The 204,195-nt window shown below is 44.7% G+C and overlaps 1 protein-coding gene across 2 annotated transcripts; it reads left to right on the forward strand.

The window, feature by feature from the left end:
- The first annotated feature begins 74,602 nt into the window (after positions 1-74,602).
- On the forward strand, positions 74,603-196,076 carry CORO2B (coronin 2B). 2 transcript variants are annotated; one of them, XM_073568950.1, is made up of 12 exons: positions 74,603-74,715; positions 166,818-167,018; positions 167,275-167,391; positions 179,008-179,157; positions 185,899-186,063; positions 188,041-188,157; positions 189,158-189,262; positions 191,100-191,196; positions 191,318-191,430; positions 191,519-191,609; positions 194,701-194,837; positions 195,156-196,076. In XM_073568950.1, the coding sequence occupies exons 1-12, from the start codon at positions 74,713-74,715 to the stop codon at positions 195,285-195,287; spliced, it is 1,428 nt and encodes a 475-aa protein (XP_073425051.1). In that variant the 5' UTR covers positions 74,603-74,712; the 3' UTR covers positions 195,288-196,076. The 2 variants fall into 2 exon arrangements, with proteins under 2 accessions (XP_073425051.1, XP_073425050.1); XM_073568949.1 differs by lacking the exon at positions 74,603-74,715 and adding an exon at positions 85,571-85,701.
- Positions 196,077-204,195: the final 8,119 nt, after the last annotated feature.

Below are 204,195 nucleotides of genomic sequence, written 5' to 3' on the forward strand. Positions count from 1 at the left end.
GAACCAGAGCAGCAGCCAGCTTGTGTTGCAGGTGAAGGTCAGTGGCACCGAGAAAGCAGCACGAGCAGTCAGGAGCAGGAAGAGCAATGGCACAGATGAATACAGCAGTACTCAGAGAGCGAGTGTCATGATCTGAAGTGATCTGACAGTTTTAAATCACTGGGTGAACTTTTTTTACTTTGGAAAGTTCCAAGGTGTCTTGACTGTCCCCGGTGGTGGTTTTGATATTGCACTTTAGGTTTTGTGCACTTAATTATGTATCAGGTGTTACACCCTATAAAGGTGTGCTAGAGGTGTGCAATCGGTGCCTGTGATATTGTGAGTTTGTTTTCACTCTGGGTTGGAGAGCCTGGAGGAAGGATGGAGCTGGTGAGGAGTCCTGCGCAGCTTAGCCAGGGGGGATGTGTTTCAGCTATTGTGTCTGGACGAAGGGCTGGCATGGCGTGGTGGAGTCGCAGTGATGGTGTCAGCGGGAAGTGTCTGCATGGGCTGGTGGAGTGGCGACTATGGAGAGTGGCACTCACCATGTGGGACTTGGCCGCTGAGCTGGACTCAAGCATGCTCGACTTCGTGTCAGCAGCTGAACTCATCCTTGGGACTCTGGTACTAAGCAGCTGCAACTGGTGTTGGACTCTGCTCCAAGGCTGCACTAAGGTGAAGGATCCTGTTATGGTGATGGATCCGGGTGGAGGAGAAGACGCTCGCAGGTGGTGGGCTCTGTTGCTGGGAGCGCACGCAGCAGAGCAAAGCTAAGTGGTGTTTCCCCTGTATTGTCTCTTTCCTCATGTGTGTTATTAGTGCAGTGGTGGGATTAGTCTCCGCACTGACCCATTCCCTAGTGAGGGTTTAGGGTCAGGGTGAGCAAGGGCGTTAAGGTACGCGTGCGGCGACAGGTGCGGAGCCTGTTTAGGGAATGTAAGGAGTGCAGGGACACTGGCTCAGGGGAGCTTAGGTGGTCTCCATGTCCCCATTCCCTATCGCAGGGCCCACCATTGTTAAAGTTTCCCAGGTTCCCCCGTTATTATTTGATTATTGTATGTATAACGTGTAATACCTAAATTCGCCAGGTGGAGGCGGCGTATCCACCTGCACGTGTTATTATTTAAATGCGCCCCACTGGAGGCGGTGTATCCAGGGTCACGTGTGTTATGGGTCCGCCTTGCGGTATCATCTGCGTCCCGACACGCGTGACCATGACATTATCACAGGCCCTACAGTTTTTTTTTCTGGTGAGCTTTGGCCATGTGGAGAGCGCTGATTAATTGCTGCCGGGCCTCACTGAGGTGAGTGGGGAGCGGCAAGGTGTTTAGAGCCGCTGCAGCAGCAGTTATCACGGTCTGGGGCCTCTGCTCAGATAACCAGAGGAAAAAAAAATGGCGGCTTTGGCAAATTGCGGGTCTGGCAAAAGCCCCTGGAGTCGCTGCTGGGGAGCGGGACTTGCTCATGCACGTGGGCGTACCCAGGCAGGTGGGAGGAATGGTGCCCCACGGAGCTGCTTGGTGTTCCCCGAGGTGAAGGGGTGCGTTCCAGTGATGAGCAGACTGATGTAGAGTCCGCGGGGTTTACGCCAAATCTTCAAATACCACCGTAGAAGCCGCCCCTCCTGGCCGTGTGGAGGCGGCCAGTGAGTGTATATTTCCTCTATATGCGTTCCTTCTCCTCCTGGTGTGAGCAGCTGGTGTGCTGCGGGGGAGTAGGGACAAATCTCAACCCTCGCCATTAAACCAACCCTGGGGGGCGCAGACCTCATGGTGAAGAGGGTTGGAGGGGTGTGATCCCTTGGTGAATAGCGGGGGTGTGAGTGTGGTGACACAGGGGGACGCCTCTGTGATCAGGTCCTGAATGAGTTCACCAATTTTTTGACAAACGAATGTGTGTAATAAACGTTCAGGTCCGGACCTGTGTGTGAACGAGCATGTATGGGTCCCACCAAAAAACATCTTGGAAATGTGTTGTGGAGTCTGATCAGCTCTTAGCTTACATACACATACATAATCTCGTTCCCCAGGTCGGCGCTGTGGAGATGAGTGGTGCCTCCAAAATGAACATGTATTGCCAATACCAGCGGTGTTTGTCATGAACCTGAAGTGTCAGGTAATGGTGGGGTGAACTCAGGATCTGGGCGTCCCCGCTGTAGGTGTTTCCCTAATGAGGGGTGGTCTTGAGGGTCCAGAGGCCCCTCATTAAGGAGGGGGTACTGTCATGATCTGAAGTGATCTGACAGTTTTAAATCACTGGGTGAACTTTTTTTACTTTGGAAAGTTCCAAGGTGTCTTGACTGTCCCCGGTGGTGGTTTTGATATTGCACTTTAGGTTTTGTGCACTTAATCATGTATCAGGTGTTACACCCTATAAAGGTGTGCTAGAGGTGTGCAGTCACTGCCTGTGATATTGTGAGTTTGTTTTCACTCTGGGTTGGAGAGCCTGGAGGAAGGATGGAGCTGGTGAGGAGTCCTGCGCAGCTTAGCCAGGGGGGATGTGTTTCAGCTATTGTGTCTGGACGAAGGGCTGGCATGGCGTGGTGGAGTCGCAGTGATGGTGTCAGCGGGAAGTGTCTGCATGGGCTGGTGGAGTGGCGACTATGGAGAGTGGCACTCACCATGTGGGACTTGGCCGCTGAGCTGGACTCAAGCATGCTCGACTTCGTGTCAGCAGCTGAACTCATCCTTGGGACTCTGGTACTAAGCAGCTGCAACTGGTGTTGGACTCTGCTCCAAGGCTGCACTAAGGTGAAGGATCCTGTTATGGTGATGGATCCGGGTGGAGGAGAAGACGCTCGCAGGTGGTGGGCTCTGTTGCTGGGAGCGCACGCAGCAGAGCAAAGCTAAGTGGTGTTTCCCCTGTATTGTCTCTTTCCTCATGTGTGTTATTAGTGCAGTGGTGGGATTAGTCTCCGCGCCGACCCATTCCCTAGTGAGGGTTTAGGGTCAGGGTGAGCAAGGGCGTTAAGGTACGCGTGCGGCGACAGGTGCGGAGCCTGTTTAGGGAATGTAAGGAGTGCAGGGACACTGGCTCAGGGGAGCTTAGGTGGTCTCCATGTCCCCATTCCCTATCGCAGGGCCCACCATTGTTGAAGTTTCCCAGGTTCCCCCGTTATTATTTGATTATTGTATGTATAACGTGTAATACCTAAATTCGCCAGGTGGAGGCGGCGTATCCACCTGCACGTGTTATTATTTAAATGCGCCCCACTGGAGGCGGTGTATCCAGGGTCACGTGTGTTATGGGTCCGCCTTGCGGTATCATCTGCGTCCCGACACGCGTGACCATGACAGCGAGGAGCAGGATATTCACACAGGTTTGCAGGAGCAGCTAGAAAGCCAGGAAACTACCAGGAGCAGAACACAGGCAGAATACTCTAGCATAGACTAGAGTATGGGGAGGAGTTATAAGGCAGGAAGACAAGGGGCATATGAAACAAAAGACTCCATCTTGAAAAATGGCAGGCATGCCCATAAGGTAACCAAAAATATTCAAAGTCCTGATGGGGGCCCTTATACTGTATGCTAGCAATTACAGTGTGAAGGTTTCTGTGGGGCCATTATACTGTTTTCAGGGCTGTATGGGGACCAGTATGCTGTTTGGAGGGCTGTGTAGGGCCATTATACTGCTTGAAGGACTATGTGGGGTCCATTATATTATGTTTCTTTATGTATGTGCTATGTCCATGCATGTGTCTGTATGTATGTACTCCGTCCATGCATCTCTCCGTATGTACAGTGGGGAAAAAAAGTATTTAGTCAGTCAGCAATAGTGCAAGTTCCACCACTTAAAAAGATGAGAGGCGTCTGTAATTTACATCATAGGTAGACCTCAACTATGGGAGACAAACTGAGAAAAAAAAATCCAGAAAATCACATTGTCTGTTTTTTTTCATTTTATTTGCACATTATGGTGGAAAATAAGTATTTGGTCAGAAACAAGCAATCAAGATTTCTGGCTCTCACAGACCTGTAACTTCTTCTTTAAGAGTCTCCTCTTTCCTCCACTCATTACCTGTAGTAATGGCACCTGTTTAAACTTGTTATCAGTATAAAAAGACACCTGTGCACACCCTCAAACAGTCTGACTCCAAACTCCACTATGGTGAAGACCAAAGAGCTGTCAAAGGACACCAGAAACAAAATTGTAGCCCTGCACCAGGCTGGGAAGACTGAATCTGCAATAGCCAACCAGCTTGGAGTGAAGAAATTAACTGTGGGAGCAATAATTAGAAAATGGAAGACATACAAGACCACTGATAATCTCCCTCGATCTGGTGCTCCACGCAAAATCCCACCCCGTGTAGTCAGAATGATCACAAGAACGGTGAGCCAAAATCCCAGAACCACGCGGGGGGACCTAGTGAATGAACTGCAGAGAACTGGGACCAATGTAACAAGGCCTACCATAAGTAACACACTACGCCACCATGGACTCAGATCCTGCAGTGCCAGACGTGTCCCACTGCTTAAGCCTGTACATGTCCGGGCCCGTCTGAAGTTTGCTAGAGAGCATTTGGATGATCCAGAGGAGTTTTGGGAGAATGTCCTATGGTCTGATGAAACCAAACTGGAACTGTTTGGTAGAAACACAACTTGTCGTGTTTGGAGGAAAAAGAATACTGAGTTGCATCCATCAAACACCATACCTAATGTAAAGCATGGTGGTGGAAACATCATGCTTTGGGGCTGTTTCTCTGCAAAGGGGCCAGGACGACTGATCCGGGTACATGAAAGAATGAATGGGGCCATGAATCGTGAGATTTTGAGTGCAAACCTCCTTCCATCAGCAAGGGCATTGAAGATGAAATGTGGCTGGGTCTTTCAACATGACAATGATCCAAAGCACACCACCAGGGCAATGAAGGAGTGGCTTCGTAAGAAGCAATTCAAGGTCCTGGAGTGGCCTAGCCAGTCTCCAGATCTCAACCCTATAGAAAACCTTTGGAGGGAGTTGAAAGTCCGTGTTGCCAAGCAAAAAGCCAAAAACATCACTGCTCTAGAGGAGATCTGCATGGAGGAATGGGCCAACATACCAACAACAGTGTGTGGCAACCTTGTAAAGACTTACAGAAAACGTTTGACCTCTGTCATTGCCAACAAAGGATATATCACAAAGTATTGAGATGAAATTTTGTTTCTGACCAAATACTTATTTTCCACCATAATATGCAAATAAAATGAAAAAAAACAGACAATGTGATTTTCTGGATTTTTTTTTCTCAGTTTGTCTCCCATAGTTGAGGTCTACCTATGATGTAAATTACAGACGCCTCTCATCTTTTTAAGTGGTGGAACTTGCACTATTGCTGACTGACTAAATACTTTTTTTCCCCACTGTATGTACTCTGTGTATGCATGCATCCATATGTACATGCTCTGTATACCTGTGTCTGTGCATATATGTGCCTGTATGTATGTGCTCTGTGTATACTGTACATATATCTGTATGTGCTCTATGCATGTGTTATGTGTACATACTGTACATGTGTGTGTAACATGCAGTTTATGTATATGTGTAGAACATAATATGCTTGTGTCGCATACTATGTGTGAGTTTAAAAAAAAACATAAAAAATGAGCTTGGTGTGAGTGTTTTTTCTTTGTATTTTTGCATTCTGTGCAAGCTGGGGTGTGGCATCCCTCTCCTGTGCTGGAAATTGTATTTAAAGGCTTCCCCTGACTGGTGTCCAGTGGTTGGGACCCGGTCCTTGTCTGCCCTTATTCACACATTGAGGTCAACTTTGACACAAGGCAAGGTTTTTAATATTAGACAGTGTAGGACTATCCCGAACAGAGTTACCGTGTCGTGGTGGGATGGCTTTCATGCTACCTTTGATCAAAAACAGTATTACTAAAAACTCTGTATTATTTAGATGCACTTTTGCTTTTACTTATTTAATTACAGCACGGTTTTCGCTCATTTTGTCTTTTGCAGGTTTTATGTGTGAGTTTAGCATCCACATTTATAAATCCTGGTGGTATAGACAAGAGTTCATAGATGTAAACATCAGCAATTGCCCAACAAACAAGGAAAATGCTCTTTATTCATTGGGTGATTGGATTGTTCTTTCTGGAATGAAAATCATTGTTCTCAGCAGCACATTTGAAAACGGCAGATGTGCTGCTGATAACATAATACTGCATGGGGACAGATTGATCTACTAGTGATCGTTCTGTCTCCTTCAATCGTCCTCAGCCAGTGTAAAGAGGCAGGGAAATAAGCACCATACGACTTGTCGATTGGGCTCATTTAACGGTCCGAAATGTTTCTGTGTTATGGTGCAATATGTGAGCATTAGGGGCCTAATTTTAACTTTTGCCTTTGACCCCACTAACATCGGCCCTGCAGTGACCTCATGACTGAATTTTTCCCACAGTGCTGAGGTCACCGCAGTTCAGCCCGGCAGGGAACACACCCTCACTGACTGGCGGTAACCACGATAATGTCACCGCTGGTCAATGATGCTGTGCTCGCAGCAGCTCATTTACCAGTGGTTCTCAGCCTGGATGGTCGCCTCTTGGCACCGTCCAGGTTGAAAATTATTTATCCCCAGACATAGATTACGGCATGGGACAGATTGATGGAGAGGTGAGGGATATTGTTGCTTTTTATTTTTGTTTTCTTACCTCTCGGTCGTGGTACCGAGAGCCCCCCGGTTGACCGATCCAGGTGGTACCGACCCCTATACAGGGATCGTTAGGAGCAGGCCTAGGGGTTCAAGTACCACGACAGCCGGTACCAAGAGGGATGGCTCTTAGGGAAGCAGGGTGATACCCACGGGACAGGGAAAGCTGCAGGAGGACCCCCAGAGGACAGGTTCGGGGAGGGCCGAGCAGGAGACGCTGACAGAATGCCAGAATGGCATGGACGGATCCTCAGCGAGGAACAGGCAAGAAGGTAACAGAACCAAAGATAGGATCAGGACTGGCGAAGGACAGCACTGCAGGACTGGGTAGGGGCCACGGGATAACAGGACGGAGCGGACACAGGAGGTAGGGAGGACTAGGACTGCAGAGCCAGGAAGGGACCACGGGATACCAGGACGGAGCGGACACAGGAGGCAGGGAGGACTAGGATTGCAGAGCTGGGAAAGGACCACGGGATACCAGAACGGAGCAGACACTGGAGTCTGGACGGAAGCAGGGCTGTAGGGACACAAGCAGGGAGAGAAGATCAAACTAGGAAGAGAGAGCACAGGCCTAACCACGTGTATAGAACACGAAGATCAGGCGCCTCCACTAAAGGAGAGCAGCCTGATAACACTGCCTCCAATTTGTCCGGCAGTGCTTCCGGGTCAGGGCACCACCGCAGCTCAAGGAGGAGAGGAGACAATTGGCCGCGGCCTATGGCACATGCGCAAAGAGTGCAGTGATGCCATCAGCCAGCGTACCTGACAGCGCTGGAGGAGGATGCCGTGAGCCTCAGCCAGAGATACGCCGCGACGCTGGAGCAGGAAGGTGAGTATCCGGGAGCGGGGTGGTGGAGGCCGTATTAGGCGTTAGGCGAGTATAACTGTGTTTATTATTTTTAAATAAAAATGGAAAACTGTTTTGTTTTATCTCTAATAAAATACTTTATTCTGGCTGTGTCTTTATTTACAGTACAACTATAGCATTAGTAATGAATAGGTGCCTTATAGACGCCTCTCCATTACTAAACTGTGGGCTTGATGTCACCTGACAATACAAAGGTGATATCAACCCCACAAATATAAACCCCTCTTGCCACCACTACAGGGCAAGTGGGAAGAGCCGGGCAAAGCGCCAGGTTTGGCGCATCTAATAGATGCACCATTTCTGGGCAGCTGCAGGCTGCTATTTTTAGGCTGGGGCGACCCCTTAACAGCCTAAGAATACCAGCCCCCGGCTGTCAGCTTCAGCAAGGCTGGTTGTCAAAAATAGGAGGGACCCCACGCCTTTTTTTTACATTTTTTATTTAAATAATTAGAGAAACAGCTTGGGGAACCCTCTATACATTATAACTAGCGTTGCTGAAGCGAACAGCTGAGGGTTGCAGGCCCCAACTGTGAGTTTTGCCATCTGGTTGTAGAAAATAGAGTGGAACCCACTCTGGATTTTTTTAAATTCTTTATTTATAGTGCAGGAGCGGCTGATGAATACTCCCATCAGCCGCTCCTGCTGTCACTGTTATTAGCGGCAGCTGGTGTAGGCTGATGGGAGTAATAGTCCCATCGGTCGGTGCCTGCTGTCATTGTTATCACTGGAATATAACTCTCCTCATTCTTCCCTGCTCATGCCGATCACTGGCAGAGCAGGGAAGAATGATGAGAGCATCTTCAGCGCCTGGTGCCCGGGAACAGCGCTTACTGTAGCGCTTCTTCCCTGGCACCAGTGCGTGTCACACGGATGACTTCCATGTGTGTTCTCCGTGTGCACTTGTGCCGGAAGTTTTGTGGCCCGTGCTGACGGTAAAAAATGGACATGTCAGCATATTTTGCCCACGGACACACTGGCCATGGAAACACACTGACACTTGAATGGGTCTACGTGTATCAGTGTCTCCGGTGTGTATGAAAACTGTCACCACATGTACCAGAGACACGGACGTGTGTAAGAGCCCCAACAATTAGAAATTTCAGGAATGTAGGGTTAGTAACATACATTGTATTCAGCACCTAACTGACTTACCTAGAACTAGGACCATTGCGTATACATAAGTCTGGGACTGCATAGATTTTCTTCATAGAATAATAGAAAATCCCAATACGTTGGAGAAATTTTGCAATAATTGTAAATCTCCTGTTTTATTTCCCTTAGAGGACCACTTCAACGTTATTTTTATATTGCAGCACTGGAGTGGTGCTACTAATAAGTTCCTTACCCCTACTCTCATACTTACCAGCTGCTGTATTCACCTTTTGTCTGAGCTGCTCTGTTCGGTATCCGGCAGTTTGTGACCTGTTGATTCGCTCCAGTGTTTGCTTTGGTGAGCCAGAGGTCGTTTTCAATATGTCTATGAGAGCCTTGTTCTGGCTCTCACATACTTGCATTGAGAGCTGGTGACTGTTACCGCTGACTTCCGGCCAGTCAGAAGTTGTGATCACAAGATGGCCCCAAGGGACTGGAGCAGCATCAGGAAGAGCACCTATAATTTTAGGTGCATGGACCTTAAGTTAGTAGCAACACTTAAGCACTGACAAAAACAAAAACACTGAAGTTGAGCTTTCAGGGCTGCCACCAGGAATTTCGGGGCCCCATACTGGCAAAATTTTCAGGGCCCCCTTGAGACTCCACCTAGGCTCCACCCCTCAAACTGTCCACAGCCCCATCGCTCTCTCTTGGAAAAACTCCACTTCTCCCCAATCACACATTAACAGTTCCCATCACCAGATTTTTTAAGCTGCCACCACGACAAGGTAGACTCCTTTGGCCAACACTACTCTATTCTAGTAATCATTTGTTAAAATATCCAATACAATTTTGGTATAATTTTATTCATTTTTCAATTTTTAAAATGACCAATAATATCACATACAAGGGACAAATACCACCGCCCCATGTCCAGACCACATGTTACCACCATAGTAACCTATAATACCACATACAAGGAACAAACACCACCATACCATGTCCAGACCATATTACCACCACATAGTGACCAAATAATAGCACATACAAGGAACAAATACGACCACAACATGACCAGACCACATATTACCACCACATAGTGACTGAATACTGCAATACTGAATATTAATAAAAAAAATACTAATATCACCATAAGTGCCATTATACACTGGAGATCTCTACTTAGTATGCAGTGTCTGTGTAAAGGTAATACAGTGATTACTGGTGACATTATACACAGGAGCTTTGTATACAGTATCAGTGTACAGGTAATACAGTGATCAACAGTGACAATATACACATGAGCGCTGTATATATTGTACAGTTTATACAGTGATCAATGACATTATACACAGGAGCTCTGTATATCAGTGTCAGTGTAAAGGAAATACAGTGATCACTGGTGACATTGTACACAGGATGGATGTATATAGTATACAGTGTACAGGAAACACACTGACTCACCAGTGGCGTCTCTAGGTGAAGTCCTACATCTTTGCTTTTCATCTTCATCCAGCACAGACTGCCATAACTTCTTCCAGCCAGGGCTTGTCTCTGCAGGAAATAATACAGTTATCTAGAGTACCGCTTGCAGAACACATTACTTAATTTTTTCCCAACTTCTACACTACACCAGATGAAGAAAAAAAAGGTGACATAATGTCGCTTTGCACAGTCACAGGACTGCCCCCCCCATTTAAAATATCCTCAAAAAATAATATAAATACATGACTGCAGTAATAATATCCCTTCATTAGCCCCTATGGTAATAATATCCCTCATCCTGCCCCTCGTGTGTCTCTTTCCTGCCTCCAGCCATATGTTCTCCCATCCTGGCCCCATATGTTCTCCCATCCTGCTCTCATGAATATCCATTCTGCCCCATGTGGTGTCCTGTGATCCTGCCACATCTGTCTCGTGATCCTGCTTCATCTGTCCCATGATCCTGCTCCATCTGCCCCGTGATCCTGCTCCATCTATCCCATTATCCTGCCCCATCTGTCTCCATTGTATCCATTCTGCACTATGTGTCTCCATCCTGCCTCATGTCTCCATCCTGCCCCATGATCCTGCACCATGTGTCTCCACACTGCCCCATGATCCTGCCCCATCTGTCTCCATACTGCCCCTGACTCTTTTGTTTCCATCTTGCCCCATGATCCTGCCCCATCTGTCTCCATCCTGCCCCATCTGTCTCCATCCTACCTCATCTGTCTCCATCCTGCCCCATGATTCTGCCCCAACTGTCTCCATCCTGTCCCATGATCCTGTCCATCTGTCTCCATCTTACCTCATGATCCTGCCCCATCTGTCTCCATCCTGCCCCATGATCCTGCCCCATCTGTCTCCATCCTGCCCCATGATCCTGCCCCATCTGTCTCCATCCTGCCCCATGATCCTGCCTCATCTGTCTCCATCCTGCCCCATGATCCTGCTGTCAGGATCCTGTCAGAGCCAGCGTGCAGCCTCCGCTGAGTAGGGACTCACCCGCACTGTATGGGTACCGGGGTCAGGTACAGCCAGAAAGTACCGATACACAGGACCTGTGGACGCTGAAGTTAGCAAGCAGACACAGGACCTACGATCATGTGACTAAGGGGGTGGGGCTTAGCGTCCTGCTTAGTGAGATGGCAAGACACCATACAGGATTACTCCGAGTCAGGCAAAATGGGGTTCATACACAGAGATAGCAGTAACGTACCAGGGATGAGACAGAATGGATAGTCAGGGCGAAGCAGAAGTCAAAACCAAACAGACATAGAAGGTACCAAGCAGAATCCAAAACAATATCCAGAGCACAGACTGAGTCATACAGATAATCAAGCAACCAGAACACAGCACAAACACACTCAGGGGTCACCACACTATGCCAAGGGCAAGAGTATAACTGACAGGGATGGGAGCATCCTGAGGCTATAAAAAGCCTCTCCCAGAACCAGGGAGAGGCCACAATCATAGCCCCAGGTGTGCAGGTAAGCCTGCACCAGGATCACAAAATTTAACCCCAGAAATGCCAGTAATCAGCACTGGTTCCAGACATTAACCCCACGTGTGCGCGTCAAACCCGCACTGAGATCATGACACCTGCCACTTGTGTCTCCATCATTCCCCCTGTGTCTCCAGTCTTGCCCCCTGTGTCTATATTCATGCCCCCTGTGTCTTCATTCTTTTCCATGTCTCCATTCTTCTCCCTGTGTCTCCATTCTTGCCCCCATGTCTCCATTCTTGCCTCCTGTGTCTCCATTCTTGCTTCCTGTGTCTCCATTCTTCCCCCTGTGTCTCCATTCTTCCTCCTGTGTCTCCATTCTTCCCCCTGTGTCTCCATTCTTCCCCCTGTGTCTCCATTCTTCCCCCCTGTCTCCATTCTTGCCCACTGTCTCCATTCTTGCCCCATGTCTCCATTCTTGCCCCCTTTGTCTCCATTCTTGCCCCATCTCTCCATTCTTCCCCCTGTGTCTCCATTCTTGCCCCCTGTGTCTCCATTCTTGCCCCCTGTCTCTCCATTCTTCCCCCTGTGTCTCCATCCTGCCCCCATGGTCTCCATTCTTGCCCCCTGTGTCTCCACTCTTGCCCCCTGTGTCTCCATTCTTCTCCCTGTGTCTCCATTCTTGCCCCTATGTTTCCTTTCTTGCCCCTATGTCTCCATTCTTGCCCCCTGTGCCTCCATTCTTTTCCCCCATGTCTCCATTCTTGCCCCGTGTCTCCATTCTTGCCACGTGTCTCCATTCTTGCCCCGTGTCTCCATTCTTGCCCATGTGTCTCCATTCTTCCCCCATGTGTCTCCCATCCTGCCGCTGTGCCGCTTTCAATAAAAATAAACTTTCTCCTCACCTTGCCGCACTCCTGCGGCGATGTTCCCTCCATGCAGTTCAAGCGCACACTCGCCGGCGAATGACAATGACATCATACGCCAGCGACATGCGCGCTGACATCAGCTGCCAGCCTCTGATTGGCTGTCGGCTTTTAATTATTACCGTATGGGTCTGGACCCGCACGGCAGTAGAGTTTAACTGAACCTGCATCTCGGACACAGGTTCAGTTTCTGTAAGGCAGAATCCTGCCACTGGGGCATGATGACCACAAGAAATGGGGCCCGATGCGGACCCCTCTGGTCATCGGGCCCCATATGCCAGTTAGGGCTGTAATGCGCTGATGGCGGCCCTGAGTATATAACCACTGTGATCTGCTGTGTGTTTAGCTCTATGGTTCCCCTGTCTTTATTTCCACCGGCTGCTACAAAAAGTACATATTCATATATGAGCTGCATTATGTTATTATGTTCTTATGCAGGTAGGTTGCTATAGAGGAGGATGATGATGAACCCGTGGTGATCCCAAGGTGAGGAGTCCAGATTTATAACTTTGTGAACGCAGCCTGCATGGAGAAGAGTAGTGAGAGGATGGGACAGGAGGAGCGATTGTTAGGGATTTTTCTTGATGTTTTTGCAGCCCAACATTTTAGTAATAAAATATTTTAAAACAAAAATTTAGTCTAAATGGGTTCTCCAGTTCACACCTATGATAAATCAGGGTCAACACCTTTACCTCATTGTACGTCATTTCTTATCTTACTTTTACAATGCCCTATCGAAAATAATAAAAAAACACTGACTGTGTAATATAATAATTTATTACCAGAAAACTATGGTCCCGAATCTCCAGATTCATCCAGCAGTTCTTGCCAGTTTAAAATTTGTGAGCAACTCGCATCTGCTCAACTTTTGGCATTTTTTACTCCAGGCCCTGTCAGCTATAACTTTTTGACATCTTAGCCTAAAGGGGGTATTATTAAGCAGAGCTCACAAATTCATCATTGCTAACACCAAAAAGTGGCATAGAATTTATGACAAAAATATACTTTAGTCCCTGAATGGAGTAACAATTCTTGTGGCGGCGCGTTTTACCCGCGGCCGGTAGTTGCGGAAATGCTGCAGACATTTCCGCAGCATTTCAGCAACATAGGCACTTAGCCTTACTGTCCAAGCAAAGTGGATGTGATTTCATGAAATTCACGCCCTCTGTGGCCTAAAGACACTGCTGAACTGTGCAATTCTGGTGCTTTTTTTCTCTCTTGTCTTCTATGTAGAGCCTATAAAAACGCATGTAAAAAACTGCAGATACTTTTTTTAATGCAGAGTCAAAGCTTTCCTGCACTATAAAAACACATTAAAGATGCGGCTTCACATCTGCATAAAAATGCGTCAAATAAGGGGGAAAAGGCCTAAAAATGCAGCAGTAGTCAGAGAAGATTGTGTAGTTTGCTGCGGACATCTGTATTTATGTTATGTCGTATAGTGAAGCTACACAAGAATGAAAAAATGCTCGCTGCTCTGACTATGAACGAATGAACTGAAAATAAATCGATAGGTCCTAACTAAGGATGATCAGGATGTACTGATGACTTCACTCAAACCCTGTCTATTAAAAAGCCACGATGGAGACTCCGGAAGATAAGAGATTCGCTGTCACCCATCCAGCCGCCAGGTAGCACTGACGTGGATGCTGCACCAGAGCCCCGCAAATCGATCTGTTCATTTCTAGTCCCAACTGTCCCGGTTGCAGTGGACAGTCCCAGTTTTGAGTCTATGTCCTGAAGTCTCAGGACTCTGAATGTCCCTCGCTACCAGTGCCCCTCTGACATCTCCTCCTGCCAGGGGAGAAACAAATGGTAGCTGGGCGTGGATTGGCGCGTGGCCATAATTTGTCCCTCTTTCTGTTCTTAGAAAGTTGAGAAGTATGCATGTATCTCATATCACTTAAAGGGATTTTCTTATATATTATTTCTTCAGGAGTGTAACACTCTCTCCCAGCATCCTTGTTGCCGGGTTGGTGCACTCCTGAAGAGTAACAACTCAGACTGGAGGCATGGTTGTCCAAACTGAGCGTTCTTCAATGCTGCTAGCAGAGGTAACGTTACCTCTGCAACATGGAAAAAGGGTATAGGGACTGAAAACCCAGACATCCATCCAGCTTCAGAGCTGAGCTGCAAGGCTTAAAGCATAGAGCAGAGCCTGCAATCGATGGACACTCATTGCCTAGGTAACTGACAACTCTGAGAAAGCAGGCTGGCAAATAACCTTGGCAGAAGCAGTACATTATATATTAATTATCCCTCCATTCTTGAGAAGCGAGATGATTTTTATTAAGAAATAAATTACAAAGTTTTTACCAGTTTAAGAACTTGAGATAACCCCTTTCGGAAAAGTTACATAACAGTGAATTTCAAGTTTTAGTAATGAAACACAGTCTGACTTTCATTATATTACGCCTGGGTCTTTTTAAGCAAAGTTCCAAAGTTCGAAAATACAGCAGATTTAATAAAGACCATAAATGCAATACAAAAGTTGACATGTGCAGCTCCCCCACTGCTTCTTCACTATGATATAGGAGATGCCCTGGGGGAATGTAGTCTTAGTGGTCCTCAATACTTTCTTGTGCCAGATGTGGTGAGAATGGTGTAGCCTGTACACCGTTCTATGTGCACGGCTCATGAAGGAACTGCACAGAGGTGTATTCACAAATACATGAGGTCTCAGGATCTGGACCCACACCAATCAACAGCCATATATAGCCCATATAATTGATAAAAAGTGTTTTAAAATGATAGGTGGACCAGACAGCCATATAAATCAGACCAAGCTGGAATGCAATGCACGGACTGGCTGGCAGCTCTCCTGACACAAGTGTGACAGCTCCATATATTTCTATGCAGCTGTCACACTCAGGTTGGGAGTTGGGAGAGCGGCGGCCAGTCTGATCATTGTGGTCCGATCTCCATCCAATTTATATGGCTGTCTGACTGTGCCCTAATAAAGCAAAATCTGACACTCATCGCAGTAACCTGGGCCCTATTACTAATTCTCAATAAATTTGGTGCCAAATGTGATACAGGTGCATCTCACAAAATTAGAATATCATCAAAAAGTTTATTTATTTCAGTTCTTCAATACAAAAAGTGAAACTCATATATTAGATAGAGTCATTACAGAGTGATCTATTTCAAGAGTTTATTTCTGTTAATGTTGGTGATTGTGGCTTACAGCCAATGAAAACTCAAAAGTCATTATCTCAGTAAATTAGAATGCTTTATAACACCAGCTTGAAAAAATTAGTTTCAAATCCGAAATGTTGGCCTACTGAAATGTATATTCAGTAAATGCACTCAATAATTGATAGGGGCTACTTTGACATCAATTACTGCATCAATGCGGCGTGGCATGGAGGAGATCAGCCTGTGGCACTGCTGAGGTGTTATGGAAACCCAAGTTGCTTTGATAGCAGTCTTCAGCTCATCTACATTGTTGGGTCTGATGTTTCTCATCTTCCTCTTTACAATAACCCACAGATTCTCTATGGGGGTAAGGTCAGGCGAGTTTGCTGGCAAATCAAGCACATCGATACTGTTGTTTTTAAACCAGGTATTGGTACTTTTGGCAGTGTGGACAGGTGTCAAGTCCTGCTGGAGAATGAAATTTCCAACTCCAAAAAGCTTGTTGGCAGAGGGAAGCTTGAAGTGCTCTAAAATTTCCTGGTAGACAGCTGCGCTGACTTTGGTCTTGATAAAACAAGGTGGACCTACGCCAGCAGGAATCCCAAGCCTTGCATCCGGCAGTTTCCCATTCCTCTTCCGCCACAGAGGAGCCTGCTCAGCAGACTTGTTGATCCCGGCGCTCTGCTCAAACCAGCTCTGTGGGTTTGGTTGCTGCTGCCACCTCTGGCCCAGCTATAGCAATGCATGCTGGTCAGCAGCGAGCTACTCCAGAGTCCTCCTTTCGGTCCACTGAGCATGCCCGTGGGACGATCCCTCATTGGAGATCGGAGGTCACATGCTCAGGTCCTGGATTGGACCATCAGAAAGGTCAGGAAGGTCCCGGAAGGACGCGGCTATAAAAGGTTCGCATGGCCACTCGGCCATGCGCTAGTATAGACTGCATTATCAGACTATGAGGAGTGAGTGTCGTATGCATGTATGAATGTCTCTGGTGAATGACTCATTAAGAAACCCCTACCCTTGGTATGCATGTGTTGTGCAGCCTAGCCTGTTAAGCACCCAGGTAGGACAGAGTTTGAGACGGGCATCAGTGTCCACAGTGCACGTACTCGACACTCCATAGTCAACGTCTATAGTGGCATCCACAGGTGTGACGCCATGCACTCAGAAGGTCTAGAGGGACTCTGGCCGGGCTCTGTGAGCTAAACAGGAAGCGGTATTTATGTTCTGCGGTACCGCGGCTCTGTACGTTAACAGAGTTCGCTTCTGTTCACACTGCGTGACGTTAACCCACGTGTGACCTTTTGTACACCGCTTTATACTTCCGCCATAATTAAGTAGCAGTTTACCACCCCTGCACGGTGGACCCCGGGCTGCGAACGCACCTATTATTTTATTATTTGGTGCATTTCGCCAGCCCTAACATTATCCTAGCGCCAGGGTCTGGCTGGTAATGGCGGACGAACAGCGACTGCTGCAGCACATCCGGCAGCTGGAGGACAGGTTGGCGGTTCTCGAGCGTTCAACCTCAGCTGCAGATGTTACTGCGGTCGCTGCCCAGGCAGCCGCGGAGGCTGTCTCACGTGTTCCCACTATCATCCCTGCACCGATGTTATCCTGCCTCCCGCTGCCCGAGAAGTTCTCAGGCGATAGTGCCTCCTGCAGGGGCTTCGTGAGCCAGTGCGCTACTCAGTTAGAGCTGCTGGCTGCGCGATTCCCCTCTGAGCAGGCTAAGGTGGGATTCATCATTTCCCTTTTGGCTGGGAGGGCTCTGGAGTGGGCCACCCCACTGTGGGAGCGGGGTGACCCTGTGGTACAGAGAGCCTCTCAGTTCCTAGTCTCTCTGAAGCAGGTTTTTCTGTGACCACGGGTCACACACGATACTGCGCTCCAGTTGTTGGCTCTGACACAGGGTTCGTCTCCGGTCAGCCAGTATGCCATCCATTTTCGGACGCTGGCTTCCGAGTTGGAATGGTCAGACAAGGCCCTTATACCAATTTTTGGGGGGTTTGGCTGACCATGTTAAGGACGTTCTGGCCACTCGGGAGGTTTCCGTCACTCTGGAGGAGCTTATTACCATCTCCACCCGCATTAATCTCCGCTTCTTAGACCGAGGGTTGAGCGCTCCCAGTCCAGACAGAGGTTTAGGTTGGCTCCAACTTTCACTAAACCTCTAGAACCACCCAATCAAGCGTCCGAGCCGTCGGTGGCTATGGAGGTGCCTCGCATGTGCTCTAAGTCCCACTCTACTCGAACCTCCACAGCCCATTTCCATTGCCAACGGTCTGGTCACTTAGCCAATAGTTGCCCACAACACTCGGAGAAACGCCCGCGTCTAGTGGCAATAGGAGGAGGTTTACTAGACACCACACCATTCTCCTCCAAGCTAACCTTCAAGGGGATGCTAGAATTCAGCTCCTCCACTCTGGCGGTAGAGGTTTGCGTACATTCCGGAGCAGAAGGTAATTTTATGTCCTCAGCGTTCGCTCTCCAGCATGCAATCCCCTTGGTTATGCTACCTCAGCCGGTCACCATCAGAGTGGTGAACGGCTCAACACTACCCTCGCAGATAACCCATCAGACTGCTCCACTAAGACTTATCTGTCTCCATCCCATCACGAGACAGTGTCTCTCCTTATAATGCCCGATGGTATCGATCAGGTTCTCTTGGGAGTTCTCTGGTTGCGTTGACACTGTCCCCATATAGAGTGGTCCTCTGGGAGAATTCTTAGTTGGAGTAAGTCCTGTGAGGGTAGATGTCTGAGCAAGTGCGTACAGGTTGCCTCCACTGTGGCCCCCGCAGATCTTTCTTCGCTCCCTAAACACTATCAGCAGTACGCAGACGTGTTCTTCAAGAGAGCGGCAGAGACTCTTCCGCCGCACCGCCCATATGACTGTCCTATAGACCTCTTGCCTGGTGCAGAGCCTCCCCGGGGTCATGTGTATCCCCTGTCTCTCCCGGAGATGGAGGCCATGTCACAGTATATCAGGGAGAATCTGGCAAGAGGATTTATTAGGAAGTCGTGTCACCAGCAGGGGTTGGATTCTTCTTTGTTCAGAAGAAGAATGGAAAATTACGGCCTTGCATCGATTACAGGGGTCTTAACGCCATCACCGTTAAGAATGAGTACCCTCTGCCCCTGATATCGGAAATGTTTGATTGGTTGCGTGGAGCGAGAGTGTTTACCAAGCTCGATCTGCGGGGGGCTTACAACCTGATACGCATACGTGAGGGAGACGAGTGGAAGACGTCTTTTAATACCAGGGATGGCCATTATGAGTATCTGGTCATGCCCTTTGGCCTCTGTAATGCCCCGACCGACTTCCAAGACTTTGTAAATGACATCTTCCGAGATATGCTTTGCTCTTCGGTGGTGGTCTATCTGGATGATATCATCATCTTCTCTCCAGATATGGAGTCCCACCGGAGGGAGGTTTGCAAAGTCTTCGATCTCCTGCGGGAAAACTCCCTATTTGCCAAGTTGGAGTAGTGTGTGTTTGAGCAGGAGTACTTGCCTTTCATGGGCTATATCATCTCGTCCCAGGGGTTGGCCATGGATCCTGCCAAACTACAGGCGGTGATGGATTGGCAGGAGCCTCACTACCTCAAAGCGGTGCAGCGCTTTATGGGATTTATTAACTATTACCGCCAATTCATCCCGCACTTCTCGACTTTGGTAGCTCCCTTGGTTGCCCTCACCAAGAAGGGAGTGAATCCTAAATTGTGGTCAGAGGAGGTCTCCAAGGCCTTCCTCTCCATCAAGTCACACTTCACTAGTGCTCCCATTTTATATCGCCCCAATGTGGATAAGCCATTTATTTTAGAGGTGGATGCCTCGTCCGTCGGTGCTGGAGCAGTCCTGTTCCAAAAGGATAATCAAGGTCGGAAGCATCCTTGCTTCTTCTTTTCCAAGACCTTCTCGCCGGCGGAGAGGAACTATTCTATTGGGGACAGGGAGTTGCTAACCATGAAGTTGGCCTTTTCTGAATGGAGACACCTCCTGGAGGGGGCTCGCTATCCCTTCCAAGTTTACACTAACCACAAAAACTTGGTCTAGCTCCAAACCGCTGAGCGGTTAAATTCTCGCCAAGCCCGATGGTCTCTCTTCTTCTCCCGGTTCCACTTCACCCTACATTTCCTTTCCGGTGAGAAGAATGTCCGGGCCGATGCGCTCTCTCGCTCCGTGGTGTCAGCAGAGGAGGAGGAGCCTCGGTTAATTGTACCATCTGAGAGCCTGAGGACAGTGGCTCCAGTCGCCCTTGAGTCTATACCCCCGGGCAAGACTTTTGTCCCTGTCCGTTTGCATCCGGAGGTCCTCTCTTGGGCTCATGCGTCCAGGGTGGGTGTACACTTTGGTACTACGCGGACAGTTGAGCTTTTGGCGAGGACGTACTGGTGGCCAAATATGGCTCGTGACGTCACAGAATATATTCAGGCGTGCGTCTCCTGCGCCAAGAATAAGCCTTCCCGGCAACGACCCGCTGGGTTACTTTACCCCTTACCGGTGACGGACAAGCCCTGGGAGATGGTTGGCATGGACTTTGTCGTGGGTCTACCCAAGTCCAGTGGCAGCACAGTTATTTGGGTCGTCACTGACCATTTTTCTAAAATGGTGCACTTGGTGCCTCTCTCGGCTACCTTCCGCACGGGGTCTAGCAGTGTTGTTCATCAAACACGTTTTCCGGTTACACAGCATGCCAGACAAGATTGTCAGTGACCGGGGTCCCCAGTTTGCGTCTTGGTTCTGGAGAGAGCTCTGTCGCTTGCTCAGTATTGAGCTGAATCTCTCCTCGGCCTATCATCCCGAGACGAACAGGTTGGTAGAGAGGCCCAACCAGACCCTGGTCACATATCTCCAACATTTTGTCTCAGCCAGGCAGGATGACTGGGCACCCTTGTTGCCGTTGGCAGAGTTCGCCTTGAACAACACTGTGGCCGATTCCACCGGCCAGACCCCATTCCTCCTTAACTACAGCCAACATCCTCGTGTCCCTGTGCCCATGCCCGTGTCATCCACCGACTCTAGGTTGGCAGACTGGGCGGTGGAGGCACTTGATATTTGGGACCTCACCCAGGATGCCATTCGGGCCTCTAAGGAGAGAATAAGGTCCTCTGCGGACGCACATCGGCGTCCTGCTCCAACCTTCTCACCTGGCGACTTAGTGTGGCTCTACGCCCTTAACATCAGGCTGTGAGTCTAGTCCACTAAGTTCGCTCCTCGCTACATTGGCCCCTTTAAGGTCCTCGAACAGATCAGCTCTGTGGTCTATCGTCTGGCCCTTCCACCACGCTTGGCTATCTCTGACACCTTCCACGTGTCCCTCCTTAAACCTGTTCACATGTCCCATTCTCCGAGTCATCTGCTGGGACATCAGACCTGTGTTTGGACGAGTTTGAGGTCAATGCCATTGTGGGATGCAGGGTGGTGCGTGGTAAAAAGTTTTTATGTTGGCCTGGAAGGATCATGGTCCAGAGGCTCGGACCTGGGAGCCAGTGGAGAACATCCATGCTCCGCTCTTTATTGCGGCATTTGAGCATAGCGAGGCTCAGAGGGGAGGAGGCCCTAGGAGGAGGGGTAATGTTAGGTGTCGGGTTCCTGTCGCTGCACAGCAGGAATCCCAAGCCTTGCATCCGGCAGTTTCCCATTCCTCTTCGGCCGCAGAGGAGCCTGCTCAGCAGACTCGTCAATCCCGGCGCTCTGCTCAAACCAGTTCTGTGGGTTTGGTTGCTGCTGCCACCTCTGGCCCAGCTATAGCAATGCATGCTGGTCAGCAGCGAGCTACTCCAGAGACTATGTCCTCCTTTCGGTCCACTGAGCAAGCCCGTGGAACGATCTCTCATTGGAGATCGGAGGTCACATGCTCAGGTCCTTCTCCAGCTCAGATTGGACCATCAGAAAGGTCAGGAAGGTCCCGGAAGGACGCGGCTATAAAAGGTTTGCATGGCCACTCGGCCATGCACTAGTATAGACTGCATTATCACACTATAAGGAGTGAGTGTCTTATGCATGTATGAATGCCTCTGGTGAATGACTCATTAAGAAACCCCTACCCTTGGTGCGCATGTGTTGTGCAGCCTAGCCTGTTAAGCGCCCAGGCTTAGGAGTAGGTAGGACAGAGTTTGAGGCAGGCATCAGTGTCCATGGTGCATGTGCTCGACACTCCATAGTCAGCGTCTATAGTGGCGTCCACAGGTGCGACGCCGCACGCTCAGAAGGTCTAGAGGGACTCTGACCCCGTGTCCTTGGGGTAGAGTTCTGTGACCGCTTTCTGTGCGCTCCGTGGCCGGGCTCTGTGAGCTAAACAGGCACCGGCATTTCTGTTCTGCGGTAGCGCGGCTCTGTGAGTTAACAGAGTTCGCTTCTGTTCACACTGGGTGACCTTTTGTACACCGCTTTATACTTACGCCATTACTAAGCAGCAGTTTACCACCCCTGCACGGTGGACCCCGGGCTGCGAACGCACCTACTATTATTTTGTTATTTGCATTCCGCGAGCCCTAACACCATCACTGGTTGTGGAAACTTCAAATAGTTTTCAGTAATTTTGTTTTATTTGTTATTTGCTTCACAATAAAAAGAAAACCAAATGATCACAGTTGTAGGCATGTTCTTTACATGAACTGATGCAAATCCTCAAAAAAACAGTGAAATTCCAGGTTGTGAGGTTGTGAGCAGTAACCGGATGCAGTGACGGACAGGAGGCAGAGCAAGGGTTAACAGACTTATTAACAGAGGTATACTCCACGTAGGGAGCTAATGGGTTAGCAGAGGGGTATAGGAGGTGATACTGGCACAGTATGAATGCGGGCGAAGGTAAAAGGTAAAGCAAACTGTTCATGAAAGGGTTAACTTATCAGTCCACCGGCTTCCTGGTTGCAGAGCCTTAGGTTCCAGTGGTGGCGCCCACGCAACTGGCGCATGATGACTCCGGTGTCGTCCTGAAGAAGTTGGGGATCCGTTTTCCGGCGATGGCGGTGAGTCCTCATTGTCCTAAGCGGGGTCCTGAATCCAAGGTTCCTCGTATGGGGTGCAGCACAATCTGTAACACCGCCGAAGCGTGACTCAGCTCGGCAGGAGTATGCGGGTGAGGAAGGACACAGTTCTAGATGAGTCACCCGGTCTGTATTAGGCGGCACGCACAAAGTAACCACCGGCCCAGAGCGTTTGTAACTTTCGGTCATGGGAGACAACAGGCACACAGTAGTTCTCTGTCCACAGTCAGTGTACCTGGACACAGGGGATCTACAGTGCAGACCTGCGCTATCACAATGCTCAGAGGACGGAGCACCAACCTTAGCCTGCTGTGTGCTCTGTCTTCTCGACAAGTCTGCTCCCTTTTTCCCCACACACAGGACCTTTTATCACAGTCACGCCCCCTGCTGTCAAGTGCAAAGGTCGGTCTGGGTTGGAAAGCTTTCCACCGGGCAACAATGATGACAGCCCCGACAGTTCCGGAACCAGCGCAAGGGAGGTTCCCCAGGTCTGGTCCATCTTCTTACACTCCCCCTCTCCTTTTGCTCACCATTCCACGTGTGAGAGCTCTTGTAATACGCTTTGACATTCTCCTATTCCTTGAATGATCTGTTGCCAAATAAAGTGATCTTAATTGTATCGGTTGGGGGGTATTCCGGTTGTTGCCCGTTCGGAGCGCCGTAAGTCAGAAGGAGTAGCCGAGTCCAGTTGGGTAGTCGAGTCAGGTTGTACGGGTGAGGATGGGGACGCACCGTTTCCAAAAGGACAGCCACTACAGGGACTACAGGCTCTTGTTCCTCTTGTCCCTCTCTTGGATCTACAGGCGGCTGTTCAGGACCTTCTTCTTCTTCACAATCAGCAACGACTGTTGGGGGTATTTCAGGAGCATTTTGAACCTCCTCTTTTTGGTCAGGATCTCTTGACAAACGGGGTCGTAGTATATTTTGGTAAACTATACAAGTGGAAGCATTTTCTTTTCCTTCAGGTTGGATTTCATAGACGGGCCCTTCTGAGCTGATTCTTCGCTTCACCCGATACGAGTTCTTCTCCCACCGATACTCCAGCTTATCTCGAGGATGTTTATCTCGAACTAACATCCGGTCCCAAGTTTGAAGAGCTGTCCCTCTCAGGGGAGTTGTTTCTGGATGCTCTAGTTCCTGAAATCTGGTCTGCACCAGATGGTGTACTTTAGAGTCTGCAGACGGTGACGATGTTCTCGACCCAGGTGGACACCCCCATCCGTCCTCCTCTGGATCCAGCTCCAGTTCGGTAATCTCTCTTCCTGGGCGACCAAACAGCAGGGTATAAGGAGTATAACCTGTGGTGCAATGTATTCGGTTGTTGTACACCCACACTAACTCAGCGATGAATTCAGGCCACCGAGCCTTTCGATCTTCCTCCAGCGTCCTTAACATCTGAATCAGAGTGGTTGAACTGTTCACAGGCTCCATTTTCCTGAGGGTGGTAAGGCATTGTCCAAGATTTTTCCATCTGGTACAGTCGGTGCAATTCTTCCATCACTTTCCCAAGAAAACAGGCACCTTAATCAGAGTGGATTCACTTCCGGCAGCTGTACACCTAAATGAAATTCTTGCAGATGGCATTTGCTGCAGATTCAGCAGTATGATCACGTGTCGGGGTCACAACGACAAACTTCGCGAAGTGGTCCGTCATCACAGGACAATGTTCATATCCTTGATGAGCAACGCCAATTGTCAAATAGTCTATCAGTATCATCAGTACCTCCAGAGGAGCAGAGGTCACGATGGTCTGTGTGGGAGCTCTCTGCTCTGGAGGTTTTGCTAATTCGCAGCTTCTATATTGCCAACAGGTTTCTTCCACCACAGCCTTCAGCTGAGGATGATAAACTAATCTTTGCACCCACTTAATGGTCTTCTCCTGACTGAAATGAGCTCCTCTTTCTTGTGCTTCTGTGGCCACCTTAGTTAGCAACGCCTCAGGGATCAACACCTGCCAGGTGACACCCAGCTCCCACTGTAGTTGGCTCTTCCGATACAGTAGCCCATTCCTCAGTTGAAGCCTTTCCCACTGCTGAAGGATCTGCAGAGTCCCTGGGGACAGGGTGTCTCTCTCTCTCTGACTAGGAAGTTGCTTTAGCGTTACCCACTGTCTCATTTGAGCATGTTCCCCATCTTCTTGCTTTAACCGGACTCACTCATCACGGGATCTTCCCAGTATGCATTCTCGAGACACTACTTGCACCTGCTCCTGCATAGCTGCCACCGTCCTGGCAGAATCCTGGAACTCTTCAGCCTCCAGCTCTTTATCTCGGTTGGGCCCAGGTTTCCCATGTGTCACTCTGGATAAGACGTCTGCATGTGTATTCTCAGCTCCTCTCTTGTAGGCGATTTTATATTGAAACTTCGCCTTCACCAGATGGGCTAAAGAGTTATTGTCAGTGCGTACCAGAACTTCAGAGCCAGACAAGTATTCTGCAAACTTCTCCATCATGGCCCACACTAATGCCAACAGCTCTAGTTTGATTGAACTGTAGTTGTCTGGATTCCTTTCAGAGTCATGGAGAGACTGACTCGCGTAGGCGATTACTCGTTCTTTTCTTTCTTGGATCTGGGACAGCACAGCTCCACGTCCATGCAGGCTTCCATCAGTGTGAAGAATACACAGTTGTGAGAAATTGGCATAGGCTAACACTGGCGCTTCAGTCAAAGCCACCTTCAGAGCTCGAAAAGCTTTCTCCTGGCGTTCCCTCCAAGAATAGTTCTGTTTATCGCACCAGACAGCACCCCCTTCAAAAGTTCTAACAACGGGATCACTATGAGAGTAAAGTTCTACACGAATCACCGATAATACCTGGTAAACCCCAAGAAAGTCCATACATCCTTCACCGTCTTCAGGGTAGGCCAATCCTGTACTGCAGCAATTTTCTCACGGGACGGTCTCACCCCTTCAGCAGAGACGACATATCCCAAGTACTGAAATTGGGTGCGAAACAGATGACACTTCTGAGGCTCCACTTTCAAACCGTGTCTTTGTAGGCGGCTCAACACCTGTTCCAGTCTTTGGAGATCCCGCTGACACCGGCCCGATACCGAGTACCCCACAGCCCTGTGAGGGCGACCCACATCCCTTTCACCTCTTGGTACACTTGCAGGGGAATTTGTCGGTACCGTTCACTTATGGGTGCGACATTTCCAGTCAGAATCTCATGTGTGATTGCTGTAGTGCAGCCGAAATCGCCCTCATGACATGCGAACACATCCAGATATTGCCCTAATAAAGCTTCTACCTGCTGGACATGTTGCGATGTAAGTTCTGTCAATTCGGCCCGTTCTAGTATACAGCCGCCCTCCCGCAGGTGCAGAGGTTCTGGAGCCGTAGAAGTAACTACAGCCACGGTCCAAGCATCTCCTTGTTTCACCGTCAATTGTATGGCCTGTGGTGGTATCAGTTCTTCCGGCATGCCCAGCATTTGCGCTACTTCACTCTTGGATGGGAGCGTGATATTACTTTTTCCCTAAATTAACACATTGTACTGAGACCGTCCCATCATGTACAGTGGCAAGCGTCCACGCAACCAACAAGGAGCCCTAGAGGTAGTTACTCCATAATAGCTGGTTCTATCTATATCTTGACTCCTTCCAGAGGAGTACAAGCCCGGATGGGCAGGGTGAGCACGGATTGTACTGATGGCAAAACAAGATTGGCAGAGGCTGGAACGATCACTTTTCCCAACATCTTCCCATCACTAGAGGTCTCTTGGGCTTGGGCGTATGGATTAGCTGTTGAAACACGAGGGCTCCACTGTTTCAGGAACACATCTGGGGACTCGTTGATGAGAAGACTTCCGAATTCCTTCAGCACGTTCTTCCCTAGAGTGATAGCATGTCCAATGCCTATGTCCCCAGCGGTCAGCACCACTCCCTTCCAATCCAGATCTTTACCGCAGACGGTTATTTGCATCCAGACCACCTGGATGGGCAAGTGATTGGCAGCTGTCAACTTTATCACTGGGCCCCACTCAGGCCGCATTGCCTCAGGGAAGTGTAGTTGGAAGTATGTTTCAGGCATCGTGGTCACCTGCGAGCCAGTGTCTACCAGACAACGTACAGCCCGACCATCCATTTCAGCCCAGACACGAGGACACATGGAAACTAGATTTGTGGAACTTCTGATACTCCTTCTTAACTGTTCAGGCTCCAGGCGGGATCCCCCAGGCTTGGAGCCTCCTAGTTTAGTGGACGGCGTAGAAGGGGACTACTCCGTCGTGCGCACCCCCGAGCCAAATGTCCAATTTCACTGCAATTGTAACATGTGGGGAGTTCCTCTCAGTGGGATGTTCTTGTTTTGCAAAGAGGTTCAGGACCATATCTGCCCCCAGGCGGATTTGATGAAATTGCTGGTTTCTTTTTTGAATCAGCCAACTCTACTCGTATATCCTGAATTTCCTTCCGCAACTCTTCCACCCATCTTGGTTTGGTGGCCATTGTCACAGATACCTCTCTGCTCCGGACCTTCCCCTCCAGGACTGTCACCCCTTGCTCCTGCTCGCGCGTGCCCGTTTTGCTCCCCACCTCGGAAAAGGTCATGTATGGATTTACACACAAGCACTCTCGCAAAGCCTGTGTTGTGAATTTGCTTTCTGGCCTCTCTCTGGTTATTACTGAAGGTAGTGGAGCTGGTCAGATTGACAGAGGGGTTGCAACTTCTCTTTCTGGGCTCCCTCTGGTGGTTACTGGAGGTAATGGAGCTGATCTGATTAACAGAGGCTTGCCACCTGATAATGAGGATGACGATTGGAGATATGGGGTTTCAGATTGGGATTTAAGACAGCCGACTCCCTCTATCCCTGCTGGTGATTTTCCTCTTGCCTCCTGAGGTCTTATGTATCCAGCTCAGTCCCTGCAGGTTCAGCTAAGTGTTTATTTGCTATTCTGTTTGCATTTGATCTGGTTTTGTCTATCTCAGTTTTGTGTGCGTCAGCCAGTTCCGGCTGGGGCTGTGCTGAATCACCGTCCATATGTTACTGTTTGTGCCAGTTTGTTTTTGTCCCTTATTAGATTGGCCTCTTTTTGCTCTGCTTTCAGAACATACCAGAGTGCTAATATAGTGGGCGAAGTCGTGAGACTTCAGTGTTTTTTGCATCTGACATGCTGGACTTTTTGCAGGGTTTTTTGCGTGATTGCAGACAGCGTCTTTCCTTTCCTGTCCTGACTAGTCAGTGTGGGCCCCATAATTTGATCAGTCTATTTTCCTGCCTGCGTTTGTGTTTTCATCTTGTCTCACCGGCAATATATGTTTGGGGGCTATCTATTCCTTTGGGGTCTGCTCTGGGGCAGTTTAGATTTCCACTTTCTTGCTTTAGGCTTAGTTAGCTGTCCGGCTGTGCTGAGGCATCTAGGATCATCATAGGTACGCTCCACGGCTACTGCTAGTTGTGTGGATAGGATTAGGGGTCTGCAATCCGCTTAGTTACCAACCTCTCTGGTTTTCTGTGGCTTAGCTTGGGCCTGCTCTCCTCCTCTGTGACCCAATCATAACAGCCTGTTTCAGCAGCACGTCTTGCAAGCATGTCACCAATAGATCCCGTAGCACTATGTCAGTAGACCCTATGCCTATGCTGTCTTTTCTAGTAATGGCAGTATGGATCTCCTGTAGCACGTTCATGTACTGGGTCACCGTCTACCCTTCTCTTTGAACCTGGCAAAATAAGCGCATACGTAACTCCCCTACGTTCTTGGGGTCTCCATGGGTTTCCTCCAATATTTGTAACACTTTGTTAAAGGCGTCTCGTTCACAGAGGGGTTGTAGCATGACAGAATCTCTCACCCCTCCATCTAAAGCCATCATGGCAACCTCCGCTTCTAATGCAAGGGTCATGGGGTGCATCCTCATAATTCCCTTGATTCGCTCTGTCCAGCTCCATAACATGGTATTTTTCCCAGTAAACTTCGGGAGGTTGCTCAACATCGCCCCCAGGGATATGCTGGACCTAGGGACCACCCCAACTTCTTGGTCTGCCGCCTCCATGCTGTTAGACTGCATCCTGCTGACTACGACAAGTGTGAGCAGGTAACGGGATGCAGTGACGGACAGGAGGCAGAGCAAGGGTTAACAGATTTATTATCAGAGGTATACTCCATGCAGGGAGTCAATGGGTTAGCAGAGGGGTATAGGAGGTGATACTGGCATGATATGAGTGGGGGGGAAGGTAAAAGGTAAAGCAAACTGAAAGGGTTAACTTATCGGTCCGCCGGCTTCCTGGTTGCAGAGCCTTAGGTTCCAATGGTGGTGCTTACGCAACTGGCGTGTGATGACTCTGGTGTCATCCTGAAGAAGTTGGGGGTCCAGTTCCCAGCGATGGTGGTGAGTCCTCGTTGTCCTAAGCGGAGTACTGAATCCAAGGTTCCTCATACGGGGTGCAGCACAATCTGTAACACCGCCGGAGCGTGACGTAGCTCGGCAGTAACATGCGGGTGAGGAATGACACAATTCTAGATGAGTCACCTGGTCTGTATTAGGCGGCACGCGCGCAGTAACCACGGTCCCAGAGCGTTTGTAACTTTCGGTCATGGGAGACAACAGGCACACGGTAGTTCTCTGTCCACAGTCAGTGTACCTGGACACAGGCGATCTACAGTGCAGGCCTGCGCTATCACAATGCTCAAAGGACAGAGCACCAACCTTACCCTGCTGCGTGCTCTGTCTTCCTGCCAAGTCTGCTCCCCTTTTCCCCAGCACAGGACCTTTTTTCACTGTCATGCCCCCTGCTGTCAAGTGCAAAGGTTGGTCTGGGTTGGAAAGCTTTCCACCCGGCAACAATGATGATAGCCCCCACAGTTCCGGAATCGATGCAAGAGAGGTACCCCCGGTCCATCTTCTTACAAGGTAGAAAAACACAAAAAATGCCGAGGTGGTGAATCCTTGAGCAAACAACTGTAGAGGAGCAGAAGGTGTGATTTACTGCAGGATGGGGCTGTATATAGAGTGGATGAAAATTGGATGGAAAACTTGAATGGCCGAGTATGACTGACAAAACAGAAGACAATAGAATACGCTCTGTTTTTGATAGAATGCCCATACGGATCCATAAAAAAATGATGTGTGAAAGATTCCATTAAACACTATGTGTCATTGTTCGTAAGTTTTAAAGACAGATCATATGGATTTTTAAAAAACCTCATGCGTCGATCCAGGCTTAACCTTACTTTGCAGTTCTCAAAAAAATTGATAACTTCTATCCACAACATTATTGAATTTCTGATGACTATGGAAAATTACAAATTATTCAGCTGATACCTTAAAGGGGTTGTCCGGTGCTTTAAAGGGAATCTGACACCTATTTTTAGCCCTATGAGCTGCTGCCATCGCCATCGGGGCTTATCTACAGCATTCAGTAATGTTGTAGATAAGCCCCCGATGAAACCTGAAAGATAAGAAATAAGTTAGATTATACTCATCTGGGGGGGGCCTGATGCGGTGGGTGTCGCGGTCCTGGGCCGGCGCCTCCCATCTTCTATGATATCCTCCTTCTTACTTCTGCTGCGGCTCCTGCGCAAGTGTACTTTATCTGCCCTGTTGAAGGCAGAGTAAAGTACTGCAGTGCGCAGGTGCCGGGAAAGGTCAGAGAGGTCCAGGGCCTGCGCACTACAATACTTTACTCTGCCCTCAACAGGGCAGATAAAGTACGCCTGCGACGGAGCCGCAGCACAAGTAAGAAGGAGGACGGCATCGCTAGAAGATGGGAGGCGCCGGACCAGACCGCGACACCCATCGGACCGGACCGGACCCCCCGGGTGAGTATAATCTAACTTGTTTTTCTTATCTTTCAGGTTACATCGGGGGCTTATCTACAGCATTACAGAATGCTGTAGATAAGCCCCTGATGGTGGGGGCCGCAGCTCATAGGCCTAAAAATAGGTGACGGATTCCCTTTAATATTGATGGCCTATTCTTAGGAAAGCTGACAATTATCTGCTCCTAATACCGGCCACATACAATTAGTTGCGGAGCTGCATATCCCCATTAATTGCATATTGGTTGTGGTCGGGTGCAGTACATTCGAGTGAATAGTGGTGGATCTGCAGTACCCCGCTGTGGCACTATATAGTGCTGTGCTTTTCTGCTCCAACTATGCATATCAGGCACCAGGAACACCTGATTGCTGAGGATGCTGAGTGTCACACCCCCGCCAGTCTTGTATTGATGAGTTTTCCTAAGTATAGGCCATCAATATGTAAATACCGAACAACCCCTTTAAGGCATGTTTATATATATTCAAATGTTTAAATGGTGCTTAAAGTATTGTAAATGCATCAATTGCACAAAAGTAGCACTGAGATTCATTAGAAATTGTTTTGTAAAATGTGTGCCATCTGTGCCAAGTCATATGTACCACACAGAGGCGTAACTAGGGTTTTAGCTGGGGAGGTGGTCACTTCTGAGTAGACCTCTAACCTCATAACCACGGTTAAAACTATGGTGACAGACCCTAATAGTGGGTATGGTGGAACCTCAGCAGATGAACATGCTGTTGCTGAAAAAAGTCACTGTACTGATATTACTGCCATATGGTGACCATATAGTGGTAGATACTAGTCATGCAGATCATGTAAGAGGTTACAGTACAGTTATAGATGGTGACTTACAGATGACGGTCTTTATGATGCAGTCACTCTCTTTTCTGGTGTTTTCCATCATGCCCAGACTGACATGACAACTCCTTACCATCACGACTTGTCTGCAGAATTTACAACAAAGAGGCATTTGATTTCTCATATTTTCAGCACCATCTCCATCTATAACTTGCAGCGGCTGTGTGGCACAAAAATAGTTTTCCTTTTAGTGCCTCACATAATAATGCCCACCACTGTGCCCATTACAAAGCAAAATGTCACCTTTGTGCCCTCTAGATGGTACATCTGACCCTTGGAATATATCAATGTCGTGTGCAAGTGCCCTAGAAAACGTAGACCACATTTACCCTAGACAGTAATAATGCCCTCTGTGTGCCACTTTGACAGTCACAATACCCTGAGTGCCAAAATAACAATAATGCTTCCTTAGTGCCCACTTAACATTTAATAATGTCCCATGAGTCCCTGGTGTACTGTTCCCTTATACACAGTATGATTAGCCAACAGCTCCCCTCTACACATTACGATATCTCCATAGCTTCCTATGTACAGTATAATGCCCACACAGCTCTCTATATACACTATATTGGTCCCACAGCTCCCCTCTACACAATATGATGTTCCCATAAATCCCCTATACACAGTATGATGGTCTCACTGCTCTCCTCTATACAGTATGATGTCCCCACATATCCTTATACACAGTATGATGTCCCCATAACTCCCCAACAGACAGTATGATGGGCCCACAGTTCCCCTACACTCCATATGATGTCACCACATCTTACCCATACACAGTATGATGTCTCCACAGCACCCCTATGGATAGTATAATGCCCCCAAAATGTATGATGCCCCCACACTATATGATGGGCCCCCTGTAACCCTCACATTGGATATTGGCCCCATAGTAGCCTTCACACTGTAAGATGGCCCCTAAGTAGTCCTGACATTATATGATGGCTCTCAAACTGTATGATGGCCCCCCAAAGTAGCTTCCACACTTTATCTTGTCCCCACTCTGCCTGATAGCCCCACATTAGTTATCACACTGTATGATGTCTCCCACAGTAGTCCCCACAATGTATGATAGGCTCCACAGTAATCTTCACACAGTATGATGACCCCTTAGTAGCCCCCACTCTGTATGATGGCACCCTTAGGCCTGTTTCACACATCAGTTTTTTTGGTCAGTCAAAATGGCGGATAACGGATCCGTTCCTGTACTGACCACGGCACCGGACCGTTATTTTAACGGATCTGTCAAAGGAAGAATTTTAAAGGAACCGCTGCCTGGGGAAAGAGACAGAGAGAAGAGAGAGAGAGAAACAGAGAGAGAAAGAAAGAGAGAGAGAGAGAAAGAGAGAGAGAGAGAAAAAGAAAGAGAGAGAGAGAGAGAGAGAGAAAGAGAGAGAGAGAAAGAGAGAGAGAGAGAAAAAGAAAGAGAGAGAGAGAGAGAAAGAGAGAGAGAGAAAGAGAGAGAGAGAGAAAGAGAGAGAGAGAGAGAGAGAAAAAGAAAGAGAGAGAGAGAATTTTTCAGCCGCCAGAACAGAGTTTAGGGTTAAATTTGCGGCTGAGTGAAGTCTTTCGGGCATGCGCAGTGAGGAATGCGGATCCGGCTGCCCAAAAAAACGTTACATGGTCCGTCCGGGCATGTCGGCGGACGTCAAAATTTTGGCGGATCCGCAAAAAAACAGATCCAATGGATGGCCATCCGTCAAGATCCGCCGGTAATGCAACTCAATGGGAAAAATAGATCCGCCAAGCAAAATGGCGGATCTGTTTTTTTTGCAAAATGGAGGATTTTGACTGATGGTAAAATACGGATGTGTGAAACAGGCTAGCAGCCCTGACTATGTATGATCACATCCTTTGCTGCCACCAATCTGTATAATGACCCCCTTAGAATCCCCCACTCTTTATCATGGCCCCTTAGTATCCTCCACAATGTATGAGTGTCCTCTTAGTCCCCACTATATATGAGAACCCCATTAGTAGCCCCCACACTATATCATGGCCCTCATGATATAAAGTATGAAATAAACATATACTCACCTACCCCTAGGGAGTCCACTGGTAGAAAGCGGCAGGTCCCAGGTGTCCCGACGCAGTGATCTCATCACTCTGGGACATGCACAGAATGTCAGAGTCCCTGCATAATGGCATCATTACTATGTTTCACCTGGTACCTGCCATTTTGCCGGCCTACAGGACTGAGAATTTGTAGCGCAGGGAAGCCATGTCTCTCTTCACTACCGCAGGATTTAACTATTCAACTGCTGTGTATGCCAATAGAGTTAAGGATGGCGGTGGATCAGGGTGGGCCCCTCTAAATCAGGAGCCCGGGGCAACGGCCCCCTCTATCCTACCTGTAGCTACGCTATTGGTAGCACAAGTGAATGTGTGCTATGTGTATAAATGTCAAGGCTCTGAAGAAATAGCTGAAAATAGAGCACAAGCTTTTATAAACTTAATGGAGACGTAGCTGAAAACCTGTAACCTAGCAACAAGGAGACGTCATATTTAAAAAGGTACATTTTGTGTGCACTTTACAGTAATATAAACTTTAACCACAAGAGGGCGATATATCTACACGTTGTATCTTCTACTGTTAACTTATCGTTTGCATAACATACTATGAGGCAGCGAGGAAAAAAACAGCAAAGTAAGAAGCATTGAAAAATAGAAGTGTTAATAGATTATTTTTATAAATTAACAAACCGGAAAATGAATAAACAAAAGAGAAATTTAAATCAAATCAATATCTTCTGTGACCATGGACCCAGAACACAGAAAGAAAAAGATTCGTCTTTCCTGTCCACCCTCTTTCAGCACCCTATTGCTGCTCCTTATGTGGTGCGGACGGGGCAGTAATGTCATACGCTGCCCGCGATAGGTGCGCCAACATCAGCTGATAGGCCATTATAACTTGTTGTGGCTTTACGCACCACAATACATTTCAACAGAACAGTTGAAACCATCACTGTTATCGGTGGGCCTGAGGATCTTCCGGTTTCATGTTGGGCCTGGGGTAATATGCATTATTGGTTTTCAGATATCTTTCATAATTCTTGTACTATTCCAACCAAAAAAGGCTGTATTTTTTTAATAGAAAAAAAATTGAATTATTTGTTGGGTTATTGGAGGGGAAAGTGTGGCGCCCCTGAGGGTTCAGTCACCACAGAGGTACTGCACCTCCTCCTGAGGTGTGGTACCCCACCATTCAGGTAAGGTGGAGACACCTGACCACACTCCAACACCTGCATCCCACACAACATAGTAGTGTAGCAAAGCACCCTTTGGTAGCTCTCTGCTTGGAACACGAAGCGTGCTGGGAGGCGGGTGGAGTTTAGTTTGCACTCAAAAGTGTGGGAAGAGTGTAGGAATTAGTCAGCCACAGGAGTCTGACGAGGTCAGTCTGTGAAAGGAGATCCCCTGAGTGGGATGGATGAAGGAAGTGCTGCAGCCGACCTCAGTGATCTGGGTCCACTGGCACAGGAAAGGAACATTAATAGAAAGCCTGACTCTCCATAAGAAAGAAAGAATTAGTACGGAACGTGAGGAGAAGAAGAGAACCAAGGATCAGGGTTAGAAGAGATCCCTTCCCAAGTTCTAAGCGCAAGGCCGGGGTCCGGTCTCCGAGGTTGTATGGATACTAATGACAGACAGATCCTCTGGGACAGATGGTGTAGTGCAGCAATGATGTTGTAGCCCTCCACAGGTAGGGCTGTTGGTCCCAGGGCAGTGTAGCGGAATGTTTAGGAAGAGGGTGCAGTGTTTGGCACAGAGATGTAGCAGTGCTGAGGATGTTGCAGGAAGGAGGCAAGGACACAACAGGGTGGAGTTTCTTTACCTTTACTTGGCAAACGCAGTCCAGGGTCCTGATTACAGATGGCACAGGAGCAGGTTAGCTTGGAAGCAACTCAGGAATCTCTCTATCAGGTTGTGTGGTCTCCTTCCTAGCGCTGGCTTGAGGTACATGCAGTACAGTGTTACACTGAAGTTCCTCCTTATCTTCTCTTAGAACTACCTCGTATGGCAGACAGCTGTAGCCCTCTATCTCTCTTGGCTCACCCGTCGCTGTTGTGCCTCCGAGTCTTAGTTGGGAATAGAGCATATACAGCTTCCTATTCCTCTGGTTTCTGTTGCAGGACCTTCAGTATCCATACAACCGTGGAGACCAGGCTCCAGATCATGCACTATCACTGTGAGGTAGCTCTCTATCCTCAGCTCAACCTCCAGCTTCTCTCCACACTTCTACACTCGTTGCCCTCCTCACACTAACTCCTATTTTCCCTTCCTGGCCCTCAGAGAGCACTCCTTCCCCAATTCTGGTTCAGAGCTCCCTCTGCTGGCCTGGAGTGGGAACTGTGTTGCATGAAAATGATTAACTGCTAGACAGACCCTTCATTGCTTCCAAGCATGACATCACCCTCCCTGGAGGAAGGCAATGCCATTGTGGCGACCGTACTCCTGGGGGCGCCACATTTCCAGCTATGTTGGCTATTCCATTCGGTATTAATATATGCATATGTTATAGGTTATTCCATCCATTACCTCAGTAGATGTCACTCTCCTGTACAATGCAAAGGTTTTTATTGTTGGTATTAAGCTCCTACATACATCGCTTATGTCTAATTGCACTCCTACATCCTCCGTGCTCACTAACGTCATTGTCGCATTCATTCTCAGCTTCCAGAAGGCTTTCCTCTTCTTACCCCTTATTTTTCACATCTCTTTTTCAATCTACCATCTCCATTTACATAGCACTTCTTCAATATTTCATCAGTTGCCTGCAACCTTTCTGCAACCAAAAATGTACAGTGAAAAATAACCAAGAAGGTAGATAATGAGGGATAGCAAAATAAAACATACTATACCCTCAATGCATTAACTAAAAATACTCTCCTTTCCCATTTTCTTCTAAATCCTAGATCTGTGCAGCAGATTTTGATTTCTGCAAAGAACAATGACAATTGGGCACCCAGTCTCTATGGTATCACACCTGCAGGTGGTGAACGTGGTTCGTGGACTTGTAAGGGAGAAACAGTTCGTCGGATGCAGTGAGTAACCAGAGAAGGGGTTAACAAGAATTTACTGAACAATCAATAAAAGTAATACTCCACACAGAGAGGCAAAGGCAAAAGAATATACAAGATAAACGGAACACTTATCAGTTGGAGTTCTGTCAAGGGGAAGGCTGGAATATCTCCCGGTGGCGTCTCAAACGATGCACAAAGCCTCTGGCTCTGCTACGAAGAAACGAGTAACAATGCCGCCCAACAGTGCCGAAGGATTCAGTCCTATTTGCCTTGGGTATGCCTCAGAAATGGCGCTGGGCATGGGTCGCAAGTTCGTGCACAAGCCGTAACAATCCGCGGTCTTTCGGAGTAGTCTTTAAGCAGTTGTTCCGGTATCTCGGGTGAAACAGGGGTATTTAACGATGCAGGTACAGACGGTAACTGAATAGCATCAAGAGAAATCTCAAAGTCAGCACACGGAGGTCTGGAAGCAGAGGAGTCATCAGTAGGGGCAGTGTAGAGGGAGTCAAGCATCTCCTGTCCCCTTCCCGCCAAGTATGCCCCGTTCCTGCGCTCAGATCTCCTTTTGTACCCCGCTGCCCCTGCTGTCTCACACAAAGGTCTCTCCCTCTCACAGGACAACTCCATCGTCAACAGTGGTGACAGCTCCGATAGTGTCGGCCTTAAAGGGCACCACACACTCCGTTTTGTCTCACCTTCTTACAGACTCACTGTGACACAAGGCCAGGCCTGCCTAGGAATGGTTGTATCTTAGCGGCTATCTGGTGTTCGCTGGCACTTCTGATGATGTAGACAGACTGGGCTGCTGGTATCCGCTAGGTACCACTCCTAGGCAGGCATGGATACTGCAGCAGATGATCCAAAAGGTTGGGTCGCTTACGTGGGGAGAAGTGACCTAGGTCAATAACTAGCCAGAAACAAAGACATACTGACTGTACAGACAACTTGGATATTGAAGATAGATTCTTGTTGACATACTTTGTTATCAGGAAACAGTTGTGTAGCTGGCCACAGTAGGACCAGGGACAACGGAATCAGGACTGGCCACAACGGGACCAGGAGAACAGGTATAGATACCGCACGATTAGGATACAGCCTAAGAGGACATAGGAATAAGGACAAACTACTAGACTAACGGGAACACAGGATGCGGGAATAATTTTAACATACTAGGACGGGGGATTCGGAAACATACAGTTGCACGCATCAAGACTAGACTATATGGGTTGCTCAGGCATCTCTCTATTGGGGAGGGTGCCTTTTATACCAGCTATTGGTTGTGAGACATCATACAGGTGAAAACATTTAACTAAATACCTCCGTTCTGAAGCTGGGGACATTTTACCATGTGTGGACACTACCCCTTTGAAGAGCAAGGGGAGCGCACACACTAGGCGCTCTGCTGGAACACAGTGCATCGTGCACTGAGGAGCGAGAAGCTCGCGAGGACGCTGCTGCGGTTGCTTCAGTTCGGAGGCGCCAGCTGACGTTACAGTAAGTATACTACTCGCAAGGAAAGAGGGAGCTGTAAGTAAATGAGATGCATTCGTATTTGTTGCAGTTTTATCACTGCAAAATAATGGATGATATACTGACATAGCTGGACAGAGATTCAGAGCATTTCCAGAAATAGAACTGACACAGGCATCCAATCTTTACCTGTAACGAAAATGCATATGGCACATCAGTGGACTGTAGCTGATTGTAACTATACGGGTCCTGCATTATCTGCCATGTCATTGTGGTGCAAAAGGCATGCTGGTGGGATTTATGTCGCAGGATTCTAGGCTTCTGGTACAAAAGTAGAGCAAAACAGAACCCATCTTCCTTGGATCTGAGTTTAACCAGTCGAAGCCAGTAACATTGACTTTGTGGGCCCACTTTTCACCTGCATACAAATACTACATTACCCTGGTTCACAAATTTACCTATATCGCTGTATAATAATAAACTGGGTAGTTTGGTTAATGAATGAGATGCTGCTTTTTTCTGTACAGAGAGAATCAAGTGAATTATGACAAGTACTGCCAATACAGTAAGGTTGGGAGCCCAGATCTGCACAGGGGCCCCCCGGGGGATTCCCCTGTTCCCCTGTGGGTCAGTCCGAGCCTGGTCATAGCATTGTGGGCAGGGGAGTAAGTATGATATGTGCAGGGGTTGTAAGGTCACCCGGGCCCTGGAGTCTAGGGGATCCAAAACGTCCCTTTGACCCATTTCAAAAGACTATTACTATAAGGAATCTGTCAGCAGGTTTTTGCTATTTAATCCAATAGGGGAAGTAAGCCTGATTCCAGGGATGAGTCACTTATTAGGCTGTGTTTTAGCTTCAATAGAATTAGTGTTTTGTCAGCAGCAGATTATCACTGCTTGACTAGGCCTCATATGCACAGCAGTGAAGCTAATTTGTACAACCCCACCCCCACCACTGATTAGCAGCTTGCTGACAATGTACAGTGTACACAGGAAGCTGCCAATCAGGGGTGTGGGCAGAATTATACAGAGCTCAGCATTCTGAGCACTTTTACATCTACAGCAGAGAAAACAGGGATTCTATCAAGTTTACACCAATATACACCAAGCACACAAGTAAGTAATACATTGTTAGAATCAGTCTCTCTGATTGTAAATTATGCTTCTTTTGGATTACATAGCCAAACCAGCTGACATTTCCTTTAACCCCTTAATGACAGCCAATATGTCTTTTTACTGACCTGAGATATAAGAGAATAGCATCCCCATACAGGTGACAATCCAGCAGCTGTCGGCTGTCCACTATAGCTGACAACTTGCTGTATCACAAACGACCAGTGTTGGCACCGTCCATATCTGTTTAACCCCTTAGTTGCTGCTGTCAAAAGTGACTACATCGGAAAAATGTTTAAAAGATTGTGGGGGCTTCCGCTTTAATCTAATTGACACACCGAGATCATGATTGTGTGGTCCTGATGTTTGCCATAGCAGTTCATGGCCAAATAGCGGCCTTAGAGTCTCCCGGCTCCAGTGGTCAGTTCAGAAGTTAGCGACATTTAGGTGGTAAACAAACATTTTTTCATTCCTGCTAAACCACTTTGCATTAATTCCTGAAAATCACCTGAAGGGTTAATAAACTACCTGACAGAAGTTTTCAATATGTCAGGGGGTGCCGTTTTTAAAATGGTATCACGTTTGGGGTTTTCCAATATATAGCACCCCCAAAGTCACTTCAAACTTGGAGAGGTCCCTCAAAAAATAAATTTTGTAAATTTCCTTGAAAAAATGAAAAATTACTGCTACATTATTAAACCTCCTAAAAGGCTAATAAAATAAATTAGCGTTTTAAAAATGGTGCTGATGTAAAGCCAATATGTGGGAAATGTTATTTATTAATGTTTTTGAGTGGTATGACTATCTGGATTAAAGGGATAATCATTCAACGTTTGAACATTGCAATATTTTTACATTTTTGTCAAGTTTCTGATTTTTTCTATAAATAACACAAAACATATCAGACTAAATTTACCATTATCATAAATTATAATGTGCCACGAAAAAACATTCTCAAAATCAATGAGATTTGTTGAAGCGTTCCAGAGTTATGACCACATAAAGTGATATTGGTCAGAATTTAAAAAATTGGCTCCGTCACTAAGGGGGTAAAAACCTGCGATAATTGGAGACTTTCAACATTTTGCATTGGGGCCCATGAGCTTTTAGTTATGCTACTGACAGTGTGGTAACAGCAACTGTTGAACTGTGTCCTATAGACCAAAATCGGTAACACACTCCTTAGGGCGCTTCCTCCTTAAACCCATACCCTGCTCTTCACAGCAGGTCTTCTTCTCTGTGGCAGTTTCTTGCATCTCAAGCATTCTGACTCTTTGCCACCTCTTGCTGCATTCAAGGGCGCACTGCAAATCCTCCTAATTTGCAGAATAGAAGTGGATAGGGCTTTGAAAAGGGAAAATTTGCATATTGTAATGAGAGCGTGCTGTAGGGTTACAAATCCAAAGTGAAGTCGACTATAAAATGTTTAGGTAACATATTCAGGGCAAAATCTGGATCTACTATCTGGAATAGTTTATCTGATAGTGTTGCGGGGTGCAGAACATGATTTAACAGCCGGAATTGCTGTGAATTTAGTCCTTGTTCTTTTAGCATGGGATTCTTGAGAATGGTATTTTTTTTTAGTCTTATAAAACAGGCGGCATAAATATTTTCTTGGAATTATGAAAAACAGAAATTGTGGAACCTGCGATCATAGCGGGGAAGTACGTGTGTCTATTTTTATATTAATGTTATGTTCACATGAATGCTTGTACTGCTGTGAGCAGCTTATTTATAGGCGCCTCATTATTCATCTATCCTCATATCTATATCTCACAGTATGGACGTAGTAATACGGCTGTAATCATTGTCGGACTGGAGTGCCCAGAGACAATCAATAACAATGACTTTGGGGGGCCCACTTTTCACCTGCATACAAATATTACACTCCCTTCATTCACAAATGTATCTATATCTATAAATAAGAATAAGCTAGGTAGGTAAATCATGTGAATTATGCCAAATACTATCCATATAGTGCGGTTGGGGGCCCAGATCTGCACAGGGGTCCACCGGGGGGGATTGCCCTGTTACCCTGTGGGACAGTCCGAGCCTGGCTGTAATATAGGCACATTTTAATATTGAGACTTCAGGGGCAAAATCATGACCCCCATGATTTTGCAAATACTGAGCCAAACAGAGCACCATTTAAAGGGGTTATAAGAGAATTTAACAATAATGGCCTATCCTTAGGATACATAATCAATATCTGGTTTATGGGGGTGAGACACCCGGCATCTCCATCGATCAGCTGTTCTTGATTTCGGGGCGACCGGAACTGCTCCGCTACAGAGCTGTAAAGTTCTGTCGACGCATTAGGCCGGGTGCTGCATATCCACCCCTTCTTCATTTGAATAGGGGGTGCATCTGCACTACTCGATCGCAGCCACTATTTTATATTTTAATAGGATGCTTGGTACTGCTGAGCAGGATGTTCTTGTTTAGCCGGAATCGAGAACCCAGTGCAGTGAGCATTTTGCAATCTCCTTATTAGAGAGACAAGGGGCACTACTCTTCTGCTCCAATTTCAGATAATCGGGGCAGATCATTGCCCCTCTTCTTCCAGTGTGTGTGGCACCTCTACCACTGCCTTTGCGTGTCTCATTGCAGCTAATGAAGCTACAGCAATTTTTCCACTCCTTGGCCATGGGGTCCCACCAGATTCCTAAGACATACACAGTATATTACTTCTGCCAAAGTCCTGTATGCTTTTGTGTCATACAGAGGAATATTGGTCTTATCTGATACATCTAGGCAATTTTTTTAAACTGTAAATTTTTATTAAAGTTTCAGAAACGATAATCAGCACGATAAGATTTGGGAAACAGACATGCAAACTAATACCTTGTAAGATATTACAATAGCAATGATAAAATAGGAAAGACCAAGAAGAGAGAAGGAAAGAAAATAAAAGTGGGGTGAGAGGAGAAATCTAGGCGGTATTCTCCAATACAAAACAACACTTTTTACAAACACATCTCATCTAAAATAATCATCACATTATTACTCCATGTGATTAGTATTTGGGAGCATTAGTGCAGCCTCTATGTGTATGTATATATATATATATATATATATAGCTGCTTATTGTATATGTGCTGAGGTCACTGTGACAATTGTCCAGAGTTGATGATGTCCCCACAGTGATGTCACAATTTACCGGACAGTTCTAGATGCCGTGTAACACCTAATTCCGTTGAGGGTTGTTGAAGGCGTTGGAGAGAGAGGATTGTGGCGTTTAGTGAGTGCAAGTATGGCGAATAAAAAGCGATGTAAGTGTATTATTATATCTGATTCAGAGGACAGCAGTGAGGAGGATTTCCATCAGGTGAGCCGTCACTTCTCTGCATTATTCTTATATAATATTAATCTATTAGTCTATGATGATTTATGTAACAACTTGTTAGAATGATCAATATTGCTGATTATTGGCTCCTTAATGCCTGATAATGAAAAGTAATATTCCGGTTTGTGTATTAGGTTAATAACCTGAGACCTTAGAAAATCATAAAAGAGATTATATCCATCTTAGTAGACCATCACTAACAATTACATTGAGAAATAAAAATCCCAAATAGAACAAGGAAGTTTAAGCCCAAAAGTAAAATAACATATCTTTATTGACAAAAATGCATAAAATGTAATAAAAATGGAGATACAAATACAAAAGAACTACTACCTAATAGAGTAGTATACCCATATCTGGCTAAACTAGTGTCATCATAAATGGCCTGTCAATAAATTCTAGTTACCATATCACCGCCAAAAAGATAATTCCACATATAGAGCCCTAAAAAGGAGGTAAATTAGCAGGTAGACTAAAAGAATTAAATATAATTCAAAAAGGCAAGGAATCAGTGTATTGTAGAATCAATTGGACATAAAAGTAAGTGCGTAGGCAATATAAGACTTTGCTTACTCAGCTGTATGGGATATCTAATTGCTCAACATGCCAATGAAGATAGATATATATTTATAGAAAATGCAACAATAATGGGTTTACTAGAACAACTTTGCCTGGGATTTTAGGGTTTGCAACCTCTATACTTTTATTATTACTCTGTCTCATCCATTGGGACTTAGTTGTAACTAGTAAAAAACACAATGAAGCCCTTTCATGAGATGTTTTGTCAAGTCCTAGTAGTCCGTTTTAATCATCACTTACTGCTGTTATTCATAATAACAGTCTAATATATTCATTTTTGTTTCTTCCTCAGAACTAATAGCATCTTTTCCATCATGCAGCAATGACATCTTCAGGTAGGATGAATCACATCTTCTCCAACTCTGAGCTCAGGTCCCATTGGGAGACATTATTAGGTACAATCAGTGTCCTTCATTCCAGCTTTATATAATATGACACTGGTGGTTCCTGGGCTCTGAATTACTTCATCTGATCCATTTATACCAATAATTTCATCCATAATCTCATTCAGTTTTAATATTAGAATTGTCCCCACTGATTCCTATTTCTGTATTTGTTTTTGACAGTTCCACCGATGTAATTGTTATTTCTGACAATGATGAGTATTCTTGTGGGGAGAAAATATCATCTCGCGAAAGTAAGGAATAATTAGCTGTATTTTCTAGACACGACCTAGATTTCCAGTTGACACAGTCTATTGATCCATGTTCTGTTCTGTTATATGTTATTCACAGGAGTCAGGACTTCTGACATCGAGGCTGATGATGCCCCTGAGCAGTGTGGACCTCCACACACTGACCGTGATGATGACGACTGTATCACAATAGAACCATCGTCTCCTATCACTGGTCAGTGTCCAAAATTATGGATAATACCACAATCTATACAGATTACATACATTTCCCCTAAAGATAATCTAACAATAGACAGGTGCACCTTGACCTGATAGCCAACAAGTGGACACAGGAGTAAAAAGTAGAATTGCACATTAATTTCTGGTGCCTCTTCACTCTATTTCAATCAAGGGCTGTAGATTTTGCTAATCTCTGTAAGAATATTATATAGATGCCTTAATGTAAAACTTACCAAAGATGGAACGATTTTCACTGCTCCATGTTTCTTTCCAGATGCAGAATCATCTGGATGCCTGGAGAGATCCACCTCCGAGGTACAGTAAGTTATATAAACTTATGATGCACTATAAACTAAGTGGTGCCCCCTACTGGTGTACATCCTCAGCCATCAGCTCAGTTCACAAAATACAGCACTCCCACATCTCCTTGTTTTACATCCCAATCCATGTCAGGGTGTAGTTAATCCCTCCTCTCTGCCCTTTATAACTTCTGGCATCCAATGAAACCTTCCAGCTTCGCTGACATAGCATTGATATTGATTCTTGCAATGATATTTTTGGGAGGTTTATTTGATAATTCCACCTGCCCGGACTCATAACTTATTGCTGACTGCCCCTATTGTACAGTATATGTGCCCCTGACCTTCTACCATTGGGGTGACTTGATCCTTAATTGGGAAATCCCTTCTAAATTGTAGGGGAAAGGAATGAATAGGTAAATGTTCTGTATGTCCTGAGATATGACCTAAGGCTTCAAGTATGATCTTCTGTTCTTCCAGGCCTATTTGTACTATCCAGGGCTGCTTCATAGAGGACATCACATCTCCGGCATCTCCATACGTGCAGGACTTTCAGAACACCAAACATGAGTTGGTTACACGGTTGTTTAAGCTCTACAACAGCACCGTGTTTGAGAACGAGGTAAAATATTACAATCCCCGGGTTGTACATCTCATATTCTGCTTTCTGTAACTCTTCATGTTATAAATCATCAAAAACCTTTACTGTTCCTCCATGTAAATGCACAGTTATATTGGTGCAGAGGAGGTAGCACTCACCTCGCGACCTGGTGCCTACAGGCATCTTCGGGTGTCTTTCGGACCAGTAGTCACAAGTTATACCTCCCTTTTGTAGTGTCCTAGAAAGGACTGCATTTTCTGCTGTTTTACGTTGAATTACAGATATAATGTATTTTATTTCTTTGTTCCTTATCATTAGCTTCCTGAGTCCAAAATAAAATTCAAGTGGAGCAAAAGACTGACGGCAACATGTGCTTTCTGCACAAACATCTATAAGAACGGGGAACAGTATTCCACTATTGAACTCTCGGACAAAGTCTGTGACTCCACAGGTAAGTTTCACATGGCAATCATTTGGTAAAAATATGACATTTTGATTGAAGTATCAAGTTGTTAAAGAGAACCTGTCATGTGTAAAAATGCTATTACCCTACCAATAAGAGGTTAATTTGCATGTTAACAGCATTCTGAATCTGCCCAGTGCCTCAACTTAGACCTCCACTGCTGAGAGGAAATGAACTTTATTCAACCGGCCGCTTTCAGTCATAGGGACGGCACCGTCAAGGGTTCAGTCACTGCTCTGTGTATAGCGAGCTGCAAAGCTATAACCATGCCCCGGCACTAACTGACAGCCAGGTCTAATGCTAAGCTGCTGTCAGTCAGTGACAGGGGGTGGGTTACAGACACTACTTGCTTTACACAGAGCCGTGACTGAACCCGTGCCAGCGCCGCCGCTATTACTGGATACCGATTGCTGCCAGAGGGAACAAAGTGTATTTCCTCCCGGTCTAAGTGCCGGTGTCAGGAAGATTCAAGACGCTATTAACCTGCATATTAACCCCATATTTGCAGGTTAATAATGTTTTTTCATATGACAGCTTCCATTTAAAGCAGGAATGAAGTTACTGCAATTTTCATAGCTTCCAAACAAGAGAAACACACGCATACATGGCTATATGTTGTTCACCAGATGTGATCATTGAAAAGCCTTGAGGGACTCATTTTTCCTTAATAGTGGGGGAATCCAGAGGTAAACAGTGGATGGATAAAATACGCATAGCTAGTAACTACCAGGGATGCAACTAGAAATTACTGGGATGATTAATCAGAAGAGTCAGCCTGAGTGATGGAGATCCTTCAGGTCATATACCTCCAAAGCTCCAGGGCAAATGTATCTTGAGTCTCTTATATAATATAGTCTAGCAGGTGGGCAAGTGTGATGTAAAATATTTTCTTAATTTATAGTAATTATATATTTTCTATCTTTAGAGCGACTTAGAGATTCACTGGCACATGAATTGTGCCATGTCGCCTGCTGGCACATTGAGGGAGTGCAAAATGATGGACATGGTCCACTCTGGAGATCCTACACAGATATGGTCATACATGTTTACCCCGAATTGCCACCTGTGAGAACATATCATGCATATGACATTAATTACCCATACAACTACGTGTGGATACAGGTAAGGAGATATTTTATTCTGATATAATCATAAAGAAACTACATTAATGCAATTTATATTCTGCTACCAGGAGCTCACTGAAGACTGGGATCTAATTTTCCATGAATAATCCATTCCCCTCCTCCAGTAACTGATATTTCTATCCTTTCTTGACTGCCAATCCATGTTCTTTCTGTTTCCTTAGAGTCGGCCGTTTCGCGAAAATCAGTGAACAGAGAGGATTTTGCCGTAAATGTGGAGGAAAACTTATGTAAAACATCGCTTAAGATGAGGACCATCTATCTCCTTAGATCATACTCCATCCAGACCTCAAGGAGACCCATTTTCCAGATATAAGACCAGAATCTGGAAAAATCCAACAAAACCTGCAGAAACAAAATCCAGGCTCTACTAACAAACAGAAGCACTTTATTGCTTCCATTACAAAACACAAAAGAGGGACTAACTCCTAGCCACGGTCTACAGACCAAACACTGGGCATGGGCAGGGCCTTGGGGGCAGATCCCAAGTGCGCTCAACCATGTGAAATAGCTTACGTTCAGTAACACTTGGGGAAAGCGCTATCGGATAGCTCTACCCGTTCATTTCCTTTAGGAATAGGGCTATGGCATAGCTCTACCCGTTCACTTTCTTCATGGATAACGCTACTAGATAGCTCTACCCGAACAGTATTAACTACAGAGCTTTCTAATACACAAGGTAGGAGTGGCAGGAGAGGTACACCAGGAATTTATGTTTGCTATTAGTCTGCACATACTCCAGTCTGGTGCGTGGTTACACCCCATTGCGAGGTCAGTCTACTGTGTGGTTACACCCCATTGCGTGGTTCATAATCACAGCGCGTGCCCGAAGGGCTTGCAATCACTCGTATGTTCTTTATATGTTCACTGTAGCAGCGTACACAACTTTCATATATTAGTCAGTGTACAGTACATGTAAAGAAACACATATCCTACATAAACAATGTCTTATCTACTCGCAGCATTAGAGATGATGGCAGATTAAGATTATTATAAAACAGTATCAAATTAAATAAAACTGAGAAAAGGAAATAGATAATTTTCTTATTTGATTCTGTAATGAATTACTTCACGTTGAAGTACTAACATGATCATATCTATAAAGTAATAATGTTCTTAATATTTAAAATAAGTGTATTACTAGCAAGTTATTCTGATTATCCACATTCACAGAAAATCATCAAGGATGAAACTCTTATAAAGATTATGGTCCAGGCCTGCATATGATTCTGAAGTTTATAGATGTGGAGGAAATGTGCCTTCCTCGGGCAGAGGTTTTGCGAAAAACACATATGAATGTGTCACCTGTCCCGGCTCCAGTGCCAGGCAATATTTCCTCCTGCTCAGGCCTGGATTGGTAATATAACCAACTGGGCATTTTCCCGCTGGGCCGCTGTCATGTGGGCCGCGGGCGGCAGCGCCCGATCATCTGGCCGCTTGCCAGCTGATGCGGCCACTGGCCTGGCTGTTGCTGCTGCCGCCGGCCATAGTTTCCAACCCTCCCGCACTGCAGGGAGATAAGCCGCCCCGCCCCCCCACCCCCCTGTAGCATGAGACCTCTCCCCGCAGCCACTCACAGTATCGCTTGCCTGCTCTCTTCTCTGTTCACAGGACCTGTGATGAGGTCACAGGAGGGGAGGAGTCAGGGGGTCACATGATCAGGAGCCTTTGTCCAGACCTCTGGTCATGTGACCCCCTGACTCCGCCCCTCATGTGACCTCATCACAGGTCCTGTGCGCTCAGTCTTGCTTCTTGGTGTCTGCAAGACTCTGCTATGCTGTGGTCATGGTGCTGGATGAGGTAAGTATGTGTGGGGTCAGGAGGGGTTTACAGGGTAGATGTAGCAGAGCCGCGTGTGTACGAGGTGTACGGAGCGGAGCCGCGTGTGTACGAGGTGTACGGAGCGGAGCCGTGTGTGTACGAGCTGTACGGAGCCGAGCCGTGTGTGTACTTGGTGTACGGAGCGGAGCCGTGTGTGTACGAGGTGTGCGGAGCGGAGCCGTGTGTGTACGAGGTGTACGAAGCGGAGCCGTGTGTGTACGAGGTGTACGGAGCGGAGTCGTGTGTGTACGAAGTGTACGGAGCGGAGCCGTGTGTGTACTTCGTGTACGGAGCGGAGCCGTGTGTCTACGAGGTGTACGGAGCGGAGCCGTGTGTGTACGGAGCGGAGCCATGTGTGTTTACGAGGTGTACAGAGAGGAGCCGCGTGTGTACGAGGTGTACGGAGCGGAGCCGCGTGTGTACGAGGTGTACGGAGCGGAGCCGCGTGTGTACGAGGTGTACGGAGCGGAGCCGCGTGTGTACGAGGTGTACGGAGCGGAGCCGCGTGTGTACGAGGTGTACGGAGCGGAGCCGCGTGTGTACGAGGTGTACGGAGCGGAGCCGCGTGTGTACGAGGTGTACGGAGCGGAGCCGCGTGTGTACGAGGTGTACGGAGCGGAGCCGCGTGTATACGAGGTGTACGGAGCGGAGCCGCGTGTGTACGAGGTGTACGGAGCGGAGCCACGTATGTACGAGGTGTACGGAGCGGAGCCGCGTGTGTACGAGGTGTACGGAGCGGAGCCGCGTGTGTACGAGGTGTATGGAGCGGAGCCGCGTGTGTACGAGGTGTACAGAGCGGAGCCGCATGTGTTTGGTGTCTGCAAGACTCTGCTATGCTGTGGTCATGGTGCTGGATGAGGTAAGTATGTGTGGGGTCAGGAGGGGTTTACAGGGTAGATGTAGCAGAGCTGTGTGTGTACGAGGTGTATGGAGCGGAGCCGTGTGTGTACGAGGTGTATAGAACAGAGCCGTGTGTGTACAAAGTGTATGGAGAGGAGCCGCGTGTGTACGAGGTGTACGGAGCGGAGCCGCGTGTATACGAGGTGTACAGAGCGGAGCCGCGTGTGTACGAGGTGTACAGAGCGGAGCCGCGTGTGTACGAGGTGTACGGAGCGGAGCTGCGTGTGTACGAGGTGTACGGAGCGGAGCCGCGTGTGTACGAGGTGTACGGAGCGGAGCCGCGTGTGTACGAGGTGTACGGAGCGGAGCCGCGTGTGTACGAGGTGTACGGAGCGGAGCCGCGTGTGTACGAGGTGTACGGAGCGGAGCCGCGTGTGTACGAGGTGTACGGAGCGGAGCCGCGTGTGTACGAGGTGTACTGAGCGGAGCCGCGTGTGTACGAGGTGTACTGAGCGGAGCCGCGTGTGTACGAGGTGTACTGAGCGGAGCCGCGTGTGTACGAGGTGTACTGAGCGGAGCCGCGTGTGTACGAGGTGTACGGAGCGGAGCCGCGTGTGTACGAGGTGTACGGAGCGGAGCCGCGTGTGTACGAGGTGTACGGAGCGGAGCCGCGTGTGTACGAGGTGTACGGAGCGGAGCCGCGTATGTACGAGGTGTGCGGAGCCGCGTGTGTACGAGGTGTACGGAGCGGAGCCGTGTGTGTACGAGGTGTACGGAGCGGAGCCGTGTGTGTGCGAGGTGTGTGTACGAGGTGTACGGAGCGGAGCCGCGTGTGTACTTGGTGTATGGGGCGGAGCCGCGTGTGTACGAGGTGTACGAAGCGGAGCCGCATGTGTACGAAGTGTACGGAGAGGAGCCGCGTGTGTATGAGGTGTACGGAGCGGAGCCGCGTGTGTATGGGGTATACGGAGCGGAGCCATATGTGTACGGGATGTACGGAGCAGAGCCAAGTGTGTACGAAGCAAACAAAGCGGGCTTTTCCCACGGACACAGGAGTACATGGCGGAGCCCCGAGGAGCATTTTAAAACACACACATGACGTTCCACCTGAAGTGATGTGCTGGAAGTTGACCGGAAATGAGATAATTTCTTGAGGAGATTGTGACGGAACTAGGAATGCTTCAGATCCATCACCGTGTCCTCCTCCGACAGCACAGACAGCAGGATCGCCTTGCAATCGGGGATGCCGGCCATGTGAGCGGATCATGATATGTCCTGTACCGGGAGGCTCAGGTGGGCACTACAATGGGAGCCGGGCTGCTATAGTATCTTTATAGAATCTTCCTTTAATTATTTCTCTCTTTTTCTTTCTTATTCTGTTCTTTCTTTCTCATTCTCTGTTCTGTCTTTCCCTCATTTTCTTTCTCTCTCTGTTCTTTCTTTCTCTCTCTAATCAATCTTTTTTCTTTCTCTCTCTGTTCTTTCTTTCCCCTCTTTCTTTCTTTTTCTTTCCTCTCTTTTTTTCTCTCTGTTCTTTCTTTTCTTTACTTCTTTCTTTCTCTCTCTGTTCTTTCTTTCCCCTCTTTCTTTCTCTCTCTGTTCTTTCCTCTTCTCTCTCTGTTCTTTCTTTCTCTCTCGCTCTCCTTTCTTTCTATCTCTTTTTTCATTTTTCTCTCTCTCTCTGTTTTCTCTCTTCATTAGTGCCAGTCATTGTGCCCATAATGCCAGCCACTGTGCCCTCAGTACCAGTCAGTGTGATCAGCAGTGCTAAATGGATAAGATTAGGCGTGGACATGGGTGTGGCTAGTTGTGAAATGGGTGTGGCCGGGCGTGGCCTAAAATTTGCAGCGGCGCGCTGCGCACGCCGCAGTCTTTGTTCCTCTTTCCCTTCTTCAAAAGTTGGGAGGTATGATAGGGGCAGCTATGACCAGGGGGTCTGGTTGCCCAATGGATAGCAGTTCTGCCAGGAATTCTGTCACCGTGCGTACAAAAGGGGACAGAGCTTTGGGAGGAGTACTGTACCTAAAAGCAATAAATAGAACTGAGATGAAATACTGGGCACAGCTCTGACTACATGTTATATAGTCGTGTTAATCTCCTCTCACTTCTTGTAACCTACAAGTGTACAAAGATATTATATGGTCACCATGTGACTAGTGGGCCTGTGTAACTTCAAATGCCAGGGCTGAATTTTAGTCCCAGTCCGGCCCTGCTCCTGCTATGGCTGGCTCCTTCCGTGCTAGTCACAAAAAAGATCCACTGCAAAGGAGCAGTAAGTTATATAAAGTTCTATATTTTAACAAAGACTTTTATATTAAGTATCAAGGCCATAGCTATGAAATTTGCTGGTACAACACCCTCAGCCACTAGCCCAATTCATACTGCACATGTCCTGCACCCGCACATGTCCTGTGTGTTCTGACACGTTATACCAGGCTTACTATTTGATCTTCCATTATTTGCAGACCTTGTGTAACATCCACGGCTGCTTCCTAAAGGATATTACATCGTCCACATCTTACATTGTAAATTTCCAGAAGACTAAACACGATCTGGTAAATTGACTGTTCAAGCAATGGAAACGCACCACTTTTGGTAAGAAGGTAAAAAGCAATCCCCCAAGTTGTATATCCTCATCTATGTTCTGCTATCTGTAACTTTCATATAAATAAATCAATAACATTTACTACCCCTCTATGCATAGTTATAGAGGTGTAGAGATAGCAGTCACCTCAGGACCTGGTGCCTTAGGGAGTCTTTAGGACCAGTAGCCGCTTTTTGTAGTGTCCTTGAAGGCACTGCAGTTTCCGCTGTGTTTCATGGAATAGCAGATTTAATTAATTTTGATTTTTCATTCCTCATCTTTAGGTTCCTGGTTCCATACAAATAACTTGAAGTAAAACACTGAGCGCAACATGTGCCCATTGTATCCATATCTAACAGGATGAGGACTGATATTCCAGGATTGAGAGGTCTGAAAAATTCTGACTACACAGGTAAGTTTTACATCACAATCATTTAGCAAAAATGTGACATTTTGATAGGAGTGACAGGTTGTTAAGGCCGGATTGAAGTTACTGCAACTTTCAGAACTTCCAGACAAGAGAAACATTTACATGCATGTCTTTATAGTCTTAACTGAACACAATTTTTTTAAAGATTTTTAAAAATCATTTTTTTTATAAATGTGAGAGATCAGAGGTGGATAAACTACATATAAATAGTAACTGGCAGGGATGCAACTAGAAATTACTGGGTCGATGAATAAGAAGAGTCAGCCTGGGTGGTGGAGATACTTTAGGCCTTATAGTTGGTGAAATCTCCAAAGCTGTGTGGCATTTGCCTGTAAGGAGGTCAGGGCCTAGCCCTGTAGAAGTGTATTTTATTTGTATTCCTTACATGTCTGTGTGCAGTATGTATGTCATGTGTATGTGTGTGTTTGCGGCCACATGACATTAGTTAGATAGATATTTAGTGATAAGTGTAGTATTAGTAAAGGGACACTAGATGGGGCACTGATCACAATTAGATGGGAACCTTTAGAAGGGTTAATTAGAGGAGTGGCTAGCCAGGAGCAAAAAGGAGACAGTTTTCCTGCTCTAGTGGAGAGTAGCCGGGGTAGCTTCAAGTACTGGAGAGGAAGCAGAAGTCCTGTCAAGTGTGGCTGATTGAGACATGAAGCGAAGTAGAGTATCTCAGCCATTCTGAGCAGTGAAGTTCAGTGTTTTGCCTACAGCAGCAGCCAGTGAGCAGGGTCACTGGGGTCCCTTCAGTTGGAGACTGGGAGCTGAAGAGTTAAGGAGGCTAATGGAAGAGCCTCAGAAGTCAAGTCAGCTAGTAGCAGAGAGCTGAAGTGACAGCAAAGCCAGTCTGTGGAAACCAACCCGTGTCTGGAATTGTTCAAGCCAGGGAGGTCAGTGGGTGAACCCCCAATGGAAGTGACAGGTGGAGTGCGGGAGCTGTGTTAAGAGTCTAGTGAGCTACAAGCCTAAGAGACGTGCAGGAGCAACAGTGCCGTAAAGGGGTGAGCTATAACGGATTAGACAGGTACCTTCATGGGCTGAAGTAGGTCACAGGAAGAGGGGTCGAAGTGCCATGTTCACCGTGTTCCGTGAAGCGTGCTCGCTTATTTGTGTGTTCCAACCGTGTGTAACAGAAGAGGAAGTAGAGTGCTACTGTAGATGAAAATGTATTGCTGGTACCGTGTAAAGAGTCCTGAAGCCGTTGTGGACGTGCTGTGCCCTGAAGAGAATAAAGTTGAACTGTTTACGTTGTTTCCAGCTTCTGTCTGCAGTCATTTGAGTCGCAAAGGTGAACAGCATACTGGAGATGGAACAGCCTCCAGCACAGTGAGTACCGAAACGACCCACGAGGCTACCCCCCTGGCGGTCGTGGTATTACATGTCCATTGAGCCTTTCCCATAATATGGCCTAGCAGGCACGTGTGTTATCTATGTGTGTTAAGCATATTTTTAAAGTACGGTAATTGTATATTTTTTCTCTTTAGAGCACATTTCAAATGCATTAATGCACAAAATGTTCCTGCTCACTGCCAGCATGCTATTCTGGAGGCTATGTACATGGTGGACAACGTGACTTCTCCAAGCGGAGATTACGACTAAATCACCTGCTAATAGAGAGTTGTTATATACCAAAGTCCTCATAAAGCCCAGAAGAGAAATTCATGATACCAACTGTTGGCCTACTGCAGAAGAGGAGAAAATGTTATACAATAAACAAAAAATAAGAAAAACAAAGAAGGTTAACCCCAGCTATACCCTATCGATAAACTCTTCTACCCGTACCCATATTTAATATATATATTCCCCTTCATCACCCCAACCCCAAATAAAAACAAAAACTAAAAAAATACTGTATGCATTCCTGATCTTTTTGCTTCTCCTGTGTCCAGTGGCCATCCTCAGGAACTTCAGATTGCTGAGGTGCAGAATCTGTCTGACACCATATCTGGCACCACCTGGCAATTGAGGAAATTTAAAGGAAATTTATTACACAATCTGACAACACACAAATATTTACAAAGGGAACTTATTGTGTTTTTTTAACTAGACTAAAGATGCTCTCTCTAGAGGGACCTTGATATCTCTCCACACATTACAGCAATCCTCCAAAAGGGTGTCAGCTGCAGGAATACCCGAAGACCCAGAGATAGGAAGAGGAATTCCAGGTTGGAGTCCAAACACAATCTGGAATGGAGATCTAGCAGAGGTCTCACATACATGATTATTGTAGGAGAGCTCTGCCCACGGTAGCAACTTGACCCAGTCATTATGATGCGCGTTGATGAAATGACATAAGAACCCGGACACAATCTGATTGGTCCTCTCCACCTGCCCATTGGAATGAGGATGATAAGTAGAAGAAAAATCCAGCTCCACTTTCATCAGTTTGCCGATGGTCCTCCAAAACTTCAAAGTGAACTGGACCCCTCTGTCGGACACAATGTGGAGAGGAAACCCATGAAGGCGGAAGATATGCTGCATGAAGTAGTCTGCAAGTTCATGAGCAGATGGAAGACCAGCCAGAGGAATAAAGTGGGCCATCTTTGAAAAGCAATCCACCCACACCCAGATTACAGATCCGCCAGAGGAGACGGGGAGATCCATAATAAAGTCCATAGCAATGTGCCGCCAGGGAACTGAAGGAATAGGAAGTGGCAGAAGATGTCCAGACAGAAGGTGCTTTGTAGTCTTGTTTTGTGCCCAGGAGGGGCAAGCCGAGACGTACTCCAAGATGTCTTTTCCCATGGAAGGCCATCAATAGTAATGGGAAATGAGCTGCAAAGTTTTCCTTTGTCCAGCATGACCAGCCAACTTGGAAGAGTGACCCCACTGAAGAACTCGCCTCCTCCGAGCTGGATACCAGAGTCTTTCCAGGAGGAACCTGAGACAGATTGATAGAGGCTACTGACATCATCCTGGACGGCTCGATGATGTGTTGAGGCTCTTCCTTCAAGTCAGGAGGCAAAAAGGCTCTAGAGAGTGCGTTGGACATGACGTTCTTGCAGGCAGGGCGTAAGTGAAGAATGAAGTTGAATCGAGCAAAGAAAAAGGACCACCTAGCCTGGTGTGGCTTCAGTCTCTGTTCAGACTGGAGGTAGGCTAGATTTTTATGGTTGGTGTATATGACGACCTGGTGGACTGCTCCCTTGAGGAGATGATGCCACTCTTGCAGAGCCAACTTGATTGCCAACAACTCTCGATCCCCAATGGAATGGTTTCTCTTGGAATCGGAAAAGATCCTTGAGAAGAAGCCACAAGTGACCATATGTCCGGTGGAAGACTTTTGCGTGAGAACCGCCCCAGTGCCTGTGGAGTTAGCATTCACCTCGAGGAAGAATTGTTTATCTGCGACCGGTCAATGGAGTACAGGCACAGAAGCAAAGCTTTTTTTCAGCGAAGTTAAGGCCTCCACCTCAGGAGACCAATTCTTGTAATTAGTACCTTTTCGGGTCAGAGCTGAGATGGGGCCACCCGAGATGAGAAGTGTGGGATGAATTGACGGTAATAGTTAGTGAACCCAAGGAACCGTTGTATTGCCTTAACCCCGGTCGGACGCGGCCATTTGAGGATAGCGGCTAACTTTCCTGGATCCATCTTCAGACCTGTGGACGAGACAATATAGCTGAGAAAGGCCAGCGAGGAACGCTCGAAGACACACTTCACAAACTTGGCGTACAATCTGTTTTCCCTTAGCCTCTGCAAGACCTGGCGGACATTACTCCGGTGAGTGACTAAGTCAGGGAAGTAGATCAAGATGTCATCCAAGTAGACAACTACACAAGAATGGAGAAGATCCCTAAATATATCATTCACAAACTCCTGAAAGATCGCGGGTGAATTACTGAGCCCGAACGGCATAAACAAGTATTCATAGTGACCATCTCGAGTGTTGAAGGCCGTCTTCCACTCATCTCCCTGGCGTATGCAGATCAAGTTGTAGGCCCCTCTGAGATCCAGCTTGGTGAAAATCTTAGCTCCTCTGAGATGGTCAAACAGCTCCGAAATGAGTGAGGAAGATGACATCTGGATGAATCCTCTAGTTAGGTTCTCCTTAATATATTCTGACATGGCTTGGGTCTCTGCCTGATATAGAGAATAGATACGACCCCGAGGTGGGGATGTTCCTGGGAGCAAATCAATAGGACAGTCATACGAACTGGGCAGAGGCAGCATCTCTGCTTCCTTTTTATCGAAGACGTCAGAGAATGACCAGTAGGAGGGTGGTAAACCCGGCAAAGCAGTTGGTGCCACAGGGGAGCAAACAGGATGGATGAAGTGAGACATTGGTCGAAGCAGGAATCTCCCCAGTGCAGGACTTCGCTGGACCTCCAGTTTAACACAGGCTCGTGTGCTCGAAGCCAGGGTAAACCTAAAGCAAGGGGTAAGACAAACCAGGCAAAACATGAAAACAGATACTCTCAGAGTGAGTCAGACCTATCTGAAGTTCCACTGGCACAGTCTGGAAATGAATGGGCTCGGTCAGGGCTCTGCCATCCACGGAGGTCACCAGCACCGAGTTCAGGAGGCGCCGGACAGAAATCCGGTGACGGTCCACTACAGCTTGCTGAATGAAGTTCCGTGCGGACCCGGAATCCAGATAGCCAGACTCAGAAAAGCTGACAGCGCCAAAGAACACAGACATAGTGGTCAGCAGTGAAGGAGAGGAAAGATCCTTACCCAGGGAAGCCTCTCCTACCGACCCTAGGTTCTGGAGTTTCCCAGCCTCTCAGATCAAATGCTGAGAACTACCGCAGTAGAAACACCTCCCCTCCGAACGGCACTCCTCTAGGTGCTGTTTAGCCAAACTCATTTAATCCACTTGCATCGCCTCCAGGGAAGCAGAATTCTGAGGAGCAATCAGCCTCTGAATACTGGGAACCAGGCGGTAAGGTCTCCTCTCTCACTTAGTCTCCTTAGAGCGTTCTTGGAACCGAAGGTCAATCTGGGTCGCCAGGGATATCAGGTCATCCAGAGACGTAAGAACATCCTGACCCGCCAGCTCATCATTTATTCTTCCAGATAGGCCGTCCCAGAAGGCGGCCACCAAGGCCTCGTTATTCCAGGACAACTCAGAGAAGAGGGTGCGGAACCGAACTGCATACTGAGCCACCCTGAGGTCCTCCTGGCGTAGACGAAGAAGAGAGGACGTTGTCGAAGTAGTATGGCCCAGCTTGTTAAAGGTCCTGTGGAATGCCCCAAGGAAGGACTGAAGGGCATTGACCAGAGGATCCCCTCTCTCCCATAAAGGATTCAGCCAAGCGAGAGCCTCTCCAGCAAGATGAGACATAATGAAGGCTACCTTGGCCCAATCCGATACAAATGGATGGCCCAGGAGTTCAAAGTGCAGCGTACACTGATTAATGAACCACCGACACTGAGCGGGATCGCCGTCGAACCGGGTGGGAGCCGCCAGACGAGGTCCTTTACTGGGAAATTGGAAACCTGCAGCAGAGGTGGTCACAGCCTGGGCAGAGATGGATGAAGACATGGATATCATCGAGTCCACGCATGTAGACAAGTTGCGCAGATATGTCGTGCTCCTCTCTTGCTGGTCTCTCAGGCGGGTGACTTCCTGACATAACTCTGTGGCCGGAGGTGCTTGGGGTCCAGCAGGTTCCATGGACTGAGCAATCTATAATAAATGGAAAGAGAGGCACAGATGTTGCAGTGTACATTCGTTTTTTGCAATTGTTGGAACCATGGGACCACTGACCGGGGGACTCCGAAGGGGGCGTGACTATGCAAGCCTCAGACACCCCTATTAAGGCCCCTCAAGCAGGATCAGATTGGAATGCCCAGGGGATGCAGGTGCTACCTCCAGTTAGACCCCAGACACGTGGAAGCTGACCCAGCAGAACAGGCGGACAGGCAGGTTTTGCCTCCTCATTCTGAAACGCCACACATCTAACCGCTGCAGTCACCATGTAGCCACATCATCGCATGCTGCGCTGAGATGTCAGATGCCGAAGAATGATGGAGGAGGAAACATCAGCTAACGCTCCCTCTTTCATCACTACTTTCAGCTGTATTGGCATCTACAGTTGAACATGTGAAGATGGGTGGAGGCTGCGCCTACGCCACTGGATTGTAACCTTAAAGTGTTTTTATTCCACAATACTGGAAAAAATCTTGAGAGTAATGCACATCATTAATTTCACCATATCATTTAAAACCATGGAAAAGAAAGGGTTGAAAACCATGGAATTCCTAAAATAACTGGAAATTTTGGAGAGGAAATAAGATGAAAACTAACTGCTTCATGATGATTTGGTTCAATACAGATTTCAAGTTGAATTGTCCCATGAGTAACATGTCCAGAAGATAAAGGTGATCCATCTACAGTTTCCATATCGATTGGCATGGATTTAGTTCTACTTCCAATGATATTATCAAGTGTAAATTGTCCATGAAATTTCATCCTGCTCCAGCATCTAACATGGCAAAGAAATGTATTTTTCTGCTCCCAATTATGACCTGTGTGGGAAGGACAAAATGAGACAATGGAGATTGCTCTTTACCCTTATCCTGCATGACAGGTCAGATGGTCTGCATAACTGGATCTAACCGTTCAGAAAGGACTAAATCGCTTGTACTTTTGGCATTTGTGAAGGCTCTAGTCCTTTTATTAAGACAGTTAATGGCAAAATGTCCAGTATATTCTCCAAACAGAATGGGCCCCATATAATGCTCTATATGTAATTGGCCCCATATATTGCTCCAAACATAAAAAAATTAAATACCTCTTGTCGCTGGCCGCTGCTCAGCTCCAGACTCCTCGATGTCTTTCGGCTCTCTGCACTGTAACTGCTCAGGCAGAGAGCGCAGAGTACTGATGTTATCGCGCCCTCTGACAGGAATGTCACAGTCATGGGACAGAAGACGCCACAGCGCAGGAACAGGGAGAGGTAAGTATCGCAAGGACCGGGGCATGGAGCAAGCGTCGGGGAGGCCACTCTCGGGCCCCCATAGCTCACCGGTGTCCCCAACAGCGAGTGGTCCCCCCAACTGCTCAGGACCCCAGCACTTACTCGGGTACTCTGGGTGCTGATGCAGTCCATGCCACGAATAATTACAATGGGAACTTGTTGGATTTTTTAACTAGATCAAAGACGTATTTCGGTATATCATCTATGCACAGCTTCAAGATCAGTGGTCCCCAACCTTTCTGACTTTGAGAGCCACATTCAGCTTAGAGAGAGGGTCGTGAGCCACAATCAGCACTGAGAGAGTCGTGTGCCATATCCAGTTCCCACCCCCTTCAAAGTAGTGTCAACCAAAGCCCCCATTACAGGTATAATGATAACCGAAGCTTTTCCACAGAAATCATTCCAAAGCAGGATACCGAGATCCAGGGGTTCCCACAATACCCCCATTTAGTATTCTCCCATCAAGCACTCCCAACACACTGTCACATCCATCTTTGAGCATCTCCTGAAACAGGTAGTACCATCCTCCAGCGTACCATACCTAAAACATCTCTAAACCACCAAGACCAGTATATGTGCATCCAGATCTGCTCTTCTGTGCAGGGCTACTCACAAAATTCATCATTTTGAGATGTACTCTTCAAACCTGTTTTCTAGACCTGGAGCTAATGCACCAAGCTGGCAGACAGTTGCGAGTCACAATTCATGGGACCGCGCGCCACATGTGGCTCCCGAGCTACAGGTTGGGGACCCCTGTTCTAGATTGGCGGGCGCTCTATATAGAATTAACAACACATTTGTGTTCTTGCTCATTACAAAAGGAGGACAGAAGTCCCCCATTTTGAAAATCAGTGAAAGACACAGCGATCTGAGTTCCTGGGCCAAGCTGGGTAGGTGCCTTCCCGGTGGTACGTGGGGGTGGCCTAAACATCCCTATACACCAGACCAGGGCAAAGTGCGGCCCACGGACCACATCTGTCCCTCTGGCTGAAGGAGCTGGAAAGCAAAGCAAAAGGGGCCGCATCGTGCCCGTCTGCTCGCTGTCTCCGCTGTGTCCATCTGCCCTGACTTCATTGGTGGAGGAGGAGCCTCCAGCTACTTCCTCCACCAATCAGAGTGTGAAACAGCTGACGTGATGACATCATTTCATCGCCTCAGCTGTGTACTGCGGAGAGTTAGCGCACCGGAGACAAAGAAGCAGAATGTCGGGGAATGGGACCGAGGTGAGTATGCGGTGTTTTTTTTTCATGTGTATGGGATGTTTGGATGGACATGGGAAGGCTATGGTGGTGACATGCTGCACATGGGGAGGCTATGGGGGTGTCACGCTGCACATGGGGAGGCTATGGGGGGGTGTCCTGCTGTCCATGGGGAGGCTATGGGGGATGTCAGGCTGCACATGGGAAGGCTATGGGGGGTGTCATGCTGCACATAGGGAGGCTATGGAGAATGTCATGCCGCACATGGGAAGGCTATGGGGGTGTCATGCTGCACATGGGAAGGCTATAGCAGTATCATGCGACACATGGGGAGGCTATGGGGGTGTAATGCTGCACATGAGGAGGCTATGAGGGGTGTCATGATGCATATGGGGAGGCTATGGTGGCATCATGCTGCACATAGGGAGGCTATGGTGGGTATCATGCTGCATATGGAAGGCTATGGGGACATCATGCTGCACATGGGAAGGCTATGGTGGTGTTATGCTGCACATGGGGAATCAAATTGTGTAATTTTTTTATTTTTTTAATTGTTTTATTTTTAAAGGGGCAAAATAGGAATGATTTGAACTATTGCATTTTTTTATTTTAATATTTTTTAAACATTTTTATTTTATTCATTAGTCTCCTTGGGAAATTTGAAGTTGCGATCATCTGAATGCTTGTGCTATGTATAGCAAAGATCAAGAACGCAGGCCAAGAGATCTTCAGCAGACCCCGACTGTCATGACAACCCATAGGTGGGATCAATGATGCGTTTCCTGTCTTTGCATGTTAAATGCAGCTGTCAGCGATTGAGTGGCCTAGCCAGTCTCCAGAACAGAACCCAATAAAAATGTCTTGGAGGGAGCTGAAACTCAATTTTGCCCAGCAACAGCCCCAAAACCTGAAAGATCTGGACAGATTTGTATGAAGGAATGGGCCAAAATCCCTGCTGCAGTGTTTTCAAACTTGATCAAACACTACAGAAAAGGTCTGACCTCTGAAATTGCAAACAAAGGTTTCTGTACCAAATATTAGGTTCTTTTTTCTATTGTATCAAATACTTATTTAAAGTCATAGAATCATAGAGGAGGAATACCTTTGAAGACTCAAATGTCTAGGTTGGATTTCTGAAAGGAAGATTTTAAGTGACTCAGAAAGAGGATAGGAGGGATCCAATGGCTGGATGTCCTTAAGGACAGAAATGTCCAGGAAGAATGGGAAATTTTGAAAAATGAGATTCTCAAAGCACAATCATTAACAATCCCTAAAAGAGGGAAGAATAGGAAACATTTAAGAAAACAAGGATGGATGAACACTGAACTAAAAGACACGCTAAAAAAGAAGAAAGAAGTATTTATCAAATGGAAGAGGGAGGCATATCTAAACAAGATTATAATGCTGTCTGCAGAACCTGCAGGGCATGCATCAGATTATCTAAAGCTGATAAGGAAATAATGTTTGCAAGATATGTCAAAAGCAATAAGAAAGGATTTTGGGGGTATGTCACAAGAAAAAGAAAAGTCAAAGATGCTTTAGGATTTTTACTCGATGAAAATGGTAAAAAATGATGTTGAGAAGACCGAACTTTTAAATTCCTATTTTGCATCTTTGTGCTCTCAGAAGATAAGCGTAACATCAACTGATCTTCACTGTGCTATTACAGGAATAGAAGAATCCACACTATCTGTAAACAGAGAGATGGTGAGGGAACGCTTAGCTAGAATAAATGAATTCAAGTCTCCATTGTAATGTACGGCTGCAGTGCAGTACAGTGCAACCTCCACCAGCTGGTGCTGGTGAGGGAAGAGAGGTTGCACACACACAGCGTAGTAACACAGAGTAGCAGCACAGGTGTCACAGGTAACGAAAGAGTGGTGAGACAAGCCGGAGTCAGTAAAAAACAGGAAGACGAAGTATCAAAGGTCACAGCAATGCACGTAGCCAGAGAGAAGCCAGAAGTCAGAGCCTAACGAGAACGAGGTATCCAAAGTGTGAAAATTAAGATGTAGTTGGGGTACAAGCCAGAGTCAATGCCAGTCGGGGAGTGTGGTATCAGAGATGGAAAACAAGAGGCGGAGTCCAGAGATCAAGCCGAGTCATACACAAGTACAGGAAGTCAGAGGCAGAAGGATCACTAGGGTATACGGGTCAGCGGCTGTAACCTGGAAGCTTTGACTATAGCTGATACTGGCCTGCAGGCTGCAGAGGACTGAAATAGCCCAGCCAGCTCCAAAACGAGGCAGAGGGGATTAACCCCCACATGACCAGTCCAGCGAGAATACAGCTGAAAACAAACTCTAGACTGGATCATGACATCCAGGTACAGATGAATTACATCCTAGGGTACGGAAAGAGTTAGCAAAGGAAATTATTGACCCACTCTGCATAATCTTTGAAAATTCTTGGAAAACAGAAGTCCCAGAAGACTGGAGAAGAGTGAATATTGTCCCTATCTTCAAAAAGGGGAAGTAAGGAGGAGCGCCCGCCGCAGCGGTCCCCATAATGCCGCTGTCTATGCCCTACATACCGGGAGCGGCCTGGCTACCGCAGTACTCGGGTGAGTCACATACCCTGAGTGAATTTAAAGAGAGACTGTGTAGTTTGTTTAAAGTCTACACTCTGTCTGAGAGCCAGAAAGTGAATATCCTGATTGGACAGCTAACGGGTGCAGCACAGAGAGAAGTGAAAGCCTGGCAGGACACTGATAAAGAGACTGTTGCAAAGATCCTGGCTAAGCTGAGAAACACCTTTGACACCCGCACTGCAGCTGAAATCAAGATGAGGTTCTTTGGCTGTAAACAGAAGGCGCAGGACAGTATAAGGGACTATGCTCTCAACCTGCAGGAGGGGCTGCAAGCAGTTAAGCAAGTTGATCCTGACAGTGTGAAGGAGGAGGATAAGCTGTTAAAGGAGCAATTCATTAAAGGACTCCTATCCAGTACCCATAGAGGACAGTTGCGTATCATAGCCCTGCAAAACCCTGATCTGGACTGATTTTAAGGACAGGGCTATTCGGGTACTGCAGGAATCAACTGACAGCCGTCCAGCACCCCCTAGGCGCCCAGCGATCGCCTACCATCAGGAAGCAACATCTTTTCCTTCCATTCCTGTGGAGGCTGATGCACAGACTCTGGATAAAGATCCAACTGAGGAGCTGCGTCTTCAGGTCCAGGAGTTGACCAAAGGGATGGCTGCACTTGCCAAAACCGTGCAGTCCCTGCAGGTGTCCCCCAAAGAGAAGATCCAGTTTGCTTCCAGTCCAGAGGATGTCCCGTGGCTCCGGAGGAGGAGAGCCCGCCACTTCGAGGGAGGAACAACGATTGCTATGACCAGGACGGACGTCCCATCTGTCGTCGCTGCTACAAAGCCGGTCTTCTTGCAAGATTTTGTCCTTTAAACGAGCAACCCCTGGGGCAGAGGGCCAACCCCCAGGAGTAAGACCACAAGGCCCAAGGAACTGGCGAGCCAAGTATGTGGGAGGGAGACCGATCCTTCCTGTGGTGATTGACGGCATCCCCATGAACGCTTTGCTGGACACTGGCTCCCTGGTGACCACTATGCCGTACATTCTTTACAAGAGGTATTGGGCTGATTCATAACTTACCCGTGGCCCAACTGATGAACTGACAGTAGTTGCCAGTAATGGTCAGTCTTTGCCGCAGATAGGATGTAAAGAAATAACTGTTAAAGTGGGTCGGGTAGAGCTAGAGTCTCAAGGTCTGATAGTTGTTGATATTGATCGACGTGAATGTAATGCCATGATGACTCTTGGTACAAATGTAATTGAAAACTGTCTGTCCGTGGTTATTGTCTTGTTACAACAGGTGGCTGAGACTGCTGGTTCCAGTGAACCACGAGTCCTGCAGAAGGAGATCAGAGCCCTGATGCAAAGACAACAGGTAGAACTCTCTGGCGGAGAAATTGGCAGTGTCAGAGTGAGTGATCCCTTCCCCATAGCAATACCCCCCAGATGTGAAATGTTGGTTTGGTGTCGGGCAGCTATAGGTCTTAGAGGGAGAGATTACCAGGCATTAGTAGAACCAGTATACGCCGATAGCAGGCCCACTGTCCTAACAGCCAGAGGGGTGGTTGATGTATGAAAGGGAGAGTACCTGTACGCCTTTTGAATTGTGGGGAGGAGGAGGCCACGATCCTCGGCACGCCACAGTTGCTAAGCTGCTCACTGTCAATAACAACTCTTTGCAGGCAGCAGAGCCCTTGGTCTCATCCGATCAGGTGGGGGACAATGGCTCTGTGAAGCAGATGGAGGAGTGGTGCCAGCAACTGCAGGTGGGAACTGACTCTACACCCTCCTACCAGAAAAATGGGGTTTACAGAGTGACACAAGAGTATGAATGGGTATTCAGCAAACACCCACTAAATTTTGGGCAGACAAAAGGGGTTCAACATCATATCCCCACTGGAGACCATCCACCCATAAAGGAGAGGTACCGACCTATACCCCCACACAATACCAATGTGCTAAGAGTATGTTGAGGGAGATGAAGGAAGCAGGCGTTATCAGAGACAGTTGTAGCCCATGGGCAGCTCCCATAGTTTTTGTAAAGAAAAAGGATGGTACCATGAGAATGTGTGTTGATTACAGGAAAATTAACAGCATTACACATAAAGACGCCTACCCACTACCTAGAATTAAGGAATCATTAGCTGCACTTAAAACTGCTAACTACTTTTCCACCTTAGATCTCACTAGTGGGTATTGGCAGGTTCCTGTGGCAGAGGCAGACAAGGAGAAAACAGCATTTACCACTCCATTGGGTCTCTGTGAGTTCAATTATATGCCATTCGGGCTCTGCACAGCCCCAGAAACATTTCAACGGCTGATGGAGTGCTGCCTGGGACACATGAACTTTGAGACGGTCCTGTTGTACCTGGATGATATCATTGTTTTCTCCAAAACCTATGAAGATCATCTGGAACACCTGGCTGAATTGTTTGAAGCTTTGTCCAATTTTGGCCTTAAGGTGAAGCCCTCCAAGTGCCACCTCCTGAAGCCCAAGGTGCAGTACCTCGGTCATGTGGTCAGTGCAGAAGGTGTGGCACCAGATCCTGATAAGGTCACAGTCATCCGGGACTGACCGAAGCCCAGCAACCTTCATGAAGTATGCCAATTCCTTGGACTGGTAGACTACTACCGAAGATTCATCAAAGGCTTTACTGAAATAGCCACCCCTATGCAAAATCTTCTGGTGGGGCAGTCCAAGAAAACCAAACAGAAAAATTCCACCTTTGAATGGACTGAAGAGTTGGAAAGGTCCTTCACCAGATTGAAGATGGCTCTCACAGGAGATGAAGTTCTGGCCTACCCAGATTATGACAAACCCTTTGTGCTGTACACTGATGCCAGCAACGTGGGACTAGGAGCAGTACTGTCGCAGGTACAGAATGGGAAAGAAAGAGTGATCTCCTACGCCAGCAGGAAGCTTCGCCCCACTGAAAGGAACCCTGGCAACTACAGTTCTTTCAAGCTGGAGTTCCTTGCCATAGTCTGGGCTGTCACCGAAAGGTTCAAACATTACCTAGCCTCCGCCAAGATCACTATCTTCACGGACAACAACCCATTGATGCACTTGGACACTGCAAAACTAAGTGCACTGGAACAGCAATGGATGGCTTGGCTATCTAACTATGAGTTTACCATCAAGTACCTGGCAGGGCACAAGAATGCCAATGCTGATGCGCTGTCCAGAATGCCTAACCTACCAGATGCAGGAGAAGACCCTGAGGCTCTTGAAGAAATAGAGTTACCTCCCTTCCACCGGCCACTTGCGGCCCAGCGTGCTCAAGGAGTGAGAAACAGATGGTCTGGCTTGAAGGAGGTCACCCTGAATCCATTGCCCCATCATGACTGGGCAGAAATTCAAGATAGTGACCCTGCAGTCCACTTGGTGAAGGAGCTACTGTCACAAGCTGACTCACGCCCAGAGTCAGATGCTCCTGAAGAAACCCAGTAGTTGTGGAAGGAGAGAGGCCGGCTGTTCATCTATGAAGGAAAACTGTGTCGGAGGAGTATCAATGCCCGTACTCATGAGCTGGTCTGGCAGGTGGTAGTCCCAAAGAGAGAGGCATCAATGGTCCTAGAGGCATACCACAATGGAGCTGGACACTTTGGATGGAAGAAGTTAGAAGCATTGCTCCGGGAGAGGTTCTACTGGGCTGGTATGAGGAAAGCCATTGAGAGGTGGTGCCGGGAGTGTGGACAATGTAACCTGCGCAGAAAGGATCGAAACAGCCAGAGAGCTCCTCTACAGCCAATCATCACCAAACAGCCCCTTGAGTTGGTAGCCCTGGACCATGTGAAGCTAGTTCCAAGCCGGTCCGGCTACATCTATGCTCTTACCATTGTGGACCACTACTCAAGATTCCTGGTAGTTATGCCTGTCAAAGATCAGACAGCCAGGACAGCAGCCAGAGCATTCCAACAGTACTTCTGTAGACCACATGGATATCCTGAAAGAGTGCTTACAGATCAAGGTCCAGCTTTCGAGGCAGAAGTGTTCCAGGAATTCTGTAACTTGTATGGTTGTAAGAAGATCCGGACAACACCGTACCACCCACAGACCAATGGCATGTGTGAGAAGATGAACCAGGTAGTGATTGACCTACTGAAGACTTTTCCCTTGGAGGAGAGGAATCTGTGGCCAGAGAAGTTGCCAGATCTGGTGGACCTCTACAACCATATTCCAGTGAATTCCACCAACTGTACCCCAGACTACTTAATGAGAGCAAGACCTGGTAAACTGCCTATTGATTTGAACATGGGAGTCCTTATGCCCGAAGTAACGTCACCAGATGCTGACTGGGATACAGAAAGACAACAACAGTACAGAAGAGTTCAAGAATGCGTGGAAAAGAGTCTAGCCCAGGCAAGGCAAAAGCAGGAAAAGCTTTACAATCAAAATGCACCTGCCGTTCCTTTGTCGCCAGGAGAACAAGTCTTAAAAAGGAAGAGAAGATTGCACAAATTGGATGATCAATGGGAAGCTGAACCTTATACCATTCTGCCCTCAAACTTTGATAATACCAAGGTATGCCTTATTAGCAAAGATGGAGGAGAAACCTCAGCAGCAATATCAAGAGATCACCTGAAACTATGTCCTGACCTGCTGAAGGAAAGAGTCGAAGAACCAGATAACATCCAACCCATAGAGGAAGAAGGGAAGGTCAGCACAATACTTGGGGAATTCCCTGCAAATTGAACTAAAGTAAATGATGCTATAGTGGTGCCGGTGTTGACATTTCCCCAATTGGAAGCACAGGAAGACGTGACTCAAGGAAATCCTGAGGATCAGGAAAATCAGGCAGCAGATGCCACACCAGCAGTGGAGCCAGAGGACCCTCGCCCTGCCAGTGGTGAACCTGCTATGCCCCTGGTGAGTCTAAGAGTTCGCAGACAATCTAGGATCCCTGTGCCATGCAGAACCCCCAGTAGTGTATCCAGTACTTTACCCACTACACCAGTATTACGCAGGTCTACCCGTATTATACAAAGGATACCATCCATCAGATATCGTATATGGATGAATGTAAATGTTGAAATTATATGTGTATATATGTAACTGTTTTTCAAGTTTTGTGCCTACAGGTAACCTGTAAGAGTTTCCTTTAGATTTGCCAGTTTTGTTTTATGGACATTGTACCACAGGACTTGTGTGGTCAAAAACTTTCCTGTATATAGTTCACCGTTTGCCCAGGAATGGACCATGGACATTGATGCTTGGACTTATCATCATAGGACCTTTTTTAAAGCTCTTGGTTTTTGTAACTTTTTCATTTTTTTAACTCTTGTACAATTATTATTGTTTAACTGTTTATATGTTTCATGTTTTTGTTCAGCCCAGGAGTGCTGACTTGCACTAGGGGGGAGTGTGGTGCCCCCAGGGGTATGGTCGCTACAGTGGCTTTGCCTTCCTCCAGGGGAGGGTAATGCCAGGCTTGGAGGCAATGATGGGTCTCTCTCGCAGTCAATCTATGCATGCAACACAGTTCCACTCCAGGCCAGCAGGGGGAACTCTGAACCGGGATTAAGGGGAGGATGTTATGATCGAGTCACCGTAGGAGGCAAAAACAGAAATGCTAGTCCTGAAAACCAGAGAAGTTGGCAACTATCAGATTGCAGACCCCTGAACCTATCAACACAACTAGCAGTAGCCGTGGGGGGTTCCTACGATGACCTAGACCCCTCGATCACAGCCGGAGAGATACATAGGCCTAAAGAAGGAAAGGGGAAATCTAACTGCCCCAGAGCAGACCCCAAAGCAATAGGCAGCCCCCCCACATATAATGACGGTGAAGCAAGATGAAAACACTTACACAGACAGAAAGACAGGCTGAGCAAAGACGGGGCCCAAAAACTACCTAGATAGGAACGGATAGGAAGGCTGCTGTCTGCAATCTGCCAAAACCCTATCAGAGACAAAAGCCAACAAGCTGATATAAAAATGGCCCTGAAGCAACTAAGCTTCAAAAACTAAATCAGCACTCAGGTACATTCAGAAGACAGAGCTCACAGAACACTGCACACTCCAGCAGGGAGTGGCAGAATCCAAAAAGCAAGAAAAACAAAAACAAATCTTAGATGCAAAAAGGCAAAACAGAAAACTTAGCTTTAGGAGAGCAGGAATCAGACTGGAGTCCAAGAGTCCACAGACAAATCACCCGCAGGGCAGAAAGGGCGTAGGCTGCCTTAAATCCAGTCAGTGACTCCACTCAGCCAATCGTCCTCATCAGTCCCAGGTGTCTGATAATCAGGCTCACTACCTTCCTTCACTAGAATAGGGAGTTCACCAGGCCTCAGTGACGGAGGGGAAAATGAACTCACAACAGTACCCCCCCCTTGAGGAGGGGTCACCGAACCCTCAACAACGCTACCAGGGTGATCAGGGTGAGTCCAATGAAAAGCACGCACCAATCTTTTGGCATGAATATCAGAGACAGAGACCCAGGAATTATCCTCCTGACCATAACCCTTCCACTTAACCAAATACTGGAGTCTCCGTCTAGCCAGACGGGAATCCAGAATTTTCTCTACCTCATATTCCAAGTTACCTTCAACCAATACAGGGTCCGGAGGTGCCACCTCAGGCACAACTGGCTCAACAAACCTCTTCAACAAGGACTAATGGAACACATTATGGATCTTAAATGTGACAGGAAGAGCCAAACGAAAAAAGACCGGATTAATAATCTCCAAAATCTTGTAAGGTCCAATAAATCTAGGCTTAAACTTAGGAGAAACCACCTTCATAGCAATATTTTTTGATGATAACCACACCATATCACCAATCTTAAACTGGGGACCAATGGTCCTATGTCGATTGGAAAACCGCTGGGCCTTTTCCTGGGAGAGAGATAACTTATCCACCACTTGGTCCCAGATCTGGTGCATTCTCTCCACCACAGTGTCAACACCTGGGCAGGCAGAAGGCTCCACCTGCCCTGAAGAAAATCGAGGGTGAAAACCAAAGTTACAAAAAAAAGTGACATCAAAGTGGCAGAACTAGCTCTATTATTTAAAGCAAATTCGGCCAAGGGCAAAAAAGAAACCCAATCATCCTGATCAGCGGAAATAAAACATCTCAAATACGACTCCAAGGTCTGGTTTGTTCTCTCTGTCTGCCCATTGGTCTGAGGGTGAAAAGCAGAGGAGAAGGACAACTGAATTCCCAACTTGGAACAGAACGTCCTCCAAAATTTAGACACAAATTGAACTCCTCTGTCAGATACAATGTTCTCAGGAATCCCGTGCAAGCGAACCACCTGTTGCAAAAATAGAGGCACCAACTCAGAGGAAGATGGCAACTTAGGGAGTGGTACAAGATGAATCATCTTAGAGAACCTATCACAAATCACCCAAATAACAGTCATTCTTTGAGAGACCGGCATATCAGAGATGAAATCCATTGAAATATGGGTCCATGGCCTCCTGGGGACCGGCAAAGGTATCAGCAACCCACTAGAGCGAGAACAAGATTTAGACCGGGAGCAAGTCCCACAGGACTGCACAAAATTCCTGACATCATGAGACAAGGTGGGCCACCAAAAAGAGCGGCTCACCAGATCTCTAGTACCAAAAATACCTGGATGACCAGCCAATGCAGAGCAATGAACTTCAGACATCACTCTCTTCTTCCACTGGTCAGGAACATACAACTTTCCACTGGGGCAACGCTCAGGTTTGTCCTCCTGGAACTCTTGCAGAGCAAGTCTCAAATCGGGCGAGATGGCAGAAAGAACTACCCCTTCGCCTAAGATGGTGGCAGGCTTGGTCACCACAGGAGAATCAGCAAAGAAACTCCTAGAGAGGGCGTCTGCCTTGACATTCTTAGTTCCAGGAAGGAAAGAGACCACAAAATCAAAACGTGTAAAAAACAAGGCCCACCTAGCCTGTCTAGGGTTCAAGCGTTTAGCCGACTCTAGGTAAATCAAATTTTTGTGGTCAGTGAGGACCACATCTTGATGTTTGGCTCCCTCCAACCAATGTCTCCACTCCTCAAATGCCCATTTCATGGCCAACAGTTCCCGATTCCCCACATCATAGTTACGTTCAGATGAAGAGAACTTACGGGAAAAGAAAGCACAGGGATTCATTTTAGATGTTACCGGATCCTTTTGGAACAACACCGCTCCTGCACCAATCTCAGAAGCATCCACCTCTACCTGGAACGGGAGTGAGACATCGGGTTGCCGCAGAACCGGGGCGGAGGTAAATCTACGCTTCAGCTCCTGAAAGGAAGCAACCGCCTCCGGAGACCAATTCAACACATCCGCACCCTTCCTGGTCAGGTCAGTCAATGGTTTGGCAACACTAGAAAATTTTGCTATAAATTTCTGATAAAAATTAGCAAAACCCAAAAACTTCTGGAGGGCCTTCAAAGAAGTGGGCTGAACCCAATCATAAATGGCCTGTACCTTGGCCGGGTCCATTTCAATAGTTGACGGAGACAAAATAAATCCCAAAAAAGAAATTCTCTGTACTCCAAAAAGGCATTTTGATCCTTTGACATACAGAGAATTCTCTCTCAAGATCCGGAACACAGTCCGAACATGTTCCACATGAGAATCCCAATCCTTGGAGAAGATCAAAATATCATCCAGATAGATAATCAAAAATTTATCGACAAAGTCTCGGAAAATATCGTTCATGAAGCACTGGAAGACAGAAGGGGCATTAGTGAGCCCAAAAGGCATCACCAGGTACTCAAAATGTCCCTCCGGAGTATTAAACGCCGTCTTCCATTCATCCCCCTGCTTAATGCGGATAAGATTATACGCCCCCCTGAGGTCAAGCTTGGTAAACCAGCAAGCACCTCTGACTCTAGAGAATAGATCCGAAATCAGGGGTAACGGATACTGATATTTAATAGTAATTTTATTGAGGGCACGATAATCAATACAAGGCCTTAAAGAACCATCCTTCTTGGCCACAAAAAAAAAACGGCACCTAAGGGTGAAGAGGATGGTCTAATATGACCCTTCTCCAACGCCTCCTTAATATAGGACCGCATAGCCTCGTGCTCGGGTACAGATAAATTGAAGAGCCGACCCTTAGGAAATTTACACCCCGGGTTTAGTTCAATTGCACAGTCATAACTCCTATGAGGAGGCAAGGACGCAGACTCATTCTCACTAAATACATCATAGTAGTCCGCCAAATAGTCAGGCACCTCATGCGACTGAGGAGAGGTGGAAAAAACCGGAGCCTCACTAAAGGTACACCGGCAACCCCAACTCACTACAGACACAGACTTCCAATCCAAAACTGGATTATGAATCTGCAACCAGGGAAACCCCAGAACAACGGCATCATGCAGACCATGCAACACCAAAAATCTGCAATTTTCTTGGTGGTCTGGGGCGACCCGCATGACCAACTGGGTCCAAAACTGAGGTTTATTTTTTGCCAGAGGGGTAGCATCAATCCCCCTCAAAGGGATAGGCGTCTGCAGAGGTGTCAATGGAAATCCACAACGTTTAGCAAAATCCAAGTCCATTAGGTTTAGCGCTGCTCCCGAATCCACAAAAGCCTTGGCGGAAAATGTGGACAGGGAACAGATCAGAGTAATCGCCAAAAGAAACTTAGGCTGAACCCCACCAACAGAAAACGTGTGTGCAAAGCGTTTCTCACGTTTAGGACAAACAGAACTAACATGTGAGGCATCTCCACAGAAAAAACACAGCTTATTACGCCTTCTGAATTCCTGACGTTGCGCCTTAGACAAAACTCTATCACATTGCATAGGTTCAGGCGTCTGTTCAACCGGTGGCAACACCTCTCGTGTAATCCTGCGTTCACGTAAACGCCGATCAACCTGAATGGCTAAAGACATAGAATCGTCCAGACCAGAGGGAACAGGAAATCCCACCATAGTATCTTTTACGGCTTCTGACAAACCCTTCCGAAAGAGAGCAGCCAAGGAACTATCATTCCAGGTAGTAAGGACCGCCCACTTTCGGAACTTTTGACAGTACAACTCTGCAGATTCTCGACCCTGGTTCAATGCTAACAGGGTCTTTTCAGCCTGATCAATAGCATTAGGTTCGTCGTACAGCAACCCCAAGGCTTGAAAAAATGCGTTCACATAAGTCAGAATAGGATCATCTGGTTTCAAAGAAAATGCCCAATCCTGGGGATCGCCACGCAGCAAAGAGATGACAATTTTAACCTGCTGCGCGGGGCTCCCTGACGAGTTAGGCTTCAAAGCAAAAAATAATTTACAATTATTTTTGAAACTCAAAAATTTAGATCGATCCCCAAAAAATACATCAGGTGTGGGGATCTTTGGTTCAACAGCATGTGAACGAGCAAGATAGGCGGAAATTCCTCGCACTTCAGCAGCGAGCTGCTCCACACGATCAGACACTTGCTTTATCTCCATTGAGAGAAAAAAAAAATTCCCCCTACGGCCTCAGAGATATAGAGGAAAGAATATACACTTTTTTTTTTTTTTTTTTTTTTTAAACACAATTCTTTCCTGCTATTGAGTACCCCAGGATCTGCGGTTAGGCGGGTGATTCTGTTATGATCGAGTCACCGTAGGAGGCAAAAACAGAAATGCTAGTCCTGTAAACCAGAGAAGTTGGCAACTATCAGATTGCAGACCCCTGAACCTATCAACACAACTAGCAGTAGCCGTGGGGGGTTCCTACGATGACCTAGACCCCTCGATCACAGCCGGAGAGATACATAGGCCTAAAGAAAGAAAGGGGAAATATAACTGCCCCAGAGCAGACCCCAAAGCAATAGGCAGCCCCCCACATATAATGACGGTGAAGCAAGATGAAAACACTTACACAGACAGAAAGACAGGCTGAGCAAAGACGGGGCCCAAAAACTACCTAGATAGGAACGGATAGGAAGGCTGCTGTCTGCAATCTGCCAAAACCCTATCAGAGACAAAAGCCAACAAGCTGATATAAAAATGGCCCTGAAGCAACTAAGCTTCAAAAACTAAATCAGCACTCAGGTACATTCAGAAGACAGAGCTCACAGAACACTGCACACTCCAGCAGGGAGTGGCAGAATCCAAAAAGCAAGAAAAACAAAAACAAATCTTAGATGCAAAAAGGCAAAACAGAAAACTTAGCTTTAGGAGAGCAGGAATCAGACTGGAGTCCAAGAGTCAACAGAGAAATCACCCGCAGGGCAGAAAGGGCGTAGGCTGCCTTAAATCCAGTCAGTGACTCCACTCAGCCAATCGTCCTCATCAGTCCCAGGTGTCTGATAATCAGGCTCACTACCTTCCTTCACTAGAATAGGGAGTTCACCAGGCCTCAGTGACAGAGGGGAAAATGAACTCACAACAGGAGGAGTGCTCTCTGAGGGCCAAGAGGAGGGGGTGGTTAGTTAGTCTGCGGAGGGTGAAGTGTGCAGACGTGTGGAAGGAGCACTGAGATAGAGCGGAGAGGACGAGCTCATCTCTGGAGAAAGCGCATGAACTGGAGCCTGGTCTCCACGGTTGTACAGATACTAACGGTCCTGCAACAGACACCAGAGGAGTAGGAGGCTGTAAATGCCCTACTCCCATCTAAGACTTGAGGGCACAACTGCAGCTTGGATAGTGAGACGGGACTCAGGAGAGAGGAGTCCCCGAGATAGGCTACAGCTGTCTGCCATGCAAGTGAGGTTCTTGAGAACATCTGTCCGGAGGAACTCCAGTGTAACTCAGTACTGGGAGTACTTCATTCGAATAAGCGCTAGTAAGGAGACTGCACAACCCACCTGCTGAGAGAGAATCCCTGAATTGCTTCCAAGCTAGCCTGCTCCAATACCATCTGTAATCAGGACCCTGGACTGCAGTTATCAAGTAAAGGTACAGAAATTGCACCCCGCTGTGTCTTGTCTGCTTCCTACCTTTCCAGCACCGCTACATCCCCGTGCCAACCACATCTACACTGCCCTGGGACCAGTGGCGTAGTGTGGGGGGGCGGGGGGGCGGCCCACCCCAGGCAGCACGTGTGTGGGGGCGGCGTGGCAGCAGAAGCAATTCCTCTCCTCTGTGGGAGAAGCGCGGAGCCTGGACTCACTGACTGTACATTTCGGCCTGCGGGGTTGTGCAGTGAGGGGGGTAATGCAGCCTCTTCTTCCCACCCTTCCTCCAACCTTCTCCTCCGCCTATCGGGAGCCGCTGTACCCCTGCTACCTAGCAGCTTCTCCCTCCTCTCCGCCTGGACCCTCAGTGAGCGGCGCTGCGCTGGGCAGAGGCAGTGCTGGCATCAGCCCCACTGCACTGGAGGACTGTCATGGTGGGATGGTGCGCAGCTGCCAGGAATGTGATGCACACAAGGAGCCATGTTAGGAAGAGCCAAGCAGTGAGATGGTGAGTGCGGGGCTGGGTTAAGGTGGTCTGCAGCTGCCCCCGGCGGCCCTGTGTGCAGGCAGCTGTCATCCTCATCACAGGCTGCGCTGGGTGTGTGTCTGCCTCCATTGTGTGCAGTTATGTGCCACCAACACCGCTGCCTGTGTCTCACCATGTGCAACAGCGAAAGGATCTGTGCCTGCAGCCACACTGTGTGTGTGTGTATGTACACCTATGTGTGTGTGTGTATGTACACCTGTGTGTGTATCCACCTATGTGTGTGTGTCTGTGTGTGTGTGTGTGTATGTATACACCTGTGTGTGTGTGTGTGTACGCCTGTGTGTGTGTATCCACCTATGTGTGTGTACACGTTTGTGTATGCCTGTGTGTGTGTGTGTGTATACGCCTGTGTGTGTGTGTACGCCTGTGTGTGCGTGTCTGTGTGTGTGTGTGTATATACACCTATGTGTGTGTGTACGCCTGTGTTTGTGTATGCCTGTGTGTGTGTGTGTGTCTGTGTGTGTGTATACACCTGTGTGTGTACACTCTGCGCATGTATCAGCACAGCAGCAGCTCTGCTTTCCTAGGTTTTCTGTTCCGTCCTGGCACCGTAGCAGCTGCAGAGGCTCCGTCCTATTGATGCTCCCGGCAGGAGGAAAGAATTTGGCAGTGCTGCTGCCCCGGCTGGGAGCGAGAGGAAAAGGGTAGGACAGTACTGCACGGGGTGAGGTGGGATACTGGGGAGCATGGTATGGGGGCGACTTGTGGGAGAGGCTGCTGGGTGCACCGCGGCCATTACCGGAGAATGCACCACCAACATCTGTACGGGAGAAGCCACAGACAGCTGTCACATGCCACATAGACGTCACACCACAGGTGTCCTAATACAATAATCATCCCCCATATAAGTGTTCTCGTACATCCCCCCATATATACGTGTCCTCATACATCTCCCATATATGTGTCCTCGTACATCCCCCATATCCATATATACGTGTCCTCATACATCCCCCCATATACATGTCCTCGTACTTCTCCCCATATACTTTCTGATTTTTTTCTGTCACATTATTAAAAACGCCATTAGGTCTTCATCCAGCATCATCAAGCTAATACATATATAGAGAGAGAGAACTGCAAGAAGATGAAAGTCTAGAAATGTAGAAATAATAACAGCAGAGTTAGTAGCAGACTAAAAATTAGTTCTTTGAGTGTAGTGTGGGCTCTTCGGATGCTTCCGGATTATCAACGACCAAAGGGGCGGCAAATTTTTCGACCACCCCGGGCGCCACAAACAGTTGCTACGCCACTGCCTGGGACTATAGCTTCACCTGTGGGGAGCTTTTACATCTTTGCTGCACCATACCATCAGTCTCAGCGGATCTGCATGCAGCGTCGGCTTAACACCTCCCTTGCCGAGCACCACAGGTGGCGTCACGAACTATTCATCTAACTACATTCCACCATTCTCATCTTCCTATTACTTGGGCGCCCAGAGCCACGGTCCAGGTCACCGCTGCTGTGACATATCCCACTGATACCGGCCCAGTACCAAGTACCCCACAGCCCTGGGAGGGCGACCCACTACACAAGGCTGAACACGTGCACTGTACGTGACTCTTACCCCTAGCCCAGAATCAAGGAATCCCTATATGCTTTGGGAAAAGCTAAATATTTCTCCTCCCTCGACTTTAAAAAAATCAATCAAAAACAATATTTCTAGGAATCAAAATTTGGAAGTGAACATATAATCCCTTAAAAGTACTTATTTATTAAATGGTTTAAAAAACACCTCAGTGAAAAAATGGTTGATGCCACGATTGAAAAAATGACCTATTCTGAGATGCTGCAAAGCCGCCCTAGATTAGGCCTATCTGATATCTGCCTGTCTGTGGAAGTTGGCACCCTAAGCCACGATTTTGGCGCCCCCACTCAACGAGGACTATCCCTCACTCCCCTACAAATCCCTAATCTCACAGGTAGGAAAACAATATCAAAATAGTGCAGAGATGAAACATCAGAATGCCCTATGTACAATGCATGCAGTCACAGAAAAAAATTATCTACTATATAATTGTCTAATTCTGTCTGTTTCTCTGTCTGTCTGTCTGTCTGTAATGGAAATCCCACCTCGCTGATTGGTTGCAGCCTAACTGCCGCGGCCAATCAGCGACAGTTGCTTAGTCGTCGTGGCAACACGGCTGCATTGCTTATTGTACAGGCACATTACAGCCATTAAAGGCATCACTGCTGCACTGCTCATTACACAGGCACAGTCCTGTACATATTCTGGAGTACAATACATTAGGTAACTGCAGAACAGTGACTGCAGCTCTGGGTGTAACTTGCATACAATACATTAGGTAACAGCAGAACAGTGACTGCAGCTCTGGGATTAACTGGAGTACAATATATTAGATAACATCAGAACAGTGACAGCGGCTCTGGGTGTAACTGGAGTACAATACATTAGGTAACAGCAGAACAGTGACTGCAGCTCTGGCTGCAACTGGAGTACAATACATTAGGTAACAGCAGAGCAGTGACAGCAGCTCCGGGTGTAACAGGAGTATAATACGCTAGATGGTGGCCTGATTCTATCGCATTGGGTATTCTACAGTCTCTGTTAAAATAAAGAATAGTCATATACTCACCTCCCGACGGCCCCCGGACGCTTTCTCTCCTCTCATCACGCTCCCGGCATCTTCCGGTCCCAGTAATGCTTAGCGCGAAACACCGCTGATGATGTCGCGCTCTCGCGTGACATCATCTCCGGCCCTTCTCGCTAAGCATTACTGGGACCGCAAGATGCCGGGAGCGTGGTGAGAGGAGAGAAAGAGTCCGGGGGCCATCGGGAGGTGAGTATATCACTATTTTTTATTTTAACAAAGACTCTAGAATACCCGATGCGATAGAATCGGGCCACCATCTAGTTAGACAATAAAAACCAACTTGGCCAGTGGCTACTGGCAAGTTCAGGTGGCTGCAAAGGATCGTCGAAGACAGCCTTTGTTCTTCCTGTGGGTCTGTTCGAGTTCAACCGGATGCTTTTCGGCCTAACATACCAGGAACGTTCCAGTGTTTCATGGAAAGATGCTTGGGAGATCTGAAATTCAAAGCCACTTTGATATATCTGGATGACATAATCATTTCTTCTGCCATGTTTGAAGATCTCCTTAACTGGCTGGAGCAAGTATTGGAGCGGCTTCACAGACATAGATTAAAAGTCAAGTCCCAGAAGTGTCACTAATTCAAGCAGGAAATTGAGTACCTGGGAGTCGCTATGTCTAGGGTGGGAATTTACCTCACCGCAGAGAAGGTGGCTGCAGTGCAAAAGTGGCACACGCCGACCAACCTGAGGTAATTGAGAGCATTCCTAGGGCTAGCCGGATACTACTGCAGGTTCATAAAAGATTTTGCTAAGATTGCAATATCACTCAATGAGCTGTTGTGAGGGACGGCCGGAGGAGCCAAACGTCAACTAATTCAGTAAAGCCCATGACAAGAAGAGGCGTTTCAGGCACTGAAGATGGTGCTGACCGATGCCCCAGTCTTGGCCTATGCTGACTTCTCTCAGCCCTTCGTACTGTACACCAATAGGAGACTGGACAGAATGGGGGCAGTATTGGCTCAGGTACATTAAGGAAGAGAGAGAGTGATCGCGTATGCCAGTGGATCACTGAGACGAAAGACAATAAAACTGAGAGGCACATCCAGACTAGTGTGAATAGGTGCATACCAGCAGGAGCTACCCTCATACACAATATACATTATACAAAATAAAAAATATGTATATAGTAGATCACTGAGAGACACAGAAAAGAATCCAGACAATTACAGTTCATTCAAACTGGAGTTGCTTGCGCAACCACTTGGCCCACCTAGAGAATGTGAAGCTCAGTGCGCTAGAACAGCGGTGGGTTGCGAGGATATCCAAATGTCAGTATAGGATGTCCTATCGGTCTAAGTCCCAAAACACACATGCAGATGCTCTTTCCCGAGTCACCCAGGCCAGACTGAAGAAAGACATAAAAGAAGAACTTGAAAGTAATGGTATTCTGGATTTTAGGCAGTTCGCCATAGCTGTAGTAACCGCCCAGGAGTCCAGAGAAGAATCCAGATCCACGCAGATCCTGGGTCATTCCAGAGACGAATGGCTCCATCTAAAACAGGCCGACCTGGAGCTGGCAAAGCTGAGGAAATGGAGTGCTCTGGGGCAAAGGCCAGATCAGGAGGTTAGGACGCTTTGCCTCCAAGTATCCTACAGATCTTGGGCCAGTGGGAAAGGCTCTTCCTGAAAAATGGACTGCTGTGTCGACAGATTCAACTTCCTCAAGAATTTGATATCACTTGGCAGGTAATGGCCCCAGAAGCACTGGCTAAAGAAGCCCATGAGAGGGATGTCCAATTTGGTGTAGATAAGTCCTTTTGTTAGTTGCAACGACTGATATACTGGACTCAACTGCGACAAGAGGTTAAAGGTGTCGCCAGTGTGAGCTGAATAAACCCCCGGAACAGAGGGCTCCCATTCAGGCTATCCAAACCTCAGCACCCCTGGAGGTTCTGATGTTTGACTATCTGATGATCAGAACTTCACACAACAGCTATTCGTACTGCTTGGTGATGACAGATCACTTCACCAAGTTTGCAGTGGTGACCTCCACTTGGGATCAGACAGCCGAAGCTGCAGCCAGAGCCATCTGTCAGGATTTAATTCACATATATGGGTGTCCGAAGTGAATTCACTCCGACTGCTTCCAGGGGCGAGTGATGGATGAGCTATATCGTATCTATGGAATCGATAAGTCTCGAATTACAGCATATCATCCACCGGAGCCTGTTACAAATGTTGCAGAACCTGGAGGAGAACAAGAAGATTAGGTGGCCTGAATTTGTGACCGAGGTGGTGTAGGTTTATAACAACCGAGTCCATGTGACTACCGACTACACTCCTTACATGCTACTGTTTGGGCTAAGCAGGTGAGAAATCACTGAACTGTAACTAGATTCGGACAGCCACTGTCTGGGCAGTAGCACAAGTGCCTGCGAGTGGGCACACCACCGTTGTGAACAGAACACTGACGATAGATAAAGACTTTCTTTGCTTTTCCAAGTTTATTGTTATCTTTGTTTGAATGTTAATTTGCGTAGCTACTAACACTAATTGTTTAGAGTCACTTTAAATCACTATATATAAATAGAACCATAATCATCCCTGACTGTATCCGCCTCTTCACTCTGTGCATTGCATTCAGACACCTGTATTACATACTGACTAACAGTTGATGAAGGTCCGCCTGTCATTTGCTTTCATGCATGCAAGAAAAACTGATTTCAGGATGAGGCCTAAGACAAAATTTGCAGAACTTTGCATTGCTCGCTGCTATCTTTCTTCATTGGGATGAAGGATTATATTGTATGTGTGCTGGTCATGTTTGTTTGCCAAGGCTGCTTTTTCAGTCCCAGTACAGCCTTGTATATGATGTATAGACTGCACTCTCGGCCTCCTATATGATGTAGAGACAGCACTCTTAGAATCCTGTATGACATATAGACTGCTCTCTCGTTGTACCCTATCTGGAAAATTGTCATTAAGCAATTTTCTCCATGTCCAATGATGGTGGGTGTGATGACTGCAAAATTATCATCCCATATTTGTGGCTTGCATAGACACTAGACCATACTTGCACATTTCCGTCCATATTCACTATATCTATTGCAGGCCTTCAGATACAACATATTGGCAGAACTGCAAAGTCATCATCCCCACATCACTGCCAAATCAATGCCCATATATTACACACCATCCATTGCACACTAGCAGAACTGCAGTCACTATGCTATAGCTGTAGGTTGCAGGATCACCACTTGCAACTCTGCATACTCATGGCATTTTATTTGCAAACCTGCAGAATCAAGACACTACAAGACTGCAAAGTCATTTAATCCTTGTAACCCAGAAACATCCCCAACTTGTGTGCAGCAGATCAGTAGGCCTCTTTGCATATAGCCCGGCACAGTCGTCATTAGAAGATTACAACTCAGCAGAACCAACTGCAAAGTCATTAATGACTGCAACCCACAGGGTCACCAACCTGGTTTTGTAGTCCTCAGATTCATTATATCATACTTGTAGCCGAGGCCGCCATCAGGGAATTACTGCCCTGACTGGCATATGGGGCCCCCTCTCTTCTGGTCATTGGGACCAGAAGATAAAAGAGATAAGAGAATAGCATACCCATGTAAGGTGGCCAGAGTGGTAGTCGTGGCAAAGAGCTGTAGTGTTCCCACACCCTGGCACCCCACAGATGAAATGCAAAGTCCTTTCTGCTGCACGTGCAGCATATGCCACAGGACACTTACAGGCTCTGTCAGATTTACCTCAGCTGCTGTCATGTCGGCTCCGCATCCATGAGCTCCACAAATCACTTCAGAGACAAGGTCTTTTTCCAACAGCTTAACTTTACTAGACAGCAGTATATTCATCACATGGGCAGCACAATTCACATAGAGCCATGTATTCTGCACTTTCCTGCCTTCTGGGCAGATTCTATTCTTTCTGTAATCTCTCTCTCTTTCCTCCCGGCATTCGCTGCCGTACCTCTAGTCAAACTCCATTCTGTCTGTGCCTTCCTTTTCCCTGCCATCTGGGCAGTCTCTTTTGGACATCAGTGCCTTCCACGTCACCAGCTCCCTGTCAGCCCCTCGTCCGTTTCCAATTGGGAAAAGTGTTGGGAACGCCATCTCAGCTGCTCCCATCCCGATCTTAGACCCAGGATCCTTCTTGGGGATGGTCCTGTTTCGCTGGTGGCTGACTGCACTATTCTCTGCCTGGGGCCCCTTAATGCCATCACAGCTTTATCCCCATGGTCAGCAATCCGTCTGGACTCAATACTGCATGCACCCTGCCCTGGGCAAGGATGCCCGGGCTTCTACCTCTAATCAGGAAGTGCCTGTCCTATACTTCCCTGCTCTGTGCTGCTCTGCTCTGTTACCTCTCCCATTTGCTTAACCCCTAGGCTTCCTGTATCTAGCTAATACTCCTGTCTATTCTAGCCTCTATCTCTAATGTGCCCCCTCTATTCTAATCCCCCTATGGTCCTCTACTATCTAAGATCCTATCCTAGCCTTAAGCCTACTGTCACGCTCGCGCCTTGGCTGAATGGCGCGAGCCGGGGGTTTGTGGCCCCACTGTGCCACAAACCAGACTACCCTGGAAGGGGCGTGACTACGACAGCTACCTTGGTCTTCATTGGAACCTCTGATAGTGAGGTCAGGCTTGTGCGGCAGATAGCTGTCGGGTGCCACTCCAGGGTGGTGTCTGGCTGTGGCTGCTGGTCCCACTCGGGGATGAGTCACTTTGACAGAAGCTATAGACAGGCAGGCGGGTAGACACGACAGGCACGGCTGAGACACTGGGCAAGCAGGCGTGGCTTGGAGACACAGGACAGGCGGGCATGGCTTGGAGACACAGGACAGGCGGGCACGGCTTGGAGACACAGGACAGGCGGGCACGGCTTGGAGACACAGTACAGGCAGGCACGGCTTGGAGACACAGGACAGGCGGGCGTGGTATGAGAAGGGACAGGTAGGGACCTGTTCACACAGCAGGTGCAGGCAGGAGGGAGTGGGGTATGTTGGAACAGGATTTGGACCTGTTCACACAGGAGGTGCAGGTATGAATATAGGCAGGAGTGTGGAGTAGGCAGAGCCGCAGGAGTGCGGAGTAGGCTGGGCGGCAAGGGAGCCGTGCAGGCAGAGCGGCTAGGGAGCCGTGCAGGCAGAGCGGCTAGGGAGCCGTGCAGGCAGAGCGGCTAGAGAGCCGTGCAGGCAGAGCGGCTAGGGAGCCATGCAGGCAGAGCAGCTAGAGAGCCGTGCAGGCAGAGCGGCTAGAGAGCCGTGCAGGCAGATAGAGCTGCAAGGGTGCAGATGAACAGACAGACCTGCAAAGGTGCAGATGAACAGACAGAGCTGCAAGGGTGCAGATGAACAGACAGAGCTGCAAGGGTGCAGATGAACAGACAGAGCTGCAAGGGTGCAGATGAACAGACAGAGCTGCAAGGGTGCAGATGAACAGACAGAGCTGCAAGGGTGCAGATGAACAGATAGAGCTGCAAGGGTGCAGATTCACAGACAGAGCTGCAAGAGTGCAGATTCACAGACAGAGCTGCAAGGGTGCAGATTCACAGACATAGCTGCAAGGGTGCAGATTCACAGACAGAGCTGCAAGGGTGCAGATTCACAGACAGAGCTGCAAGGGTGCAGATGAACAGTCAGAGCTGCAAGGGTGCAGAAGAACAGACAGAGCTGCAAGGGTGCAGATGAACAGACAGAGCTGCAAGGGTGCAGATGCACAGACAGGGAGGACACAAGGAAAGACACAGCAGGGAAGGAAGCCACGGACAAGGAGAAAGGGAGATTAAGGTAGGACAGAGTACAGACAGGGCACTGGAACCAAGACTCAAGGGCCAGGATATTCAGCCTCCTGGCAGGCAGACAAGGTACAAAGCAAGGCTAAGAGTATTCCTATAGAGAAGGAGATACACAGAACAGGGCCTGGCTTCCTCAGCAGCAAGATACTAACTGAGTATAGACATTGCACAGGCAAAGGTCAGTGGGTGTGGCAAAACTAAATAGTCAAGGGCTCTAGGTGATTGGTAAGGGACATATTACACAGGTGCACCCTGACTGCATAAGAACCAGAGAGTTCAGGCGCCGCCCCCCTATACACACAGTCGGGAAACATGGAGAGCAGAGGTACAGGGCTGGCAACAGACAGAATTCACAGCATGGCTTGAAGCAGAAAGTAAGTTGGTGTGCGGGGGATGGGAGGCCATGCAGTGATGCCAGCAGGGTTGTTACACCTACACACTGTACCTGACAGACACATGACATTCCAGTACATAAACATTACATTTCACATTAAAAAACAATGAGATGCTGAATGCAATCCTGTGAGCAGCTACTAGGGCAGAGGAGGCACATGAGGGTCCCCGCCACCTCATTATACTCCTTGCTCCTAGAATATGGTTGTCTCCGACCATGGTAGCACCTGTCAATGTAAAACTGTTAGAATTTTTTTTTAAACATATATACAATATTAGACAGTATTTATACTTCTGGTGGGTCAACCGTGACCTCAGCTCCACTGGGTTGGAGCCCTGAAACAAAAGAGTTCAAGTTCTTTCAGTGTGGGTCCGACTGATCCCAGTCCCCTGGCTCCTGGGACCTGTACACATACGGTGTCAAACTATAACAATTTAGACCCATGGGCCAGTCCTTTCCTGCTCTGGCTAGCCAAACACAGGAAGTCACTTTAAACACATGGCCTGATGACCAATTTAACAACAGTCCATTTAGTCCATTCAGCAATAGTCCATGTAGTACTGACCCGGCTCACTCCTGGGGTCCTCCTGCACAGGTTCTTCCCCTTCCCTTCTTGAGTGGAGTATAGACCCTTAAACACAAGTGGGCTGCTTTATCATGGGACAGTTCAGGGTTAAAACAGTAAAAGTTCAGGGTTAAAACAGTTCAGTACTTAAAGCAGCCATGCACAGTTCATCCTTGTTCCTAGGGTGATTAACCCTCTTTGTGTATTAGTCCCGTAATCCAGCAGGGGATGCGCAACTGTTCGCAAAGAAAGTTGGAGGAGGGGGAAAAACAAAACAAAGCCACTTTAACCATGACCGTGTTGGTCACTGCTGACACCTAGTCCTGGTGCCAATCAGGGCTCCTTGCCCCCCCTCAGGAGACGCGGAACAGTCTCTCTTGTATTCTTCTCCAGTGCAACTAGCACAACTTACTCAAAGGGGTCACAATAATCAATGAAGGGCCGACGACTGGCATAAGGGGCCGCACTTTGCCCCTGGATGATGATAAATGTATGACCCGATGATCCACTGGAGGACGACTCATCACTGTTCCTCCCACTTCTTTCCTTCGGCAACGGCCGACTCAGCAAACTTGTCATCTTCTTGTCAGTGTTCGGCGCCATCTTTACCTCTCTAACAGCCGCCATCTTTGCCGTCTTCAAGGCTCCTCCGCAATTTACACATAAGGCATTGCAATCCTTCCGGCTACGCCAATTCTGTAAGGTGGCCAGGGTGATAGCTATGACGAGCTGTAGTGTTCCCACACCCTGGTGCCCCACAGATGAAATGCAAAGGTCCGAGTGCCGGGTAATGAAGCGCAAGTTTCTCGCATCACACTCGCAAGTGTGACCCCGGCCAAAGTTTGAAAATTGCACATGTTTTTCCATTTTTGTAAAAGTTTTGATTTTTTTTTATAAATAAACACAAAACATATCAACCTAAACTTACCATTATCATAAATTATAATGTGCCATGAAAAAACATCATCAAAATCACTGGGATTTGTTGAAGCATTCCAGAGTTATTACCACATAAAGTGACACTGGTCAGAGTTTAAAAATTTGGCCCCGTCACTAAAACTTTCTCCACACCATGCTACTCTTTGTGCTGGATTCTTTTCTATATATTTATGGATTGGGAGATTATCCGAGCACCAGCCATATCTAGGTAAGCTGTACTTCTCTGCTATATAAAAAATGTGATCAGTCACATTGGCATTTTTGTGGCTGTTGGGTGAAAATACAGGTATATGACATGACTCTGCTCATCGTTTGCCACTTTGCCTAAGTCCCACTTTTTCCTAAAGTTTCTCCTAATTTTAAGGCCTATTCAGTCATATTAATTGTATGATGTTTATTTAAAACTCTTTCAAATTTTTTTTTAAAGTATCATCTTGTACATCACAGTACTAACCCAGTAGAGAAAAGGTTAAAAGCAGTAGAGCGGCTTCCTGCTTGATCAGTATTGATGCAGAGTGACATCACAATTCAGCCTGCAAAGGATGGGAATAATGAGGAGGAGGGGAGGCAGCGCAGAGTGGAAGCAGCCACCAGGCACAGAGATCTGCAGTCAGAAGCCAGCAGCTCAGGCGCCTGGTCCCCCTCCTCTGACACAGCTCTGTATGACTGTCACCAAGGTAAGTTGAACCAGTGCTGATGTATGCGGAAGATGGTGAGGGACAAGGCGGGGGACACAGAGATAAAATAAAGCATTCAAGCATGAGTGTGTCAGCATCCTCTCCATCTGGAGTGATCCAAAGCTTTTTAACGCAAAAAAATGACAAGCCCTGGGGTAAAGGTTGTGTTTTATGGGGCAGGAAGTGCATTACATGGGATGCGGGAAGTCACTGCGGTCATACCCATGGACTTTTCAGACTGCAGAAAGGTTGTACAGCTCTGTGATCCCACAACACACAACCATGCACCAGAATACCCAACAATCATCCGGTAATCTCTTGGATGCAGTCCAGACAGAGGATTAATCGGGATATCACATAATACTGCTTTGCATGGAGTGGTGTCTTATAGGCTCCACAGCTTTCCTGATAATCTTCAGACATCTGTAGGGAGAACACAAGGAAATCCAACCCAACCATTTGTGCAACCTGCTGCTTAAAGCTTTGTGACGTGGGGGCGTGGGTGAGGAATAGCTGAATTTTATGAGGAGGGGGATTGTTGGGTTTCAAGAGATATAGAAAACTCTAGTCAATATGTGCTGTCTACAAAACATGTATTGTGAACGTAACAGTATAACTAAAAGCTGGAGAGACTAGTTAGAATGAGATATGATGGATTACGGGATGCTGACAATCAAGTAATAAGCATGCAGATTGAGTTATTGGCACATGGTTGAATATGGATTGTGTAGACAAAGGAGAGTTGGACGATACAATGGGAGAAATGTTTTTGGAGGCATAAAAAATGGTCGTAGAAACATGGATGGGTTTTGTAGACCACCCGTTTGTTGGGAGGTAAAGCATAGAGAAGAAAAAGTAATACTGACTTGTCAACGCACAATGTACTTAAAGTAGGAATGATATAAGTGAGGTATAGGAGAGGATGGATACTAGAATTATGTATAAGGACAACCTATGATTATCTGCAGAAGTCAAAGAAAGATGATTGCATGAGTTTTAAAAGCAATTAGGCCACTTGTGTTGGTGGATGTACTGGAAATAACTAATGGGAAGGTATGGTAAAATGTGGTGGGCAGAAAGAGTGGGAGGCATAATGGAGATATATAAAGAGATGAGCCTCGCCTGTGATTTATCGATGCTTTGTAAGGATAAATGTATAGGGAGATATACATGTAGGGAATGTAAGGCGGCCAGGGTGGTAGTTGTGGCAACAAGCTGTAATGGTCTCACACCCTGGCGCTCCACAGATAACAGTCTTTTCTGTAGTGTGTGTGATGTGTGCAGCAGAGCACTCACTTAATTTGCTGGAGTCCCCTCAGTCTCTGTCACGCCAGCTTCACAAAACATTTCAGATTTCAGAGTCACTAGTCTTTTCAAACAACACAACTTTACTGGTCAGCAGTACTTTTATCACATAGGCAGCACACAGCAAGCACAGAGTCATCTTCATATCTGTCCCTGCCATCATGACAGGCTCTATCCTCTTCAGCTTCCCTTTCCCGGCAAGCTCGATTATATCCCTGGACAGTCCATGTCTCATCTGTATCCTTGGACAATCCGTGTCCCATCTGTATCCTTGGACAATCAGTGTCCCATCTATGCCTTTCCTGTTACCAGCTCTTTGTCAGCCCCTTGTCCTAGACCCCAGATCCTGACTGGGGGTGATCCTGTACAGCTGGTGCCCATAGACACTCTTCTCCGACTGGTGCCCCTTACTTCCACAATAGCTTTATCCCGACAGCCTGCAACACTCTACTTCACTACTGCTCACATGACCTGCCGTTGGACAGGCTGCCCGGGCTTCTGCTTTCATCAGGAAGTATCCTGATTATACTTCCCTGCTCTGTGCTGCCCCTCGCATTCACTTATCCCCTGTGCTTGCTATCTCCTACTCGATTCTATGCTATTCTATATCACTAATGTGCCCCCCTCTATTCTTTACTACACTATGTCCTATTCTAGCCCTAAACCTATAAACCTATAAACAGTACATTCACATTACAATACATGAAATAACAGTATATGAACATTAGTAAACAGTGAGGTGCCGCATGTGAACGTGCGAACAGCGTCCAGAAGAGAGGAGGCATGTGAGGTTCCTCGCCACCTCCTTACAGGAACAGTGTAGATGAACTGATACAAGGTGATGTCCACCAGGTACATCAACACCATCCCACACCCCAAAAACATACTGAAAGGTTACAGACTTCCAATTAAACTTGCTTCAATGTATGTCTATATAAGATAGAGAAATTAGATTGCAAGCTTTCCTGATTACAGAGACTGATGTGAGGAATAATCCGCATACAGCGCTGTGGCATAAAGGGAATGACTGGTAGCGCCAGGTATGGATCAGTATAGAAGAACATTCAGCTGAGCCACAGAAATTGCAGCAGATGGATGAGCTAGTTTTCGACAGAACAGCTGATTCAGGGAAATATGGATGGATTTAATGGGAAGGCTTTCTAATTTATTAACTCTGAACCTCAATCAGATATTGGTTTGCAGTACATTAATGTATTTAGGAGAGGAAAAAGTGTCTGATTCTTTGGATGAGCAGTTGATAAGACATTTCTGATGTGATGGCTGAGTTTAGCAAACTAGGGAACTTAGGGAAGATAGAGTCAGACATTGTGAAGGGTTGAGAATCATGCAAGTCTTATGTGTTTAAAAAATGATGTACGTGGAAAGGCTTGATTTAGGGATATGCACTCGGCTGGACCTGAAGAGATATGGATGATTGAAAGCTATGTAGCAGAGGAGGTCACACCATTAGTACAAGGCAAGCTATGCAACTGCATGCAATGGGCCCAAGAGCTAATTGGGACCACTTTCACCTCCATCATTCTGGAATTGTACAGTACGATGAGCTATTGGACTGAAAAGGGCTCATAAATTGTTCTTGCACAGGGACCTCTGCTGTCTATGGCTGCCCCTACCATGTACTACACATAAAGTGGGGGAAAACCAAATTGGGTTAGATGGAATGGTTAAGGGAGAAACCTAAAGTACGGGTGTAGGAAATTAAGTGATACAGAAGGCATGTAGGAAAGTACGAAATGGCTTATAGATGAGGATCAAATAGAACCAGGTTGGGAAGAAATACTAAACTAGATAAAACAAAAAATTTAACAAAGTAATACATTTCACAGTACCTACCTACAATGAGCGACATGCTTCCCAAAATATTAATGTACTGTTCTCATAACAAATTGAGAAGTCCCATAGTTGCCCCCATGTCTGACTACAGACTGCAGGAAACCACAATCAGAAATCTGCAGTCAGCAGGGGATGAGCAGCTATGTGAACTCTGAATTCCTGTCTTAGAACGGTCACATACATCCAATTCTGGAGGATACATGCTGATACAGGAACATAGAAAAGTGCCATAAACATTGTTTCACCAAGGCAGGATATACTGTGCATATATATATATATACGGTATGTATATGTGTATATATATATATATATATATATATATATATCTCACAAAATTAGAATATCATCAAAATGTTAATTTATTTCGGTTCTTCAATACAAAAGGTGAAACTCAAATATAATATAGAGCCATTACAAAGGGTGATCTATTTCAAATGTTTATTTCTGCTAATGCTGATGATTATGGCTTACAGCCAATGAAAACCCAAAAGTTATTATCTCAGTAAATTAGAATACTTTATAACAGCAGCTTGAAAAACTGATTTTAAAATCCGAAATGTTGGCCTACTGAAATGTATGTTTAGTAAATGCTCTCAATACTTGGTCGGGGCTTCTTTTGCATCAGTTACTGCATCAATGCGGCATGGCATGGAGGCGATCAGCCTGTGGCACTGCTGAGGTGTTATGGAAGCCCAGGTTGCTTTGATGGCAGCCTTCAGCTCGTCTGCATTGTTGGGCCTGGTGTCTCTCATCTTCCTCTTGACAATACCCCATAGATTCTCTATGGGGTTAAGCAGGGCCAGCGTTTGGACCAGGCAGGCAAGGCAGATGCCTGGGGCCCCCACCTACAAAGGGGGCCCCCTGCATCTGCAGTCCATTTATGAAGAGCCCAGAGGGTGTACAGCAGTGAATAATGCTGTGCATTGCTCTGAAGTCCAGAGAGTCTGTCTCGCAAAGCCCCTTGAGCCCCCCTGTTTCTTTCTCTCTGCAGTCAGGTTAAAAGTTGAGAGTGAGGGGGAGGGGCGATTACAGCACAGTGACAGTCAGGACGATGCCTGCAGCTCTGTCTCCTTCCGAATCCTGATCATGGCTGCTCCTAGCACTGTCCTGAGAATGGATATGCCTAAGTGAAGCAACAGAAACTGGTAAGAGCAGCAATAACAGGTCAGAGAGCAGTGATTTACTCACTGGTCCCAGAGCTCTGTGCTGATTGCTGCAGGATCAGGATTCACAGCCACATACAGCAGCGATCAGCATCAGCTCTGACCGCAGTCACTAATCCCTGCTTGTAACGTGACAGGGCGTCCTCCTGTCACTACAGTCTGGATGACACAAGACAGGAATATTGTCTGCTGAATCAGGGGATTTATGATATAGAAATAAATGAATTCCCATGTGAAATAATAAGGGTAAACCATACATGTATATAGTACAGGTGTGCATAGGAATCAGCGTTTTTGTTTTTTTGCAGCCAAAGCCTGCTCTCTTGGCAGTAAAGCACTGCTTTCAAAACACCCATTTTTTAGGGTATGTGCAGACGATCCAGAAATGGCAGCACTTTGGCCGCAGCAGACATGTGCTCTGTCTAAAGTGCTGCCATCTTTTGAACGCAGGTGATGCAGCATGTGTTCATTGAAACGTGTGGAATCACCGCACCCAATACATTGTAGGGGTGAGATTTCACTTGTGGAGACTCTCATCTATGCAAGATAAATAGACATGCTGCAGTCTGGAGAGTCGTGCTGCATGTCCGTCTCTGCGGGTGATGTGCGGGCGTATGTGCATGCATAGTGGACATGAAATTTCTAGAACTCCCATCCACTATGCTGTAACATCTGGCCGCTGAGGGTTGGATGCTGCGGATGTACGCAGCATCCTGAGTTTACTGATTGTGGACACATACCCTTAGAGCTTTTGCTGTTTTTTTTTTTGTATAGTATTCATTTTGTCTACAGTACATGTTTAATAAAGATAGTTTTATTCACCAAAAACACAGCGAAAAACAACGTTGCGACATTTGCAGCTTTTCTAAAACTTTTTCATTGCTTTCTATGGGTGAAAAAAATTGCTGAAAGAAGTGGCATGCTGCAGTTGTGAAATTCAGTCAGGAGAAAATAAAAGGGTGTGCAGGAGATCTCTGAAAATCTCAGTCTTTGCTTGTGCTGTAAAATGCTGTAAACTTCTTATTTGCAGAAGAAAAAGCTACAAAAATTCTGCATATGAACGTGGCCAAAAGCTGCTTTTGAAAGTGCCAGCAAAATATGAGATTTCTGAAATCTCCTGCATGCGCTTGTTTTTTTTCTGACTGAATTTCAGAACTGTAGCACTTTTTAAATGTGCAGCGTGTCACTTCTTTCAGTGTGTTTTCACCCGTAGAAAGCAATGAAAGAATCTAAGAAAGAAAGCTGCAGATATTGCAACGGTATTTTTTGCTGCAAATTTTTAAGTGGTTTTGGTGAATTAAACTATTAGGTCTCGTTCACACAGTCAGGATTTCACATCAGTATTTGTAATGCAGAAACAGCAGTGGAACAATCAGAGGAAAAGTATAGTAGAAACACGTCACCACTTCTGGATTTCTCACCTCCTGGTTTTGACTTGCACATACTGATGTGAAATACTGACCGAAAACTCAACGTGTGAACGTGGCCTTAAACATACTGTAGACAAAGCAAACATCCTTCTGTTCTGCAGTGTGCTGTGCATAGAGGGAATTGTATGGCGATTGGTACACAGTCCCTTCTGAAATGACAGGTGGGCATGGCGGCTGATTTGCAGTGTGGGGAAAACTACAATCCCGCAGGTAGGAGTGTCAAAATCAGGACTGTCCCGCTGGATCCAGGACAGTTGGGAGCCCTGCTGTGTTATCTGCTTGGGCCCCCCCAATCTTTTCTGACCCTAGCAATGCTCCTGTGTAATGCTAATAGTGGCAGCTGATATAAGGCCCCTGAATATGGGGGCCACAATGCCAGCACAGGCCCCTCTGTCACCTGTATCCGCATCCTGCTCGTGTAATGTAACCTAAATGTGTGATTTTACAATGTTAGCATATGGGGTCCCACTTTAAACTTTTGCCTAGGGCCCCACTTTGTCTAAAACCGGCCCTGGGGTTAAGGTCAGGTGAGTTTGCTGGCCAATCAAGCACAGTGATACTGTTGTTTGTAAACCAGGTATTGGTACTTTTGGCAGTGTGGACAGGTGCCAAGTCCTGCTGGAGAATTAAATTTCCATCTCCAATAAGCTTTTCGGCAGAGGGAAGCATGAAGTGCTCTAAAACTTCCTGGTAGATGGCTGTGCTGTGATGGACCTACACAAGCAAATGACATGGCTCCCAAAACCATCATTGATTTTGGATACTTCACACTAGGCCTTGGAAATCAAGGTCCCAGAGTTTGGAGGAAGAGTGGAGAGACAGACAATCCAAGCTGCTTAAAGGGAACCTGTCACCTCGTTTTGCCGCTATAAGATGCGGCCACTGCCTTTTGGGGCTTATCTACAGCATTCTATAATGCTGTAGATAAGCGCACGGTCTGACCTGAAAGAGAAGAAAAACAAGTTTTATTATACTTGTAGGGAGGAGGGCCCCCGCAGAGTGTCAGGGCCGGAACCAAGGGGACCGCCATCTAGGTTCCTAAGGGAACTGTACCCGGGGGGCGGAGGAGGAAGGTGGACGGCTGAGAGTGACAGGACAGCAAGGGGAGGGGTGAGTATTAAAGGGGCAGGGAATGTGCAAGGGAGTCAGTTAGCAGAACGGCAGACACGGAGCAAGAGACTGCGGGGGTGTGAGAGAGCCAGAGCGACAAACAGTGACCAGAGAGGAGGCCAGCAGCAGAGGGGAGATTTACAGTGGCCTTCAGGGAGGAGGCGCCGAGCTTACCGACAAGAGACTGTCGCTTCACTCCAATCCGGAGTCACGACCTGCCCACGGTCGTCCGCGGCCGTTGACGCTGTGCTCCAGCCCGTTGCGGCCTGTCCGCTGCTTCTCGCGGCCGCCACCGGCTCACTCCAGCCCACGGTGGCGGCCTTCCCGCTGCCGCCCGCGGACGCCGCCGCTCCGCTTCAGAATGCGGCCTGTCCATCATCGCCCGCAGCTGCCATCACCCCGCTGCAGTCGGCAGTTGGGGCCTGCTCCACGCTAACAGAGAGACTCTTTGCACAGCCCCAGTCCGTGCACGTGGCCTACCAACCGCCACTCCTCGAAACTGCGACACACCCCTGCTTGGAGACTGGAGTCTCCCTTAACCCGCTAATGAGCGGAACCCCGCTGCCTTCACAGAGGGTTACCTTATCAAAGGACTCACCCAGAGCCTGTTGTTCCCCTACCCCTCCTGGGCGCTGGAGCGCCCGAAGGCTATGCCAGATCTTCAGCAGCTGAGCCCAGCGGCTGCGATGCCAAAGCAGCTTCATCAGAGACGCCGAGGGACGTCAGGATGGATAAGTGACCCTATAGGAAATAAGGACCCGTAGTCGGCCATACCGCGGCCCTATAGTAACCGGCCTTTGCCGGGTTAGTCGTGTTCTCTTTAATAGTGTTTGGTTGTACTGAGCCCCTGCGAGGACAATTGCTGTTACTTTGTTTTGGTTGCTTAGGATAGCCCTAGCGGCTTCAATTTATAAAAATTACTTCCCAAAGTACAACTCAGTCTCGCGTCTCGTCACGGCATTCTGCGTACCTGTTATTACCACATACTCACCCGGGGGCGGTCCGGTCCGATGGGTGTCGCAGTACTGCAGTACTTTACTCTGCCCTCAAAAGGGCAAATCAGTACGTCTGCACAGGAGCCACGCCAGGAAGCAAGGAAGAGGATGTCATTGCATAAAGATTGGAGGCGCTGGACCTGGTCCTGCGACACCCATCAGACCGGATCACCCCTGGGTGAGTATAATCTAACTTTTTTTCTTATCTTTCAGGTTACATTGGGGGTTTATCTACAGCATTACAGAATGCTGTAGATAAGCCCTAAAAGGCAGTGGCCGCATTTATAGCGGAAAACAAGGTGACAGATTCCCTTTAAGGTCTAGTGTGAAGTTTCCACAATCAGTGGTGGTTTGGGGAGCCATGTCATCTGCTGGTATATATATGTACACTGTGTTTTATGAAGGCCAAAGTCAGCACAGCCGTCTACCACTTCATGCTTCCCTCTGCCGACAAGCTTTTTGGAGTTGGAAATTTAATTCTCCAGCAGGACTTGGCACCTGTCCACACTGCCAACGGCACCAATACTTGGTTTAAAAACAACAGTATCACTGTGCTTGATTGGCCAGCAAACTCGCCTGACCTTAACCCCATAGATAATCTATGGGGTATTGTAAAGAGGAAGATGAGAGACATCAGACCCAACAATGCAGGCGAGCTGAAGGCTCATGTCAAAGCAACCTGGGATTCCATAACACCTCAGCAGTGCCACAGGCTGATTGCCTCCATGCCACGCAGCATTGATGCAGTAACTGATGCAAAAGGAGCCCCGACCAAGTATTGAGTGCATTTACTAAACATACAATTCAGTAGGCCAACATTTCGGATTTTAAAATCAGTTTGTCAAGCTGGTGTTATAAAGTATTCTAATTTACTGAGATAATGACTTTTGGGTTTTCATTGGCTGTAAGCCATAATCATCAGCATTAACAGAAATAAACATTTGAAATAGATCACCCTTTGTAATGGCTCTATATAATATAGGAGTTTCACCTTTTGCATTGAAGAGCCGAAATAAATTAACTATTTGATGATATTCTAATTTTGTGAGATGCTCCTGTATATAGAGATATATACAGATAGTTGTAGATATATCATTAAAAAAATAAAATAATTATATCAAAGACCATGATGGAGTGCATGATGCAATCTTTATTTTTATATAGCGCTAACATATCCCGCAGTACTTTACAGACATTATCATCACTGTCCCCAATGGGGCTCACAATCTAAATTCCCTATTAGTATGTCTTTGGAGTGTGGGAGGAAACCGGAGTACCTGGAGGAAACCCACGCAATCACGGGGAGAACATACAAGCTCCTCGCAGATGTTGTCCTTGGTGGGATTTTAAACCCAGGACCCCAGCACTGCAAGGCCACCGTGCCACCCTGTATATATATTTCATTAATTGGAGATATATAATTAAAAAAATAAAATAATTATATCAAAGAACATGATGTAGTGCGGCAGAAGATCTCCTAGCTTGGGTTGGTTGGTTCCAGGACAACTCTTTCCTTTCACTACTTTTTGAAAATAAGTGAGATGACAACCCATCTGGGCACCACCAAATAACTTCTTTCCGATAACTAATGGGAAGCTGTGCTGACTTAGGTCAATATGCTTTTCTGGCCATCAAAGAGCAATGGAAAGCGGACAGAATTTATATCATGGCAAGTTATAGGGGGCCTATGTATGCTGTGTGTGCACTGATTTCTAAAATAAAGGGGTAGGACCTAAATATTACATTGAAGGGAATCCGATTCCAGGCAGTCCCTGATCTGCCGTTTAACAGGGCCACGTTATTTACTAGACCCAGCGCCAAACATTATGCTGGTTGTGCCTGGTACTGTAGCTCCGTCAGATTCATGTGAACAGAGTTGAGCTTGACAGCTGCAATACCAGGCACAGACACTACAAGATGTATGGCACTGTGCCTGGTAACCATTGCTGCTAGGGCCTTTAACCTGCTTATCAGCGGCGGTGGGAGGAGTTGATTCCGACCAATCCGAAATTATTAGACTGTACTTAAGATCAATATTGTAGTACTGAAAACACTTTTCACATAAATACTGCCCTGCTTGTATTATTGCAGTATATAAATGTTTTTACGTACAGTCCATTGAAAGAGTTAATGCATGTTAACTCCCTATTACACGCATTAATTACAATTGCTAACCGTATACCAAAGTTACTCTAGATTTTATGGCTCCCTAATTGGCAATGCATTTATAATCTTTAACGTTAACCATTTGTTTGCAGACTTGATAATCCCGATGATGTTGAACACTTAAAAGTGAAATTAGTTTATATATATCTGCTCATTTGAGGGTTTTACCGCACATTCTCAATAGAGGAGTCACCTTGAATATTCCTATGTCTGCCTGTTATGTATACACACAGTGAGAATACTGCAGTGGGGAGGTTCCTTGTAATGCCAGTCTGCAGCAATCAGGGCACGGGTGCCATGTGCTTTATGTGGGATGTGCTGTCAGCACTCAGGTCACCCTTATGTATTATTAACCCTAATTCTGGTATGGAAACATTGTGCATTGATCAAATATACATTATAGAGTCGAGATACTGAGTAGCTGTCATTTTAGCAATCACTGCGTTTATTCAACCATGGAAAAGCTAGGCACACAGGATAAATGAAGGATAAAAGAACGAGGAGTTAATCATTAGTCATTAACGATCAGACGTCATTCATTATGTATGAGCTGGGCGTTCGGTTTATGGAAAAGTGAATATAGAGGGTTTGGTTGTGTCTCTTTCTTTCTATTGTAAAGTTACTGCAAGGTCATTTCTTAAAGGAGTTAATTGAAAAGCTAAATATATCTTATCCTCGGCCACAAAAAGGCACATGGGCGAGAAGTATTTGGGTGGAGACTCTTGGGATTGGACAAATTAGTGTATGTGTTATGAAAGGAAAGATAGATGAAGCAGAATGAACACAGCTCGCGACTCTAATGTCTGGACCGCTGATTTTGGTGACTACACTAGAATGGTGGGACTTGTTGGGGTGTTTATATACATGTGGGTGGTGCAGTTGTACCTAAGTCCTTGTGCCTGGGGAGGCCCAAAGACCCCTCCACTATATAAGACAACAGTATTATAAATAGACCTTGCTGATGATCAATATGATCAAAGACAGCAAAAACAAAAAAAAAGAGAAATAAAACTAGCATATTTGTTGTAGAACTGTTCTAAATGCTTACCGTAGGCATAATTCAGGCCATAAATATCTGCCTCAGCTCATTACCCTACTAACCTTCTATAGGAGTATGGACATTGTGGACTTGGCAAAAAAAAGGGGACAAAGTCTAAGGGTACGTTCCCACGGTCAGTAAATGCTGCGGGTTGGACGCTGTATACATCCACAGCGTCCAACCTGCAGGGTCCAGATGTTCAGCACAGTGGATGGGATTTCAAGAAATCCCATCTCCACTATGCGTGCTGAGACGACCACAGATCACCCACGGAGATGGACATGTGGCCCATCTTTCCAGACCGCAGCATGTCAATTTATCTTGCGCAGATGCGAGAGAGGTGTGACTAAGGGACCACATGGTTTTTCACTAGAGCTCCTGATGGTGGAGTTAAACTTGAACCACAGGAGGTTACCAGATGCCAGGGCAGTGTCCGATACCATACTATAGCTGCTGACCCCAAGGGAAGCACGCAGGCTCAGAGTCGGATTAATTGGCCAGACAGGAACAGGTCAACAGGAGGAATGAATGCTGTATGACTGGTAGACAGAATGGATACTGGATCAGGCACGGATAGGATAGGTTCAGGAGCACAGGGCGGACTCCAATGCAGGATCACAGGTACTGGTTCGGACTGGACAGGTGAGGGCAGCGACACAGGTATTGATTAGGTGGATTAGGACTAGGCATAGACAGGACAGGCTCACAAACAGATACAGCAGAATGGATAGGACCAAGTTCTGACAGGAAGGACAGGAACAGATTTAGGAAGAACTTGGTAACTGGCAGGAGAGGTACAGGACCACAGATGCGGACAGACACAGAACCACCGATGCAGACAGACATGGAACCACAGAAGCAGACAGACACTGAACCAAAGGATTGGACAGACACGGAACCGCAGGTGCTGACACTGGGTTCAGGTGCTAGTTCAAACTAGATCAGAACAGGGAAAGGTTCAGAATCAGATTCGGGACTGAGACAAAAGTTAAAGGTACTTGTTCAGACTCAGCAGGCCTAGAGATAGGTACTGATTCAATTACTGAAGGTTTAGAGATAGACACTGATTCAGACACGGCAGGTTTAGAGATAGACACTGATTCAGACAGGGCAGGTTTAAAGATAGGTGCTGACTCAGACACAGCTAGTTTAGGAATAAGACTTTATTCAGACACAACAGGTTCAGAGATAGATCCTGGTTCCAGCACAAAAGGTTCAGGAATATATCCTGGTTCAGACAAAACAGGTTCAAAGATTAAACCTGTTGTGTCTGAACCAGGACCTGAGTACAGACCCAGGGAAGCAGGTTCAGACAGAGCAAGGTAAGATGCAAAGTACAGGTTCAGAGTTCAGGCCCAGGATAGACAAGACCTCACAACCAACTTAACAGCTTCAAGACAAGCTAGACACGAAAGTCTCTCTATAGGGGGAGGGTGCCTTATACCAGATGCCTCCCAGCTATTGGCTGGGGACATTTCAGAGGTGCGCATGTGGCCTCTTTAAGCAGCACGAAACGTGTGTGCACATACTAGGCACCATGTTCAGAGACCAGGGAGTTGTGACGGATGCCCGCAACAGGAGCATGGCAAGGATGGTGAGCATGTCAGCGTCCCTGACTGAGAGAGGAGAAGGGACGCTGGCCTTACAACAGCTATGTATTCATCTCAAGGGGACAGTCATCTAAAGCAAGATCTCCTCCTTATTCCCCCACTCTGCCTGACCTTATTTAGATATCATACAGGAAAGATATAAATCTTTGTACCATGTTAGCCAGTAGATAGAAAAATATTAAGATTTGAGTGTCCTCAGTGATTAATACCTTTTAATGGCTCACTCAAGCTTTCAAGACTACTCAGTTGAATAGACCTGAAGAGACGTGACTAGTCTCAAAATTTTACGATTTGTTACCGTATTTTCAGTTTTCCATTAAAAAGTATCAACCACTGTGGACTCTCAAATCTTAACATTTTTAGATATTATAAGCATCTATGATGACGGTGAGATGCATATCACTTGTGATCAGAGATGCCCAATGAATATAGAGGAGGCTTCACCCATTAAGTCTGAAGGTTGGGTTGCCAGACACACATGCACAGCCCTATTTTTATTTGTGAATAGAAAGAAACCTGTCAATCATAGTGATCTCTCCCAAGCAACAGTTTTCTATGAAATCATGATTCCATTCGAATGGTGCCCTTCATATTACTTAAAACCCAAGGTCAGAATGCATTAATTATTAATTAGAATTATTGTGTACTGACCTAAATGTAGCAAAGCTTTCACAAAACTTGATTCATCTTCATCTCACCCATCACAGGAAAAGGCTTTTAATGGTTTACATAAAACCTCTAATAATAATTTTATTTCTATAGCGCTAGACAATAAAAGACATTACAGAATAACAATAATCACATAAATCAACAGACACCAAGAGGAATGAGGGTCCTGCTGCTCACAAGCTTACAATCTATGAGGAAATAGGGGAGACACGAAAGATGTGTCATGCCACCATCAGGTGGCACATGTGGTTGCCAGAGGTGTGCCACAGGGACAGACCTCCCTAGGAAGGGGTGTAGCTAAGCAGCTTCCTGGTATTCGCTGAAGCTCTTGATGGTGGAAACATTCTGGGCTGCAGGTAGCTGGCAGGTACCACTCCTAGGCAGGCATCAGTACAGCAGCTGCCAATCCCAGGGGTTGGGTTCGCTGACGTGGGGAGACGTGACTGAGAGCACTGACTAGCCAGAACCGGAGACTGACGGACTGTACGGACAACGTGAATGTAGAAGAAAGGTTCTTATTCAGACCCGTAGATATCAGGAATAGTTCTGGAGCTGGCCGCCCTAGGACCAAGGACAACAGACACGGGACTGGCCCCATCGGGAACAGAGTTCGGGCATAGATACCGCAGATGCGGTTTCAGAAATAGGATGCCGTCAAAGCAGTGACAGGAACACAGGCAAACTATACTGGACTAACGGGACACAGGACAAGAATAACCTTAGAATTAATGCTAAGACCGGGGAACTAGCAACATACAGTTGCACACACCAAACCACCTAACAGTAACAATAGGAGCTCAGGCACCTACCTATTGGGGAGATGCCTTTTATACAAGATGCCTCAAAGTTATTGGCTGGGAAACATTTTATAGGCGAACACTTTTAACGAAATACCTCCCAGCGGTAAGCTGCGGGCATTTTACCATGCCCTTACCACTGCCCTTTCAAAAGCAGGGGAGCGCGCGCACACAGACCAGGAAGCAGGAGAGTAAGTGAGGCGGTGAGTAAGCCGGCGTCCCCTCATGTTGAAGGAGTGGAACCATGCAGAGGCGCCGGAAAATGCTACAAGGTGGATGGTAATAATTGCTTTTATTGTATGGTCCACTCATCAACATAATAAATAGGGTGTTCACATAATGCTGCATGAACCAGTCACAAACCAGCATGTGAACACACATAGAGGGCTATTAAGTGCATGGAGAGTGTAAACAGATGATCTGAGGGTCTTGGTTTTGAAGAAAATTTTATATGGGCAGAACAGGAATCGTTAGATAAGTATGTTGAGGCGATAGGCCAATCTAGAGAAATGTATTTTCAGAGCATGCTTAAAACTGTGAGTATTGGAGATTTATCAAAGCGTGCTGGGTAGTGCATTCCAAAGAATTGGTGCAGCTCGCGAGAACACTTGAAGACGGGAATGGGAGTTTCAGATTATTGAGGATGCTAATCTTAGGTCATTAGCAGAGCGGAGGGTGCGTGTAGGGTGTTACCTTATGTTACCTATAATGTAACATGATGAAGTTCCTGGGCCCCAATGACAAATCCCCAACAGGAGCCCAATCCCAAGTCCTTAAATGTATTGGTCTTTTCATATGGCCAAAGGGACAATCTAGGCCTCCAAAGCTCCCTGAAGTCCCCTGCACTGTACGCATGACACAAATAGAACATGCTTGACATCATATGTGCATTGTCACCTACATCAGTGGCTGCAGTTTTTGTCATTTGTTATCACAGTCATTCTGGAATAAATTCCCAACAGCCATGTTTTATTTGCCCTGAACTCAGGTTCAGCTCGACCTAAATTAAGCACAGGTGATAGAGTGGTCCCCTGTTCAGGTTCCTCATCTAGTGGCAGAGCATCTACAAAGAGTCCCTTATTCTGGAGGACATAAAAAATCTATATCTTTACATAAAACATTGCTCCAGTGATAGCGATGCTGGGAAATATCAGGTTTCCCAGCAGTTTACAGCTGATTACCTGGATGAGAGACCCTGTGTTTATGTTATCATCAGGGGACCCTCCTAATTGCTCGTTCACACTTTCGTTTAATATGGAGGTGTGCAATGTGAGAAATAATCCCATTGCATTCTGACCTTCGTCATTAATTGAATCAGTGCTCATCTGCGAGTTTTTTCTCATCGCTGACCGGACTGAGAAAAAAACTTGCAGCTTGCGAGAATTAGATTGCACTCACCAATGCAATTTAATGGGTGCGAGAAAAAAAAAAAAAATTGCATGGCACACGGACCATGCGTGTGTGTCCGATTTTTATGCACACATCTCAAAGGGAACCCAACATTTCATCAGCCAAGTACAGTAAATTCACAGCATGAGCTGCCAGAATAGAATATATGGGTAGATACTGTAGATAGAAGATATAGAACAGTGATATAGATAGATAGATAGAATAGATAAAAATATAGAATAGATAGATGTCATGTAGAAATTTAATGTCACAAGCCACCTACAAATAATGAATTAGCGCCCTGTTTTTGATTACAAAAAAGCATAAAAGCCATCCCACCAGCGTCAAGGTGTACCACAATCTGGATGGTCCTCCAAACCTCTAGTATTAAAACCCTAAAATGACATCAATGTGAATAAGGGAAAACCAGGACCGGGTCCCGATTGGATACCCTGCAAATGGGAACCTATACAGGGGTGGACACTGATAGCTTGGGGCCTTGGTGCAAGCAAGCTATCTATCTATCTATATATATATATATATATATAAATAGATAAATATCTGCTTACATTGCTAATCCCATTCCAAATCCCTTTATCTCCTGTAAAAAATACTAAAAAAAAGCAACAATATAGCATACCAGTCCGGCGTACAGTCATTCCCACTGCGCAATCCATATCTGCTAATGCGACCGCTCAGGCTGTAAACTACTGGGGAATGAATGGGAAGCAGCGCACACAGGCTCAGTGACGAGCGGTGACATCACCGAGTCTGTGGTCGAAGCAGGCATGAACTCCTGTGACCTCAGCACCACTCATTTTCTGATTCATTCCCCAGTAGTTTACAGCCCGAGCGGTCGCATTAGCATGGCTCCGGTTGTAAATTGATTATCCCCAGATATGGATTGCGCCATGGGAATGACTGTACGCCGGACAGGTATGGTATATTGTTGGTTTATTTTTTTAGTTTTTTTTTACAGGAGATCGAGGGATTTGAGATGGGATTAGCAGTGTAATAAAGATAGAAAAAATGTGTGGTGTATTTTTTCATGAAAAGACTTTATTCTTACTGTGTGTTTATTTAACCCTTTACTTTCTATAGGATTAGTAATGGAGAGGTGTCTTATTGACACCTCTCCATTACTAAGCCGGGTTTAATGTCACCTTACAAAAGAAAGGTGACATTAACCCCTTATTATCCCACTTGCCACCGCTACAAGGGAGTGGGAAGAACCCGACAAAGCTCCAGAATAGGCGCATCTCATAGATGCACCTTTTTAGGCTGCTGCGTGCTGCTGTTTTTTGGCTGGGGGGACCATATTCATGGCCCCTTGCCAGCCTGAGAATAGCAGCCCGCACCTGTTAGTTTTTACGGGTCGGTTCAAAAAAATATGGGGGACCCCACGTTGGTTTTTTTTTCATTCATTCTTCCCTGCTCGCGCTGTTGCCGGCAGAGCAGAGGAGAATGACAGCCGCATTCAGCACCACATGCAGGGGAACAGCGCTTACTATAGCGCTACTTCCCCTGCGACCGTCCGTGTGGTACTGATGCGGCACACACACGGACACGGATATCTCCGGTACTAAGTACTTACTTAGTACCTTATGTTATTTATACTCACTATTGTTTTTACATATTTACTTACAGCAGGGTACATGTTCATTTTGTTTCTGTTTTGTGTTTTATACATATTTGTAAGCAAAAATTAAGAGTGGAACAATCAGAGGAAAAGTATAATAGAAACCCGTCCCACTTCTGTATTTATCACCCACTCCTGGTTTTGGCTTACAAATACTGATGTAATATACTGAACGTGTGAACTTGGTCTCAGCATCCTGGTAAAAGCCGTAAGATGTGATCCTCCTGAGCAATGTTTTTTTTCCCCACTTGATTGTCCTATCTAGTGAATCACGGTTTTGGACATACAATTACAATAATTCACAATGTATGTCCCATCTCTGTATAACCATTTGCAAGTCCACAAACCCTTACTTATATGCATGTTCTGATATAAAAATGTCAATTGCAGGCATTTTTGTATGACTGGCAGAAACATGCATTTACGTAGCGAGAAGGGAGAGGCCTAACAGCGATTTGCTTGCATCCAATACCTGCACAGCACACTTAAACACATCCAAGCAGATTTATTGGTATTAATGTTTAGCGTAAAGCAGGATGGGAGAAGATGCGCCAAATGTATGGCACTGTGTAATAGGTGAGGTGCATTATGATAGCTTTATTACGCAATTTTCTCTACATTATGCCACAACTGCGAATTTTAGAACTCCTTTCAGTCACAACCCCTGTTCTAGACACTTTTCAGAGAACAATTGTCTATAAAAGTGAAGGGTTAAATTATCAGTGTTTACATTCAGAAGGGATGTGAAGGTAAGATATCACATTATATGAAGTGTTTTGTTACAGTTCTTTCTGCTACAGGTGAAGCAGCCAATTAATAAGTTGCCTAAGAATTGTGCACCTTCTCACTTGAATGGGGAGGATGTGCAGTATGAGATACAATTCATTGACTATCCTTTTAAGATTATCCCTTTATAATTAATTTTCCAATATTTAAAAACTAGTATGTTCCAAGTAACATAATAAAGGGGAGAGTTCCCACACTGCACACTGGTAGTACCTGAGATCAGAACATTTGGAAAACTCTGTTCTATTAAAGGAAAGCTGTCAACTGATTCAGGCTGTCTGAACCGGAGTTCGGCTAGGTTGTTATAGCACTGTATTTCTCTAGGATATAAGGGGTAAGGTTTCTCCTTGTGGACAGTGACATGCCAGGTGTGCTATGCCACTAATAGGAGACTTAAAAGCTTTGCATGCTCCTTTGGGGAATTAAATATGCAAATTGTCTCTTCAGAGAGGAATAGGACTTGAACTCTAGTGCCACCTATTGGAAGTAGCAATCCTATAAGTCATTATCGACCCTTTAAGGAGCCTTGCAATATGACTTAGGATAAAAGCCAAGAAGAGACAATTTGCATATTTTTTTCTCTAAAACATTGCAGCATTTCAGAGCAAACATAATTTTAAAAGCCTAACTGAGGGGATGCAACTACGGTGACTAGTCCAAGGCAGGTCACCAACAGCTTCTCTGCTCTAGTAGATTCACAGGTCTCTCCCTAAGCACAAATATCAAAAATCTGACCGTCACATCCAAATATAAATTAGGTCTGAACAGGTGCTTACTAAGAGTAGCCAACTCATATACAATCAAACAAATAAGGTAGCACTCTGTAGCTCTACAGCATGCAAACATGAAATATGAAAATTGAATTGCATTACTGCACTAGAAATATGAAAAATTGAGAATGCTTAGCGCATAAATTGGCCATTTCATGTGTACCTGGCAGCCACGATAAGGCGATTCTCATTGCCAGGACCTAATGCCAATCCTTTCTTAGACTGAAGTCTACATCTCTATGGGAAATCCTCTCTTTGCATGCTATAGCACTGCAAAGTGCTGCTTTATTTGTTTCATTGTATATGAGTTGGCTACTCTTAGTAAGCACTTGTTCAGACCCAATTTATGTGTGGATGTGACGGTCAGTCTTTTGACATTTGTATGCATTAGTCTTCTGACTGACCACTCCACCCCTTAGCCTCAGGCGTTTTTAATTACAGCAGGATCCTACCCCTCCACAGAGATATAGACTTCAGTCTAAGAGAGGATTTCCCATAGAGATGTAGACTTCAGTCTAAGAGAGGATTGGCATTAGGTCCTGGCAACGAGAATCGCCTTATCGTGGCTGCCAGGTACACATGAATTGGCCATTTTATCCGCTAATCTTTCTCAATTTTTCATATTTCTTTTTTAGTGCAGTAATGCAATTCAATTTTCATATTTCATATCTCCCTAAACACAAACATGCATAGAAATCTGTCAGTCAAGGAGATCCAAGCCACCAGACATACTTCAGACTGGTAGTGCTAGTCACATGGCCCTGGCTGCAGTGTTTTCGAAAAATATACCAGGCTGTAATAATTAATGCTGCCCGTGGTTTGGACAGCATGAATCAGCTATCAGGTTCCTTTTTGAGAAAGTAATTTTTGTTTTACATGTTAACAAACCCCAGCTGCCTTGTGATGTGCTGCCTGTGCTGATGCTCTTGCCACCTTACATGGAACATCACATGGCATTAAAGATTTTGCATGTCTGATCCCGATTCATTGATTGTAGAGCAGTATTTAGGCATGGAGTGTTATTTCACTACTATATGGTAATCCATGCAGGGAGAGCAGCATCAAAGGATAGATAGATAGATAGATAGATAGATAGATAGATAGATAGATAGATAGATAGATAGATAGATAGATAGATAGATAGATCCTGTGGCTTCTCTACATATAGCAGATTGCAAGGTTTATTCTGCCTTTTGAAAAGATAATCTCCTTTGTCAGCACTGGTGTCTATAAGATAAACCTCTTAGAGGTGGAGGGAGATAAGAGAAAACCATTGGTCAAACCTTTAGAGTGAGGAGTCAGTAAAAGGTAATCTGTTCGGCCTTACAACAGTCTGGCTATGACTGCTCCATTTGCATTTGGTGATGGATTCCATGGTGATAAATTTAGAGTTTGCAAAAGCTCAGAGCCTTAATTTACAGACTCAGCTGATCTTCATTCAAATTTTATAGCCACAAAGTAAAGTAGATGTTAAAGCATTTAGCAACCGGCCTAGGGAATGAGCCCTTTCAGCGGCTTCATTATATTTCTTTATAAAGAACACACCTTTAGGGGTTTTATTAATGTTTTAATATAGTAAGATAACAAGTCATATGAACAAACAAGGCAATTAATTAAGAATATGTCACTATAGCATATAATTGTGCAGGTTGGTATATAACTCATCAAGACAACTCCATTTTAAAAAGTAGTTGGCTTCTCTATCCATGGGAATCAGTTGCAATCACTAGTTTAAGCCTAAAGTAGCCACTAAATCCACAGACAGCTATGTCTCCAGACTCCCCCATACATATGAGGGCTCATGTTCATCAAGCATTCATGTGTTTTCAATAGGAAGATAGGAGAAAGCCATCTCTGGCAGCAGCAGATCTCCCATGAAAAAAGATTGGTCATTGAAATGGCAACACAAGAGACTCGGGAGGCCCCCTTAAAAATCAGATGGTCGGCTGGTCCTACTGAAATTGACAGGTTTGGATAATTTTCATGTAATGTATAAGATGAGGCCTGTAGTCTGGTTATATGCTTTCCTAGTGGTATATGGATGCACCACATCCTCTTTGGTGGGAGCTTCTCTTGTAGAGTGTCTCTTCATTCTGACAAATGTGGGGAGTTCCCAAGTATTAGACCCTCATCTATACCCCCAATAGACCCCAACTGAACAACCATTCTTAAGAATACCTGTCACCTCTCCTCACATGTCTGTTGTAGAAAATATTTTTATTCCCCATAAAATAATCCTAAAAAATGCTCAAAACACTGCGGGCACAAAGTTCAGGGAGAACAACTCTTTACAAGGGGAATGGTAATTGTTATGAATGGGTCACCGAGGAGGAAAACAAGACCAAGCCAAGTCACAGAAAATCAGAGAGGTTGGTAACTACGCGGATTGCAGACCCCTGATCCTAACCACACAACTAACAGCAGCCGTGGAGCATACCTACGATGATTTTAGATGCCTTGTCACAGCCGGAGGACTAAATAAGCCTAAAGCAAGAAAAGGGGAAATCTAAAACTGCCCCAGAGCAGACCCCAAAGGAATAGACAGCCCCCACACATGTATTGACGGTGAGACAAGATGATAACACGAACACAGGTAGGAAAATAGGCTGAGCAAACGATGGTGCCCACACTAGCTAGAAAGGACAGGAAAGGAAAGATACTGTCTGCAATCATGCCAAAAAACCCTGCAAAAATGTCCAACACTTCTGATAGCAAAAAATACCCTGAAGTCACTAGACTTCAGGCTATAGCAGCACTCTGGCAAATTCTGAGAAAAGAGCAAAAGGAGGCCAATCTAATAAGGGACAAAAAAAAAACTGGCACATACAGTGACATAATAGTGGAAATTCAGCACAGCCCCAGCCGGGGCTGGCTGACCACACGAAAAACTAAATAGACCAAACCAAATCAAATGTGAACATTAGCAAAGACAACTTAGCTTGAGATGGCAGGAACTGAGCTGGAAACTAAGACCTCAGGAGGCAGGAAAAATCACCAGCATGGGAATAGGGAGTTGGCTGTCTTAAATCCAGTCTGAGACTCCAGATGTCCACTCCTCTTCCTCATTATCAGGTGGCAGGTCTCTGTTAATTAGATCAGCTTCACTACCTCCTGCCACCACCAGAGGGAGCCCGGAAAGAGAACTCATAAGTCCTCTGTCAGCACAACTAGCTCCCTCACCAGAAACCAGAGGTAGACCAGAAAATGAGTTCACAGCAGGTAATACAGACTTTTCAATTTACTTATACATTTACCTGTAGAATAACGGAGGAAAATATGCTAAACTAAGATTATAAAATATACCCCTACATTACTATTTTATGGGGAATACAAGTATTTGCTAAAACCGACATGTCAGGAACAGTGGCTCCACTGTTAAGGATATATTAAGGTTCATATAAGTTAGTTATTTTGTGCTGTGAATTGGTTACATATTATTTTACCATTCATTAATTATATTTGAGCTTGGAAATGCTCTGTGATAATAAATATACAGAGGTGCGGTCAGGTTGTGGATAATCATGTTAGTTAAATGTCTCTAATTAAAGGGGAGTTTTGGTCTGCATAAATTATTGACTCTGCACGGGAGAGTTAATAATTTTTAAACAGTTGTGTCAGACTGAGATACCAAGTGCCCATCGGTAACATAGGTCCCAAATGTGTTCTCCGTTCTTTCTTGGTTTTCCACTGGTCAAGAGGAAAAGAATCCATTTAACTCAAAATTGTTTTTCACTAATATCATAGTGATGGCCTACCATGGATAGCTCATCAATATCAGATTGGTGGGGATCTGACACCTGGCAATCCCACAGTCAGCTGCTATACACTCTTCAACATTGAAATTGCAACATGAAGAAGGATAAATCACGGAATTCTGGAAATCATAGAATGGATAGACATATTAGTGATATTCAAATGAAAAAATGAAAATAAAATTTTGAAAACATCTTGATGTATTCAGCATTGAGCATGAGCTCCACATGCAGAAATCCCCGAACTTACACGCACTGGCATGCTAACAATAATTACTGCATGAGGAATGTTATGTCACGCTAAATGCACTTGGGCAAATCTTCAAGATCAGCTGCTAGCAGCTCCCTTTGCAATTGTCAATCAGTGATCTGTCAAATATTCTCAATGAAAGACAAGTCCGGAGATGCTGTAGGCCATGGTAGCACATTTAAGTCATGTAAGCTGCTCACAGTAGCACAAGCAGTATACTTTTTGGTATTGTCATGTTGAAAAATGGCTCATGACACTTTGGAGAAATAGACATATCACCGATTCCACAACCAAATTAATGGAACGCCGAGCTGTTAATGTGACTTGAATGACGCTTAGAGGGATTCAGATACTGCACATTATGTCGCAATAATAAAGGGAGTAAGAAAAGTGTGATATTCTCTCATGAAGGCCTCTTCATGACATAGCCCACATGGTTTTGTCTTATTTGAAGAATAGCTCATAGTGATCCATTCTGTACTGCAGGTGAAAGCAAACATCACATATCAAGGCTAAGGCATCAAACCAGCTAAGGGAGTTTTTACATCAGGTTACGAGCCAGACGTCCAGCCACAAGTGTTCCAGTCATCACACACCACTGCTCTCAAAGGCTATCATGGTGCAAAGCACGATGATAATGGAGGTTGAAATTAAAGTTTATATTGTTCTGTGATGAGTTCCTTTTTTGTCATGGATGCAATGATAGCCTGAAAGTGGTCTGGAAACATTGGAAACAACATGATTGTGGAAACTTCGCACTACTGTAGAACTTAAGAACCTTAATTGTCTGTCTCTCCACTCTTCCTCCACACTCTGGGAGCTTGATTTCCAAGGTCTAGTGTGATGTTTCTACAATCAGTGATGGTTTGGGGAGACATGTCATCTGCTGGTGTAGGTCCACTGTGTTTAATCAAGACCAAAGTCAGCGCAGCCGTCTACCAGGAAATTTTAGAGCACTTCATGCTTCCCTCTGCCGACAAGCTTTATGGAGATGGAAATTTCTTTCTCCAGCAGGAATTGGCACCTGTCCACACCACTAAAAGTACCAACACCTGGTATAAAAACAACAGTATCACTGTGCTTGATTGGCCAACAAACTTGTCTGACCTTAACCCCATAGAGAATCTATGGAGTATTGTCCAGAGGAAGATGAGAGACACCAGACCCAACAATGCAGACGAGCTGAAGGCTGCAATCAAAGCAACCTGGGCTTCCATAACACCTCAGCAGTGCCACAGGCTGATCGCCTCCATGCCACGCAGCACTGATGCACTAATCGATGCCAAAGGAGCCCCGACCAAGTATCGAGAGCATTTACTGAACAGACATTTCAGTAGGCCAACATTTCTGATTTTAAAATCATTTTTTCAAGCTGATGTTATAAAGTATTCTAATTTACTGAGATAGTGACTTTTGGGTTTTCATTGGCTGTAAGCTATAATCATCAACATTAACAGAAATAAACACTTGAAATAGATCACCCTGTGTGTAATGACTATGTAATATATGAGTTTCACTTGTTGTATTGAAGAACTGAAATAAATTAACTTTCTGATGATATTCTAATTTTGTGAGATGCACCAGTATCTCCGTGTAGCAAGCTTTGAACTGGTTAGTGCAAGTTAGGCCTCTTTCACACTTCAGTCTTTTTGCCATCAGTCACAATCCGTCAAAGGGTGAAAAAACGGATCCAGTGCTGATTGATCGCAGGAGCCACTGCAGGAAATTTAAAGGAATAGGATGAGAGAGATTAAAGGAATGGAAATTCTTCCGGGCATGCTCAGTTGAAAAAAACGGAATCCATCGCTGGATTCCGTCATATGACGGACGGCGGCGGATCCGTCGCCCATTGGCGTCCATTCTAGCAGACGACGGACGGCGACGGATCTGTCGCTCTCCAACTTTTTGACTGAGACAAGAAACGTTCCTATGGACGTATTTTCCGGCCGATGGACTCCGATTTTCCGACGGACGAAACAGGCCATCCGTCACAATCCGTCGCTAATACAAGTCAATGAAAAAAAAACGATCCAGCAAAATAATTTGCTGGATCTGATTTTTTTTCTAAAAACGATGGATTGTGATTGATGCAAAAAGACTGAAGTGTGAAAGAGGCCTAACTGCGTCAGTAATTTGCCTGTTATGAGGCATCATCTCACAATGGTCATACTGCGGTGCTACTTAGGGAATATGCTGTCTGTATCAGCCTGAGGAAAGCACTTTGCTAGGTCATTTCTTTGGGGGGCTTTTGATCTCAGCATTTCACTGGCCAGGAACATTTAAAACCAAGGTCATTGTAAGTTGGCATTGAACTGTGCTTTAGAAATGACTATACTTTATTGATTTTTAAGCTACTATATGGGGCTCTGAAAAGTGGAGCAGTCAATGAGATTTTCTGGCAGCTGTGATGTTTAACCTAAAATGCATACGATAAATAGACATTTTAATGTCTGGCATTGTATGTATTCTTTAATAATGGATTTAATGTAGAAATAGGATACACATGTTGCACTGGCCATTATATGGAGCCAGAAGTATTGCATATATCTCCTGAGCCCAAGTACAGCACATGAACCAGGCCTCATGCACTTGAAGTAGATGGCGTCTTACTGTATCTCTCTGTATGTTTCTGATTTTACTTGGACTTTTTACCAACCCAACAGAAAACAAATTAATCTGTGTGCCATAATACAGCAGTATTCTCCCTTAGAAACAGTGCTTTTGAAGAAAATGCCTTCTATAAACAGCATTCAACTTAATATCAAGTGGCCAAGTCCCAGCAAATCTATAATGCTCAATGTGTTGTAAAAACTCCAAAAGAATATTAAAATGGTTGTCCGGAACTATTTTTTTTTTTTTTTACTATTGGCTGAAGAACACAGAGGCAGGTAGTTGCTAACTACCGTACTTGCCTTTTGTGCCCCACTATGATCTCTTCCAGCTTAGAGAGGTCAGAGACCGCTCCTGCCGGTAATTCTGTGGCTTTCGGTGATGTCACATTGACAGAGCACATGCTTCTCTTCCGCTCTGCTCTGTTGATGGGATGTCACTGTTGATATCATGCTGATTGACAGTTGGCTCCCTGCTGCGCAACTATGGGGAGTCTACTGTCAATCAGCATAATGTCAGCAGCCACAGCCCGTCAACAGATTAGCTTGGAGAGGAAGAGCTGCTCAGTTGATGTGAAGCACCAGACTCATCGACCGGAGCGGTCTGTGTTTGTTCTGATCCGGCCCCAGGTAGAGTAGTCAGGTAGTTAGCAACTACCTGCCTGTCAGTTTTTAATCCCATGAACAAAAAATTGCATCGAAAGTTTGTTAAAGCCCCCGTTACACACTGCGATATCGCTAGCAATATCGCTGTAAAGTCACCGATTTTGTGACGTTGCAGCGATATTGCTAGCGATATCGCTGCATGTGATACTTACCTCCGACCGGCTCCCCCGCTGGTTATCGCTGATCGCGCGAGAAGCCCCTGGACCATTCCTCGTCGGTCACTTCCTGCGGCTCTTCCTGTGGCGCCGACAAGCGACGCGTGGAGCCGGGTGGGAGGACACAGGATCGCCACGTCTGACAGGTAAGTAGCGATCCCCGTCCCCAGCGATGTCGCTGGTGAGATCTGCCTGTGTGGCAGCTCACTAGCGACCACCTAGCGATGCACTAGCGATCCTGACCGCGTCATATCGCTGGTCGGGATCGCTGGTGCATCGATAGGTGTAACAGTACCCTAAGGCCGTACTATTGCCATAAGTGATAGTAAAATACATTTATAATGTTGCAAATATGTCATGTGCAGCCTTTTAAATACCAGATAATTAATTATTCCTAATTCACCAGCTTTTATGTGACCTGCTATGATGTCAGTGTTGCAGATTGCAGCATTCAGCATTCAGACGTTGTGGGAGAATTTTTTTGTTCATGGGACATACAGAAAACAATATCTTCATCATCTCAACTTGTGAGGATTACAGGAAGAGAACACACAAACAAGAATAGAGAGATCATACAATACAGTCAATACCCATCCAAAAAAAAAGCTGTAACAGTTAGCATAGCACCATCAGCTGTCCTTCCACCATAGCTGCAGCTGTTGCTAATTTTCTAATAGTCAGTACATCCCATAATATGTTTGTATATGTAGAATATATGCAGCTGGCCCATATCTATTGAGTACATCAGAGAGAACCACATATTAAAAACACAAGGAATACCGGACTCCAAGTGGAGAGGCCAAATAATAATCGCCGCACCATACATGCTTCACTTACACTTTCAACCCCCTGACACACTATGCACAATGGCAGTGCCCAAACCAACTCCCAAACCAAAACATCAATGATTTCATAGATACAAAGATTCATTAGATCGAAAACAGAGTGAAGGTGTTGCTTCTCACCAATGTTACTTTATAGAGTATGTTGATCTTTGCTCTTGGCAGATCTTACACTTTATGTCAGCGTTAGTTTTATACAAGAAGATATTGCATATGTGCTTGAATGAATTCAAAATCCCAAGAGAGGAAGACTGCATATGAGCACATCGTCAATTATTTGTGAGCTTCCTGCACTCGCTGTGCATTTGGTAAAGTGGTGAACGAGAAGGTTGTCAAATATTAGAGACAGGGCCTTCCGAGTGAGATAATTCTATAAAATCTAATGTCCCCTAGTCATGTCATAGTCCATTCTGGCTTCAATGACCCCATCAGGCTCACAATTTTATATGAAAATCTAGATAAGACTCAGTTGATTAAAAGGAAAGATGATTTATAGAATTGGGGACATCAAATGATTTTGTTTAGGTGAGACAGTGTTGTATTTTTATATTTAAAATGATCACAGTCTCGGACACATATTATGGACACAGAATAAGCGCATTTGCTTGGCTTACCAAGACACCATCAACATACACTGAAATTATCCGTCAGGGTTCTCTGTGGACCAAGGGACAATGTGGCTAAAGGATGATAAACTTATCACTTTCACTTTAGTATAGTCTTTTCCTAAATGTTGAATGTGACGCTCAGTAATTAAGCGCTCCTGTCGGGCAGACCTCTTTTTCTGCACTGCCCTCCATTGGCGTACCCTGGTATTCAGAAGAACATGTCACATGCAGCAGGAGCACATGTAACTTCTGTTCTGCTGCCAGTGGAAGAGCATGCAACATGGGCGCAAGGAACGGCACTTGTGTTGTACTTCACTATGACGCTAGGGCTATAGACAATTTAGTAATGGAATGTTCAAAATTCTATGAGTTTGTGAGGTTATTATTTAATATGCCATTAAGTTCTGACTAGTGAAGGTATAACCACTGAGTTGACTCTCTAATAATCTCTACAATAAGGTTGCCAGTGAACAGAATAGCTGCATGTGCACGGATTCTCTCCATTACTGTCAAATAAAAAAAAAAAGAGAGTGTGCCCTTCTCAGTATTGGTGGTGCTCCCATTGGTCCTTCCCTCTAAGACCAGGATATTTAAGGTCGACATCTACCAATCAGCAGAAAAAAAAGGAAGAGTGGTGATAAACACCTAGGGATCCTGAGTCAATTAATTAATGATAATGGTAAAAAAAATCCCATAAAACTTAACTTTTGCTTGTCTATGTTAAGAAGACTCACTAAAACCAAGAACTGAACATGAGTCCATAGAGTAGAAATTACTTTAACTCACTCGGCACAGTTATGGTCCCTTTGGGTAAGTGCTTGTTGCTTGTACTCCACATGTCCCTTCAAAATCCCACCCAGAGGTCGATTCAAGATGAGTGTAGAGGATTGCGAATCTTAACCTAATAGACCTTTTACACCATAAGTCATTTTTTTTATACATCTTCATTTTCCCACACACAATCTGTTGGTGCTATAGCCAACTCAGTGGGTTATATATCTCATTAGGATCCAAAGAAAAATGACACTGAGCAGTATAAAAAGCAGGTGCAGCCAGTTTGCCTTGGGTTTTCGATTAGTAGCAGGTAGACTCTGGATACATGAACTGGTTCACATATATTACCTGCTATAACCCACCCCTAGAGAACTATTGTATAGTGTAGAAGGGGGGCTGTAACAATACATAGCAGCCAAGTTAGCCGTAAATAGTGGAACTGACACATAAGCGAAGCCGAGCTCTGGTGCAATCCTAAAGCCTTCCACCCCCATCCCCCCATTCACTTTAGACAGCTTTTGGCCAAAAAGTTGGCTTGGCTCATTGTTCGTCTTGTAGTTCGTCCTCTGACTTTCCCATACATAGAAGCGCTTGCTGTGTTGAACGCTCATATGTTCTTTAAGCCAGAGCCACTGCTAATATCTCTGATCACAGATATTCCCAAGGAGAACAGAGGGATCAAAAATCCAAAATTGCACACCCAGATCTTATCTCAACCGACATCATATGTGAGGAGGCCTACATCAGTTCGACTAACATTAGACCAAACAGTATTGTGCCGTAAGTGTGCATGTTTAAACACACATCTACCATACCATTTTCATCCCTCATCACTTTCTTTTATTGGATATCCATGCTTATTTAGACGCCCCATTTCGGCTCGTAATCAAGCCCTGATCAACTATTTAGATGGGGGGATGGAGGGGGTGATGCCAACTTTGTAATTAGCCCATGGCCATGGGTTCATGATCATTAGAATAGGACATCAATGTTAGATTATTGAGGGCCAACTTCTCCTGGCACCCCGGCCAATCAACTGTTTGAAGAAGGGGCAGTGCTTCTGTAAATGCTGCAACCTCTTCAGGGTTCACATCTGGTTTGACACCAGATCATGCTTGCACACTCTCTACATTTCACAATGGCTATGTTTGGTATTGGAGCATTGTCCCATACAAGCACAAAAAGTATGGCATTGTGCAATGCAAGAAATATAAATAATGAAAGGAACATGACTCCCGCAGTCTCTTCGAATGGAAATTTGACAAGGGTGTTTAAAGTCAGAACCCCTCTAATCCTAAGCTTAGGCCATCAGGTAAAAAAATAGAGGTGTGCATGTTGGGTGGCACCATTTAGCTTTTTATCTTAGACGGCAAAAAAAAAATCTAGTATTGTCTCCAAGTACCTTGAATATTCAGGTTAAATTTAGCTTTTTAGATGTTTGAATTTTCTACAAAAAAAAATGTTGGCGGTGATTCCATATCTCCATGGTATAAAAGTAGCTGTGTACTTCACATGGTTTAGAGGCCGCTTACACTCAGCCTGCAGTCTTTTCTGGCTCACAGTCAGTGTTTGGCACAGATATGATCAGCCCCCTCACGCAGCTGCAGCCTTATAAAAGTCTGTGAATAGGACCTTTCTCTGTCTTTCCTCTGCACCAGCTTCTGTTTGCTCTGCCATCATTAGCAGCCTTAGTTTAGGAGACAAGACAAGAAGGGGGTTGCTTGTTGCCAGCTCTCAGATCTGGGCAAAATTCATATTACAGATTCAGAACTGATGACAGTATGAACTAGAAGAAGCCTTGTTCCACTCTCATTCTTTCTGTGCATGAAAGCGGCTGATTCAAAGATGAACAGAACATTACAGAACCAGAAATAAACTTCGGGTGGACTTTTTTGATTTATGTTTTATATACTAGGCGGGAAGGAGTTTCCATAGTGCCACTGTTGTAAGATGGCTGACCCTGGTATTGCGTGAGGTCTGCCCCATTCAAGTAAAGAAGTGAGTTGTTTCTGGAGAGAAAAGTTTCATTTAAACCCAGTCAATTACCGTTTGCAGTTAGGATTCTAGACATGGCCACATAAACCACAAAGAAGTCTGAATATTAACCCCAAAACCCATCAAGCTTTTAACAGATAATACCATTTTCAATCCGGGTAAGGAAGGTAACTGGGCATGGGAGTTTTTGATCAATTTTTGACTGAGTATTTCACTACTTAAAAACCCCAGCATGTTACAGTTCCAGCAAAGTGGATGGAATTTATAGAATTCTCATGCCCACTCTGCTTTTTCTTATGCTGCATAAATTGACCTGCGGTGCGTGTTTTGAAATCCACAACATATAAATTTCTTTTGCGGGTACACTGAGTTTAATGTGCCGATATTCACCATAGAATACCATTAGATGCAAAAAATATACAGGTAAAAATGCATTTTTAGTGCACTGCCTGTGTGAACACGCACGTACATAGCACATAACTGTATCAATAAAGCTTTGTCAAAGCAAAATACTAGGAAGCTTCAAAAGCAAAGCAACATCATTCAAAATCTCACACACCAACAAGAGACAAAAACTGCAGAGTCAAAAACGCAATAAAAACGTTTGTAAAAAAGAAAAAAAATTGAGCTCAAAAATCGCAATGAAGAAGCGCAAGTAACCTAAATTACCTAGTAGTCACAGAAATGCTGCAGAAAACCTGCAACATCAAGCACTCACCAAATACTTATTGTGAGAGGTGTAATATTTTCAGTCTCTTGATGTAGATGTAGAAGGAGAAGCTTGGTGGTTACTCTTGTACTGTTGCTGATTTCTGCTTTCAGCAGAATAATTCAGCACTTACATTGCTTACTTTGGTTTACCCATGTAGACAGACAATCAGTAGACTGCCAATTGGGAAACTTTACCGATCGACAGTCACACATGCAGCTGGTCGATCTGGGTAAACAGACCATTACTACTCTCATATAGAGTTGAGCGACTTTGGTCGGATCGGATTTCATGAAACAAAATTTGAGTCGGATGAAACTGGTCCGACTAGGGCAAAAAAAAAGTCGGAGTTTCATCCGAAACCCGACCCCAATGCAAATCAATGGGGAATAAAAGTCGGCATTGAGCGGGTGACATTCATCCACTTTGAGTCGGACCAGTTTCATCCGACTCAAATTTTGTTTCATGAAACCCAATCCGACCAAAGTCGCTCAACTCTACTCTCATACTGTTTTAGATTTTAGCTTTCAGCAGAATCATTCAGCATTGAGACATTCTGTGAAAATCAACTGTTTTACTTGGAACAAACATCATAGTTTCATCACAACATGGAGAATTACAGAAAAGAACGAACACACAACAAAACTAAGTGTTCATATAGTATAGTCTAGAGCAGGAGTGGGCAATTACATTTCCAGGGGGCCACATGAGAAACTGAGTTGTGGAGGGCTGAGCGTGAGCATGCTCATTATATTATTATTGTTTTATATTAATTTTTTACAACTTAATATTGAGCAGATTTAAGTCTGCTGGCTAGCTGCTACTCTAAATATATGTTATGATAGGGCTTGTTGTAAAATGTATTACCTGTAGCAGCCAATGAAAACCATATAATTTACTGCTTTTATAAAGTTTATAAATCATACTGCTCCTATAATTCAGACATAATTCAGACATTTTACCTTGATCAATAGCTCCCAACACAATATTGTGCCCCCACAATAACCACACACAGTATGATGTGTCTACAAAGCCCCTCCAACAGTATTATCTCCCAACCATTCCCCCCTAAGCAGTATGATGTCTCCACACAGCTTCCTACAAAGTATGATGTCTACAAATACCCCCCATAGAGTATAAAGTCACCACAAAGCCCCCATACATTGTATATTTGCCCAAAGCCCTGCTACATAGTATGATTTCCCTTCACACAGTATGTTCCTTCAGCGCCTCCATACAGTATGATGTGCCCACACAGCCCCCCAACAAAATATGACTTTCGCAAATAGCTCCCTATACAGTATGATGTGCCCACATAGCCCCCTGTGCAGTATTATTTATCACAAACCCCCCTATGCAACATGATGCCCCCACAACCCACTTTATACAGTATGATATCCCCAAACAGCTCCCCCCCATGCAGTATGATTGTTATACCTCTGTCCCTGGTCTGGCCTCTGCTCCATCTGCCCCATTTCTTTGAACTTTCTGGAGCTCCATGTTGGGCTTTGCAGGTGGTCTGGCGTGCTTCAATGTAATGAACGGCCTGGGTCTATTTAAGGACTTCTAAGACACAAACTGGGGCCTTGGTATTGAATCTGTGACTAGACTTAAGGCCCCTTTACATTTAGCGATGCACCAGCGATCCCGACCAGCGATATGACCCAGTCAGGACCGCTGGTGCATCGCTAAATGATCGCTAGTGAGCTTCCACACAGGAAGATCTCACAGCGATGCAGCAGCGATACAGCGGACGATACTTACCTTTCAGACGCGGCGATCCTGACATCCTCCCGCCCGCCTCCACACGTCGCTCGTCGGCGCCAGCAGGAAGCCCAGCAGGAAGAGGCAGACGAGAAATGGAGCAGCGCGATCAGCAATGGACAGCAGGGGAGCCGGTCGGAGGTAAGTATCACACATAGCGATATCGCTAGCGATATAGCTGCTGCGTCACCAAATCGGTGATGCTTTAGCGATATTGTTAGCGATATCGCTATGCGTAAAACCCCCTTTACAGTTTGTGTGTGCACAGCAACCTGACAGGCTGCAGGATGTCTCCTGTTGAGCAGCAGCTCGTAGTGCTTCTTCCAACTTATCTGCAGATTCTATTGACTGTGGGGTTCTGTCTGCTACTTGTCCCCGAGTCTTTTGGGCCTCTTTTCTGTGTCCGTTTGCAGTTTGCAGTTTTCAGGATGTGTTCCTGGATATGTGCGGTTTCTTTGGTAGTTGACTTTTAGCCTGCAGCTGTTACTAGTCGTCAAGGTTAGATTTCAGAAAGGCAGATTTTAAGGGCTCAGAAAGAGAATTGGAGGGATCCAATGGCTGGATATCCTTAAGGACAAAAATGTCCAGGAAGGATGGGAAATCTTGAAAAATGAAATTCTCAAAGCACAATTGTTAACAATTCCAAAAAGAGGGAAGAATAGGAAGCATTTAAGGAAGCCAGGATGGATGAACACAGAACTTAAGCACATGCTAAAAAGGAAGAAAGAAATGTTTATAAAATGGAGAGAGGGAGGCATATCTAAAGAAGAATATAATGCTGTCTGCAGAACCTGCAGGGCGCAAATCAGATTAGCTACAGCTGACAATGAATTGAGGCTTGCAAGAGACGTCAAAAGCAATAATAAAGGATTTTGGGGATATGTCAAAAGTAAAAGAAAAGTCAAAAGGTCCAGATGAATTACACCCCAGAGTACTGAAGGAGATAGCAGAAGAAATTTTTGAACCCCTCTCCATAACCTTTGAAAATTCTTGGAGAACAGGAGAAGTCCCAGAATACTGGAGAAGAGCAAATGTTGTTCCTATCTTCAAAAAGGGGAAGAAGGTGGACCCAGGCAACTATAGGCCGGTGAGTCTGACTTCTATACCAGGAAAGATCTTTGAACAAATTATTAAGCAACATGTATGTCAGTACCTGGATAAGAATGAAGTGATTAAACAGAGTCAGCATGGGTTTGTAACTAATAAGTCATGTCAGACTAACTTAATTTCCTTCTATGACGGAATCACTGATTGGGTGGATCAAGGAAATGCTGTAGATATAGTATATCTTGACTTCAGCAAAGCATTTGACAAAGTATCTCATACAATCCTTATTGAAAAAATGACTAAGTATGGAATGGACAAGGCAACTGTTAGGTGGATTCATAACTGGCTTAGTGATCGGACCCAAAGAGTGGTCATAAATGGCTACACATCCAGTTGGAAGAATGTCTCAAGTGGGGTACCACAGGGCTCTGTCCTGGGCCCTGTATTGTTCAACATCTTTATCAACGATTTAGATGAAGGAATTGAGGGTAAACTGATTAAATTTGCTGATGACACAAAGCTAGGAAGGATAGCTAATACTAGAGAAGAGAGAGAGAGGATTCAAAAAGATTTAAATAAACTGGAGAAGTGGGCAGCAACTAACAGAATGGTTTTTAACAGGGAAAAATGCAAAGTACTACATCTGGGCAATAAAAAAAAGCATATACAGAATGGGAGGAATAGGCCTAAGCAACAGCACATGTGAAAAAGACTTGGGTATACTAATAGATCACAGACTGAATATGAGTCAACAGTGTGATGCAGCAACAAAAAAAGCAACTGCAATTCTAGGATGTATTAACAGAAGCATACAGTCTAGATCACGTGAAGTCATTATTTCCCTCTACTCCTCTTTGGTCAATAGGACAGTGAAGAACTGTTGATGTTACATTTCCTTTCTGAGAGAAAACATATGCAAAATAGGAATTTAAAAGTTCGGCCTTCTCAACATCCTGTCTTATCATTTCATCATTTTCATCCTGTAAAAATCCTATAGCATCTTTGACTTTTCTTTTACTTTTGACATATCCCAAAATCCTTTATTATTGCTTTTGACATCTCTTGCATGCCTCAATTCATTGTCAGCTTTAGCTAATCTGATTTGTGCCCTGCAGGTTCTGCAGACAGCATTATATTCTTCTTTAGATATGCCTCCCTCTTTCCATTTTATAAACATTTTTTTCTTCCTTTTTAGCATGTGCTTAAGTTCTGTGTTCATCCATCCTGGCTTCCTTAAATGCTTCCTATTCTTCCCTCTATTCGGAATTGTTAACAATTGTGCTTTGAGAATTTCATTTTTCAAGATTTCCCATCCTTCCTGGACATTTTTGTCTTTAAGGATATCCAGCCATTGGATCCCTCCAATTCTCTTTCTGAATCCCTTAAAATCAGCCTTTCTGAAATCTAACCTTGACGTCTGAGTCTTCACAGGTCTTCCTCCTCTAGTTATCCAAAATTCTAAAATAGCATGGTCGCTACCTCCTAGGGTCCCAGCCACTTTTACCTCCTCAACCATTTCCTCCCTGTTTATAAGGATTAGATCCAAGGTAGCAGTTCCCCTTGTTTTCTCCCCTACCTTTTGGAAGATAAAGTTGTCAGCAAGAGAGGATAAGAATTTCCTTGACTTGTTAGTTTTGTCTGAGAGAGATTCCCAACAAATGTCTGGATAGTTGAAATCTCCCATGACAACTATGTCATATTTTTTGGAGAACTTGGCCATTTGATGCATAAAGAGTTCATCCATATCTTCAGCTTGCACAGGCGGCCTGTAGTAAATGCCTACAATGGTGTCCTTTCCATTGTTCTGTCCTTGTATTCTTACCTAAACAGTTTCCACAGAACTCCCAGTCTCTGAAGCTTCAATCTCTGTGCAGATATACGCGTTTCTAACATACAATGCGACACCTCCTCCTCGTTTATCAAGTCTGTTTCTTGCAAATAAGTTGTATCCTTCTAGTCTTGTATTCCAATCATGTGTATTGTCCCACCAAGTTTCAGTGATTCCAATGACATCATATTTCTTTTCCTGTGTTAGTAGTTCCAATTCTCCTTGTTTGTTGCCCATGCTTTGTGCATTAGTATAGAAACATTTTAGTTTGTGATTGGTTTCTCTTTCTCCAATATTTTTATTAATTAGATTCTTTTGTCTTTGTTCTTCCTTTCCACTTCTAATAGCAGAGTTCTCAATAGCATTTGTCAGGTGTATAGCTTTTTCTGGTCTTTTTCTTCCCTTCTCACACTGTTCTAGTTTAAAGCTCTCCTTACAAGTGTAGCAAGGCGACTTCCAAATACATGTTTTCCTGTCTTCGTAAGGTGCACCCCATCTCTAGCAAGTAGTCCATCGTAAAGGTAATTCACTCCGTGATTCAGAAATCCAAATCGTTGCTGATGGCACCATCGACGTAGCCAGTTGTTCACCTGCAGAATCTTATTCCACCTCCTTGTTCCATGGCCATCCACTGGGAGGATGGAAGAGAAGACCGCCTGCGCTCCCAGTTCTTTCACTTTCTTGCCTAAGTCTTCAAAGTCTCTGCAGATGATTTCCAGGTCGTTTCTTGCGGTGTCATTTGTCCCCACATGTAGTAGCAGGAATGGGTAGTCATCTCTAGGTCTGAAGAGTCCTGATATCCTGTCAGACTCATCTTTAATTTTTGCACCTGGAAGACAGCACATTTCTCTTGAAGTTATATCCGGTCTGCAGATAGCGGCCTCTGTTCCTCTCAACAGGGAATCCCCCATGACCACCACTCTCCGTTTCTTCTTCACAACATTTTTCTTTCTCCATCCAGGAGGACTCTGAAGGCGTACAAGGTTGCTGTTTGTGGGCAAAGTCTTATCCTGATGTATTTCTTCATCGTTTTCCTGCGTGAGAGCCTGGTACTGGTTCCTGAGAAGTATGGGTGCTGACTGCCTCCTGATCCTCCTGCTTCTCCGGGTCACATGTCTCCATTCCTCTGTTTCTTCAGGTGCACTTCGAATTTCTTCTCTTTCTGTAACATGAAGAGCTAATTCTGCTCTGTCTAAGAACTATTCACCTTCCTTAATGATCTTCAACGTAGCTAACCTCTCTTCGAGACTTTGCAACTTTTCCTCCAACAGAGACACAAGCTTGCATTGCATTGTTTTGGGTGCCACATTTTAAAAAAGACATCAACAAATTGGAGCAAGTTCAGAAAAGAGCCACCAGAATGGTGACCGGTCTGCAAACCCTGTCTTATGAGGAAAGGTTGCAGGATTTGGAAATGTTTAGCTTGGAAAAGAGAAGACAGAGAGGAGACTTAATAGCTGTCTACAAATATCTCAAGGGCTGTCACATTGTAGAAGGATCATCTTTATTCTCATTTGCACAAGGAAAGACTAGAAGCAATGGGATGAAACTGAATGGGAGGAGACACAGATTAGATATTAGAAAAAAACTTTTTGACAGAGTGATCAATGAGTGGAACAAGCTGCCACGAGAGGTGGTGAGTTCTCCTTCAAGAGAAGTCTTCAAACAGAGGTTGGACAGACATCTGTCTGGGATGATTTAGTGACTCCTGCTTTGAGCAGGGGGTTGGACTAGATGGCCCAGGAGGTCCCTTCCAACTCTACAATTCTATTCTATTCCACTACAACACATACTTGGTGTAAAGTTTCTGTAACTGCAGAATATTAACACTAGAGCAGTTGCAGCATTTTCACACAGCCTTTGCTTGAGACCTGGTAGTCAATTGTGTTCTGTCTCCACATAAGGCGAATGGAGGTATAGCTGACTGATAAGGTGCTGAGAGATGTTCCTACCTCCGTATCCAAGATGAGGAGCAGACAGGACCAGCGCAGACTCGACGCCCATAGACTCAAATACAGACCCACCGCTTGGGTACAATTCAAGACTTGGTTTATTTAAAACCGGATACAGAAACAATACTTGTCGGTACGATGCTGTAACTTTCCCTGAAGCCGCTGACATCGGTTGCTGCTGGTTAGAAATTGATAACTTCACAAGCCTAGCAAAAGTGTGCCCTGTCTCACAGCAACTCGGGCTATAAAATGGCGGCCTAGAGCAAGTGACCCATGAATTGCCGTGTGAAGCCACGCCCAGTTTGAACCAACTTAATTGGACCGAACAAGAGCAAGTAGTAAACAATTACAGACCAGCAGAAGGCAGCATAGTAACATAATACATTTAGCAGATAAACAAATGCAAAACTTATTTCCTTATATAAGCAAACCGAACAGCTGAATACTAATTATATCTGGGGGAAGCAGCATAAGCTGTGCCCCACGGCGGCTACCAGCTCCAGCCTGAACCCACAGGTTACAAAGGGGGTAAAGGAGGCAGCTCACTACTCCAGGATACACCCCTTAGGCTACTTTTACATTTGCCCGTTTTTACAGGCCATTTTTGCGGGCCATATTGCCGTGATTTTTGTGGTCTCCCGCAATAAACCTTCTCAGATCGCCGTTTTTCCCTGTTATAACAAATAGCAGGGAAAAAACGGCGATCTGCAAATATGGTGTACCGCAAAATCAACGTTGATTTAAATGGAGGCCGTGTTGGTGAGCTGTGAAAAATATTAAGCAAGCTTGATATTTTTGCACGGCCGTATATACGGCCCTCACGGCCATAGGGCACACGGCGCTCCAGAGCATTTTTGCGGGCCGTTTTTACGGCCCCATAGAAATCTATTGGGGTCGCAAAAACATGGCAAGTGTAAAAGCAACCTTAGGGTGTATGCACACTATCCGGAATAGCAGCATTTTTGGATGCAGCTCACCTGTGTTGCGTCCACATCGCTGCTATTCTGGATTATGGGCACATACCCTTAAAGTATTTAGTGGATCATGAAAGGAACATTCCTTCAAATGTATTTTGTATCCGACTGTGAACCATTAAGTAGTGTTTCCAGTTCCCAGAGTCTAATGTTAATTACTTGGCTTAGATAATTTCCCACTAAAGAGGTTTGTAAGTTTCCAATATTGGATAATAAGTTTCTATGCTGGTGAAGACTGCAGCAGGAGATAAGGATAGGAGGGTTGTGTTTCTCTTTTTAACAATAGCCCTCTTGTCAGATCGTCTCCCTCATGTCATGCAGTATTGGCGCTGGTCTGTGCTCCACTGACTACAGGACTGAGGATGCTGTGTCATTGTCTGTGATCGGCTGCAGATCCAGGAAGCACAGCAGAGAACAGTATCATCTCTATTGAGAGAGTCAAACACATCGAAATGATATGTCTTCCGATACAGTTTATCATGGACTGGACAATAAATGTACCATATATTCTTCACCTGGAGAACCTGTATTCTGTATATCGCCTAAAAACCTAAAAATTCACAATTTTAATCTTGTAAATAATTTTTCATTTTTTGATCTTTTGTAATTGTTCCACTTCACCCCAATACACAATTATTGTGTTATATAAAGAGCATGGAAAGTGATGCTTCAATGTAAATGAGTAAAAATGTGACTCAAGTTACTCCCAAAGTCCTGACCCTGTATTGTAATACTCACAGGCGCACAAAAAACATAAGGCTTTGATGAGAGATGGAAGGGAATGGGTGTCTTAAAATAACGTAATAACTTTCCATTGTTAAGAAGTCAAAATGTTTGTTTTTTTAGCCAACAGGCCCACTGCTATGTTAATCTGGAAAAACAATCACGTCTGCCCTATACTCCAGTATGTAAACCGCACCAAACAAGTTCACGCATCTTTCTAGATCACTATGTATGAGTGCGTAAAGCAGTGCGATGGGGTTCATTGTCAGCATACCGGAATTTTCAGGCTTGCAGAGAAGCTCTGCTTCAAATATTAGGAGACGTAGAAGAGAGTCACATCTGCTGAATTCTTCCCCCTAAAGATCAGCAGTTGATCTAACTTCACACCTGCATTAGGAATTCAGTTTTTCTGTTTCATCATAAAGGTAGAAAAATGTAGGTCAGTAAGTGATGTTGACCCATCACATGATAGGCACAACCACGTCCAGTGGATCTGACTGGCTGAATTGAGAAGAGTGAGAGCTAGAACCTGGGAAAGGAATTCAGTCAGTGACACCAAATACAGTATGCCAAAAGGGCCCAAGGACCCCCACAAGTGACCCAGCCTTTCTCCAACTGTGTAATGGTCATGTGTGACCGTGCAGGGACATGGTCCGATCAAACCACATGTCCTGGCCAGTGAAAGAATAATAAGTCACTTATGATAAAGTGAGTATACAGAGGAAACAACAGGGGCTCAAAGTTACTACTCTCTGGGTAAAATATTTTTCTGTGAGGTAAAACATTTCACTGCCTGCTCATATATATATTTTACCTCACATAAAAAATCAGCTGTGATCTTGTGCTGTAATGTCTGTACAGTCTTTTGCTTCCTCCCCTGCCCAGGAGCTGTGGTATGATCAGACCATGTCCCTGTACGGTCAGACACAGCCATTACACAGTACACAGCAGGGGCACATTTATAAGATTATCTCAGTGCAGGAACATTTTTTTTAACACATCCAATTTTCTTAATTATTATTTTTCCAAGACCTATAGATTAAAATGTACTTTGGTTGTGGGAAAACCCCTTGAATTCATAACATTATCAGAGAGCAGAAGTCTGGAGCAGAATAACTTAAAAACTCCATACATAAGCACTATTAAAGTCCTCCCAACACATTTCACTGCCATGCAGCATCTTCAGGGTAAGCTGGCATAATGTGGACGTGTGGCTTATAATGAAGTGTTTGTCACTTTACTCCACAAAAATCCCTATGCACTTTGCTAATTATTTTAACAAATATGACAAAATTTGCAATGGATGTTCATACAAAGCCAACAAAGCAAATGTGAACAGAGTCCTTGGTTTTACTATGTGATTGCTTATTGTGCCCATTGTTTAACTTTATCAATTTCTGAGAATTCTGGATGACATTTATCTTGTCTGTATTTACAGTTCTGTGAAAAAGTTTTTACCCCCTTCCTGATTGTCACACTTAAATATTTCAGATCACCAAAACATATTTAAATATTAGACAAAGATAACCCAAGTAAACGCAAAACACTTCCATGGATCCCGATGATTCTGACACTGTTTTCTCGTGACATATTGTACTTCATGATAGTGGTAAAATGTCATTCATATAACTTGCGTTTATTTGTGAAAAAAACGGAAATTTGGTGAAAATTTTGAAAATTTCGCAATTTTCCAACTTTGAATTTTTATGCCTTTAAATCACAGAAATTTGGCACACAAAAAACTTAATAAGTAACATTTCCCACATGTTTACTTTACAACAGCACAGTTATGGAACCAACATTTTTTTTGTTAGGAAGTTATAAGGGATAAAAGTTGACCAGCGATTTCTCATTTTTACAACACCATTTTATTTTTAGGGACCACATTACATATGAAGTCACTTTGAGGGGTCTATATGGTAGAAAATACCCAAAAGTGACACCATTCTAAAAACTGCACCCTTCAAGGTGCTCAAAGCCACATTTAAGAAGTTTATTAACCCTTCAGGTGCTTCACAGGAATTTTTTTAATGTTTAAAAAAAAATGAACATTACATTTTTCACAAAAAAATTACTTCAGGTCCAATTTTTTTATTTTACCAAGGGTAACAGGAGAAATTGGACATCAAAACTTATTGAGCAATTTGTCCTGAGTATGCTGATACCTGATATGTGGGGGGGAACCACTGCTTTGGCACATGGCAGAGCTCAGAAGAATTTTTCAATGCAAAATTGGCTGGAATTCAGATCGGATGCCATATCACGCTTGGAGAGCCCCTGATGTGCCTAAAAAAAGGAAGTACCCCACAAATGACACCATTTTGGAAACTAGACCCCCCAAGGAACCTATCTAGATATGTGGTGAGAACTTTGGGGCTTCACAGAAGTTTATGACGTACAGAGTCGTACAATTAAAAAATCATAGTTTTTCCACAAAAATAATTCTTTTCACCCCCAATTTTTATTTTCTCAAGGGTAACAGGACCCCAAAAGTTATTGTGCAATTTGTTCTGAGTACGCTGATACCCCACATGTGGGGGTAAACCACTATTTGGGCGCATGGCAGAGCTCGGAAGGGAAGCATCGCCATTTGATTTTTTTGGCTGGAATTAAGATCGGATGCCATGCCGCGTTTGGAAAGCCCCTGATGCCTAAACAGTGGAAACCCCCCACAAATGACACCATTTTGGAAACTAGACCCCCCCCCCCCAAGGAACTTATTTAGATGTGTGGTGAGCACTTTGAACCCCCAAGGGCTTCACAGATGTTTATAACGCCCGGGCGTGAAAATAAAAAAATCATATTTTTTTCCACAAATATGATCTTTTAGTCCCCAATTTTCTTATTTTCCCAAGGGTAACAGGAGAAATTGGACCTCAAAAGTTGCTGTCCAATTTGTCCTGAGTACGCTGATATCCTATATGTGGGAGAAAACTACTGTATGGGCACACGTCAGGGCTCGGAAGGGAATTAATGACGTTTTGGAATGCAGACTTTGATGGAATGGTCTGCGAGTGTCATGTTGCCTTTGGAGAGCCCCTGATGTGCCTTAACTCTGGAAACCCCCCACAAGTGACCCCATTTTGGAAACTAGACCCCCCCAAGGAACTTATCTAGATGTGTGGCGAGCACTTTGAACCCCCAAGTGCTTCACAGAAGTTTATAACGCCCGGGCATGAAAATAAAAAAATCATATTTTTTCCGCAAGCATGATCTGTTAGTCCCCAATTTTTTTATTTTCCCAAGGGTATCAGGAGAAATTGGACCCCAAATGTTGTCAAATTTGTCCTGAGTACGCTGATATCCCATATGTGGGAGGAAACTACTCTATGGGCACATGTGGGGGCTTAGAAGGGAACTAGTGACGTTTTGGAATGCAGACTTTGATGGAATGGTCTGCGGGTGTCATGTCGCGTTTCGAGAGCCCCTGATGTGCCTAAACTGTGGAAACCCACCACAAGTGACCCCATTTAGGAAACTAGACCCCCCCAAGGAACTTATCTAGATGTGTGGTGAGCACTTTGAACCCCCAAGTGCTTCACAGAAGTTTATAACGTAGAGCCATAAAAATAAAAAAATCATTTTTTCCACAAAAATGATATTTTTGCCCCCAATTTTTTATTTTCCCAAGGGTAACAGGAGAAATTGGACCCCAAAAGTTGTTGTGCAATTTGTCCTGAGTAGGCTGATACCCCATATGTGGGGGTAAACCACTGTTTGGGCGCCTGGCAGAGCTTGGAAGGGAAGGCACACCATTTGATTTTTTCAACGCAGAATTGACTGGAATTGAGACCAGACGCCATGTTGCGTTTGGAGAGCCTCTGATGTGCTTAAACAGTGGAAACCCCCCAATTCTAACTCCACCCCTAACCCCAACACACCCCTAACTGTTATGAATGGGTCACAGAGGAGGATAGCAGGACCAGGCTAAGCCACCAGAAAACCAGAGAGGTTGGAAACTAAGCGATTGCAGAACCCTGATCCTATCCACACAACTAGCAGTAGCTGTGGAGCGTACCTATGATGCCCTAGACGCCTCGGCACAGCCAGAGAACTAACTCAGCCTAAAGCAAGAAAGGTGAACTCTAAACTGCCCCAGAGCAGACCCCAAAGGAATAGACAGCCCCCAAACATATTGTCGGTGAGACAAGATGAAAATACAAACGCAGGCAGAAAAATAGACTGAGCAAATGACGGGGCCCAAACTGACTAGACAGGACAGGAAAGGAAAGACACTGTCTGCAATCACGCAAAAACCCTGAAAAATCCAACACGTCTGATGCTATATCAGCAATCTGGTATATACTGAAAGCAAAGCAAAAAGAGACCAATATAACAGGGGACAGAGCAAACTGACACAAACAGTAACATATGGGCGGTGATCCAGCACAGCCCCAGCAGGAGCAAGCTGACCCGCACAAAGCAGAGATAGACAAAACCAGATCAAATGCAAAAAGATTAGCAAATGAAACACTTAGCTGAACCATGCAGGAACAGAGCAGGAGACATCAGACCTCAGAAGGCACAGGAAGAAAATCACCAGCAGGGATTGAAGGAAGTCAGCTGTCTTAAATACACCAGACAGAAACCCCAGATTTCCAATCGTTATCATCATTATCAGGTGGCAAGCCTCTGTCAATATGACCAGCTCCACTACCTCAGTAATCACCAGAGGGAGCCCAGAAAGAGAATTCACAACAGTACCCCCCTTGAGGAGGGTTCACCGAACCCTCATCCACGCCATCAGGCCGTTCAGGATGGGCCCGATGAAAAGCATGAACCAATCTTTCGGGATGAATGTCAGAAGCTGAGACCCAAGAATTATCCTCCTGGCCATAACCCTTCCACTTGACCAAGTACTGGAGTCTCCGTGTAGCCAAACAAGAATCCAATATCTTCTCTACCACATACTCCAAATTACCTTTAACCAATACAGGGTCAGGAGGCACCGCCACGGGAACTACCGGCTCCACAAACCTCTTCAACCTCTTCTTAAATGTAACTGGCAGAGCCAAACGGAAAGAAACAGGGTTAAGGATTTACAAAATCTTATAAGGTCCAATGAATCTTGGCTTGAATTTTGGAGACGCAACCTTCATAGGAATATTTTTTGAAGACAACCAAACCATATCACCCACTTTAAACCGGGGACCAATGGTCCTATGGCGGTTGGAAAACCATTGGGCCTTTTCCTGAGAGTGGGACAACTTATCCACTACTTGGTCCCAAATCTGCTGCATTCTCTCTACCACAGAATCCACACTTGGGCAGGCCGAAGATTCCACCTGCCCTGAAGAAAATCGAGGATGAAACCCAAAGTTACAGAAAAAAGGCGACATCAAAGTGGCAGAAGTAGCCCTATTGTTTAGCGCGAATTCGGCCAAGGGCAAAAATGAGACCCAGTCATCCTGATCAAAAGATATGAAACATCTCAAATAAGATTCCAAAGTCTGGTTTGTTCTCTCAGTCTGCCCATTGGTGTGAGGATGAAATGCAGAAGAGAAGGATAACTGAATTCCCAGTTTGGAACAAAAAGCTCTCCAAAATCTGGAAACAAACTGGACTCCTCTGTCCAACACAATGTTCTCAGGAATCCCGTGTAAATGAACCACCTGTTGTAAAAACAAGGGCACCAACTCAGAAGAAGATGACAACTTTGGGAGTGGTACAAGATGGACCATCTTAGAAAATCTATCACAGATCACCCAGATAACAGTCATTCTCTGAGAGACAGGAAGATCAGAAATAAAATCCATTGAGATATGGGTCCATGGCCTCCTGGGCACCGGCAGGGGCATCAGCAAACCACTAGAATGAGAACAGGGCTTGGACCGAGAACAAGTCCCACAGGACTGCACAAAATTCCTGACATCACGAGATAAGGCAGGCCACCAAAAAAACCGACTCACCAAATCTCCGGTACCAAAAATACCTGAATGACCAGCCAACGTGGAGCAATGAATTTCAGAAATTACTCTTTTCCTCCACTGGTCAGGGACATACAATTTTCCCATAGGGCAACGTTCAGGTTTGTCCTCTTGAAATTCCTCCAGGGCACGTCTCAGATCGGGTGAGATGGCGGAAAGAACTACACCCTCATTTAGAATAGTAATAGGCTTGGTCACATCAAGAGAATCCGCAAAGAAACTCCTAGAAAGGGCGTCCGCCTTAACATTCTTAGTGCCCGGAAGAAAAGAGACCACAAAATTAACATGCGTGAAAAATAAGGCTCACCTAGCCTGTCTAGGATTCAAGCGTTTAGCTGATTCAAGATAAATCAAATTCTTGTGGTCGGTGAGAACCACAAATTGATGTCTAGCTCCCTCCAACCAATGTCTCCACTCTTCAAATGCCCATTTCATGGCCAACAAGTCCCGATTCCCCATGTCATAGTTACGTTCAGATGGAGAAAATTTTCGAGAAAAGAAGGCACAGGGATTCATCTTAGAAGTCACGGGATCTCTTTGGGCCAAAACGGCACCTGCACTAATCTCAGAAGCATCTACCTCCACCTGAAATGGGAGTGAGACATCAGGTTGCCGTAGAACCGGAGCAGAAGTGAATCTTCGCTTAAGCTCCTGAAATGCCGAGGCTGCCTCTGGAGACCAATTCACCACATCAGCGCCCTTTTTGGTCAAATCAGTCAGTGGTTTAACAATAACAGAAAAATTACTTATAAATTTACGGTAGAAATTAGCAAAACCCAAAAACTTCTGGAGAGCCTTCAAAGAAGTGGGCTGAACCCAGTCATAAATGGCCTGTACCTTGGCCGGGTCCATTTCAATAGTAGACGGGGACAAAATGAATCCCAAAAATGAAATCTTCTGTACACCAAAGAGACGCTTAGATCCCTTCACATACAGAGAATTTTCCCTCAAAATCCGGAACACAGTCCGGACATGTTCCACATGAGAATCCCAATCACTGGAAAAGATCAAAATATCATCCAGATAAATTATCAAAAACTTATCCACAAAGTCCCGGAAAATATCGTTCATAAAAGATTGGAAGACAGAAGGGGCATTAGTGAGCCCAAAAGGCATCACCAGGTATTCAAAATGTCCCTCCGGGGTATTAAACGCCGTCTTCCATTCATCCCCATGCTTGATGCGAATAAGATTGTATGCCACCCTGAGGTCAAGTTTGGTAAGCCAACAGGCACTTTTAACTCTGGAAAATAAATCAGAAATCAGGGGTAATGGGTACTGATATTTAACAGTGATTTTGTTAAGGGAACGATAGTCAATTAATGAGCCATCTTTCTTGGCCACAAAAAAAACAGCACCTAAAGGTGAAGAGGATGGTCTAATATGACCCTTCTCCAACAACTCCTTGATATAAGATCGCATAGCATCATGTTCAGGTACCAATAAGTTGAAAAGCCGACCCTTGGGAAATTTACACCCGGGCATTAACTCAATTGCACAGTCATAACTCCTATGGGGTGGCAAAGACGCAGTCTTACTCTCACTAAATACATCAGAAAAATCAGCCAAATAGTCAGGAATATCATGAGACTGGGGAGAGGTGGAGAAAACAGGAGTGTCACTAAGAACACATTGACAACCCCAACTCACCACAGACACAGATTTCCAGTCCAAAACAGGATTATGAGTTTGCAACCAAGCAAAACCCAGAACAATAGTATCATGCAAATTGTGCAACACCAAAAATTTACAATTCTCTTGGTGGTTCGGGGCGACCCGCATTATCACCTGGGTCCAAAACTGGGGATAATTCTCCGCCAAAGGAGTAGCATCAATACCCCTCAAAGGGATAGGAGTCCACAGGGGTATTATGGGAAAACCACAACGTTTGGCAAAGTCAAAATCCATCAGATTCAAGGCTGCTCCTGAATCTACAAAAGCCTTAGCGGAAAATGTAGACAAGGAGCAGATCAAGGTAATTGCCAAAAGGAACTTAGGCTGTACACAGCCCACCGCAAATGCGTGAGCAAAACGCTTTTCTTGTTTAGGGCAGACAGAAATAGTATGAGAGGCGTTCCCACAGAAAAAAACACAACTTATTACGCCTTCTAAACTCCTGACATTGCGCCCTAGACAAAACCCTATCGCATTGCATGGGTTCAGAAGTTCGTTTGAAAGGCAGCAACGCCTCTCGTGTAGTTTTACGTTCACGTAAACGCCGATCAATTTGAATGGCCAATGACATAGAGTCGTCAAGACCAGAGGGGACAGGAAATCCCACATAACATCTTTTACGGTTTCTGCCAAACCTTTCCGAAAGAGAGCTGCTAGGGCAACGTCATTCCATTTAGTAAGGACCATCCACTTTCGGAATTTTTAACAATATAACTATACAGAATCCTGACCCCGGTTCAATGCCAATAAGGTTTTCTCAGCTTGATCAATAGCATTAGGTTCATCATACAACAACCCCAGGGCTTGAAAAACTGCGTCCACATTAGCCAGAATAGAATCTCCGGGTGTCAAAGAAAAGGCCCAATCCTGGGGATCGCCGCGCAGCAGGGAGATGACAATTTTAACCTGCTGCACAGAGCTCCCCGATGAGTTAGGTTTCAAAGCAAAAAATAATTTACAATTATTCTTAAAATTCAAAAATTTAGACCGATCCCCAGAGAACACATCAGGAGTAGGGATTTTTGGTTCAACAGCAGACGATTGAGTGAGCTAGGCAGAAATTCCCCGCACTTCAGCAGCGAGCTGCTCAACATGATCAGACAATTGCTTAGTCTCCAATTAGACAAAAAATATCCTCCTACGGCCTCAGAAAAAAAAGAGGAAAAAATATACAAAAAAAAAATTCTGACACTTTTTTTTTTTAATTCTTTCCTTCTTTAGAGTACCCTAGAGTCTACAGTAAGGCTGGTGATTCTGTTATGAATAGGTCACCGAGAAGGATAGCAGGACCAGGCTAAGCCACCAGAAAACCAGAGAGATTGGAAGCTAAGCGACTGCAGACCCCTGATCCTATCCACAAAACTAGCAGTAGCCGTGGAGCGTACCTACGATGCCCTAGACGCCTCGGCACAGCCGGAGAACTAACTCAGCATAAAGCAAGAAAGGTGAAATCTAAACTGCCCCGGAGTAGACCCCAAAGGAATAGACAGCCCCCAAACATATATTGTCGGTGAGACAAGATGGAAACACAAACGCAGACAGAAAAATAGACTGAGCAAATGATGGGGCCCAAACTGACTAGACGGGACAGGAAAGGAAAGACACTGTCTTCAATCACACAAAAACCCTGAAAAATCCAAACGTCTGATGCTCAAAAAACACTGAAGTCACACGACTTCACCCACCACTATATCAGCACTCTAGTATATACTGAGAGCAAAGCAAAAAGAGACCAGTATAACAGGGGACAGAACAAACTGACACAAGCAGTAACATAAGGGCGGTGATCCAGCACAGCCCCAGCAGGAGCAAGCTGACCCGCACAAAGCAGAGATAGACAAAACCAGATCAAATGCAAAAAGATTAGCAAATGAACCACTTAGCTGAACCATGCAGGAACAGAGCAGGAGACATCAGACCTCAGAAGGCACAGGAAGAAAATCACCAGCAGGGATTGAAGGAAGTCAGCTGTCTTAAATACACCAGTCAGAAACCCCAGATCTCCAATCGTCATCATCATTATCAGGTGGCAAGCCTCTATCAATCTGACCAGCTCCATTACCTTAGTAACCACCAGAGGGAGCCCAGAAAGAGAATTCACAACACCTAACCCCAATCTCAACCCTAGCCCTAACCCTAACAGGAAAATGGAAATAAATATTTTTTTTAATTTTATTATTTTTCCCTAAGTAAGGGGGTGATAAAGGGGGTTTGATTTACTATTTTTAGAGGGTTTTTATGTTTGGCAGCTGTCACATGCTAAAAGATGCTTTTTATTGTAAAAATAGTTTTTGCATCACCACATTTTGAGAGCTATAATATTTCCGTATTTTGTCCCACAGAGTCATGTTTTTATCGGTACCATTTTCGGGCGCGTGACATTTTTTGATCGCTTTTTATTCCGATTTTTGGGACACAGAATGAACAAAAACCAGCATTTCATGAATTTCTTTGTGGGGGGGCGTTGACACCGTTCCGCGTGTTGTAAAATTGATAAAGCGGTTTTATTCTTCGGGTCAGTACGATTACAGCGGTACCTCATTTATGTCTTTTTTATGTTTTGGCGCTTTTATAGAATAAAAACAATTTTATATAAAAATAATTATTTTTGCATCGCTTTATTCTGCAAGCTTTAACTTTTTTATTTTACCACTGATGACGCGGTATGGTGGCTCATTTTTTGCGGGACAAGATGACGTTTTCAGCGGTACCATGGTTATTTATAGCCTTCATTTTGATCGCGCGTTATTGCACATTTTGTTCGGTATGATAAAAAGCATTGTTTTTTGCCTTGTTCTTTTTTGAAGGGGTTCACTAAAGGGGTTAACTAGTGGGACAGTTTTATAGGGAGGGTCGTTACGGACTCGGTGATACGAAATATGTGTATTTTTATTGTTTTTTTTATTTACAAAATAAAATAATTTATTAGGGTTTTTTTATTTATTTAGGATTTTTTTTTTAAATTATCTTTACACATGATTTTTTCATTTTTTTAACTTTATTATATTGTCCCAGTGTGGGACAATATAATAAAGTGTCAGATCGCTGATCTAACACCTCGCACAGCAGTATGTCAGATCAGCGATCTAACAGGCACTTCAGGAGGCTTTCTCAGTGCCTGCTCTCAGCAGGCACTGACAAAGCCGCCTCCCTGCAGGACCCTGAATGCCCCCGCGGCCATATTGGATCCGGGGGCCAGCAGTGAGGGAGGCCCTCGGAACTGCGCGATCAAACCGTACTGTTCCGAGGGTCCAGGGAAGCACGCAGGGCGCGCCCTCCCTGCGCGTTTCTTCCCTGATCCCCCTGTACACTGCGATCATGTTAATGGGGTTAATGTGCCGGGGGGCAGTCCATGACTGCCCCTGACACATAGTGTTGAATGTCAGCTGTGATAATCAGCTGACATCCGGCCACGATCAGCGGTGCCCCACCCCAGGAGCATCGCTGATTGCTATGACGTACTATCCCTTCCATGGGGATTAAGTCCCAGGTCACATGGATGGGATAGTACGTCTAATGGCAGAAAGGGGTTAATTTTGGTTTTCGTAAGCATTCAAAGGTGGACTTACTGGTGTGTTTTGGATCAGTGTCCTGCTGCATAACCCAAGTGCACTTCAGCTTGAGGTCACAAACAGGTGGCTGGACATTCTCTTTCATGTTTTTTTGGTAGACAGCAGAATTCATGGTTCCATTTACCACAGCAAGTCTTCCAGTTCCTGAAGCAGCAAAACAGCCCCAGACCATCACACTACCACCACAATATTTTACTGTTGGTAGGATATTCCTTTTCTGAAATGCTGTGTCACTTCTACACCAAATGAAATGGGACATACACCTTCCAAAAAGTTAAACTTTTGTCAGTCCACAGAGTATACTCCCAAAATTCTTGGGGATCATCAAGATGTTTTCTGGCAAAACTGAGAGGAGTCTTTATGTTCTTATTGCTAAACAGTGGTTTTTGTCTTGGAACTCTGCCATGCAGGCAATCTTGCCTCAGTCTCTTTCTTATGATGGAGTCATGATCATTGACCTTAACTGAGGCCTGCAGTTTTTTGGATGTTGTTGTGGCATCTTCTGTGACCTCTTGGATGAGTTGTTGCTGCGTTATTGGGGTAATTTTAGTCTGCTGGTTACTCCTGTGAAGGTTCACCACTGTTATATGTTTTCGCCATTTGTGCATAAAGTCTCTCACTGTAGGTCGCTGGAGTCCTAAAGCTTGAAAAATGGCTTTATAACCTTTTCCAGACTGATGGCTCTCAATTATTTTGCTTCTCATTTGTTCAAGAATTTCTTTAGATCGCGGCATAAAGTTTAGCATTTGAGGAACTTTTGGTCTACTTCACTTTGTCAGGCATGTCCTATTTAAGTGATTTCTTGATTGAGAACAGGTGGGGCAGAAATCAGGCCTGTGTGTGTCAAGAGTTTCTTGTCGGGTTTCCCAGGACCAGGGGCTCCTTCCCTGTCCCTAACACTATTGGTGCCATAGCTCTCCCTGTTACCTGGATTACTTATGATGATGAAGACGTTGGGGCCATGTACCTTGCTTTAGCTCCTGAATCCGCCCTCAGTCTGTACCCTTCCCATAATATACCAACCAGACTAACAAGTTAATACAAACAGGGATAAAGGAAAATATCATACAAATATACTCACACAAACAACAGAGGTAAACATCAGGGAGTGGAGAATGGGGTTAAACCAAAGTAGGAGAAGAAGGGGAATTAGCAAACACCCAAAACCTAGCAACAGTCATAGATAAATCCACCAAAAGCCTTCTCAAATAACAACCACAAACCTCCAGCAAAAGCTTTCTCTGACAACGTGTTAGGCATCGGGTTCCTGTTGCTGCACAGCAGGAATCCCAAGCCTTGCTTTCAATGATCTCCCATTCCTCTCCAGCCAAAGAGGAGGTTGCTCAGCAGACTCGTCGACCCCAGCGCTCTGCTCAGACTAGCACTGTGGGTTTGGTTGCTGCTGCCACCCCTGGTCCAGCTATAGCAACGCATGCTGGTCAGCAGCGAGCTACTCCAGGGACTAAGTCCTCCTGTCGGTCTACTGAGCATGCCCACGGGACGATCTCTCATTGGAGATCATAGGTCACATGCTCAGGCCCTTCTCCAGTTCGGATTGGACCATCAGGAAGGTCCCGGAAGGACGCTGCTATAAAAGGTTCGTATGGCCGCTCGGCCATGCGCTAGTATACACAGTATTTGGTAGAGGTGTGTGTGTTGATGGATGCTTGTGAAACGCTGAGTGACTTATTATGAAACCCCTTCCCTTTGATACGCATGTTGGTAGGGTTAGAGTTTACAGTCAGCGCCGAGTTGTGACACTGCCTAGCGCCGCAGTGCTCCCTGCTTCTCACACATGCTAGCGCCAGTGTGCGCCAAGCTTTAAGGCACCACTGTACCGCACCTACTGCAGCGCCTGTCAGAGCGGCGCCGTGCGCACTTCTGTACCATTAGAGTGCGCTTTCCAGTCCTGAGTCTAGGCTGGTTAGTGGCGTCCGCCAGTACGGCACTGTATGCACTTCAGTGCGGTTTCTGTTAGTTTAGCTTAGAGTTGAGCGACTTTTGGTTTTTTAGGGTCGCGTTTCGTTTCGTGAAACCCGACTTTTCCAAAAGTCGGGTCGAGCAAGATCGTCCGATTATAGGGAAAAGTCGGGGTCGTCCTGAAACACGAAACCCAATGTAAGTCAATGGGGAATAAAAGTCGGCAGTGAGAGGAGGACAGGAAACACACCAACAGTGCCCATTTGAATGCCAAAAGCATCAATTCTTCTTACTTAAGCTTGTCAACCTTAATTAACTTCATAATACAAGTTACGCACTGAAAAATGGGGGTTATTTGGCTAAAGTTGTGGGGGGGGAGGGCTGGCTCCAGGTTTTCATGTGCCCTGGGCGAAAGAGCGCCCCTTTAACACATACCACAACTCATCATGCTCCGATACGGCAGAGAAATAGTACAATGAAAAATACTTCACTTTTTACATCTCATGACAAGGCCCATCTATTTCTCCATACAGAATCATTGGTCCCATATAATGTTTGAAACAGTATATGATGAGCTCCACATAATGCTACAGTATATGTTGGTCCCCATGGATGAAGCTCCACTGTCTTATGGGCCCAAATAATGCTCCAAACATAATGTGCCCCATTTCTAATGCTCTAGTGTATAATGGGCCCTGTAAATGCTGCTCCAGTGTCTGATGTCCACCTTTGGAATGTTCCAGTGTATGGTGGGCCCCATCTATCATTCTCCAGAGTATAGTGCTCCCCAAAAATTGCTGTCCCAACATTGAAAACAATCAAATAAGTCTCCTCGCTAGGGAATCCCTGTACTAGTCTGGACTCCTCGTCGTTCCCATCTTCCATCTCACTGCACAGTATTTCAACCTTGCAAGTGCTGTGATCCTGAGCAAGCAGGGGGGGCCCACTCGTTGGCGACGACACTGGCACAGGGCCCCTGATAGTACGGTGGTGTGTCTGATGGCGGGTGGGCCGAACCTGCACTTTCATCTGCAGCTTCCTCTTTGTCACCGTGTAAGATGGAACTGTATATGGGAAGGGTAACCTGAGTTTCATCAGGGTCAGATTCAGGCCGTGTAGCGTGCGAGGGGAATGTAGTGGTCTGGGTCAATGTACCAGCAGATTCATCGAGCAGTGGCTGGGCATCAGTGCACTTGTGTCGCCCCCAGGAGTACGGTCGCCACAGTGGCATTACCTTCCTCCTAGGGAGTGTGATGTCATGCTTGGGAGCAACGAAGGATCTCTCTAGCAGGTTAACTGATTGGGCGGCGTTATTCCCATGAGTCATGACCCTCCAAACAGCGTTCATGAAGGCAAAGTGTTTGTTTTACGTGGGCAGTATGGTTGCAAAGCTGAACCTTAAAGGATTGTCCAGAAGGGCACCACCAGGAGTGGAGCCTACGGCGTAATTTGACTCAACACGGGCAACCTCAACCATGCCAGCTACAGAACAGATGCACACATTGCAAGCTTAATTCCGTTAACGAACGAGACTCCGTCATGCCCCGCGGTCCGAGTCTGGCTTACTAGAGGGGCACGTGAGGCTCTGGCACATGAGATTGGCCAATAACTGGTGTGTCATGCCCTTACATGTCCGTGGCTGCATGTGCGCTACACTGAAAAGGCCAGCGTTTGTCGCTTACAGGTGCACATAACCCGCTGAACAATGTTAGTGATGGGGATCTGTGATAACAATTATTACCCGCGAACGATGATTTCCCAGTAAGTGCAGGTCAACCGCAGTTCCGGAATTAGGCCTAACCGTCATTCCTGAAAAAATGAAAAACTTACGTGTGCAAACCACAGGTGCTGTAGCTTGCTTAACAGCTCGCCATCTGTTCTCAGGCCCAGTATGGATTACACGTGATTGCACAAAGGTGAGAAAGGGTACCGTATCCCCGGATAACATGTATGGATAGCATAGTGTACACATTCAAAATATATGTCTATACATCAGGAGGCAGGCTCAGACGGTGTCAGGCCCAGTATGGATTGCACGTGATTGCACAAAGGTGAGAAAGGGTTCCGTATCCCCAGATAACATGTATGGATAGCGTACACATTCAAAATATATGTCTATACATCAGGAGGCAGGCTCAAACGGTGTCAGGCCCAGTATGGATTTGACGGCCCAGACTACACAGCGGAGGAGCAGGGAGAGGTAAAGATTGCAAATGTTGGGGCCCTGCCCAAGCAAGGGGGGCCCACTCGTGGGCGTCGGTACTGGCACTGGGCCCCTCATAGTACGGCGGTGTGTCTGACGGCGGGTGTGCACCACCACCGTCAGAGACACTTGATTGCACTATGAGGATCCCTGTGCCAGTGCCCGCGCCCAAGAGTCGGCCTACCCACCTGTCCAGGGCAACGGCACTCGCACGGTGTCGTGCGCTAGGTGGTGACCCCGGCCATGGGGGGGGGGGAGGCAGCACAGTTAGGGAGTTTTAGAAAGTGGCATATGTTGATGTTGGACATTCAGCTGATGCAAAAGGTGAAATAGGTCAAGTCCCAGGAAGAGGTGGACCAAAGCAAGCCATTTTTCTGTCACCCTATGTGTCATCAGGGGAAGGTGGGACAAAATCCTTGGAAACCCATGCGTGGTTCATTTTAATGAAGGTTAGATCATCCACATTTTGGGTTGACAGACGGGTCCTTTTTTCTGTCAGGATTGATCCAGCTGCACTGAAGACTCTTTCCGATAGCACACTTGCAGCTGGGCAAGCGAGCTCCTGTAAGGCATATTGTGCCAATTCAGGCCAGGTGTCCAGTTTAGCGGCCCAATAGTCAAAGGGGAATGACCTGTGTGGGAGAACATCGATATGGGAGGAAAAGTAGTTTGTAACCATAGTTGACAACTGCTGTCTCCTGTCACTTTCCATCGATACAGTATTACCAGTTGTGTGAGCGGTACTTGAAATATCAGTCCACAACATTGTCATGAAACCCCTGTCTCCAACGCCACATCTGCTGTGTGCACCACGAACACCTCTGCCAAGCTGACCCCGGCCCGTACGGCTCGTGTGAGAACCATCACCGCTGCTGTGTGCTGGGAATGCCTCAAGCAACCGATTTACCAGAGTTGCTTGTTTATTAGCCAATATTAGGTCAAGGTTCTCCTGTGGCATGATGTTTTGTAATTTGCCTTTATAGCGTGGATCCAGGATGCTGGCCAACCAGTAGTCGTCATCGTTCATCATTTTGGCAATGCGGGGGTCCCTTTTTAGGATCTGCAAGGCATAATCTGACATGTGGGCCAATGTTCCCGGTGTCAATGATGCACTGCGAGTGCTGGTTGGAGGAGCACTTTCTGGCAAATCCACATCCCTCCAGTCACGCACAAACCCTGTACCAGACCTTGCCACGCCAACATTTTCACTTGCCCCACGAGATGCATCCTCCTCCCCTAAGTAATCATCCCCATCATCCTCCTCCTCATCTTCTTCCTCCACCTCGTCCAGGAGAGGTCCCTGAGCAGACAATGGCTGAATGTCATCAAGGATTCCCTCCTCCTCTTCCTCCTCATCAACATTGGCTGCAGAAGCCTGCTCCTTAATGTGCGTCAAAGTTTGCATGAGCAGACGCATAAGTGGGATGCTCATGCTTAGGATGGCGTCGTCTGCACTTACCAGCCGTGTGCATTCCTCAAAACACTGAAGGACTTTACAGAGGTCTTTCAGCTTCGACCACTGCACGCCTGTCAACTCCATGTCTGCTCTCAAAGTGCCTGGCCGTGTATCCTCCCACAAATGCATTATGGCCTGCCTCTGCTCGCACAGCCGCTCCACCATGTGCAGGGTGGAGTTCCACCTTGTTGCAATGTCGATAATGAGGAGGTGGTTGGGAAGGTGGAGCAATCGCTGCAGCTTCTGCATACGAACGGAGTGTACAGGCGACCGGCGGATGTGCGCGCACAGTCTTCGCACCTTCTGGAGCAGGGCTGTTAACTCCGGATAATTTTTGAGGAAGCACTGCACCACCAGGTTCAAGGTGTGAGCCAAGCAAGGTATGTGTCTGAGTTTTGAAAGGGCTATGGCTGCCACAAAATTACAGCCGTTATCACTAACTACCTTGCCTGCCTCAAGATGTACACTGCCCAGCCATGACTCAGTTTGTCGCTGAAAGTACTCGGCCAGCACCTCGGCGGTGTGTCTGTCGCCCAAACACATCATCTGCAACACAGCCTGCTGACGCTTTCCACTAGCTGCTCGATAGGGGGACACCTCGTGTGCAACAGTGGCAGCTGCAGATGGAGTGCTCGTACGACTGCGCTCTGTGGACGAGCTTTCGCTTCTGGAGGAGGAGGAGGAGGAGGAGGGTCGAACGCCTACAGCCAACTGTTTACTATACCGTGGGCTAGGCAGCACTGTCCCACCACCGCTGTCCCCTGTGGACCCTGCATCCACCACATTAACCCAGTGCGCAGTGATGGACACGTAACGGCCCTGGCCATGGCGACTGGACCATGCATCAGTTGTGAGGTGCACCTTTCCGCTCACTGACTGCTTGAGTGCATGGACAATGCGGTCTTTCACATGATGGTGGAGGGCTGGGATGGCTTTGCGAGAGAAGAAGTGGCGACTGGGTAGGTCATAGCGTGGTACTGCATAGGCCATGAGTTCGCGGAAAGCTGCGCTTTCCACCAACCGAAAGGGCATCATCTCAAACGAGATTAGTTTGGCAATGTGGGCGTTCAAACCCAGTGTACGCGGATGAGAGACTGAGTACTTTCTTGACCTACTCAGTGGCTGGGAGGGTGAGCTGGACTTGAGAGCTGCATATGGTGGAAGTAGCGGTGGACAGGGCGGACTGAGAGAGGGTTGATGATGGTGATGGAGTTGGTGTTCTTTCTGATGGCCTAGAATCAGTCTTTTGTTGATATAACAGTGGGATTCCCTGACTGCTGTGGCCTTGCAACGACACCTCAACATTTGCTGCTGTGCTAACCAGTGGGCTTACAGTGGGGGAAACAATGTAGCGTTGCTGACTACCTTCGTTGTGATCAGTTGCACATGTGGCACTTGAGGTTTGGTGTTGTGTCCACGCTTGCAAGTGCATGCTGGTTAAATGTCTAAGCATGCAACTGGTATTCAAATTTTTCAGATTTTTCCCTCGGCTAAAGGTCTTTGCGCACTTCTTACAGATAACCTTGGCCTGATCATGAGGATTTTGTTCAAAAAAGTGCCACACTGCACTCTTCCTACTTTGGCAGACATTTTGCGGCCTAGCACGCTGTGATGTTTTGACCCTCTGGACAAGCTGTCCAGCAACTCTTTTGATTTTTGGAACCTGTCTTTGGAGTGCTCCGGGCCTGCCGGATAACAGCTGTTGCGATGTCGATGTCTGCTGTGGATGCTCCTCATCTGAGCTATTGGAAGCAGCACCCTCTTCCCCCAATGGATGCCAATCTGGGTCAACAACTGGGTCATCCATCACCTCCTCTTCAATGTCATGTGCACCTTCCTCTGTGTCACCGTGTATGGTGGTATAGTGTGCGGGAAGGGGCACCTGAGTCTCATCAGGGTCAGAATCTGGCTCTGTACACTGCGAGGACAATGTAGTGCTCTGAGTGAATGTACCAGCAGAATCATACATCAGCGGCTGTGCATCAGTGCACTCCATGTCAGATTCATCTTGGCCTGGGTAATTCACCATTCCACTTGATAATTCTGGCATGGTATGTGAAAACAGCTCCATGGAGTAATCAGTAGTATGGCCTGCGTCATCCTTCAATCTTGGTTGGGGTGAAGGACACAAGGAAAGGTGTGGTTCATGAACATGAGCCTCCAATGACGACTCAGTGCTTTTACTTTTTACAACTGAAGAAGAGGAGGCGATAGAGCTGGAGGCTGAGTCAGCAATGTAAGACAAAACTTTTTCCTGATGCTCTGGCTTTAAAAGCGGTTTGCCAACTCCTAGAAAACTAAGCCTTCGAAGCTTTATGGAGCCAGACGATGACGCAGGCTCAACACCTCCTGCATTCGGTCCTATTTTGCTCTTGCCACTACCATCAGATCCACCACCAACACCATCATTACCAGCTGGCAACCCCCGCCCAATTCCACGGCCTCTTCCACCAGCCTTCCTCATTTTTGGTAAAAATGTAGACAAAATCCAACAAACTACATTACTATATAGTAATGTAAAACAAGGTACAAGCTGTCTATAGGACAGGGGAGATTTTGAATTTCTTCTCACACTAGTGGACACTGGACACTTTTGGATTGTGTGAGGCCCAATGAATATCTGAGCGCTATGTGACAGGCTCGATGGCACTGCTGTGACCAAAGTGACTAGAGGATAAGTGAGATTTTGAATTTCTTCTCACACTTGTGGACACTGGACACTTTTGGATTGTGTGAGGCCCAATGAATATCTGAGCGCTATGTGACAGGCTCGATGGCACTGCTGTGAGCAAAGTGACTAGAGGATAAGTGAGATTTTGAGTTTCTTCTCACACTAGTGGACACTGGACACTTTTGGATTGTGTGAGGCCCAATGAATATCTGAGCGCTATGTGACAGGCTCGATGGCACTGCTGTGAGCAAAGTGACTAGAGGATAAGTGAGATTTTGAATTTCTTCTCACACTAGTGGACACTGGACACTTTTGGATTGTGTGAGGCCCAATGAATATCTGAGCGCTATGTGACAGGCTCGATGGCACAGCTGTGACCAAAGTGACTAGAGGATAAGTGAGATTTTGAATTTCAGCAGACACTTGTGGACACTGGACACTTTTGGATTGTGTGAGGCCCAATGAATATCTGAGCGCTATGTGACAGGCTCGATGGCACTGCTGTGAGCAAAGTGACTAGAGGATAAGTGAGATTTTGAATTTCTTCTCACACTAGTGGACACTGGACACTTTTGGATTGTGTGAGGCCCAATGAATATCTGAGCGCTATGTGACAGGCTCGATGGCACAGCTGTGACCAAAGTGACTAGAGGATAAGGGAGATTTTGAATTTCTGCAGACACTTGTGGACACTGGACACTTTTGGATTGTGTGAGGCCCACTGATATCTGAGCGCTATGTCACAGGCTCGATGGCACAGCTGTGACAAGAGTGACTAGAGGATAAGGGAGATTGGATTGCTTTTAAAAAAGCAGTTTGCAGAGCAGTGGGTAAACAGCAATGCCAGCCTGTCAGGAAGCCTTAAAAGGCAGCCCAACAACCAACACCACTGATACACCACTATATAGCTTCCCCTTGCACTGCACACACAGTGACTGGTGTGTTGTGCAGGCCAAATCGCTAGCAGCAGAAGCAGTTTTTTTGTCTTCTTCCCTGCCTAACGCTCTCCCTACAGAATCAGCAGCAACCTCTCCCTATACTGAGATCGGCAGAAGTAAGATGGCGGTCGGCGTGCACGCCCTTTTATACCCCCTGTGACGCCCACCAAAGCAAGCCAATCACTTGCATGCCCTCCTGAAAGATGGTGGTGACCCGTGCCTATGTCATCACGTTGCCCACAGTGTCCGTGGATCCTGATTGGCTGAAAAAGAGCGCAAAACAAACTTTTGAAACGCGACTTTGGCGCGTAAGTCGCCGACCTCGTGGCCGACCTCATCCTAGGGTCGGGTTTCGTTTCATGAAACCCGACTTTGCCAAAAGTCGGCGACTTTTGAAATTTTTTGACCCGTTTCGCTCAACTCTAGTTTAGCTCCTACCTGGCACCGCAGTTGCAGCGCAGAGTGCTAGTGGTCTAGAAGGACTCTATCCCAGCATCTTTGGGGCTGAGTCATGAGACTGTACACTAGCCCCCACTCCGCCGAGTCCTGTGATGTTAACAGGCTTCGGCATTTGTTACAGCGGCTCTGTGAGGCAACAGAGTTCGCACCCGTACACACCGGGTCAGCGGTTAACCCGCCGGTGTTTTGTTGGTACTCCGCCATTACTGAGCAGCAGTTTTCCATCTCTGCACGGTGGACCCCAGGTTGCGATCGCACTTCCTTATATTTTATTTTTTAGTGCGATCCGCAACCCTAAGGGTATGTGCGCACACTGTGGATTCTGCTGCGGATGCGCAGCAGTTCAGCAGACAGCGTATAGTATCATGTTAGCCAATGGGTTTTCAAATCCGCAGTGCACACGCTGCAGATTTTTCCGTGTGGTTTTGCTGCGGTTTTAAATCCACAGCATGTCAATTCTTTCTGCGGATTCCGCTGCGGTTTGACACCTGTTCCATTGTCCAGGTGTCAAACTGCAGGGGTAAACCACAGGTCACTTTACCTGCGGATCCGCGCAGGTGGATCCGCAGAGTGTGCACGCAGCCTAACACAATGAGTGCATGCCGGGGTCCAGATTATATAGGAGATGGGAGTGGCTAATACTGAACAGCTGAGCCTTAATGCCAAGTATCGCAGGTGTGCAAATGAGATATTTGTGTCCCTGTGACCGCATGTTTTGCAGCTGATAGCCACAAAACATGCAGGATTGCCTGTGTTTGTTGCCGCATGTTTGGCACCCTTGGCAAACTCATGTAACCAGCACTTGCTCTCATCACTACTCACAATCTAATTCATAACAAGTATATCTTTGGAGTGTGGGATAAAACCGGAGAATCTGGAGGAAACCCAAGAAAACATGGGGAGAATATACAAACTCTTTACAGATGTTGTCCTTGATGGGATTTGAACACAGGACTCAGCTCTGCAAGCAACATTGGTAAACACTGAGCCTTCATGCTGCAAATACAGCATGCATCCTCATCTGTAGCCCCCCACAAAAAGCCTGCATCCTTCATATGTAGCCCCACATAGACTGAACTTATATGTACCCCCCCACATGTAGCCTGCACCCCCAAATGTATCCCCAAGTGTAGCCTGCACCCCCACATATAGCCTGCACCCCCATTTGTACTCCCACATATATGAAAACCTCAAAAAGAGGAAAAAATCCTCCAAAAAATTCAGATACAAACCAGACAGGTCTAAATGCATCTGCACTAATACAGGGTGCAGTGGACCCAAGTAAAATGGCAGCTGCACAGGTGCATAAATACCAAATGAAACAGCCAGCCTACAATCAGGGATTGGCCGTGTGGTACACCAGTGCAGAAGAAATAATCTGCATGTGGCAGTGTTCACACAGGGAATGCAGGGCTTCTGGTTCACTGCACCCTGTATTAGTGCAGATGCATTTAGGCCTGTCTGGTTTGTACTCCCACATATAGCCTGCACCCCCATATGTAGCTCCACATGTAGCCTGCACCCATGTATCCTGCACCACCCATATCTATCCCCACATATAGCCTGCACCCCCATATGTAGCTCCACATGTATCCTGAACCTGCCATATGCACCCCCACATATGTACCCTAAAATATAGCCTGCACACCACATATATACCCCCAGATGTAGCCTGCATCCCACATATTTACCTCCACATATAGCCTGTACCCCACATATGTACCCTCAAATATACCCTGCACCTCACATATGTACCCCCACATCTAGCCTGCACCCCCATATGCACCCTCACTTGTAGCCTGCATGGCCCATAGGTACCCCCACATGTAGCCTGCACATGCCATATGCACCCCCACATGTAGCCTGCACCCCATATGAATACCCACATATAGCTTGTACCCCCACATGTAGCCTGCACCCACATATGTACCCAGCACCCCCAAATATAGCTTGCATCCTATAATACTCCCACATGTAGTCTGCACCCAGCATATAGCCTGCACCCTCATATGTAACTCCACATAAAGCTTGCACACCATATGTAGCCTGCACCCTTATTTGTACCCTGCAACCCCCCATATGTACCACATGTAGCCTGCATCCTCATATGTACCCTACACACTCATATGTACCCAAACATCTAGTCTGCACCCCCATATGAACCCCCACATGTAGCCTGCACCCCCATATATACCCGTACATATAGCCTGCACCCCCTACATGTAGCCTGCACTCCCCATATGTACCCCCACATGTACCCTGCACCCCACATATGTACCCTCAAATATAGAATGCACCCCACATAGGTACCCTCACATGTAGCCGTCACACTCATAAGTGCCCCCACATATAGCCCACACCCCCATATGTACCCCCATATATACCCCAACATGTAGCTTGCACCCCACAAATTTACCCTCAAATATAGTGTGCACCCCCCATGTAGCCTACACCCCTATATGTACCCCCCATGTAGCCTGTACCCCCATTTATACCCCCACATAAAGCTTGCGCACCTTCATATATAACCTCACATATAGCTTGTACCCCCAAAAGTAGCCGTCTCCCCTACATGTATACTGCCTCATATGTAGCCTGCATCCCCATATGTACCCCTCATATAGCTTGCATCCCCATATGTACTCCCATATATAGCCTGTACGTACCCCCACACACAGCCTGCGATCCCATTTACCCCTGTTCTGTAATTACCTGTCACCAGTGCCTCTTCTGCTTCCTGAGAAAATAATTTACTTGTAATCTGAAGATTGGTTCCGCCCATAAGAGTCACATGGGCATGATGTCAGCTCAGGTCCTTCACATATATCACTTATCTTCTTCCGTTGGGGCAGGGAGCTGATCAGTGCTCCTCCGCCCATGCACCCATCTACCCCCTGCCCACCAAGTAAAGATGGCGGTTTTCAACCCTAGTCCAGAGGAGGTAAGAAAAGAAGGGAAATTAAAAAAATACTAATAATTAATCTTCCCTTATAGTGGCGCTGCCCCCTCTGCAACCTGCCATCCTAGACACTGACTCTCTAGTTGCAAATAAGGCCCTGTGTGCCTTCAGGTGAGAGCTGCCATGTCTTTTACTTTTTGTGTGCGCTTCTGTCTCGCTCCAGATAGATTTAAATTGGCCACAGCAGCCTTTACTATAACAAACAACAAATATAACGGATGAAAATTGTAAGATGGTCCTCGGACGTCCCTGACTTGTGACAGGCAGCATGTGCATAACCAATTACTTGGGCTGGATTTCTTACCTCTAGCCGTTTTAGCACCAGCTCAGAGACACCTGTTAACTAACCTGGCTTTCTTAACATAGTCCACTACCCGTGAGCCCTTCCAGTCTTAAACATGTAGATTCCACTACCTGCCATCATTTAATAGATTCCACTTGGGGATCCAGAACCATGTGGGTAACCCCATCAATCAGCCACTAACCACATCCACCAACTTCAAGGTCCCTTTCCCCCCTTTGCCAACAACATAAATGTTTTGCACCCTTCAAACATTTATGTCCCTCCTCAGCTCAAGCTCAATGCCTTCTTCAATGACTATGCACTACATATCTAGTTCCACTGCATTCAGATGCTGTGAAGGCTATGGGGGGGATTTAATGGCAAACTACAATCATCCTTCATCATGTGTAGCTGAAACAAGACACCTGGCTCAGCAGGTGGTCCAGCCTCAACAACGCCACAGTGAAAACACATCCCCACCGGCCTAGCTAGTATCCAGAGGGGGTCATCCTGTGTAACTTCTTCATCCAGTCAAATCGGATTTTCATAAGGAGATTTAAGGAAAATATAAAGTGATCATATGTTCTAGCTGTACACCAGTTACATTTTCAAGATCTCGGGAACGGGCCGAAAGCCTTCCAGAGTATCGATCCATTCTAGCACCCAAGGGTGGGAAGATATGCAGAATGGCCCCACAACTGCCACCCTATTACCTTCTGTTGGGAAGTTATGACTCTTCATATGTTTTGGAGTTTTAGCCACAAAAGCCCAGGGGAGGGGAGATTAGGACAATCCCAGGGGGGGTGGAAAAGGGTGTGACCGACCAAGGAGTAAATAATTGAGTAAGGCCATGTGCTGTCACTCTCTTTGTCATGCTTGCTGATCACTTCAAAAGTGTGGACCAAGTGGAGTAACTGCTGGAAAAATCTGGAACCAGCTGGCACCCCAAGCCCCCATGTGGTCCAGCACATGGTCAAACATCAAACCGGTAACTGACATGTTTCATCTGCTTATACTTTTTGTACTACCTCCTATTTTTGGATATATGATCATTGTAAATGTATAACCATCGTGTATATAGTGTTCTGTCTAGTGTGCCCTTAAGGCGATTAAATATACACTGCTCAAAAAAATAAAGGGAACAAAAATAAATACTACATCCTAGATATCTCCGAATGAAATATTCCAGTTGCAAATTTTCATCCATTGCATAGTGGAATGTGTTCAGAACAATAAAACATAACAATTATCAATGTAAATCAAAATGAATATCCCATGGAGGTCTGGATTTGGAATGATACTCAAAATCAAAGTGGAAAATCAAATTACAGGCTGATCCAACTTCAGTGGAAATGCCTCATGACAAGGAAAAGATGCTCAGTAGTGTGTGTGGACTCCATGTGCCTGTATGACCTCCCTACAACACCTGGGCATGCTCCTGATGAGGCGGCAGATGGTCTCCTGAGGGATCTCATCCCAGACCTGGACTAAAGCATCCGCCAACTCCTGGACAGTCTGTGGTGCAACGTGACATTGGTGGATGGCGCGAGATATGATGTCCCAGATGTGCTCAATCGGATTCAGGTCTGGGAACAGGCGGGCCAGTCCATAGCTTCAATGCTTTCATCTTGCAGGAACTGCTGACCCACTCCAGCCACATGAGGTCTGGCATTGTCTTACATTAGGAGGAACCCAGGGTCAACCGGACCAGCATATGGTCTCGCAAGGGGTCTGAGGATTTCATCTTGGTACCTAATGGCAGTCAGACTACCTCTGGCGAGCACATGGAGGGCTGTGCGGCCCTCCAAAGAAATGCCACCCCACACCATTACTGACCCACTGCCAAACCAGTCATGCTGAAGGATGCTGCAGGCAGCAGATCACTCTCCACGGCGTCTCCAGGCTCTCATGTCTGTCACATGTGCTCAGTGTGAACTGCTTTCATCTGTGAAGAGCACAGGGCGCGAGTGGCGAATTTGCCAATCCTGGTGTTCTGTGACAAATGCCAAGCATCCTGCACGGTCTCGGACACTCAGACCATCCTCATGGAGACGGTTTCTAACCGTTTGTGCAGACACATGCACATTTGTGGCCTGCTGGAGGTCATTTTGCAGGGCTCTGGCAGTGCTCCTCCTGTTCCTCCTTGCAAAAAAGTGGAGGTAGCGGTCCTGCTGCTGGGTTGTTGCCCTCTTACGGCCCCCTCCACGTCTCCTGGTGTACTGGCCTGTCTCCTGGTAGCGCCTCCAGCCTCTGGACACTATGCTGACAGACACAGCAAACCTTCTTGCCACAGCTCGCATTGATGTGCCATCCTGAATGAGCTGCACTACCTGAGTCACTTGTGAGGGTTGTAGGGTCCATCTCATGCTACTACAAGTGTGAAAGCACAACCAACATTCAAAAGTGACCAAAACATCAGCCAGAAAGCATTGGTACTGAGATGTGATCTGTGGTTCCCACCTGCAGAACCACTGCTTTATTGAGTCTGTCTAAAAAAAATGCCAATAATTACTATCTGTTATCTATTCCATTTGAACAACAGCATGTGAAATTGATTGTCAATAAGTGTTGCTTCCTAAGTGGACTGGACAGTTTGATTTCACAGAAGTTTGATTTACTTATTCTGTTGTTTAAATGTTCCCTTTATTTTTTTGAGCAGTGTATAATTTAAGCTTGGGATGCTCTTTTATCTCAATCCACATGTCATGATCCAGGATGGGGTTTGTCTTTGGCCCGTCCTGGTAAGACAGGGGTTAATTGTTTCTGCCTCTCTCTGGCAGAGGGCGGCTATTTAATGCTCACTTGACCTAGGTCAGGTGTCAGTTATACTCCTACCCTCGGCTGAGTTAGTTGACCTCGTGCGTACGTGTGCCTTGTGCCTGATAACTTGTTGCTTGTTTGGTTTGGATCCGGTTCTCTCCCTGTTACGAGTTCTGCCTGTCCCTCTTGTACTGCACTACCTCTCTGTGTATGACCCTCTGCCTGTGACTTGACTATTCTCTGCTCGTCCCTCTGGTACCGCACAGCCTTCTCTGTGTACGAACCCTCACTTGTCTGACCTGCGTTTTCCTCTACTACAGTTTCCCTGCAGTAGGTACATTACATCTTCTGCAGCAGTACGACGCTAAGCTCCGCCCCCTGCAGTCACATGATCATAGGTCCTGGGACTCCTTACTATTTTCAGTGCCGCAGGTCCTGTCTGCTTGAACCATCACTACAGTGTTGGACCCGCGCTCTCCCATAGTGTGGGTAAGTCACCCTGCTCTGCGTGGCAGTTTGCCGACGCTGACAGGGTCCTGACATTAGAGTCCTGACACCACAAGTCCGTGTTCTCGGGTTTTAACTTCAGATGCTATCGGGGCTGGTTTCTGTCCCGATATGATCCTGTTAGATCTCTGTTTCACTGATTCTAGTGAAAGGGGCCTCTCGGTCTGTCAGGGTTGTGTGGGTTCATCAAACACCCTATTGACTTTTATCCTCACCTTATTGATTCTGTCCACAGATCTCACCCCACGCCACACCTTTCTCATGATAATGTCCGGCCATACCTTGGTTACCTTGGGAAACATTGCCCATAACCTTAAGAGATTAAATTTAATGTCCATTATCAATTTTCTAAAAGTCCTCCACCCCAGATCATTGCTCTCGATCTAGCCTCACACACCAGTGGAATTTTGGAAGAAACTGACTGCAAACCATGCTCTGATTACCAATCCACCGGAGTACGTTATCCTTTCTTAAAATTTCCACCTGCCTGCCCTTTGGCTGAACCAAAGATCGTAACGCCGCCCAGAATACAAAGGAATTGCCCATAATCCATACTAGCTGGGGTTTAGTGCCTGCAAAAAAATAAAACAAAATAATACATCTTCCTCCAAACCCCCAGTAAAGGATGGCACAGGAGAGATCATGCAGAATCCCACCGTTGTCACCATATGTGAAGAACCTGCACGTCGCCACCGAGCTTGACGTCGCTATTACATCTGAGGAATCACGTTACGCTTTTGTCACTTGCACCCACGTGACATTCTGCAACCCCTGGTAACACATAAGGCTAGCTTGGCACAGTTTTACCCAGACACCTCCTGTTCACACGGGCTGAGGGAGACATTGGGAATGAGAGGATGTGGCCCATGCAGTCACTGACGTGGCACTACACTCGCTCACAACCCAGAGAGGCGCCTTTCACTTGCACCAGTGAAACGACGCCTGGTTAGCCCGGTAGGACTGCCACCAGCACCTCGTTAGATATAAACCGGGTCCGTTAACAGGATTATATCGGGCTAGAAACTAGCCCCGGTATAATGGAACGTTAAGCCAAGATCACAGACGTGTGTACTCGTGGATTGGGATAAAAGAGCAGCCCAAGGTTAAATTATATATTTAAAAGCAGTTTTGCTACCTGGCTCCTACTAGCCATTCTATGTAGCTCCCCATCCTAGGGTGCTATGATGGATCGAGACCCTGGAAGGCGTTCCACCTATTCCAGAGATCTCTAAAATGTAACTGGTGTGTGGCTAGAACATACGATAAGTCTATATTCTCCTTATGAAATCCTGACTGGCTGAACAAAACAGTTACACTGCATTGGCTCCATATTGCCAGCAAGCCCTTTGTCCTGAGCTTAGCTGGCTCAAGGTGTGAGGTTTGTCACTCACAGCCTTTTGAGACTTGACCACATGCAGATCTAGGTGCCAGCTTCCTCTTTGCATAAAGGAAGGGGGGTGTTGTGAGTTCATTTTCCCCTTCACCATTGAGGTCTGATGAACTCCCTCTTCTGGTGAAGGAAGGTAGTGAGGCTGATTACAAAGCACCTGAGCAGAATGATGATGACTGGAATTGCTGACTGGATATAAGGCAGCCGACGCCCTTCTGCCTTGCGGGTGATTTCTCTGAGGGATTCTAGGAGACCAGTCAGATTCCTGCTCCTCAAAAGCTAAGTTTTCTGCTCTGCTTTTTGCATTTGTGTTTTGGTTTTATTTTGCCTTGTTTTTCTGGATTTCTGCCTTTCCCTGCTGGGTGAGCTGAATTCCTTTTTTCTCTGTCTTCAGAAAATACCTGAGTACTGATGTAGTCTTTTTGAAGCCTAGCGTCTTCAGGGCTTTTTTCCCTATCAGTCTGTTGGCTCTTGTTTTGATAGGGTTTTGGCGGATTGCAGACAGCAGCTTTTCTATCCTGTCCTATTTAGTTAGCTTGGGCCCCATCATTTGCTCAGCCTATCTTTCTATCTGTGTGAGTGTTTTTTCATCTTGCTTCACCGTCATTATATGTTGGGGGCTGCCTATTGCTTTGGGGTCTGCTCTGGGGCAGTTTAGATTTCCCTTTCTGTCTTTAGGCTATGTAGTTCTCCGACTGTGATCGAGGCATCTAGGGCACCGTAGGAACCCCCCACGGCTACTGCTAGTTGTTGTTGTTAGGTTCAGGGGTCTGCAATCCGATAGCTGCCAACTACTCTGGTTTTCTGGACTTAGCTAGTATTTCTGTTTTTGCCTCCTACGGTGACTCATTCATAACAGTGGGGGTTATAATCCCATGCCAAATAGGATACAAATAATTGACAGAAAATATTATCTCAAATATTCTTCACACCTCCTCCCCTTTAGAGGGCACAAGGGGGCAGCACTTTCTAATGTTCCTCTGCGCATCCATCTGCAAATTCCCCTCATCAGTATAACCCATCGGCATTACCATGGTCACGGCCATTCTTTTGGCAAATGGCGAAATGGTACTGCTGGAGAGCAAGGCTTCAGTGTAGCAACCTCCCATTCGTTCCAGATACAGTGTGTAAGCCAGTTGAGTGGGATGTGATCCGTTTCCATGGTGAATTAGCATCCGTAGAAGTATGGCTTCAGGCACTGCAAAAGCCAAAGAATTGACAGACATTCCTTCTCCACTGTGGAGTAGGCCACCTCCCTCGCAGGAGCTTCTAGCTCAGGAACAAAGTTCTTGACCCGTAGAGTCGACCTGGCTGACAGTGAAGAATGATGTATTAAATGGCGTGGAGAAGTACTGCCTAAATATAGAGTGGTCTGTAAATTTTAATGGTTGTAGTTTTTTTGGTACAGGGTCATCTTACAACAGAATGTCAAACGGGAAATGGTTAATGTTTTGTGTCAGTGGGAGATGCTACAAAGAGAGGACCATTCATTGTAAGGAAAATTGTAGGACGGGGAGTAATAGGAGAGCAAGGGGCAATAGACAGTGAAGCTTTTGTCACCACTTACCCTGCGGCACAGTGAATTCTTGAACATGCCTGGGATACAGACCACGCTTTCATTTAGGGCACACAGGGTCAGGACTAAGCTGACCTTGAGCCACATGCTTGAGTATCATACATCACCCTGTAATATGGAGTCATATTTATAGTACACCAGCACATGTAATGTACATTTATTGCAAGAAATGAGGAAATTGAGTTCCTCACTCTCTATGCCCACAAACAGCAAAACGAAAGTGGGAAAATATTCTGATCCCTCTAAAAGAATACCAGCTCGATAGCCCCAGAAATAAAGTTATCTAAATACAATAAATTGGAAAGGACAAAGTGACTATTGGCCTAATTGTTCCACAACTCACGAGCAACCTCATGCCCCCATACACATTAGACTAAAGTTGGCTAAACCCACCAATATCAGCTGCTTTGGCTGACAGTCTAATGTGTGTGGAGGCCTCTCAATCTCTCCTGACAGATTATGTTGGGGAAGATAAGGGTCAGGAAGAAACAAATTTTAACACCTGACCCTTTTGTTATTCATAGGGGTTTTTCAGCAGCTAACTCCACTCTTTCTTTTGAAAACACATGAACATTAAGCCAACAGCTTTTTCACATGTGGGGCCTTTATTACCATGCCTACAGTTCCCTTTGTGTGGAAGTGGGATATTTAAAGCCAGTCATATAGATACATGAGCTTTTGAGAGCAAACTCCTTGACCCTGGCATGAACATGCACGCCCGACTCAAGGGCGTAATTACCGTATTTCAATTAGAAGTGGAGAATAAGCTGCTTCCAGAAACCTCTTTCAGTGATTCATATTCTGGAAGGACATCTTGACATCTTCTGGCTGGAATAAGACATCTTGAAATCAAACACGCTTGAATCTTCTTTTCCCCAATCTTTGTTGGATGGTCTACATATTAGATGACTGTGCAAATCTGCAAATTTTTATATGTGTACAGGCAGCTTTACACCCAGAAATTTTATCTTTATCCCTTCTCCTTTTTACATTAATTGTCTTTTTTTAGCACCTTTCTCTCCAATCTGCGCACCTTACAGTAGGTTCCCATGACCAGCGTTGAACTGGAGCACCTTGGGCCCACCGGAAAAAAACATTTTTGGGGCCCGCTATGTAGCTACATATAAATAAATATAAGACCACCAATTGTGAGGTAAAACACGCTAATAGGGTATAATATAAGAAAGTACACATCTTAATGATATAGCAGGGGTTGGGGTAGCCCCCTCATAGAATATAATGTAAACCCCCTCAAAGAATATAATGCAGCCCTCATATAATATAATGTAGCCCCATCATAGAATATAATGTAGTCCCCTCTTAGGGTATAATATAGCCCCCTCATAGGGTATTATGTAGCCCTCCCCATAGAATATAATTCAGCCACCCTAATATAGTATAAAACAACCCCCCATAGAATATAATGCAGCCCGTATAGAGTATAATGCAGCCACCTCATAGAGTATAATTCAGTCCCCTCATAGGGTATAACGCAGCCCCCACAGAATATAATGTAGCCCCCTCAGAGTATAATGCAGCCCCCCATAAAATAGAATGTAGTCCTCTCATAGGGTATAATGCAGCTCCTCATAGAATAGAATGTAGCCCCCTCAGAGTATAATGCAACCCCCTCATAGAAAATAATGCAGCCCACCATACGATAGAATGCAGCCCACCAAAGATTAAAATGTAACCCCCCTCATATAGTATAATGCAGTCCCCCATAGAATATAATGTAGCCCCCTCAGAGTATAATGCAACCCCCTCATAAAGAATGCAGCCCCTCATAGTGTATAATGCAGTCCCCCCATAGAATATAATTTAGCCCACTCATGGGGTATAATGCAGGCCCCTCATATAGTCTAATGCAACCCCACATAGAATATAATGTAGCCCCCCTCCATAGAATATAATCCAGTCCCACAGTCCTACAGTATTATGGCCACCAGTACTCACTCACTAATCACAACATAAAACAAACACAACTCTCACATGATGTGTCAGAGAGGAATAATGATGGAGGGGAGCGTCATCTGTCGCTCTCTCCTCCATTATTGCTTTCAAGTGTTTCAGCATCTAGCCAATACAGTTGAATGTGGTGCATGATGGGGATGCGTCACTGGCGCTGGGCGGGCCCCCCTGACTCACGGGCCCCATAGTGGCCGAGTGGTGTGCCGCTATTAGCGGCATGCCACTGGCTAGGGGAGCAAGGACCCTAGCCTGCCTGTCCCTAATGGCGGCCCTGATAGTGGGCAGTGTTAACCGCAGCCACAGGCTTCCTGCTGCTGGGCGATCAGGTGTGCCTTCTACTAAAGGGAATGATTATTCACTACTCTCCACTCCCATGGGCTGTTGCAGGAAGCGGCAGCTGCGCTAACACTGCCCGCTATTTAAGTGAATTTAATATTCGCTGCTCTCCATGCCCATGGGTGTGGGGAGCAGTGAATATTCATTTCTCTTTAGCAGCAGGCACAGGCTTTAGCCGCAGCAGCCGACTCCTGCCTCCTGTCACCCGCTGCTTCACCACTGCTGCTCCGCTGACGCCGGGTGGGCCCCCTGACTCACAGGACCCATAGCAGCTGTGTGGTGTGCCGCTATTAGCAACACACTACTGACTGGGGGCCCCTAGGGCAGCGGGGGCCCTAGGCAGCTGCCAGACCTGTATGCCAGCAGATGTCAGTGCATTCTCCGGTGGGTAAGTTCGATCCTGCTCATGACTAATTTCTCCACATGCTAGAAAAAACGGTCCGATTATTTTCATCAGAGTTTGACCAGAGTGTCATCAGTTTTTCAGCCCTATAGATACGAGTGCTATCTGTGAAAACCACAGATAGAACTCACATTACAAAATCAGTCATGTGCCTCTATGGAAATTATTGATCAATCCATTGTCTACTGTTCACTAATCTATGGATCAGATTGTTTTACTAAATGTTCAATAAGGCACGAAGAGGAAGCTTTCATGTTACTTCCAGTAAGGGAACAATAAGACGGCGTGCAGTAAGAGACTCCATTGTTCGGTTACAAATTGACTGTGATTTGCTGTATTACTTAGAAACAGTGCGTGGAAGAAAGTGGTTGCATTTTTAGGATAATCAAATTAATTATAGATGACAAAAACTTTAAAAAGGTAACAGCTTTTATAAATAGATGCAAACAAAAATGTTTGTCCAGTTCGATACTCTAGTCTTTTGGATTTGGAAGGGCCTTTGCTTAGAGTAATACAGGTATACAAGTACCTATTCATATAGGTAGATCTTGTTGAAATCAAGTTCTGAGATCCTACTAGAAACCTTTGCATATACCAGTGCTTCTCACAAATTTAGAATATCATCAAAAAATTAATTTATTTCAGTTCTTCAATACAAAAACTGAAACTCATACATTATATAAAGTCATTACAAACAGAGTGATCTATTTCAAGTGTTTATTTCTGTTAATGTTGATGATTATGGCTTACAGCCAATGAAAACCCAAAAGTCATTATCTCAGTAAATTAGAATATTTTATAACATCAGCTTGAAAAATGATTTTATAATCTGAAATGTTGGCCTACTGAAATGTATGTTCAGTAAATGCACTCAATACTTGGTTGGGGCTCCTTTTGCATCAATTACTGCATCAATGCAGCGTGGCAGAGAGGTGATCAGCCTGTGGCACTGCTGAGGTGTTATGGAAGCCCAGGTTGCTTTGATAGCGGCCTTCAGCTCGTCTGCATTGTTGGGTCTAGTGTCTCTCATCTTCCTCTTGACAGTTTTCTGGCCAATCAAGCACAGTGATACTGATGTTTTTATACCAGGTTTTGGTACTTTTGGCAGTATTAGCACTTTTTTCCATCTCCAAAAAGCTTGTTGGCAGAGGGAAGCATGAAGTGCTCTAAAATTTCCTCATAGACGGCTGCGCTGACTTTGGTCTTGATAAAACAAAGTGGACCTACACCAGCAAATGACATGTCTCCCCAAACCATCACTGATTGTGGAAACTTCACACTAAACCTCAAGCTGCTTGGATTGTGCCCTCTCCACTCTTCCTCCAGACTCTGGCATCTTGATTTCCAAATTAAATGCAAAATTTACTTTAATCTGAAAACAACACCTTGGACCACTGAGCAGCAGTCCAGTTCTTTTTCTCCTTGGCCCAGGTAAGACGCGTCTGGCGTTGTCTATTAGTCATGCGTGTCTTGGCACAAGGAATGCAACACTTGTAGCCCATGTCCTGGATACATGTGTTTGTGTGCATCTGTGTGTGGTGGCTCTTGAAGCAATGAGTCAAGCAGAAGTCCATTCCTTGTGAATTTCCCCAAAATTTTTGAATGGCCTTTTCTTAACAATCCTTTCAAGGCTGCGGTTATCCCAGTTGCTTGTGCACCTTCTTCTACCACAAGTTTTCCTTCCACTCAACTTCCAATTAATATGCTTGAATAAAGCACTCTGTGAACAGCCAGCTTCTTTAGCAATGACCTTTTAGGGTTTACCCTACTTGTGGAGTGTGTCAGTGACTACCTTCTGTACATCTGTCAAGTCAGCAGTCTTCCCCATGATTGTGAAGCCTACTGAAACAGACTAAGGGACCTTTTTAAACGCTTATTAAGCCTTTGCAGGTGGTTTTTTTTAGTGATTCTAGTTTACTGAGATAATGACTTTGGGTTTTCATTGGCAGCAAGCCATAATCATTAGTGATGAGCGAGTATACTTGTTGCTCGGGTTTCCCTGAGCATGCACAGGTGGTCTCCAAGTATTTGGAAGTGCTTGGAGATTTAGTTTCTGTCACTGCAGCTGCATGATTTGCGGCTACTTGACAGACTGAATACATGTGAGGATTGCCTGTTTGTTAGGGAATTCCCACATGTATTCAGGCTGTCAAGTAGCCACAAATCATGCAGCTGCGGCAACAGAAACTAAATCTCAGAGCACATCCAAATACATGGAGACCACCTGAGCATGCTCGGGGAAACCCAAGCAGCAAGTATACTCGCTCATCACTAATAATCATTAACATTAACAGTAATGACTCTAAATATTATATGAGTTTCACTTTTTGTATTGAAGAATTGAAATACCGTAAATTAACTTTTTGATGATATTTTAATTTTGTGAGAAGCACTTGTATGTCAGAGTAGAAATCTACAAGCAGAATCAAAATGTTCTGCAGAGTCCTTTATTTTTGTAAATCAGTGGTGATCTGAGATTACATTCATCAACGTTATCATCTTGCAAGTACAGTATGTATGACACACGAGAAGATAACTGTGACTTGATTTTCCCTTCAATATATGAAACAAATCATTTCTCTTTACTCTGACAATTAAAAGATCTTATTGCACTGCATCATCTCTGAGCGTTACGCTCCATCATCTCTGAGCGTTACGCTCCATTATCTCTGAGCGTTATGCTCCATCATCTCTGAGCGTTACGCTCCATCATCTCTGAGCGTTACGCTCCATCATCTCTGAGCGTTACGCTCCATTATCTCTGAGCGTTACGTTCCATCATCTCTGAGCGTTACGCTCCATCATCTCTGAGCGTTACGCTCCATCATCTGAACCTTACGCTCCATCATCTCTGAGCGTTACGCTCCATCATCTCTGAGCGTTACGCTCCATCATCTCTGAGCGTTACGCTCCATCATCTGAGCCTTACGCTTCATCATCTCTGAGCGTTACGCTCCATCATCTCTGAGCGTTACGCTCCATCATCTCTGAGCGTTACGCTCCATCATCTCTGAGCGTTACGCTCCATCATCTCTAAGCGTTAAGCTCCATTATCTCTGAGCGTTACGCTCCATTATCTCTGAGCGTTACGCTCCATCATCTCTGAGCGTTACGCTCCATCTTCTCTGAGCGTTACACTCCATCATCTGAGCATTACGCTTCATCATCTCTGAGCATTACGCTCCATCATCTCTGACCTGTGATCAGGAGTATACCTGCGCAGGTGGTATTTCACTTACAAGTCATTCTTGCAACAAGTCTATAGTGACAACCATGTCAGAATCAAAGGTGCTTGGGGAGGCAATGTCAGTTCGTAATATCACATCCATGTACACATACTAATTGCAAATAAGCAAATCTCCTTCTTCAAGAGCCATAACTTTTTTTTCATTTCCCATACACAGCCATATGATGGCTTGTTCTTTGTAGGACAAGATGTACAGTAGTTTTATGTTACACCGTTCAATGTTCAGGCAAATGGTAAGTAAATTGCAAGTTTAATGTGCTGTAGAAAACATCTTGTAATATGGTTCTCCAGCTCAGTACAATTACGGCAATGCTAAATTTGTATAGGTTTTTTTCTTCATACTGTATAGTGGTGACAAATACAATTTGGAAACTTCTAAAGAAAATTTTTCCTTGTGTCTCTATTATGAGATCCGTAACATTTTCATTTTTCGGTTCATTTTTTTTCATATTCTTAAACTCTTTCTTACTTTATTTTTTAGTGTTATTAGGAGAATTGAACCTGTGATTATCCAATTGCTTACACTGAATGCTGCAATGCCATAGTATTGCAATTTATAGTGAAAATCATGGTTTCCTATGAATGCCTGCCACAGGCTAGTCTTCATAGGAGCACCGTCATGACAGGCACATGGGCTTCCAGCAGATTCCTCCCTACCATAACAACCCATCAAGATGAGGGGACCAATGGGCATGTGGAACAGCGCGCAACTCAGTTTGCATGCTTTAAATGCGGCTGACAGAAATTGACAGTATCAAAGACAGGAACCCAACTTTGTGTTGGGTACTAAAAGGGGTTAAAATGGTTGTTATCGCTTTAGGATAGGTCACCAATATAAAATTAGTGAGGATATGCAACACATATTACCATTTATATTATAAAAGATAAATCCCGAAATCTTGCGGTTTTCACTCTTGCTGTAGTATAACCCTTCCTCTTCTATAGAGATCGCCTCTAACCAGTCTTCTCATTCTCCTAATAGGCAGGAATATAATGAAAGGTTGAATGTTACAATAAGATGAGGGAGATAACACAGGATCCATCACTGACATTATGGTGTCGGCGCACCTCCCCCCAGAGCTGGATTTGCCACTAAGCAAATACCAGTTACTCATAGTGGGAACTTAGGCTACATTCACACATCCATGTGACACTTCCAAGTACTGTCCATCTTCTTTTTTTTTTCCTTTGACAGCACTTTGTCCCATAGAGTAGAATGGCTATTTTCACACAACGGTTAATATCATGGATCTGATAGTGAGATTCGTGACACTGAGCAGGTCTCATTGCGATCCGATTTGTGAATCACTCGATCATTCAAGTCTATGGAGATCTGTGAGAGAGATGCAGACTTGCTTCTATTTTACATCGCAGATTTGTTGCTTAGTGATAACTTTGAATGAAAACACAGGATTTTTGTATTGGCTTGGAAACAAAGACACCTCTACACACAGAGAAGCAACTAGGATACAACTAGGATGACACCTGAGACACAATTGGTCCATTTCTCTCAAATTGCAACACGCTCACGGATGTGTGAACGTAGTCCTAGACTGTGAGCCGAACCCGTTGATATTGGAGAGTATGGCTTACGTTAGTCTGGTGGGTATAGGAGGCCTTAAAGAGATTATCTAGGACTACATAGTTTTTTTACTATGGGCCTAAGAACTAACGGGCAGGTAGTTGCTAACCTGCCTGTTCTACCCTGCACCGATCTCTGTAGGCACAGAGCTGCCACAGACCGCTCCTACCGGCAATTCCGTGGCTTCTGCTAATGTCGTGTTAACAGAGCAGTGGCTTCTCTAACCTGCCTGTTAGCTTTTTGGCTCATAGTAAAAACAAATAAATATAGTCCTAGATAGCCCCATTAACTACTATCTAAAGGATATGTGCACTATTAAGCCATGTTCACACATTCAGTATTAGGTCAGTATTTTACATCAGTATTTATAAGAAAAAACCAGGAGAGAAAAAATCAGAATAAAAAGTATAATAGAAACACGTCACCACTTCTGTATTTATCACCCACTCCTGGTTTTGGCCTACAAATACTGATGTAAAATACTGACCAAATACTGAACGCTGAATTTGGCCTTAGTTTGACCACTTAAAGTGCCTAGGGCAGTATGAATGCCAAATACTGCCCTGCCTAATAATCTCTGCATGGGTCACAGAGCATGCCCACTACTCTACTACAGAAGGCAAGTCATTCCAAGACACCAGTTTCCATCTGTGTAAAGTATATCTGTGTCCTGCTATTGGGAGGGGAGCCAGGGCCGTAGTCATGGCTGTCATAGATTTCTCAAACATACCCTGGTCTCCCGCCACCTACATACAATGTCCCCTTTGCAGGGTACCTTTTGTAAGGCCTTCTGTACCATCAGGGTCCCATCTGGTCTGCTGTAGGTTCACTCCTACTTTCCTTGTATTCTTTTGCAGTACGTCCAGTTCAGTTACAGCAACTTCACAGGGAACATCACAATACACATCCTTGTCTATTCCTGTGCTTTTCCCTACTTCTTCTAGAATGCTCCGAGTCGTACAGTTTGTCCAGTACTGCAGAGTTCCTTTGAATGTCCAGCTTTACTGCCTTCAGGAGTTCCCCTGTCTGTTTCACCCCAGACAAAAGGGTATCTGCCCACGTAGTAAGCTGCCACATCTTGGTGCTGCCATGCATTCCACTGTTGCTGAATTCTCCAGTTCCCAAGCCCTGGACGACTGGGCTCCTATCTTGCAAACGTTGCGGGGTCGGTGTGCTGTCCCGAGCTCTAAAGCCCTACAGGACTGTCTGGGCTCCCAGGCCCCACTAACTGAAAAGGGGAGGGGAGCACCATGTGAACTTGGCACACCCCTTACACTATTAACAGAGTAGACCAGAGCCACTCAAGAAAGAAGGCTAAAATAGAAAAAAAGAACTATGATGAAAACAAACAGATTAAAAGAAAAAATACTGGTTTTAACATGTAAAAATATCAGGGTTAAACATTATCTTTAAGCAGTTTGTCATATCAAAAACAACTCCTATAATATGGGACTTGCATTGGTAAGCAGAGTCAAACAGCTAATTTTTGCAGAGGGATATCACATCCTACCAGTTTTTCTGCAGTGGCCACTGTTGGTGAAAAGTACATGGTGGATGAAGCCTCCCAGGTCTAGAGTATCTGACTGCCTCAACTCTATAAGAGCACTAGGATAAAAGTAAGATTAATGTACATGATTCTGGACAAGTCAGTGGTTCTCCTCCTCAAAAATCCCAGTAAACCACTTTGGTCAACAAATAACTTGGATAAACTCTCTTACCTACTTAGGGGTTACAATCACTAGATTTCCCCTATAGTTACGGTATATTCACCTAATATTAATCCCTAAATTCAGTCACTAAAATCCATCCTAAGGATATGATGCCATTATACCCTTTTTTATTTAGGTAGAGCAAATTTACTTAAAATTCTATAAATTCCTTAATTGCTTTATGTACTCCAAATCTTACTTATATACCTAAAACCAAAAGTAAAATAAATCAATTACTTGTATCATTCCTTTATTTTTTTGGGGGGAGGGTGTCTTCAAATCCATTTTCATATGCAAACTAAACCTATGATAAATGATTGCATTTACTTCCCCAACATAAAACTATATAATGTGGCCTCTCTACTTAGTGATTGGCTGCATGTTACATCTATGTTCACAGATCATTCTACTGACCAACATTTGTCTCTGATATATCTCTCCTAATAGCTGTTCACCTGCCATTTTCCCAACTGCCTGATAACTTCTGAATTAATATAACTATTACCTCTCCATATTTGTAAATCCTTGCAAGATACTTTTGGACCAACCACATGGTTCCAACAAAAGCTATTGATGGGAGATCCTCCGGTAATGTTACCATAGCTTCCACTTCAGGTTATATCTGCAATATGGAGACACAAAGCCACGCACCACAAAGATGAGTTCTTCTATTACTATATTCTCTCCTTCCATTTCCTCTACAATCCCTATAATTCTTTGTGATGGGAGAGAGGAAGAAACATGGGCAATTGTTATTGCTGGCACCCATTTGACACCTCTGTTAAAGTTTACTGTGTTGTTCATTAACCTATTGATTGCACAGTAATTTATATTACTTCATGTCTTATATCATAAAGGTTGTATGTAGAATAGTTTCTCTTTAGTCAAATCAACCATTTACTACTTTATTTCCATTGTTTATATATTGTATATACTCGAGTATAAGCCAACACGAGTATAAGCCGAGGCACCTAATTTTACCACAAAAAACTGGGAAGACTTATTGACACGAGTATAAGCCTAGGGTGGAAAATACAGCAGCTACTGCTCCATAAAGTTGGTGAAGGCCCCATAAGATGCTCCATACAAAATACACCTCATATAATGCTCCATAAAGTTCATGATGGACCTATGTAATGCTCCATAAACTTGAAGATGAGCCCCATAAGATGCTCCATACAAAATACACCCCATATAATTCTCCATAAAATTCATGCTCCATAATGTTCATGATGGGCGCCATATAATGCTCCATAAAGTTGATGATGGGCCCATAAGATGCTGCATACAAAATACCCCATATATAATGCTCCATAAAATTCATGATGGGCCCATATAATGCTCCATAGAGTTCATGATGGGCCCCATAAGATGCTGCATACAAAATACACCCCATATAATTCTCCATAAAGTTCATGATTGGCCCATATAATGCTCCATAAAAAACATGATGGGCCCCATATAATGCTCCATAAAATTCATGATGGGCCCATATAATGCTCCATAGAGTTCATGATGGGCCTCATAAGATGCTGCATATAAAATACGCCCCATATAATACTCCATAAAGTTCATGATGGGCCCATATAATGCGCAATACAGTTTATGCTGATCCCCATATACCATATATTGCTGCAAAAAAAATAATAAAATACCTCTCGTTGCTGACCTCTGCTCCTCAGCATCGCTGTCTCTCTGCACTGACCGTTCAGGCAGAGGGGGCACACTAATCACGTCATCGCGAAATCTGACCTGAACGTCACAGTCAGAGGACGCAGAAGACATCGCAGCGATGGAACGGGGAGAGGTGAATATCACAAGTACCTGGGAGCCTGAGCAAGCGGAGGCACAGGCACCTGGCCCTCATAGCGCGCCGGTGTCTCCGCCAGGACCCCAGTACTTGCCCGGGTGCTAACACCAACCACCAGCCCTGTCAACAGTCACCTGAACACTCGCAGAGGCTGCAGGAGGAACGGGAAACACCCGCACTGCAGCGGAGAACAATTAAGTGGGACCACAACTCATGTATAAGCCGAGGGGGGTATTTTTCAGCAAAAAAAAATGTGCTGAAAAGCTTGGCTTATACACGAGTATATACGGTACGTTATGTGTTTTTGTAATCTGAAAAATCTTAATTAAAAATATTCTTTAAAAAAATAAATAATTAGACGATTCTCATTCTTTCTCATTCTTTTACCTGCAGATGTCATGGCGTCCGCAGTATCGAAGTTCTAAATTCCGAAACGTGTATGGTAAAGTTGCAAGCCGGGAGAACTGTTATGAATGTATCCCCATTACTAAGAATGTGCATGATAACCCCTTCTGTGCCGTCAATGCCAAGTTCATAGCGATTGTCACCGAGAGTGCAGGAGGAGGCTCATTCCTGGTCATTCCCCTTCATCAGGTAAGTGAATGTATCTGTATTAAACTTTCACCTGATAAATATGACATGACTGCCTACAGCTACTAATAATATAATGGTTACATGGGAGGAATCTATAAATGGATGATGGATATAAAAAATATCAGATGATATTAGGCAGTACTTTAGAATCTGTGTGCAGGTGGCGGGAGGAGCTACTGACAGGTATCTGTCTGTCCTCCTCCCCCAGGTCTGCATGGTGGGGGCTCACCTATGAAATCTTCTGTGCCTCCCCCAGACTGGACGCATTGAGCCCAATCACCCGAAGGTGTGTGGGCACCAGGGCACAGTACTGGAAATTAAATGGAACCCGTTCATTGATAATCTCATCGCCTCCTGCTCTGAGGATACTTCGGTAAGTCATGTTTCTCATAAAAAAATATATTTTTAATGAATGACTATGGCTCTTATAATTGCACTTGAAATCAATTTATTATCCAAAGCAGAATAATATTCACGTCTCTTTTGAGTGGTTATGTTAACAAGAAACAAAGACACAGAATACTTAAAGGGAATCTATCACCCTTTTTTTGCCCTATTAGCTGCCGGCATAGACATCGGGGGCTTATCTACAGCATTCTGTAATGCTGTAGATAAGCCCCCGATGTAACCTGAAAGAGAAGAAAAACACATTATATTATACTCACCGAGGTGAGTTGAGGTGCCCTGTTGAGGACAGAGCAGAATTCTGCAGTGCACAGGAGCCAGACCTCTCCCGACGCCTGCGCACTGCAGGACTCTGCTCTGCCCTCAACAGGGCAGAGCAATGCGCCTGCGCCGGAGCCATTTCAAGATGGGAGAAGAGGACGTCATCGCATGAAGAAGGGAGGCGCCGGACCGGACCGCAACACCCATCGGACCGTACCGCCCACCTCGGTGAGTATAATATAACGTGCTTTTCTTCTATTTCAGGTTACATCGGGGGCTTATCTACAGCATTACAGAATGCTGTAGATAAGCCACTGATGTCTATGCCGGCAGCTAATAGACCAAAAAAAGGGTGACACATTCAGGGAATCGGTCAGTAAGATGAACCCTACTAAGGCATCTATATGGCCACACAGAACATAGAAAGCAGAATAAAATGATACCTTGATATCTGTGATACTATGTCTTATTCCACAGAAATCCATATTTTTCTTTAAATGTAAATGAGCTATCAAGATCTATTGGCCGGACATAGATCTCCCTCACATTACCAGTGTGAGACATGTAATGACTGACAGTCTCCTCTCATGAGCTACATGTGTCACACTGGTAACGCATCCTTTAATTTAAAATAAGCTCTGGAGGCAGATTGTCAAGGAGATCTTTGTCCAGCCCCTAGATTTTAACAGCTCATTTATATATTAAGAAGATTTGTATTGAATAAGACAAATTCCCTTAAAAAAAAAAGTTTTGGTCCTCCTGTACCTTATTCACATTAGTATTCTGCAGTAATATGATGTATCAGCAAGATTAGTAAAATTACATAGCTAATAATAGACATCGTTCTATAATTCTGAGTATAAACCTCAAAATCAATGTCACACGAACAGCACTAAGTTTAGCATTAATACCTGAAGATCTGCATGAAGCCAAAATATGAAATATCTGAAACTACCCTATAAATACACTGATTAGATATGAATATGAAGCGTAAACATAGCAAACTAGTATGAAATAATATACTAATATAAAGGAATATTAATAAAAAAAAACCTCATGACACTGTTAATTAATATATCCACTTTTTATTTCAGCGCTAGACTGGTGTAACTAATGTCTGTTCCCTGCCCCCAGTCTTATACTTACCAGCCACTGTCTTCAGCTGTTCCTAGCACCGCTCCGGTTCTGCACCGCCATATTGTGACCACAGCATTTGACTGACCGGAAGTCAGAGGTAACGGCCACAATCTCTCAGTGTAAGTCTATGAGATCCTTGTTCTTGCCTCTTTTTGCCTTTCATAGACTTACATTGAGTAGTGACCTCTGGCGCCCAGCAAACACTGGGCAAAACCTGCAGAAGACTATTGGAGCGGCGCCGAAATAGAAGTGACACCACTCCAGCAATAAAATTTAAAAAAATAAATAAAAAAGCTGGCTATCCATCCTGAGTATTCCTACACTTTGCATAACACAACAATTTCAAATCATCTTGAAACTCTTGGCATGAGAAAGGGGGTGGTCCCCTGAAACATGGCAGGAGTGCACCTGGCCATGTTACCTACCAAGCCAAAAATACTGATTACTTGCTCTTGATTCCTATGGACAATATATTGATGTCAGGATTTTTTAAACATGTGGTGAATATACCAGTTTACAATGTCTGTCACTTTATCGCTTGAAGCTTGATATATATGTGAATATCTAATTTTCCATTACATAAGAATCCAGTGTGTATCCTCATTCTTTATCTCATCTTGGAACTTTTCATTGTGCCACTCCTCGCTACCCCTCTGTGTAAATAAAATGACAACTGGGTGTTACCATTACTCATGTCAGTGGGGCGGGTCTGTACTCACTACGACTCTGTACAATCTGTGTGGGGACACACCCTACTGACAAAGGGATTGCTGATATCAATTTATTCATATATGTCCAGGGAGAATAACTAGCTCATATGATGACATAGCTATAGGAAAAGAACACCCATCTTAAGGGGAATGCAAGTAATTAGTAAACAGACATAAAACAGAGAAATCAGACTGACATAAAACAGACATATCAGACTGATGTAAAACAGACATATCAGACTGATATAAAACAGACATATCAGACTGACATAAAACAGACATATCAGACTGACATAAAACAGATATATCAGACTGATATAAAACATACATATCAGACTGACATAAAACAGACATATCAGACTGATATAAAACATACATATCAGACTGACATAAAACAGACATATCAGACTGACATAAAACAGATATATCAGACTGATATAAAACATACATATCAGACTGACATAAAACAGACATATCAGACTGATATAAAACATACATATCAGACTGACATAAAACAGATATATCAGACTGACAAAAAACAGATATATCAGACTGACATAAAACAGATATATCAGACTGACATAAAACATACAGTGGGGCAAAAAAGTATTTAGTCAGTCAGCAATAGTGCAAGTTCCACCACTTAAAAAGATGAGAGGCGTCTGTAATTTACATCATAGGTAGACCTCAACTATGGGAGACAAACTGAGAAAAAAAAATCCAGAAAATCACATTGTCTGTTTTTTTTTTCATTTTATTTGCATATTATGGTGGAAAATAAGTATTTGGTCAGAAACAAAATTTCATCTCAATACTTTGTGATATATCCTTTGTTGGCAATGACAGAGGTCAAACTTTTTCTGTAAGTCTTCACAAGGTTGCCACACACTGTTGTTGGTATGTTGGCCCATTCCTCCATGCAGATCTCCTCTAGAGCAGTGATGTTTTTGGCTTTTCGCTTGGCAACACGGACTTTCAATTCCCTCCAAAGGTTTTCTATAGGGTTGAGATCTGGAGACTGGCTAGGCCACTCCAGGACCTTGAAATGCTTCTTACGAAGCCACTCCTTCGTTGCCCTGGTGGTGTGCTTTGGATCATTGTCATGTTGAAAGACCCAGCCACGTTTCATCATCAATGCCCTTGCTGATGGAAGGAGGTTTGCACTCAAAATCTCATGATACATGGCCCCATTCATTCTTTCATGTACCCGGATCAGTCGTCCTGGCCCCTTTGCAGAGAAACAGCCCCAAAGCATGATGTTTCCACCACCATGCTTTACAGTAGGTATGGTGTTTGATGGATGCAACTCAGTATTCTTTTTCCTCCAAACACGACAAGTTGTGTTTCTACCAAACAGTTCCAGTTTGGTTTCATCAGACCATAGGACATTCTCCCAAAACTCCTCTGGATCATCCAAATGCTCTCTAGCAAACTTCAGATGGGCCCGGACATGTACAGGCTTAAGCAGTGGGACACGTCTGGCACTGCAGGATCTGAGTCCATGGTGGCGTAGTGTGTTACTTATGATAGGCCTTGTTACATTGGTCCCAGCTCTCTGCAGTTCATTCACTAGGTCCCCCCGCGTGGTTCTGGGATTTTTGCTCACTGTTCTTGTGATCATTCTGACCCCACGGGGTGGGATTTTGCGTGGAGCACCAGATCGAGGGAGATTATCAGTGGTCTTGTATGTCTTCCATTTTCTAATTATTGCTCCCACAGTTGATTTCTTCACTCCAAGCTGGTTGGCTATTGCAGATTCAGTCTTCCCAGCCTGGTGCAGGGCTACAATTTTGTTTCTGGTGTCCTTTGACAGCTCTTTGGTCTTCACCATAGTGGAGTTTGGAGTCAGACTGTTTGAGGGTGTGCACAGGTGTCTTTTTATACTGATAACAAGTTTAAATAGATGCCATTACTACAGGTAATGAGTGGAGGAAAGAGGAGACTCTTAAAGAAGAAGTTACAGGTCTGTGAGAGCCAGAAATCTTGATTGCTTGTTTCTGACCAAATACTTATTTTCCACCATAATATGCAAATAAAATGAAAAAAAAACAGACAATGTGATTTTCTGGATTTTTGTTTCTCAGTTTGTCTCCCATAGTTGAGGTCTACCTATGATGTAAATTACAGACGCCTCTCATCTTTTTAAGTGGTGGAACTTACACTATTGCTGACTGACTAAATACTTTTTTGCCCCACTGTACATATCAGACTGACATAAAACAGATATATCAGACTGACAAAAAACAGATATATCAGAACAACATAAAACAGATATATCAGACTGACGTAAAACAGACATAGACATATCAGACTGACATAAAACAGACATATCAGACTGATATAAAACATACATATCAGACTGACATAAAACATACATATCCGACTGACATAAAACAGACATATAAGACTGATATAAAACAGATATATCAGACTGACATAAAACATACATATCAGACTGACATAAAACAGATATATCAGACTGACAAAAAACAGATATATCAGACTGACAAAAAACAGATATATCAGACTAACGTAAAACAGACATATAAGACTGATATAAAACAGGCATATCAGACTGAAGTAAAACAGACATATCAGACTGACATAAAACAGACATATCAGACTGACATAAAACAGACATATCAGACTGACATAAAACAGACATATCAGACTGACATAAAACAGACATATAAGACTGATATAAAACAGATATATCAGACTGACATAAAACATACATATCAGACTGAAATAAAACAGATATATCAGACTGACAAAAAACAGATATATCAGACTGACAAAAAACAGATATATCAGACTAACGTAAAACAGACATATAAGACTGATATAAAACAGGCATATCAGACTGAAGTAAAACAGACATATCAGACTGACAAAAAACAGACATATCAGACTGACATAACAGACATATCAGACTGACATAAAACAGACATATCAGACTGACATAAAACAGACATATCAGACTGACATAAAACAGACATATCAGACTGACATAAATCAGACATAGACATATCAGACTGACATAAAACAGACATATCAGACTGACATAAAACAGACATATCAGACTGACATAAAACAGACATAGACATATCAGACTGACATAAAACCGATATGTCAGACTGACATAAAACATATATATCAGACTGACATAAAACAGACATATCAGACTGACATAAAACAGATATATCAGACTGACATAAAACATACATATCAGACTGACATAAAACAGATATATCAGACTGACATAAAACAGATATATCAAAATGACATAAAACAGACATATCAGACTGACATAAAACAGATATATCAGAATGACATAAAACAGATATATCAGACTGACATAAAACAGATATATCAGAATGACATAAAACAGATATATCAGACTGATATAAAACATACATATCAGACTGACATAAAACAGATATATCAGCCTGACAAAAAACAGATATATCAGACTGACATAAAACAGATATATCAGACTGACATAAAACATACATATCAGACTGACATAAAACAGATATATCAGAACAACATAAAACAGATATATCAGACTGACGTAAAACAGACATAGACATATCAGACTGACATAAAACATACATATCCGACTGACATAAAACAGACATATAAGACTGATATAAAACAGATATATCAGACTGACATAAAACATACATATCAGACTGACATAAAACAGATATATCAGACTGACAAAAAACATATATCAGACTGACAAAAACCAGATATATCAGACTAACGTAAAACAGACATATAAGACTGATATAAAACAGGCATATCAGATTGAAGTAAAACAGACATATCAGACTGACATAAAACAGACATATCAGACTGACATAACAGACATATCAGACTGACATAACAGACATATCAGACAGACATAAAACAGACATAGACATATCAGACTGACATAAAACAGATATCAGACTGACATAAAACCGATATATCAGACTGACATAAAACATATATATCAGACTGACATAAAACAGACATATCAGACTGACATAAAACAGACATATCAGACTGACATAAAACACATATCAGACTGACATAAAACAGATATATCAGACTGACATAAAACATACATATCAGACTGACATAAAACAGATATATCAGACTGACATAAAACAGATACATCAAAATGACATAAAACAGACATATCAGACTGACATAAAACAGATATATCAGAATGACATAAAACAGATATATCAGACTGACATAAAACAGATATATCAGAATGACATAAAACAGACATATAAGACTGACATAAAACAGATATATCAGACTGACATAAAACAGATATATCAGACTGATATAAAACATACATATCAGACTGACAAAAAACAGATATATCAGAACAACATAAAACAGATATATCAGACTGACATAAAACAGACATATCAGACTGACATAAAACAGACATATCAGACTGACATAAAACAGACATATCAGACTGACATAAAACAGACATATCAGACTGACATAACAGACATATCAGACAGACATAAAACAGACATAGACATATCAGACTGACATAAAACAGATATCAGACTGACATAAAACCGATATATCAGACTGACATAAAACATATATATCAGAATGACATAAAACAGACATATAAGACTGACATAAAACAGATATATCAGACTGACATAAAACAGATATATCAGACTGATATAAAACATACATATCAGACTGACAAAAAACAGATATATCAGAACAACATAAAACAGATATATCAGACTGACATAAAACAGACATATCAGACTGACATAACAGACATATCAGACTGACATAAAACAGACATATCAGACTGACATAAAACAGACATATCAGACTGACATAACAGACATATCAGACAGACATAAAACAGACATAGACATATCAGACTGACATAAAACAGATATCAGACTGACATAAAACCGATATATCAGACTGACATAAAACAGACATATCAGACTGATATAAAACATACATATCAGACTGACATAAAACAGATATATCAGACTGACATAAAACATACATATCAGACTGACAAAAAACAGATATATCAGAACAACATAAAACAGATATATCAGACTGACATAAAACAGACATATCAGACTGACATAACAGACATATCAGACTGACATAAAACAGACATATCAGACTGACATAAAACAGACATATCAGACTGACATAAAACAGACATATCAGACTGACATAACAGACATATCAGACAGACATAAAACAGACATAGACATATCAGACTGACATAAAACAGATATCAGACTGACATAAAACCGATATATCAGACTGACATAAAACATATATATCAGACTGACATAAAACAGACATATCAGACTGACATAAAACAGACATATCAGACTGACATAAAACAGACATATCAGACTGACATAAAACACATATCAGACTGACATAAAACAGATATATCAGACTGACATAAAACATACATATCAGACTGACATAAAACAGATACATCAAAATGACATAAAACAGACATATCAGACTGACATAAAACAGATACATCAAAATGACATAAAACAGATATATCAGACTGACATAAAACAGATATATCAGAATGACATAAAACAGACATATAAGACTGACATAAAACAGATATATCAGACTGACATAAAACATACATATCCGACTGACATAAAACATACATATCCGACTGACATAAAACAGACATATAAGACTGATATAAAACAGATATATCAGACTGACATAAAACATACATATCAGACTGACATAAAACAGATATATCAGACTGACAAAAACCAGATATATCAGACTAACGTAAAACAGACATATAAGACTGATATAAAACAGGCATATCAGACTGAAGTAAAACAGACATATCAGACTGACATAAAACAGACATATCAGACTGACATAACAGACATATCAGACTGACATAACAGACATATCAGACTGACATAAAACAGACATATCAGACTGACATAAAACAGACATATCAGACTGACATAACAGACATATCAGACTGACATAAAACAGACATATCAGACTGACATAAAACAGACATAGACATATCAGACTGACATAAAACCGATATATCAGACTGACATAAAACCGATATATCAGACTGACATAAAACATATATATCAGACTGACATAAAACAGACATATCAGACTGACATAAAACATACATATCAGACTGACATAAAACAGATATATCAGACTGACAAAAAACAGATATATCAGAACAACATAAAACAGATATATCAGACTGACGTAAAACAGACATAGACATATCAGACTGACATAAAACAGACATATCAGACTGACATAAAACATACATATCAGACTGACATAAAACAGATATATCAGACTGACAAAAAACAGATATATCAGAACAACATAAAACAGATATATCAGACTGACGTAAAACAGACATAGACATATCAGACTGACATAAAACAGACATATCAGACTGACATAAAACATACATATCAGACTGACATAAAACATACATATCCGACTGACATAAAACAGACATATAAGACTGATATAAAACAGATATATCAGACTGACATAAAACATACATATCAGACTGACATAAAACAGATATATCAGACTGACAAAAAACAGATATATCAGACTGATATAAAACATACATATCAGACTGACATAAAACAGACATATCAGACTGATATAAAACATACATATCAGACTGACATAAAACAGATATATCAGACTGACATAAAACAGATATATCAGACTGACAAAAAACAGATATATCAGACTGACATAAAACATACATATCAGACTGACATAAAACAGATATATCAGACTGACAAAAAACAGATATATCAGACTGACATAAAACAGATATATCAGACTGACATAAAACATACATATCAGACTGACATAAAACAGATATATCAGAACAACATAAAACAGATATATCAGACTGACGTAAAACAGACATAGACATATCAGACTGACATAAAACAGACATATCAGACTGACATAAAACATACATATCAGACTGACATAAAACAGACATATAAGACTGATATAAAACAGATATATCAGACTGACATAAAACATACATATCAGACTGACATAAAAAAGATATATCAGACTGACAAAAAACAGATATATCAGACTGACAAAAACCAGATATATCAGACCAACGTAAAACAGACATATAAGACTGATATAAAACAGACATATCAGACTGACATAAAACAGACATATCAGACTGACATAACAGACATATCAGACTGACATAAAACAGACATATCAGACTGACATAAAACAGACATATCAGACTGACATAAAACAGACATATCAGACTGACATAACAGACATATCAGACTGACATAAAACAGACATATCAGACTGACATAAAACAGACATATCAGACTGACATAAAACAGACATAGACATATCAGACTGACATAAAACAGATATCAGACTGACATAAAACCGATATATCAGACTGACATAAAACATATATATCAGACTGACATAAAACAGACATATCAGACTGACATAAAACAGACAAATCAGACTGACATAAAACACATATCAGACTGACATAAAACAGATATATCAGACTGACATAAAACATACATATCAGACTGACATAAAACAGATATCAGACTGACAAAAAACAGATATATCAGAATGAGACATATCAGACTGACATAAAACAGATATATCAGACTGACATAAAACAGATATATCAGAATGACATAAAACAGACATATAAGACTGACATAAAACAGATATATCAGACTGACATAAAACAGATATATCAGAATGACATAAAACAGACATATCAGACTGACATAAAACAGACATAGACTGAAATAAAACAGATATATCAGAATGACATAAAACAGATATATCAGAATGACATAAAACAGATATATCAGACTGACATAAAACAGATATATCAGAATGACATAAAACAGACATATCAGACTGACATAAAACACATATCAGAATGACATAAAACAGACATATCAGACTGACATAAAACATATATCAGAATGACATAAAACAGACATATCAGACTGACATAAAACAGACAAATCGGAGCTGACAAATTCTGTTCAAAAGAGTTATCTGCTTTCTGTTGAGACTTCTGAAAAGTCCTACTAATCTATAATGACATCTGATGCCCTAAACCAGGTCATTGCTCACTGCAGCTGCAAGGTAGAAGCCCCACTGATGTCAATGAGTAGGTTATATGGCTCTGTATCTCCCAAGGTGGTGTATTTCCACAGCATACTTATGGATAGCTGGGTGGCCTCTAAGTACCACGGTAAACACCAAGTTAATTTATCACTTTATATGCCATTATATGGCAGTGTAAACTGGTATTTTATTGTAATTTTGACACATAACTAAAGGGATCCTTCCATCATATTCATGCTGCCTGATCCACAGGCGAAACCCAAAAGAAAGACCAAAATTAATTGTCAACTTCCAAACGAAATATATAGACCCAAGAGAAAGGAAGTACCAGACAAAATAAAATTTATAAGTTTTATTAATCACAATTTAAAATGAAGTAAATCATGTGAAAAGAATAATATTGAACAAGGCAGAGTGTGCTCCATGCACCATAAAAGTAAAATCAAGTGAACAGGTATACACAGCAATTAAAACACAGCATTAATGCACCATGAAAGTAGAATCAAGTGAGCAGGTATGCACAGCAACAAAAAAACACTGCGTTAGTGATAGACCAGAACCATGACCACTAATATAGCAACAATAAATCCATGTGGATATGACGGTAGTGGACTTAAAATTGTCTAAGGTTAATGATAAATTACAATATACCATGCAAAGTGCATTGTGCCAAAATATAAAGTGCCGTATTTCATGAAGTCACATGAAAGTGCATTAGTGCTGAGTAAAAATGTATATATGTTGTGCTAAAGTTAACTGATACAGTATACCCGGGTGATTTCCCTAAATGAACACAGTAGTGCCATGCAAAGTGCTATGGGATATAGAGGTAAGGGCCATTATTAATAGATTAGCCAAGAGGCTATCGGTAAAAACGTACAGCGTATACCTGTGAATGGTGCCACGGAGATGAGGACCCCGACGCGAGTTTCGCTGATGTCGCTTCTTCCAAGGGGGCGTCAGTCAGCAAACATTCAGTATTTGTTCCTCTCCTGGTTTTGACTTACAAATACTGAGGTAAAATTCTGAACAATAAGAGGAAAAGAATAATAGAAACCCGTCACCACTTCTGTATTATCACCCACTCCTAATTTTGGATTACAAATACTGAGGTAAAATGCTGACCAAATACTGATGGTGGGAACATTGCCTAAAACATACAAAGCTGAAATCACAGAGCTAGGCTCTGGTTCACACTGACTGCACAGTATTTGGATCTGATAACAGGTTCCCTTTGAATAAAATTAACTAAAATGACATCCCTTCCTAAGGTGAGGATATGGGAAATTCCAGATGGCGGACTCAAGAGGAACATGACTGAAGCAGTATTGGAGCTCTACGGACACAGTCGACGAGTGGGACTCATAGAATGGCACCCTACTGCTAACAATATACTGTTCAGCGCTGGGTATGACTACAAGGTCAGTAAGATCTCCGTCTATAGTTTTGTTTTTTTTTTATTTCAGATGAATGTGAAGAAAGTGGGCACCTTAGGGGCATTTTTTTTTTTTACCTAAATACATGTAAAAATAATTTTTACAATTGGGTTGCATTAAAAACATTGCACTGTTTCTTTTTATAGTCTCTGTTTTTCCTGCTCATAGTTGGTTGCAGAATAAGTGATTGAACAATCCATCATTGAACTCCTTCTGAGAGTTTTTAAGGGTTCGTTTACATGGAATGACCGGTGGCACCAAATGCCTGCCGATCGGTAAACCTCTTTAATCGCCTGTTTACACAGGCAGACCGCAGAAAATGACGCACACTGAGCGAATTGTTGTAGAGTATTCAGTCTGCAGAGGCTGCCGTGGCTCTGTTCACACACTTGTTCATAATAACCTTTCAGTGTAAGTAGAGTCTTAATTTTTCTGTTTTTTTCTGTGCTCATCGGTATTGATTTATGCCTGCAGACCACATCAAGGTTGAGATTGCGCTTTGTGGGCAGAAATCATCCAAATTTTCATGAAATCCAATTGCAAAAATGATTTTCACCCCCAAAATACATGCATTTAAGTAACAAAAAAGTTCCAAAAAGTGTCCATACCCATTAATCAGATACTTAAAAACAATGGTTTGAGAGGAAACTTTGTTTAGTATGGCATCACAAGGGTCAAATTTGCCTTAGGCCTCCCTCACACGTCCTGGTGATTTTGCTGCAGGAAAATACAGGACTGGTGAGATCCGTGTGCCATCCATATGTATGTATTTGACATCTGTGTGAGATTCCTACGTCCATATGCTGTCAGTGTGACACATATGGAATGAAATGCAGCATAGAAATTAAAGCGTGTTATGTATTAAAGATGTTCAAAGATAGAACTATGTCAGTGTGCTATATAATCATAGAATCATAGAATCGTAGAGTTGGAAGGGACCTCCTGGGCCATCTGGTCCAACCCCCTGCTCAAAGCAGGATTCGCTAAATCATCCCAGTTAGATGTCTGTCCAGCCTCTGTTTGAAGACTTCCATTGAAGGAGAACTCACCACTTCTCGTGGCAGCCTGTTCCACTCATTGATCACTCTGTCAAAAAGTTTTTTCTAATATCTAATCTGTGTCTCCTCCCATTCAGCTTCATCCCATTGCTTCTAGTCTTTCCTTGTGCAAATGAGAATAAAGTTGATCCTTCTACAATGTGACAGCCCTTTAGATATTTGTAGACAGCTATTAAGTCTCCTCTCAGTCTTCTCTTTTGCAAACTAAACATTCCCAAATCCTGCAACCTTTCCTCATAAGACAGGGTTTGCAGACCGGTCACCATTCTGGTCGCTCTTTTCTGAACTTGCTCCAGTTTGTTGATGTCTTTTTTAAAATGTGGTGCCCAAAATTGGACACAATATTCCAGATGAGGTCTGACCAAAGAGGAGTAGAGGGAAATAATGACTTCACGTGATCTAGACTGTATGCTTCTGTTAATACATCCTAGAATTGCATTTGCCTTTTTTGCTGCTGCATCACACTGTTGACTCATATTCAGTCTGTGATCTATTAGTATACCCAAGTCTTTTTCACATGTGCTGTCACTTAGCCCTATTCCTCCCATTCTATATATGCTTTTTTCATTTTTATTGCCCAGATGTAGTACTTTGCATTTCTCCCTGTTAAAAACCATTCTGTTAGTTGCTGCCCACTTCTCCAGTTTATTTAAATCTTTTTGAATCCTCTCTCTCTCTTCTCTAGTATTAGCTATCCCTCCTTGCTTTGTGTCATCAGCAAATTTAATCAGTTTACCCTCAATTCCTTCATCTAAATCGTTGATAAAGATGTTGAACAATACAGGGCCCAGGACAGAGCCCTGTGGTACCCCACTTGAGACATTCTTCCAACTGGATGTGCAGCCATTTACGACCACTCTTTGGGTCCGATCACTAAGCCAGTTATGAATCCACCTAACAGTTGCCTTGTCCATTCCATACTTAGTCATTTTTTCAATAAGGATTGTATGAGAGACTTTGTCAAATGCTTTGCTGAAGTCAAGATATACTATATCTACAGCATTTCCTTGATCCACCCAATCAGTAATACCATCATAGAAGGAAATTAAATTAGTCTGACATGACTTATTAGTTACAAACCCATGCTGACTCTGTTTAATCACTTCATTCTTATCCAGGTATTGACATACATGTTGTTTAATAATTTGTTCAAAGATCTTTCCTGGTATAGAAGTCAGACTCACCGGCCTATAGTTGCCTGGGTCCACCTTCTTCCCCTTTTTGAAGATAGGAACAACATTTGCTCTTCTCCAGTCTTCTGGCACTTCTCCTGTTCTCCAAGAATCTTCAAAGATTATGGAGAGGGGTTCAAAAATTTCTTCTGCTATCTCCTTCAGTACTCTGGGGTGTAATTCATCTGGACCTGGAGACTTGAATACATTTAGGTTAGCTAAGTGTTTCCTCACTATCTTTCTGTTTATAGATATCCTGGATTCTTCTATTCCCTTAATAGGACAGTGAATAACAGTTGATGTTACATTTCCTTTCTGAGAGAAAACAGATGCAAAATAGGAATTTAAAAGTTCAGCCTTCTCAACATCCTGTCTTACCATTTCATCATTTTCATCCTGTAAAAATCCTATAGCATCTTTGACTTTTCTTTTACTTTTGACATATCCCCAAAATCCTTTATTATTGCTTTTGACATCTCTTGCAAGCCTCAATTCATTTTCAGCTTTAGATAATCTGATTTGTGCCTTGCAGGTTCTGCAGACAGCATTATATTCTTCTTTAGATATGCCTCCTTCTTTCCATTTTATAAACATTTTTTGCTTCCTTTTTAGCATGTGCTTAAGTTCTGTGTTCATCCATCCTGGTTTCCTTAAATGCTTCCTATTCTTCCCTCTTTTCGGAATTGTTAACAACTGTGCTTTGAGAATTTCATTTTTCAAGATTTCCCATCCTTCCTGGACATTTTTGTCTTTAAGGATATCCAGCCATTGGATCCCTCCAATTCTCTTTCTGAATCCCTTAAAATCTGCCTTTCTGAAATCTAACCTTGACGTCTGAGTCTTCACAGGTCTTCCGCCTCTAGTTATCCAAAATTCTAAAATAGCATGGTCGCTACCTCCTAGGGTCCCAGCCACTTTTACCTCCTCAACCATTTCCTCCCTGTTTATAAGGATTAGATCCAAGGTAGCAGTTCCCCTTGTTTTCTCCTTTACCTTTTGGAAGATAAAGTTGTCAGCAAGAGAGGATAAGAATTTCCTTGACCTGTTAGTTTTGCCTGAGAGAGATTCCCAACAAATGTCTGGATAGTTGAAATCTCCCATGACAACTATGTCATATTTTTTGGAGAACTTGGCCATTTGATGCATAAAGAGTTCATCCATATCTTCAGCTTGCACAGGCGGCCTGTAGTAAATGCCTACAATGGTGTCCTTTCCATTGTTCTGTCCTTGTATTCTTACCCAAACAGTTTCCACAGAACTCCCAGTCTCTGAAGCTTCAATCTCTGTGCAGATATACGCATTTCTAACATACAATGCGACACCCCCTCCTCGTTTATCAAGTCTGTTTCTTGCAAATAAGTTGTATCCTTCTAGTCTTGTATTCCAATCATGTGTATTGTCCCACCAAGTTTCAGTGATTCCAATGACATCATATTTCTTTTCCTGTGTTAGTAGTTCCAATTCTCCTTGTTTGTTGCCCATGCTTTGTGCATTAGTATAGAAACATTTTAGTTTGTGATTGGTTTCTCTTTCTCCAATATTTTTATTAATTAGATTCTTTCGTCTTTGTTCTTCCTTTCCACTTCTAATAGCAGAGTTCTCAATAGCATTTGTCAGGTGTATGGCTTTTTCTGGTCTTTTGCTTCCCTTCCCATGTTGTTCTAGTTTAAAGCTCTCCTTACAAGTGTAGCAAGGCGACTTCCAAATACATGCTTTCCAGTCTTCGTAAGGTGCACCCCATCTCTAGCAAGTAGTCCATCGTATAAGTAGTTCACTCCGTGATCCAGAAATCCAAATCGTTGCTGACGGCACCATCGACGTAGCCAGTTGTTCACCTGCAGAATCTTATTCCACCTCCTTGTTCCATGGCCATCCACTGGGAGGATGGAAGAGAAGACCACCTGCGCTCCCAGTTCTTTCACTTTCTTGCCTAAGTCTTCAAAGTCTCTGCAGATGGTTTCCAGGTCGTTTCTTGCGGTGTCATTTGTCCCCACATGTAGTAGCAGGAATGGGTAGTCATCTGTAGGTCTGAAGAGTCCTGATATCCTGTCAGACACATCTTTAATTTTTGCACCTGGAAGACAGCACATTTCTCTTGAAGTTATATCCGGTCTACAGATAGCGGCCTCTGTTCCTCTCAACAGGGAATCCCCCATGACCACCACTCTCCGTTTCTTCTTCACAACATTTTTCTTTCTCCATCCAGGAGGACTCTGAAGGCGTACAAGGTTGCTGTTTGTTGGCAAAGTCTTATCCTGATGTATTTCTTCATTGTTTTCCTGCGTGAGAGCCTGGTACTGGTTCCTGAGCAGTATGGGTGCTGACTGCCTCCTGATCCTCCTGCTTCTCTGGGTCACATGTCTCCATTCCTCTGTTTCTTCAGGTGCACTTCGAATTTCTTCTCTTTCTGTAACATGAAGAGATAATTCTGCTCTGTCCAAGAACTCTTCACCTTCCTTAATGATCTTCAACGTAGCTAACCTCTCTTCGAGATTTTGCAACTTTTCCTCCAACAGGGTCACAAGCTTGCATTTGTGGCATGTGAAGTTTGGCTTTTCCACTGGTAAATCTGTGAACATGTAGCAAGAAATGCAGCTCACCAAATGGCTCCTGGCCTCTTCCATCTTGAGATTTCTTAAAAAGATTTAAGATGAGCGATTTCCTCTTTTCAGCTGCAACGGCCAAAACCCAGTGATTGTTGAGCTCGCGGAGACTCTTCACTTATCCCAGAAGGCACTGGGAATATGCAAATGATCTCCTCAAGACTCTTCCCCTGGTTTCCATTGCCTTGAGGGTTTTTTTCTGTACTTATTTTTAAATAAATAAAATAATTAACAAACAGTGGTATGGGCTCCCACATAATGTTGATAACCAGCAGAGAGAAAGCCGACCGCTGGGGGCTGATAATAATATTCTGGGAAAGGGGCTATTAGACCTAAATGTTCCCAGGCTATTAATAACAGCTCACAGCTGTTTGCTAAGCCTTTACTGGTTACTTTACAGGGGAACCCCTGAAAAAAAATTATGTAGGGTCCCCCTATAAATTTTAACCAGCAAAGGATAAACACACAGCTGTGTTCTGATATTAATAGCCATGGAAGGGACCATGGATATTGGCCCCCCTCCCAGGCTAACTGACACCTAGCCTTGCTCTTCCCACTTGGCATGGTGCGGTAGCAAATGGGGTAATAGGGTTGGGGTTGATATCAACTTTGTATTGTCAGCTGACATCAAGCCCAGGGGTTAGTAATGGAGAGGTGTCTATAAGACCCCCCAATTACTAACCCTGTAGTAATAATGAAAAAAAGACACAGTAAGAAAAAAAGTCCTTTAATTGAAATAAACACATCCCACCCTCATTTTCCCATTTATTACTATAAAAAATAAAAAAAATATTCCTCACCCGTCCTCCGACGTCAATCCGTTTGTCCCACGCCATGGTCCACAGTTTTCTGTTTAGCCTTTGCTCGTTAAAATTTACAGGGGGACCCTACGTCATTTTTTTTCTGGGGTCCCCGTAAACTAACCACAATGTACCCCTGCTATGTACTGTGTAATGGCTGTGTCTCACCGTACAGGAATATGTTCTGTACATACCACATCTCCTGGGCAAGGGAGGAAGCAAAAGAGTATACAGACATCACAGCTGATTCTTTTTGTGAGGTAAAACATTTCCCTGCCTCTTTTTAAGCAATGTTTTACCTCAAAGGAAGAATCATTTGTAATCCATGCTGTAATGTCTTTATACTCTTTCCCCCCTGCCCAGGAGCTGTGGTATGATCAGACCATGTCCCTGCACGGTCAGACACAGCCATTACACAGTACACAGCAGGGGCACATTTATAAGATTATCTCAGCACAGGAACATTTTATTTAAACACATCCAATTGTGGAAGTTATTATGCCAAGATCTATTGATTAAAGTGTACCTTGTTCGATGGAAAACCCCTCCAATTAAGACATTGCTGGTGTAAGATGCACTTAGTTTATTGAGAGGCATACACCTGCCTCAGAAATATAATGCTGACGTACATTTCTGTCATGATTTATGCCATTTTAGTGGTGTAAATAATGGTAAACTTGCGGGGCATGCTTCCCCCCATCCTGTGCTGCCCACTTTGATGGATCCAGCCAAGACTGGTGTAAAAATACTGAAAGCTAGAACATTTTTGGACAACTTTGAATTGTGCAAAAAATTTAGCCAAATTTCAAGGTGTTTTATGATAGAATTGTGGCAACAATACCTTGATGAATTGGGGCCTTATAGTTTAGTGTTGTTGTAGAGATGTGTGGGTCGCTTTGGAGGACTCTCATCCATTTGTCAGGTCAGCAGTCTCAATCGGGAGGCTCGTAAATCACTTACCTACTTAGAACCCAGAGACGGCTTTTGATTAGCTGGGCCGGCATTACAAAATGGACATCCATCAATAGTGATGACTATTCAGCTTCCTTGATGGTGAACAGAATGATTGTGTGAGCAATAACTGTCTATTCAGATACTGATATGGAACCTGGAAGAAGGGGAAGCAGTGAAGATGATAGACTGTCACACAGACGTTATCCTCTGTATGTCATTTAATACGGATGGAAGTCTACTGGCCACAACCTGCAAGGACAAGAAACTGCGTGTGCTGGAACCTCGCTCAGGACGGGTGCTGCAGGTAATGCCAGATCACAACTTTATTATTCTTATTCATCCATTACACAATTTAGTAACCCATATCATGTGCTTTACTACAGTTATATGGGCACTAAATACAGTGACAAAGTATGCACCACGTCCCTCACCCCTAATTTTATATCTATCCATCATGTACCTTTGCTACAAGACTGAATTCACACATCTGTGTCCGATACAGGCAGCACATGGAAGCAACAAGGATGACATCTATGTGCTGTCCATTCCCATCATGGTCCCATTCATTGAACATGTGAGCTTCATCAATAATTGGACCAAACTTGGACATGTAAAATGAGCCGTAATCTGCAATGTACAGAGTGATTAATTCATGAACGGATAGCGCACATACGTGAAAGTCGGACATGTGAATGAGCCCGTATTCACCAAAGTATCTGTCATGTTTTTCCACTGAGAGCACACTGCCAGATTGGTATGAGGCTATTCACATGGCAGCTGTTTTGTTTCTGACCGGTGGAAGCACTCATCCTCCTCCCATCAAGTTTTTATCCTCTTATTATATTTCAATCATCATATTATATTGCACTGTTTACTTAGAACTGCTTATTTTGCCTTTCTACCCAGATAATTCTTCTCTTTTCCATTAGGTATATGACATCACATGATTAAAAACAAAGTACCTGAATCCTTCTAAGCTCTATGTAAGTCTCTTTCCCCTGCACGAGTCATCATTAGAACTACAATTCTTCTCACTGCAAAGTCCCAGCTCCACATCCTCTTCATATCCAGACCAACTGTCCTGTTTACCCCCTGACAGGGACTTTGCAGTGATGTAGGATTGTTGTTCTAATGATGACTTGTGCAGGGAAAAGAGACATCCTGTTACATAGAGCTTAGAATGCTTCAGCTAGTTTGTTTTTAATCATGTGTCCGAATGGAAGAGATAAGAGAAATTGGGTAGAAAGGCAAAAATGAGCAATGGTAAGTACACAGTGCTGTGTAATATGATGATTGTGAAATATTAAGAGGATAAAAACTTTGAAGGGAGGAGGAGCAGTGCTTCTTTAAAGGAAAACTACGTCCTCCGTTTCTTTAAAAAAAAAAACAGCTATGGCCTCCTCTGGTCCATTTTGTGGAATGGAATCACCCATTCAATTTAAAAGGATCAGTTAAAAAACGAACACCACAAGGATGCATCAGTGGATTGTCTGTCTTCTTACTGCATCGGTTTATGTTGTATATGAGAAAAATCCGCCCTCAGATTGTAAAAACTGTCCGAAAACAGATGCAGCCCACTGATTAAAAGTTTTTTTTTTGTTTATTTGTTTTTTTATGAATGTGAAAAAGTGAAAAACATCACTGACATGTGAGATTTAAAATCTCTAAAGTGCTAGAGTGTCAGACACTTGTGTTCGTGAGCGATGATATGCCTGTGAATAAAAAATGAGGCTCAGTGATCCGACTTTCTGAATACATTGGAAACGATTAAAGGGGTTTTCCAGACTCGGAAGAAAAGTCTGCAGTGATTATGTGACTGTAGACGGCAGTATCATGAGTCTGACGATTCCCCTGTATTCCCTGCCCGAGTGGACGGTCACATTACCACATGTGGTCACATGACGACTAGACTCTCGCGGCTACTCTCAATAGAAGAGAATTGAGAGATGTGCAAGAGCCTAGTCAGCACGAGTACCCACCCAACACAGGGAATACAGGGAAATCGTGACAGTGTGCACGTTGCACATTCTCAGTCTTAGTCATAGGGTCATAGTGCGATTGCAGACTTTCCTTTTGAGCCTGGACAACCCCTTTAAAGCAGGTAAACATTTTGAAGTATAGGTCATCTTTCAGGAGTGACATTTTATTAGTTGTTACATAATAACTTCCTATATCCATGTAAATTTTATTCAATGTTTTGGGCTTGAAACCTCCAATCCTAGGGCACCAGATGCTATACTTCATAGAATCCTCTTCATTCTCCTGCTCTTCCTGTTACTAGGCAGCAAACTGCAAGAACCACAGGGTGACACGTGTTGTTTTCCTGGGAGACATGAAACGTCTGCTAACAACAGGCGTCTCCAGGTGGAACACGAGACAGATCGCATTGTGGGACCAGGTGAGGAGAATTGTGATGCTACAACAAGCCGCGTTCTCTGAGATTAATACTGCAATATACCCTTCAATATAGTTCAGTGTAAAATCGATTTTGATATCGGATAAATCATTCTCTTAAAATTTAATTTAAATGACCTTTTAAAATGGCTGACCTCTGCTGCAAAGTTGTCACTTTCTGCAAATTCATTTTGTCATTTATCTACCAGCTTAATCTGCTATGGATGATCCTAGTCTGTATATATAGCCAACTTGAAGTAGTTGTTCAAAAGTCTAAAAAACAAAAGTGCTAAAATTATTAATCATCACATTAAAGCTTACCAGTCACCACTAGGGGACCCAGACAGGAAAGGGTCCCTGTGCAAGTACACTATACGGGCCCTTTGCAGCCCAAGAGCTCCTCATAATGCAGAGTTCCACCTACATTAGAGGTGGAAATGAGCCCCCTTACTTGTTGACCCATGATATATCCACTGCTGCCCGTCACTTCAGCTATCTTTTCAGAATAATCTTTCATGTATACACAAGTAATAACACTGTATCTGGTTATTATATGACTGGTATCCCATATTTTTCATCACTTTTCCCCTCTGCTGGCGTTATCCACAGTTTTCAGTCCACTCTGACTTACTGGGTGGAGACTCGCTGTTATGATGTCTGCTATAAGCAGCACATAGAGGCATGAAGGATTACTGCTCTTCTTTCGTCAGTACTGAGCTGTGTGGATGTGAATCCAGCTCTGGAGTAGGCTAAAAGAGTTCCTTGATGATGAATGAAAACTATGGTCCATATCTCTGTAAAAAAAATGCTCACGGGAGCAGTGGTAATAAAATAAGAGTAAACATGAATCCCTTTTAATCTGGCAACAGCACCTCTTTAACAGGTGTGGTTTTTTTTAAATGTTAGCATAATCTTTATGTAAAACATGATTATTTGATATCTTGGACAACCCATTTATCTCCAGTATATAATTCTTATCTATCTCTGTCAATCGGTATATTCAGGAGGACTTGTCAATGCCAATGGTTGAAGAGGAAATAGATGGCCTTTCTGGGATGCTTTTTCCATTTTACGACATGGACACACACATGCTATATCTTGCTGGAAAGGTAAGCTCCCATCATATTAGTTACCTTCTCCCATCATATTAGTTACCTTCTCCCATCCACCTTTTGGGACAAATTTTTCTTAATTAAATGCATGTATTTTTGGCTAATATTAATTTTTTTTATTGGGTTTCAAGAAAAATTTTGCACCGCTTGTGTTCTATACCTTATGTTGCACTGTGTATTGCTGGCTGCAGATTGGGTTAACTGGGAATCCATCAGTGAGCTCATTCTGACTGTCTTCTATCTGCCTATTTCTGAGATCTTCTCAACAGATTGATGACCAAAGTTGAATGCGCAGAGAAACAAAGAGCTTGTAAAAGCAAAACAAAATTTTGAATGAAAGCGAAATGCAAAAAAGATTTTAGCCCCAAATACATGCTTATAAGTTTAACTAGATGGAGGCCCAATGCTATCGCATCGGGAGGGCGGTAATGTCATGATGGGGGCAGGCTTTGCAGCGTTGAGAATCCCCCCCCATTTGCTCACCCACCTATCCACTCTCTCTTTCCCCATGTGCTGACTTCTCTCGTCTGTGCTCTCTTCTTTGACCTGTCTACCCCATGTGCTATCTTCCTTGTCTGCTGTCTCTCTCCTTCCTGTACTGTGTTCCCCCCTCATGTGCTGTCCCATTTGATACATCTCCCCCCTGTGCTCTGTCTCTCTCACCCGTGTACGATTCTCTCTCCCCCATCTGCTGTCTTCTCTCATGTCATCTCTTCTGTGATCTGTGTACCCCATGTGCTCTCCCCCTTGTCTGCTCTCTCTCTCCACCACTGTGCTGTCTTCTTCCTTCATGGGTTCTCTCGTTTGAGCTGTCTCCACCGTGTGTCCTCTTTCCTATGTGCACTCAAATTGTCTGTGTCTGACCGTGTACAGAGCATACCACAGCTCCTGGGCAGGGGAGGAAGCAAAAGACAATACTGACATTACAGCAGGAGATCGCAGAGGATACATTTTGTGAGTTAAAATATTGCTTAAAAACAGTCAGTGAAATATTTTACTTCACAAAATGAATCCTCTGCGATCTCCTGCTGTAATGTTAGTATAGTCTTTTGCTTCCTCCCCTGCCCAGGAGATGTGGTTTGCTCCGCACACAGTCAGACACAGACAATTTTTAAAATGAACTTTCGTTCGTGGGAAAACCCCTTTAATGTGACCGGCTTCCTCTGCCTGTAGACACATCGCACATCTGCCGCTGGGATCAGCCGAATGATTCACTGCGCCTGCGCGGAATTTACGCAGTTAATCAAACCGCCGCCATCTTTGTACAGACTGCGTAAACAGTGTGTGTGTGTACGGCATATACAGAGTGTGTGTGTGTGGGGCGTACTGCGTGTACATTGTGTGTGTATGTGTGTGTACAGCGTATAGTGTGTGTGTGGTGCGTGCGGAATATATAGTGTGTGTTTGTGTGTGTGGTGCGTACGGCGTATATTGTGTGTGTGTGTGTGAGTGTGGTGCAACTGTGTTCTGCTGGTGGTACCGCGCAAGAGGCTGGTACCACCAGCCGTTTCCATATTGAGACACCCATCACTTGGGTGTCCCAATATGATGGTCGGTGAACTTCCGCCGCTTGGAATTCTGGGATGTGGACACATCTGGACGGAGCAGGATGTGAAGACATTACAAGGTAATTATATATTAGAAAATTTGACCTCACAGATGGACAACCCCTTTAAACATCCTAATGACACAGTTTTGCACCATTATCAGAAGACCTATAAATTTTCTACCGTGACCCATAATTTGCTTAATACACTCTTTATTCCTTCAGTTTAAGAACATCCCTGGCATCGCTTTTTATAGTAATTAGTGTCTTCCCTTTTTCTTATGTAAGGGAGACGGAAACATACGATATTATGAAATAACATTGGAAAAACCCTTCCTGACGTACCTAATGGAGTTCCGTTCTGCCGCACCACAGAAAGGACTGGGTGAGATACAAACCCGTAATCTGCGTAGGGAGCAGAAGTGCTAAATATGGTGACAAATATCATATGTGAAAAAAACCTACCTGGACAATCATCTTCTCAGTAGGATATTTTTCTTAAATAGGGGTGATGCCAAAACACGGACTAGATGTGTCAGCGTGTGAAATATTCCGCTTTTACAAGCTCATCACTTTGAAGAACCTGATAGAACCTATATCTATGATTGTTCCAAGAAGGGTAAGATTGTATAACCTGTAGTTGTGCTACAATCAAACAATTGCCATCACATAAAATAATATATATTTTTTAATTATTATTTTTATAGTCAGAAACTTATCAGGAGGACATTTATCCTATGACACCAGGACAAGAACCTGCACTAAGTTCTAACGAGTGGCTGAGCGGCATCAACAGAGGTGAATACAGTCTAGGGCTCAATTACAGATATGGATGAAATAGAAAACTTTTCAGCCAGTTTTATATATTTGTGTAGCGTATTACTGTATATAGTATTATTAAGGGTAGTATATACACATTACTCAAATCACTACCTGGAGACACAGGGCTATTAACCCATTAATGTCCAATGACGTGCACAGTCCGTCATCAGACATCTCCCCTGCTTTGATGAGGGCTCCGGCGCTGAGCCCGCATCAAAGCCGGGACATGTCAGCTGTTATGAACAGCTGACATGTGCCCGCAATAGGCGCGAGCGGAATCGCCGTCCGCCCGCGCCTATTAACTAGTTAGATTCCGCTGTCAAAGCTGACAGCGGGCATTTAAATACCATTTCCGGCCGCCGGGCCGGAAATGATGTCATCGCCGACCCCCGTCACGTGATCGGGGGTCGGCGTTATGTTGCCTGGACAACCAGAGGTCTCTATGAGACCTCTATGGTTGTTCCAGGCATATGGCTTTCAGCGCCACCCGGTGGTCGGCGCTGACAGCACAGCAGTAAATCTGCTACATATGGGCGATCTGCTCATCGCCCATATGTAGCAGAGCCGATCGGGTTGCGCATGCTTCTAGCCTCCTATGGAGGCTATTGAAGCATGCCAAAAGTAAAAAGAAAAAAATGTTTAAAAATAAAAAAAATTAAAAAAACCTAAAAATTCAAATCGCCCCCCTTTCGCCCCAATCAAAATAAAACAGTAAAAAAAAAATCCCACATACACATATTAGGTATCGCCGCGTTCAGAATCGCCCGATCTATCAATAAAAAAAGCATTAACCCGATCAATAAACGGCGTAGCGAGAAAAAAATTCAAAACGCCAGAATTCATTTTTTTTTGTTCGCCAAGACATTGAATTAAAATGCAATAACGGGCGATCAAAAGAACGTATCTGCACAAAAGTGGTATCATTAAAAACATCAGATGGTGCAGAAAAAATAAGCCCTCACCCGACCCCAGATCATGAAAAATGGAGACTCTACGAGTCTCGGAAAATTGTGCATTTTTTTTTTTTTTTTTTTTTTTAGCAAACTTTGGAATTTTTTTTCACCACTTAGATAAAAGAGGACATAGACATGTTTGGTGTCTATGAACTCATAATGACCTGGAGAATCATAATGGCAGGTCAGATTTAGCATCTAGTGAACCTAGTAAAAAAGCCAAGCAAAAAACAAGTGTGGGATTGCACTTTTTTTTGCAATTTCACCGCACTTGGAATTTTTTTCCCGTTTTCGAGTACACAACATGGTAAAACCAATGGTGTCATTTAAAAGTACAACTCGTCCTGCAAAAAATAAGCCCTCACATGGCCATATAGACGGAAAAATAAAAGAGTTATGACTCTGGAAAGAAGGGGAGGGAAAAATGAAAATGCAAAACCAAAAATACCCCTGGTCATTGCTTGATTCATGTTGCCCAAACCACAAGCAGCATCATTCGTCCTGGTTACATGACTGCAGCCTGGTATATTTTTCTCTGAGCCACTACAGGATTTCAGAGAAGATATAAGATTTGTCCGGAGACCATAGAAGCCAGACTAGTCTGGAGATGCCAGAGCTGGCTTCTTGCAGCGCTGCTGCAGGTGATTGACAGGTGTTTCCCATAGCGGGAGACGTGTCAATTACCTAAAGTGCCTCTGGCAAAAGCTAGCTGGCAGCTGCGCCCAACTAGTGTGGTCTCTTCCTATAGTGCCCAGCAGTTATCTCTAAAGTTATCTTTAAAGCTTAAGAAAAAAACATACCTGGCTGCACGAATGATGCTGCCCACAGTTTGGGCAATATGAATCAGGTGACAGGTTCCTTAATAAGGGGAAATATCATTTATATTCAAGTCCTGAACACTGGCGATATACCTTACCTATTTTGTGGAAGTTAAAGGAGTATTTCTAGAATCAAAAATGATCACCTACCCATATATTAGGAGATAACTTACTGATGACCCGCAGAGATTGCAAGAACAGAGTCTCTTCTTGGATGAAGTGTGCATACTCAACCTCAGCTTCATTGTCTATGGGACTGCCAAAGGAAGCTGAGCAGAGACTCTTGCCTCTTTTCGGCTGAGCATAGGCTCTTGCCTCTTTTCGGCTGAGCATAGTCTCTTGCCTCTTTTCGGCTGAGCATAGACTTGCCTCTTTTCTTCTGAACACAGACTCTTGCCTCTTTTCGGCTGAGCATAGACTCTTGTCTCTTTTCGACTGAGCATAGACCTTTGCCTCTATTCGGCTGAGCATAGACCCTTGCCTCTATTCGGCTGAGCATAGACCCTTGCCTCTATTCGGCTGAGCATAGACCCTTGCCTCTTTTCGGCTGAGCATAGACTCTTGCCTTTTTTCGGCTGAGCATAGACACTTGCCACTTTTTGGCTGAGCATAGACCCTTGCCTCTTTTCGACTGAGCATAGACTCTTGCCTTTTTTCGGCTGAGCATAGACACTTGCCACTTTTTGGCTGAGCATAGACACTTGCCTCTTTTCGGCTGAGCATAGACTCTTGCCTTTTTTCGGCTGAGCATAGACACTTGCCACTTTTTGGCTGAGCATAGACCCTTGCCTCTTTTCGGCTGAGCATAGACTCTTGCCTTTTTTCGGCTGAGCATAGACACTTGCCACTTTTTGGCTGAGCATAGACACTTGCCTCTTTTCGACAGTCTCATTGACAATGAATCGAGCACAGTTCGAGCATGTGCTCCTCTGCTCCAATCAAGACGGCGTTCTCAGAATCCAGAGCTCTAGTCTAAGGATCAAAAGCGGTCCCAACAGTTGGGGGCCCGCCTGATCAGTCATTTACCCCTTCTTACAGTGGGGATAACTTTCTTTTTTAATTCTGGGAATATCTCTTTAATAGATGCATAAATGAATGCTGCAGGTGAAGCATGTCTGAATGGTGCTAAAGATGGGCCCACTTGCATTTTAAATGTAATATACACAGAAATGGAATAAACATTTGCCAGAACTTACCTCGATCAATGTGAACAAGGCTCCTGTTCTCAATGTAAGGGTCTAGGATACTTATGTATATATTAAAACTGGCTGAGAGTAATCAAACCATTTTCAATAGATCCTGTGCTGAGAAGTCTGAAGGAGGGGTACCGGAAAGAGTCCAAGGTTACATTTAAAGCCCCAGTGAGAGATAAGAGTTTGGTGGTAAATGGCATCGATCTACTAGAAAATGTGCCGCCTCGGACAGAAAATGAAGTAAGCGAATTAACTTCTAGGCTGCGTTTTTGGAAATTAATGAACATTTCCTCCTAGTTATGCAGAAGCAAGAGAGACGGAGATAAATTGATGACAATTTGACTATTTTCATGAATTAGTAAATTGGCTACATTAATGTTTTTCACACATTCGTAAAGATTATGCCTAAAGGCGTCAATTTTTTCAAGAAGGAACTATATTGATAAAATGATGCCATTATACATTTTGAGGGGAATGCTTTTTAACTCTTCGCACTTCGTATACTAACAAAATCACTACTCAACATATTTTTTACTGTGGTTTTCCCATCCTCTGCAGCTGCTGCGCATGTTCTATCGGCAGCAGGAGGAGATCCGACGTCTGAAGGAACAGATGGCCCAGAAAGACCTCCTCATCCGACAACTGGAACTGGAGCTTAGAAACCTGAGGAACAGTCCCAAAGAGAGCTAGCCACCCGCATTATCGCTACAGATATATTGTATTGTACCAGGAACAGACTTCTCCATATATAAGAGCTCCGTGAGGTTTCTGTATATAGACTAACTAGCCCTCCCAATGTCTTGCCGAGGCACGTAAAGGATTGTGTATCCAACTGCACTAATTGCACAGATATCCATATATCCAGCAGGGTTCCTGCATATAACCAAATGGAACCAACTCCTCCTATTCTTGTCGTTTAATAAATCCTGACCGGTCTAGTTTCCAATAACTATATTCACACAAGACACAATCAAGGTTTAGGGGGAAGAATAGTGGGAGAAGTAAAAACTTCTTTCAGTCTCTTCTTACATGCTTTGGGGCCAGACCTGAGAGATATATTTATTTATGCAACTAATAACAATGGAGACTGATTCCTCCTTAATGAAGCAGGGGTTTTTACAAAGCCATAAAGCCATATGAATATCGAGAAATTAAGCACTAGGGAGCTTCTCCCACAATCTTCTACGGATGCATTCTCTATTGTCATTCTCCCATATCCTGTAGTATTTCCCATTGAACTGCATCCCTTACATCCCCCTTCACACATTCCCATGCTAGTTAGCCCATGTTTCTCGCCTCCAGTAGAGCACTTTATATCCGCCGGACCTGACTCTAGCTGGTTGGCCTTTAATTTATTGCTAATCATCACTTTCTATGCAAAAGTGAAATATTAAAATCATTAACCTTCTAAACGTATCATGGACATTTACTGCAAAGAATGTTCTGTAACTGATGCTGAGAATAAAGGTTGAACGCTGATGTGCTTCTTTTTTTCTAAAAGCTAGCGTAACTTTATAACAAAATGATACAAACAATTCATGGCATGTTTGTATGGGATTTTGTGTACATTTTAATTAACAGATATTAGTATAACAATACCTTGCAAAATTGGTTGTTTAAAAACAATGTTTCTGTGGTGAGATATTCTTATAAATGTGCCCCTGCAACGTAGTGTAATGGCTGTGTCGGACCATGCAGAGCTGCTCCAGTTCATGTTTGGCACATACCACAGCTCCTGGTCAAGGGAGGAAGCACAAGTCACTTATGATAAAGTAAGTACACAGAAGAAATGGCAAAGGCTTGCACCTGCTACTTTCTGAGGTAACATATGTACCTGCCAGTTTTATCACAGGAGTAAGAGTTCCTGCTCTATCGTAGCGCCCACAATCCCTCTCTCCCTGCAAAGACATCAGCGTACACACCGCCAAAGATCCCGTCCTGCCCCTTCTGGGTCTGTTGCTGCCCGGGGTGCACGCATTCCTAGCAGGTCTCCAAGCACTGTGCTTAGATCATGCACACACAACCTTCCTCTTTCTTAAAGGGGCAACACGCATTCCTCTAAAGTGTACCCAGCCAATGGCTGGAGGCCTCTATTTAAACCGCCTACTCCAACATGGAGGTGCCTGTGCAATGTTGTTTGTTCCTAACACGCTTATCAGTTCTCAGGTCCCCGTACTTGTATCCGAGCCTGCTGCACCTGCCTGTGCTCACCTCAATGGCAGCAGAGCAAGCTGCACACGCCATTGCTCACCTCAAGAGCCAGCTGCACCCTCCAGTGCTCACCTCAATGGCAGCAGAGCCAGCTGCACACACCAGTGCTCACCTCAATGGCAGCCAAGCCGGCTGCACCCGTCAGTGCTCACCTGTCTGTTAAATGGTCCTGTCTGCACTTGCGGTTCCTGTCATCTCCGCCTGTCTGCATCTGTTGGACATTTCCCCGGCCCATTCCAGCTATCCACTCCTAGGGGTCAGCCACCATCTACCCAAGGTCAGTCCTGGAGTAGCACCTGGATCGCCACCCTTGTCTCTCCACGGACTGCAGTGTCGTTAGCTGCCGCATGTCCGTGGTCGGATTTGGTGAAGCTCCTAGTCATGCCGCTCCAGGTCTTACTTGGGCTTTGGCACAGTGGTTCCACCATCCAGCCCGTTACACCTATCACCAGTCTTGTGAGCTCATCGCAAATCAAGTCGGTAATATATATGTTCAGCAGATACTGGAGCTCCTAAATGAACTTGATTTCTGGTGAGCTAAGATGTCTGGACATGTGGCAGAAACCTTTGCTGCTGTGATAAAACAGGCAGGGTAATGTGTTGTGGTATGTGCCGACAATGACCTGGAGCAGCTTTGCATGCTTGGACACAGCAAATAACAGTATTTAGCACAGGCACATTTTATAAGATTATCTCTCTACAGGAAAAATCTATTGATTAAAATATACTTTTTCATGGGACAACCCATTTAATTTTACATCTAACCATATGGAAAGTGATTATGTAAGGCTATGTTCACACTAATTTTGTAGCTTCCTTTTATGATGGACGCCACAGTACCCTGCCAGGATAGTCATAAATACCACTGATGCCTGACGGACCTCAATGATTCATCAAAGGGTCCGGGAGGATTCACTGTAGATTTTGTCAGAATGAATAGAGCTATAAAATCTGCTGAGCAAGCAGCAGAGCCATATAAGTGCCAGAAACTTAGAAGTTGTATTGCATTGTAACAGTACACTACTTGTCCAAAGAGGGGTCATCTTCTGTGACTGGAGACTGGATAGTTGGGTGTGCTAGTAGCTGGAGAAACATCATCTTGATTGACATGAGGATTACAGATGAGTGCAAGAGAATAACAAAAATCACAAATGTTGATGGGATCTGCCACTAAAAACACATAAGTGTCATAAAAGTGACATAGAAATGTCAGGCAGCTGCTTTATATTGAAATAGCATACACAGTAGGCCTAACTGAGCACAAACATTTATGAGAGACTTTGGTGTAAACTACCCAATAAATATATCAGATTTCTGTCAAGACCTACAAACTTTATGCACAATCTACTAACATGTCACCTCCCAAGGAATCAATAACAAGTACATTTTCTTGAGCATATTCCCGTGCATACTTACTTGTTATTGATTCCTTATTATTGATTCCTTGGGAGCTGATATAAAGAAAAGGAAAATTACCTCTGTCAGAAACCCAATCACGATTTGGCTATGATCACAAACAGCATTTTTTTGCTTTTTTTTCTGTAGCCAAAACCTGCTCTCTTGGGAGTTAAAATACTATTTAAAACGCCTATTTTTCAACGTTTTTTGCGTCGCTTTTGGCTGTGGGTTTCATGTGTGCTTTGTCTACAGTACATGCTTGATAAGGTGACGCAAAAAATGGACATTTTTTTTTTTGCAGTGGTTTTTCACTTTCTCATTGCTTTGTATGGGTGAAAGAAATACTTCAAAAAACACTGAAATAATTGACATGAAGATTTTAAAAATGCTGCAGTTCTAAAATTCGGTTGTTAAAAAACAAGCCGAAATCTCATAGCTTTTACTGGTACTGTAAAATCAGCATTTAATTTGTCTAGAAAAATGCAGCAAAAACATGACGTGTGAACGTAGCCTGATCAATCATTTAGATCAATCAACAATTGTAAGAATATTCATTCCTGCTTATTAGCCCATGTAAACATGTTGGACATCACCCACCGAACTAGCAAAATATTTGTTCATAGGATGATTTGATCGTTTTTGCCAGCATAAATATAAATCATGATAGACAGCATAGAACCCTGTAAAAACCCTGTACTGCAGATGATCAATTATGCTGAGGTCTGAGCTCTGTGGAGGCCACATCATCACTTCCAGGACTCTTGGTTCTTTATGCTGGAGATAGTTCTTAATGTATGTTTGGAGTCATTGTCCTGCTACATTCAGGAACCAACTGGATGCCTCCCTGATGGTATTGCATGATGGATAAGTGTCTTCCTGTATTTCTCAACACCGTGGACACCATTAATTTTGACCAAATTGTCAACTTCATTTGCTGAAATACAGTCCCAAAGTTGCAAGGATCGCCCACCATGCTTCACTGTTTCCTACAGACACTCATATCATTCTACAGCCTTTTGGCAAACAGATGGCAATTTGTTATGGCCAAACACTTCACATTTTGACTCATCAGTCCAGAACACCTGCTGCCATTTTTCTTCACCCCAGTTCTTATGTTTTTATGCATAGTTAATTGACTTTTCCTGGTTTCTATGTAGATGGAATAATTTTTGGCCACAATTCTTCTATGAAGACTTCTGGCCAGACTTACCGAACTTTAGACGGGTATAGCTGGTTCTCACTGGTTGCTGCCAGTTGTGAGCTGATGGCACTGTTGGGCATCTTCTGATTTGAAAGGGAAGTAAGCATGATGTGTCTCGTATAGTTCTCAGCCGAGTTCCTTCAATCACTCTCTTTGCAAGTGTACCTAGGAGAATTGATGCTGTTTAAAAGGCAAAGGGTTGTCATACCAAATATTGATTTGATTTTCCCATCACCCGTGACAGCACACCTGAGAGGGATCTGCCCACCAAGGACAGGAAACCTAATGAAATAAACAGGGGAGCAAGCATCAGTTGACTTCCTGTCCTTGATAAGAACCTACTGCTGAAGCAAGCGGTGAAATAAGAAGACACTTACCCAGGCCTGTTCCAGCGTCTGGAAGATCAGGCTGCACACCTGTAACGCTGGCCTTCAGGTCTGTGGAAGCTCCACCCCGACCCAAAATTCTTCCAGAGTGTTGTAAATGCTCATTGTCTGTTGTCAAAAACGCTTTATTGCAGTTGTTGCTACTAAGAGTGGCCCAACCAGTTATTAGGTTTAGGGGGCAATCAGTTTTTCACACAGAGCCCTGTAGGTTTGGATTTCTTTTTCCCTTAACAATAAAGACCTTCATTTAAATGTTTACTTGTGCTACCTTTGTCTAATATTTAAATATGTTTTGGTGATCTGAAACATTTAAGTGTGACAAACATGCAAAACAATAGGAAATCAAGATGGGGCAAACACTTTCACACAACCGTGTGTGGGTATATATATAAGTCACTGTTTAGGTTTCACACCAATAACCTTTTGTATTCTTCAGATTATTACGGTCATATATATTCTTAATATGTGTATTTTTTTTTTAGTTTTTCTTTCATGTAAGAAAAACAAATGTATTTTATTTGAAAAAGAATTTTCATATTTTTGCGGAGAGAAATTTTTACTTACTAGAAGACAGAAGCAGTGATAAACCGCTGCTGTCTTCTCCCCTTGATTCCCGTCTATGTCTGACCTCTGGAAACCAGACTAATTCCTGCTAGATTTCAGAAGCAGGAGCTTTAACACCACACCACAAATTTACAATGGTGAGAGTTAAAATGCCCAGAACCAAGCGCCGTAATTTTACACTTCTTAGTCCTTATTAGGTTAACCACATACAGTGGGTGCGGAAATTAGTTAGACCCCTTTAAATTTTTCACTCTGTTTCATTGCAGCCATTTGGTAAATTCAAAAAAGTTCCTTTTTTTCTCATTAATGTACACTCTGCACCCCATTTTGACTGAAAAAAACAGAAATGTTGAAATTTTTGCAAATTTATTAAAAAAGAAAAACTGAAATATCACATGGTCATAAGTATTCAGACTCTTTGCTCAGTATTGAGTAAAAGCAAACTTTTGAGCTAGTACAGCCATGAGTCTTCTTGGGAACGATTCAACAAGTTTTTCACACCTGGATTTGGGCATCCTCTGCCATTCTTCCTTGCAGATCCTCACCAGTTCCCTCAGGTTGGATGGTGAACGTTGGTGGACAGCCATTTTCACGTCTCTCCAGAGATGCTCAATTGTGTTTACGTCAGGGCTCTGGCAGGGCCAGTCAAGAATGGTCACAGAGTTGTTCTGAAGCCACTCCTTTGTTATTTTAGCTGTGTGCTTAGCGTCATTCTCTTGTTGGAAGGTGAACCTTCATCCAAGTCTGAGGTCCAGAGCACTCTGGAAGAGGTTTTCACCCAGGATATCTCTGTACTTGGCCGCATTCACGTTTCCTTCAATTGCAACCTGTCGTCCTGTCACTGCAGCTGAAAAACACCCACATAGCATGATGCTGCCACCACCATGTCTCACTGTTGAGATTGTATTGGGCAGGTGATGAGCAGTGCCTGGTTTTCTCCACACATAACGCTTAGTGTTATCAAAAAGTTCTATCTTCATCTCATCGGACCAGAGAATCTTATTTCGCATAGTCTGGGAGTCCTTCAGGTGTTTTTTTAGCAAACTATGTGGGCTTTCATATGTCTTGCACTGAGGAGAGGCTTCCGTCGGGCCACTCTGTCATAAAGGCCCGACTGGTAGAGGGCTGCAGTGATAGATGACTTTGTGGAACTTTCTCCCATCTCCCTACTGCATCTGTGGAGCTCAGCCACAGTGATCTTGGGGTTCTTCTTTACCTCTCTCACCAAGGCGCTTCTCCCATGAGTGCTCAGTTTGGCTGGACGGCCAGGTGTAGGAAGACTTCTGGTGGTCCCAAACCTATTCCATTAAAGGGAATCTGTCACCTCATTTTTCGCATATAAGCTGTGGCCACCGCCAGTAGGGGCTTATCTACAGCATTCTGTAATGCTGTAGATAAGCCCCCGATGTAACCTGAAAGATAAGAAAAACAAGTTTAATTATTCTCACCCAGGGGAGGTCCGGATGATGTCCTCTTCTTTGCTTCTGTCGCGGCCCCTGTGCAGGCATAATTCTCTGCCCTGTTGAGGGCAGAGCAGGCGCTGGGAAAGGTCAGAGAGGCCCGGTGCCTGCACACTGCAGTACTTTACTCTGCCCTCAACAGGGCAAATCAGCACACCTGCACAGAAGCCACAACAGAAGAAAGGAAGAGGACGTCATCGCATGAAGATGGGAGGCGCTGGACCCGGACCTGCGACACCCATCAAACCAGACCACCCCCCCTCCAAGTGAGTATAATCTAACTTGTTTTTCTTATCTTTCAGGTTACATTGGGGGCTTATCGACAGCATTATAGAATGCTGTATGTAGATAAGCCCATAATGGCGGTGGCCACAGATTACATGCAAAAAATGGGGTGACAGATTCCCTTTAAGGATTATGGAGGCCACTGTGCTCTTAGGAACCTTGTGAACTGCAGAAATTCTTTTGTAACCTTGGCCAGATCTGTGCCTTGCCACAATTCTATCTCTGAGCTCCTTGGCCAGTTCCTCTGACCTCATGATTCTCATTTGGTCTGACATGCACTGTGAGCTGTGAGGTCTTATATAGACAGGTGTGTGCCTTTACAAATCAAGTCCTATCCGTTTAATTAAATACAGCTGGACTCCAGTGAACGAGTAGAACCATCTCAAGGAGGATCACAAGGAAATGGACAGCATATGACATAAATATGAGTGTCTGAGCAAAGGGTCTGAACACTTATGACCATGTGATATTTCATCTTTTCTTTTTTAATAAATTTGCAAGAATTTCTACTTTTGTTTTTTTCAGTCAAGATGGGGTACAGAGTGTACATTAATGAGAAAAAAATGAACTTTTTTGAATTTACCAAATGACTGCAATGAAACGAAGAGTGAAACATTTAAAGCGATCTGAATACTTTCTGTACCCACTGTAGGTAGAAGTATCTATTATCCCAGTGCTGAATATGAAAGGTATACAATCCACGTCTTACTTTTCTGTTCATGTTACTCTTATTGCACCAATATAACTGGGGATTATAATCACTCATGCCAAGATACTACAGAATGTGTTACATCAGGAGGTTCACATTTTCTTTTTAAGATTAATGTTAAAGGATTGGTTTTACTAAACCGGGTTTATACACTGCTCAAAAAAATAAAGGGAACACTCAGATAACACATCATAGATCTGAATGAATGAAATATTCTCATTGAATACTTTGTTCCGTACAAATTTGAATGTGCCGACAACAAAATCACACAAAAATCATCAATGGAAATCAAATTTATTAACCAATGGAGGCCTGGATTTGGAGTCACACACAAAATTAAAGTGGAATGTAATGTCCTTAAAACAAGTCAAAATGATGCTCAGTATTGTGTGTGGCCTCTATGTCCCTACAATGCCTGGGCATGCTCCTGATGAGGCAGCGGATGATCTCCTGAGGGATCTCCTTCCAGACCTGGACTAAAGCATCCGTCAACTCCTGGAAAGTCTGGTGAGATGTGACGTTGGTGGATGGTGCAAGACATGATGTCCCAGATGATCTCAATCGGATTCAGGTCTGGGGAACGAGCGGGCCAGTCCATAGCTTCAATGCCTTCATCTTGCAGGAACTAATGACACATTCCAGCCACATGAGGTCTGGCATTGTCCTGCATTGGGAGGTACCCACGGCCAACCGCACCAGCATATGGTCTCACAAAGGGTCTGAGGATCATATCTCAGTACCTAATGGCAGTCAGGCTACCTCTGGCGAGTACATGGAGGACACTTCCCTGAAGAAGCCGTTCTTGTAACGGCGACACGCCTTGGGCTACCCGCCTCTATGCCCCGCTTCCTCCATACTGGCCTCCTGGATGGACTTTTGATTACTCCCTGGTAGATATGCGAGCGGATTCTTTCATGAATCCGGGGAACCATCCTACAGCATTGCATAAAGGCATTTGCCTTTTTTTCATTCTTCTGGGGTGATTTATATATACCCTTCCTGATATTTAGCATCACAAACAGGCATTTGCCCATTGGGATACCCGTGTGCTGCTATCTTCATGTAGTCTCCTTGCTTTTGCCACCAGTGCTTTATTTCCAATTTGCTCCAGGGTTTTACTTTGTGTCCATTTGAAGCACTGACTTTGTATTCATTTTACTACTCATGACAGTGTATTTGCCTCTCATCAGTAGGTGGCTTATACATATATATATTAGGGTGCATATGTGATTGGGATAGGGTGCAGTGCGCCACACTGTGACGTTACTTTTTTCATGTTTTTTTGTCCCAGTGAATATATTCCGTGGATTCCACACTCTATACATATATTTGGGGATTTCTTCTGTCACAGAGTGTGCCAGTTTTGTAGTTCTCCACTTTGAGT

The sequence above is a fragment of the Dendrobates tinctorius genome, unplaced genomic scaffold (genome assembly GCF_039654945.1).
Source record: "Dendrobates tinctorius isolate UK_male_01 unplaced genomic scaffold, ASM3965494v1 ptg000022l, whole genome shotgun sequence".
In the NCBI taxonomy this organism is placed as follows: Eukaryota; Metazoa; Chordata; class Amphibia; order Anura; family Dendrobatidae; genus Dendrobates; species Dendrobates tinctorius.

Coding starts and splice junctions, on each gene's coding strand:
- CORO2B (XM_073568949.1), top strand. CDS start 85,576: ATGAGGAGGAGGGGAGGCAGCGCAGAGTGGAAGCAGCCACCAGGCACA. Junction 167,019..167,274: donor TGGTCATTCCCCTTCATCAG/GTAAGTGAATGT, acceptor TGCCTCCCCCAG/ACTGGACGCATTGAGCCCAA. Junction 179,158..185,898: donor GCGCTGGGTATGACTACAAG/GTCAGTAAGATC, acceptor CTGTCTATTCAG/ATACTGATATGGAACCTGGA.